Source organism: Haliotis rufescens, unplaced genomic scaffold, assembly GCF_023055435.1.
Source record: "Haliotis rufescens isolate VD_foot unplaced genomic scaffold, xgHalRufe1.0.p SCAF_1, whole genome shotgun sequence".
Taxonomy (NCBI): Eukaryota; Metazoa; Mollusca; class Gastropoda; order Lepetellida; family Haliotidae; genus Haliotis; species Haliotis rufescens.
This window is the reverse complement of record NW_025963779.1, coordinates 78444309-78732666: the sequence shown is the minus strand read 5'-3', so window position 1 is coordinate 78732666 and position 288358 is coordinate 78444309. Positions and strand designations below refer to the sequence as shown.

The 288358-nt window shown below is 40.4% G+C and overlaps 10 protein-coding genes and 3 long non-coding RNA genes across 25 annotated transcripts; 5 read left to right on the top strand and 8 right to left on the bottom strand.

Moving 5' to 3' along the window:
• Positions 1–40804: 40804 nt before the first annotated feature.
• Positions 40805–56746, bottom strand: LOC124126556 (E3 ubiquitin-protein ligase TRIM9-like). 4 transcript variants are annotated; one of them, XM_046490025.2, is made up of 7 exons: positions 56621–56717; positions 56209–56379; positions 51271–52016; positions 50109–50369; positions 49096–49356; positions 43363–43449; positions 40805–42365 (listed from the first exon to the last, which is right to left on the bottom strand). In XM_046490025.2, exons 3-7 carry the CDS (start codon positions 51994–51996, stop codon positions 42351–42353), a joined length of 1350 nt encoding a protein of 449 aa, XP_046345981.2. In that variant the 5' UTR covers positions 51997–52016; positions 56209–56379; positions 56621–56717; the 3' UTR covers positions 40805–42350. The 4 variants fall into 4 exon arrangements, with proteins under 4 accessions (XP_046345981.2, XP_046345979.2, XP_046345980.2 ...); XM_046490023.2 differs by having other exon boundaries at positions 56209–56357; XM_046490024.2 differs by lacking the exon at positions 56209–56379 and having other exon boundaries at positions 56621–56746.
• Positions 56747–88049: 31303 nt separating this feature from the next.
• Positions 88050–106705, top strand: LOC124147902. Its single transcript, XM_046518749.2, has 8 exons — positions 88050–88145; positions 95174–95308; positions 95646–95866; positions 96579–96650; positions 97318–97882; positions 98769–98900; positions 103110–103298; positions 103571–106705. Exons 1-8 carry the CDS (start codon positions 88094–88096, stop codon positions 103807–103809), a joined length of 1605 nt encoding a protein of 534 aa, XP_046374705.1. The 5' UTR covers positions 88050–88093; the 3' UTR covers positions 103810–106705.
• Positions 106706–109775: 3070 nt separating this feature from the next.
• Positions 109776–142537, bottom strand: LOC124147901 (exocyst complex component 3-like). 2 transcript variants are annotated; one of them, XM_046518747.2, is made up of 24 exons: positions 142415–142537; positions 141537–141687; positions 140756–140812; positions 136923–137035; positions 135869–135959; positions 134183–134289; positions 133350–133431; positions 132703–132851; positions 131131–131244; positions 130038–130143; positions 129373–129456; positions 128025–128098; positions 127561–127662; positions 127026–127092; positions 126042–126134; positions 125277–125370; positions 123972–124042; positions 123463–123629; positions 121538–121615; positions 120309–120461; positions 119667–119772; positions 118883–118966; positions 117945–118037; positions 109776–110452 (listed from the first exon to the last, which is right to left on the bottom strand). In XM_046518747.2, exons 2-24 carry the CDS (start codon positions 141648–141650, stop codon positions 110375–110377), a joined length of 2277 nt encoding a protein of 758 aa, XP_046374703.1. In that variant the 5' UTR covers positions 141651–141687; positions 142415–142537; the 3' UTR covers positions 109776–110374. The 2 variants fall into 2 exon arrangements, with proteins under 2 accessions (XP_046374703.1, XP_046374704.1); XM_046518748.2 differs by having other exon boundaries at positions 141537–141707; positions 142415–142530.
• LOC125383252 lies at positions 113019–115154 on the bottom strand. Of its 4 annotated transcripts, XR_007222733.1 has the most exons (4): positions 114929–115154; positions 114630–114738; positions 114117–114356; positions 113019–113758 (listed from the first exon to the last, which is right to left on the bottom strand). It is a non-coding gene; the product is annotated as an uncharacterized LOC125383252 (long non-coding RNA). The 4 variants fall into 4 exon arrangements; XR_007222731.1 differs by having other exon boundaries at positions 114630–115154; XR_007222732.1 differs by having other exon boundaries at positions 114249–114356; positions 114630–115154.
• Positions 115620–116390, bottom strand: LOC125383270. The gene is made up of 3 exons (XR_007222735.1): positions 116380–116390; positions 116001–116019; positions 115620–115640 (listed from the first exon to the last, which is right to left on the bottom strand). It is a non-coding gene; the product is annotated as an uncharacterized LOC125383270 (long non-coding RNA).
• LOC125383280 lies at positions 116395–116602 on the bottom strand. Its single transcript, XR_007222736.1, has 2 exons — positions 116469–116602; positions 116395–116432 (listed from the first exon to the last, which is right to left on the bottom strand). It is a non-coding gene; the product is annotated as an uncharacterized LOC125383280 (long non-coding RNA).
• A 2203-nt stretch (positions 142538–144740) lies between the features above and the next one.
• LOC124147900 lies at positions 144741–158737 on the bottom strand. Its single transcript, XM_048401561.1, has 6 exons — positions 158605–158737; positions 155899–156105; positions 153109–153413; positions 151384–151593; positions 151098–151220; positions 144741–149550 (listed from the first exon to the last, which is right to left on the bottom strand). The coding sequence occupies exons 1-6, from the start codon at positions 158658–158660 to the stop codon at positions 148064–148066; spliced, it is 2388 nt and encodes a 795-aa protein (XP_048257518.1). The 5' UTR covers positions 158661–158737; the 3' UTR covers positions 144741–148063.
• Positions 158738–163923: 5186 nt separating this feature from the next.
• LOC124147899 (probable peptidyl-tRNA hydrolase 2) lies at positions 163924–169699 on the top strand. Its single transcript, XM_046518745.2, has 5 exons — positions 163924–164159; positions 166261–166350; positions 167008–167216; positions 167456–167570; positions 169091–169699. The coding sequence occupies exons 1-5, from the start codon at positions 164043–164045 to the stop codon at positions 169175–169177; spliced, it is 618 nt and encodes a 205-aa protein (XP_046374701.1). The 5' UTR covers positions 163924–164042; the 3' UTR covers positions 169178–169699.
• Positions 169700–172638: 2939 nt separating this feature from the next.
• LOC124147898 (PAS domain-containing serine/threonine-protein kinase-like) lies at positions 172639–213830 on the bottom strand. 2 transcript variants are annotated; one of them, XM_046518743.2, is made up of 21 exons: positions 213774–213830; positions 207723–207852; positions 199564–199819; positions 198709–198917; positions 197993–198160; positions 197299–197439; positions 196178–196312; positions 195175–195292; positions 194027–194175; positions 193082–193220; positions 192006–192117; positions 190048–190791; positions 189367–189506; positions 188740–188912; positions 187842–188054; positions 187306–187431; positions 185303–185437; positions 184063–184262; positions 182189–182322; positions 180929–181069; positions 172639–177700 (listed from the first exon to the last, which is right to left on the bottom strand). In XM_046518743.2, exons 1-21 carry the CDS (start codon positions 213791–213793, stop codon positions 177528–177530), a joined length of 3756 nt encoding a protein of 1251 aa, XP_046374699.2. In that variant the 5' UTR covers positions 213794–213830; the 3' UTR covers positions 172639–177527. The 2 variants fall into 2 exon arrangements, with proteins under 2 accessions (XP_046374699.2, XP_046374700.2); XM_046518744.2 differs by lacking the exons at positions 207723–207852; positions 213774–213830 and adding an exon at positions 202302–202707.
• A 2274-nt stretch (positions 213831–216104) lies between these two features.
• LOC124147897 (hyphally regulated cell wall protein 1-like) lies at positions 216105–252492 on the top strand. Of its 4 annotated transcripts, none has more exons than XM_046518740.2 (5): positions 216105–216244; positions 225241–225397; positions 239062–239787; positions 240937–241061; positions 242528–252492. In XM_046518740.2, the coding sequence occupies exons 2-5, from the start codon at positions 225355–225357 to the stop codon at positions 242639–242641; spliced, it is 1008 nt and encodes a 335-aa protein (XP_046374696.1). In that variant the 5' UTR covers positions 216105–216244; positions 225241–225354; the 3' UTR covers positions 242642–252492. The 4 variants fall into 4 exon arrangements, with proteins under 4 accessions (XP_046374696.1, XP_046374697.1, XP_046374695.1 ...); XM_046518741.2 differs by lacking the exon at positions 216105–216244 and adding an exon at positions 219676–220150; XM_046518739.2 differs by lacking the exons at positions 216105–216244; positions 225241–225397 and adding an exon at positions 233661–233871.
• LOC125372125 (lysine-rich arabinogalactan protein 19-like) lies at positions 223507–224232 on the top strand. Its single transcript, XM_048381175.1, has one exon. It carries the CDS (start codon positions 223507–223509, stop codon positions 224230–224232), a length of 726 nt encoding a protein of 241 aa, XP_048237132.1.
• A 4791-nt stretch (positions 252493–257283) lies between the features above and the next one.
• LOC125383232 lies at positions 257284–268100 on the top strand. 2 transcript variants are annotated; one of them, XM_048401524.1, is made up of 5 exons: positions 257284–257441; positions 262079–262202; positions 263685–263797; positions 264637–264789; positions 265924–268100. In XM_048401524.1, exons 1-5 carry the CDS (start codon positions 257384–257386, stop codon positions 266676–266678), a joined length of 1203 nt encoding a protein of 400 aa, XP_048257481.1. In that variant the 5' UTR covers positions 257284–257383; the 3' UTR covers positions 266679–268100. The 2 variants fall into 2 exon arrangements, with proteins under 2 accessions (XP_048257481.1, XP_048257479.1); XM_048401522.1 differs by having other exon boundaries at positions 262076–262202.
• A 1257-nt stretch (positions 268101–269357) lies between these two features.
• On the bottom strand, positions 269358–275007 carry LOC124147895 (gamma-interferon-inducible lysosomal thiol reductase-like). The gene is made up of 5 exons (XM_046518738.2): positions 274857–275007; positions 273917–274072; positions 272985–273062; positions 271263–271370; positions 269358–270404 (listed from the first exon to the last, which is right to left on the bottom strand). Exons 1-5 carry the CDS (start codon positions 274926–274928, stop codon positions 270141–270143), a joined length of 678 nt encoding a protein of 225 aa, XP_046374694.1. The 5' UTR covers positions 274929–275007; the 3' UTR covers positions 269358–270140.
• Between the last annotated feature and the right edge of the window lie 13351 nt (positions 275008–288358).

The window sequence follows — 288358 nt, the reverse complement described above, 5'->3', positions numbered from 1 at the left end:
TATATACGTCTCATATGTCGTGTGTCGTATCATGTGAAATGTGATTTGTGTGATGTATCATGTGTTGTGTCACGCGAAATATGTCATGGCATACATTGAATGTTATGTAATATGTTATAGTGAGTGAGTGAGTGAGTGAGTATAGTTTTACGCATCTTTTAGCATTATTCCAGCAATATCACGGCGGGGGACACCAGAAATGGGCTTCACACATTGTGTCCATGTGGGGAATCGAACCCGGGTCTGAAGCGTGTCGAGCGAACGCTTTAGCCACAAGGCTACTCAATCGGCCCTTATGTTATATGTTTCATGTGATATTTGATATTTGTCATTCCTCGTGGATACATGTGAAATGCGTTATGTGTCATGTCATGTGTGTCATGCGATAGATGACGGGTAGCATGTATGAAATGTAATATGTGATGCGTGATGTGTGATGTGTGATAAACAATGTTACTCAATAATCTTACTCAGTATTTGCATGATAGAGTAACCCTGAAACATCGCTACAAACATTAAAGTTGCTATCCATAACCGTTTTATGTCCCCATGTTCCTACAACTTCTAAATGGCTAACAAAGAGTATTTTACAATTAAATGAGCATTAGACCGGTGTATACAAAGTAGTATCTTGCTGTTTAAAAGAGGAATACTGGCTTGACAGTCAACTCATCTCTCATCAATGTTATGCAAAAAACAGACACCGAGTTATGTTCGGGGTAGTGAGTGAAATGTGTCGACCATATCCGACACTACTCGTGAGAACACCAGAGATTATGGCAAAGAGTTCACAGAGTAATAGTTCATTAATTTCTGTTCACGAGGTCACGGCAAGACCTTTTTGTCTCCAGCATTAAGACTTTAAATTACGTATAAATTACTCTGGCATTTAAACTTTAATTACGTACATACTTTGTTAATAAAGATTTTCAATAGGCGCTCATGACCATCTGTTTCGCTATGTTATTGTGTAGGCGTTGTATGCTAATCGGTAAACACACGGAAGTAACAGCTGTAAATACGTAAACTATGCCATTTCATTTCAAAATAATGTTTAATGGAATTTAATTAGGTTTACACGTTTGAAGTAGTCGAACTTGAGAATGTAAAGCTTTTGGAAGCACGTGAGTAAAGATGAATATCGTCAAAGAAACATCTATGTGATATACTAGTCATTTAACAATGAATGTTGACAAACTGCAGCAATTACTTGTAAATGAATTTACAGGGTTTCTGTCGCGAAATCGTAATATGACAGCTTCTTTTCTCAGTAAACATTCAATATTTGTAGAGACATCGTATTTAGAAACTGCAGACATGTTACATTGCGGCGCATGCGCATGTTGTAAAGTGCATCTGGTGTTGCGGTAATGTCCGAACTCCCTTCCCTTATTCTGGTGTAGAAACATTAAAATGTCCTCTGATTATGTAGGATATATGGTAGCATTTACGTGGTTTATAGCTCCTTACCGATATGTAGTTCGCTTTGGGACAGCACGCTTCAGATCTTGGCCCCACGTGCGGGCACGTGCGTTTGTCGGTTGCATGCCGATTTAGTGATTTATGGTTATAAAGGTGGGTTGGACGGGTGGATTTAATTAGGAAATAATGTAAGCTATGTGATGTAGCTACATTGACCGATTGTGTTGGGAGGTTTGGAAGGGTGGTTTGTTTGTCCTCGTAGACTGTGTTAAGGATGCTGTAGTGATTATTTATTAAAGTGGCTTGGTTAGGGGTTTGTTCGTCTGCTTTAGGCTGCTTCTGGGTTTTATTCTTAAGGTATAAGTAAGTAGGATTTTTGGCTTAATAATGTAAATTTTAGTTAGGAATAGTATTGACTAATTTGTAATTGTTGTTTTATATTTTGTTGTGTGTTTTTTATTTTCTGTAATAAACTGTTATAAACTTGATTATATTTTGTCGTGAATCACCTCCCTACATCCAACGCACTGAGGTCGTAAAGGACAGACGGAGGGACCGTAGACACATTCTTTAGTATTTTCGGCATCAATATCTCCTTGATAAAAAAATCACAACGCAAAGTCATGAAAATATTAGGTGTCTAAATGTGCCCAAAGCCTGTCCTGTTACAAGTGACACACCAAGCTGTCACTAACAGGTGAGGTGACCCTCCTAACACAAGTACCCCACCCCTACCCTCATTGTTTTTACCAATCACCCGTCTGACTGATCATAAATATCCAACGGTAGGTGTTGACAAGGGTGCAGGTTTTATCACACGGTTGTTTTACAACATGGATTTTTTTGTGAAATCACAGTGTCTATTAAATTATATTTAATAAAAGCATAACTTACGTTTGGTGATATTTGTATTTACACGGTTGTGTTTCTTCAAAACAAAGAAATGATTTTTGAATGAAGGAACACGCGCTGGTTTATGGGACAAATGTTTACATGACGCTAAACATTGAATTATATTAGACATCGGTTGAGTTATGTGTCTTGACTGCCAAAAATATCAGACTTGTGCAAAGGAAAATTGGTCACCACGTGGTTTTTCGACAACATATTGCTGCGTTTTTCACACCTTAGGATGTCTCCGTGGAAACAACACGATCAACTGTGTAAAACCGGCCACAATGCTTAGAGTTTCTGGACAACAGATTTTTAAAGAATGAAAATTGGACGTGGTATAGATAAGGGAAGAAAAAATCTTTACCTCGTTGTTTGTCCATTGAACTGTCTCCATGTGGGTCGGGCGGGGTTCGGGCTTGCAATTGCTGCGTGCTTGGTTTTTTTCCAGTGTGTGGGAGGGGGTTGTGTTTGTAAAAAAGTCATATAGGCAATATACACCAGACGCACATTTCTCAATCACCGACTTCTTGGAATGCTCTCTGTGGACACGTTTTGGTTGACGTCCATTTTGGGGAATCACGTCGACTATTCATGTCTACTCTTCCTCTCTTCGTTCCGTTTTCTTTATCATCAGTGTATGTTTCAAACAGTTCATTTTCAAAATAAATTCCATCACGTTGTCCAAGCCGTCTGTGTATTGCTTTGAAAATGTCAATGCGTGTATCCTCCACACTTTGGATATCGTAGGCCGTCTTCCTTGCTGTGAGAACTGGTCAGTGCTTCTATGACCCTGCACGGGCTGCCCATTGTTTGTTGATTGCCTGGACGCTGGGTCAGTCAGCAGTGACAATACTTGTGTAAATTCGCCTTCACATTTGTTTACATTTTGGACACTTGATTTTAAGCAAAACGCTCAATAATGTTCATGATTCACTCACATATACCCATTCCGGGTTGCTTCAAGGTCAAATTACATTATTTTTGCACAACATCATCTCATAATTAACGCGATTGTGACGGAGCATTCTTTTCAGCGACATGCTATTCAGGCGCATGCGCATCCTGCTATGATCTACACTGACACCCAATGTGAATACGTACCAATATACATGTTGCACTCAATGTGTTAAATCTGATTCATTTAGGCAATTTCTAAAATGTCTAAATATTTTAGTCATTCTACAAATTAAGTGACAAATCTGTTCATTGTCCATTGACACGCTGACTGATTATACACATTGTCTGAAACATAATGTTCTGTGTTGACAACCGGGCTGTGCACATGTAGCACTTTAAAAAGCCACGATGCATACTGGCATCCAGGGTGTACATGTGCCACTATATATAGCTACGTTGTATACTGACATCCTTGGTGTACATGTGTCACTATATATAGCTACGTTGTATACTGACATCCTGGGTGTTCATGTACCACTATATATAGCTACGTTGTATACTTACACCCAGGGTGTACACCTTTCACTACATATAGCTACATTATATACTATCTTTCGGGGTGTACATGTACCACTATATATAATTCTAGGTGTACATGTGACAGTATATATAGCTACGTTGAAAACTGACATCTTGGATGCGCATGTGTCACTATAGCTACGTTGTGTACTCCCGTCCTGGGACTGCTCGTGTCGCTATATATAGCTACGTTGTAAAATAACATCCTGGGTGTGCATGTGTCACTATATATAGCTACATTGTATAATGACATCCTGGGTGTACATGTGTCACTTTATATAGCTACATTGTATAATGACATCCTGTGTGTACATGTGTCATTATAAACAGCTACATTATATACTAACATCCTGGTTGTGCAGGTGTCACCAGGTAAACCTATTTCATATACTGACATACTTGGCGTGCACGTGTCACTACATATAGCTACGTTGTATACTGACATCCTCTGTGTACATGTGTCACTTTATATAGCTACGTTGTATAATGCCACCATGGGTCTACATGTGTCACTATATATAGCTACGTTGTATACTGACATACTAGGTGTACATGTGTCACTATATATAGCTACGTTGTATACTGACATCCTATGTGTACATGTGTCACTTTATATAGCTACGTTGTATACTGACATCCTGAATGTACATGTGTCACTATGTATAACTCTGTTGTATACTGACACCCTGTGTATACATATGTACATCTACCACTACATATAGCTACGTTGTATACTGATTTTCCCTGTATATTTGTACCACTATATAAAGCTAAGTTGTATAATGACATCCTGGGTCTACATGTGTCACTTTTTATTGCTATGTTGTATAATTACATCATGGGCGTACATTTCTCACTATATATATCTACGATGTATACTGACATCCTGTGTGTACATATACTACTACATACAGCTACGTTCTTACTTACATCGTAGGTGTACATGTGTCACTATGTATAGCTACGTTGCATACTGACATCCTGTGTGTACGTGTGTCACTATATATAGCTACGTTGTATACAGACATCATGGGTGTACATGTGTCACTATGTATAGCTGCGTTGTATACTGACATCCTGTGTGTACATGTGTCACTATGTATAGCTACGTTGCATACTGACATCCTGTGTGTACATGTGTCACTATATATAGCTACGTTGTATACAGACATCATGGGTGTACATGTGTCACTATGTATAGCTGCGTTGTATACTGACATCCTGGGTGTATATGTGTCACTATATATAGCTACGTTGTATACTGACATCCTGGGTGTACATGTGTCACTTTATATAGCTACATTGTATAATGACATGTTGGGTGTGCATGTGTCACTATATATAGCTACGTTGAAAACTGACATCTCGGGTGTGCATGTGTCACTATATATAGCTACGTTGTGTACTCCCATCCGGGGAGTGCATGTGTCACTATATATAGCTACGTTGTAAAATAACATCCTGGGTGTACATGTGTCACTTCATATAGCTACGTTGTATACTGACATCCTAGGTGTACATGTGTCACTATGTATAGATACGTTGTATACTAACAACCTGGGTGTGCATGTGTCACCATAGATAGCTACGCTGTATACTAACATCCCGGGTGTACCTGTGTTACTATATATAGCTACGTTCTATACTAACATCTTCGGTCTACATGTATCACTATATATAGCTACGTTGTACACTGACATCTTAGGTGTGCATATGTCACTATTTATAGCTACGTTGTGTACTGACATTCTTGGTGTGCATGTATTACTATATATAACTGCGTTGTAAACTGACTTCCTGGGTGTGCATGTATCACTATGTATAGCTACACTACTGCCTTGAAGTTCATTCCCCTTACACGCATGGGAAACGCGTTACGCAACCCGTGTGCACCCCGTTGGTCACTCGAACCGGTCCGCGACGTGTGTGATACCCGTGTGCAACGCGTGACACACTCATTAGAGGGAGAACAAACTTTTGTCCAAAGTAGGATCCATGTCTAGCTGAACCTGGACGTTCTCTAGAGTTTATTTCCTCCAAGTTTCAGGCCATAGGCCCATAGAACATACATGAAATTAATATAATACATAAATAATATATCAGTGAATTGTGAGTGACTCGCGTAATCTAAAAGCGTGGTAGATATATTTAGCAAGTTGTGTAATAGTGTATTTACATTTAGAAGACATAAGATTTACAAATTTTTCATATGATGGATTAGTGTGATAATATGTATCAATAAAATGTAAACGTAATGTTGAATATGAAGTACAAATAAGGAGGAAATTATATTTATTTTCAATGTAGTTGAAGTTCAATTTTTGACATTGTGGGCAAAATCTTTTGTTTTCTTCTATACTGGTATGACGTCCAGTTTCGATCATAAGTTTATGGCAGCTGCATCGGAATCTTGTTAGGGTTTCTTTATAGATCTTCTTGTTTACTTCCTGAAGGTACATTTCTATTGTTAATACCGATTTGAAAGTTAAATATGTTTTAAGTTTTGATTTTTGAGGTTTTCAGTCCAACGTTGTTGACCACAGTCCACGATACGTTGTTTGAATTGTGAAATGAATATTTGCGGATCTCCAACATCTTGAATTATCCAGGCGTAGCCAAATCCATACTTGAAAAGAATGTTTTTTATATATGTAGCCCATGATATACGGCCAGCTTCATCTAATTTGTACATCATTAAATACGTTTGCTTCGGTAGACGATCAGTGTTCATAGAGATTAATATTGTCCAATATGTAATACATTTACTAATATAATACACATATAATCGTTGTCTTCCAGTTTCACCAAGAACAGCGTCATTGCTTGCATTATTTGGTAGGTAAAGAATCCGTTTGTAATATTTAGTCTGTACCATCTCTATAGTTTCTTAGTATTGGAAACCCCAAACTTCAGAGCCATATGTTAATATTGTAAAAACCATGGATTCGAACATCTTGATTGCAGTAGTGATTGGTAATCCTCCACATAGTTATTTTATAGATATAATGACATACTTTTTCTGCTTGTTGTGAAAGTGTTGCCGTTGCTTTTGTCCATAGCAATTTAGCAGTGACAAAAAGTCCCAAATATTTATAAGATGAAACAGTCTCTATCTTTTCTTCTCTGTAAGTCCAATTTTCATAGTTCCTTAAACGTCCACGATTATCTTTGATTTTTTCATATTTAGAGACAGTCCCCATTTTTTACAAAATTCACTTATACATTTGATCTGTTGTTGTAATCTTCCAGTGGTATCGGCAGTGTTGGCAACATCATCGGCGTATAATAAAGAACAAATATTTGGTGCTTCTTCTGAGATGAATATTCCACGAGAGTCAGATTGATTTAGTTCGTTGGCCAATTCATTTATAAACAGGCAAAAGAGTGTCGGGCTGATCATGCATCCTTGTCGTGTTCCAATAAAACTGTTAAAATATTCAGTTAAACCATTATCAGTTCTCACACAAGCTTTTAGTTTCGAATACATATCTCGTAGAATTTTTTGAACGTTTCCATGGATACCATATTCCATAAGCCGATGCCAAAGCAAGTTATGGTGAACAGTCAAACGCTTTACTGAAGTCAATGAAGAGACAATAAAATCTTCCACCGGTTGATTTTGATAGGTATTTCTGTATCATTCAATACAATGTGAAAATACTGTCGACTGTTTAGCGTCCTTTTCTAAAACCAAACTGGTTTTCATATAATATATTATTGTCATCACACCATAGCTGCAGGCGTTCGTTGATCATTTTTGTGAATATTTTCCCCAAAACGGGTAATAATGAAATGCCTCTATATATAATTATTCACACTGTTCGTATCTCCATCTTTATACATCGGACATATAACTGCGCTGCACCATGATTCCGAATAAACACCTGATTTCATTATCTCATTAAACAGATGCACACATATAGGAACAATAATATCCAAACAATTCAGAAATAGTTCAGAAGAGATCCCATCACATCCTGGTGCTTTATTTGATTTCATGTTGATAATGGCTGTCTTCACTTCATCACTTGATATCTCTCTGTTTACGTCTTCAGGCGATCCACGTTCACAAGCCTCACATACATCATTGTCATGCTGTGATATGTCTGATTTTACTAAATCTTCAATAGATGACTTCGAACGGGGAGAATTTAATAGATTCTGGAAATATGAAAACCATCCCCAAGAACTGATACTGTTTGTTTTCCTGCAACATTTTATTTTCTTGATTTCCTTCCACAATTTGTTGTTATCACTTTTTATCTCATTAAATCTATCTCTGAGTGAACGCTGAAATTCATCTTGTTTCTGTTTGCATAATTCTTTAAAGGTTCGTCTGTGCTGTTTATATACTTGGTAATCTTCATCTCTATCCGTGTCTCTGAATCTATCCAGTTCAAAATACTTCTCCGACTTCAGTCTATCACACTCTGCGTCCCACCATGCAGGCTGAACCTAGACGTGGTAACAAGGCGATAACGTTATGATTTCCTGACGACACATTTTATTTTATGTACTTGCTGATATCTCATTTTTAGATGTGATTTTGTTGGAAAATATGAGGAGTACTGTTGTGGCTTCTACATGATGTTTTCCGATGGTGTTAAGAGAATACATGATCCTGTTAAATGTTATTGCTATTCAAATGGGTTTTTTGTGATTTGACATTAAAAGTCTGTTGTACGACTTTCAGTGATCATGTTTATGAGGTTTTGTGGAGCATTGTTTTCATTGGACCCTAATTATTTTATGATGGTTGGGTCTCTTTGTCTCAGCTCCATAGTCGTGACGCTGGGAAAGGGCAGCATTTAATTAATGAGAGTAGGTTATATCATGGAGGATACCCTTGAGGGAGAGGGTTCTACTAATTACCGTACCACAGGAAGAGACCTGTAGACGTGAGCGCGGGGTTGTGTGTAAGATGGCCGTTGCATAATGGCCGCCAGGAGTGCTAAACATTGAGCTAAAGCAGTGTTGTTTTCACGGGCCTGTTGAATATATTCCCGGCGCTGCTGTCCATATATCTTCTACTTGATCCTGGATACATCATTTTGGCATTTTCAACGTACATTAATGGTTTACTAATTATATCTTTTAGAGTATTTGTCAATTGTGTCGAACGTACAAGCAATAATTGTAATTTGTGGTGACATATAAATATAAAACGTCTCATTTAAAACATGAAGTAAGTACGATAGTAAATTATAATATTCAAATCGCATTAAAATACAATGATAACAAGATTCATATGTAACCCTAAAGCCTGTGTTCCACATTCATAGCCAGGAGGACAGCTGCTGACTAAACAAAGGGAAGAAGCTTGCCTTTACATATACTGAACCAAATTAAAAACTTCACAATCCTAAAATTTTAACATTTTGACCAGTTATCATTGTGGGCCCTTATTGTGTATTTAAACAGTAATGGCCACGTATTGTCTTCAGATAACACCCGTTTTTGTGCAGGTGAATCGATCAAAATCATGTGCACAGCACTTTCGTGGCAAAAGTGGTTTTCCACGTGCAACTGGTCACGTGGCCATAATACCGCACGTGTTTTCAGCCATACTTGTTAGCAGTCATTAACAAAAAAAAGAAAAACACAAAAAAACAAAAGTCTTTACGGCCATTTGTCATGCCACGTCTTTCAAACGTGCCATCGGCATGTTGAAGACGGGAACGTCCGTAGCTGAAGTCGCAAGGACGATGGGTTGTAGTCGACGGACTGTTTGGGATTTACAGACGCGTCTACAGCAAACGGGTACCACCGCTGATCGCCCTCGGCCAGGTCGACCACGTGTGACGTCACATGCAGAGGATCGATAGATTGTCTTTACGTCACTTCCGTAGCCGATTTTTGACGGCTACATCAACCAGAAATGAACTGTTTAGGGGTAGACTGAGTGCGCAAACTGTTCGAAACCGTCTGAGAACTGTTCACCTTCAAGCACGACGGCCATACTGCGGGCCGATTCTGACTCAATTACACAGACGTCAACGTCAATTGTGGGCACAGCGACACTTACGATGGACTCAGAGGAATTGGAATCAAGTCGTCTTCAGTGGAGAATCCCGATTTAATCTTCGATTTGCTGTTGGTAGGGCGAGGGTGTCGAGGCGACGTCATGAACGTTACGCCCAGTGTTGTGTGCAGGAAGTTGACAGATTTCGAGGCGGAAGTGTCATGGTGCGGTGTGCTTTCTGTGGCAATGCACGTTCCAGGCTTCTTGTCATCCGTGGCAGCATCAACGCTGCTGCTTACCGGGACCATGTATCGGCACCAAAACTTCTGCCTTTTATGGCAAACCCGTGAATATTCCGGGGTAGAATAGGTCTTCAGCAACCAATGTTTGCCGTAAAAGGTGACTATGCTTGTCGTAAAAGGCGACTTACGGGATCGGGTGGTCAGGATCGCTGAATTGGTTGATGCATGTCATCGATCCAAATTGTGCGGATCGATGCTCATGACATTAATCACTGGATTGTCAGGTCCAGACTCGATTATTTACAGACCGCCGTCATACAGCTGGATTATTGCTGATTGCGGCGTTAAACAACAAACCAACCAACCAACCTTTTATGACAGCACATGTACATGGACCCGGTTTGATCTTCCAACACGACAATGCCAGACCCCACACAGCAATTTTGACAAGGAATTTCCTTCAAAATGCGGGAGTCAACGTCATGGACTGGCCGTCAAGGTCTCCCGACCTCAATCCCATCGAACACGTCTGAGATGCTCTTGGCAGAAGTCTGCGCACTCTCCAGAACCAACCACAGAATTTGCAAGATCTTGGCACCATTTTGCAGCAACAATGGCGTCGTCTTCCCAATCATGTGTTCACAAGCATCACAAGGTCCATGCGGAGGCGTTGTGTGGCAGTTTTCAACGCACATGGTGGCCATACACGCTACTGAACTTGTGTGCCATCAGATTCTCGTGCTTGGGACTTATGATTTAAACTGTTGATGTTATTACCGAATACTGTAGGTGCTTGGAACAAATTATGGTTACCACCGTTAATTAAAATCCTTCTTTGGACATTAATGATTAAACATTACCTTCTCTGATACATTTGTCCGTTGTATATCATATATGGGATTACTTTTAAAAATGTGAAGTTTTTAATTTGACTCAGTATATATGTAGGGACGTCATCTGAATATGACTATATATGCAAATGTTACGATACTGTATCTTTCTTCACGAATTATTAAAAAATTGGCATAAAGCTCACGGAGACGAAGGCTATAGATACAATACCACATTTGATTTTTTAGATGATAAAGTACATTTGATAATAAATTCAGTTATTGATATCTAAAAACCGATTTGCCATATTGATAAACATTTCATGATAAAACAAAATCAAATGTGTGATATAAATTCATTCTTTAGTATCCATATATGAATTATTGACAACATATAACGAATAAATAGTATAAAGGCGCCCTATATATTGTTCTTTGTGGACTGTATTAAGTAACGCATTTGCATCACGGCTATAGTGTTAATTGCTAGTCTGTTTTCTGCACCATCATTTCTTTCATCTTATGAAAAACTGTTTAAAAAATGGCAACTTATAATTAACCAAGGTAATAATACTTACCCGACCTGCGTTTACTTATCTCTCTGTCATTATTATCGTTAACATGTGTCTACTTTTAAGTGTATATACTTATGCCATACATCGTACTGGTTAAGGAATGACACATCATCGTGAGATATATGTACTCCATACACATGAGCACAACGGTACTTTGATTCTATAGCACAGAAATTGTTTCCCCGAGTTACTGTGTAAAGGTTCACCCCTTGTTTTCAGGCGTCTCATTCAGACAAATAAGTCATGATCAGGTGTGACAGTTATACTTACTTACTTACTTACTTACTTACTTACTTTGGAGATTTAACGTGCGCTTTCCGACTGATGCGTATTTCGCACACGGGCCCCTGGCCAGGCCATTTAATGTTTCCGAAAGGGGCGAAAGTGGTCTGTGCAACCCAAGAGGGGGGGTTTAGGGGTGACAGTTATCACAATAAAAAGATTTTATACCTGGCGACTGACACTCTTGATGGGTCAGTGATTAAGACAACAGATCAATACACACGCTTCCTATTCAGCATGTACGTATGATTACATGGCTGTGTGTATGATTAAATGTATGTAAATTATGTATGAATGTAAATGTGTGTAAGCCTAGATTACAAAATAAATGCTTTGGTCGTTTGAAGCCAGAAGGCAGAGGTATTCCCGGGAAAGAAGCCAACTCTCGGAGTTGGTCACTAGAGCTGAAACTTCTCTCAATCTTTTTGAATAAGGCGAATGGACCAGAGTAAGCTTAGGGATTATCGGCTGTTGTGTGAAAACAATACTTCAGAAAGAACGACGTCCTGTCCCAATGAACAAACCTACAGATTACGGATTGAACGTCAAAAGTGTCTGTCAGGTTTCTTAATGCTTAATTACTTTTCCTGGAGAATAAGTTTCTTGTACAAGCGCTATCAAACATGTTAACATACATATATATCAATGTTGAAGCTAGGCTTCACTTCAGTTTTCCTTTATTTAGCAGGCCCCTCATACAGCCTAACTGTTTATATTACTATATCCTGCTGTGCTTTACACCTATCAAAGCTATACATTACTAATATATATGGGCTTAATTTTATCTATATTGCAAACTTTTATACATCATTTATAATAAATAGTCAACATATATACCTATAAATCTTTACTATACTCAATAATGTAACGTAATGTTATAAATTTAACCCTCCTTTCTTTCTCTGTGTGTAATTCTGATGGAAAGAAGTCACTCAACCAGTTCATGCATTCCATGGTAAAAAAAGATCAGACTTGGTTAGAATCCGTGTTTATCTCCGACAACTTCCCACTGGTGACATTGTAGTGAACTTGGGAAGTGGTGATGACTTTTTATATTTATATTATTATAATCTGCCAAACTGTACATAAATGTGTGTGTGCTAAATCATAAAATTCAAAGGGTCTGTTCCCTACACCCATCAATATCATAATGAATGAACATTAGTTTATTGTATGGATTATAGAAAGCTCTCACTAAGTATATGTTTTACATGCATGAAAGATGGGATTAAGGGAGAAAGGAAATATTTTCCTGAACGTATCCAATAACTAGTGGAGGAAATTGGAAATGGCTGAACCTGTAGATAGCGTCAAAAAGCATTTTCCATGGACTTGTCTATTTGCTATTTTGATATACATTCAGACTGATTGAAAAATATACAATATCAACTATTAATTTCTTCCGTGAGTGAATGCGTGTAATACTTGCATATTGGCTCCCCAGTTCTCATAATGCTTCATATGAAAGCAAAATTGTGTGTTATATTAACATTATCTCTTATGTCAGTGACTGATTTCAAACCGCGTGTCTTGGTGTTACACAGCTAGTGTCCCAACTCTCGTGTATCTACATTAATGTTTCGCCCTCGCGATCTAACGTTATAACATTTCAGGTCATAGACATCCTCTTATACATAGCAGATGCGTTCTGGACATATTACCTTTCGGCTCCATAGTCTGTACTGTCTTAAAATTGACTTTATTAGTCTTCGGATGTTACGTCTAGTACACACAAACAGGACCGTTTAGCCTATATAAGGAATGTAGCAGACAGTGGATCTTCCAGTTGGCTAACTTTCTGTTGGTAATATCCGTTTTCTTTTAGCAAATAAGAGGATAGTTCGACACTGACACCGCATTAAACCCCGCGGTAGACTGGACACAGTTATGTGCTCACCGATTAGATATACCCTACCGACAGGGTGGGGATTGTGGTTCGAAGCGAAACAGACAACCCTGTCTGTTGCCTAATAAATGGTTGGCGGCGGCTTTGATCTTGCCTCTAGCCATGCATGAAGTAGGAGTAAACGATGATCAGGATGGCCTGGAAATAAACAAGATTATTTCTTGTTGAATATCAAGGTACCAATTCGGTTCATTCGCGTTACGCCGACTTTCAGAAATAAATTATTCGCGTTACTCCGACCAGCGTTTTTTCTTTGATGATATGTGCGTGTTATGTTAACACCGGTGGTTGTTACAAGCACGCAATGAATGGTGTTTTTTGATGGTGATCAGGACACATTCTAACAGTAGAAACATATAACAGATTTATGATACATGCCTTAAAGAGAGTTTAAACATGTCAAAAGCGATTGACCCTACAATATAGGGTCATTTACTCCAACGTTCTAACTGTCAATCGTCTTAATAGGACCATAACGTTTGTTATATATCGACTGCCTGTCGCTATGTCTTAAGTTGTTAATCGGTAACTGCGGTCCAGATTTATTTAATTTATTCATCTATTGTTGCAATCTTGACTGATTTGTATACACAATAAAAATTCTAATTGATCATGCACTACTGAGGCAGTCAAGCACCTGTATAAGAAATATAAAAACAGCCATGTTACATGTAGTCCCAAAAGCTGGCAATTATTTCGCCGCAATATAACTGAAAAAAATGCCGATGTGACGTGACATATACCCACAGACAATACATTTTTCCAATGAGTGAAGCACAATTTTATCAAAGTTTTATTTACAATTTGAAAAAACTATAATATGAATATTAAAATTCGTCATCACTTTTCAAGTTTACTAAAATGTCCCCAGTTGGAAGATGTCACAGATAAACAATGATTCTAACTAAGTTTGATCGTCACAGGTTTATCCCCAATTTGCCAGCACAATGCAGAGGATTAACAGTTACTGTGAGTGAGCATGGTTTTACGCCGCTTGTAGGAGTTACTGTGTTTATACAAGCACAGAAGTCATGCAAAAATCGCTCACAGTAGTTAGTGAGTAAACTCAACTGAGGATTTTATAAGTATCCATCACAACCTTTGAAAGCTAACATGTGAATAAACTCAGTTCACTGAAACTTAAATAATTAAGGCACTTGCAGTGACCAGTTAACAAGTAATCAGTGAGATAGTATATAAATACTGGGAACGCCAAACAACTTCATTGTAAATAGACAAATGCACCTGTGAATGGTCAAGGTTTTACATACCGAGTGAAACAAAGACGAGGTGTCAGCCTACACTGGAAATGCTGTATGCTGCATGTCCAGCCTCCATCAACACCTCTAGTGATCTTTTCTTGATTCCGAGCCTTGCGCATAACCATTGTCATGACCTGGTTGAGTAACTTCCTGCCATCAACGTGAAAGGATTACCCACAGAGAAAGAAAGGATTAAAATCCTAAAGATATCCTATCCAAATGGTATAAGTACTCACAACCAATTTCCTCTAATTGTAAACTGTCACCTTTGGTATCCCCAACAATCCTCACCATGGTCATTGGGCAAATGTAAAAATCACAAACCTTAACGAGATTCTGCCTACATGGTCACACTCGGTCATTGTGAAGATCTAAAATTCTATCAACAGTGAGACAACATGGCTGTTCATAATCATTTCCAATATCCTCTTAGAATTAGTGATAAATATGTTAAGTCCCACACTAAACATTCTCTTAATAATTCTTACAAAATACCAAACAGAAAATGGGGTGTTGGAAAATGGGACATATTCCTACGTGAAATAATAAGACATAAGTAGTGATGACTGTTCTATCATAATTGTACTATCTAAAGCATGAATTTGGCGAACGAAAAACATTATATTCATAGTCACCCTCAATGACTAACGTGGGCAAAACTTAAAACGAATATGTCCGCAATCCACAAACAATCACTTCACTAATGGCGAGCATTTACCAACCCGCGACAATCGTGTCAACTCGGGGATTCCCCTAGCAATAAACTCGCTTCTAAACTCACTGCTGTTCTACTGTCGGGTAGCCACAATGGCTAGACTGGACCCTTCTGGAATGGTTCATGCCATAAAAGTCCAACAACGGAACACTAATTAAGACGGGCCGACCTTGTGTTCATGGTCTGGTGAACACAGGTCAATGGCGGCTCGTTAACTCAAGATTCACATCTCACTGTTTTGATTTATCTCACAATTCTTTTAATATATTTTCCAACTTCAACTGAAACCCGATCCCGTGTTACACGCATGGCACACGCGTGTGCAACGAGTGACTCACGCGTGCTCAACGGGTTGCACACGCGCTGCACACCCGTTGCACACCAGTGTCATATGCGTGTTACACGCGTTCTCAACGCGTGTTAGGGGAATGAACTTTTAGGCAGTAGTGTAGTCGCCTTTTACGGCAAGCATGGGTTGCTGAAGACATATTCAAGCCCGGATCTTCAAGAATAGGAAGATACTTTGGTGGGCTTGCTGTTGTATACGATAAAAGCGCAAACCGTTTCCATAATCTTATGAGTTGGGTTTGAATCACGTTTCGCCGGGATGCGGAAGGTCGGAGGTTCGACCCCCGGCCGCGCTAAGAGAGTTAAGAGAGGTACTTTCGGCTGGAAGTCAGTATATTGTGTCTGAGCGGGGTATTCGTGTTAAGCTGCGGCATGGTTTCTCAGTGGGCTAGCACTATAAAATCTGCCGGACCAGTATAAGCGGCCACACGTCGCTATATGAGTGCAATAATCTTGAATGCGACGTTAAATCCCATTTAACCACACCTCATCTAATATTCTATAAATATTTCCCTTATACGTTTCATTACGTGCTAGGGCGTGCTCTTGGGTATGTCATGCTTACCCTTTCCGCAAACACCTGCTGGCATCACTGATTTTCAGTGATCTATTCAAATGATTTTGCCTTTTACCCCTAATGGAATCTGTTAATCGACACTGGTTATCTTTTGGCTTTGATGTTTTAAATACTTGAATACATTTCAGTTCATATACTTCCTCTCTTGTCTTCAGTGGATTAAGTGTGACCTAGTTATGACACTATACATTTTGAATTTCTTTTTTCAGTTTTGTCATCAATATTCTCTTAATTACCAATAGCAATTTGTGTAGCAACGTTAATATTTCTATGTAATATATTACTTTATCTGGGGATATGGATCTGGTTAATTGCCTTTCGCTAACACCTGGTATCGTCACACATGCTAATGATATAGTCGAGGTACAATCGAGCTTGCTCTTTGTACGAAAATTTCAAAGAGCGTCACACGACTCTTGTTCAAGCGTTGTTTGATCAAGCTTCAACGTTCAAGACCTTAGTAAAACTTTCCAAAAGGTTGATGGTGGACATGTGGAGGACATTTCTAAATTTGAGGCATCAGTGACAAAAATTATGTCCGATGCTATTCCCTATTTTGACTTGTACCATATTATCCCATGTTTTTTCCAGATGAACAATTGACTTACCTTTGCATGTGTTTGTGACGGGTTCCACCTGCGGGCCGGTTATGCTCATCTTTTCGCGAACACCTGGTATCATCACTATCTAAACACATACTCATCTCCGATCGGAATCGTACAATCGACTCTGCTTTTTTAAAAGATTTCCTGTGGTTATTGACAGGGTTTGTAAAGTTTGAACAATACTAGTATGAGTAGAATGCTTTATTCGGCAACTTTTAGAATATGTATCAAAGCAAAGTCAGAAACATGAACAATATCACAGTGAAGCTCCATGAAAGGTAAGGAGTGCCATGGTACTAAAGTATGCCAACATCTGTATTATGAGAAACAACTGGTGGATGCTAGGTTAAAGGAAGAGAAAAAGCAAACTGTTTTGTTTTTTACAAAATGACCCAAAACAACATTGCCCCAAATAACAGAACGACTTAAATCCCATGTACAGTTGACTCAACTACAACGTTCTACCTACAATCTTCCATATTCCGAAACTATCTACGTCCAGAACAATATACCACTCGACGTCATTCCTTATCTCGACGATCAACATGCGGAACCATCTACTATGATCAAATAGAAATAGTAAACAAGAATCCGAGTTTAAATCAGACATTGAACAAAAATATTCTGCTATACATGTGAAAAGGGACCAAACAAAATTGCGTTATGTGACGAGCCAGCTGAAATATGAAATTTAGAGAGTATCTAGTAAGGTCGATCCAAAATGCATCTGTCGTGACACTTGGGCTAATGTATTCATTATCTGCTTTGATTGTCCATTAAATGCATTTTGCCATTTATGTCAACATACCGTGTCTTAAAATATGCCAGCTCTTACAGCTGTACACATTATGCTATATAAACAGGTTTAAGTATGTGGTGTAATTAATTGTCTTAATTCTTCTCAGGAACATGTCTGGGGTTTGAGATGTCGTGAGTAATCAAAATATCCAATTAATAGGCGACAGGTGTAGTTTGAGTTGGGAATACTCCTCTTCCTCTGCAAACTGTAGCAAAAGCCTGTTTGAAATTCCTCATTCTGAAAGCATATACCCACAAGTTGGATACCGGACTAATCAGTAGACAGAGGATACTAGACGTAACCAAGTAATCTATGTCCACATGTCTGCCTACCATCAAAATCCCAATAGGGCCAATCCAAGTTATGCCATACACAATACCCATCAGAACAGCAGCTTGGGATTGGCTTTTTATTCTGATCTGATAGCATCTGTCACGCTGCAAATGAGTTCTGCTTATGACGTAAACGTAGGCGAAGAAAGCGAAATTAAGCACCACCAGTACTACGAGGACAACTCCTGTAAAGTATAAGAACATGTTTTGTGAACCATAGATACCTCGAAGAAGTCTTCCAATAACAATATGCATCAGACACAGGATCCAGGACAAAATCACGACAATCACCATTTTTCTTACTGTTACAACTTCACAGTATATATATGGATACCTAATACCAAAAAAACGCTCGAAAGCAATTAATGAAATACTAAGAAAGGTAATCATGAAAATGCATGCTAGAAATTGTGTTCTGAACTCCACAAATATGGAGTTGCATCGCAACTGTGGTTCGATGTGGTACATAATATAGATGGGAAAACCAAGAGCACAACTTGATGCGTCACTGACGGCCACGTTGATAAGAGGAATATTGCAGGGAAATGCTCTTAATGATTTAGTTTTCATGTACACAAAAATTATCATGCAATTACCAATCGTTCCAATGAGCGCCATGACAGAACCAACTGTCGCAATGATAATGAGCATTGCACCATCAACAGGCCTTGGGACCTCACAGGTCAACGAAACATTTTCTGAATCGTTGTGCATGATGAAGTGTGATTCAGTTACAAACAACTATGATTTCTCTCTGCACTTTTAACATATAATATATTTGTATGCTCATCACAGAGTAAGTTCGATGTTAATAAGATGCAATATTTGATAGATTGATTGGAATGACACGCTGTAAAAATATTCAATTAGTAATAAAACAAACGCTTATTTCAGTTTCACCAGAAATGATTTACAATGAAATATTTATTTGATTCCCCGTGGCACACACAAATGTTGTAAAAACTCGAAATTTCAAAATGGTCCGTTCACAGGATAACTAACTCTACACTATGGGTCGGCATAAAAGGCGTCAAGTGAAATTCCACTAAACAAATTGACATACTACCAGCAGATATATATAATTTGATGACGTCTTCGAAATCTTCGACACTGAATATGTTGACATGGCAAAAAAATCACAGTTGTTTAGTAGACGTAAATATTACAACTGTATCACATCAATCCCTTAACCCTGTTACACTATAGCATTAGGGTGTTAGTCGTGGATCATTCAACGGCAAGTAACGATTGTTCGCTGAGTGAGATTTCCTATCACCACACAAAGAGTGATGTATGAATCATTCAAGGCTGTGTCACGGGTTTCTTCAAGCAAGTTGTCCTGATTCCATTACTATGCTGTCCTCACTTGAAAGCAAGGAGGGATCTGCCCCTTTAGTCAAGGTAGAAAACATCTCGGAACTGAGTGGCTTACCATACAGCCTTTGGACAAAGTGTGTATAGATTGTTGAATAGATCAGTAGTCCGTATCTTTCACATATCTCCAGTAGGTTTCCAACTGAAACATCAATCGTTTGTCATATCCTGTCCTCTTCCTTTAAAAGCCAACGAATCGTAATTCATAAGTGTACAAAGCGTGGATTGTCCGATATTAAGATTTCGATCATTGAAAAGTTAATACATACATATATCGACATAATGTGTAATTTGAGTTCAAACTACTACACAAATAGTTTCAGCAACAAATAAAGAACTCTACATCTGACATACTTTTCTTGAATATAAAACTTTCAACGCCAGAGGATTTTTTGCCCAAACATTCAATTGGGTGTAAGAAGATAAAATAGTGACGGAATCATATGAAAATTAGGATATCAATGATCAACAACTATATTATATAGTAATAAGTAGTTCTGAATTAGATACGCCTTGTTTATCTGGACTCTTACAACCTACAACTTCGCTTTCGGTCGACTGAACATGGCAGGCGGTGAACATGTTACACGTAGACTGGACACCATGTCGAACAAAACAGCGAAATGTTTTAGAGATGTGATGCTAAATGGTGTGAAGATACCAATGTATAGTAATTAATTATCTTCCAATGAACCAATTAGGCATGATATTTAACCGAATGATAATTTGTTAAAACCTGGATGAGAACTTATCTGAATCTCACGCTTGTATAGTTTCCTAATCACAGGATTGTTCTGAACAATGAAGCACGATGATGAATTCTCAACAAGACACACGTCCTCTAAGAAGAGATGTTGTTCAATAGTCGTGTGAGACGAATCTTGCATCAGTACAGAGCCTCTTTAAGAATCAGCCGCGGATCTTGTGAGGGATGTCCGCTTAGAGGAGGAGAAGAAGAAGAAGAATATTATATTAATATAGTGTCACCCGCTGTATATATAAAATGACAAGGTAAGAATGTAAAAGCTCAGCGGCAGGCCAAAAAGGCCTTCGAGACACTAAAAGACTCATAAAAACAATAGTTGATATATATACACAACACATTTAATAATCATTATGAAAATAACATTCATAGTATCCCCCGTACAAGCATCCTATATACACACAATCACATCCATTCCCACATCCAGTCCTTCACTCACAGCAGCTTACTCAAAACAGTCTAATACACCCGTTCATTCAAACACATCCAAACCCTCATTGACAACTGCTCAATCACATTCGAACCCTCACCACACCGTCACACAGTACCCTCACCCAGACCCTATTCTTTAAACACCTGTACCTATTCCATCCATACCAACCCCCATATCTGCATTATCAACCGCGCCCTCACACGCAACAACATCCTTTCCCACTTCCACAAAAAGAAGCATCAAACACGTACAAAGACACTAACAAGTAAGTAACATTCCACTGTCACATATACACACTCCCTACTTAAAAACACAGATACAATTAAACGAAACAAGCATACAGCACAACTTTACACACCTTAGAAGGCTGGCACAAGGCACAAAGAGTCTTTTCACATCACTCCTTTTGGTGTGATGTTGAATAGATAATTGTTGGATGGCCAGTTAGTCACATTTTCTATCAACCCCTTTTTCAATTCCTTTTCTGTCATGAACTGCTCATTGTCTTTTACACGTCCATACAAGCGTCGTCATTCCTTGTATCGCTTTTTCATGAAGCTAGAAAATAAACGGCAAAAAAGAAACCCACATTTGAGGGGCGTCGGGTGGCATGTACGTCAGGCTTAGTGAATATGCTTTGCTTGTGTATCAATTTATACCACATCGTCTTCCCTGGACTAATTGTGATTTGGTTATGTCACACAGTGCTTGACTTTTCGAACCCGGTTACATTATGACAGTTTTATTTATTAGCTTTGTAATCAATATGCTCTTAATTACAAATGACAATGTTTGTAGCAACGTTATTGCTTCTTGGTAATTTATATCAATTACCACATTATCGGGTGATAATAAAATACTTCAAACATTGCTTTCAGGTCGTTAGCACAATATGATCTTTCCATGTAGTGCATGCTGTGAATGTATCATAGAATACTACACCGTTAATATGAAGTTGATAGTGATAAAAAAGACACGATAATTACTGTCAAGGCTGGCGATTCAATCACTTATTGTATAAACTAACTGGAATGGAGTGAGTGAGTTACAATTTAACGTCACATCGGAAATATTTCATCAAAATCGTCTTTTGCTGTCTTTTCTATATTGGGTGTCCCCAGGTAGTGTGATATTTGGCTTTTTCGCTGAATTTAGTCTCCTTTATTAGAATGACTCATCGTTTTTTGAGTTCATTGCCGTGGCTCTTAAGGCCATTTGCGTTCCACTGTAACAAAAGCATACCCTATTTTGGTGCTGTTTCTTTGTTCCTTAGTATTTCAGTATTTAGGAAGCCAGTTTTCGGATGCAGGTTGCTGTGGCCTTGGCACTCATTTTCCAGCTTGTAATTTGGATCAATGCCGAGGCAATGAACTTGCAGTGGCTTTGGGTCTGTGAGCAGGCGGATCAGTGCTCAGATTCGATTGTTTGTTCAGTGGTCAATTCCATTCTTTGCTCAGTAGAATGATCAGCAGTCGCTTGGCTTTTTTCGATTTTAGTAGGTTGAATAGATTTGGATTCAGATTGCTGAGTAGGCATTTCATGTTTGCGTCTGCTGAAGAGCAAGAGTTTTGGACATTTCGGCGCCAAGGATGAATGACCCACTTTCTTGCAGTTTGTACACCAAGTGTTGCAGTTTTCTTAGCAAGAAACTCGGGAACAGTTTTTGCACTTGGGTGTCTGGTTGCGTAATGTTTTTGTCCATAGAGCATACGGTTTGTGCATTGGGTTGGACTTTTTACCTGTATGGTATAGTTTCTATGTCCTTACCACCTAGATCAAGGTGGTCGGGGACTGACTGGCCTAGTAATGTGAGTATTACTACTCGTGTGTTGGTTGTGCCCATTGATTTGATCCTGAACGCCGACGGGATTATTGGTTGAGCGATTTTCTTTTGGGCTTGACAGAAAGTGAGTTCACAAAGTCTTTCTTCTCTTGGTAATTTCTGCCATCGGCCAGTCTCAACGAGCAAGTCATGATTTGAAGTACGAAATTTTAATATCGGCATGTAGTTCCCTTTAGGAAGTAACAGACAGTTTTAAAAATTTGGTTTTGCTTATAGTGTTTATAGTATATACCCTTTGGACTCGATTCCATACTTTTCCTCCACTTTTGTATAAACTGGTCCTTAAGTATCTGTTCGACCGTTGAGACTTGCCAATTTGTAGTGCATATGTATGGTTTATGAAATATTTCACTTAGTCCGACATCATTTAGTATCTTTTGTACACACACAATCCATGGAAAATTTGTTTTGTATTCCGCTGGCTTTGAAATAATGTAGCAGTACAGAAATGTGATATTTGCGCCAATAAGCTATTATACGTTTAAACAGTTTAATATATATTGGTTCCCTGTTAAGTTCTCTATATACCATATGATTTGGCGTTGAGTTTGTTAATCCGGCTGCAAGTTTCAAGAATTTTAAGTGTATTTTTTTCTATTACTTCTACCTTTTAAAAACCCCATACATCTGATCAATATAAAAGGATTGGAGCAACCATAATATCAAAAGCAGTTAGGAGACAATCGAGTGGTAGATTTACATTTCTAGCTCTTTTAATATAGGCAGTACATCGCTTTCGTTGCACTTTCAATCAGGGCTTTTATTCCCATAACAAATCTTCTGTTTCTGTGGAATTTTATTCCTAGGTATGTATAAGTATCTACTATTTCCAGAGGCCGTTTATTTAAAACAAATATATTTTTGGAAGATTTAGCCGGACCTCCTCCAAAAATTAAAATCTTGGTTTTTGATATATTTACGTTTAGTTTCCATCGTATACAGTAATTTTGAAACGTATCTAATGAATTTTGCAGACATTTGGGTGTTTCGCTAAAAAGTACAGTGTCGTCTGCATATAGGAGTACAATCAAATGTATCCAGATCTGAGTCTCATTCTCCGTTAAGCAGTAGATATTTATTCCTACGCATTCGTTATCGATTAAAAAGGATTCTAGGTCATAAAGAAAGATTGAAAACAAAAGGGGTGACAGATTTACCCCTTGTCGTACACCTGATTCACATGGAAAATATTCAGATAATGTATGATTTGATTTTACAATGATTTTATGTTCATATACATATTTTTGACCGAATTGAAGAATCTACCCTTTATGCCTGTTTTTAGCATTTTGGTCCGAAGACCATTTCTCCAGACAGTGTCAAATGCTTTGGTGAAGTCTATAAAGGCACAGAAGAGTTTTTCTTATGTGTTTTTAATATCTGTGTTAACATATGAATAACAAATACATTATCTGCCGTTGATAAATTCTATCTGAAGCCAGCTTGCGCTGATGTTATAAGATCGTTTTCTTCTAAAAAGAGTTTTAATCGGTCATTTAGAATACTTGTAAACAATTTACCAAAACAACTCAGCAATGCTATCTGTCTATACGAATTTGGGTCATATGGATCATCTTTCTGTTTGTAAATTGGTTTTATTATTCCTATTAACCATGCTTCAGGGATAATACCAGAGGCGAGTACCAGATTAAAGAATTCAGTATATAAAGGGGCTAATAAAATAGACACTGTCAATGATATAGTCGTTTTCTACGTTATCTAGACTTGCTGCTTTGTTCCGTTTAAGTTTCTTTGCTGCTTTTAGAATTTCATCGGTATTGCTATCATCATTCGACATACTGCAGTCACTTACATTCCCGTCTAAAATATATTCATTAAAATCATCTTCGTCTTGTTTAGGGTTCTGGTTTATGTTTTTGAAAAATTAAAAGAAGCTAGCAATATCCGGTATATTTTTCTTTTCTGTTATACGTTGTTTATATCATATATTTTCCAAAATTCTTTTGGCGATTGTTTGATATTTTTGAGAAAAGCTTCGGTCAGTGGGTTATTATAATTTCGTATATGTTTGTCCATGCATTTTTTATATGCTTTCGAATGCTGTCGGTAAAGACTTTTATTTCTTACTGTATTATTTTTCTTAAAACGACGTTTGGCTTTGTTAAACATTTTTCTTGCCCTTTTGCATTCATTTCCGAACCATGGTTTGTTTATCAGTTTTACTACGGTACATGGCTTCACCACTACAGCTTCTTACACCAAATGCCGCACGTGCAGCGTCAGTTAGCACGTGCGCTATGCTGTCTCCAAGATTGTTTACGGAAAGTGGGTCACATTGTTGGATACGCGCTTCGTGGGCTAACTGGGTGAGTTTATTTATTTGTTCAACATTTATATTTTGGCGGAATAAGTCAGTTTTGTTGCTGTCGTAACGTTTTGGTTTATTCATTTCCTTATGTATATTATTCGGTTGAAGGGGGTCCAGGTTTTCTAAGTTTGGTTTTGTCACAGTTAGAGAGAATGTGAGTGGACAATGTACATCCGAGAAGAAGGGAGAGAACTCCTGTATATCGATTGTTATAAAAAAGGGGTAGGCACATTGGAGAAGCAATTGCATAATCAATAACAGTTTTGTACTTACATGTCGTTTTTCCAATAAGTCTATCCGTACCCAGTCGTCCATTTCCTATAAATAAATTCAGATTTTACAAATATCAATCACTTTATTCCCGATGTTATCTATCTTGATTCTATCCTGTGTGCCCCTAACCCTTGGCAAATTCAAGTCATCCAGTATAGATTCAGGCTCAATTTCTTTTCTTATCTCATTTACATCTAGATGTTGATCAGTTGATCCTTTAGTCCAAGTGTACAGCGCACCTGACATTACTAACCCACTTTGGGGTATCCCATTTTAGTTTGATTTCGTTTATGCTTTTGGGCATGTCAATGTTGTCCTCGACAACATAGTCTCTTCCACACATATATATTATGATACTATTTTGAAAAACAGAGTATTGGAAACGCCAGTTAGTTAGTGCGTAGTCAATCACGGGAAGGTTGGTTACCCACGGATTGCTAAAACAAACTGATAATTAGAAACACTAGTTACTAAGAGCTTAGAAATCACGGGAAAGTTGGTTATCCAAGGATTACTAGCAAAACTAAGTATCACAAACCCTAGTTACCAAGTTTAGTTCAGTACAACCAGGCTAAGTAAGAATCTTGATCGACGTGGCCCCGAAACACACTTTCTGACGGAACCTGAGTTTCGACGGTGACCATTCCAGTAGCGAGTCAATCGTGAACGGTTTAACGAAGTCTGGATGATGATGATGATTTAACGAGCGCTTGCGGTGTAGCCGATTTCGCACTCGGGCCTGGAGGGTGAAGATACGAGATCGGACAACCGTGGGGTCATCCTCTCCTGCAATTCAGCTGACGGGGGCGCCTAGCTAACGTGTGTTTCTGAACACGGGGAAAACACGAATAGCAACCTAACTATAGAGAGAGTACCTAATATATATTATTCTCAATCAATGTATGATGTTCATATTATCTGGGGGTTAGTACCATTTTGATAAGAAGATTGATGAGGATGACGATATTCATGTTTAGCGGTACATGATTGAACTTATATAAACAATCAGTACATTTCCAAAAGACAATGATCATATAAATAAGTCAAGTCACGTTTTTCCACATAAATCTCAACATGTGGTACATAGAGATTATTCCGGTATATACAGGAAAGCAAAGTATAAACCAACTATGCACAGTGAAGTCACAATACTGGCGCACCTAAGTACTACAAAATATGGACACTACCAACGTAAATCAATGTCAGATTTAGGTGATTTGAATTTTGATTCCCTTAAGCGATAATAGGAGATCCGTAAATTAGGTGACGTGTGTGGGAGCTGGCTCGGGCTGGCTCGGCCGGCAGGTAATACCAAAAATGAAACGTGCGTTTCGAGGAAAATGTTTCCCAAGTGTCGATACAAGAATAGTTTTGTTCAAGGAATTAAGTTTGAATAAAAATGTATAGCAATGACTACATACTGCGAGTCCTCGTAGGAGACCCCGCGGCTTAATTCTATGTATTTTCTTTGATATGTGCACGGAGAGGTTTTCTCACTAACCTTAGCTTATGAGGTGTGATGTCCTGGGAGTGACATCATTAACCTTTTCTTTTCATTGTAAACACAGACTGTTTTCTGGAAATGGATATCAGCGAATGTCAAAGGGACTGACACAACACGTGTTGAAAACTGTTAACGCACTTCCAGCACTGTCCAAGGCACATGCATAAACCTACAGCACTGTTACAGTCACATGCATAAACCTACAGCACTGTTAAAGTTACAAAAATACAATTTTAAAATGTGCCTTCTAAGAAGTGTCCATAGACGCAACATATTTTCATCTAAAGTACATGCATACTCACAATTCAAGTGTACATTTGAACAAATCCTCTTAAGTGTTGATTGATCCAGATCAATATTGGACCTTAAACTTATAATATCACAATAAATACTCTTGACAGTACGTACATGGAAGTGAAGTCGTTTATAGTTTCCGTCTCAGCACAAATATGATAGGGTAAAGGAGGGAAGTAAGAACGTAAAGGAACGTTTTAAAACCAGTAAATACAGTTAATAATATAAGAAGTTCTCTTTGAAGAATGGTTTTATTGAAATTTGGATGCGCAAACACGATAACAGAACGTATAGTAAAGTTTGAACAATGTATGTAGAATGTTCAACAACATCTAGCACATACATCGAATATAAGGCATGGAGACTCATCAAAACAAAGTCAGAAACAGGAACAATATCACATTGAAGCAGCATACAGGGTACCATACTACCAAAGCATACTCAACATCTACATTATGAGACTTGCTGGTGGATGTCAGCTGAAAGAACTATGCTTCGTTTACACAATGACCCCAAACAACATTGTCCCAAATTACTGAAAGATTTTAGTAACATGTTCAGTTGACACAACAACAATGTTCTACCTATAATCTTCCATATTTTGAAAACATCTACGTTGGATTCCAGAACAATCTACTACTCGACGATCAGCAAGCGGAACCATCTGCAATTACTAAAAATACATAATAAACAAATATGTGAGTTCAAAACATAAATTCAAAAAGACTATTCTACTACACATGTAAAACGTAATTGGACTCAGCAGATAATATGAATTTGATACAAGGTCGATCCAAAATGCGTGTGTGCTGCCACCTGTGATAACGCATTTCAGTAGCTGTTTTCATTGATAGTTTCATAATACTGCCCCAAAACAATGGAAGCATGGAGAAACAATGTTCCCATGCTTAAATACTAGTATATTTTGTCAACTTACTGTGTCTTACAATATACCAGCAGTTAACGCTGTACAACAATAAGCGGTATACAAACGTTTAAGTATGTTGTTGAATCAATTTTCCTAATTCTTCTCAGGAAAATGTTATAGACATTTGAGTCATTATCTAAAAGCAACGCACACCTTTTCAAACTCTCTTCAGTGTGTGAAGATGTCGATGGGTATCTATATGTTAACTATAGCTATCCCAACTTGTGATGAGTCTACTCTTCTACCTCTATAAACTGTAGTAAAAGCCTCTTTGAACTTAGTCATTCTGAAAGCATATACCCACAAGTTGGATACCGGACTAATCAGTAGAGGGAGGATACTAGACGTAACCAAGTAATCAATGTCCACATGTCTGCCTACCATCAAAATCCCCAGAGGGCCAATCCAAGTTATGCCATACACAATACCCATCAGAACAACAGCTTGGGATTGGCTTTTTATTTTGATCTGATACCGTCTGTCAAGCTGCAAATGAGTTCTGCTTATGACGTAAACGTAGGCTAAGAAAGCGAAATTAAGCACCACCAGTATTACGATGACAACTCCTTGAAAGTATAAGAACATGTTTTGTGAACCATAGATACCTCGAAGAAGTCTTCCAATAACAATACACATCAGACACAGGATCCAGGACAAAATCACGACAATCACCATTTTTCTTACTGTTACAACTTCACAGTATATATATGGATACCGAATACCAAAAAAACGCTCGAAAGCAATTAATGAAATACTAAGAAAGGTAATCATGAAAATGTATGCTAGAAATTGTGTTCTGAACTCCACAAATATGGAGTTGCATCGCAACTGTGGTTCGATGTGGTACATAATATAGATGGGAAAACCAAGAGCACAACTTGATGCGTCACTGACGGCCACGTTGATAAGGGGAATATTGCAGGGAAATGCTCTTAATGATTTAGTTTTCATGTACACACAAATTATCATGCAATTACCAATCGTTCCAATGAGCGCCATGACAGAACCAACTGTCGCAATGATGATGAGCATTGCTCCATCAACAGGCTTTGGGACCTCACAGGTCAACGAAACATTTTCTGAATCGTTGTGCATGATGAAGTGTGACAATAGAATAATGTAAATCACTCTGAATCACTTACAATTAACTAGGCATTTTCTCATAAGATTTGAAAAATAAATTAATTCCTCGGGGACCACATGTTCACTCCTCTTAGAGTCGTAGATGTTACATTTACTCATACACAAAGTGCAACTTTAAAAAATGGGTGTATAACCGAATCTTAAAAACAAGGAATCAAAAGATTATTTGTTTATCTGAGAGACAGGAGACTATTTCACGGCACAGTTTAATTTAAGCAAACAATAAGACAATCACAATCAATGTGATAACGATGTGATAACAGCACTCACGTTGGGTGACATTCCGCTGAATACATTTGACATACCTACTAGTAACAGTTTTGTAAAGTTGTCAAAGGAAAAACAAATTGTTGATAGAGACATTCGTAATGGAATCACATTTTCCAATGACAATAAATCATAGAAACTATCATTATGACTTTAATATGATGACGTTTCTGAATTTGAGCCCAAGATAAGACAATCACAATCAATAAAGATACATATTTCTAATTTGACATACAACTAGCAAACATGTCAAAGGTAAACACACTTTTTACCAACAGATTAATATTAAATCACTCAAAAGACACTAAATCATAGAAAATATCCATATGATATTAATCTGATGACATAAAACGATATCTTCGACACTGAATATGATGACGTGGTAAAAAATCAGAGTGGTTTAGTAGACGTAAATATTATTATTTAACGGTTGAGCAGGTGTATTATGTTGAAACCCGAATCCTGAAACCCTGTAACACCACTGCTTCACAAGTACAGGGTTTTGGTCATGGATCATTCAACGTCAAGGAACGATTGTTCGCTAAGTGAAACTTTCCATCACCACACATAGAGTGATGTATGAATCATTCAACGCTGTGTCACGGGTTTCTTCAAGCAAGTTGTCCCGATGTCAGTGCAATGCTGTCCTTACGTGAAGCATGGATCTGCTTCTCATTTCATGGTAGAATGCACCTCGTTTCTAGCCTGCCTACCACACAGCCTTTGGACCAGTTGTATATTGATTGTTGAATAGATCAGTAATCCATACCTTTTACATATCTCCAGGAGGTGTCCAACTGAAACATCAATCGTTTGTCATATCCTGTCCTCTTCCTTTAAAAGCCAACGAATCGTAATTCAAAGTATACAAAGTGTGCATTGTCCGATATTAAGATTTCGATCATTGAAAAGTCAATACATACATATATTGCCCACGTTGATGCCGCATTTATGTATTAATGGACATTATGTGTAATTTGAGTTCAAATTAAACACAAATAATTCGTTTCCTCAAGGAATAAACAACTCTACAACTTACCAACTTTTGTTCAATCAAAAAGTTTCAACACCAGAGAATAATTTTGACAAAACATTCAATTGGGTGGTAAAGGTAAAATACTGATGCAACTTTTTTGAAAATTAGGATATCAATGATCAACAACTATATTATATAATTGTAAGTAATTCTGAACTAGATGCGCCTCGTTTATCTGAACTAACTCTTACAACCTCCAACTTCGCTTTCAATTTACTTAACATAGCAGGCGATGAACATGTTACATGTAGGCTTGTCATCATGTCGAACCATGCCAAAACCAATTTGGGCTGATATAAAATTAACTGATAACATGTTAAAATCTGAATCACAACTTATCTGAATCCCCTGAATACGGTGAGTTGACGACGAAAATAAAACGTTTTGTTTCGTCAGATGCTTGTAATGTTTCCTACATTTCACAGGGTTGTTCTGAGCTGTATTACATGAACCATGCAAGTCACTTCACCCCGATGCTGGAACAAAGCTGTATGAAGAATCCTTCATAGCATCTGTGACGGATGCTGATGTTCTCCAATAGCCTTGTGAGATGAATATTGCATCAGTGTAAAGCTTTTTAGAGGAATAGGTAAGGGGTGTCCGCTTAGAAGGTGACACAAGAAACCAAACACATACGGATTGTTGGTGTGACGTTGAATACTTGTAGGATGGCCAGTTAGTCGTATTTTCTATAAAGTTCCTTTTCAAGTTCATTTCTGTCATAGACAATAAAATCATGAACTGCTTATTGTCTGTTACACGTCCATACAAGCGTTGTTATTCCTTGTATAATGCCTTGTTGATGGTATATTCGTGTTTTGATGGCGGTGGAACAAACAGCATAACTTGCAATAAAGATAAATCCCACAATTGCTAAAACGAGGGACTCATATGTTAACGGGTGTCGGGTAGCATATTAGTGAGCTTAGTGAATTTCTTGCATTCGTATCATTTTATATACCACATTGTCTTCCTTAGACTAACTGAGATTTGGATATATCACACAGCATGACCTTTTGAACCGAAGCTCACGACTGCAGTTCCATCTATTATCTTTGTATCAATAAGTACTAATGGCAATGTTTGAAGCAACGTTATAGCGTCTTTGCCATGTGTATTGATTACCACATTATCTGCTGATGACTCTAATAAATAAAAGTGTATGAAGTCGTCAGCACAACATGATCTTCCTTTGTAGCGCATGGTGTGAATGCATGATAGAAGAATACATCGTTAATGTGATGGTGTTGATAGATATAGGAAAGTCAAATTAATGTCAAGGCTGGCGAGTCAATCACCTCCTTTCACTTGTGTCCAACTTCTAATATTTTATGGACCTTGTTGTATAAACTAACTTGAGTGGAGCTCTGACATCTACTTCCAACAACCAAAAAATTACTTGGATGTTTACTGAATTTCAAAACGTATTTACATTTAATTTGTACATCCTCAGTTGTAGAATGAGGAGTCAGTAAATTCCTTGTTCTGATGACACTGATGTGTATATGTACGTTATTATCTTCAACAATTCACTTTCAATACACGATTGTAAATTTTGAATCTATCAACATACAATGTGCACTATGGTTATGACTATATTGACATACTATCCTTTGTATCCTGTGCATGTATATTATTGTGCATAGACTCAGTGATGAAATTCTATATTTATCTCAACATATGAAATCGACATTTTACTCAAGAGTGATGTAAGAACAATAAATCATTTCCATAAGTAGAATGAATATCTACTAACAGTACGATTCCGACTGTATCACACTCTATTCCAGACCAGCTCTGACTGATGGTCACTATTGGTCTCAGACTAAAACATGGAAGTGAGAAAAGTGTACTATTACCTGTGTGATATCGTGTCAGGACGCAAATCACTGTCATTACTTAATCAGATGATCCTGAAGTACGACAAATGTGTAATGAATCGGAATTTCTGCTCGGATTGGCAAAGTCAAAACAAGAACTTATAAGCTTCAGGTGTATCTGTGATCTGATATCGTTCAATTATCATCAAACAGCTAATTCCCTTCCACTGATTTACCCACCTGCACTAAAAATAAAAGAGTCCAGTGATGCTGCTTCATCTGTTTCACATTTAGATCGACAACAAAACACTTTCCAAACCACAGTATGACAAGAGGGATGGCGGGTGTTCCCGGTAGGGCAGGACATGGTTACCCTTTTCGCAAATACCTGGTGTCATCACTGATTTCCAGCGGTTCATTCATACATTTTTCACAGCTATTTGCCCTTAACGCCAAGTGGAAAATGTTTTGGCAGAATATCTAGTCTGGCTATTCTCTTGAACTGACAATTTATATTCAATGTCCCCTTTATGTCGAGCAATATTTCAACAAATAGCGTCATATATGTACTTCACTTTGCTCAAAAGTTGTTTGATCAAGATTACAACATTCAAAGCTTTTAAAAGTTTTATGGTCACCATGCCGAGGACACTTCCAAAAATTATGTTCGATGCAATTCCCTATTTTTGCCTTGCACCATATGTTCCCGCTCTGTTTTAGGTGAACAATTGACTTGCCTTTGCATGTTTTTGTGATGGTGCCTCCGATGGGGTCGGATACGCTCCACTTTTTGCGAACATCGGGTATCATCACTGTTTGAAAGAGATTCATAAACACACCCTCACGAGACAATCAGAACCATTCAGTCGACTCTACTTTCGGTAAATCTGAGGTTTCGTGTGGCTATGTAAATAGATTTGTCGATTTTATTTATCTTTACACATGTGAGTGTAAATCAGGTATTGCATGTGTAGCTCTTTGTTAGACAATTTCAATGTTACAATGATAATAATATTCTTACTCCACGAGGACAAATCGCTATTTGGGACGCTATAAAGTACAATTCTGCCCGCTTCTGAAGTCGTTTGGATGATAGTGTTAAAGATAGCTAGGCGAAAAATCGCAAACAATAATGAAGAACGAAACGTGGTTTGTTTCACGATAAAACCTTGTTCTATCATGTCGTCATTTCTGGAGATCGCATATGCGCTCGCAAATGATGACGTCATATATTGGACGACGTTATTTTTGAGAGGGAAGTGTCTACTAAGTTGTTCCCCACAGATGTAGCTGGACTACGCAGATAAACGATCGCATCCAAAAGTGGGAGAGATATTATAATTGGTATCAGGAGAATAGGAACAGATAATCAACGTGAGGATTGTGATATTATGCGGGGAAAACCCAACTTAACCCACCTGTTAATGGACTTGTCCAACATTTCCGAGGTCGGATTCTATTCCCGTATTCACCATTATTAAAATTTGGCAAAATATTTTTAAAGCTCATACCTTGTATCAACATCCTGAAAGAGGTTATACAAAATGTTGATATCTCAGAGAGAATTTGTACGGGGGAGAGTTTATACCGGGACACCGGCTCGGGCAGGCAGGTGATACTAAAAATGAAACTTGTGTTTCGAGGAAATTGTTTCTCAAGTGTCCATACAAGAATAGTTTTGTTCAAGGAATTGAGTTTGAATGAAAATGTATAGCAATGACTACATACCGCGAGTCCTCGTAGGAGAACCCGCGGCTTAATTCTATGTATTTTCTTTGATATGTGCACGGAGAGGTTTTCTCACTAACCTTAGCTTATGAGGTGTGATGTCCTGGGAGTGACAGTGCTTTGAAAACTTAACTTATGTTAATTACGTGTTGGGCATCCCTAATTAACCTTTACTCATTCATGGGAAACACAGACTTTTTTCTGGAAATGGATATCAGCGAATATCAAAGGGACTGACAGGACACGTGTTATAACTATTAAATCACTTCCAGCACTGTTAAAGTAACGGAGTGTCAACGTGCTTTTCATCGGCTCCCACTTCTTTTTTGTTTGTTTGTTTGTTTGTTTGTTGTTTTAAGCCGCACTCAACAATATTCCAAAAATGACAAGCATCAACCAATTCAACAAGCCTGACCACCCGATCCCGTTAATCGCCTCTTACGACAAGCCTAGTCGCCTTTTACAGCAAGCATGGGTTGCTGAAGCTCCCATTTGCGAAACAAATCGTGTAAACTTAAACACGTCCGACGTTACAGGTATAAACCTACAGTTTTAAAATGTGCCTTCTTAGAAGTGTCCATAGACACAACATGCTTTCATCTAAAGTGCGTGCATACTCACAATTCAAGCGTGTATCAATATTGGGCCTTAAACTTATAATGTCACAATGAATACTCTCGACAGTACGTACATGGAAGTGAAGTCGTTTATAGTTTCCGTCTTAGCACTAATGTAATAGAGTAAACGAGGGAAGTAAGGACGTAAGTAACATATGGAGTCCTCCTTGAAGAACGGTTTTATTCAAATTTAGATGCGCAAGCATGATAACAAAACATATAGTAAAGGTTGAACAATGTATGTAGAATGTTCAACAACATCTAGCACATACATCGAATATAAGGCATGGAGACTCATCAAAACAAAGTCAGAAACAGGAACAATATCACATTGAAGCAGCATACAGGGTACCATACTACCAAAGCATACTCAACATCTACATTATGAGACTGGCTGCTGGATGTCAGCTGAAAGAACTATGCTTCGTTTACAAAATGACCCCAAACAACATTGTCCCAAATTACTGAAAGATTTTAGTAACATGTTCAGTTGACACAACAACAATGTTCTACCTATAATCTTCCATATTTTGAAAACATCTACGTTGGATTCCAGAACAATCTACTACTAGACGATCAGCAAGCGGAACCATCTGCCATTACTAAAAGTACATAATAAACAGTTATGTGAGTTCAAAACATAAATTCAAAAAGACTATTCCACTACACATGTGAAACGTAATTGGACTGAGCAGATGATATGAATTTGATACAAGGTCGATCCAAAATGCGTGTGTGCTGACACCTGTGATGACGAATTTCATTAGCTGCTTTCATTGATAGTTTCATAATACTGCCCTAAAACAACGGAAGCATGGAGAAACAATGTTCCCATGCTTTAATATATTTTGTCAACTTACTGTGTCTTACAATAAACCAGCATTTAACTCTTTACAACAATAAGCGGTATACAAACGTTTAAGTATGTTGTTAAATCAATTTTCCTAATTCTTCTCAGGAAAATGTTATAGACATTTGAGTCATTATCTAAAAGCAACGCAAAAACTCTTCAGTGTGTGAGGATGTCGATGGGTATCTATATGTTAACTATAGCTATCCCAGCTTGTGATGAGTCTACTCTTCTACCTTTATAAACTGTAGTAAAAGCCTCTTTGAACTTAGTCATTCTGAAAGCATATACCCAGAAGTTGGATACCGGACTAATCAGTAGACAGTGGATACAAGACGTAACCAAGTAATGTATGTCCACATGTTTTCCTACCACCCAAATCCCCAGAGGGCCAATCCAAGTTATGCCTTACACAATACCCATCATTCCTAATTCTTCTCAGGAAAATGTTATAGACATTTGAGTCATTATCTAAAAGCAACGCAAAAACTCTCTTCAGTGTGTGAGGATGTCGATGGGTATCTATATGTTAACTATAGCTATCCCAGTTTGTGATGAGTCTACTTTTCTATCTCTGCTAACTGTTGTAAAAGCCTCTTTGAACTTAGTCATTCTGAAAGCATATACCCACAAGTTGGATACCGGACTAATCAGTAGAGGGAGGATACAAGACGTAACCAAGTAATGTATGTCCACATGTTTTCCTACCATCCAAATCGCCAGAGGGCCAACCCAAGTTATGCCATACACAATACCCATCAGAACAGCAGCTTGGGATTGGCTTTTTATTCTGATCTGATACCGTCTGTCACGCTGCAAATGAGTTCTGCTTATGACGTAAACGTAGGCGAAGAAAGCGAAATTAAGCACCACCAGTACGACGAGGACAACTCCTGTAAAGTATAAGAACATGTTTTGTGAACCATAGATACCTCGAAGAAGTCTTCCAATAACAATACACATCAGACATAGGATCCAGGACAAAATCACGACAATCACCATTTTTCTTACTGTTACAACTTCACAGTATATATATGGATACCGAATACCAAAAAAACGCTCGAAAGCAATTAATGAAATACTAAGAAAGGTAATCATGAAAATGCATGCCAGAAATTGTGTTCTGAACTCCACAAATATGGAGTTGCATCGCAACTGTGGTTCGATGTGGTACACTATATAGATGGGAAAACCAAGAGCACAACTTGAGGCGTCACTGACGGCCAAGTTGATAAGAGGAATATTGCAGGGAAATGCTCTTAATGATTTAGTTTTCATGTACACACAAATTATCATGCAATTACCAATCGTGCCAATGAGCGCCATGACAGAACCAACTGTTGCAATAATGATAAGCATTGCTCCATCAACAGGCTTTGGGACCTCACAGGTCAACGAAACATTTTCTGAATCGTTGTGCATGATGACGTGTGACAATAGAATAATGTAAATCACTCTGAATCACTTACAATTAACTAGGCATTTTCTCATAAGATTTGCAAAATAAATTAATTCCTCGGGGACCACATGTTCACTCCTCTTAGAGTCGTAGATGTTACATTTACTCATACACAAAGTGCAACTTTAAGAAATGCGTGTATAACCGAATCTTAAAAACAAGGAACCAAAAGATTATTTGTTGATCTGAGAAACAGGAGACTATTTCACGGCACAGTTGAATTTAAGCACACAATAAGACAATCACAATCAATGTGATAACGATGTGATAACAGCACTCACGTTGGATGACATTCCGCTGAATACATTTGACATACCTACTAGTAACAGTTTTGTAAAGATGTCAAAGGAAAAACAAATTGTTGATAGAGAAATTCGTAATGGAATCACATTTTCCAATGACAATATATCAAAGAAAATATCCTTTTTATTTGGATATGATGACGTATCCGAAATGTTCGAAACCGTTTGTGTTGAAGTGGAAAAACACACATTTGCTAAGTGACCGTAAATATTGCAACTGTATCCCATTATGATTCTGTTCAGGGCAGAGACTTTGTCAGTCTTGAATCACTCAAAGTCACGGAACGGTTGTCCTTTCAGCTGGTGAGTTGGCCTGTAACCTTGTCACAGTATCTGGGTACCAGTCATGAATCACTCAAAGTCACGGAACGGTTGTCCTTTCAGCTGGTGAGTTGGCCTGTAACCTTGTCACAGTATCAGGGTACCAGTCATGAATCACTCAAAGTCACGGAACGGTTGTCCTTTCAGCTGGTGAGTTGGCCTTTAACCTTGTCACAGTATCTGGGTACCACTCATGAATCACTCAAAGTCACGGAACGGTTGTCCTTTCAGCTGGTGAGTTGGCCTGTAACCTTAACACAGTATCAGGGTACCAGTCATGAATCACTCAAAGTCACGGAACGATTGTCCTTTTAGCTGGTGAGTTGTCCTGTAACCTTAACACAGTATCAGGGTACCAGTCATGAATCACTCAAAGTCACGGAACGGTTGTCCTTTCAGCTGGTGAGTTGGCCTTTAACATGTCACAGTATCTGGGTACCACTCATGAATCACTCAAAGTCACGGAACGGTTGTCCTTTCAGCTGGTGAGTTGTCCTGTAACCTTAACACAGTATCAGGGTACCAGTCATGAATCACTCAAAGTCACGGAACGATTGTCCTTTTAGCTGGTGAGTTGTCCTGTAACCTTGTCACAGTACCTGGGTACCGACCCTGGAGCATTCAACGTCATGTCACAGTTGTCCTTTCTTTGAACATTCCCGAAACATACCTCAAGAAGGGTTCCAACTGAAACATCACTCGTTGGTGAAACCCTTTCCTCCTCCTTTTAAAGGCAACGGAGCCTAATTCAAATGTGTACAAAGTGTTGACTGTTCGATTTTCAGTATTCCATAATTGAATGGAGTTACTACACAAATAATTCGTTTCAGCAGGAATAAACAACCAAATCACAACTGTGATAGTCGCATTGATGGTTAAGTGGATGCCTTCTTTTCGTTAATCCTTTCTTGATTTTATCACCAGTCACACTGAGCCAGAAAGGTTAGTAGGTTTCGTTCCAGTATCAACAGGGTGCGTGAATATGTTAGTGACCACTGCCTTCCCGGTCGATGATGAAGGTGAGTTATCACGTGTAATTCGAAAGAAACACGTTGTACGCCTACTGTTGATTACTTTTGTCACTATTGGTCTGTCGCATTATTTAACACTAAATGTGTTGAACATTTATTGATCTGAATTCAGTGGTGCCTAAATTACAAATTAGGTTTGGTATTGTTATGCAATGTCAATAGTGAGTGAGAGAGTTTGGCTTAACGCCGCTTTTAACAGTTTTCCAGTTATATCACGGCGTGTCAGCTGAATGTGGGAGAAAAGCTCGAAGTGATGCAGGTCTCAGGCGTTTACCACTTCGGTGAAACAAACGAGCACGGGTATGGTGCTGACAAACCTAAAACATAATCGGGGCGAACCGGGATTCGAACTCACAATCATAGGTTTCTGGCGTGCCCAAGGGATGCAACTCTGCACAGCGAATCGCGGCGCCTTGGACGACTGGGCCACCCGTGCCCCCTGCAATGCCAATAGCTTACTTTGATACTACATACGGCTATCAGTATTTTCTTAAATAACTATGTTGCATAGTTATAAGTAATATTGAACTATACAGATAATCCCTGTTTATGTGGACTAGCTCTTACATCCTACAGCTTCCCTTGCATGTAATGGTTGCTCTTTGAGAGAGATTTTCCAATAACCACATACAGAGTGATGTATGAATCATTCAACGCTGTGTCACGTTTGTTCAAGCAAGTTGTCCCGATGCCAATACTATGTTGTCCTTACGTGAAAGCAGGGATCTGACTTATACAGGTAGAATACGCCTCAGAAACTATGTATACATTGCGTACCATACAGACTTCGGACCAGTATATAGATTGTTGAATAGATCAGTGGTCCATATCTTACACATAACTCCAGAAGTTTTCAAACTGAAAGATCAATCGTTGGTCATATTCATTCCGCTTCCTTTAGTGAGTGAGTATGGTTTTACGCCGCTTTTAGCAATATTCCAGCAATATCACTGCGGGGGACACCAGAAATGGGCTTCACACATTGTACCCATGTCGGGAATCGAACCCGGGTCTTCGGCGTGACGAGCGAACGCTTTAACCACTAGGCTACCCGACCGCCCCCCGCTTCCTTTAAAAGCCAACGAATCACAAATCGAAAGTGCACAAAGCTTGGAGATTACGATTTCGATCATTGAAAAGTCAATACATACATATATTGCCCACGTTGATGCGACATTTACGTATTAATCGACACAATGTGTAATTGGAGCTCAAACAACTACACAAATAATTCGTTTCAGCAACGAATAAACAACTCTGCGCATATTACCAACTGTTTTTAATATAAGACAACACCCAAGAATCTTCTGTCGAAACATATTCCATTGGTCGTAAAAGGCGGAAAATGATGAAACCTATTTGACAAATAGTCTATCAATGTTTTCCATCAACAACTATATTGTATATTCACAAGTAATTTTGAATTGGGTAAGCCTTATTTATCTGAGCTAGCTCTTACAGCCTTCATCTTCGCACTCTATCTACTGAACCTTTCGACCGCCTCCGTGGTCTAGTGGTAGAGCGTCCGCCCGGAGAGCGGAAGGTCCGGGGTTCGATCCCCGGCCGCGTCATACAAAAAGACGTTAAAAGATGGTACTTGTTGTTACCCTGTCTGGCGCTCGACATTAAGGGGCTAAAACAAGGACTGGTCGGCTCGGAGTCAGTATACTGTGTCTGAGTGGGGTATTCAGGTTAAACTGCGGCATGGTATCTCAGTGGGCTAGCACTATAAATCGGGATCAGTCCGGACTAGTACAAGCAGCCACACACACACACACACGTACATGCACGTCGCTATATAAGTGCAATAATCTTGGAGGCGACGTTAAACCCCATTTCACCTCACCTCACCTTCACTGAACCTTGCAGATGGTGAACATGTCACGTGTAGGCGTAACATCATGTCGAACACAGTCGCGATGTTTGCAGAGTGGAAAGGGGATGTGGTGTTACAAGCGCGGATACAGAAGTTTGGGAAGGGGTACATGAAGACATGAAAGGGGCTTGGATCTTACAGCACACACATCCTCATACTGAACATATTACGCGGCAAGAAACGTGTTAAGCTTAGAATCGCTGTACTGTGAGTTACAACAGTATCGCACTGGCGTTTGTAAATACTGCAGTTGTGAAATTGTTCCTGGGGAGCGTCCAATAAGGGTATTTTTGTTATCTCTCACCCTGCATTTAGTCCTTTCTTTTCCTAAACATGGGTATTGATCTTCACGGCAAAACAACTATCAATGAATACTTGACGATGCATAAGAATGAAACAGGTTTATTCATGTCAGTTTACAGAGATGATAATTCAGTATAGAATATAACAGTAAATAAACTGATCGTGTTTTATGCATGATCATATTCAATACTTGAAACACAAAAAATGTAAAATGTAAAATGTTATTGTTATTAATTATTTTTGAAAGCGTTGAGAAGTTTTACGTTTCAAATAGTATTTCCCTTCAAGTAAGCATACATTTGCTGGGTCAGCCATCTGCCAGGTTGGAGAGCGAGGGAAATATAACGAAATATAGCCATAACTAGTTCAATACATAGCGCTGTATTTAGAGCGGAACATCTCATACTTAATGCACGGCCTGAACTATACAATAGAATATAATATCCATTCAGTATGAACTGTTTATTCAGAGTAGTCTGCATCGCATTAATATTTGTGACCAGTACTTTTGGTGATTAGAAGTGACACGCAGCAACCTATGCTTGTCGTAAGAGGCAACTTAATAGATTAGTTGGTCAGACTCGATGATAAGTTGATTGCGTGTCATTGCACTCCGGCGGCGTTGATGCTTGCTCAAAATATCAATCACTGGTATGTCTGCCTAGAGTTGAGTATTTACAGGCCGCCATCATATAGTTGAAATATTGCTGAAAGCGTCATAAAACAAGAAACTAGTTTTTTTCTCATTCAAGTAGTATTCAAACTGACATCTCAGGACTAGATATTACTGTGCCTAACTACCGACTTGAACATCTAGCTTTACCTTAAGAATTTAATCACATAAAATTCAAAAGAAATACTGAGTATTCAAAATACCAGCGCGCAATATCGTATATACATGTGCATGTGTCTGTGTTATTAATGCTTTTTCTACCTGATGGTGAACGGGTTTCAAACTCTCAAAAAAGGGTCTGTGGTTGAAATGAAAATAAAATATAATTAGACCCATAACATATAATTAGACCCTTTATTTAATTTTATTCGCGACCCTTGAAGATCTGGACTAGAATAGGTCTTCAGTAACATATGCTTGTCGTAAGAGGCGACTAACGGGATCGGGTGTTCAGGCTCGCTGACATGGTTGATGCATGTCATCGTTTCCCAATTGCGTAGATCGATGCTTATGATGCCATCACTGGATTGTCTGGTCCAGACTCAATTATTTACAGACCGCCGTCATAAAGCTGGAATATTGGTGAGTGCGGCGTTAAACAACAAACAAACAGACAAACAGCATATGCCGATTGCAAGGTCATCATAATTTCTAGATAATACACAACAATGTAGCTAATGCTGACAATAGGTAAAATACTTATACGTCACTGAAATAACGTATCACCCATTATGTCTGGGCGTAAATGACAAAAGCTATGTAACATAAGGATTAAGTGCGAAGTTAATCATATTCTTGTGTTATATACCAGCACATCACGCGATCGCCAGCGGGATATAAACAGAATTACGCTGCTGTTGCGTCAGTTGTAGTGAAGGCCACAGATAATCACCACTGGTGTCACTCATGATAATATCAGGTCAAACGTCATGTATTCGTAAGTTCTCAGCCATCCTTTATTTGGCAGCCCTCTGAAACAGAGTGAGAGACACACACGTTTATAGAAACAGTTTAAGAAACTTCTGCAACGAAAAATGGTCCATATATTGCGACTTTGATTAATTATTTACATGGTCCATTAACTGCGATTTTGATGTAACCATTTACATGGTCCATTATTGTGATCTTGATGTAACCACACACAAGGTCCATATATTGCATTGTTGATGTAACCACGTACATGGTGAATGTATTGTGACTTTATTGTAACCACGTACATGGTGGATGTATTGCGATGTTGTTGTAACCACGTACATAGTGGATGTTTTGCAATGTTGATGTAACCATTTACATGGTGGATGTATTGCGATGTTGATGTAACCACGTACATAGTGGATGTATTGCGATGTTGATGTAACCACGTACATAGTGGATGTATTGCGATGTTCATGTAACCACGTACATGGTTGATTATTGCGATGTTGACGTAACCACGTACACTTGAGGCACTCAGACAAGTTTGTGTGTAAATCTCATGAACGAAGAAGATTCTCCAGGAGTTGACGTATTCATTGCTGCCACGTAACACCTATATGCATCTCCAACACATGGTATGTACAACAATTCCGGAGCCTATGAAATTTATTGTATTTGAATGGTATTGTATACGCGTATCTAATGGCAACTCTGAAACCACCGTTTCCTTAAAAGTCCTAAAAGGAACATGTTTACGATCGTAACTCACATACTTTAACATAGACTTGCGACAGTCGAAGCGCTACGATCGCTTTGTGGAACGGGACCCATTTACCTTCCTATTGCAGTATCTGTCATAGCGTGACGAAGTCTATAGTTGCAGTTCTCCGTCAAGATATGCAGTATGCAGCTACGATGTTTACTAGAGACTCAATACCTTTAAATGGTTGTTAGTTACCGCCGATGTGGGATGGACCGAACATAGATGAAGTTTCAGGCTGCTGGAGAAATAAGACAAATCCCAGATTACAAGAGTTGCCTCCCTTCACCTACCTGCAGCGTAGCTCGGCGATCTCGCAGAACGTGCAGCAACTCGGCCATCGCATCAGCGCGAATGTTCATCAGCTCAATCAACTTCAACTGTAAACACAAACTCTTCACCTTATACAATTCCAATATTAAGTCTCGTGGAATAAACTCAAGGTGTATATATTCAACATATGTTTATATAAACTTGAAACCAAAGGAAATGCGAACGCCTACTCCCCTCAAACGCCCACACACAAGCACGCATGCCAGCACGCACATGTACGCAACACGCACACGCACACGCACATGCACACGCACACACGATCGGGCTGTGACCAGTCCAAATTTACGACCAGCGTACCCGAACGCCAATTACTGAACCGATCCAGGTACCCGCTGTTCACCGGCTTTCACAATTACATTCGTAGATAGTATTTGCTAGTTCACCAAGCATGCTAAGTGAATTGTCTTTCAAAGACATTACTTACCTCAGTAATACATTCATTTACTACCGGTTGTGTGAACAAAATGATTTTATATCAATTCTGTAATAATGTCAAGTCACCAGATTACAGTTCACGAACAACAATACCGCTTACCATAAAACACATACATGGATATCCACACACACAAACACACCCACCCACCCACATATATATACTCTCTCTCTCTCTCTCTCTCTCTCTCTCTCTCTCTCTCTCTCTCTCTACACACACACATGGACACGCACACGCACACGCACATGCACACTCACACGCGCACTCACACGCACACTGGACCCGCTCTATTACGTTCCCTTTCCAAATACAATTATCTAAAACGATCCTACTATTTTCATAGGGAAAATGGACAAAGTTTGACAAATATCTTATCACGTGAAATGCCACATATTAGGAAACGGAAATTGTGAAAGAAGGAAATTGTACAAATAACGACCACGTTCCATTATCTTTAGACTGCAAAGGGTCAAACCGATAACGCATATAGGACAGGACCCGCATCTCTCATGGTGCTGGTCAGATAGAGTTAGGCAAACAAATGTAAGACGTTAATATCTGCATCTGTATCTATAGCTGTTTATCATCCACCCTTATCAAATCACCCGTACCACGTGTACATTCGTTGCATACTAGTCAACTGATAAACTATCATTCTTACTAAACTTCCCTCATAAACAACTTTATCATCAACGCCTCGGTCAAACTAAAATATATAATTCTGTCAGATTCATCGGTCAGTGAGATTATCTGTAGAAGCTAGAATAGGTATAAATACGGACGACAGACAGTCACAAATGATTCTGTGGCTGTCTAATAAACTGGCTGTATATTCACTCAGGTCTTGTGTTGTTGTGTGGGTTGGTCGTGTACAGTGGTACCTCTGCTAAGCGAACTGACTCCCCTCACTCGCTTTAAATACTGTTATGCACTTTGAACTGAATTCTGATGGGGAATTTGTCAAATATTTGTTAAACCGCGCCATCAGCATATATCAGTATCATCTACCCAATACCTTATATCTGTGTATGTATCAACGGTTTCCTAATAGCTGTGTATGCATCTACTATTTCCTTATATCTGTGTATGTATCAACTGCTTCCTTATATCTGTGTATGTATCAACTGTTTCCTTATATATGTGTATGTATCAACTGTTTCCTTATATCTGTGTATGTATCAACTGTTTCTTTATATCTGTGGACGTATCAACTGTTTCCTTATATCTGTGTATGTATCAACTGTTTCCTTATATCTGTGTATGTATCAACTGTTTCCTTATATCTGTGTATGTATCAACTGTTTCTTTATATCTGTGTATGTATCTACTGTTTCCTTATATCTGTGTATGTATCTACTGTTTCCTTATATCTGTGTATGTATCAACTGTTTCCTTATATCTGTGTATGTATCAACTGTTTCTTTATATCTGTGTATGTATCTACTGTTTCCTTATATCTGTGTATATATCAACGGTTTCCTTATATCTGTGTATGTATCAACTGTTTCCTTATATCTGTGTATGTATCAACTGTTTCTTTATATCTGTGTATGTATCTACTGTTTCCTTATATCTGTGTATGTATCTACTGTTTCGTATATATGTGTATGTATCAACTGTTTCCTTATATCTGTGTATGTATCAACTGTTTCTTTATATCTGTGTATGTATCTACTGTTTCCTTATATCTGTGTATGTATCAACTGTTTCCTTATACCTGTGTATGTATCAACTGTTTCCTTATATCTGTGTATGTATCAACTGTTTCCTTATATCTGTGTATGTATCAACTGTTTCTTTATATCTGTGTATGTATCTACTGTTTCCTTATATATGTGTATGTATCAACTGTTTCCTTATACCTGTGTATGTATCTACTGTTTCCTTATATCTGTGTATGTATCAACTGTTTCCTTATATCTGTGTATGTATCAACTATTTTCTTATATCTGTGTTTGTATTCGCTGTTTCCTTATATCTGTGTATGTATCAACTGTTTCCTTATATCTGTGTATGTATCAGCTGTTTCCTTATATCTGTGTATGTATCAACTGTTTCTTTATATCTGTGTATGTATCTACTATTTCCTTATATCTGTGGACGTATCAACTGTTTCCTTATATCTGTGTATGTATCAACTGTTTCTTTATATCTGTGTATGTATCAACTGTTTCCTTATATCTGTGGATGTATCAACTGTTTCCTTATATCTGTGTATGTATCAACTGTTTCCTTATATCTGTGTATGTATCAACTGTTTCTTTATATCTGTGTATGTATCTACTGTTTCCTTATATCTGTGTATGTATCTACTGTTTCCTTATATCTGTGTATGTATCAACTGTTTCCTTATATCTGTGTATGTATCAACTGTTTCTTTATATCTGTGTATGTATCTACTGTTTCCTTATATCTGTGTATATATCAACGGTTTCCTTATATCTGTGTATGTATCAACTGTTTCCTCATATCTGTGTATGTATCAACTGTTTCTTTATATCTGTGTATGTATCTACTGTTTCCTTATATCTGTGTATGTATCTACTGTTTCCTTATATCTGTATATGTATCTACTATTTCCTTATATCTGTGTATGTATCAACTGTTTCTTTATATCTGTGTATGTATCAACTGTTTCCTTATATCTGTGTATGTATCAACTGTTTCTTTATATCTGTGTATGTATCAACTGTTTCCTTAAATCTGTGTATGTATCTACTGTTTCCTTATATCTGTGTATGTATCAACTGTTTCTTTATATCTGTGTATGTATCAACTGTTTCCTTATATCTGTGTATGTATCTACTATTTCCTTATATCTGTGTATGTATCAACTGTTTCCTTATGTCTGTGTATGTATCAACTATTTTCTTATATCTGTGTTTGTATTGGCTGTTTCCTTATATCTGTGTATGTATCAACTGTTTCCTTATATCTGTGTATGTATCAGCTGTTTCCTTATATCTGTGTATGTATCAACTGTTTCCTTATATCTGTGTATGTATCAACTGTTTCTTTATATCTGTGTATGTATCTACTATTTCCTTATATCTGTGGACGTATCAACTGTTTCCTTATATCTGTGTATGTATCAACTGTTTCCTTATATCTGTGTATGTATCAACTATTTTCTTATATCTGTGTTTGTATTGGCTGTTTCCTTATATCTGTGTATGTATCAACTGTTTCCTTATATCTGTGTATTTATCAGCTGTTTCCTTATATCTGTGTATGTATCAACTGTTTCTTTATATCTGTGTATGTATCTACTATTTCCTTATATCTGTGGACGTATCAACTGTTTCCTTATATCTGTGTATGTATCTACTGTTTCCTTATATCTGTGTATGTATCAACTGTTTCCTTATATCTGTGTATGTATCAACTGTTTCTTTATATCTGTGTATGTATCTACTGTTTCCTTATATCTGTGTATGTATCTACTGTTTCCTTATATCTGTATATGTATCTACTATTTCCTTATATCTGTGTATGTATCAACTGTTTCTTTATATCTGTGTATGTATCAACTGTTTCCTTATATCTGTGTATGTATCAACTGTTTCTTTATATCTGTGTATGTATCAACTGTTTCCTTAAATCTGTGTATGTATCTACTGTTTCCTTATATCTGTGTATGTATCAACTGTTTCCTTATATCTGTGTATGTATCAACTGTTTCTTTATATCTGTGTATGTATCTACTATTTCCTTATATCTGTGTATGTATCAACTGTTTCCTTATGTCTGTGTATGTATCAACTATTTTCTTATATCTGTGTTTGTATTGGCTGTTTCCTTATATCTGTGTATGTATCAACTGTTTCCTTATATCTGTGTATGTATCAGCTGTTTCCTTATATCTGTGTATGTATCAACTGTTTCCTTATATCTGTGTATGTATCAACTGTTTCTTTATATCTGTGTATGTATCTACTATTTCCTTATATCTGTGGACGTATCAACTGTTTCCTTATATCTGTGTATGTATCAACTGTTTCCTTATATCTGTGTATGTATCAACTATTTTCTTATATCTGTGTTTGTATTGGCTGTTTCCTTATATCTGTGTATGTATCAACTGTTTCCTTATATCTGTGTATTTATCAGCTGTTTCCTTATATCTGTGTATGTATCAACTGTTTCTTTATATCTGTGTATGTATCTACTATTTCCTTATATCTGTGGACGTATCAACTGTTTCCTTATATCTGTGTATGTATCTACTGTTTCCTTATATCTGTGTATGTATCAACTGTTTCCTTATATCTGTGTATGTATCAACTGTTTCTTTATATCTGTGTATGTATCTACTGTTTCCTTATATCTGTGTATGTATCTACTGTTTCCTTATATCTGTATATGTATCTACTATTTCCTTATATCTGTGTATGTATCAACTGTTTCTTTATATCTGTGTATGTATCAACTGTTTCCTTATATCTGTGTATGTATCAACTGTTTCTTTATATCTGTGTATGTATCAACTGTTTCCTTAAATCTGTGTATGTATCTACTGTTTCCTTATATCTGTGTATGTATCAACTGTTTCTTTATATCTGTGTATGTATCAACTGTTTCCTTATATCTGTGTATGTATCTACTATTTCCTTATATCTGTGAATGTATCAACTGTTTCCTTATGTCTGTGTATGTATCAACTATTTTCTTATATCTGTGTTTGTATTGGCCGTTTCCTTATATCTGTGTATGTATCAACTGTTTCCTTATATCTGTGTATGTATCAGCTGTTTCCTTATATCTGTGTATGTATCAACTGTTTCTTTATATCTGTGTATGTATCTACTATTTCCTTATATCTGTGGACGTATCAACTGTTTCCTTATATCTGTGTATGTATCAACTGTTTCCTTATATCTGTGTATGTATCAACTGTTTCCTTATATCTGTGTATCTATCAGCTGTTTCCTTATATCTGTGTATGTATCACCTGTTTCCTTATATATGTGTATATATCAACGGTTTCCTTATATCTGTGTATGTATCAACTGTTTCCTCATATCTGTGTATATATCAACGGTTTCTTTATATCTGTGTATGTATCAACTGTTTCCTCATATCTGTGAATGTATAAACCTTGTTCTCATATCTGTGTATGTATCAACTGTTTCCGTATATCTGTGTTTGTATTGGCTGTTTACTTATGTTTGTGTATGTATCAACTGTTTCCTTTTATCTGTGTATGTATCTGCTTTTTCCTTATAGCCTGTTTTGAAGTTTGAACAAGTGCAATACATACCTGAACATTGACAGATTTCTTGGGCGCAGGTTTCTTTTTAGTTGATTTGCGCTTGGTTTCTTCTTTCTGTGGCGTTAGGCTGATGTCCATGAGAGAATGCGTTGGAGACTGGGACTGGTGCTGGCCCACACACCCTATACATAGATAGACGGAGCAGTCCAAGCACTTAACTGTGGCCGTCTGTGGTGGTGTCGTTTGACATGTTTTGCAGGTAAACTCAACAGCGAACTGAGCAAGTTCCGACACGACACTGACATCCACCTACAGCGCACAGGACAGAACCTTTAGTGAGTGGGTGAGTGAGTTTTGCTTCTTTGTTTGTTGTTTAACGCCACACTCAGCAATATTACAGCTGTATAACGGCGGCCTGTAAATAATTGAGTCTGGACCAGACAATCCAGTAACTGAGATCATGAGCATCGATCTACACAATTGTGATACGATGACATGCATCTACCAAGTCACCGAGCCGGACCACCCAATCCCGCTAAACGCCTTTCACGACAAGCATAGTCGTCTCTTAGGACAAGCATGGGTTGCTGAAGAACTATTTTATACCCGGATCTTGGTAGTGGGTGAGTTTGGTTAAACGCTGCTTGAACAGTATTTCAGTTACATAACGCCCTGCCAGCTTGATGTAGGAGGAAAGTCAGAAGCGATGCAGGTCTTAGACCTTTACCACTTTGGTGAAACCCACGATGACAGGTATGGTGTTGACAAACCTTGAAACACAATCGGGGTGAACCGCTAGTCGACCCACGATCATATGATCAATTGCGAGCATGGGTATGGTGCTGACAAACATAGAAACGTAACCATAGGTGTCTGGCGTACCTAAGGGCATCAGTCAGGGCTAGGGTTCTGTGCATAATATAGTAACATTTGTGGTGATAGGATGTTTATTGCATTGTACACTGCGTTATGGTCGATCCAAATTTTAGGTAAATATAACTATTGGTTATGAATGAATGAATGAATGAATGAATGAATGAATGAACGAATGAATGACCTACCCTGGACTGAACTGAACTCATGCTACCCCCGCGATCCCTTGTGGGTTCTGACGATCGTCTTTCCGTCGCATCAGAAGGTGGGTTCCCTGTCTGGACAGGGGCAGATTGTACGTCCACCAGAGTGTGCTCTGGGTTTGTAATGCTGGTGGGATGGAAGGCATGGAGGCAGCTGTTACAGAAGGTCATCTGGCACTCCAGACATCGGAGACGTGCTGGGGATGGGGTTGGTGATGCGGGGTCACAGAGGGTGCACTTGTGGGGCTGAAACAGGCGGATGAGCTAGTGACAAAAACGCAAGTGTTTCACAAGTAGTGAAAAAAATGTTAATGTTTTATTATTAATGCAAGAAAAATAAAAACTGCAAAAATATTTTTGTTCCTTGAAGTATATGTAAATATACGTTTAATGACTATTTTTGCATTATCATTATTATTTATTATATTTTGTTTATTTTCTTTCATTCAATTTTGCATAGCTTTGTAGTGAATGTGATCTTGTTCCAACATGGACAATATGCTTATTGAATTAAACCCCTGTCATTGTATACAATAGGTCCACATATCTTTATAGCCTCATACTTTCATTGTCTCTTTTCAAAAGTACATGTACCAGTGATTTGAAAGTTATCATATTGACAGTGGATAAGAGCGATGAACATCAAACATGTAACTCATTTGGGAACCACAATACATAAAAAAACAGAGTGAGTGCGAAAGTTAAAATGTAAAGAGACATAGGTAACATTTCAGCCATATTGTTACACATTACTTATATCTGAAAACCTGTGCACAATGGACAACTAGAATATCACAACTTGGTAAACCAGTATTAGAAGGTTAACACTTAATGACCTTTACTACAATGTAAAACCGGGCTATAGACCACCAGCAACCAAAGGTAGATCACCATACTGGGGACCATGGGGACTTGCTGAACTTTTCCTACCTGCAGGGATCCCAGCTGGATTTACATCATCCTCCAGCTGCCGGCGATCATTGACACATTTTAATATCAAAAGAACACTATTCTACGCACAAAGACAGAAATGCACCCTGAACTCTCCGTTACATCACACATTTACTACTATCATCTAGTTCTATGGATGCCTATTCCATCGAGAATGTTGTTTGAGTGCCTGCCAGTTCCTATAAATACCAAGTACCTCAGCCTTCTCTTGTACGGGTGGCAGTGGTTCCTTCATCAGTTTCAGTGTGTGGCCGATTTCCTCCGGATGATAGACACCGCGGCAGGTCTTGCAGAAAGCAATATTACATGTTTCACAAAACACGTGTGCTTGACTGGTCCGTCCTATATCGCACGTGCTGCACGTGGATGGCAACACTTGATTTGGAAGTGTCGTCTGCTGGGCTTGATATGGAGGTGCCCCTTGCATCATTGGATTTGGAAGTATAGCCTGCTGGCCTTGATTTGGAAGTGTCGTCTGCTGGCCTTGATTTGGAAGTGTCGCCAGAAGGTCTTGATTTGGTGCAGTTGCATGAAGACAATGGCGTGGTGCTGCCGTTGGAAGACCTGGGTTTGGAGTTATCAGCTGATTTGGAAGTGACTGGTGGTCTAAAGTCCGAGGTGACTGAGATAATTTGATTTTTCTTTGGGATTGTCTGTATATAGCCACCATACTACTCAAAGGGAAGTTTCGCTTTAAACTAGCATGACCACTTGTACCCAAATCAACTTGACTGTTGCACTCCGGACACTTAAACGCCTGCGACGTGACAGGCCCGTCCCGTGTAAACCTCTCCACGCAGCGACGGCACAGTGAATGGAGACATGGAAGAAGTACAGGATCTGTGAAGAGTTCCAGACACACACAACAAGATAGCTGTCTCTCCATCTGATCGTCGTTGTCAAGGGCCATGGCTTCGTCCATGCTGGACGCAATCAATTTACCTGCAAAGTCAGATTTATTGTTTTCAGAATTACAATTTCTCAACTCTATGTACATGGAAAGCCCGCTTATTCCGAAAATATCTAATTGTGCTTTTCGACCCGTCTGTCAGGAACAGTATGGGACATAAGTCATGACATTGATTCGTAAATTTTGCTATCCGTATATGAAGATATTGTCCCGATTGACGCCGTAGCACTGTGCATGATCGTATATCTGTGTATAACGATACTGTCTAGAATTGGGAATGTTGCACTGTTCTTTGTCGTGTATGTTTACAACTGTCTTGTCCAGATTGACGAAGTTACACAGTATTTTATCGTGTTTATGCATTCGAGGCCTATTTCATTACCTCATGTGACAATGGAAGACGTGGAATCCAGTATGTCCTCCGTGTCTACATTCTTCTAAATGTCACTTAAGTCTTTAGAATTTATTCCCTTCAGAGGTTCTACCACACAGAATCAGTCGTTCGACAAGCAGTTTTCGTAGAGCCTTCACTGCAGATTGAATCATCTTGCGGCTGTGATTGGATAATTTTGGGTAAGATTATTATGTATTTTAATGTACAACCCATCCAGTAATTAAAACTGACTATGTTTTTAAATATTTAGTGCTGTATTTTTTAACATGATGATTTATGTGACAACAGATATTTTCAAGCAAGTGACATTTGTTGCGGAACTGGGGGTTGTGTGTTTAGCTTCCTCTACTTGGAAAAGGAACTGGCTAAGCTAGTCTTTTTTTTAATTGCTCCTTTAAAGCCAGACTGTGCACACATGTACAAGTAATAGCCTAGTTATTTGTTTTACAATATAACGTTACTAGAAAAGTGTTTTGGAGAACATTTGGTTTTGTGTAACCTAAAACAGTTTTTAGAATAAAATTTAGATTTATTCAGATGCACAGTTTACGCCTGGTAATTACATTGAATAAAACATTTATTCTATTCATCATTATGAAAGAGAAAAGTCCATTTTCTTAGCGTATTATTCATACGAAATGTTTGAAGGAAGGTGAAAGTCTTCCTGAACACAAAATTCATAAATTCGGATTCGTAATGGTGATCGGTAAACGGTTGCACTTTGGAACATATTTGTTGATATCGTACAAAAATACGTGTTAGTGGTGTCAGTGTTGTCTTGTAAGTCAATAGGCTGAACTGATCAGGCTAGTCTGATCACGAAGTGTTCTGGTCAGTTTTCAATACGTTCCGGTTTCCCACGTGGTCGGAAAAGATTACCCGCAATCAGTTGGTCACTCAAACTGACCACCCAATGTATTTTAGTTGGTCCTTTCACCAGCATTGATTATTTGAGACGACCATGTGTCCGAGTATGTGTCTTTGTGTGTGCGTGTGTGTGTGTCTGTGTGTATGTGTGTGTCTGTGTATGTGTCTCTGTGTGTACGTGTATGTGTCCGTGTGTGTGCGTGCGAGTGTCTGTGTGTATGTGTGTGTCTGTGTGTATGTGTGTGTGTGTGTCCGTGTATGTGACTCTGTGTGTACGTGCATGTGTCTTTGTGTATGTGTGTGTACGTTTATGTGTCTCTGTGCGTGCGTGCGTGTGTCTGTGTGTACGTGTATGTGTCTGTGTGGGCGTGCGTATGCTGTGTGTATGTGTGTGTCTGTGTGTGCGTGCGTGTGTGTGGGTCTGTGCATGTGTCTGTCTGTGTGTGTCAGTGTATATGTGTGCGGGTCTGTGTGTACGCGCGTCTGTGTGGGTCTGTGCATGTGTCTGTGTGTGTCAGTGTATATGTGTGTGTATATGTGTGTGTATGTGTGTGCATAATGTATATGTGTGTGGTTTGTTTACCACTACACTCATACATATTCCAGCTTTATGCGAAATCTGGACAAAAACAAATCGAGTGATCGATATCATGAGCATTTAGTCGCATCTTACGAGGTAACCTGCCGTCAAAATGTCGTTCACCCATATTTAATGGTGGCTCAAAATTAAACAAACAGGAAATAGTTATTCGAAGGTGACGTATTTGATAAGGATATCATAGTTGTGTTTTGGAGTGTTTCGACGACTGTTTTTAGCCTAGTAACGTTTTTATAACCTTTGTTATTTTACCTCAAATCGATTTTCAAGTGTATACTTTCTCTTGCCTTGCAGTGTATTGTAGCGTATTTATCTGAATCCTGAAGGCCTACAGTATGGTCGTCTATGTTTAACATATTCAAACACACTACGAACCGTAATCAAATACCCAAATATAGGGTTATGTCAATAAAAGCGACAAGTCCCTTTCCACAATCATAGCATAAGAAATCTCTACAGAAAGCCATTGTACGATTCCGACTATATCATGAGCATGTGTTTGTGAATGACTATCAGATAGTGATAACACCAGGTGTATCCTGCCCCTCCCGTCAAAACATGTACAGTGAGTTAAAATTTAAAGTCACATCAGCAATATGTCAGCCATATCGTGACTAAAACATGTACAGGCATGCCAAGTAGTGGTCAAAACACACGGACTATATAGGCTGTACGAGGAGATGTTTTGTGCGTTACATACCCTATATGTTACCAACGCGGACCCTATTTATCTGCATGGTACATGCAACCGTCGCAGCTGTTACCTATTGATTTATTCTTAATTCGGGTCGTATTGACTTCGACAGCTAAAATCGATAAATAATATCTTGTAAATATGACTATGTGACGTCGTCTAGCGTCTCTCTACCAACCTAGGGGAACGGTTAGACAAGTACTCCATGCTGTCTGAATACGATGGTTGTGTGTTCCAACCCCAAAATATACCTTGGTTATAATTGTGGATGTGTCAGGGCAATATATGCGCCCATGACTTTCACAAAACATTTAGGATTTCGCGTTTATCCCACAATAACCCGATCGACATGCCAAGGGACTAACCATTTGACATACTGGGGGAGGGGGCTGGGATTCTGTACCAAGATTAGAGATGTTTTAGCTACAGCTAAAAAAAACAGATACATTTTTAGTTAAAACTATGAGCCTGAAATATAAAGAAATATACCTTCCAACAACGTAATTTATGTTGCATCAATCTTTTTTTCAAAAATCTGAAGCATAATTTTTTTTAAGAATATACAATATATTTTTTCGACCCCCCCCCCCCCCCCCCCCCCCCCACACACACACACACACAAACTAATTAAAAAAGACAACAACAAATAAGAAGACAGAAATTATGTTAAAAGCTACGTTACTACCCATACCATGTATCACGTATCCTTAGCTTAATACTCAGTGAGTGAGTGAGTTGGGTTCAACGCCGCTTTTAACAGTATTCCAGTTATATCACGGCGTGTCGGCTTAATGTGGGAGGAAAGCCCGAAGTGATGCAGGTCTCAGTCGTTTACCACTTCGTTGAAACCCATGAGCACGGGTATGGTGCTGACAAACCTAGAAACATAATCGGGACGAACCGGGATTCGAACCCACAATCATAGGTTTTGGGACGCAACTCTGCACAGCGAATCGCGGCGCCTTAGACGACTGGGCCACCCGTGACCACCAAGAAAAAGAGGGTCACCATGTAAATACTTTCACATGTTATGGAATGTCATATTGTTAAGGGCGGTCGGGTAGCCTAGTGGTTAAAGCGTTGGCTCGTCACGCCGAAGACCCGGGTTCGATTCCCGACATGGGTACAATGTGTGAAGCCCATTTCTGGTGTCCCCCGCCGTGATATTGCTGGAATATTGCTAAAAGCGGCGTAAAACCATACTCACTCACTCACTCATATTGTTAGGTATTTTAACGAGCACATTAGTTGATATAGCGACTCCTAAGATTAGTATGGAGGACCGCCTTTACTGAGATGACGTCCTCTCGGTGTAATGGTATTAACACAGGCTAGTTTGTTTGTTTGTTGTCTAACGCCGCACTCAGCAATATTCCAGCTATAGGACGGCGGTCTGTAAATAATGGAGTCTGGACCAGACAATCCAGTGACTGACATCATGAGCATCGATCCACGCAATTGACATGCATCAACCAAGTCAGCGAGCCTGACCACCCGATCCCGTTAGTCGCCTCTTACAACAAGCATAGTCGCCTTTTACGGCAAGCATGGGGTGCTGAAGACCTATTCTTACCCGGATCTTCAATGGTCACAGGCGGGTACACAAAGCAGGACAAGAGATGAATACCTAGGCGAGCGCGTGGCATACACATTACAAGTTGAAATACTCACACGAGTGGAGTGTCAGTGTCGTTTAACGCTCAACGAAGCATTATTTGATCCATATGACGACAGCCTGGTAATAATTGAGTGGCGATTCACGCCATCGGGACGTGATGACATGCATTCACTGAAGCCACTCTGATCACCTTCAGCTGAGTCTACAACATGTAATTATAAACACTGCGCGTGATTTAGTAACATCCCTGCCTGTAACAATTGAAAATGTTTTATGACACGACGTAACTAGTCTTTCAGTGAGAATACGCAGACGCCACTACCCAGATCACCCACCACTATTGTGAACTTAATGATAAGTAACACGACAGTATCTTATCAACGAGATAGCCCCGTGGCTTAACGAGACTGGCAAAATAACATTCTCATTAGATATTTTAGTGGTGTTGCACCACTCAATACCTACCTCCAAAACACACAGATATAGATGTAGACGGTCCCTGTAATTATCACTATGGTAGATAGCGCCAGGCCCTCACCAACCAATAGCTACTACCTCAGTACGCCACCTAATGCGCATGCTCGTGTAATGACCTATTTGTATTGTCTTATTCCAGGAAGTATATTTTTAGTTTGGGGAAATCCGAATTGAAACCCTTTCGTTAGTGTCATATGTATTGAATGTGTGTGTTTGAGTGTAAGCAAGACACGTGTCCTCTCGAAAATTAACGCCTCTTTTCAAGCAAACTGACAAACTATTTAAATAAACAAACGTCAGATATAGCGTTAACAGATAAATGTGACAACATTATTTTGACCATGCTTGTCTACCAAACACAATATACGCCTTACATTATAAGTTGTAGCAGGATCACTCTGCTACATAGGGTACATGGGGCTTTATGTGTCCCGCGTTTGGTTTAATACTACGAGCCAGATGCGAGAGGTGAGGTGAGGCGAGATGGGATATAACGTCGCGTCCAAGATTATTGCACTTATATAGCGACGTGCACACGTGTGTGTGTGTGTGTGTGTGTGTGTGTGTGGCTGTGTGTGTGGCTGTGTGTGTGTGTGTGTGTGGCTGTGTGTGTGTGTGTGTGTGTGTGTGTGTGTGTGTGTGTGTGTGTGTGTGTGTTTGTATTAGTCAGGACTGATGCCGATGTATAGTGCTAGCTCACTGAGATACCAAGCCGCAGTATAACATGAATACCCCACTCAGACACAGTATACTGACTCTGACTCCGAGCCGACCAGTCCTTTCTTAGACCCTATATTCCGAGCGCCAGACAGGGTAACAACAAGAACCATCTTTTAACGTCTTTTGGTATGAACCCCGGACCTTCCGCTCTCCGGGCTGACGCTCTACCACTAGACCAAGGAGGCGCTTTTATGCGTGTGGTATAAAACCTAACGAGGGAGGCATAAAACCCAATGTACCCCGAGTGATCCTGCTACATCGAATTTATCTTACCGGCATGTTTTAATGTGACATTGTAAGCGGATCAATACAAATTCAAATTGATAGAAAACAGCTGTCTCTCAGATATCCACGTGCAGCCTTCATTGCTCGTGGCGGGGTAAAAGATTTTTATTCCCAGGCTGAGAAATTTATTACCCTCCAAGGCGGGTTACACAGTGTTTTATCACGATCACGTGGACCAATCAGATCTCATCACTCTGACATGGGGGCGGTCGGGTAGCCTAGTGGTTAAAGCCTTCGCTCGTCACGCCGAAGACCCGGGTTCGATTCCCGACATGGGTACAATGTGTGAAGCCCATATCTGGTGTCCCCCGCCGTGGTATTGCTGGAATATTGCTAAAAGCGGCGTAAAATCATACTCACTCACTCACTCACTCTGACATGGAGGTATGATAAATGGCCATGTACACATATGCCATTGCATCATATATGTGGTTGAGCAGACACAGAGATGACTATGAGTCAGGGTATTAAAGGGGCTATCTCCGACGTCGGTACTGGCTTCCAATGCAAGTTCTTTAGTAGTTAGTTATAGTAGTTAATATCTAAAGACGCCAGACTGACATGATCACCACGGAGGGGCGTGGCAGAAACCGTGTCTGTTTAATATATATCAAAGACTGATCAGTTCACATATCAAATAGTGTTTGTTCATGTGATACGCAAGATACAGTTGTTTTTTTATTTCACATATCAAAGAATGTTTGTTTATTTCACATATCAAAAGAATGTTTGTTTATTTGACATGTTAATGGGTGTTTGTTCATTTGACACATGGACGTTTGTTTATTCACATAACATGGTGTGTTTGTTTGTTTCACATATTCATGGGCGTTGGTTTCTTTTGTTCACCTCTCAATGAGTGTTTGTTTACATATCCAAAATTTTTGTTTATTTCACATATCAATGAGCCTATGCTTATTTCACATGTCAAACAATGTTTGTTTATTTCAAATATCAATGACCGTTTATTTACTACACATACGAGGGGCGTTCAATAAGTTTTGCAACTTCAAAATAAGACCAAGTCGCAGAATATCTTTCGCACTTTTATTTTTCAATATAATCTCCATTCACTTCAATACACTTATTCCATTTGTCCTTCAAGCTTTTAATACCACTTTTATAGAACTCCGCAGATTGGCCCTCTAACCACGCCTCTGTGGCAGCCTTTATGTCCTCGTCATCCTGGAAGTGTCTTCCACGTAGGGCAGATTTCGTTTGCCGGAACAGGAAATAGTTACAGGGGGCTAAGTCTGGGCTGTAGGGTGGAAGATTTAACTGTACATCCAAGGATTAGCCCCCAGTGACCTTTTCCCGTTTTCTCTTAAAGATTTGGATGATAAAAGACCATGTTTATATACCATCAATAAGTGACTGACCATTTAATATTTGTGTAGATACGGGGACTTTTGTAAATATCATTTAATTTCCCAAATCCAAAATATTAATCATTTGATTTCTAAAGTAGACATTTAGTAGTAAATATCATTCCTATATCCGGAGAAAATCTATCATATTTACTTGTTTAATACCCCTCTGGATACCATGTTAATCTCCCGACGCACCGTGTTAGAAGTTCAAAAAGAGAACGTTGTGCCAAAATCCCGATAAGTAGAATATTAAATGTCCGATCTGTAGCTGTAAAAAATATTGTAAATGTAACACTGGTCTGAATAAATCAGACCGCCCTGAAACGTGTCCGAGATTCTGTTATGCGTACATAAACAAACACATTTCGCCTCTTTTCATGGTACCCTCTTAAAAGTACTGTGCGACGAAAAGTGTTATTTGACAGCAAAATTAGCTCATTTTAATGTTCCTCAACGTCCCGCAATGTAGTCAAAAGACGACATAGAGTTACACGCACGCTCATAGAAAATGGGCCATAACTCCGTTACGCTTAAAACTCGGCCAGTATAACAATTGTAGCTATGCTTGTAAGAATTTGCTGAGGATCAGATGAATATATTTGCGTACTGTTTTGTTCACAAGGAACCAAACTGTTCCATCTCACATAGTTATATCTGAAACAATATACCTTTCGTCGGAGAAAAAAGACATTACCATATTGATTAAGATATATATTGTACCTAATTTCGTTCAGAGTATTAAACACGCTATTGTTAATGCAGATTTTGAATCTCATTCGACGCATATGAAATTACCTGGCTAAGTCGTATAAAGATAGCCAACAAATGGTGTACATGTCGCGTTTGGTTTGGTTAATTCTGATAAATCTATAGTAAACAGTTTAATAACTTTACAAACCGAGACTCGTTATACCTAAATCGTTTGTGATCAATTTCTGATGTAAAGAAAAGCGACAAAACACTTTCCATAATCAAATCATAAGAAATCTCCGCTATAAGCATTCCATTGTTCGATTCCGACTATATCCGTCATCTACAATATATCGTAAGCATGTGTTTATTAATCACTATCAAATAGTATTCATATCATGCGAAACGGTGACAACAAATAGGGAATTGCATCGGACATCATTTGGTCACTGGTGCGTCAAATTTGGAAATATTTTCCACGCGTCCACCATAACACGTTTTTTTGCTAGTTTTATCTCAGTGCTCAATACAAAATGTACTTTACAGGAGGTAATTTGTAGGCATACGTGTGGCAGTTGGGATCCACACCCTTGTATCACCCACAGGGTATGCATTGTGTTATTTATATTTGTCTAAGACTTACAATGTAATCTAATTGTGATGACCACATTTGATGTAAGATCATATCATTAATTTCTGTCATAAAGTATTGTTTATGCAGAATGTGCAAGCGTTATGTATATATATATATGGTGTATATATTATAGTCAAAAGAAAGTCAAGGAGTTATCTCCCTTGAATGTCGGTATTGTGGATCATGTATATTACTGTATATGTTCTAGTATAATCGTTTAAGGTTCAGTCTATCTTGTGTTTAATAGATGACTGATATATGTAAATACTTACTTGTAATAAGCCTATGCTATGTATCTAGCATTAATGATAATGTTTTACTTATTATTTATTGTGTAATTATGTGTTTCAGGGTGTATGATATCTAGATCCTTGATCACACTCATCGCATCGCAATAAAGACCTCAACCCCGTCGTATGTGTTTGGTGACTCGTAAAAGACATTCACTAAACTGCTACATTTATGTACATAATACTAATTGCATGTAAGTTGTTGTTCGAGAAGGGAATATGTTACTTTTACGTTCTGATATTTTGACGATGATTCACTATCCCACATTGCCACTCACAAATCACTAACCACTGACAAATCACATGCACGTGGGTTTCAAGCACCTGTTTTCACCTGTCGTCAAGGTGTCATAGGTCATGGACATTCACCTTGATCTACTAACACCTGGTTATGCTCAGTTTCACAATAGTCTGTTTTATTCATATTTTTACACATTTTTACGTGTAAAAAGACATAAAAACCTTTGATACGCTGTATTTGTGCAAAGGCCCAATTAGTACTAATTGAGTTGTTCGAATATTTATATATTTTGTATATTAACTGCATTTATTAAAAATCTGAGATCGAAAAAACAGGTTTTTTTCATTTCCGTGAGTACTTTAAGGCGGGAATTTTACAACTATGAATAAACACTAATTGAGTCAAATGAAACCTTCGGAGAAAGAGTATGCCCCATTGTACCTCACAAACTGTGAAAGGTAAACTCTAAACTTGGCTTGAACTGCTGGAATATTTCTCGACATAAGGGAAAGTTGACAATTGGAAAATTAAAGTCATCCTTCTTGTCATACAGTCAGTGGAGAGTGTTTTGTCATAAATCTGTATATCTAAACATGAAACAGATGAGGGAATCTCACTGGTCTCCTATATTTCTAGTTCAGGTAGGTGATAAGTGGAAGGGAATTGGCTATTTGATGGTTATTAAACCATATCAGATCATCGATATACCTGAAGCTTTAAGTACCACTTCTTGGACAAATTACCTTATTTGACTTTGCCAATCCAAGCAGAAATACCGATTCATATGCACTGAGAAACAGATCAGCAAGAAGGGGAGCACAATCGGTGCCCATGGTGATGTTTAAATGTCTTACCCCAAATTTTACATAGACGTTATCAACGAGGAAGTCCAGCATTTCACTCTAAGTAAACTTCAGATTGCATTTGCTCTCATTTTTGACAATTTGCCCTGAACCTCTGAAGATAGATATGTAACTGTATCTATGGTCGCAGCGTTCTGTAACAAAAGCCCCATGGGTCAAGGAATGAAGTTTATCCTCAAGTGGGATAGTGGTGTACGTTTTGACAGAATTGAACTTGGTTCTTTTCTAAGATTGTAAAACGTCAAGCAAATCCTTTGATTTTTTGAGAATCCAATTCCACTTGTTTCAAATACTTTCTGTGGAGATAAAGAAAGTCCTCCTTTGATTGTAATAAGAATTATGGTTAGTCTTTGAGACAAGGATTTGGTAGTGCATTTGCTGAACCGAGCAATATATGAAGCATGTTTGTAATCAGTGTCAATCTGACGATTTATTTTCATACTTCCATTGTAACTGAGAGACTGGTTCAGAGATGCAGAGACCGTCGCCGTTGTGCAGAACTGAAACCTTTTCAATTTCTGTTGAATTTATCAAATCATTGTGACGAATAGACGAATGCAGCTAACAGAATAGTGAACTCTACTTCAAGTATAAAATGAGGATTTTGCCAATTTCAGAGCACCTGATGTATTTCGCTTCACTTAAACTTGACCATGTGTCATTTTATTTATTTGCATGAATGGAGAGTTCGGGGATGTATATATCGCAACTGGGTGTGTACTATTTCTTATGTAATATCATAACCGACATACGCGAAAGGTGGTAGACTTCTCTGATTAAAATACCCTTTGTGTATGTATTATGGATAACAACTTTTTTATTATGAATACACAACGCGTCAATGCTACTTTTAGTCCCTTTGGTGAATCACAATTCCTTGTCATGATTACATCCAACTTCTAAATGCCGCATACTCATGCCGGGAGGTCGGGTAGCCTAGTGGTTAAAGCGTTCGCTCGTCACGCCGAAAACCCGGGTTCGATTCCCGACATGGGTACAATGTGTGACATTTCTGGTGTCCCTCGCCGTGATATTGCTGAAATATTGCTAAAAGTGGCGTAAAACCATACTCACTCACTCATACTCTTGCCCGATATTTAGATTTCAAAACATATTTGAAATAACGATATGACTTACGATGTACATATTTGACTTAATACCTATAATGTCTGCGGATGATCCAAAACTGTGAAGTGTATTTCGAGTTTTAATCAACTTCAAAATGAGGGTGAGGTGGTGAGGTGAAATTGGGTTTAACGTCGCGTCCAAGATTATTGCACTTATATAGGGACGTGCATGCACGTGTATGTGTGTGTGTGGCTGCTTGTACTAGTCCGGACTGATGCCGATTTATAGTGCTAGCTCACTGAGATACCATGCCGCAGTTTAACATGAATACCCCACTCAGACACAGTATACTGACTCCGAGCCGACCAGTCCTTGTTTTAGCCCCTTAATGCCGAGCGCCAGACAGGGTAACAACAAGTACAATCTTTTAACGTCTTTTTGTATGACGCGACCCGGGATCGAACCCTGGACCTTCCGCTCTCCGGGCGGACGCTCTACCACTAGACCACGGAGGCGGTCTTCAAAATGAGGGATGAAGAGCAAGGACAAATGTGTCCTTCCGTTGTCCTTCCGGTACCCATGTTGTTAAAGCCAGCTATCTGATTGGCCAGTCGCGTTCTGGGCCGGCTTGAACGGATATCATGACGTCATAATGTTTCATGTGACGTCACGTGCTGTTCACGTCATAAATTGACCCTGGTCGCACTTTCACCATGCTGAAAGTCTATTTGCTGTTACAAGATAGATCGAATTGTCGCACACAAATATCTCATCGAAAATAAGTCTTGTAATTTATAAACCTGTAATGATAAATTTGTTACATGGGGGTGTATGGAATTGAACGAGCTGAACAGACAGCACGAGACCGCTAGAGACACACGTAATTCATAATGCAAACTTCTACAAGCCAAAATAAATGTTATAAACCATCAGCTGTCAATGATAAAAATAAAACAAATATTCAGAAACCAAACGTAATCCATACTTCTTTTTGTAATGCATTTATTAATACATTATAATGCATCACAAACATGGATAGCTAAATTTAACAGACACTGGTCAGTTCGTTCAAACATGTCCCTCGATCTGGAAATCTCTAGCAAACAGCTAAAAAGCAAAGAGCTGAACCCTCACGAAAGATATGAGAAGATGTGTTGGCAGCATGTGATGTCTGTCACGCCGTTGTTGATACGGGTGCTGCAGGGATTATGGTATTACCGTTGTTACATCCTATGCGTGTGTGGTCATGCTTACTGTCCTCACTGTGGCGTTGTGTAGGGTATTAAACCCCAAGAAACATCACAGAATGGACAAAAAGAATTATTTGGTTTGTGGTGAGTGGGAACAAGTAAACCGATGACTACAATAAAAGCCCATTCATAACCTTCTGATATTATTTATTAGCAAATATATGAATTTGAAATGATGTGTCATAAAAGTATCTGCATAATTTAACAGATTAAGGCATCAATGAAACACTATTTTTCGTTTGTTGTAAGTATCTGAATAATTTAAGAGATTAAGGCATCAATGAAACACTATTTTTCGTTTGTTGTAAGTATCTGAATAATTTAACAGATCAAGGCATCGATGAAACACTATTTTTCGTTTGTTGTAAGTATCTGAATAATTTAACAGATTAAGGCATCAATGAAACACTTTTTTTATTTTGTTGAACGTATCTGCATAATTTAACAGATCAAGGCATCAGTGTGAAACGATCTTTGTTGTGTTCTAAGTATCTGAATAATTTAACAGATTAACGTATCAACATAAAACGATCTTTCTTGTATTGTACGTATCTGCACAATTTAGCAGATTATCGTATCAATCATGTAACACGATCTTCCTTCAAGTTGTGTTGCAAACAACCCCTCTCTACTTCTGTCTACACTTTCGTTCACTCTTTTTATTAATTTGATAAAAGTTGACCTGTTTTACATTGTACTTTTTATATCGTCAGTTTGTTGTTCAGGTGGGAGAATCAGGGATTGAGTTAGTTATTTTCTACAGACCACACCATCCTCTGTGTCCCCTATATTACTATCAATATCACTGTTGTTGCCTGCAGACCACACCATCTGTGTCCCCTGTATTACTATCAATATCACTGTTGTTACCTGCAGACCACACCATCCTCTGTGTCCCCTGTATTACTATCAATATCACAGTTGTTCCCTGCAGACCACACCATCCTCTGTGTCCCCTGTATTACTATCAATATCACTGTTGTTGCCTGCAGACCACACCATCCTCTGTGTCCCCTGTATTACTATCAATATCACTGTTGTTACCTGCAGACCACACCATCCTTTGTGTCCCCTGTATTACTATCAATGTCACTATTGTTCCCTGCAGACCACACCATCCTCTGTGTCCCCTGTATTACTATCAATGTCACTGTTGTTACCTGCAGACCACACCATCCTTTGTGTCCCCTGTATTACTATCAATATCACTGTTGTTGCCTGCAGACCACACCATCCTTTGTGTCCCCTGTATTACTATCAATATCACTGTTGTTGCCTGCAGACCACACCATCCTTTGTGTCCCCTGTATTACTATCAATATCACTGTTGTTCCCTGCAGACCACACCATCCTCTGTGTCCCCTGTATTACTATCAATATCACTGTTGTTCCCTGCAGACCACACCATCCTCTGTGTCCCCTGTATTACTATCAATGTCACTGTTGTTCCCTGCAGACCACACCATCCTTTGTGTCCCCTGTATTACTATCAATATCACTGTTGTTGCCTGCAGACCACACCATCCTTTGTGTCCCCTGTATTACTATCAATATCACTGTTGTTCCCTGCAGACCACACCATCCTTTGTGTCCCCTGTATTACTATCAATATCACTGTTGTTGCCTGCAGACCACACCATCCTTTGTGTCCCCTGTATTACTATCAATATCACTGTTGTTCCCTGCAGACCACACCATCCTTTGTGTCCCCTGTATTACTATCAATATCACTGTTGTTCCCTGCAGACCACACCATCCTTTGTGTCCCCTGTATTACTATCAATATCACTGTTGTTCCCTGCAGACCACACCATCCTTTGTGTCCCCTGTATTACTATCAATATCACTGTTGTTCCCTGCAGACCACACCATCCTCTGTGTCCCCTGTATTACTATCAATATCACAGTTGTTGCCTGCAGACCACACCATCCCCTGTGTCCCCTGTATTACTATCAATATCACTGTTGTTGCCTGCAGACCACACCATCCTCTGTGTCCCCTGTATTACTATCAATATCACTGTTGTTGCCTGCAGACCACACCATCCTCTGTGTCCCCTGTATTACTATCAATATCACTGTTGTTGCCTGCAGATCACACCATCCCCTTTGTCCCCTGTATTACTATCAATATCACTGTTGTTGCCTGCAGACCACACCATCCTCTGTGTCCCCTGTAGTACTATCAATATCACTGTTGTTCCCTGCAGACCACACCATCCTCTGTGTCCCCTGTATTACTATCAATAACACTGTTGTTCCCTGCAGACCACACCATCCTTTGTGTCCCCTGTATTACTATCAATAACACTGTTGTTCCCTGCAGACCACACCATCCTCTGTGTCCCCTGTATTACTATCAGTATCACTGTTGTTGCCTGCAGACCACACCATCCTCTGTGTCCCCTGTATTACTATCAATATCACTGTTGTTACCTGCAGACCACACCATCCTCTGTGTCCCCTGTATTACTATCAATAACACTGTTGTTGCCTGCAGACCACACCATCCTCTGTGTCCCCTGTATTACTATCAATAACACTGTTGTTCCCTGCAGACCACACCATCCTCTGTGTCCCCTGTATTACTATCAATATCACTGTTGTTGCCTGCAGACCACACCATCCCCTGTGTCCCCTGTATTACTATCAATATCACTGTTGTTACCTGCAGACCACACCATCCTCTGTGTCCCCTGTATTACTATCAATAACACTGTTGTTCCCTGCAGACCACACCATCCTCTGTGTCCCCTGTATCACTATCAATATCACAGTTGTTGCCTGCAGACCACACCATCCCCTGTGTCCCCTGTATTACTATCAATATCACTGTTGTTCCCTGCAGACCACACCATCCTCTGTGTCCCCTGTATTACTATCAATAACACTGTTGTTCCCTGCAGACCACACCATCCTCTGTGTCCCCTGTATTACTATCAATAACACTGTTGTTCCCTGCAGACCACACCATCCTCTGTGTCCCCTGTATTACTATCAATATCACTGTTGTTGCCTGCAGACCACACCATCCTCTGTGTCCCCTGTATTACTATCAATATCGCTGTTGTTGTCTGCAGACCACGTTATCCTATGTGTCCCCTGCATTACTATCAATATTACTGTTGTTACCTGCAGACCACACCATCCTATGTGTCCCCTGTATTACTATCAATATCACTGTTGTTGCCTGCAGACTACACCATCCTCTGTGTCCCCTGTATTACTATCAATATTACTGTTGTTACCTGCAGACCACACCATCCTCTGTGTCCCCTGTATTACTATCAATAACACTGTTGTTCCCTGCAGACCACACCATCCTCTGTGTCCCCTGTATTGCTATCAATATCACTGTTGTTGCCTGCAGACCACACCATCCTCTGTGTCCCCTGTAGTACTATCAATATCACTGTTGTTGCCTGCAGACCACACCATCCTCTGTGTCCCCTGTATTACTATCAATATCACTGTTGTTGCGTGCGTGCTTGTTTGTGTGTGTTTGGAAATAATGTGGATCCGTCTTAAAGTAGGAAACCCTTGTTCGATTTCCCATTGTGTGCAGTCCTTTTCGTTTAGGTCTTTGCACTTGGCGATCTTAGCGTTACGGCTGCCCTGCCTGTCGAATGGGTATAGACTCCCTGGTCCTTTTGAAAAACGCGCTGAGGAACGGGTGAGATGAGGTGAAATTAGGTTTAACGTCGCCTCCAAGATTATTGCACTTAGATAGCGACGTGCATGCACGTGTATGTGTGTGTGTAGCTGCTTGTACTAGTCCGGACTGATGCCGTTTTTTAGTGCTAGCTCACTGAGATACCATGCCGCAGTTTAACATGAATACCCCACTCAGACACAGTAGACTCCGAGCCGACCAGTCCTTGTTTTAGCCCCCTAATGTCGAGCGCCAGACAGGGTAACAACAAGTTCAAACTTTTAACGTCTTTTTGTATGACGCGGCCGGGGATCGAACCCCGGACCTTCCGCTCTCCGGGCGGACGCTCTACCACAACACCACGGAGGCGGTCGCGCTGAGGAACGACTGTTACTGATATATATAGATTGCTTAAACGAGCACATATTTACGTAATTTGCAAAAGAAATGCTTTTAGCTGTTAAGGAGTGAAATGAAACGAAACCGTTTCCATAACCATACGAAATCTCTGCTCAAAGATGAATGCCTTTTACGAGTTCGACTATAACATAAGTATATGTTTTTGAATCCCTATGAAATAGTCATGACACCAAGCATTCGCGAAAAGGTGAGCGTATCATGCCCCGCTGGAGATATCCGTCACAAACACAGGCAACTCAATTGCTCCCCTGAAACAAAGCGGAAACATATGGTGCAAGTCAAAAGAGATGATTGCACCCTAGACCTCGCGCCTGCCAATAACGCGCCAAATTCGGGAAAATGCCCAACACTTCCACAACAACGCTCTGAAATACTCTACCAAGGCCTTGAATGTTGTAACCCTGATCAAACAACTTTTGATCAGTAGTCTTTATGACGCTCTGTGAAATCTGCGCAGACAACGCTTGCTATTTTGTACCTCAAATGTTTTGAAATGCAAACACTCAAGGTTGGAACTGTTGAGACAATGTTCGACATAAAGAGAAAGTTGACTTTTGGAAAGTTGAACCCCTCCCTCTTGTCATACAGCTTTGTACATGGTTTTAGTCAGTCTGAATTTTTATGTATAGATCAAAATATGAACGAGGGTATCATTGGGCTCCTTTATTTCCTGTTCCGGTGGGTAAATCAGTGAAAGGGAATTGACTACTCACCGTTATTGAACGTTACCAAACCATTGTTTTATCTGAAGCTCATGTTAAACCTGTTGGCCAAATTCCTTGTTTTGATCTAGCTAGTCCTAGCAGAAATTCTCAGTCGTATTCATGAAAGATAAATCTGCAAGAGGGGACCACAACAACTGATGCACCCTCGGTTGCCCACCTCCCTCCAATTGCCCCTTTGAAGATAGGGGTGTAATTATATGCATAATTATATATATATGGTCACCACGTTTAGTGACATAATGTCTTAGTGGATCACGGAATGACGTCTTCATGTGGTATAGTGGTGTACAGAGTTTAAAAATCGAACGTTGTGATATAATAACTGAATTTGGTTCTTTCTAAGTTTGCAAAACTTCAGGTAAATACTTTCTGTAGCCAGGAAGAAAGTCCTTCCTTCATTGTATTAAGGATTATAGTTAAGAGACAGGGACTTTTATTATATATTTACCAATTGGCATAGGCAGATTTCTTTCAAGAACTTTCCACAAATAGTCAAGTAGAAATTGACGTCATAATTAATTAACCCGGACATTTGTGATAACAACCCAATTATTGCACAAAGTCAATCTTCAGTACACATACAGAACATATATTAAACATATCAAAGTTTGTTCATTATGCAATATGACAGCTTTTATTTTTACACACAAATAACACCTCTGTTCTTCTTTGCTTTTATTTTTGCAATAGCATTCATATCAGTAATACAAATATTAAAATCAATAATCTTTTACTTTACCAAATACAAATATTTGTAAGAAAATATTCAGTTGTTCATAATATTTCAAGCTGTTCTATGAAGGAACTTATATCTCACTAGGCACAGTGACGAGCTTGACCAAGGAAAAGATACGCTTACACGCACAGAAATATAAAGACTTTGAAATATGAAAACCATGCAGTATTAGATTTCAAATATTCAATGAAATAAAGTAAATACATGCTAAAACAGGAATATTTCAGCTCAGAGGATGTGCTTTAATGTCCACAATGCCTTTCAATATTGTCTCCTGCAATATGGCAAAACATGTCTGTAGTGTTGACCCAAACGATTAGCAGCCTCGAAAACACTGCGACAACATTCAGAGAATAGCCTGAGTCGGCAGGGTTTTTAGGGAGATAATCCCAACATGCTATTGTGCTTTGTGCTGTTCATGCGCAGGCGATCTCTCCACAGTAAACAAGGCAAAGACCTGTACTCATCCCATATGCTATAATCAAACATTAAACAAACAAACAGATTTGGTAAAACAAAACTATTTGGGGCTAAAATAAATAAAGCATTGTGTCCTGCAGCCTGGCTTATAAACGGATATGATTGTGCTATGAGTATGAAGGACTGGATGGGGACAACAGGCGGTCCTGACTTTTGATCAATCCTTAAAATATGTGCGATGCAATTCCCTATTTTAACTTTACAACATGTTCCCGTGTTTTTTTCAGGGAAACAATTGACTTGCCTTTGCATGTATTTGTGGGGCAGCATACGCTCACCTTTTTACGAACACCTGGTATCATCACTATTTGATAGTGAATCATAAATACATGCTGATGATATAGTTGGAATCGTACAATGGACTCAGCTTTATGTAGATATTTTGTCCCTTCATTATACAATTGTAGTTCTGCTAACAAGAAAATCATGACGTAGCTTAATTTAACAAATACGAAATATTATTGAAGAGAGACAATGTCTAAGTGTTACAAGTATTTCAGATAACACCGTCTAGACCTAGACGTAAACTTAGGCCGTAGAAGAAAATCCCTGGAGGGGGGGGGGGGGGGAACTACCGCCAGTACATGAAACCATGAGCAATCGTGTATACTCTTTGGCCGGAACATGTGTTCACGACAGACATAATGAAAGTGTTAAATACCTATTCCTGTGTGGCGCTGCGGTACCGGCTTCATAAATATACCAATACCTGTACCGGGACGTCGCATTGAAAGAAAGTCGAAATCTTTATGTCAGCTCTGTCCTCATTGATACTACAGCTTGGGAGATGCTAACAGAGAAGTATACTGTATATGGATGGACGAATTGTTTTATACTCCGGGTGTTCGCGAAACCGGTGAAACACCCTGCACCACCGGTAGCACCTAGCGTAAGTGAACTGCGTATTATAGAACTTATATTGTAAAACTTGTATTGAAAAGTACACGAAGATCCATCGACTATTCGTAACCAATATATAGATTGTTTGAACGAAGCGTTTTAAAGGTCAAAGGATATTTTGACATATTTCGTAAAAAAATGTACATGTTGTCCGCTTCAAGGCGCGAAATGTTTTGAAGTGAATCATTTATTCTTTCTCTAGCTTACAACCTAGATGTGCAATATTTACAGTCTCAACAAGAATTGTTTCCACCAAACAAGGTATCTGCGGAGACGCCGTATTTGCTGAGACAGCGTTCAAGTAGCCGAGGAAACATCACCTGTAAATTATCTGTTAATGCCTTCGACACTTAGAATTGTGGAGATGTGAAAATACGGCGCTTAACATTCTTTGTGACTTTCATCTTTGTTATTTTGGTAGTCAAGAGATCTTGAACCATGGGCACTTGAATGTGTCCTTGTACAGGTTTATCTACAAACTTAAGAGCATTATTAAAAAGTTACAAAAGCAAAGTAAATGTTCAAGGACGCGAAAACTCTCTTTTTGAGGCGTTACATACCTATCAGCACTAAAAAATTAGGTCATAATTATTTTTTTCTTGTACTCATCTGACTGGAGTAAAAATATATTTTTTTTAATTTTCAATTTCAATTCGTCAGCTGTCACCATGTAATAGCTAATCTCTTGTGCTATTTGCAATACGATGCGATAGTTTGGAACTGGGTGCGAGATGGCATTTTCCTTCTTTAGTTTATATACGAATATAGGTCTGTTTGAAAGGCATAGTGAAAACGCATACAGAATCATAATAATGAACACCTCGGATTCCTATGATGAAAAACAACGCAATTACAGACGTCCGTTTTCACGAATCGCTGTATCCTAGGAGATAAGCATTAGCTGTTTTCATATTTGCGGATCTTATTGAGGTTCTTTTTTTCATGCCAGGAAATCTCATTTGAAACCGACGGCTTTTATGGGATGTTTACAATGTTAAACTGTCTGTGCATCAAACACCAAATCCGAAAACATCTAATTGCAGAGAACAAACATTATCAGGTATTTTGTGTAGAACTCTCTTCATACGTGGACCTTCTCATTTGTAACACAGATATGACGCCATTCTGGAATGTTATGGCGTAGTATGGCAATTAAGTTGTCCTGAAAACAAAACAAATGTGATCCAACTAAATATATGATTAATGAAGTATCCATTTCCAAACCGAATGGCACAGTTTGCAAATTTTGGATTGAGTAAAACTTTACAGCCTAAGCCTTGTATTATTTCGGGTTTCCCTCTCATACCAAGATGATACCATGATATAACTGGATTACTATTCACTATTTGTATGCAGACATATATATTTATCTGGACATTCTATTTTAATCTGATCTGAAAAAGACAAATATACAAAAACAAGAGTTTACCTGTCAAAACGCCTAGTCATATGTCCATTGCTATTTTATATTATATTTAATAGCTGATTCTGTTTGAGAGGTGTACATGCTAACTGCTTTCCGAACAATGTAATATCAACACCAGAGAATAATCAGTCTCAGTGTCTGGCGAAACAGATTCCACACGGTGTAAAGAGCAAAATAGTGTAGAAAAATATATGAATGGATCACTGAAAATCAGTGATGACAACAGGTGTTTTGGGCGTATTGATTCTTCATTACGCAGAAACTTAACTTCCCACGCGAGGTTCTTGAATCCGTCGCTTCTATTTGATTTTCGATTTTCCCTGTAAATATTAACGACAAAACCCTTTCCATAATTATAAGAAATCTCTGCTAAAAGCAGGGTCCATTAAACGATCCTGACTTTATAAAGGGAATACTCATTATACCAGGTGTTCGCGACAGGGAAACCAATGTAACTCTTCCCAAGTCATTAACATTTTAAAATTACACAATTGAAAAACATTATTATTATGGAAGGAAGGTAACGGCTCTTCACAAACTTATTTCCTATTCAAGTGGCTATTATAGTGCATGGCATAAATTTACTTCTCTATGTACCACGCCACACTGACAGAACCACGAAGTCCGAGTGATGCTCTTCGTGTCATATGGCTGCAAACCAACCTCTTAGATCTGTTTTCTGAAATAACCCATCTTCTGCATTTCTCAGATAGCGTTACATTTGACAGTTGACTGGAGCGGTGCGACGTGAAGGCAGCATCCGCCACCATTGATATCCAGTCACGGGTTATCTGCGCATGGCGAATCCCCGAATCTACATCACACATGTGTCAGTTCTTGTTTTAATTTGTAAAGTCCTCTTCAAACAAATTACAAATGTAATTATTGCACAGTTCAATAAAGCGACAACACCCTTTCCATATCCAATAGAAATATCTGCATAAAGCAGAGTCAATTGTACGATTCCGACTATGTCATGAGCATTGTTTATGAATCACTATCAAATAGTAATGATACCAGGTGTTCACGAAAAGGTGAGCGTATCCTGGCCCACCGGAGGAATCCGTCACAAGCACATGCAAAGGCAAATCAATTGTTCACTTGCCTTTTTTTACCTGAGGCGTCAAATTTGGAAATGTTCTCAACATGTCTACCATAAAACATTTTGAAAGCTTTAAGGAGGCCTTGAATGTTGTAATCTTGATCAAACAACTTCTGAGCAAGTGTCGAATGATGCTCTTTGAACTCTTGGTAGAAAGAGCATGCTCGATTGTATATCACAGGTTGTGAAATGTAAACACCAGGCTGGAGCTGCTGGAATAGTGCTTGATATGAAGGGAATGTTGACGACTGGAAAGTTGAAATCACCCCTCATGTCATACAGTCTTGTGGGGAGTGTTTGTCACTCTGAATCTTTATGCATAGATCTTAATATGAAACAGATGATGCGGTCTAACTGGTTTCCTATATTTCTAGTTCAGGTGCGTAAGTCAGTGGAAGGGAATTGGCTATTTGATTGTTATTAAACGAAATCATAGCATCGACTTACCTGAAGCGTAAGTTAAACCTCTTGGTAAAAATTACCTTGTTTTGACTTTGCCAATCTGTACTCCCACATCATACAGATCCGCATGAAGGGGACCACAACTGGTGATCATGGACAATCGAAGGTGTGTAATATATTCATAAATTCATTGTAATAATATGAGGATACCTAACGCATTATAAGGAATGGCGGATTATCCAATGCTGTAATTCACCATCATTGACCTTGATGACGTTTATACGTTTTCAAGATTCGCAATAGCTTAATCCATGTTTTCTTAGTTTGAAAGGATGTCTTCCCATTTCTGATTCAGAAAGTTATTATTATCAAATGACAAAGACATTGTCATTTTATGTATCATTCGTTTTCTTAAAGTATAGTTGACGCCTATGAAACCTAAACAAATATAACTTACCCCCAAATTGTGTATTCAAAAGAAAGAAATAAAACATAAGGAAAATGCATGATTTGCATCGTGTCTACCTGTTACAATACTGCACAGTCCAGAAGCCTGTGAACAGGAGAGCTTACTGAAATTAAGAATGCTAATTAAACCAAGCCATGTCACAAGATGTACATCCTAACATTCAGATATGCCTATATTCAGATATCCTTATACCTGTATTCACCTGTCCTTACATTCAGATGTCCTAATGTTCAATATCCTAATATTCAAATGCCCTTCTACATGTATTCAGCTGTCCTTGTATTCAAATGCACTTATACATGTATTCAGCTGTCCGTTTCAACAGAGGTCTCATATTCAGATATTCTGATATTCAGATGTCCTGATTTAATTTCCTTTCAAAATAGAACGACGCAACCATCTAATGTATTTTATAATATGGCATTCCTTGGACAAAACCTACTCCAAAATAAATCCAACGACCGGACAAACCAATTACGGTCAAATCCACGTTGGCATACAGCCGGTCCTTCAACATTTGCAATAGAAAATGTCCAATGAACCTAAAAATATTTTGCACAGTGTTCCGGTAGTATAATAAATCCTTTATCCTTTCATAAAGTTCGTCCTCTATGTCAGTTATCTGAAGAAGCGAGCTATTAATAAATGTTGACAGAATTCAAAATCATATTTCTTAACAACTTTTTTCAACAAAGATACAACGAAACTGCTGTTTTTGCCTTTAGGAATAAGGATAAGTTGACAAACATTTGTTTAACGTTCTGTTTTAACGATCTGATTTGTCATGAGGTGTGTCCTTATATTGGTTTAAGTAAACCTGACGTCCTTGGATTACAAACTGCATTGGTGTAATCAGATTATTTCATACGACCGCCTCCGTGGTCTAGTGGTAGAGCGTCCACCCGGAGAGCGAAAGGTCTGGCGCTCGGTATTAAGGGGCTAAAACAAGGGCTGGTCGGCTCGGACTCAGTATACTGTGTCTGAGTGGGGTATCCATGTTAAACTGCGGCATGGTATCTCAGTGTGCTAGCACTATAAATCGGCATCAGTCCGGACTAGTACAAGCAGCCACACACACACACACACAAATGCATGCACGTCGCTATGTAAGTGCAATAATCTTGGACGCGACGTTAAACCCCATTTCACCTCACCTCACCTTTATTTTTAAAACAATACCGTTACAGAGCAAAATGTCGCTCAAACATTATTTCTATGTTCATAGTTACAATAGTTAGAGCCAACAAGTTTTTATTTTAATGGATTACGAGTATTTAATCTGGCAAACAAAAACTGTTCTCGTTCCCCCATACCATGGCTTGCCATCAGTCACAAGCATTACTGGTTGAATGTCCAGGAGGGACTTGTGGAGAGCTGTTGACACACATGACGTCATGATGGCTGAGGTTATGCTGGGATAAACAGGGAGGCTGACCTTCGACGTGTTTGTACAGGAATCTCAATATTATATGTTCATGCTGGATGGGCCATCTGTTGGGTCATCTACAGTTGATCTTTAGAATTTGCAACAACGTGAGAAATACGTTGTGTCTGCTTTTATATTTATTCTTATACTTACGTCTAGTGTGTTTGTGAGGTACGTTTTGAGTGAGTGAGTGTGTATGGCTTTACTCCGCTTTTAGCAATATTCCAGCAATATCACGGAGGGGGTCACCAGAAATTTTGCTTCACACATTGTACCCATGAGGGGAATCGAACCCGGGTCTTTGGCGTGACGAGCGAACTCTTTAACCACTAAACTTCCCCACCGCCCTAGATGCGTTTTGAAAATCTTCTCATAACGAGTTTCAATAATGACATTTCCAAAAGCTCATATTGATAGCAGTGTTGGGTGTTTCTGGCTTATCTCATGATGCATTGGTTACCATGGGTACTACTAATCCATTCCTTTTCTGTAGTGCAACACGAACATATTTCCGAAGTGTTTTTCTTGTGTTTAGTTCCAGCTAAATCATTAAGCCTCTGTCGGGTCTATGGTTTGTCTGGCCCAGTATTGCTATCACTGGACTTTCTCTTTCAGACTCGATTATTTACAGGCTGATATTTTGCTGTGTGCGGCGTTTGGCTTATTCCAGTGATCCATTCATTTAATATTCTACGTTGTCTTTTACGGCCAATGGAATCGGATTCGGCAGATAATCGAGACTGGTTATTTTATGGCGTTGACGTTTGATATATTTTTGAAAGTTCTACTTCAGGTTCAAATGAAAAATATGTTTCGAGGTATGAAATTCTATCGCATCTTCTTATACATATTATTTTTCTTAGAAGCCGGTTCTTGACTCTATTACGTGGAGACTGTATTATATCTTTGAATAATTGTTACCTAATCATGCTTATCATGACCACCCAACGTACCTGAAACCAATGTGAAAAATTCAATGGATGGGAGATTAAAATATTTCTAATACATGCATATGTAAATGTGATTCTTTCTAAACAGCCAGTCTCGAATGTCTGGAGAAACGGATTCCGTGGAGCTTTGAAAATATTATGAATGGTGATTATTGGAAATCAATGAGGACACCACGTGTTCACGAAAAGTGTAAGCAGGTCTTGTTTTATCGGTATCATCCCCCCTAATCACATTTTACCAGTGATTCTGAAGGTATGAAAATTCCGTGAAAAGGTCATACCATGGGATAGCATGTCCAGCAGGGACTTGAGTTGACAAGCGACGTGTCATATTTAATAAACTCCTCTCATGGTCGACTATACTTTTCTGGAATGACTTAACCAGGTCTTTGATTGTGAACCTTGATAAGCTTGTAATGTTATCACTTCCAGAGCATTCCTTTCATGTCATTCAAAATCAAACATAATTCTTTACAAATTTCACTGTTTCATCTCAGATCCAACTAGGAGCTGAGCAATGACTGCAATTTGATAAACACATATTTTACCGTTAGAATACATTAGAATTAAAACAAATAATGGCAACTGTTACAATATGGCATTCAAATGTAATGTGCACGAGCAAATGTATAATGTGAAATCCAGTGTCAACTTTCTAACAGTACAAATGCCTGTCCAAGGTTAAACTTGCAAGCTTGAACATTCTGCTAAAACTCTGCTTGCCGTTGATATCAACAGTGATTGAACATGACACATGACGTCCGAGTTCTAATACCAATATCTAAAGATTGTCTTCACACAACGGACATCGTAATGTTATCTCAGCGAACAAAGACACAGGGCTTCTGTTGACGCTGACATGGACTGCCGTCAACGTTGGAGAAGCTGATCACGACTATTTGACTTTTGGTCATACAATCTTGCGCAGGGGACAAAACCTATTGAATCATTGTGAGACGGGAACTTGGCATGTACATAAAAAATCATTTTAAACAATGGCAATTCAACAGAGACACATTCCAAACTTCATCAGTAAACGCTGTTTATTGTCAGGTTGGAATTAACGCTTTTTTCTTTCCTGTTGATTTTTTGCTTAGCAATTAGACGCAAAACGGGCTGCATACTTAAGACAATGAGACAAAGATTAAGGTTAATTCGTACAAGTAGCACATGTTTGAATGAAACATTTCACATATAATTATATTACTTTTGTTGAATTGTTATATAGTAATTATAAAGCACACACATTTCTTACAGTAGTATGAAGTACTTAAATGACTATACTTTAATAATATAATAGTGTTAAATTTGAATCTATAAGCTGAACGGATTGTACGTATAATACAGTAATCACCGTCTAGCGCGAATGGGTGAACTCTCTGTGTTACACCTTTAGGCAAGACTAGACGGTAGGTATAAATAGGCAGAAATTATTTTTATTTTCTTCAAAACGGCATCTTTATAAGTTTGCGAAGTATGCAGATTTCGTTAACAAATATCAAATTTATGCTCCACTTGGGCCAGATAGCCTGCCCAGAAAACCACAAACACGTTATGTAAACCATTATCAATTTTACTTTAACAACCAAATAAATATGTTATCATTTTTTTACTATTATAAAAGGGGGTGTAGTGAAGATTGAACACGCAATTTCATAAATATACACACACACCCCAAAAAAAAAAAATAATAATAATAATAAATTAATAAAATAAAAATATTCATGATCCCTAACCTTTCTGTTCAGTATAGATTATGCACTAGAACAATAAGGTAGTATTATGCAAGCAATTCAATCCATAAATGGTGACATGGTGACATGGTGACACAGAATATCTACCATTTCGTGATGATGGCCTCTACAATATCGACTCGTTTATTATCATTCGATCATTAAAGGTTTTTATTTTTAAGAACTATGGTCGATCACTGATAGATTTGTGTTGTCAGTTTGATATGAACGTGACAAATGGCAGAATGCATACATACGAGTATGTCGAGTTCATTTTCGTAGGTTCTCGGGGCTGTGGGGTCATTGATTACTTTGTAGTGTCATCCGATATATTTAGTGATCTTTTCATGTGTTGAGTGAAATGCATTCAGATCACATGCCTGTGAATGCGTTCATGTCTTTACCAAATGAAAATGGTATGTCAACAAACCAGCACGACACAGCACGTGCACTACAGTGAGACCAACATGACTTGACGCGCTTCGTTTTGGTAAACTGTAGACGTTATGCATTCTTCAAGTACCAAAGAAATGAACACACAGACATTTAAAACAATATTTGAACATGATATTGATCACAGTGTTGAACTATCACTATAAGCTATAAGTGAATCATAAGTCAAGAATTGTTTTCACTCGTTTGCTGATAAAAGAACCAAGATCATTAATCTACAACCAAAATGTTTTGACAATAGCTGTCATATTTCTACAAAATACAAATATAAAATGTTGAGACAAATAATGCTAAACATTATGCAAAATATATATCTTCGAAGAATCATTTTAAAAGTTTGTGCAAAATACATAACTAGTATAGAAAGATTCCACTATAAATGGGGAATAACAGTAAACATTAATAAAACTAAAGTTATGGTAATACTATTTGAAAATGGAGGGCTTCTATCACAACGTGGAAAAATTGCGTTTTAACGGTGAGCAGACTGAAATGGGGTTTAATTTCATGTAGAAATATATATATACTCAAGCAGGTATTACATGTTTAACTGGACAGGCAAACATGGCTTTGGTACCTATTAAAAGAATTATGTTCAAATATCCAGATGTAAACGTTGATACATATTTCCAAATCTTTTATTGTAAAATGATACCTATTTTGCTATATGGTACGGAAATAGAGTGTACAGAAGTAGGAAAAAGCATTGAAATTATACCTACTAAATATTGTAAATATACTTTGAAAACAGGATACAGATTTTTTAAATAATGCCGTTTTTTGTAAACTGGTAAGAACGAGAATGTATGAACATGGAGTTGTGAGAGTAATTAAATATTGGATTAGGTAATTAAAAATGCCTTTAGGCAAATATCCAAAGCACTGTTATTTCATGCTATGTAAATATGATGAATTAGGTTATCAAAATAAGGTTTCATTTGTGAGATTACATCGTTCAGCTATGGATATGGTAATATATAGTTGGTGTAAGATTTCGGAGACTGTGATGCATTTATTTATATATTTAAGCAAAGAACAAGACATTTGTTTCTGCAAGAATGGACAGATTGTATATCTAATTCCCCAAGGCTAGAATTATATTTCACTTTTAAATCATTATTACAACCAGAACAATATCTGTAATCAATTATAACTGTAAATTTAAGAAGAGTTCATACAAACTTTAGATGTTGTTCAAATGAGTTTAAAATACTAAAATATCAATGTCTGGTGATCATGATTTTACTGACAGTTTATGCGATTCCTGTGGAGAAGAGAGGTAATGAATAACATGCACATGTTATACGTCAAGCTGATACCAACATAAGGTCATCATATTTACCCTTGTATTATTATGAATATCCTACCAGCCTTAAGAGTGTATCTTTACTCATAACAAATGACGACAGCATCTAATTCCAGCCAGCCCTTCATCTTGAAAAACTGTTTAAAATTAGAAATTACAAAACCAGTATAAATTGACGCACTCTTCCACAATGTGTCTATAACATCTGATAAACTTTACTATTGGCCAGACCATACAAAATAAAATAAAACAAAACGCCTATTCAATACCATCACCATCACCAACAGATCATTCACTATCCAAGGCAACAATTTGTAATTATACTAGTTACTCGGGGCCATGGTGTTTGAACTTGCACCCAACTTGAGACCGTTGTAGAATGAGGTTAGCAACTATACGAAGGAGGCAGTTGTATTATACTCGATTTTATTATTTTGAAAAACTTTGTCTATGAAGCACCGTTGAATTTAAACGAAAGAAAGCATATATAATGTGGCCCATCAATGGTATATATTATATATGTTTAAACGTATTTCTTGATCATACACAACTGTTATAGTATTCGTTGACGTCAATGGTTGAATACATGTTGCATTGCCATGCACGTCTTATGTGTTGTGCAAAATACTGCGTTGTGTGTGCGTAAATTTTCAAGCAAACGAGTTATCAGTTTCTCAATCCATGCACCTTTAAATGTAATTATAACGTCTCAAAAGGAGAATTGCTTAATCCCTTTGGCAACCAAGTTCTCGAATTACACACTGTTTTAACCCTGAAATCGTGATCTGTTGTTACGTTCTACATGACCGTGTGGAAAGCAGTACATTTGCAGAACACATACATCGTCCCCATGTCATTTCAGCCGTTTAGCTTGAAACACTAGGATTTAACCATATGTGTCAGAACAATGAGCATGCATTGCGAGGCAGTGTAGCCTTGGTGCTCAAGCTATGTCTACTACCATCTAGATGTTTGTTGCAAGAGCGTGAACATATCCACGTGACTTACACTATCACGGCAGCTCGGTATGGTTAAAATATAAGAGTCTGAATTTGCAACATGATTGACTTTGTATTTTGTTTAGGACTCTTACTATAAACCGTTTGTTATGTATCAACAAAAAGGAGAGTTACAATTACATACACATGTATCAATACGAATCTTGTGTGGTATGTTAACACATAACGAAATGAAAGGAAAGGAATCAATGAATTGGTTAGACGTATTTTATTGTCTAAAAGCACACACGGGTCAGGGGAAAATGGCTAGCGTATGTGTCCCTCTCCCTACAAACATTGTTGAATTAAGATAGATACATAGATATAAATACAAACACACCCAAGAATAATATGTAGATTATATGAACACAAAACAATATTTTGTTCTCAAACATTCTTGGAAATGATTTATTATGCTTCAGACTGTTGAAAAATATAATTGCCTGCCCCCAAAATAACACTGTTGCAAGGTGTTGTAATTAGTTTTTTTTAATCTGGCTCATAGTTTTACATAAAAAGAATATCGAGTTTTGTATCTGTAGCTTAAAAAATACCTTATCTCCATACAAAATTCAAAAGCAATATTTCTTGAGATCACAGATATAAGAAAACGTCCAACTTTAAGGATAACAACTTCAAGTTTATTGTTGTCCATAAAGTGGTACGTCTTCTTAATTACTCGCCAACCTCTAGGATGCCAATGAAACAGTTAGAGTTTGGGCTACCATTAAAACCTTTACCATTAAGAGTTCTTTTAAATATAATATTAATGAAAAATGCTGATAAAAGTGAATTACGATATTTGAAAAAAATTGGGATATTGCATTACTGTAAATCTTCATGTAAAAGGTTCTGAAGTTGACATCAAGAAAGTACCTTCGCTTTTAAGGATATAATAATACTCGTGACCAACATCATTTTAATTATTTGACTTTATTCATTTCATCATTCCAGTTTATAATACATCTCAGTTACTAGTGGTGTCCTTTCCTTTTCTTGTTTCAAAAGAGAGTAGCTATGCAACATTTGACTGCTTAAAATGTCTACAATCAAGGTTCGGGAGAGGTTTTTTTCTCTGCTCATCTAACAATGACAATAAAAACATAACATCAATATTATCTAATATCGTTTCACGAAGGAGAATGATTTACAATTCCAAGCAACTATTACGAATGTGACCAACAAAATACAAATGTTTAGGCACTTGAGTACCCAGGCCGACAGTCTGTAGATGACGACACTGTTAAGGAATTGCTGCGTAGTAGCTATACATAACACTTCCAGACATAGCAGGTCACCTTGACTCACAACTATTCCAGTCTGCAACCTTTTTTATTTAAAACAGCAGCGACGGACACGTTCATATTCACAAAGACGGGAGTGAACGTGACCATGTCATTGTTTTGCCATTTCAGAGATTCGTCATCTGTTGCATTATATTTACCATCTCCCAAAAGTTTGTTTATACATCTATAAACAGATGTCGATAAGACGGTTTTAATCTGAGAATATTTCAACAGTTTACATGAATAGATACAATATATATGCTATACACACGTACTCGTGAAACAGTTTCATGTTTTTATTTCAAGTACTGATGTCAACAAGTACAAGTCGGTCCCTAGCTATATTTCCAATATGTAAACAAACATCAACGTTTACTTCAAGAAACTAAAATTATGTTCAAACTATATATACCCATTTCCCAATTTGAGAAGTACATGTTAATGAAATTTAGGATTGTGCACGCTCAAACATAACAGTACCAGCAACAATTCACTTTTTGCTTCTTTAAATGTAATTTAAGTATGTTACATGGACCTGCCAGCAATCACCTTCTCTGTTTGAATATTTATAGACGATATTAAAACCTAGCCATACTGTAACTCCATTTTGAATGAGATATTTGTTGTTTGATCTTTTGTATGTCTTATCATATGCCGTTTGATACCATTAAGTGTACTCATTACATCTATGGCTGGTATGACACAAATTATCACAAATAAAACTGGTAGAATCAATATGCAATAAGAAATAAATAATGTGTCATCAAGCTTGTAATGTGTGTGCGCATTGTTTTGAACATGGTCGTGTATTTTTATTAACCTAATTGTAAAACATCAGCATTCCTTACATAACGTCTCCCAACTCTTCGCTGTTAGCATTTACCTGTATTGCATGACAGGCCTAGGTTTCTTCAGATTTTCTATTATTGGTTGTTGGAAGTTTAATACTTTGATACAATCATCACACGAGATGAGTATACACCATATTAAATGTATAACAGTGAGTGTGTGAGTTAACGCCGCTTTTAACAGTAGTCCAGTTATATCGCGGCGTGTCAGCTTAATGTGGGAGGAAAGCCAGAAGTGATGCAGGTCTCAGTCGTTTACCACATCGGTGAACCCACAAGCACGGGCATGGTGCTGACAAACCTAGAAACATAATCGAGAAAAACCCCAATCATAGGTTTCTGGCGTGCCCATTGGACGCAACTCTGCACAGCGAATCGCGGCGCCTTAGACGACAGGGCCACACGTGCCCCCCCAATTTATAACAGGATGTAAATGAGCGTTAAATCTAACCAAAGGTAAATATAAAACGTCCACGCCAGATAATATATTGTCTCGATTGTCCGACGATAAAAGGCAATTATATGAATTGATCACTGAACATCAGTAATGATACCAGGTGTCGCGAAAAGGGTAAGCATGTCCTGCCCAAGAACAAAATCACAAAACGAATCTGAATTAGAATGAACCGTGTTCCAGCATATACGACTTGTATGCTCATTTCCTTTTAGCAGCACTCTTTCTGGTCGTGTTCACTATAAAGTAATAGTATGTCTCATCTACCGTTTAACCCAAGTAATGTTTCAACACTCTGCATCTTTCAGATATCTAGGGGAAGTCGGATTGTAAGTGATTCACTTCGAAAGTGTTCTCAAAAGGGGATGTTAAACCAACATCCAGTGTAGTACATACAGAACGTGTTGCAGGTGTTAGGCCGCTGTAAGAACATGTAATATGGTGCTTAAAACTCCTCAAACATTGGACGACATGTGAAAGTCCGATCCCCTGTAAGCACAGGGGAATTATAAGTAAAAGCGGTATAGGAGAGTGTATAAATCGCCTCACAAAGTAACAGGAGTGAAGGGCCGTCCCTGAGACGTCCAGCAATGTAACCTTGTGGACTGAATGTTCCGCAAACACCTGAGAGGATAAAGGTAATGGGGCCTAGGGTCAGATGTGTGTTTAAGTAATAAAAACATGGCCAAAAACCCGTGTCTCTGGACACTCCGAGATGGTTGTCGTTTCTTGTAAACAAGGCATTTAAACATTCCCTGTAGATTGAAGGTTTTTCTGAAAGTTGAGTTGACTTTTTGCTTCCTACGACCGCAGTTGTTTGTTTTGGCGCCTGCACAGGATATCTAAACATGTGAAATCTGTATTGCGACTGTTTTGCGCAACACAGAATTCAATCCCATCGTCTGTGCGACTTGCTCATAATTCCATTGTAATCTTCCAGAGAAGCACAATGCGCAGTTAGGTGGCGCTGATTTAATGCTGGAAAGTCAAACGAAAACACAACCTCTCAAGTTATTTTCCTTTTTTTGTCATTTCCTCCTAAAAAATACCGATTTAAAATAATGGTCTTCAATAGAAAACATATTAATTATCCCGAAAAACGTGCATTATATGTTGGTTTACGTTAAGGACTATCAGTCAACGTTGCCCAGCCATGTTTCTTCATCTGGAGCCAAGTTGACATAAACTGACCCGCTGACCAATTACCGCAGTTTAGACGTTATGTGAGGTAACTGGTGTTCTTTACCCTTCTATTATCTTCAAATATGGCACCTATCTGAGTTGCTACTGATGTTTGGTAACTTAGCAACTAATACCCATTCTCGGAACCAATGATGGTAACACGTTATAATCATGCATGTGCCGTTACATCTGTATCTATCCTAATATTACACATATATCACTGTTACTTGTGGAATAATAAAGGTAACTGTTAAAAAAAAAAATCAAATGTTTTCACATATTCCAAATTCACATCATAAAGCATGGTTATGATACTAAATAAAAGCATAACCCTTTCCATGTTCTACCCGTGAAGATCCGGGGTGGAATAGGTCTTCAGCAACCCATGCTTGCCATAAAAGCCGACTATGCTGGTTGTAAGAGGCGACTAACGGGATCAGGTGGTCAGGTCAGGGATCGACTTGGTTATGATATTAATCACTGAATTGTCTGGTCAAGACTCAATTATTTACGGATCGCCGTCATATATCTGGAATTTTGCTGAGTGCGGCGTTAAACAACAAACTAACCAACTAACCAACTTTCCATTTTTATCAGAAAGCAGAGTCGATTGTACGATTCCGACTATATCATGAGCGTGTGTTTGTGAATCACTATTAAATAGCAATGATACCAGGTGTTCGCGAAAAGGTGAGCGTATCCTGCCCCACCGGTGAAGATCTATGGCCCACAGTCTGGTGCCCAATTCCAGTGTTTGTAATTAATACCGCGTGCGAAGATGACACATTATCTCTGTATTATTTGGGTCATCATTAACTAACTGATTTCTCTACATCCTAACAAATTTATTAAGCAGACAAAATTGATATGGAATGACTTGAATCAAACGTTTTACGAATTTAAACAGCTTAGGCAGCTTCTCTTGTAGTGGCAAAAGCAACATACGCGTATTCATATCTAGTGTACCCACTGCTCACTGCTATCTTAATACCTTAATAAGGTACTGTTTTCTTCCTCGTATAAGAATCATAATTGTGAGTTTTTCATTTTCTGGTATGATTTATTCAAGGCATCAATGAACGTAAATCGGGTGTTGGTTAATGAAAACAGGGGTGAGGTGGTGCGATCTGCCGATCAGTTCACACGATCTCGCCGAAGTTAATGTTAACACAACTGAATGAACTAAAGATAATTTATTAAATATATTAAAACACAGTGAACTACGTTTATAACGAACACGCTTATAACGAACTGACGGATATAGCGAACTTATTTTTAGTCCCGACCATTTATTGTATATATGCTGTATGTATGCTTATAACGAACTACGGTTATTACGAACTAAAATTAGTGGTCCCCTCGAGTTCGTTATAACCGTAGTTTACTGTAGATTAAACATAACCCAGATATACACTGAACAATTTGCATAACCATGTTGTGTAAAAACAGGACAAACTTGCGTGTATACGATAGTGTGCAAAGAGAGAGCTGCGGTACCCTGACATGGAAACGCATCGTTATAACATGATCGCGAGTGACGAACTACGGATATAACGAACTGTCGTGGTCCAATGCAGTTCGATATATCCACGTTTGATTGTATTAAGTCAATGTCGTGTTTGAGACGCGATGTAAGGGGAACTATTCATAGATAATATTCTTTTTGTAATTTATTCTTTTCAAATTTACGAAAAAGATTGCAGTTTGTTATAGTTTTAAAGAAACACTGATCTATGAGTATTTGCCTATCGTCCTTTCTTTTTCATAGTCATGCATAAATAATAGAGCTATAAAACGTATATTTGATACTTTTTAAAAAAAAAAAGGTAAGGTAAGTGAAAAGCTAAACGCTAGTCTCGACTCAGTAGTATTTCTGTGACTGGCTAAATGGTTTATGTGCACCAGTACTCAAAATGTATGATAAACTCTAAAGATATATTATCCCCACGTGTTACTGTTTCAACCGGTTAATCCCTGTTCGCCTTATTTTGTTCTTTACACAAAGATATTTTTCATTTTGACGCGCCACATTTACGTTTTGAAAATTATAAAATCATAACCCTGAGCATAGCCATAAAACTATCTCCATACTGGTCTAATAATACTCATTGAAAAATACATTTATGGTATATACATATTATCATAACTGTTGTTTACCGAACGCCGAATTTTTTATAGTTTTTTGTGTGATTATTTTGTTTATACTTCATTTCGGAGAGTGTCGCTATGCGTTTACATAGATGAAAAGTAAATATGCCTTGAAATATATTAATCTTTCTAATACCTAGCCGTGTTCAAATTAGGTTATTCCACGTATGTAACGGTCTGTAGGCCAAGCGTTTCAGCTCGCGGTATACCTGGCATCCTTCAAAGAATAAACATAGCACGACCGTTTCATTTCACTTCATGTTGGCTAATTTAAAACTTTAATCTGCTTCTTTACATTGTGTTACATTGAAATTTCAGAACACAGTGTTAGTTCATTTATCGGTCGAATTGGTGGTATTGATTACATTCTGCAGGTGGCTCGGCACGAAAATACATAGAAAGCTTCGGTTAAGCGTTCTGCATTACTTACCATCAGCCACAAAGTGTTAAAAACCTATACATGTGTTCACACATTGCCACAAAGACGATCATGCCACAGTGTCACTACATCGCCGACCATTCTCGGCGAAGCATTGACATGTGAACGGGATTCGAACCCAGTACATATCTCACGTAATGATGTGAAAAAATGACGTCTTTGTCACGCACACCACGTCGTCAACGCTGACACCGACACGGAGATCTTCATCGATGTTGACTCACCACACGTCAAGCTTAAGGCTATTCCACACAGGAATTCAATGTAAAAAAAGTTAAATGCTAAAATCGCGCAAAAAAATACAAGATTCGTCCCTGCAAGCGTTACTGTAACAGTCTGATTTGATGTCAACAAGACAATTGAAACGTTTGTGGAATTTCAGTGTGACGCTCCTCCGCGCATGCGCCTGGTTGTTTACGGATTGAGGATATAAAACGACAGTTTCGACGAAGCACAGCATTCTAGATTTGCCATCGTGAGGAATACATCAAGTTTCATCTCTCACGGTCTGCAACATGGATTTATTAACGTTTCTAACACTGGTTACAGTTTTTGCATATTCCCAAGGTAAGTGGTCTTAAATATCAATTACATAAGTGAATTAAATATGGTGGGGTTTAACTTCCAATCAGTCTAGTTGATACAGAATATCTTCTTTCTCCTTTAGTTTCATATTCCACTTGCAGAGGGTGATTGGAATGGTTTGGTGACAGACTCATTCACAGATGCTCAAGAGAGCAAGAATTGTTGTCACATGTGTTCCGTCTCTGACAGAAACGTAGGCCTAGTTATACATCTGATGATCGCCTTTCAGTGGCTATTCAGGAAATGATGTTGCGAATTGATCAAAACATGCATTTATAGACTCGTGATTTTGTGAAAGAAGATCTCCGAAAAGTAATTGAAATTTCTTGGAAGGGTTCATATCAGTAACTACACATATTCAAGAAACAGAACAGGATTGACCTACAGATTTTGAAATCCATTGGTCAATTCATAGTTTTTTGTTATTTGGGGGCCTTAGGCCAAGATGCGTGTATCGCGACGTTTATGTCGTGTGCACATTGAGAAGTTGATTAAAGTGTCTTTTATAATTAATTTTAGCGGTATGTTTTAGTTTTAATTTTAAAGGCATGGGAGTTGGAAAAGGCCTTACACTGTGTGGTATTGTGTTCAACTGTTGGCAGCTAATCAGCCAGTCAAAGGACGTGGGGTTCTATAGGAAGTGCATACTTTCAGAAGATCACTTATATTCTTACGAACCATAATTCATACGTTGGTATCATTGAAAAGCTGAAGGGTTTTGGAAACTAAAGTATTTCGGAGACACCCTTCATTGCATTAGAATAAGAACCATACACGCACAAAGTGAGCCATGAAGGGAAAGTTAAAAAGTTGATACGTTATATTCTACATCCGCATTTGTTATGGATGTTTTATCTTAGTGAGACAGCGGCATTAGAAGTGATAGCTCAGTTTCACATTTAGTTAAAGTCATGATATTTCTCAACCTCTTTCAGCTCAAGCACAGTTGGTCATGCCTCTCTCAGTTTTATCCCTGAATTGTAGTCTGAGAACATTCGCGATAACCGCGATAACCGCTAGTAGCGTTGTTTTTATAAACCCAGTATTAACTAAACCTAAACCTTTCCCACACAGGTCATTGGTTTATGCATGCACGACTTTGAGCCATCACTGCCATGATGGATTTGTGGGATTAATGGTATTGATATATCAAACAAATCTCGATTACCGAACATACATTGAATCCGGTGATCATCTCACAAACGTATGGAGTATATTTCAACCATCTTCCCTGAGGATATTGGAGATTAATTTAATCTGGTGATATAAATGTGAAGATTTGGAAATGTCACCAATGTGCTCCAGCACGTGATCTAGTTAGTACGTGAGCATCGCGGTGTACGTGAATCAGAGCACTGTCTTGCTAGAAACCTAGGGCCATGTTCAAGAATATACAGGGAGAATGGAACCTTGGTGAACGCCAATTTTTGAACTAACAAGAACGCACGAGGGGGGAAAAGGGAAAAAGGGGGAAAAACTTACCAAGAAACACCAGGATAGTCATAGCTATAAACATGCTGCCCTAAACTTGCAACCAAAATATACTTATAAACATAGCACATGCTTGTTTCCAGTTTATTCACCTGATGTTTTAAGAAATAAGTGAAATGTAGTGTTTGACTTTCAAATTCCTTCACTTACCCTGAGATATGAACGTTGTTACTTAATTGTAAAGACACATCTAATTTCGGGATGATAGGTTTTTAAATTGAAAGCAAGAAAAAAGTGCTAAGTTAATAATAGTGAAGAAAACACGTTTACTGATTGTTAATATCATACCTTTAATATGTTCTCATTTTAAGATTGTGAACGTAACCAAACACATGTTATCTAATATTCCTATTTGTACATAACATCAGGGATGCGTTAGTATTGGTATTATATCAGATATAACGCTTGTTTCAAATTGCACTCATGACTACCAAGATCGATCTGAGAGACATTCAGTTGAAATCAGAGTTAGCGCGACAACAACTGTACCTCCGTAACTTTAACAGAGACAACGGAGGTCGTAGCTGCAATGTCGTTATGTGCATGGGAGATGTGGTAGTTGTTGTCAATAGCCCACCTGTAGACGCAGGGGTGGACTGTACTCTACAAGGGATGTTTGTCCAGCTATGACTTGTGGTCAAGTACATTACATAGGCAACACCATGCCAGGGCTTGCTGATCTGACCACAGGCTTGTGAGCCCTATTTGTTTAGGTTTTTCTCAGTTCTCCGTCGACAAACATTGCCGGAGACTCAGTGATTGTGTGAAAAGTGTTATACATGTCGGAACATGAACAGAGTTGGACAACTTCTGACTTCCTGAATGCGTGACAACTTATAAACATTCCCAAACTTGTACATACTTCTTGAGAGTCCCGTTATAGGTAGAAAACAATATCCGATCAGCCCCCAGAAAAAAGCAAGAAGCGCGTATATGTGTTTTGTCTCATCTACTTTCCGCATCTCTACGTATTGTTAGGTAGCCTAATGGGTAATGCGTTCGCTCGTCACACCGGGTTCGACTCCCCACATGGGTTCAATGTGTGAAGCCCATATCTGCTGTCATCGGTCTCGATTTTGCTGAAATATTGCTAAAAGCGGTATAAAACACACTCTAGGAAGAGAAAAGGGTTATGTAGGGTATCAGAACTACAAGGAGTTGTACAATGTACCAGTACTTTTTTACAACAAAAAGCTTTTTCAAATATCAATGCATCTTCCTCTAAATTTTGGGACACATTCTGAAAGTTTATTGAGACAAATTTAGCAATAGACCGGTCATTGGTTCGATCCTCGGTCGCGTCATACCAAAAGACGTTAAAAGATTGTACTTGTTACTCTGTCTGGCGTTCGGCATTAAGGGGCTAAAACAAGGACTGATCGGCTTATAGGATACTGTGTCTGAGTGGGCATCCGTGTTAAACTACGGTACGGTACAAGCAGACACACACAAACGCGCGCGCACACACACACACACACACACACACGCACGCACGCTCGCACGCGCGCTATGCAAGTGCAATAATCTGGAACGTGTGTCACCTTCTGTAGTGGGGATGTAGTGAGGGAGTGGATGAGTTGTTTAACGCCGCTAAGAACAGTATTGCAGTTATATCACGACGTGTCAGCTTGATGTGGGAGGCAAGTCCGAAGTGATGCAGGTCTTAGACCTTTAACACTTTGGCGAAACCCATGAGTAACATAATCGGGGTGAACCGGGATTCGAACCACCAATCATGCCCAAGGGAGGCAACTCTGCACAGCGAATAGCGTGCTCCCCGTGGGAGTGGAGAAGTGCTAAAACCCTCTTTAAACCCCACCGCGCACTGTATAAAGACGATGGGGCATAATCTCAGACGAGTAACTTGTCTCTGTATCCAAAGTAATAGTTATGTATACTACCTCTACAAAGTTAAGGATCACCCGATTCTTTCACATTACTATAGTTAATCTGTCATGTCACGTTATATGACAGAATCAGGTAGTCCTCGACCTTTTTAAGTAGGTAAACGTCTGAAACCTGCATCACTTCGGGCTTTCCTCCCACATTAAGCTGACACGCCGCTATATAATTGGAATGATGTTAAAAGCGGTGTTAAACCCAACTCACTCGCTCGCTTTTAAGAAGTATAGGTTGCATCCATGTTAAAACGATTAATTACATTTCAAGACTGAACAAACATAAAGTTATTCCCGCCACAGTGATTTTGTCAGTTACGTTCCAGGGGCAGACAACCAAAGTAATTTTACAACGAGAGTCCCAATGAAATATAAATGTAAATATAATACACCACACTAAGAAACGTAAAAGGTATTTCGTTCCTCCGAAGATAAGACTATCGATAAAGCCCAGAAGCTCAAAGTGAAAATTGTGTGAAAATTGTAAATGTCCTTTAAGACATATTTCATTACATCGCCTTTTTTAAGTTCAAATGTGGCTTTCCATTAACAATTTCTACAAACCTGACTTCGTGTCACAGAAGATCAACGAGGAATACAATAATAGTAATATTTTATCGTTGTCAGAAACGTAAATAAATATCTGTAATTATGAAACATGTTACATTTTGTTTTTGTGAGTAAACGTTTTCTATTAAACAGAATGTTGACCTTGACAAGTTTCTGAAAATTGGTTAAAATCTGTAAACGTCTATAATTTAATAAACAAGAAACCTAGGACAGTTAACAGAGATTTCAAAATCCAGAAAGGTTTCCATGACTTCATCATAAGATCTCTCGTGGCAAATGTATGTTCAAATGATCAGGATTTCCTTTTTTTGGGTAGTATCTTGTAGCAGAAACATGACAACCAGCTTGCTGATCATGGTCTTCTGCCTAGCGCTGCGACCGTCGTATATATCTCTTATATAAACACACACTGTCGATTATCGTAGCACTAAGGGCGCTTTGTGGAACGCAACCCAGCATTTTTAGCAAATCATTTGAACCTGCTTCAGGCGGTCGTCGCCATATGGCTGAAAAATTGCCGATGCGGCGTAAAACTTTAACTCACTCACTACTTCGGGCGGTTAGGTAGCGGAGTGGTTAAATCGCTCGCTTGTCGCGCACAAGACTCGTCAATCACTCTTGAATACAATATACGAGCCGATCGTAACTTACATCTAGTCGTATATACAAGTGAGCGAGTGAGTATGGTTTTACGCCGCTTTTAGCAATATTTTCAGCAATATCACGGCGGGGGACACCAGAAATGGGCTCGTACATGCCAAGTGGGATTTGTCATTTATTATTGGGGTGGGGGAAGATTTGTCATAGGAGTGTATCATAGTTTTGCTGACCAATAATGTGATCTACAGTGTGGTAGAGCAGTGTGTGTGAGCTAGGATGACCTACGCCATCCTTAATCAATAGACATCGCCTGTTCACCGTCCTGTTTATCGAACGCGAAGTCTTTCTTTATTCTCCCCGCCACCCTAGTTTGTAAAGTCATCTCTTACTTTAGACAACCAACCCTACAGCGGAGATCGAACTTCCCGCTCAGCAGAAACAATTACTAGAATTTGCGTAACAGGCTTGTCGAACAAACATGGCGGCGTTGAAATAGAGTGTCGTCTGCTTACAAACATCTACGTGATGTCTTTGTTTGCGGTGTGAGTTTAGCCAGGCCTTCATATCCAACACTCCGTGTTTGTCCTCTCCTCAACAGAATAAAGTATAAGGGTTGTCTATAAACTGACAAACGGAGTTATATTTGTTGAAATTATTTGCGGAATTTCTCGTGGGATCGACAATGGTTGGACTACACAAGTAAAATGTATTTATTGAGTTAAAGAGGTTTAAATAAATACAAGCTATGCTCTTGTCAAAAGGGAACGGATATTCCGGTTGGGAGCTGTTACGTACATGTGTTTATGCTGATGCGGGTGTGATAATATTAACATAGACTAACATTAATAGTTCATCTGATAATGACATTAACATAACTGTATCCTGTCCTGTCACATCTTATACAGATATTTGAAATAGTCCTCAAGATTATAATAATGAATATATTACCTAAAGTCATGGCCAACTATCGCATTATGAGTGATACCAATACATGAGTGAGTATGGTTTTACGCCGCTTTTAGCAATATTCCCGCAATATCACGGCGGGGGACACCAGAAATGGGCTTCACACATTGTACCAATGTCGGGAAGCGAACGCTTTAACCACAAGGCTACCCGACCGCCCCTACAAATACATGAAGTGCGTTTACATGGTGTTACAAATAGGTTCGCCGTCCCCATACCAAAATACATTCATCGTGGTCATAATCCAATGTGAAGCAGTCAGCAATATTCTAGATATGCAATAATGGATATATAAAGAAGAAATATTAACCTAAGCCAAATGCATGTTGAATTTATGTATTCGTTAGTTTTGGTAGTAGTTGTTGTAGCAGTTTATTATTTGATCACGATTTAATGTGCTTAATCCTCGCACATAACCATCAATACCCTCAGGTAGATTTAAGTAATTTATATTTGATGTATGGATGAGTGGTGACATGATGACATGGCTGGTATCGTAAACATGGATATTTCAGCATTGCACAACACGACTGTCTGGAACAAAATTGAGTCTAGGCCAAACAAACCAGAGGTTCATAACATAAGCAATGTCCCACGACTACCAACCCAGTCACATGAGTGACCACTCGATGTGTTTACTCTTATGACAAGCTTAGGGCACTGGGGACGAAGTCGAGACCGGATTATCAACGGGGCTACCGTAAAATAATGTGACTTAATAATACAATGGTGCAGAAAGGATGGACATATCTGTTCCATGGCAGAATAGAATGAGAATGCAACAGCGCTTTACATAAGGCTGCAGACCCATGATGATCCGGGGTAGAATAAGTCTTCAGCACCCAATGCTTGCCGTAAAATGCGACTGTGCTTGTCGTTAGAGGCGACTAACGGGATCGGGTGGTCAGTCTCGCGTACTTGGTTGATGCATGTCATCGTTCGATGCTCATGATATTAATCACTGGATTGTCTGGTCCAGACTCGATTATTTACAGACCGCCGTCATACAGCTGGAATATTGCTGAATATATAATTTACAGACCGCCGTCATACAGCTGGAATATTGCTGAATATATATATTCAGCAATATTCCAGCTGTATGACGGCGGTCTGTAAATAATCGATTTATTATTATTATTGAAAACAAAAGGAGAAACACTTTTGATATTTTCACCACCAAGAATACCAACAAACAATTGGGTACACATTGAACTCGTCTCATTAATACAACGTCAGTTGTCAAGCATACCGCGTTATAGATAACAGAGTATGTTTCATTTGTTTGAAAAATGTACTGGCAATTAAAACGACCGATGCTCAGATGCCCGAGAAATATTTCCTTCTTTTTTAGCGTAAATTTAGCCTTCTCTTTGTCATGTAGAGACTCTTCCTGTAAACAAAATATTGAAATTATACTATTATTAATACATGTCACCTGGAACAAACAGAATATTGAGTATGACGTGTCTGCATTGTGTCCTCCAGCTATCAAGTGCCATGACTGCACCAGCTGGAACCCCTACTGCAGGGAGAAGGTGAACGAGCCCTTCAGCGAGGCCGTCGCCACCGTGGACTGCGACAAAACCAAGACATGCTTCCTCAAGAAAGAAGAAAGTGGAGGTTGGTTAACTTGTCAAATGAATTTGAATATCACACAAAGATGTATTATTTAGTCGTGAAAATGATACTGAAATTAAAATTTGAAGTATTATCTAGTCACATAAAAACAAGAGTCAAGATAAAAAAAATATCTGAAAACATAAAACGGCAAATACATCATATTCAGTTTAAGCAGACTTTAAATACATGTATTTGACTTTAGCATACCGTGTACTAAAAAAATAATTTTTAATGTTTGAAATTTTGAGAAAAATATCACATTACAAATCCTGTTCTAAGGTTATAGTGAATCAGGTGTTGTAATCACGTATCATTCATTTATACCCTCCGCTCGCAGTTATCTCCCGTGGTTGCACTGACTGGTGGATGGAGACTCAGGTGGATATCAACTACGAAGGCTGCCAGACACAGACGGTCAAGTGGTTAGGGAAGCAGACGTGGTGCTTCTGTAAGTCCGACCACTGCAATGGCGCCTCTGTCGAGATGCTGGAGTCCGGCATTCTTCCTCCTCCTCCTCCATCGGCACCGGAGAAGGCAGAGAAGAGCAACAGGATACAGGTAGGTGGAGAGCATATTAAGATAACTGAAAACTCTTAAAGTGATAAAAATAGCGTGTGAATTTGACTGCCTGGCTTGTAAATAAAAACGACAAACCCTTTCCATATTTGAATCTTTGGAAATGTCCTCCACGTGTCTTCATGAATCCTTTTGAAAACTTTACTGAGGCCTTGAATGAAGTAACGCAGATCACTCAACTTTCAAGAAAGAGGCGTATGAAATCATTGAAATGTCCGCAGAAAGAATACACTCGATTGTACCTCAAAGGTTGTAAAAAAAATGTTGACACCAAAAGTTGGAGTTGCTTGAATATTGCTCAACAAAAAGGGAAAGTTTACTACCATCCTTCTTTTCGTACAGTCTTGTGGAGATTTGTTTCTCACTCTGAATCTTTATGCATAGATCTATATACACCACAATAATGTTGGTTGAACGCACACTGGTCAGTTGAGCGCCATTTGGTCTGATGTGTAAATCATTTTGATCAACTGACTAAAAGAGGCAGCTTCATATGTTGATACAGAACGTTACGGCTTCCAATCCATAATTGTCTTCGACAGCTCAGATCCAGTTGCACAAAGCCATCTTAGCGCTAAGATTACCTTAAGCCTATATTGAAGTATGGGAGTTACGATCATCTTAGCGTTAAGATCGTTTTGTGCAAGTGGACCCTGGTCATGTTGTTGATGGAAAGTATTACGTCTTGTTATAGGATGACGGCTGGAATGGGTGGGAGTTCTCACAGGACTGGCAACAGTGGCAGAAGACGGACGACTCATCTGAGGTAACCCGAGGTCCTTCATTGCATACATCCTTGTCATCTCTGGAACCACCATGCACCATGCAATTTGTGGTAGACTCCCCCTTTAACCCTTCCCCTTGTACTGTGCGCTGGTACACAGTCTGAGCAAGTACAATCTGTATAGTTGAACCCTTTCCCTTGTACTGTGCGCTGGTACACAGTCTGAGCAAGTACAATCTGTATAGTTGAACCCTTCCCCTTGTACTGTGCGCTGGTACACAGTCTGAGCAAGTACAATCTGTATAGTTGAACCCTTTCCCAAAAGGTGTCACTAAGTACAACCAGAATGCATAAGAATTTACCTGTAGTAGGCTTCAGTTTGCGAGTGAGTTTAGTTAAACAGTTATTGAACAGTATTTCAGTTATATAAAGACGTGTTAGCTTGATGGTACTTCAGTTAGTCTTGAAACATACAATAGAACTCTTCTCAACACTATGTTTTAGTACACATGGAATTCATATGAAAATAACATCTCGTAGTGCTAGTCCTCAAACACTTTGTCCAGTACTATCTGAATGTGTTGATACATAAAGAATCCATAAGGAGTGACGAGATGAGAGACGACATAAAGTAGACTCCTTTCCCAATACTATTCCGTAGTAAACATGGATTTCATAGCAAAGTAATAACATGAACCTATATTTCTAGGAGTGGAAGAACTGGAACGAGATGGTGACAGTCCCCTGGAGCGAGTGGGAGCACGATGGCACTGGTCACAAACCAACAGAAGCCCCGGTGAAGGACACCAAACCAGACCAGAAGTTCGATGACGTGAACCCCGATTATATCCTTGAAGAAGCCGACCACAGTAAAGACCCCGCGTGGCAGCTGTGGTGGTGGCATGCCGACTCTGACAGGCCCAAGTTCAACGACTTCGAGAAGACCTGGAAGGCGCCCACGTGGGTGGAGAACAACGACGGTCAAGGCTGGGATTTCCCCATCACTGCCAGGGAGGAGGAAGTGAAGACACGACCCACAACTACAGAGAGGCAGTGGACTTGGGGGAAAGGATGGGGACACATCTTCCCCTGGTGGTCCGGTAAGAAGATCACGACCACTACCATGCGGCCTCGCTTGACCTCTGCTTTGTGGACGGAAGCCTCTACTGCTAGCCCTGTAGTGATCCAGAATGAAGCTGACAACACGTTGCAGGAGGTGGTGGAGAAGGAGGAGAAAAACGACGTGGACATCACCAACGACATCTCTAACGCTGGTGAGTTGCACATGGCCTGGTGTATATAGTGGGATCAGTCGTGTCGATTTGAGTAAATAGATCATTCGCCTGCTCGTCTTCACTAATACTTTATACTGCCATTCGCTCCCCCGTGGTGATTTTGGGTCGGAGTGTCCCCCTAGCATCCAACGCTTGTCGCAGGAGCTGACCTCAGTTTTTTAGTTTTTTAGGAAGGCTACAATGTATAACCTGGATGAAAGCGTGTCTTCGTGTTCCGACGGCGTGGTTGTTGCTCGAGCTATCAACCACTGGTTTGGAATATTACTTAGTGTAATGAACAATATTGAGGGAGAGGGGGAGTACACTCTAAGTTGGAAGAACTTGTCCCCCAATCCCCTTCACTTCTTGTGAATAAATATGTTTAAATCAAATCAACAATATTGACTCACTCGTAACTGAGACGGGACTGTGGACACCAATTTACAATGTGTCCCCGTAACCATATTGTGCCTTGTACAGATTTATATTTAATTTCTATTGTTTTTGATATTAAGAAAATATTCACCATTCAAATTCGTATTCAACTGACCTAAAATATTCATCAAACAATGGTTATCAAATCAACTGAAAAGGAAATATATTTATTTGTATTCAAATCAAGGGGCATATGTTATCCATGTTAAATATAATCGAACAGAATAAAAGTGAAGGGTTGTAAGACTGGTATCATCACTGTTGGATAATGATTCTTAAACACATGCTCATGATACAGTCGGAATCGCACAATCAACTCTGCCTTTAGCAGAGATGTCTTGTGGCTATGAAAAGGATATTGTCGCTTTCATCTACTGTCGTAACAATAATGTCAAGAGATGACCAACATATCCAGATGTGGACATTCATACTCTGCCGTGTTGTGTTCCAGAGTTCTTCTGCTGGGACTGCTACAGCGACAGCCCTCTCTGTGGCACCAGGGTTGACACGCAGAAGGCTCACTACCTCGGCAAGACGCCGTGCCCCAGCACCAACAAATGTTTCGTCAGGAAACAAGGAGACGGTAAGTCATTTCTGGCTAGTTTTCTGTTTATATCCTCTGTCACCAATGTAACACATTTAGGACTCTGATGACCTCGGGTCGCAGGCGCCATACCTTACTGTGCAGACTTGCATCCCTCGGATAATCCTCGGTTCGAATCCCAGAGTGATTTCCAACTGTCAGCATCACACCCGTGATGTAGGGTTTCGTTAACGTGACAAATGTCTACGACCTACGTCACTTGGGCATTCCTCCCACAGTAAACTGGAATGCCGAGATACAACTGAAATACTGTTTAGAACGGCGCTAAAACAAACAAACTCACTCTGCATATCCACTCGCCCATATACAAGCATCAGGGTGTCAAATAATACAGAGTGTCGCGTTGTTCCGTTGGTATACGTGACTACTAACGCAATGACAACATATATCAGAACGTTAATGTTAGAATGCCTGCGTTATTGAACATCTGGCTGTTTCAATCCAATCTTAAATACTTCAATGTCGTTAGAATATTCGTTCAGTCGAAAGAAAAAGTAATATTCCAAAAGAATTAGCAATTCGAAAAAACTACACTCACAAATCGTAATAGTACAGCGAGGACACCAGGTGTTCTCAAAAAGTGTGAATATGTCTTATCTAGACCCCTCGCGTATCAAGGCTGAAATCACAAAAGTGTTGGCCCTAGAAATAGAATCTGGAAATCATTCTCACACTGACACATTTCTGAGAAAAACTGAAAAAAACTAAGATGTCCTTAAATTCCATGTGAACAAAGACAAATACCTATTTCCAACATAAGGGAACACTGTTTAAGTTACACTGCGAGAACACATTTCGCGAGCAGGCCAAAAGATTCGACAACCTTGACATACTATCAGATTCTTATGTTGTTTTGAAACCCATCTTCCTTGTGTTGAAGTTCCACAGTGAATTCCGTATTGGGTAACGTTCACTCTATCCGTACCTGTTCTATTTTAGAAAGTTTCTGAAACAAATCCTTCAAAGACAATTGTAACTTTGCTCACAACACACGGAAATTCTATTAGACGCCATCTTGGGGTGAGGATTAGGCCTCATCAAACGCTAGTCCTACCATACAAAGTATTCAACATGGCGGGTAGCCAGGCCACAGTTTGGACAGCGCGTGCATGGAATGCCCAGCGCCACCTAGCGGGACATACAGGAAGCTAATGTCCTTCATTGTCCTGGTTTCAATTTTAAATCGGATATTTGGTCAAACTTCTAAGGAGAAATCAAATAGTTTGGTAAACTGTCGTAACGGACAAACATTCGTAGTCGTTGAACAAGTCCGCACTAAGCTATCTGTAAATGTTCTCAAGTTGACAGAGTCGAGATAGGCATGTCTATGAACGAAGATATTCACGGTAGTATATCCACTGACCCACAAAGTCCAGGCGTGTTATATAACTACATTTAGCCGTACAGCTCATGGTTAGTAAATAGGTAGGGAGTATTTTATTTAAATAACATATCTCACAATAGTTTAGTCTGCGTATAAATTATTGTGTGCCATTTCAATGTTCACAAAATTCATTTCTAAGTTTGGGCGAAGTGATAAATTTTGGTTTAAGCCGTCTTCTTACCCCAGCGCGGGTCAATGCCAATTCCTCGTGCTGATAATAGTGCACCGACTCTGATAGGAGAAACAACATATACTTTGATAATGCAATGTTACCTAACGGCATATATGTATACTCAGTCTATCACCCTGGTGTGTCTGTTCTTTGAGGGCGACCTTAAAGTATCGCCTCGTGTTACACCATGTATAAATCTTATCTCCCCAATGTGCACCTTGGGCTACCTCGGTTTCATTGAACAGGGTCCAAAGTTCAACGTACCTGCCAAATACCAGAACACTGTAGAAGGTCCATAAGTCAATCCGTAAAACCAAAGCAAAGAAACACATATCTTCACAACTCGAAGCATTAGCCAAGTTATGTAACATTGCCTGCCAATGCTACTTGTGCTCGAATGTCTTCCCTGTGCGTTTTTCACATCAGAAGGGTCAAGCGAGGGCTGACTACATGGCACGATGTTAGAGTGGCTGTTTCCGTAGTCCTTTCATTTAGCGAGACTTAATATTGATTGCTTGTTAAATATTTCTAAATCATCTTGTTTGATCTAAATTTGCTTTGCAATATATTTCTTTCAAATTCGAACGGTTCATACATAACTGATTGAATTACATTCAAATTCGTTAGTATTATTTAGGAGTATTACTAACGGAGTCGGGTGGTTTAGGCTCGCTGACTTGGTCGATGCATGTCATCGTATCCCAGTTGCGTGGATCGATGCTCATGTCAATCACTGGATTGTCTGGTTCAGAAATGATTATTTACAGACCACCGCCATATAGCTGGAATATTGCTGAGTGCAGCGTTAAACAACAAATAAACAAACAAACCTACTCTTGTGGACCCGTGAAGATCCGGGGTAGAATAGGTCTTCAGCAACCCATGCATGCCGTAAGAGGCGACTATGCTTGCCGTAAGAGGCGACTATGCTTGCCGTAAGAGGCGACCATGCTCTCCGTAAGAGGCGACTATGCTTTTCGTAAGAGGCGACTAGCGGGATCGGGGTTGATACATGTCATCGTATCCCAATTGCGTGGATCGATGCTCATGATGTCATCCATCGGATTGTCTGGTCCAGACTCGATTATTTGTCGTCCGCCGTAATATAGCTGGAATATTGCGGCTTTACACAACAAACATTATCCTCATCACATCCCCTATTCTTGTGTCATAGGTACTTTTAAACTGAACAGGACCGCCTCAGTGGTCTAGTGGTAGAGCGTCCGCCCGGAGAGCGGAAGGTTCGGGGTTCGATCCCCGGCCGCGTCATACAAAAAGACGTTAAAAGATGGTACTTGTTGTTACCCTGTCTGGCGCTCGGCATTAAGGGGCTAAGACAAGGACTGGTCGGTTCGGAGTCCGTATGGCATGGTATCTCAGTGAGCTAGCACTATAAATCGGCATTAGTCCGGACTAGTACAAGCAGCCACACACACACACACACACACACACACACACACACGCGTGCATGCACGTCGCTATATAAGTGCAATAATCTTGAACGCGACGTTAAACCCAATTTCACCTCACCTCACCTTTAAACTGAACAGAACAAAACTGAATCCCACGACTCTGAACACCATGTGGTTGAACACTTAGTTCAATCGTTTCTATATTCCCCATGTAATGTCCCTATAGCTTAACTCCCCTAGTTGTGACAAGCTTTCACATATGCGTAGGACGCTTCAACGTCGTTCTGGTTTCAACATCCTTGTGTAAACCCCATTTAAAGTCCACGCGGATTATAGAGTTCGACAGACAGCGACAATATAGTGTCACAGTGAGAGCCTTAAGCGAAGATGTCGCAGGCTTTCTGTCTTTTCGGATTACAGAAAAACAAAAGCAGAGACTGATGTGACGTCCCTGTCTTAAACCATGATTATGTAACAGCTACAAAACAAGAGATGTAAAACAGTCACAAGGCGCTGTTGTCTTTGCCTTTCTTAGATATATTTGGTGAGGGCCAACGGTAAGCACGCATCGCCTAAACGTGTATCATGTTGATGACTACCTGTGCCAGGGTCAACTGATTATGGCCTTCGGTGTGACGGCAATTTATCCGTGTCGTGGGTTTCACGATAAACCTCTACGTCATTTAGATCGTTCCTCACACATTAACTTTGCAATGGCGGATCCAGCATTTTTAAAAGGAAGGGGTCCAAAATATCAAATCCTCTCTCACTTGGAGGGAGGGGTGGGCGGGTGCGGGGTGGAGGGCGATCTCTACAACATATATTGGTTATAAAGGGAAGGGTCCCCCCTCTGGACCCGCCTATGCCTGACACTAACAAAGACAAGGGCGGATCCAGAATGTTTAAAGGTTGGGTTGGGTGGGTTTGGGGTCCAAAATATTACGATCCTTTCTCAGTGGTGGTGAGGGGGTGGTGGGGGTGGGGGTGGATTCTCTACAACATTTGGGTTTGGGTTTTAAAGCCCCCGGATCCGCCTATGCCTGACACCAACTAAGATATGACACCAACCAAGATATGACTATGATACAGTTCCCTCACCCGTTGTTTCCTGTTCATTGTATTACACATGTCTTCCTTTCTGTTCGTGCAGGATGGAACGATAATTTTCATAACAACAGACGATGTTGATGCATGAACTGATTTTATTTCTCTCCCAACAGTTACCTACCGCGGCTGCGCTGACGGGTGGACTAGCAGCGTCATCAAGCACGACTACGTGGGCTGCAGAACCCAGATGTTGTGGGGGAAACCGGTTGAGTGGTGCTTCTGTACTGCGTCTCTGTGTAACGGAGACTCCATGGATGACATCAAGATAAAATACCTCAACCCCAACCCTCATCCATTTAAAGGTGAGACTTCACGAGACGTCAGTCAATCATCCGTGAAAATCCGAGAGAATTCAAGTTAGGCTAAATAGTTCTAGTTGTGAGACGGGTAATCATCACGATCTTGTTAATTGTGTTCTATTGGTTGACGTCGTAAACACTTGAACTCGGTTACCGTCCTCAAGATTGAAAGACGTCGGCGTATCATTTTTCTTATCCCATTTATCTTACATTTGAACATAAAAGAACATTTCATATAGTTAGGCAACCTGTTAATTTGTTTCATTTCTCACAAGGAAACGTATCTACGACAGCGGGCCCTGACAGCACCACAGGCTACGACTCCGACAACACCGGTTCCTCGGACACCATCGCAGAGCTCACCACAGAAGACCAAACGGCTTCCGACACAATGTCATCTACTTCCGAGGATGACATTACGAAGGTCACGGACGGCTCCAGCAAAGGGGAGACAACTGAAGACAAGCATTCATCGCCCTTCCTCAGCCTTCTGGGCGTAAAGGAACAAGCGTAAAGAGCATCGAAATGGACTAATCAACCCTTTGTATTTCCTCACGGCCTTGTAATCGTATACTACTACCGAGTGCTACAACGGATACATCAGTAATGTACACCGTAGGCAAATTACCTATTTAAGCTTCTAGAAAACATCGCTCGCGTAGACAATGTTACACTACTGATTACTAGTTCTGAGGGAACGCCAAACAATAATATTCAGCTGTGATTGTCAATGTCAAAAACCTTGACCTTTTGATTGTTTCCGAGCATGAGATATGAAAACATATATTCTATTTTGCACTCGTGCTTCGGCACTAAGCTCACATTTTGTTCTGTTTGAGTAAAAGCTGAGTTTATTTGTGCCACCTTGTACAACTTTAAATGTATGTTTGTATGTTGTGCTGTTGTCGTCTGTAATCGCCCATTGTCAAGTCACAAACACATGTATATATTTCTCTTATCTTGATATGTACATAACGTATAAAATTCTACTATTTTATCCACAACCAAGGATTTTACTTGGCCCTGTATTTTTCTCGTTCCCTGGTACTGTTTAAAGCACAAATTACCTGTTTGAACCGTGATGTATCGTGTGTGCGTCTACATATTGTTATTGTCTTGCATCCGTTGCGCTACAATCATTTTTTCTAATTACCACTTGTTTTACTGAGTGTGCGGGCAGTTTACTGAATAGCGTCACGGGGCTTGATTAACGCTGCGAACGAGTGTGTACAGAGTTCATCACCGTAGTTATTCTCACGATCATGAAATGATTGTCTAGTGGTCGAAAGTATGAGCACCTAGTACAAAGTCAACTATATCATCCATCTAAAGAAAGTGCCAATACTCCCTCACACCCAACATATATTGCAGCACCAATTCGCCTTCAGCATATCAAAGCATTACGTAATGCTATGGAAGCAATGTTAATTTAAGCCAATATACTAACAGGGAAATATATACCTTTTAAAACAACCGGATTTCGACATAAAGTGATTGTCCGTTCCCGTCCACGGGTCAACCCATGATAAGTCGAGTTGAGAGTTGACAGCATATACATTAGAAACTGATATATTTCGCCGTAGGATAATGTGCTTCCTATTGTTAGTGCAGGCGCTTCCTGGTTCCTGAACAGCAAAACTATTTATGTCCTGTACGCTTTTACACAACTGCAGCTTATAACAATACAATACACAGGAGAGACGGTCGTCCTTTGCCGCCACCATCCCTAATGACGTACGTCCACTACATCCGCCATATTGGTCAAGCCTGTCATATTTGTTTTCGTGTTTCCCCGGTGGTTAGGCATGTGAGAAAACTAATCAATTGCGGTTGTCAGTTGAAGTGAAATATAAACATCGTATTGACACAGGCAGGTGTACGTGGACAGCAGACTTCTGACCGCGCCTTTTGCCCGACATTTTTTACCCTGAGACGTTGACGCTGGCAGCAACACGTTTCCTAAAAACAAGGCAACGATCTAATTAATTACCAATTTCTCATTTTAAGGTTTTGAATGTGGGTTGCTCATAGCCTGTCAATTTGAAAACCAAATTCTGAAAAAGATATCGTTACATTATCACTACAGCTTGAATTGTTTCAACATTTTGATACAGACATTCTCCGAAAGTGATTTCTAATACAATTGTTCTTCTGTCGGAAACCATTACCCGTTCATTGTTACGTGAAGTCTACGACTGCCATCAACTCGTATAAAATGACATAGCTTAGTGTTGGTCCCAGTCCGAAGACCGTATTTTATGGGTCCAGATTTTGACAAGCTAATCTCTATGACTGTTATGTCATTACCAGAAAACATACTTTTCTACCGTCTCCCTCAAGTCCAAGAGACCATGATGTCGGAACGGTCACAATCTCTAATCATATACCGTATTTCCTCTATTAGACGCCAGGGCTTCTATTTATTTCGGACAAGCCTTTGACCCGGCGTCTATTGGAGGCCCAGCGTCTATTGGAGGCCCGGCTTCTATTAATACCCCAATTTCACTATGACCACGATTGTCCCGAATCGTCACGAAATGGAAATATTTTGTGTTTGTAGATATCCGTAGATATATCTCAATCAAGTCTCGACCCGGCGTCTATTAGAGCCCCGACTTCTATTTTTTGCACTGAACAATTGACCCGGCGTCTATTAGAGGCCGGCGTCTATTAGAGGCCGGCGTCTAATAGAGGAAATACGGTAAATTATCGAGCTTACTGGCTTGCAGATCGACCTTATGGTTCGGCCTTGTCCTGGAAACAATGGTTTTCAGTGGTTCGGCTGTGGGTCCTGGAACACATTCAGTTTGGTTTTCAGTGACGTGCATCTTAGTTAACCGCATTGCCGTTGTAGCTTAGCGCTTGTGTACATGGCTGAACATGCTTGAAACTGTTTATCCCAACAAGGAGCGTCTGGCAGGTTATGGAGCTATTGCTGCTGTTGCTTGTGTTCAGTGTATCAATTCAGTATTATAAGAGTGTGTTGTTTCGTGTCTTGTCGTTGATTGGTGCAAATATATTTAACATATTTGCTGGTAACACAACAGGTGAGAATGTGTATTTGTGCCGCAACAACAAGTAGTGTTCTGTTTGTTCACAGCTGGGACTGAGGGGTCGGCAAGGCGCGTGGTATGTTTTCACTGCTTCTGAGGTACCTTGGGTACTCCTGATGTATAGATACATCTCAAACGGACAATTCGGGGATTGTGTAAAATAGACTTATCTATATGTTGTAGATATTTCCGCGATTATTGTATGAATGTTGTTTGTTAATCACTTGTTTGATATATTATTTCATGAATGCACGTGCTTCAAATGTAAATAATCATCACTATTAGACATATGTGTATATTTGACTATATATACTTGTTTATATTTCTATGGGAAATAAATCACACATACATACACTATATATAGAGTCGTTTTTAATGTTGACGTCGCATAGAGAGTGAGTTGGATTCAACGCCGCTTTGATTTGTTTGTTCGTTGTTTAACGCTGCACTCAGCAATATTCCAGTTATATGAGGCGACTAACGGGATCGGGTGGTCAGACTCGCTGACTTGGTTGATGCATGTCATCGATCCCAATTGCGTGGATCGAAGCTCATGATATTAATCACTGGATTGTCTGGTCCAGATTATTTACAGACCGCCGTCATATAGCTGAAATATTGCCGAGTGCGGTGTTAAACAACTACTCAACCCACGTAGCGGGTGTCCTTTGACGTTGGCGTAAACGTCTCCTTGTCCTGTCTCAGACGTGCTCTGCGGATTAAGGTCATGACTTGTGGCTGGTAATTGCATTCTGGGGATGTTTAAATTTGCTTCTGGGGGTCGTCAGTCATGATATGTGCACGATGGGTTCGAGCGTTACTGCCTTGGAAAACGTGGACTAGAATGGCGCAAACGTTTGGTGCCTGTATGCCGTCTCGGTAGTACTGTCCAGTGGCATTACACAAGGCCACGTCTGAATGGCGTTGTTATAAAACAACTTAGCGCTTCGACGGTCATAAGTTTGTGTAAAGGTATGGGAGTTACGTTCCCTTTAGCGTTACGCTCACTTTGAATAAAGGCTTCCAGGTCAGTAACGTGAACTCCCACAGCCCGTCGCAAGTGAACACGGATTTAATGGTCTGTTTAGGCTCGATTTCTTAAAGCCAGGTTTCTGATGAATTGATCCTGGACTTGTTTTGTTGACCTGGGGCGCCCTGTACGGAGCCGATCATTAACATTTTGTGTCTGCAAAACCTGTTCCAAAGTCTGCAAATCACAGACTGTGATACACTGAGCATAGGGGTTACCTCTCACTCGGTTCCACCAGTTTGAAGCATGCCAGTAGCTCCAAGCATTCATCACATTGTAGGCGACACACACCCAATCTGATCACAAATACTGCATTAAAGCAAGAGTAGTAGAGAGCTACTGTAGATAATGGAAATCAACAATACTTATTGCTCAGAACTAAAATCTATCTCTGGCAGTAATTTTTTTAAAGCTGATCTTTCTTCTGACGACCGATCATGACATTTATATTCAATGATCCCCTACTTGTTTTGGAGAGTATAGACTAACCAACTCGAACGCTGAATTACCGTTTATCTGTACCCCCTGAATAAATACTGTATGACCTCGTCAAATGCTTGAGGTAAACACCATTCACTCACTCTGGACAGATAATCGTTAATTTCTCAAAGCTCATTGGCTATTATCTATTTCTTACAAAGAGTACTATCAGTGGTAGCTTGTTGGTTGTTCTCTCATAGGGCTGTCAGTGAACCATTGTGCATCTACATCTCATTCACAGCTCAGCTTTCAGCACTGGTCAGCAGTACAACATCTTGATTTAATGACATCTCAAAACAAGAAAACATGGTGGTATCCTCTGTCTTCGTCAAACCCAAAATGAGAGCTGATGACTACCTTTGAAACGTAATGTCACTGTAGGAAATATAATAGTTTAATATTTCACTTTCCTTATATCCAAACATGGCTGGGGTATCAAATCTATCCCAACACAATTTCATTTTGTGAATACAACACTTAGTTCCCCTTGTTTAATTGTGCTACAAGAATGCTAACCAAAAGAACAAGTTTGTTTGTTTGGTTGTTTGTTGTTTTTAACGCCGCACGCAGCAATATTCCAGCTTTATGACGGCGGTCTGTAAAATAATCGAGTCTGGACCAGACAATCCAGTGATTGACATCATGAGCATCGATCCACGTAATTGGGATCGATGACATATATCAACCAAGTCAGCGAGTCTGACCACCCGATCCCGTTAGTCGCCTTTTACGACCAGCATAGTCGCCTTTTACGGCAAGTATGGGTTGCTGAAGACAAAAGAACAAGTGTCTACTGTCAGTGATCTTGTTCAGTCCTCACCCTTTCTGCAACAGGTCACATGAGCATACATAAGCAAAAGAACAAGAAGAAGATGTTTCCATGTTTTTTATCTCATACCATCAGTACAATGGTGTATGTACAAATACATATTACAACGTGATTACACATGGATAAGATACTTCACAGAACAAATATCACCAGCCATATCAGACTAAATGCAACAAAGTAGCCCTGCAGTTCATCTGTTTGTTTCATTGTGTTTAAAGCCGCACTCAGCAATATTTCATCTATATGACAGCCGCCTGCAAAAAAATTAGGTCGGAACCAGTCTAGTTATTGACACTATAAGCATCGATCTATGTACTTGGGATAGATACATGCATCAACCAAGTCAGCGAGCATGACCACCTGATCCCATTTGTCGCCTCTAATGACAAGCCTGGGTTGCTGAAGACCAATTCTAACCTGGATGTTCACAGAGGCCCTGCACTTGACACACACATACAACTGACAGTGTGTGGAAATATGTATACAGCCTCAATCAGGCTCAAATAAAGGCAAAGCATTATATTGCACATGTTATAGGATGGTACAAAGGATACAGAGGGGTACAGTCATCATAGGGGCCGAAAGAACTGATTTCTTTCAGGAAAGAAAATTCTCGTGGTAACCTCACTTTATCCCATCCTTTCATAATCACATCTGTAACTTCTTGTAAATATAAAATGTCAATGCAAGAGAAAATTATCTCAATTATCTGCCAAACAGATTCCATTGGGAGCAAAAGGCCAAATAGTGGTAAAGAAAATGTTGGAATCAACCCTGCGTCTTCAGTTTGACAAGCAAACACTTCAACCACTTGACTACCCTACACCAGTCTTTAGAAGAATGAGTGGTGTATTGAGATCTGTTCGAGATCCCACCTGTTTCAACATCTGTACAGAAGAACAAGGTTATTGCACTTATACAGCAAAGTGTGTGGCGTGGCTTGGCGTGGCATGTGATGTGGTGTATGGTGTGCAGTGTGTGGCGTGGCGTGGCATGATGTGTGGCGTGGCGTGGCGTGGCATGATGTGTGATGTGGTGTATGGTGTTGTGTGTGTGGCGTGGCGTGGCGTGGCATGGTGTGTGATGTGGTGTATGGTGTGGTGTGTGTGGCATGGCATGGCATGGTGTGTGATGTGGTGTATGGTGTGGTGTGTGTGGCGTGGCGTGGCATGGCATGGTGTGTGATGTGGTGTATGGTGTGGTGTGCGTGGTGCATGTCTACTGGAACTTGTCCAGACTACTGCCAGCTTCATAGTGCCAGTCAACTCAGATACCATGCCATAGTTTTAACACAGATACCCCACTCAGACACAATAAATTGACTCCAAGCTGACCAATCTTTTTTTTGTCCCCTTAATGCCGAACGCCAGGCAGGGTAACTGTATAGAAGTAAACAGCCAGAAATCGATACACTTAGTCACGATTCATGTGTTCATGATTCAGGAACATAATTTTGATAGCACAAAGCATAACAATATTTGTGAACTGTCCTTTCTGGATGCTGTCCAACAAAACTAGAACGTTGCTCATTATCATTCGTGAACCATTTACTGTGCAAATACATGTAGCAGTGAGTTGTTTCAACCATGTACACCTTGCTTAATTACTTAATTTTAGTACAAACATTGATTTAAAAACCAGCATTAAATCGGACAATACCAGTTCTACACAGATCCTTGTGATTTCTTCATGAATTTGCCAGCTCAGAAAAGATGCCCTTAGGTTTATTGTTAGCGTCATCCTCCCCGAGCGTGTCCACAGCCATCTGTCAACACAAAGACAAACACGGGTTATAAACATTATTGTTTTATGTGTGAACGGAGAGGCTGGGGAGAATGCACAAGATTTACTTTTGCCCCGACACGACCCCTCCACAAGTCACTGTCTAGCTGTATCTGTTGACAAATCAACAAAGACGGATTTGGCCGTAAGAGATTAGCTGTGAGGCTCGTGTTGGATGAGGGTGATTTTTTTATCGTTTTCATTCCGATCTGGAATCAGCGCCTTTGGGAAACAGGAAGCCTTGGGACGTAACTAAGAAGACAATGACGTATTGAAGGGGGACATGGAATGGTTATTTATACAGTAGAGGATGTCTGGGAAGGTGGTATTTGTTGAGGATCTTAGTATTAGCTTTGCTTTCTCATCACAGGAAATGGCATTAATTAAAACTGTCACTGTGAAGGAAGTATGGTAGGGTAGAGGAAGTGTACTCTTGCACCAGTCTCTCAACTCATGTCTCTGAGCGGGTATGGCCGACGTGCAGATATCAGAAACACCTCTAACTATAACAGTATTACAGACTGGAGACATGTTCCTTCAATCTCATTAAAATCAGATCTTAGTTCTCGCTACCGCTAAACAAAGCTTTGTTTAGCGGTAGCGAGAACTAAGATCTGATTTTAATGAGATTGCATGTTCCTTATCACAAAGTTATTTATTCTTAATTTTTTACATGAATATATACGTTTGGTTTATGTAAAAATATTAATATTTTTTAATCAAATATGAAAGTCAATTGAAAATATGTAAAGTATTTTATTTGGAACAAACATTCCATGTGATTTTATAGAAATTATTAAAACAAATTTTTAATTTTTAATCAAATTAGCCAAATAGGAACTCGTATTGCAAATTCTTCAGATGTTTCAGATCTAACTCCAAGAAGCATTCAAACATTCTAAGTGCATGCTTCAGAATGGGTGACAATTGCAATAAATTATCATGAAACTGTTCTGGGTGAACAATACCTTCCAAATGGCGTGCTGGTTTTCTTGGGGAATTAGTCAGCAAAGAGCCGGAGTCACAGGAGACTAATCACAATGTTATTTACAAGAACAATTAACAATGAGCAAGTTACAATATCTTAGAAAATAAGTGAGGGGGCCACAGAGAGTCGGTACAACACTCTGGGCTGTGGGAGAGAGGTCTGCTTGGTAAGAGAGTCAAACCCCTTCTCTGCCTAAACCTGGTTACAGTATGTATTTAACAAAAAATTGAACAATAAAAAGGAATAGGATTGGTTGATACACAATTGGTTGTGCCCTATGCTAAATGGATGGCTAGACAGAGGGGAATACTTAATCCTGTTAATCCTGTTGGACTGGCACTAATCTTGTTGACATATTTACTGGATGCTTTGGAAAGAGATTATGGTGTCACTATAGACGAGGTTGTGTTGGGGCTAATCCTTAATGCACTATAGACGAGCTTGTATGGGTGCTAATCCTTAATGAGTCTAAATTGCTGAATGTTATTCTAATATAGGTGATGACAGATTTACTTAAATAAAATAGTTCAAGGTAATCTATAATCTCCCCAATCCCATCGGCATCTATTCCAAATCTCAAAATTCCCAAATTCTATATAAGCAACCCCTAAAACCCCCCTCTTGGGTTGCACAGACCACCTTCGCCCCTTTCGGAAACACATTAAATGGCCTGGCCGGGCCCGTGTGCGAAATACGCATCAGTCGGAAAGCGCACGTTAAATCTCCAAAGTAAGTAAGTAAGTAAGTAAGTAATCTATAAGACTATGTAGACATATCTTTTGTCTGGGAGATGGGATCTTGATACCTTAGGCTAGCATTTATCTAAAAGCTTCAAATCTATTAAACTATGTAGACATAACTCTTGTCTTATTGAATAGTATGTCTAGATGCGCTCCCATTACCTTAGGCTAGCATCTATCTAAAAAGCTATAACTGAAACTACTGATATTTTATATATACATTTTACCTGATGATAAATATTACTTGCTAAACTATAATTATATGAAATGATGTATAAATATTACACCATGATAACTCATAAAAGCACTTGATGTGGATCTAATTATTATAGGATAACTTAGTATAAATGTTATACCATGATAAAATTATAAAAACCAAAATATTTAGTCAAATTATTTCATGCTGGGTAACAATATTTGACAAACAGGGAGAGCTGCTATTTTAGTTTTAGTTACTGCTATTTTAGTTTTTCCACTTTGGTTCTTGTAAGAAATATGATACAAAGAAAGCAAGACTTTATTTAAATATAAAAAAGCATAGTGCAATGAATTTAAGTTAAATTATAAAGTAATAATATAATGTACCGTAAGTTGAATATAACGTAATGCAAGATAATGTTTGTTTGTTTTGTTTGTTTATTGTTTAACGCCACAGTAGGTAATATTCGAGCTGTAAATAATCAAGTTTGGACCAGACAATCCAGTGATTGATATCAAGAGCATTGTTCAACACAATGGGGATACGATGACATGCATCAACCAAGTCAGCGAGCCCGACCATCGAATCCTGGTAGTTGCCTCTTACGACCAGCATGGGTTGCTGGAGACCTATTCTTTCCCGGATCTTCACGGGTCTATAATGTAATTTTAATACAATGTAATATAAGGTGAATGTAATGTGGATACAATCATGATAATGTAAGTTAAATATAATGTAAACTGAATATCAGGTAATGTGTAATATGAATAAGATTTAACATGATTTAATAATATGTGATTGAATATAATACAATGTGAATATAAAGTAACACAAATAACATGAATGCCCTCTGACTACCTTGCTGTGTGTGTTACCTGTCTGGCCTCTGACTACCTTGCTGTGTGTGTTACCTGTCTGGCCTCTGACTACCTTGCTGTGTGTGTTACCTGTCTGGCCTCTGACTACCTTGCTGTATGTGTTACCTGTCTGGCCTCTGACTACCTTGCTGTATGTGTTACCTGTCTGGCCTCTGACTACCTTGCTGAGTGGCCCCTGACTACCTTGCTGTATGTGTTACCTGTCTGGCCTCTGACTACCTTGCTGAGTGGGCTCTGACTACCTTGTTGTGTATGTTACCTTTCTGGCCTATGACTATCTTGCTGTATGTGTTACCTGCTGGCCTCTGCCATGTATGTTACCTGTCTGGCCTCTGAATGCCTTGCTGTGTGTGTTACCTGTCTGGCCTCTGACTACCTTGCTGTGTGTGTTACCTGTCTGGCCTCTGACTACCTTGCTGTGTGTGTTACCTGTCTGGCCTCTGACTACCTTGCTGTATGTGTTACCTGTCTGGCCTCTGACTACCTTGCTGAGTGGCCCCTGACTACCTTGCTGTATGTGTTACCTGTCTGGCCTCTGACTACCTTGCTGAGTGGGCTCTGACTACCTTGTTGTGTATGTTACCTTTCTGGCCTATGACTATCTTGCTGTATGTGTTACCTGCTGGCCTCTGCCATGTATGTTACCTGTCTGGCCTCTGAATGCCTTGCTGTGTGTGTTACCTGTCTGGCCTCTGACAACCTTGCTGTGTGTGTTACCTGTCTGGCCTCTGACTACCTTGCTGTGTGTTACCTGTCTGGCCTCTGACTACCTTGCTGTGTGTGTTACCTGTCTGGCCTCTGACTATCTTGCTGTGTGTGTTACCTGTCTGGCCTCTGGCTACCTTGCTGTGTGTGTTACCTGTCTGGCCTCTGTCAACCTTGCTGTGTGTGTTACTTGTCTGGCCTCTTGACTATCTTGCTGTGTGTGTTACCTGTCTGGCCTCTGACTACCTTGCTGAGTGGCCTCTGACTACCTTGCTGTGTGTGTTACCTGTCTGGCCTCTGACTACCTTGCTGTGTGTGTTACCTGTCTGGCCTCTGACAACCTTGCTGTGTGTGTTACCTGTCTGGCCTCTGACTACCTTGCTGAGTGGCCTCTGACTACCTTGCTGTGTGTGTTACCTGTCTGGCCTCTGACTACCTTGCTGTGTGTGTTACCTGTCTGGCCTCTGACTACCTTGCTGTGTGTGTTACCTGTCTGGCCTCTGACAACCTTGCTGTGTGTGTTACCTGTCTGGCCTCTGACTACCTTGCTGTGTGTTACCTGTCTGGCCTCTGACTACCTTGCTGTGTGTGTTACCTGTCTGGCCTCTGACTATCTTGCTGTGTGTGTTACCTGTCTGGCCTCTGGCTACCTTGCTGTGTGTGTTACCTGTCTGGCCTCTGTCAACCTTGCTGTGTGTGTTACTTGTCTGGCCTCTTGACTATCTTGCTGTGTGTGTTACCTGTCTGGCCTCTGACTACCTTGTTGTGTGTGTTACCTGCCTGGCCTCTGACTACCTTGCTGAGTGGCCTCTGACTACCTTGCTGTGTGTGTTACCTGTCTGGCCTCTGACTACCTTGCTGTGTGTGTTACCTGTCTGGCCTCTGACAACGTTGCTGTGTGTGTTACCTGCCTGGCCTCTGACTACCTTGCTGAGTGGCCTCTGACTACCTTGCTGTGTGTGTTACCTGTCTGGCCTCTGACTACCTTGCTGTGTGTGTTACCTGTCTGGCCTCTGAATGCCTTGCTGTGTGTGTTACCTGTCTGGCCTCTGACTGCCTTGCTGTGTGTGTTACCTGTCTGGCCTCTGACTACCTTGCTGTATGTGTTACCTGTCTGGCCTCTGACTGCCTTGCTGTGTGTGTTACCTGTCTGGCCTCTGACTGCCTTGCCATGTATGTTACCTTTCTGGCCTCTGAATGCCTTGCTGTGTGTGTTACCTGTCTGGCCTCTGACTGCCTTGCTGTGTGTGTTACCTGTCTGGCCTCTGACTATCTTGCTGTGTGTGTTACCTGTCTGGCCTCTGGCTACCTTGCTGTGTGTGTTACCTGTCTGGCCTCTGTCAACCTTGCTGTGTGTGTTACTTGTCTGGCCTCTTGACTATCTTGCTGTGTGTGTTACCTGTCTGGCCTCTGACTACCTTGTTGTGTGTGTTACCTGCCTGGCCTCTGACTACCTTGCTGAGTGGCCTCTGACTACCTTGCTGTGTGTGTTACCTGTCTGGCCTCTGACTACCTTGCTGTGTGTGTTACCTGTCTGGCCTCTGACAACGTTGCTGTGTGTGTTACCTGCCTGGCCTCTGACTACCTTGCTGAGTGGCCTCTGACTACCTTGCTGTGTGTGTTACCTGTCTGGCCTCTGACTACCTTGCTGTGTGTGTTACCTGTCTGGCCTCTGAATGCCTTGCTGTGTGTGTTACCTGTCTGGCCTCTGACTGCCTTGCTGTGTGTGTTACCTGTCTGGCCTCTGACTACCTTGCTGTATGTGTTACCTGTCTGGCCTCTGACTGCCTTGCTGTGTGTGTTACCTGTCTGGCCTCTGACTGCCTTGCCATGTATGTTACCTTTCTGGCCTCTGAATGCCTTGCTGTGTGTGTTACCTGTCTGGCCTCTGACTGCCTTGCTGTGTGTGTTACCTGTCTGGCCTCTGAATGCCTTGCTGTGTGTGTTACCTGTCTGGCCTCTGACTGCCTTGCCATGTATGTTACCTGTCTGGCCTCTGAATGCCTTGCTGTGTGTGTAACCTGTCTGGCCTCTGACTGCCTTGCCATGTATGTTACCTGTCTGGCCTCTGAATACCTTGCTGTGTATGTTACCTGTCTGGCCTCTGTCAACCTTGCTGTGTGTGTTACCTGTCTGGCCTCTGGCTATCTTGCTGTGTATATTACCTATCTGGCCTCTGTCAACCTTGCTGTGTGTGTTACCTGTCTGGCCTCTGTCAACCTTGCTGTGTGTGTAACCTGTCTGGCCTCTGACTGCCTTGCTGTGTGTGTTACCTGTCTGGCCTCTGTCAACCTTGCTGTGTGTGTTACCTGTCTGGCCTCTGGCTATCTTGCTGTGTATATTACCTGTCTGGCCTCTGTCAACCTTGCTGTGTGTGTTACCTGTCTGGCCTCTGTCAACCTTGCTGTGTGTGTAACCTGTCTGGCCTCTGACTACCTTGCTGTGTGTGTTACCTGTCTGGCCTCTGTCAACCTTGCTGTGTATAATACCTGTCTGGCCTCTGACTACCTTGCTGTGTGTGTTACCTGTCTGGCCTCTGACTACCTTGCTGTGTGTGTTACCTGCCTGGCCTCTGACAACGTTGCTGTGTGTGTTACCTGCCTGGCCTCTGACAACCTTGCTGTGTGTGTTACCTGTCTGGCCTCTGACTATCTTGCTGTGTGTGTTACCTGTCTGGCCTCTGACTACCTTGCTGTGTGTGTTACCTGTCTGGCCTCTGACTACCTTGCTGTGTGTGTTACCTGTCTGGCCTCTGACTACCTTGCTGTGTGTGTTACCTGTCTGGCCTCTGACTGCCTTGCCATGTATGTTACCTGTCTTGCATCTGAATGCCTTGCTGTGTGTGTTACCTGTCTGGCCTCTGAATGCCTTGCTGTGTGTGTTACCTGTCTGGCCTCTGACTGCCTTGCTGTGTGTGTTACCTGTCTGGCCTCTGACTACCTTGCTGTGTATATTACCTGTCTGGCCTCTGTCAACCTTGCTGTGTGTGTTACCGGTCTGGCCTCTGACTACCTTGCTGTGTGTGTAACCTGTCTGGCCTCTGACTGCCTTGCTGTGTGTGTTACCTGTCTGGCCTCTGACTACCTTGCTGTGTGTGTTACCTGTCTGGCCTCTGACTATCTTGCTGTGTGTGTTACCTGTCTGGCCTCTGACCACCTTGCTGTGTGTGTTACCTGTCTGGCCTCTGACTGCCTTGCTGTGTGTGTTACCGGTCTGGCCTCTGAATGCCTTGCTGTGTGTGTTACCGGTCTGGCCTCTGACTGCCTTGCTGTGTGTGTTACCTGTCTGGCCTCTGACTATCTTGCTGTGTGTGTTACCTGTCTGGCCTCTGACTACCTTGCTGTGTGTGTTACCTGTCTGGCCTCTGACTGCCTTGCCATGTATGTTACCTGTCTTGCCTCTGAATGCCTTGCTGTGTGTGTTACCTGTCTGGCCTCTGTCAACCTTGCTGTGTGTGTTACCTTTCTGGCCTCTGACTACCTTGCTTTGTGTGTTACCTGTCTGGCCTCTGACTACCTTGCTGTGTGTGTTACCTGTCTGGCCTCTGTCAACCTTGCTGTGTGTGTTACCTTTCTGGCCTCTGTCAACCTTGCTGTGTGTGTTACCTTTCTGGCCTCTGACAACCTTGCTGTGTGTGTTACCTTTCTGGCCTCTGACTACCTTGCTGTGTGTGTTACCTGTCTGGCCTCTGACTACCTTGCTGTGTGTGTTACCTGTCTGGCCTCTGACTACCTTGCTGTGTGTGTTACCTGTCTGGCCTCTGTCAACCTTGCTGTGTGTGTTACCTTTCTGGCCTCTGACAACCTTGCTGTGTGTGTTACCTGTCTGGCCTCTGACTACCTTGCTGTGTGTGTTACCTGTCTGGCCTCTGACTACCTTGCTGTGTGTGTTACCTGTCTGGCCTCCAACTACCTTTCTGTGTGTGTTACCTGACTGGCCTCTGACTACCTTGCTGTGTATGTTACCTGTCTGGCCTCTGACTTGTTCATATCCCCGCGGCACAGGATCAGGTTGATGAGCTGCTCGAGTCGAATGTCTGGGTTCTTCTTCACCAGACCCTGGTCAACAACAACAACAGTATGTGTGAGTGGAGAAAGTATTACACCATAGGCAGGCATCATCACAGCTTTATCTTAGCAGAATTATCTCAGCGGCATTATCACAGCAACATTATCACATAACTATCTTAGCACATAACTATCTTAGCAGCACTTTCTTAGTAGCATTACCACAGCATTATCACAGCTGCATTGCAGCACTATTGCATCACTATCTTAGCACTTTCTTAGCAGTATCTTAGCACTTTCTTAGCAGCACTATCTTAGCAGCATTATTTCATCAGCATTATCACATAACTATCTTAGCAGCACTTTCTTAGTAGCATTACCACAGCATTATCACAGCATTGTTAACAGCACTATCACAGCACTATCTTAGCACTATCTTGGCACTTTCTTAGCAGCACTATCTTAGCGGCACTGTCTAAGCAGCATTATCTAAACAGCATTATCACATAACTATCTTAGCAGCACTATCTTAGCACTTTCTTAGCACTTTCTTAGCACCATTATCACAGTATTTTTTCAGCAGCAGTGTCTTAGCAGCATTATGTAAGTAGTGTTATCATAGCACTATCTCACCAGCATTATCACAGCACTAACTTAGCAGCACAATCTTAGCAGCACTAACTTAGTAGCACTATGTTAGCAGCAATATCTCAGCAGCACTGTCTTGGCCACATCACAGTGAAGAGTGTGATCATGCTGGAGCAGACATATCTGTGGTTGATAGTGGAGTCACACATTAATCTTAGTATTATGAGTTAATGTCTTTGATGTAGTTTCTACTGGCCCACCCTCCTACAATGTTAACCAGGTCAATGTTGAACCTATGTTCCACTTACTGTGACTTCCAGTGACAACATGGAGTTATCTCTCAGTTTTAGAACTTCAGCCAAGGAGTAGAGCACATCAAATATGGAGTTGTCCTGTAAAACACAAGCAGCCAGTTAAATTACAGAAGTAGAGTAATAAACATTGACAATGATTTACATCTGTGGACTTCTTTACAGCTGTCATGTCTGAGAGTAATCAAATCTGGACCAGACAAACCATGGTTACTAGTAACAACCCGTGCCATCAAGGAACAATGACACACAATCAGGTCAGTTTAACATTACACAAAGTCAGGTCTCAAGTAAGACAAGCATAGAGGACGTACTCTGTCCTTCAAAAGCTTATGGATGAAGATGTCACTTCAGGCGTGTCAGTGTGAGTGGGTGAGCAGCACCATGGTGAGACCAGCATGGTTTTACATTGTGACAGTTTGGTCGGTGTGTTACTGTTGTGAGCATTACACGACACAGATACACTGCCTCTACAGCTACAAAGGGAGTGAGTTGGGTTTAACGCCGCTTATAACAGTATTCCAATTATATCGCTCGATGTCAGCTTAATGTGGGAGGAAAGCCCCAAATGAGACGTTTACCACTTTGGTGAAACCATCGAGCAGGGGTATGGTGCTGACAAACCTAGAAACATAATCGGGGCGAACCAGGATTCGAACCCACAATCATTGGTTTCTGGTGTGCCCAAGGGACGCAACTCTGCATTGCGAATTGCGCCGCCTTGGACGACTGGGCCGACCATGCCCCCTGCTACCAAGGGAGATCACTCCAACTGCGGTACCTGTTTGGGGGAGACGTGGTGGAACAGGTCCTTGAGGCAGGTGGCCTCCTTCAACATCTTGTCTGCAGATTCCCGCCTCTCCTTGTAGTTCTTGAAAGACAGTTTTCTGTTGTAAAAAAACTCTGCTTTAGCAATATGCTATCAACATCTGTTTTGGTACCTATAGAAAGGTTCTCAGAAATAATGTCAAAATATGATGAGTGAATTTCCTTTAATGATTAACAAAGAATACATATTTATTACATTAATTACATTTATTACACAGCCGGGGCTTAAAATAGCATGACAAAAACAAGGAAAGCTAACAACCTGCTCTCCTTGTATGACAACATACTTTCATGATATCAATGTTATTGTACTTAATTAATGTGGTCGTGGTTACAAAAATCACTCATAAAATCCAAAACTAGCCATTCCCTACAAGATGGTTTTCAAGGAGCTGGATTGAGAGAGTATAGTTTTACGCCACTTTAGCAATATTCCAGCAATATCACAGCAGGGGACACCAGAAATGGGCTTCACACATTGTACCCATGTGGAAAATCGAACCCGGGTCTTCAGCATGACGAGCAAACACATTAACCACTACGCTACCCCACCGCGCCTCAAGGAGCTGGAAGCAAGTGCGTAGCAATTCCTCACCTCGACAACAGTGCTCGCAAATACTCCGTGAGTATTTTCCTCTGTCCAGTCGTAACCAACATGTCAAAGTTTTTAGGTCGGAGATGCAGAAAGTCTTCATTGTAGTCCGCCCATGTTGCACATATTATGTCTATTGCATTGGAACTGGCCATCCTGCAACAAGAATCAGGGGTCTGTGGAGCCATGCAAACAACGAAACACATCATCAACGTGACTGCTACTGTGGAGCATGTTGTACATGTATCATATGGTGCCTGCCAGTAGTGAAGTCGTAGCACTTGTACCTCCATATTCCCAGGGTATGTTTCATGATGACAACTGACTGACAAGAATTAAGCCAGGACTGAATATGACAAATGATACTGCCAGTAATATGGTATGTAGAGAGACCACCTCCGTAAACTAGTGGATTAAGTGTCTGCCAGGTAGAAGACGGTAAGTGTTTCAAACCCCGACCATGTCATCCCAAATGACATTTAAAAATGGTACATGTTGTTGCCATGCTGGCCTTCAGATTGAAGGTGACAAAACAACACTGGTGGGCTCGGAGTCAGCATGCTGTGTCTAATTGGGGTTTTCATGTTAAACTATGGCATGGTATCTCAGTGGGCAGGCACTATGAAACTAGCATTAGTCCTGACTAATTCAAGTAGACACAGACATAAACAGGCAGACACTGACACAGACACACACACAAAGACACACATGCATACAGACACAAACACACACAGACAGACAGACAGAAAGACACAGACACAGACATGCACTCACGCACGCATGCATGCATACATGCAACGCACGCACAATCGCCTATATAGTCTTGAACAAATGAAACCCTATTTCCCCACATCTTATGTCATGACTCAGTCAAAGCATGATGTACTTGAGTAATGTTTGATAATCAGGAACATGCAATCATTTACAACCAGAACAGTTTGCTAGGTCTGGCATCAGAGACCATCCTTAAGGTCTTAATAACATATGTATCTGACAGGGGTGAAGGTACTGAAACAACGCATGTTTCTCTCTTTTTCCCAAAGGAATCTTATCACCAATATTGAAAACTCGACTGCTTTCGTGAGATAAATATCTTCTCAAAAGAAAAATGTCCATGAACAGGACATAATTACTTACAAAAAAGCTTGGACATGTACAAGCCTGTTTTCCCTAATGCCTTTAGATATATAGACAAGTAGAGACATGATTGGCAGAGGGCTGCCAGTACTCACCAGGCTCGGGTCATCAGTTCATTCAAACAGTTGCTGTCTTTCAGATCGATGAAAAACTCATCCAGAATTATCTTACAGCTGAAACACATACAAGAAGTGAGTGAGTGAGTGAGTGAGTGTTGTTTTACCCTGCAGTTAGCAATACTCTAGCCATATGATGGTAAACTGTCAAGTCTGGACCAGGCAAACCGGTGACTGAGCACAATGATCCATGTCACTGATGTACCAGATCCTCATTTTCGTCCACTCTTACAACAGACATGAGTGAGTGAGTGAGTTTGGTTTTACGCCACTTTTAGCAATATTCCAGCAATATCACGTCAGGGGACACCAGAAATGGGCTTCACACATTGTACCCATGTTCGGAATCGAACCCGGGTCTTCGGCGTGACGAGCGAATGCTTAAACCACTAGGCTACCCGACGGCCCCTCAACATACATGAGGTTGGGGACCTGTAAAGTCCCCGAACCCCAATCGGGTCCAACACAAGAAGCCATAGGCGTAATGGTGATCTAATATACATACATATATCAGCAGCTCTATCCACAACAGTTTAAAGGTATGAGATGAGACTGCATTTCTTTCTCTGTTTATTGCTTTTTCGGTTCAGATATATTTAGACTACTAATGTACCAAGTGTGTGGAGTAATTTCCAACTTCAGCCTAGGTCCACTGTCTGAAAGATAAGCACTTCAGCCTAGGTCTACTGTCTGCAAAATAAGCACTTCAGCCTAGGTCTACTGTCTGAAAGATAAGCACTTCAGCCTAGGTCTACCGTCTGCAAAATAAGCACTTCAGCCTAGGTCTACTGTCTGAAAGATAAGCACTTCAGCCTAGGTCTACCGTCTGCAAAATAAGCACTTCAGCCTAGGTCTACTGTCTGAAAGATAAGCACTTCAGCCTAGGTCTACTGTCTGAAAGATAAGTACTTCAGCCTAGGTCTACTGTCTGAAAGATAAGCACTTCAGCCTAGGTCTACTGTCTGACAGATAAGCACTTCAGCCTAGGTCTACTGTCTGAAAGGTAAGCAACTCAGCCTAGGTCTACAGTCTGAAAGATAAGCTCTTCAGCCTAGGTCTACTGTCTAAAAGATAAGCACTTCAGCCTAGGTCTACTGTCTGAAAGATAAGCACTTCAGCCTAGGTCTACTGTCTGAAAGATAAGTACTTCAGCCTAGGTCTACTGTCTGAAAGATAAGTACTTCAGCCTAGGTCTACTGTCTGAAAGATAAGCACTTCAGCCTAGGTCTACTGTCTGAAAGGTAAGCAACTCAGCCTAGGTCTACTGTCTGAAAGATAAGCACTTCAGCCTAGGTCTACTGTCTGAAAGATAAGCACTTCAGCCTAGGTCTACTGTCTGAAAGATAAGCACTTCAGCCTAGGTCTACTGTCTGAAAGATAAGCACTTCAGCCTAGGTCTACTGTCTGAAAGGTAAGCAACTCAGCCTAGGTCTACTGTCTGAAAGATAAGCACTTCAGCCTAGGTCTACTGTCTGAAAGATAAGCACTTCAGCCTAGGTCTACTGTCTGAAAGATAAGTACTTCAGCCTAGGTCTACTGTCTGAAAGATAAGTACTTCAGCCTAGGTCTACTGTCTGAAAGATAAGCACTTCAGCCTAGGTCTACTGTCTGAAAGATAAGCACTTCAGCCTAGGTCTACTGTCTGAAAGATAAGCACTTCAGCCTAGGTCTACTGTCTGAAAGATAAGCACTTCAGCCTAGGTCTACTGTCTGAAAGATAAGCACTTCGGCCTAGGTCTACTGTCTGAAAGATAAGCACTTCAGCCTAGGTCTACTGTCTGAAAGATAAGCACTTCAGCCTAGGTCTACTGTCTGAAAGATAAGCACTTCAGCCTAGGTCTACTGTCTGAAAGATAAGCAGTCTACTGTAGCTCTGCCTGGTCAGTTATCATCCATCTTCTCACCACAATCTGCTGATCTGTGAGAAGGTGTCAGTCAACTGCTGGAAACTATCTCTCCTGATGTCTGTCTCTTCTTCCCCTTCCTCCTCCTCATACTCATTCTTCAGATAACGCATCCGAAGTTGTTTCATGTACTCCCCAAAACAAAGGCAGTTGTTAGCATTGGCAATCTGTAAAACACCCAAAACAAAGGCAGTTGTTAGCATTGGCAATCTGTAAAACACCCAAAACAAAGGCAGCTGTTAGCATTGGCAATCTGTAAAACACCCAAAACAAAGGCAGTTGTTAGCATTGGCAATCTGTAAAACACCAAAAACAAAGGCAGTTGTTAGCATTGGCAATCTGTAAAACACCCAAAACAAACTTTTTTATTAAACCCTATAATATTACCTAATTTTGTCCACTTGAATAACAGCATCATGAAAAACAGCCCCAGCAAAACGTGCAGAAGATCTTTCCAATACATCTTTTTTATATGTACACCATATGCAAATGAAGTATGAGTAACTCACCACATAATGTAGAAAATATTTTTGCTCATTTCTGTTTCCAAGATGTCGCTCTTTGAAGTTTTTGATTTCTCCTGAAATTTGAAGAAAACATTTGAAGATTCTTCAAAATGTCCATTACAAATTCACTATTCCTAAAAACATGTGATGACTCCAACATGTCCAATACAATGTCACTATTCCTAAAAACATGTGATGACTCCAACATGTCCAATACAATGACACTATTCCTAAAAACATGTGATGACTCTCAAACATGTCCAATACAATGACACTATTCCTTAAAACATGTGATGACTCTCCAACATGTCCAATACAATGACACTATTCCTCAAAACATGTGATGACTCTCAAACATGTCCAATACAATGTCACTATTCCTAAAAACATGTGATGACACTCCAACATGTCCAATACAATGACACTATTCCTAAAAACATGTGATGACTCCAACATGTCCAATACAATGACACTATTCCTCAAAACATATGATGACTCTCCAACATGTCCAATACAATGACACTATTCCTAAAAACATGTGATAACTCTCCAACATGTCCAATACAATGACACTATTCCTCAAAACATGTGATGACTCCAACATGTCCAATACAATGTCACTATTCCTAAAAACATGTGATGACTCTCAAACATGTCCAATACAATGTCACTATTCCTAAAAACATGTGATGACTCTCCAACATGTCCAATACAATGACACTATTCCTAAAAACATGTGATGACTCTGCAACATGTCCAATACAATGACACTATTCCTAAAAACATGTGATGACTCCAACATGTCCAATACAATGTCACTATTCCTAAAAACATGTGATGACTCTCAAATATGTCCAATACAATGTCACTATTCCTAAAAACATGTGATGACTCTCCAACATGTCCAATACCATGACACTATTCCTAAAAACATGTGATGACTCTCCAACATGTCCAATACAATGACACTATTCCTAAAAACATGTGATGACTCCAACATGTCCAATACAATGTCACTATTCCTAAAAAACATGTGATGACTCTCAAACATGTCCAATACAATGTCACTATTCCTAAAAACACGTGATGACTCTCAAACATGTCCAATACAATGACATTATTCCTAAAAACATGTGATGACTCTCCAATATGTCCAATACAATGACACTATTCCCAAAAACATGTGATGACTCTCAAACATGTCAACTCTCAAGACAGGGACTGGTCAGCTCTGAGTCAGTATACTGTGTCTGAGTGAACTGGTCAGTCAGTTCCTGTAGGCATGTAGTGATCTCCATGTTCACTGACCTTCATACTCAACAGCATACTGGCGCAGTTCATCAGCAAACAGCTCCAATACTTTCTTCACTAGATCTTGACTTATCAGCTGAGCCACTTGAAGCTGAAGTTGTTCAAGGAATAACCAGGTCATTCATTTCTACACAACACATGCTGCTCTACTTCGTTCTGCATGAACATTACAGACAAAAGACATTTTGAAGAAATGTAACTGGCTGCTATGGTTGTCCAGAGTAGTATGAGAGTAAGTGTTTATTTGAGAAATAAATGACGAGTGGGAGTCGTTTATCGCACAATAAAACACTGCAGGGAGAATAAACCATGAGGGTTTAAAAACATTGACCCCTATTTAAATAATGATGACTCCCCAAATACAATCCAAAATCGGCAATGTCGGACAACTCCATTATATGTATCAGGGGTTAAGTTTGGTATTCTCACAATTTTCACGTCAATTATCTGCACCTTTTTTCCCCAATACTGATTGTCAATATCTCTCCTACTTTTTGGTGCGATCGGTCATTGTGTTCATCTACATCTATAGTGAACAACTCATTGGACACTTCCCATCCAAAAATAACATCGTCAAAATTTACGAAGTCATCAAGTTGCGAGCGCATGTTCAAATCTCCAGAAATGACATCATGGCAGAACAATGTTTTATCATTTAACAAACGATGCTTGTTCTCCTTGTTACTTGCGATTTATCACATAGCTATGTGATATATGTAGTTTAGCACATTGGAGCTATAACGCAATGACTTTACTACTTACATTCTGCTCCATCATCTGGAAGATAATGACAGGGAGGGGGGTGTTGTAAAAGCCGTCCCCATCTGCCTCTGGCTGCTCATCCTTGAACCAGTCCTGCACACAAGGGTAAACAATACAACTTTAACATGCATATCAATACCACATACCGTCTTCGACGTAATAAGCGCCCCACACTAATAAGCGCCCACGGCGATATTTGCAAATGTAGTGGCTTGTGAACAATCCCAATTAGCACCCCTTCCGATTGATCAATGTACACAAGATTTATTTATTCGTGTAAAATACGCACTCGAGTGTAATATGCACCCTTAATTATGGGCAATTAAATTCTGGAAAAATAAATCTGTCGTATATAAACATTTCAGGCTGTCACCAAAATGATATTCTAATAAGAGCCTCCTATTTCTAATTTTTAGAGCACCCTGGGCGCTTATTACGTCGAATACGGTATATGTAAAAGGTAATGGAAAAATATATACAGTATTTGTACTAAACATGCTTCACACAAGAACATTTAAGGACAACATCCTTTGAGTGTCTGATTAAATCTATTGAGTACAGATTGGTAGGTTTACAGAATGAGATTGTGAATGAAATATTTTGCCACTTACAGCAACATAACAGCTCTAACCCTGCAGTAACACATACCATGATACCCTCCCTGTCTGGGTATGACGAAACACTTAATAGTGAGTGAATGAGTTTTATGCTGCTTTCAACAATATCCAAGTTATATCATGGCATGACAGCTTGATGTGGGAGGAAAGCCTGATGTGATGCAGGTCATAGATGATTACAGTTTTGGTGAAACCCATGGGTATGGGCGATGAAAAACCTAGAAACAATCAGGTGAACTGGGATTCGAACCAACAAACACAGGTTCCTGGGCTGCCTAAGGGGCATAACTCTGCACAGCAAGATCCAAGCCCCTGAAACACAAGGAGTGTCTGCTACATACACTGGGTACATGTGAAGAGGACTGACCTTGTAATCTGACTTGAGGGCATTTCTTGTCCACTCTGCTATGTTGGTCTTCATATTCTTCAGATAACTAGAATAGAGAACACAAACTGTAGACACTGATCTCTGTTCTCTACAACAGCCTCATCAGTCAGGAGCACATGTATACATGCCATAGTGTAGTAAGCATAATCATCAGAGTGAATGGGCAAGTGCTACACTAAGTGGGTACCCGGTAGGATGAGATGGTAATATGGTTGTTAACCTTCTAGCGCCTCACAGGCAGCTTGGGTTGAATACTCCTCAGGGAGCTGAGAATGAAAATCGAGTGCTCACTGATCAATTGACCGGGGTAATAATAGTGTAGCGCTATGAGCATCCACTTGGTGAATGGAATCTGGTGCATTATAAATGCACTTATTATTATAATTATTACTCTTCGCTGTCATGCCCACATTACAGTTTTCTGTCATGCCCGTTACAGTTTCCTGTCATGCCTGTTACAGTTTCCTGTCATGACCCTTGTTAGACTCCTGTCATGCCCATTTTATTTACTCACTGGTTCTGCAGATCCTCTATGACGCTGTTTTCAAGAAGAGGTCCCAAGCCTAATTCTCGTGTGTCGATATTTAACCCTGGATGTCGCAACAAGTCCGGCGAGCTACAGAAACAACAGGTTTTGTGATGATGACAACATGCAGTTTACAAAGTATGTAAAGTATTAGACCCAGGTGCCAAAAAGGGCTCTACTTGGGCCAGTATTAGAGCTTAGCGCCGATAAAGGCTCTAGTGGGACAACATAACATTGTGGAAAAGGATATCTTGACAGTATACAGTTGTCAAGTGCCAGTTTTGTTTTGTTTTATTTTCTCTTTTTACTTTTTCATATCCCCCATTAATCCCAGCACAGTGATGTTCAATGTTAAATAATCATGTCTTGTCACTTTGACATAGCTATTGTTTTTGTTCAGTTGGTGCAGTAATTCACTGACAGAAACTTGCCTTGAAACATCAAGCACTTACTCATAAGCATGGACCCACTGTAGAAGGGAGACAATCTCATTTCCCTCCAGTTCCTGGTCAATCAACTCCACCAGCTGAAACAACAGAAGCACACTTCACCACTACACACACAATGCTTGAGTTTACTTAAATAAGGGGATACTGGTGTGGGTTTTTTAATTTGCAGGTAATATTGACCTAAAGAAACTGGTTTCAAAGGATTTCTGGGCCATTAACTACTAATTCTACCATGAATTTGTTAAACATTCGATTTTGATTGGTCAATCAGAGGTATCATTTCACAATAAACCCCCTCTGATTGAAACTGCTGCATCACCGGTGAAAATAATATTCATAGAATAGTACTTTTTTTACAATCATTGTCGGTAGGCGTTTTAAATAATTACCGTATTCGACGTAATAAGCGCCAAGGGCGCTCTCAAAATTAGAAATAGGGGGCTCTTATTAGAATATTATTTTGGTGGAAAAAAGAGAGTTGAAAGATAAATGTCGTGGTTTATGCAGACACACTGAAATGTTTATATGCGACAGATATTTTTTTCCAGAATTTAATTGCCCATAATTAAGAATACATATAACACACGAGTGCGTATTATACGCGAATAAATAAGTCTTGTGTACATTGATCAATTGATCAATCGGAAGGAGTGCTTATTGGGATTGTCCACTAGCCAATATATCAGCAAATATCGCCGTGGGCGCTTATTAGAGCGGGGCGCTTATTATGTCGAATACGGTATATGTACAATCATATGCTGCAAAATATAAAGTTGCGGTTACTACGATATTCAAAGGATGTCTGGCAATATTTTTTTCAAAGGCTGTTGTCGGTTATTCTATCAATTCTAATCGACAACCCACTCAAAACACTGGACTCAACCCAACCCATGCCGCTTCACTCAATATATTTTCTAACACCAAAGAGTTTGCATTTTATTAGGCCATGGTAGAATGACGATAAACATGCTGTGTTTTCAATGTAGAGCTAAGTTACCTGTGGAATTAACTGTGCTAAATTTATCATTTGAAACCTCACGCTGTGCATTCGCTTCCAAATTCGATTTAGCGCTGGTAAATCTACAGGTAACCTAGCTCTACATTGAAAACACAGTATGGTTATCTCCTGAATAACACAATGCCACATTTAATCAAATTTGGGATTAAGAGCAAAACAATACTTAACATCCAGAAAATAATTGATATGCAGTGAAAAAAACAGAAGATTCTAATCCAGCACATATGCCTATTCCTTCTACAATGTATTAATACCCAAACATTTATTTTTTTAAATATACCAATTTAACAGGTTAATTTCATTGCTTCAGTTATGACGATCCCCTACACTTACATGCACTCCGAGGGCCTTGTGATACATGTGGACGTATCGCTTGACTATGTGGTAATCAGGAGGGAAGACTGGCGGCAACAGAGTCTGCAACACAATGAGTTCCTTTGTCATGACAGTACCAGACATACACGTGTACACCTGCAGTGAATGGCTCCACATTCTAAATATTATTAACAGGTTGACACTACCAATCATACAATAATGTCTACCAATCAATACTATAAACCGTAGAGCATAGAACAAACCGTCCTATTTAATCAGGGACTAATATTATCACAAGTCACTCCCACCAAACCTACCTTGACCACCTTCAAGTTGTCTATCATGAGCTGCAGACATTCACTCTCCCTACTGACCCACCTTGACCACCTTCAAGTTGTCAATCATGAGCTGCAGACATTCACTCTCCCTACTGACCCACCTTGACCACCTTCAAGTTGTCAATCATGAGCTGCAGACATTCACACTCCCTACTGACCCACCTTGACCACCTTCAAGTTGTCAATCATGAGCTGCAGACATTCACTCTCCCTACTGACCCACCTTGACCACCTTCAAGTTGTCTATCATGGACTACAGACATTCACTCTCCCTACTGACCCACCTTGACCACCTTCAAGTTGTCTATCATGAGCTGCAGACATTCACACTCCCTACTGACCCACCTTGACCACCTTCAAGTTGTCAATCATGAGCTGTCGAGTGAGCTCCAGGTGCTTCACCAGCCACATCTTGTCACCTGTACGGTCATCCAACTGGTTACCCTCAATCCTGAAATGTTGAGATGACATAATGTAGTATTTAACACATAACTTCTATTTCATATTATTTCTGATAACTTACAAACTCTATTGATTTCATGGACTTCAGAAGTTCCTTCCATAAGGCGTGGTGACTGACTGTGACTCCTTCATGCTCTTCTAGCATTGTGCAAACAGAGTGCAGCCGTAGTGCAAGCTGTTCCCAGGCTGGTTGGTTGGTTGGTTGGTTGTTTAACACGGCACTCAGCAATATTCCAGCTATATGATGGCAGTCTGTAAATAATCAAGACTGGACCAGACAATCCAGTGATTAATATCATGAGCATCGATCCACGCAATTGGGATCGATGACATACATCAACCAAGTCAGCGAGCCTGACCACCCAATCCCGTTAGTCGCCTTTTACGACAAGCATAGTCACCTTTTACGGCAAGGCCAAACACCTGGGCTCGATTCCCCACATGGGTACGATGCGTGAAGCTCATTCCTGATGTCCACACACACACACACACACACACACACACACACACACACACACACACACACACTCACACACACACACACACACACACACTCACACACACACACACACACTCACACACACATTTTGGTGTTGCTGGAATATTGCAAAAGCAGCGAAAAACCAGACTCACTCACTCAAAGAAAAGCACTCCAACTGTTAAAAATCTTACCTGTATCTACATTCACAATTTCACGACATTGATTTCACTTTGAACTTTGAGAAACAGGTCTTGAGAAGATACTTTTGTTCTGACTGTCAATACTCTGATACATTAAGAAAAACTATGACTGTCATAACTACAACACTTTAAGACATTCTTAATCTATCTGTCATAATTCCCACACCTTAAGACACACAACATAATAACACTCGTAGCGCTACTATTCCCTCTAAACTATCAAAGTCCAAACATTATGACAAACTCTCAAAACGTCACCCTATGTTTACTGTTGTTCTCACACTGCTACACTCACGTAGCAGTAATAGACTCTTCAAACACATCGAAGCCCCTCTGCCTCCAATTCTTGGGACGTCCCGGTGGCATGAAGCCCGTCTGCTCCTTCTTCCTCCGCCAAGCCTGGTCCATTCTGAAAGATGAAACATCATATTGAGTAAACAATGTCTTTGTTTGTTGTCTAAAGACACACTCTGCACTATTCCAGCTATATGAGTGAGTGAGTATGATTTTACGCCGCTTTAGCAATATTCCAGCGATAATGAGCGGGGAACACCAGAAATGGGCTTCACCCATTGTACCGAGGGGGGAATCAAACACTTTAACCACTAGGCTACCCCATCGCCCTCCGGCTATGTGATGGCGGCCTGTAAATAATTCAGTCCAGACCAGACAAACCAGTGACTGATGTTTTGAGCATCAAATTATGCAGTCAGGGCACATTGTGATGGCACCATCAAGATCACTGAACCTGACCACCCAATAGATTTTGTTGCTTCCTACAACCAGGCGAGGTTGGTGGGGACATATTCTAACACAGTATCTCAAGGTGAGTTAGTGAGTTGGGTTTAACGCCGCTTTTAACAGTCATTACAGTCATATCGCAGCGTGTCAGCTTAATGTGGGAGAAAAGCCCGAAGTGATGCAGGTCTCAGACGTTTACCACTTCAGTGAAACCCACAAGCACAGGTATGGTGCTGACAAACCTAGAAACATAATCAGGGCGAACCGGGATTCGAACCCACAACCATAGGTTTCTGACGTAACTCTGCACAGCGCATCGCGGAGCCTTAGACGACTGGGCCACCTGTGCCCCCTGTATCTCAAAGGTGTAATAATGTGCTTCCTCACTTCAAAAGTGTACAATTCTACAATTGTTGTGAGGTGAAAAGGGATTTAACGTGCTCAAGATTATTGCACTTATGTAGCAACGTGCATGCACATGTGTGTGGCTGCTTGTACTAGTCCGGACTGATGCCGATTTATAGTGCCAGCACACTGAGATATCATGCCGCAGTTTAACATGAATACCCCACTCAGACACAGTATACTGACTCCGAGCCGACCAGTCCCTGTTTTAGCCCCTTTACGCGGAGCGCCAGGCAGGGTATCAACAGTTACCATCTTTTAACGTCTTTTGGTATATTGCGGCCGGGGATTAAACCCCCGACCTTCCGCTCTCTGGCCGGATGCTCTACCACTAGACCACAGAGGCGGTCTCTACAAATTAGTACAATTGTAGAAGGGAAGGTATTTTAACACTGAATGAAATGGATGGCGTGTTCAATGCCAATTCATTCCATAATAAATACCCCATCAAAACAGACTTGATAGGTCGTAATTGTGACATGCTTAGTGTGCACATTACAATTCTACTTCGTCAAACAGTGACTATAAACTACAAAACACACAACACTAAACTTTCCACACCTGCAACAGTGAACCATGTAATATTTTCACAGTAAACTATTAGTGACAGATTTCAACAGACACAGGAAGCAAAGAATGGCTTTTGTAACAAACATATTGCTATACGGAGCAATGTCACACACCTTATTGGGAAAAACATGGTGGAAGGGAGATAACTCACCTCTCTTCCCTCTCTATGAGTCTGAGAGCTGTAACAATGAGCGTTGGTTCACGCCTGACAGCTTTCAGAGTTTGGTGCAGGATTATAAACAGTTGTTTGCCAAGATCTTCTGACAGTTTTTCAACATCAGCAAAATACCTCTTTAATGTCTGAAATGGGAGAGAGATCAGAATGTCAGTCAGCGTCTACAGAGAGTTCATCTAATGAATGGTGTGAAATCTTGTGTCAGCAACCCTACCATCCCCAATTAAAACCTCATCACTAAAAGTATTTCCAATTCATCAACTATCATCTCACCTGCAGTTGTTCATTGCAAACAATGCCTAACAATCTTGCTTAGTCAGCTCTCACTTTTCAAAAAAGCGCTGCTGAGATTGCCCGAATGGGACATCACCAGTTTCCATGGAACATGTCACGAAACTGCTCGCATGCTTTCAACACAATTCTTGTGCTGACAAGAATTATTGTACTTATTTCAACGGTTCAGATTTGTTCCAATAATTCAAGCATTATTCAAACCTGTACACATTCGGACATAGATACATACAGACACAAACAAAAAGGTGCACAATCGAATTTGCATATACAAGGATGTTTACAGATTCCTTAATGTTAAAATTGGGGGTCTTCAGAAGCAATACACTCACATTATTATCAGTTGGGCTCTGGTTGGGCTGTCGGTGAAGTTCAAGTAGAAGGTCGTCTCGAGACATCTCAAGGTCAGCCAAGCTGCGGCAAACAAAGTAAACCATCTTTATTCAGGACTTTAAATGGTAAATGGTAGGATACTCTGTCTAACGTTTAGTGGACCACTTATATCGTCTTCAAATGGATCAGATATTGTTTCAATTACAAAATCACAAGAAACAGTGTCATAGTCATAGTCACAGTCACAAAATCACAGGAAACAGTGTCATTGTCACAGTCACAAAATCACAAGTAACAGTGTCACAGTCACAGTCACAAAGAAACAGTGTCATAGTTTCTGTTGTGACTGTAACTATCATGACTATGACCCCAAAAAATGTATTTTGCGGCTGTGACTGTGATCCTGACACGTGACACGTGAGTACAACACTGTTTCTTGTGATTTTGTGACTGTGACTATCAAAAGAAACAGTGTCATAGTCAGTCACAAAATCACAGGAAACAGTGACACTGTCACACTGCTTCTCAACATATTCTGATATGCTGTAACACTGATGCAATCAAAGTATAGTGGTGTCGTATGACTGATGACTATGATTAAATTGACTGACTGTTGTTTAACGCCACACTCAGCAATATTCCAGATATATGACAGAGGTCTGTAAATAATCATGTCTGGACCAAAAATCCAGTGATGAAAACATCATGAGCATCAATCCACGCAATTTGGATGCAATCTCAGGCAATCAACCAACCAAGTCATCAAGTCAGTCATTTAGTTACCTCTTACGACATGCATAGGTTGCAGGGGCCTACATTCTTTGCAACTCACTGTTTATGTGCCTGTAACAGCTTTCCCTCAGTGATGAGATCCCTCGTGCGGGACACACTCTCCGGAACAGTGAATATGTGCTTCAAGTTCTCCTGGGCTGCAGCAAGCTGATATGCAACAAAAAGTTGTCATTCAACTACAATTTGGGCTTCTTCTTCTTGATTCATTCCACAGTCAGCAATATTCACCCCATATCACTGCTACCTGCAGACAAGGAGTCTTGACCAGACAAATCAGTGGTTGATATAATGAGTAATGCTCCAAACCATCAGGGTACAATGACATGCAATCAATCTGTGAGTTTTAAAACCCAATCAATTCACCGGTAGTCACTTCTTATGACAAACATAGGTTACTGGGGACATTCTTTCACAGAATCTATTCTAATAAATATTGCATCAACATGGGTATTTCCCCTTCTCAAACACATTCTAAACATAACCATGTTCACATTCAAATATTATTATCTGACCCTAAATGACAAATAGCTGAAGATTTCTTCAGTAGTGACATATGTATTTGTGATGTAACAATGACTTAAAAGATCTATATGGCTGAAATAATGCTGATGCAACTTTAAATTTTAACTCACTCACTTAAAAGATCAATGCATAGCACTTGACAACAGGCTGATAGAAATACAGCAATGATAACTCAGAATATAAACATGATCAATAGTTGACATGAGTACCACAAAATCAATAGTGTCAATAGGTGCAATGAAAGGAGGTGAAATGGGGTTTAACGTCGCGTCCAAGATTATTGCACTTATATAGCGACGTGTATGTGTTTGTTAGGCTGCTTGTACTAGTCCGGACTGTTGCCGATTTATAGTGCTAGCTCACTGAGATACCATGCCGCAGTTTAACATGAATACCCCACTCAGACACAGTATACTGACTCCGAGCCGACCAGTCCTTGTTTTAGCCCCTTAATGCCGAGTGTCAGACAGGATAAGAACAAGTACCATCTTTTAACGTCTTTCGGTATGACGCGGCCGGGGATCGAACCCTGGACCTTCGTTTCTCCAGGCGGACGCTCTACCACTAGACCACGGAGGCGGTCTTGCAACGAAAGAAAAAACTGCAGGCAATAACAACTGCATAAGCATTGCAGCAGTTTTGTTAACCTCACCACTGGCATTTTAAATAACCTCATTACCATGTGTAAGTTACAGCCCTCGAAATTCACCCGAGTCTGATAGCCCAAGACTACTAAAAAGTGTTGAGGGCAAGTGAGTGAGTGAGTATGGTTTTACGCTACTTTTAGCAATACTCCCGCAATACCACGGCAGGGGACACCAGAAATGGGCTTCACACATTGTACCCATGTGGAGAATCGAACCCGGATCTTTGGTGTGACGAGCGAATGCTTTAACCACTTGGCTACCCCACCATCCCACTGAGGGCAAGTAATAGTTGACTGAGGATATGATTCTGAACCAGTTCTCAATTCTTCCAATTTTATACAAACTGCATCTGTATAAAACTTACAGAAAATCTAAACATAGCAAATATTTTTGTCTTGATTTAGCAGGACAAAAAACAAACTCTGAAGACTAGTAACATAAGCTTTACACTAGTCCTCTGGACTAGTCTTAAAAAAAGTTGTAAGGCTGCTGTTAAGGTGTCCCAAGCAATCAGCCCTAATACTGATAGATTTTTGTATGCCACATGGGGAGCATACCTGGCAGAACTCGGAGTTTTCTCTCTTCACCTCCTTCAGTTTGTCATGTAATGGCTGAATGGACCTGTAGTTTTCATCCACCTCGTCCAACCTGGTAGAAAAATAATACTTCAGACATGCGTATTTATATTACAATTGAAACCTGGGCTAGTTTGAAAATATCAGATGGAGTGAGTGAGTGAAGAAAATACTACAGCAACATGAATACAAGAACAAAATGAAAACAGTTTCACAAACATGACATGTATCACTTGCTTGAGGCATGGTATCCTGGTGTATAAGGTGAACTAGCACTACCAAGAGTTACCTCCTCCTAATGGAGAAAACATTACTATCAGGTGCGAGTGATTTTTCCGACTTTAACCCTGTAACGGTTGATACATAATTTCTCTGTAATTCTGCATCATGGCATGTCAGATTTACTTGTTCAAAATGTATGTTGCAATATTCCAGCAATATCACAGCAGGGGACACCAGAAATGGGCTTCACACATTGTACGCATGCCGGGAAACGAACCCGGGTCTTCGGTGTGACAAGCTAACGCTTTAACCACTAGGCTACGCGACCACGCCCATTGGGAAAGGAAGTAACCCTTTTACTGTTTATTCAAATAAAAACAGATTTCTTGCATTTAATTCAAGCTTCATTAATTCATTCATTAATTCAGAATTCTTGAATACAAGACAGGTGTCCTCATAAAGATCATAATCAACAGACAAGTTAAAAAGACTTAATATTTTTAGTAAACACATGTGAGAAATTGTTTATTTGTTTGGAATTCTTCCATGGATAATATCAAAATTCTGGACATTATTGTTTTTGTAAATTTTACAATAAATTGTATATTTATATACTTATCCTATCTCACACTATGCATTTCTCATTGCATAGTGTGACAAAGGATAAGTTTTAAAAATTGTAATTTCTACAATAAATTGTAGATATATATACTTATCCTATGTCACACTATGCAATGAGAAAGGGTAAGTCTAAAACTTTAAAAGTTTGCTCTCAGCATGCTAGCCTAGAACGGTGAAGTTAGTCTGTCCTTACGATTGTTTGATCTCATACACATCCTGCAGGGCGCTCTGCAGCTGGTTCAGTCCGGTCTTCACGCCGTCCAGCTGCGACTGTACAGCTGTCTTCAACATGGCCTCCACTGATGCCTGTGATTACACAAGCCATGTCAGTCTAACAACAACAACACTGCTTTTGCATGGGGAAACTTCGTACTCCATCCTAAATCTTCATTATTTTCTCCCTTCAGAAAACAATAAAGTTGTGTTTTGTGCCATTGAAAAGGAGGAAGGGTTAAAATATTTATTTACAGTCTTGAATAAAGTTTTCTAATTTGGAGATGAGTTTAGCGTAAACTCCACCTCTGGAATACAATAGCAAGACTCCCCACTTACAAACTTCCTGCTACTTTGGCCACTTTGTATTGTAGGTGTGTTCCTGTCTCAGAGTAACCTTGTGAGAGGTACTAATTTCAAGTGAAACTTACTAAGCGCATTTAAATTTGAATTGTAAGACGTGCTTGGAGGTTGCATCAAATGCTTCTTATACTATGACTTCCGTATTGTATTTTCATCTTTCTGGTATTTCTTGCATTTCATAAGATAGTTAAAGCACTTTCACATTTTCAAATGGAATTTCAGAGGAATGTTGCAGCTATGACACCATCACAGGCAGTAAGGGCACTGACACAAATCCATTCATATACCACTCTAGTGGTTATTGAAAGATAATTTTCTAATCTAAAACACACAAAAACACTTCCAGGTATTGATGATTGTTGCAACAATGTTGGGATTACTTTAAACTGCTTCTATATAACTCTAGAAGATGTCCATAGTCAGGATCAACAGGAGTCACTGGAACACCCCTTTTATCTGGGGAGACTGTCACGCCATCACCTTGCAGGATTACCGTGAACCAGAACCACGACCATCCCTCTGGTGTAGTTTATACTCATGAATGTTGATTTAACCAAGATCCCCGAGAGCCAGGATCGAAATATTTCACTCGATATGTATCCTTAATTCCCAACCAGGAAGTTATCATCCAGATCATCCAGGGGTGAAAGCATACTCTATCAAGCTGTCTGACATCTTCTCGAGGCAAGGGCGAAAACTGACTATAAAAGTCCAGTTTCCACCCTTGCCGAAATAGGCTGGAATTCTGGAATTACATTTTGGCTGGACTTACAAGTGTATGCATTGTTTAATCAAAATCTAGACATCCTGTTCATGAACAACATGGATTTCAATGTGCAGATTTTGGTCCACTGCAGGATTTGCAAAGCATGTGTACTGTCAACTGGGCGTCTACAGAAATTTTGTAAATCTTTTCATGTTTTCAGTCAATGTGCTCACGTGATTTGATGCACTTCGCGGGGTAAGACCCATTTTATTACAATATAGATCTTGACTATCGATCAGATCGTCTTGACTGGATGCAGTCATTTTGTTTGAAGTAAATATAAGTGATATGAGAGATGGAATCTGATTGGTCAATAGGAGGGACATAGAAGGGGACATCACTTGTAATAGCCACTGGTGGCTCTACGATCGAGCCTGGAAATTCCAGCTTAGTTTGGCAAGGGTGGAAACTTAGGGTAGTCACATAATGCCCTTGCCTCGGGAAGATGACTGTCCAGTGACACTGAGAAGACGTTGACAGCCCAAGCTGCTGGATCCGAGACACAGCTGACATGGAGTGGTTGCTGATGATTAATGCAGGTGGCAAACAAATCGATCTGAAGCATCTCCAATACTAACAGAAGTGAGCTTGAAAATCTCTGGATAAAGCATCCATAGGGATTATCCCTGAACCTCTGGATACAGTGACAGCCACAATGTTCCTTTTGCCTGGATTGCGACAGGCCTGAATCCTGGGATAACATCTGTTATGAGTCTCCTCCTCAACTGGTAAGATCCACTGCCTCCTGCTCGATGGTGTGTGATCCTTCTCTCATAGTGTGTGACGAGGCTATGATGAGGCATCTGACAGGATCCATTCCCAATCTGCCTTTACTACCAACACATTGATTTAGGACTTGCTTCATTGCTGCTGCACCATCTGTCAGTTGTGTGATCCCTCAGATGAGTTCCCAGGTATCTGTGTAGTTGGAACTCACCTAAGGCTCAGGATTACCACCATTCATTTACTAGGGGCAGATAATCCATAATTCCTTGTAGCTTGTTGGAGGTGAGGTGAAATGGGGTTTAACGTCGCGTCCAAGATTATTGCACTTATATAGCGACGTGCATGCGTGCGTGTGTGTGTGTGTGTGTGTGTGTGTGGCTGCTTGTACTAGTCCGGACTGATGACGATTTATAGTGCCAGCCTACTGAGATACCATGCCGCAGTTTAATATGAATATCCCACTCAGACACAGTATACTGACTCCGAGCCGACCAGTCCTTGTTTTAGCCCCTTAATGCCGAGTGCCAGACAGGGTAACAACAAGTACCATCTTTTAACGTCTTTTGGTACGACGCGGTCGGGGATCGAACCCCGGACCTTCTGCTCTCCGGGCGGACGCTCTACCATTAGACCACGGAGGCGGTCTGTAGCTTGTTGGAATTCTTTAATCATGCCCAAAAAGGTTAATTCTAAAGTTTGTGAGTACAACAGACATTATGATTGATGACTAAACCAAACAATTCCCTCTATTCTTTAAATGCCTCCTATACATTCCATTGGCGTGAATTAGTAATGGAACTTTTCAACAAACTAACTCTTTAAGTAATAGCAATACATAACATATTTACGAAACCCTAAATAATCATTGAATAACAAAATAGGAAACTATTAACAATTCTAGAACTGATGCATAATACTTTGTTTGCTTTTTTTTCAAATAAATACTGCATAATGAGCAACATCCTACTCTGCTACACAATCAAACAACTCCCCAAGCCAGACCACCTAATCCATTTAAGGAAGAGAATATATGGATGTCAACTTTTTTATTATGAGGAACACAACGTTTCGGGACCCGTGAAGATCCGGGGTAGAAAAGGTCTTCAGCAACACATGCTTGCCGTAAAAGGTGACTATGCGTGTCGCAAGAGATGACTAATGGGATCGGGTGGTCAGGCTCGCTGACTTGGTTGATGCATGTTATCGTATCCCAATTGCGTGGACGGATGCTCATGTTGTCAATCACTGGATTGTCTGGTCCAGACTCGATTATTTACAGACCGCCGTCATATAGCTGGACTATTGCTGAGTGCGGTGTTAAACAACAAACAAACAAAACAACGTTTCGGGGTACATGCTTACTCCTTCATCATTCACCTGATGAAGGAGTAAGCATATACTCCAAAACGTTGTGTTCCTCATAATAAAGAAGTTGACATCCATAAATTCTTTTCCTTATGTGTATCACTTCAAAATGCCTTTCGAAGACCTAATCCATTTAGTCACCTCTCAAAATAACGTCAGGTTGCTGGGGACCTATTTTAACCCTGAATCCCAACAGGGCTGTATATTATTGTTTGTCTTATGACTGCTCTGCAAAATAAAACCCTCATTTGAAGTTCCACTTGCTATTGCCTTAGAAACAAAGAACTCCAAGCATTTAATGAAAAACACTCACAAAGACATCACTCCAGCACTTGCCTGATTGGCATACATAGGTCCACATAGAAGTTTATGTTAAAATTATCTCTGAATAATTTAATGCATTTACATGTACCAGTAGATAAAACTCTTAAGAAAGTTAACTGAAACATTTTTGGTACGAAACAGGCTTCACACATTGAACCTATAAAAAAAAATGTGTTGGCTTTAAGAGTGGATTTCTTTACCACCAGGTATCCTTACGCACCTTTTGGACAAACATTTAAAGGGATGGCTATTATGAAAAAACAACTCACCTTCTTACGAGCTGCTCTTCTCTTGAATTGATCTACTTTTTCCAGCTGCTCTGGTCGCTGAAAACACGAACAATTTAATCCATTGCTTATGCCATAATCTAACACTGCAGCAGTATAATAAACTTACACTGGTTTATGCATATTAAATCCATTGATGAATTTCACAGAAAATGCCTATCCCTCAGGATATTACCATTTGATATGATTTGTTGTCATTGTCATAAATGATTGTAAACATGGTCAGTTGAGAAGGAAAAATGTGATATAAGTAATAAGTAGAAAATAATAGAATGTGTATTGTTTCAATATCCCGTGTTATCCAAACACTAATTATAGAGACAACAAGAAGCATGTCTGACTTGACACATTTACTCTAGGAGGCCATGATCTTGAAAAGCCTGCATGTACAGGGATCAGTTATTGTACTGGACAGTGATGTGATAGGGAGCAGTCATTACTCGATATTGCAACATATATAAACAATGCACAGATTCAATCTAACATGTGACTAACCTATTAACCTACTGTTGATATTTTATGCAAACTGTCGTTTCTGACCGCCTTGCATCTACGCCCGAATAGAGGGGGGTTACTTTTTCTAAGTTTAATATTTCCTACTTGAATTGGTAAAGATATAAAGCTGAATCGTTTTAGAAACCTGACTTCCGTCATACGTCATGTAGAGTTACAAGTATGACTTCCATTTTGATGACATTAAAACGTGGAGGGTCAGTCCCCGAGCAGTACGTTTCTATCTTGTCTCACATTCTAAAGTACTCACCTGTAACAAGTTGGCAACATATTTCATTGCTGCTTCCCTTGCAACTGTTTCTACTCGACCAAGATCCAGGGGAGCGGGAGCTGGTCCCTGATCATGGCCCTCATCCCCCATCATAGAATGATTTCCTCACAACTATTGTTAGATTTCAGACCTGCATGAACGAATGTCAGTCTAAAAAGACCAAGATCAGAAATAGCAGTGCATTGAGTGGTGCAGATCTAGATCTACATGCATAGTCACAATTACTTAAAAGTTTTAAAATATATTTCTTATATTAAATCTGAACATTCTAAAAGAACAGAATTTGCCCAATAATATAAAACACTTAATTATTTCATGCACTATGATCACGATGATGTATAGTTAGATCGACCAAGAATAAAAATATGATGGAGTCAGTTTCTTTATATGCTGCTTTGAACGCTGCAGTTAGGCCTATATCCCCATATGTTGGCCCAACGTGGGAGGAGAATCAGCTTTGATGTAGGGCGTAGATTGTTAAAAAGACTTCCTGATCAGTCTTATTGATACGTTGCGATTTGACATAATGTCAACACAAGACGAGTACGTAGGCGGCATCTGTGATAACATCAGATACCCAAATTAGTCGGCGACCCTCGATAACTATGAGGTCGTACCGGGGACATACCAGAACTGGCCCCCGGATTTCTGCCTTGAAATCCCCACACTGGACATGCAGCCCTAAACGCCGTTCGCTGACAGTCGGCTTCAAGTTAGGTCTTTCTTATAATAAATTCAGCATAAAAATAACACTTCTTTTTCCTACATGAACACAAAAGCTACAATATCAGCGATGTGTGTTATTGTCTGAGAGTAATTCAAAGGCTTGAATATATTAAATAGTATATTGCACAAACCTGCGATAATTATGTTTCAAAACAAAATGTCAAGAATTATGTAGGAAATTGTTTACGCCTACAACATGGGCGCCGACATATTGGATCTCGCGTCTTCACGGAATCTCTCGGTATTTTATGGACGCTTCCTACTGAAGTAAGCTGGTGTGATATTAGAGACGGGGCCCAGCTAACCCACTGATGGGGAGACGGCAAACTTCACCGCTGAAGGTGCTTTCTTGTATAGACTAGTTTGTCTGCCCTAGAGCGCTTGCTCTCCTCGGTCTACACTTTGTTCAGTCGATTGGAGAAAAAAACCAGGGTACCAATCTATTTCCTGTTTTAGAAACATCATACAAAAATAGTGTCATATGCATATCGAGAGAGATTCTCTGTATCATTTTTTTATTTACATTACATGACGAACATCATATCAATTTAAATATCCTAATTAAGTATTTTCAAGCACAGACAAAATATTAATATTTCTGAATGTTTATGAAAGTCCTCTTTGTACAGGTATATGCAAAGTTTACGTTCTAAGCAGAACTACCAACTATACCTCTTACACATACACACACACACACACACATTCGGGTATTCATGTTAAAACTGCGGGATGGTATCTTAGTGGGCTTGCACTATAAAACTGGCATTACTATAAAACTAATCCAAGCACACACACACACACACACACACACACACACACACATTCCAACCACAACGCTCTATCCAGAAGGCCACGGAGGCGGTCTTTCAAAGGTTAAAACTAAATACAGAGTATACCAGGAAAACACCGATAGGTCTTTGTAAGCAATGTATATTTCCCAATAGTCCAATCAAGATTCCTCTTGGGCACATGTGGCCAAACATCTAAAGCAAAACAATTCACCGTTTGAGTTGCACCCTTTAAACATGCCATAGGTTTGAATACAAAATCAAGTGGGTCATGATTTCTTTGTCTGCACCACACCCAACCCTGCTCGTGTGTTGTCAGATTGAGCAAACAATTTATTTAAATGTTGATGAAACTAAAACCTTTTTGAATATTAGTTGCAAGGCAATTATTATATTCCCTCCTTCACTGCTGTGTAAGAAATCTGTAATTTCACATTGATGTGGAGGAAATATAGAATACAACACTCATTCTCGTTAGATACCATTTTTGCGAAACGAGTGGACATTGTGTGGTACCTGGCCGAGTGTTATTGTTCACATTTGGGATGTTTTGGGCACAGGAACTCGTTATTGATCCGTAAACAAAAATATACCCCATGTATATAAGTATGTATAGGACCTGGACATTGATGTAAACAAATACGGCAAGATGGCGAGGGATGCTCCTTTTATCTACTTATGTATAGGGATCTATTTTAATTTACAGACCAATAACAACTTCCTGTGTTTTTTTGCCACAAAATCAGAAGTCAGGCATCAGAGTTTTCGAATGATTTGTATCCAAACTGTTCACTTTGAGTGCTTTGATCGTGCATTCGTGTACGTTCCTTCATGACCAAAATGTCATCAGATGTAGAAAATGAGGGCTTGGCCACCCCCAGAATGCAAAGCAAATTTGATGCATGTGACTATCTTGTCAGGTTTAATAAAGTGTTTGCAAATGTCTCTTGTTTTCATGAGATGCCTTAGTTCTTTCTCAAAGTGGTAAAACCTATTGGAAAGGGAATGATGTCTCGTAATTTTTTATGAATTAAAAAAGTAGTTCCAGTGGAACAGAGGTCACGGTTATCCAATCAAAACGAATAAAACAAGGTCAACCATTTACGACACATGGGATTTAGTTTCTCGCCACCTGTATCTTCACCACGTGGGTAATAAAGCCTGAGAAATAATGCAGGCCTCAGACGTTTATCATTCTGGTGAAACCCACAAGCATGGGTACTGAACTGACAAACCTAGAAACATAATCAAGGCGGACCAGGATTCGAACCCAAGATCATAGGGTTCTCGTGTGCCTAAGGGTGGCAACTCGGCACATTGAATTGTGGTGCCTAAGACAATTTAGTGGGTGATCATGGAGCAAGCCGCTGAATACAGTAACTGAAGTACTGTTCAAAGCAATCTAAGCTGCCTATTTCAGCTTTGTAGCAAGTAAAAAGATCAGTCTTTGCTTGCTATGTTAAAAAAGAAACCTCCCTGTGTGAATACTTTCCTCATACATGATGCTTGGGGAATATGTAAAAAATTCAGCACATTTACATATATTTACAGGACAGAATGTCCCTATATTCTTCTTGTGTCACAAAATTCTCCGGAGACATGACCCGACCATGCAGAGACTCCCTCAGCCATGACCTAATCTTTCAGAGTAATAAATTCATGAAACATATTCTTATGAAATCTTTATTTACAGAAGTATACATTCAACATACTGTAGAATACTAACAGAACACACTTGGGCAGTTTGAAAAATGTGTATGCAAGGCATGGAAAACATGGCAAAGAAATGCAGTTTGTGAATGAATTAGTTGAGTATGCTTGGTCTAGGCTTAGTATCATGGCTCATGGATCACCCTGAGTTTCTGGGAGTAACATACATATCCTGTTCTCACCCCAGACACACAAAACCTATTCTGTGACATCCGTACATCAAGGGCAGTCTACAAACTAGGAAAAGTATATTTCTATCCATATACATTATTAATCATCTTAGCAGCAAGAATATTAGGCTCTACAAGTGTACTAGGTTATTGTATTTTGCATTTACCCAGTACTATATGCTCCCAAGTAATACACACATTTCCAGAACAAGTATATTTTTTCTCACAGACTATTCAGCATGTTCAGAGGTGAGTGTTCCTTCAGATGTACTCCCTCGCACACAGCTACGAAGTGTCTACATGTCAAGAGCGGATCCATCATTTCTAAAAGGGAGGGTTCCAAAATATCAAAATCCTCTCTCGGTCAATTTCACTGCCTAGACCATACTACCAATCTGTGATTAGAGTTCAGCTCTGGTGATACAGAAAATAATTACTGACTCACACAAAAATCATATATATGTGCCTTGCATTTATCACAAAGAACATGAAAAAATGGACAGTTGGGCATACAATGCCCGAATAGCTGAAGGCATTAAAAAGAGGAATAGACAGAAAGGGTGAGAATGTACCCCTTATATTCTGTTATGGTCTGTTAACTGATTAAGTGCAAAAGCTCACAAGTACATCAAAACAGAAAAATAACTTCACTCTTACTTCACTCATCATTTCAACACATTTTCCCATTTTCTTTATCACATTCATATCATGTGGCTGACAATTCTTCATTTCAGGTCAATAAATATATTATTTCTAAATTTGTTGGAAGGAACATCGGTAAATGAAGTTATTACAAAACAGGGACAGAATAAAAGCATCTTTGTTTACAATGTCTCCAAAATGTACAAACATTTCACATGCCAAAGATTAGCTTTATGTGTTACAAGGCAATTCCTGTACACACCAGCAGTCTACACTACATGTACAAATACTCCAGTATGTCCCGCATGACTGATGATGAACATTAGACTGACACAGCACTAGGTATGCATGAAGTGGAGACACAAGTAATGGCGGTGGCACATGCTGCATATTCAGCCAACTCCACCATGTCCACAGAACTCACAACATGTCATCTTCTCAAAGCAAAAATTATGAAGTCTTTAGCATTTAGAATTTGGAAGAACATGAAGACATGAACTTATAAAGACAACAACTTATTATTAGTGATAAGGCGATCTAACTTATTACATTTTCATGCAGTGTTTTCTGGATAACAACTCCCCATTACTTGTTACATTTCAGGGCTACTTCTAACCTTCTTTGTTGCAAGTAATGATAACGTTCTTATCCAGAAAACATGGTATGAAAATGTAATCAGTTAGATCACCTAAAAACAAAAAACATTTTATGGTTTCTCAACAAAAATAAACAGCCCTCTGTAAAGATGGTTACTGCAATGCCATGGTCACTCAAGATTCTTTGCGTTCATGTGAGTCAAAGCTGAAGTTTTTTCCATGCTCATTGCACTAATTGGCACTTAGCATAAATTAATCTGGTGAAGGAGAAAAATCAACTTAACATTGGCATTGCATTGTCAAAATTAACTATGAAAATACAAGATTGAAACAAATTTGACAGCTTAATAAATACACATGTAGAGGATATACACGAGACATATGGAATATCCTATCTATAATATACTTTTTGTGTACTCATAGTTGTCTAATGAAAAATGAAATTATTTCATTGCAAATGTAAAACTTTGAAGTGTAAATTTTCCCTACCTAAAAGGGACATTTCACCAGCCCTTGTAATTACGACAAGAAGTAGTTCCGTGTTTGCAAAATCTTAAAAAAATATAAACAAAAGTAACCAAAAATATCAATTCTTTATCATATTTGCATATAGTATACAAAATCAACCCCAACAAAGAATATTCTTGAAATCTACAGACGTATATCGAAGCAGAAGAATACACGCTGGTCAAGTAACAGAAATGGCGCTTCATGAAACAGTCTCAAATGACGAGTAAAATGATAAATTTTCAGTTCATAATGTAACATTTTCAAGAGAATAACAAACTGCAAGAGCGATATTAACTCCATAATTGACCAACTGTCATTACTTTGTCATGTATATGAAGCCAACAGTTTGTGTACGGGCTGGACACGATAATTCTGTTAGTGTTCACTGCAGTGAAATATCACTTTTTCAACTTTCATACTGAAGTATATCATAAATAAATCCACTATCTCACTGTTAAGCCTTTACTTGAGAATAAGGATATTCCATAATTTAGTTACGTCTAACAATATAAAAAACTTAACATATTCTCAAAAGAAAACATCTGATCAATTGCCTATGGACATTTTGAAAGAAAGTATGCACATATTCTTAAATATTTCAAAATGTAAAATTTATGATAGGTCTTAAATTCAACCAAAACTTTTGTCATTTTAACAGACTTGACATGTCAGATGCTTGCTTAACAGTTCCGAATGATTGCATAATACAACTGGTAAACAGTATAATAAATATGCCACACTATCTACAAACTCAGGCATCCAAATTATTCACTTCAGCATCATCGACAGCTAAACCATAACAAAAGACAACTACAATAGATATCCACAGCAGACATTCATTGCCATCTTCAATGCTGCGAATGTGATCCAAAGGGGGATGTATGGGGCCACACACCCTTGTTTGAGACACCACACATCAACTATCACGTGTTTCTGTTCACTTGGCGACATGGAAATAATTTACACCACCTCGTTTTCATGATCCTGGGTCCACCTCTGGCATTAGCTTATCGAGGGGCAATGGGGGTAGCCTGGTGGTTAAAGCATTTGCTCGTCACACCAAAGACCCGGGTTCGATTCCCCACGTGGATACAATGTGTGAAGCCCATTTCTGGTGTCCCCCGCCGTGATATTGCTGGAACATGGCTGAAAGCGGCGTTAAAACTCACTCACTCACACACTATTAGTTCATCGAGGGGCATGTTGCCTCCACATGACAGTTCCTTCCACAGTTATCTCAAACTGTGTGACAGCCACGGACTTGGTTTGGCATAACGACCTTCATCATGTCACATTTGATCAACAAATGCACACACTGTAGCATGTTCAGAAAGGTAGCCAGCAGCCATGCTGTACATACACATCTATTCTATGTCCCAAATAAACTTCTGTCTAATTTCAGGCATATCTGAAGGTTGTGATCTCTCGATTGTGTATAGCTTGTCGGGACAGTCTGACTCAGAATCTGTCTTTCCTGCTGGTTCAGCCTCAGTGTCCACTACTTCGCTGCCACTCTTCACACCCCATGCAAACATATGGGACGTTTTGCGATTTGAGCGACGGGCATTAACTACTGGTTTTCCTGGCAGGTGTGATTTTTCCTTTTCCTCTTTTTCTTCCAATTGTGGAGGATTTTCCCGAACCCCATCAATTGGTGTCTGACAACCACTTTCAAATGTCACTTTATTTGGGTCACCTTCAACATTTGAAAGTGAAGCATCTTGCAAATCTGCCAAACTAACGTTGAAGAATTGAGTCTTTGACTTTGGACCTGGTTTCCTTTTCCTGATTTCAATCGGCTGCACAACGATATTTAGGTCCTTAGTAACTGCAGATGAAGTGATATTCTTAGTTTTCCCATTGGTTGATCCTTGAATGGGATTCTGTTGGGATTCAATTGTGACAGTATCATCACCACCTTGCTCCATCCTATCAGTTGTCGAGAGAGTGTTTGTACTGGGGTTATACGTTACACAGGTTGGGGAAATGGCTGTGCAAACAGTCTCTGGCGTAACTTTCATCGCCCTGCCCGTTTCATCACTAGCCTCTGGCATTATCTTACAACGAGCAATGATCTTTATTTTTTCCTTCACTGGTCCAGGTTTGGGGGCAGCCACCATGATAGTGTTCTCAGGCTTATTATTACCAGTGGCTTGTACCTTAGGGCGTTCAGGTAGCTTGGTTGCCATGGATTCTTTGAGTTTCATCACAGCTGCTTCTTTCAGTTTCTCGAGTGCCTCACCATCACTACATGTGTCCATCAAGACCTGACGTATTATTGTCGGCTTCTTCACAGGGTCTGTAGTCTTTGGTGGCACTGACACAGTTGCTGACGGAGGAGGGAGATTAGACAGAGTTCCTGATGATGGGGGGAGATGAGACACAGTAGCTGATGGCACATGGGACACTGTAATAGGGGTCAGGGAGTTGTTCTTAATAACAAAGCTGTTGCTACTGTCCGGTGGGAGGGTGGTTATTTTGGCAGAACACAGAGGTAACATGGGACGTGAAGACGAGCTGCTGGTGCTGGTGCTTTGTGTAGGGGTCACAGCAGTTGTAGGCACAGTGACAAATCTCTCCTGAGACTCTTCCCGCTCTACCTCCTCATCAAGTCCAGGAGCATCCATAGTATCCTCATCGTCATCCTCATCATCATCCTCATTCTCAAAGCAGACGTCAACCACCTCCTTGGAACCATAGCTATCGTCATCCTCGTCATCGGAGTCTGGGTTCTTCTCAATGATGAAAGCTTTCTTGTTGGCACTCATGTCCATGAGGTACTCAAACTTCTCAGACTTTCGTTTCAGGGCCTGCTTCCTCAGCTCAAACTGTGTCACCTTCTGTTTCAGTGCTGGAACAACAAAGCAGGAAGGAACCATCTTTAGTGTGTGTTTCTCAGTCAAATTACAAGATGAAAAGCAATAATACAACAAAAGAATTCAACTCTATATCATGTATAATATAGAGCTTCAGACAGGTCTAACACTTATGGGGCATGTGATCCCTCCTATTTGAACTGAGTTGGTAGGGGTATATAGCAATAATTCATCCATATCAAGGCACAGGACACTAAACATGGGCTTATCACTTTTATAGAACCTGATTCAATCCGCATGAGTCATGACAATCAAACACTTAAACCACTGGTTTACCCTAATTATGTGTGAAAACAATGGATCTTCCTTGAGAAATACAGGGCCAAGACGTCAGAAATGGGGATGATATATTGATACACTTGCCTTGGGGTAATGACAATCAGAAGCAGAACCACGATAAGTGATCACAAGGTCATCCATTAGAGTCAGAGCTATGACTGTCCTAATTCTATGTTTAAGTATGACTGTAGTGAAGTTACGACAATCGTGCTGAAATTGCTCTGTGAAATGGGGTCCTGGTGAGTGGATTCAGTAACTACCCCTTTGTCCCAGTGAACTTTCTATCATTGAGTTGGTGGCAGGAAACACACATGGTACAGAATGAGAGGCCCTGCATACTTAATACCAAGTTATTCTGATTTGTAAGGTAAATATTGCAAACATATTTATTAAAGAGTATCACAAGTTTGGTGCATGCTGTCTGATTGAAAGAGGGTTCAAATCCCAGATTCAATCTGGCTGCTTCTTGGTTTGTCAGCACCGTAACTGTGCTCTTGGATCTCACCAAAGTCACTAACAAGAGGTTGGCATTAGGCACTCAGTAAGCAGTTTTCTTGAGCTTTATGGCACCAGTTCCAAAATAGCGACTTCCATTCCAAATCTCTCAATTCAAAATTTAACAAAATTGTGGAACTAGAAATACAGGAAACTATTGAGACTGTGCATAAAGATTCAGAGTGACAAAACACTCTCCACAAGATTCTATGACAAGAGGTATGACTTCAAAGTTGTTTCATTACGGGTACAACATTCAAGGCCTCAGTAAAGCTTTCAAAATGTTTTATGGAGACATGTGAAACATTTCCAAAATTGACGCATCAGTGACAAAAATTATGTCCGATGCAATTCCCTATTTTGACTTGTATCATATGTTACCATTTTTTTTCAGGTGAACAATTGACTTGCCTTGCCACAGATTTCTTATGAATATGGGAGGGCTTTGTTGCTTTTATTCCATCCATGGCTATTGAAATCCTTCCATTTCAAATGTTGATCCCATTGAAGCGAGAGAAAGACGATGTCTAGCAAAAGGAATCAGTCCTACAGCCTAAGTGATCAACATTGTCAGCAGCGATCCATGTCGTCGGCGTACGATAACATACGATCAACCCGTCACCAAGTCTGACCACCTGATCGGTTAAGTCGCCTCCTATCTATGACCAGCATCGGTTGCTGGGGACCGATTCTAACCTGGAATCCCCACAGGTGTCTTCTTGACTGAATTCCATCCCTGGCATCTCACCTTCCATTTCTTTGTCAATCTTGGCCTGCTGCTGGTCCATATCAGACTTGAATGCCGACAGCCTCTCTTTCAGCTTTCTCATCAGGCCCAGGGTACGCACAATATTACTCACACGAACAGCATCTGGCAACAATCAGGGGTCACAATGATTCTCTTAAGTTTGTATGAATGCTGTTACTGTTCATTTACTGTAAGGGGTAGCTTAATATTTACAAGGAAGCAGCCCATTACATGAATCAACATCTGATCTCAACTGTCATAAAGTGATCATTAAATTGTCACTCACCACTGGCCCGGACTTGGTGTGTGACTAGGTCAGACTTGAAGATATCCAGAGTTATTTTGATTTCTCGGAAGAAGTGTTCAAGGAGTCCGAGTTCCATGATTCCGATCCAAAACTGGCGGTCCTCCTCTGCTGTCTCAGCATCGACTTCCAGGGGCTCAATATCTACTTCCTTAGCCTTGGAGAAGGCTGCAGCAACATCTGGTGGCAGCACTATAACAAAAAATCATCCAATTCATAAATCTTCCCTTCCTATTTGTGACACATGGAAAAACAGTCATAAATAATTTTGAGTGGCTGAGGGTGATAGTCACTGTGAAATCAAAGACAGGTTTGTTTCCTCGCCTTCAACAGCTGTGAGTGAGTGAGTGAGTGAGTTGGGTTTAACACCGCTTTTAACAGTATTCCAGTTATATCGCGGCGTGTCAGCTTAATGTGGGAGGAAAGCTCGAAGTGATGCAGGTCTCAGACGTTTACCACTTCGGTGAAACCCACGAGCACGGGTATGGTGCTGACAAACCTAGAAACATAATGGGGGCGAACCGGGATTCGAACCCACAATCATAGGTTTCTGGCGTGCCCAAGGGACACAACTCTGCACAGCGAATCGCGGCGCCTTGGACGACTCGGCCACCCGTGCCCCCTTCAACAGCTGTGGTGACAATTAAACATGTTTTCACTTTTTTGCCTATTGATAACGTTTGGGGCTTTTGAACTTACAAGCAATGTTCTGCTTGTGCAATTGCAGGGCTGGATTTAAGGAAATTGATTTATCTTGCACCAGGTGCATGTTGCCAAGATAACCTAGCTGCACCAGGCAAACCAGGTAGCACCATTGTCCCATAAATTTTTCAAAGTTGAAATGTGCACATAATCTTGAAGAACCCAGAGTTTGACTTCAAGCCCCCAAAAAGCATGACCAATTACACCCAACACAGGGATAACAGCATCTCCCCTAGGAAAGGGAGTTAACTGACTATAAGAGTCCAGTTTCTACCCTTGCGGAACTAGGCTGGAATTATGGAATCATATTTAGGCTTGACCTAAGTCTTTGCATAGTCGAATCAAGATCGTGTAACGAAATCGACACCCGGTTCGTAAATTGCCGTGCAGATTTCAGTCGATTGCAGAATTTGCAATGCATGTGTACCACCACTTTAGCATCAACATATGTATTTCAAATCTTTTCATGTTTTTAATCAAGGTGCTCAAATGATTTGATGCACTTCGCGAAATAAGACATGTCTTGCTACAATAAAGACCTTGATTACTGATTAGATCATCTTGACTGGGTGCCGCAATTTTGTTTGAAGCAAATGCAAGTGATATGAGAGGTGGAATCTGATTGGTCAATAGGTGGAAAGTGGAATGGACATAACTCGTAATAGCCACTGGTGGTACGATTGAGGCCAGAAATTCCAGCCTAGTTTGGCAAAGTGGAAACTGGACTTTTGGCGTCAGTTAACTCCCTTGCCACAGGAAGATGGGATTACTGATGTAGTATGACACTTTGAGGTATTGCATGTGTGTTCAATGATCCATGTTGTGTGGACATGTAAGGTTAGCCCCAAATTTGAAAGATTTTGAGATGTAGACATAAACATTAGGTTGCATTTTTCAATATAAGGTTGCCCTGGTGCATAGTTTATATAACGAAGAAATACCTGTTTTAGAATTAATTTCAACACCTTGAACAGAACCATGGAAGCTGCTGTGAAAAAAGCTCACCTTCTGCTGATGATGCAATAGGTTTCTCCAACAAAGACTGCAAGAGCGCCACATTAGGTTTAACATCCACTGGTTCCGGAATACCTTTCATCTCAATCGTCGGAATGTTGGGCAACCGCGACTCGCTGTCATCTGGCAGATGGCAGTATGTGTGTTCATTTATGCTGCTCACAAACTCCACTTTAGGAACCAGAGTTGGTGGTGAAATTACATTATTTCTGTTAACAGGTGATCTGGCTATGCATCTACCAGTGCAAAATTCATCATGGCGATAGAAATCCAGGGTGGAAGATTCAATGTATTTCCTGTACAAACATGAAGAGATAAAAATATCTTTAAAAAAGTAAACATGGTAAATCAGGGTAAATAAACAATGAAGACATCTGTATATGTAAGACATGACTCATTGTGATCAAACTGTAAGCCAAAGATGGGAATCATTGCCACCAAGCAATGGTTAATCTGGTCCAGGCTTGACTATTTACTGTCTATTATTACAAGAAATCTGAAACAGCAATAAGCCTTGAAACCATGCCTGTTATCAGAATTAAAAAGCTTTGATTATTATTCTTCACAATATTGAGTTATTTGAATGTGTGGGCATGTACGTGTATGGGTATACTTGAGAATGTACGTGTATGGGTATGCGTGAGAATGTACGTGTATGGGTATGCATGAGCATGTAAGGGTATGCATGAGTATGTACGTGTATGGGTATGCGTGAGCATGTACATGTATGGGTATGCCTGAGCATGTCCGTGTACGGGTATGCCTGAGCATGTACATGTATGGGTATGCCTGAGCATGTACGTGTACGGGTATGCCTGAGCATGTCCGTGTATGGGTATGCGTGAGCATGTACGTGTATGGGTATGCCTGAGCATGTACGTGTACGGGTATGCCTGAGCATGTACGGGTATGCCTGAGCATGTATGTGTATGGGTATGCCTGAGCATGTATGTGTACGGGTATGCCTGAGCATGTACGGGTATGCCTGAGCATGTACGTGTATGGGTATGCCTGAGCATGTACGGGTACGGGTATGCCTGAGCATGTACGGGTATGCCTGAGCATGTACGTGTATGGGTATGCCTGAGCATGTACGGGTACGGGTATGCCTGAGCATGTACGTGTACGGGTATGCCTGAGCATGTACGTGTACGGGTATGCATGAGTATGTCCGTGTATGGGTAGGCATGAGTATGTCCGTGTATGGGTATGCATGAGCATGTACGTGTATGGGTATGCCTGAGCATGTACGTGGATGTGTAGGCGTGAGCATGTATGTGTATGGGTATGCCTGAGCATGTACGTGTACGGGTATGCCTGAGCATGTACGTGTATGGGTATGCCTGAGCATGTACGTGGATGTGTAGGCGTGAGCATGTATGTGTATGGGTATGCCTGAGCATGTACGTGTACGGGTATGCCTGAGCATGTACGTGTATGGGTATGCCTGAGCATGTACGGGTACGGGTATGCCTGAGCATGTACGTGTACGGGTATGCCTGAGCATGTACGTGTACGGGTATGCATGAGTATGTCCGTGTATGGGTGTGCATGAGCATGTATGTGTATGGGTATGCCTGAGCATGTACGTGTATGGGTATGCATGAGTATGTACGTGTATGGGTAGGCATGAGTATGTACGTGTATGGGTATGTGTGAGCATGTACGTGTATGTGTAGGCGTGAGCATGTACGAGTATGGGTATGCGTGAGCATGTACATGTATGGGTATGCGTGAGCATGTACGTGTATGGGTATGCGTGAGCATGTACGTGTATGGGTTTCGTGAGCATGTACGTGTATTGGTATGCGTGAGCATGGGTATGTGCATGATGAGTGGATGTTCGTGTGAATGGTTATATGTGCTCATACATGCAGCAATCTGTGTTTGCGTGACTAAGGTGGTGTGGGGTTGAATATAAAAAGGGTATGACGTGTATTTTATTTCATTATTTCAGAAATACAGGGAGGGGGGAGAGTTGTTTATTGTACTAGTATGTGTTGCTTATTCCTAAAATGAGATATCAACATGATTTTAACCTCAAAATTACATTTCCTGAATATTCTCATAATTCCTATGTATCTTGCCCCAAACTGTGCCATATTGCCATATCTTGCCCACTTTTGGATGCAATCTTTCAGCCATTTGGTTTATCTGCGTTGCCCGGTTACATCTAAGGGGATCAACTCACTACCCTCTCAAAAACAAGAAAACAGTGTTATCACTAACCCCTGCCATGGGGCACACTCAAATTTAGTTTGTTCATATAGTAGTGAATATAAACTATAAATCCTTAAGAAGAAATAAGTACTAGGATCACTTTATGTCATCAGAAAAATTGATTATAAATGTGAAAAAAATACACATAAAAGGCCCCTTCATTATTATTTAAACAGGGGTAAATATTTTTAAAGCGCATACTTTATACTAACATCTTTAAAGAGGCTGTACATAATGTTGATATCTCATATAAGAAATAAACGACTTGTGGCTGTTGTTTATCGTGCAATAAAACTCTTCAGGGAAAAGAAACCACATTCCTCTTCCTCATATTTTTCAAAATGTTTAAAATTTCCAAATAATTAATCACAGAGTCCATGATTGATGATTTTGGTGAGAAAATGTAACCAACAAAGAAAATCAATTAATACATACCACTCAAAAGAAGTTAAAGAACACCATGACAGATAAACTATAGTAATATGAAAGAATCGGTTATTCTCTAACTTCTTTTGAGTAATACATTTAACTTCTTATAATAACTTAAATCTTTAATCCTACCTGACTTGGATGCCATTGATTCGGATTGCATTTTTCCAGTCTTTGAGTTTTTCTTTGTCCCCCATCACAGAAAAGACCTTTGGTGTAATGAAGCGCCCTTGGAATTCAATACACTCTCTGTGAATACCCGGACAGTAGAACTTGTTTTTGTGTAGACGGCCCTTCACACTGCCACAGGTGATCTTTATTATTGACATCTCTGCCATCCTACAAAATCAATTTATGACTAGACTATTTCTTGCACCTGACAGCTGTGTATATGATGTAAGAGCTTGGGTGAAACAATACATCGTGCACAGGTACATCGTGAGTTTTCATGCAACGATATATGTGATAAGTCTTTTCTGTTTCGACACAAGATGATACACTTGGTAAAATAAACTACTTACTGATCATTGAATGGCCCCTAGCAGTTTTTGTCAGTCAAATATTGCAATTTGCATTTTGAGTTCACTACTAAAAAAAGCTATTACGAACATGTGTGTACACATAGCTTTTCCTCTTCAAAACCTGCTCTGAAATATTTAGTCAAGAAGTTTCCATGCATTTTGACGAAAACGTACATATCGTATGGTAATGTGACCTATGTATCATGATACATATTGTATCGTGACCCTGCTTTATCATTTTACCCCTAGCTATAGTGACTTGTGACCACATAAGCATTTGTTACGACTCAACTTACTCAAAGATATTTCACTAGGCATTCAAATATGTAAAAACAATAAGCCTTTACTCTTAATGAGATAGGAGTGTCTTTTACATAACCTCTGAGTGAATTTTTGTTTATTTGAGGAAAATTAGAACGTTAACCTTGAATATGTTTGATGAAGCTTCTTTGACTCATTTGTGCAAGAGAAAAGTTAGGCAGTACAAATAGCAAAAAGATACAGATATTGTCAGTCTTATGCTAGTCTTCAGTTTTCTTTGTACAATCTATAGTACTTGAAAAAGTGAATACCTTTTGGCTCCCAAGTGTCAAAAAAAAAATGCTGACAAACAAGACAAATGTTTTTTTCCATATAGGATTCATATGACATTGTAAACTGACACAAGTAGGTCATATTTCTTGCGTGATTACGGACGTGACAATGGCACAGTTGCACTAGTCATTGGCTGATAGGAAAGCTGCCTGTGAAGAATAAAAGAGTACTTTTGATCATATGGTTCTTCTGATTGGGTTGATCAGCCCAAAGATTTTCTTTCTACAGTTAAAACAATCAGAATGACATTATTCTCTTTACAGAATAATTGGGCTTCAGCATCGGCAGCAATCAACATAATTTATTTATCAAGCAGGATATCAAGTAATAGCACCACACAATATTACTGTCTGTAATATTGTATACTGACACATGTTGGAGCAGAAATATTATGCCAACATTGATGGTAGCCATGTAAATATGAATGAAAGACTGTGTAAAGAAAATACTAACACATCACCTACATTGTGAGAGAATTTAATCTTAAGAAATTAAGATTTTTATTCACAAGACAGTCAAAACAGGATAATGATGAGTTATGATTGCTAACATTACGAGCAGGGCTAGGGCTTAGAAGATACACTTAATTGAGATACTAATATGTATCTTCATAGTAAATTACGTCTGCAATGTGATACGTAACAACTCCATTTTTGTCACATAAGGACCTATATTCCATCATCAACATGATCAAATAAAACAACCCGAAACACGACCAAAACTATTTCGTAAACTTAAATAAATGATTCTAATAAAGGCTTGAGAACTCTTGAGTCACTGGAAAATAGTCTTTTTTATTCATTGTCTATACATTTCTTTTATATGGCATAATGATACAATTGCAGTTGGACATGTTGGAACAAAAACATTAAGGCAATATTGATGGTCTGTCATGTATTATTTTGTACCAATACAAGTCAATACATTTATCATGATGCACAGATAATTTGAACACTTGCTAGACAACCCTAATCAGTTATGAATGTTCAATTCAGTTATTATTAATAGTAATAAAATCAACAACTTGTTTTGACATTTGAAAGTTTGGCCATATATATTTGACATTAATCCAATTTGCCAGATGTGGCAACAATGTGAAAATGATAGAATACCATAACTTTTAACTTTAGGAAAAAAAAATAGATCAAAATAAATTTTGATCAACACCTGTACATGTGTGTAGTATATTTAAAAAAATCATGTATAGCCATTTATACATTTGTTTGAACACAGACCCTATATATTACATCAATGATTGGCCTCTCCCTGTCAGATTTACATTATTTAATATTTGTCTTTTCATAATTGCAAAGGAATTACCTTTGTGAAAACTAATGACACTCACGTAAATTACAACATCACAATATTCGGGTGAGAGTACGTACTACAGATACCAGACACGCCAAATAGAAGTAAAAACCAAGGGACGGTCGAAACCACCATGTTATTTTTTTCACACCGTGTGCTTCGAAACATCATGTCTTGGAGCGACAACAAAAATACACCAAAATATATTCTCATCGAGAGTTAAACGTTCGCACTGCAATCCGCGTAATCTGTAATTCCGTTTGTCACGTCCAACGGCACGTTGTTACTTTCAACAACAGTGTTGCACATGATTTCAAATGCGAAGGTAAACAGCCGAGTCGGACAAGGTGAGCGTCATGTGAGAAAACGTATTTCACTATATTTCATAACAATCTTATATTAAAGTACTACTTACTTCTTGGACACTTTACCGAAGCCACGGCCTCGGCTGCCCACTCTATTTTTCATCATTTTGCGACCAACACGTCAAACTATGGCGGCCAGCACGTTATTTCCTACAAACCTCATGACGTCACCGACGTTCCCGCACACGCCAGTCAGAGGCGTACTATTTTCCTAACAATGAGTGTCGTATTTTAGAGCGCCAGGCGAATTCGCAATAAACGTAAATGAATGTCTTGAGAGTGACAAGTTAAAGGAATCAATTACTGAACGAAATCTAAACAGACTATAAGCAAACTCTAAGTACATTTTGAATGTTTGTCAGATACCATCACACCTTCAAAATAAAATCTTTTTAACTTCTCCCAATACGTGGTACAATATTGATTTACTACTTATAATAACTGTCTATGACATTGATTTTGAAAAAAATCTTTGTACAAACATCATTAATAATACAGTAAAATTCTCATTCGGCTTAAAGAATTCATATTATTGTTTAAAAAAATTAAAATAGAGAAAACTCTACGATTACTAACTGGACTTTTCAGAACCTAATAGATTTGCACATTGCGCATCTATAATCCAGCACCCGATTTAATCAAACACACTTCAATGTTTTTCAACCATAAAGCATTTTCTGTGCACAACATTTGCCTGTTGTGTATTATTTGCGCAGTGCTTCATTCGTATGTTTTCATTTCAGGGTTTTGTGATGCATTTATATTATTTGCATTTTATTTCCCTTTAGACGACGAGAACAATGTATACATATGAGAGTAGTTGATACGAATACACCCTCATATTGTTCTGCGCTGAGAGTGGTATTTGAGGCCGCTCGCCTTCTTCGTGGCGTGAGGGGGTAGGGGCGCTGAAATAAATTGATAACGACTAAAACGGCTCTAAATGAAGACTGTTTGTGATAAATACAACATATGATACCAAACGTTCACTTCAAAGCAACCGTTTTATTCGCCAAGCGAATAACTGCTTCAAGAATATGAAAATGGAAGGCTACGGCACGAGTTTACAAACGCCTTTGTGATTGACAGCTCGCTGGTGAACGTGATTCCGAGGTCACCATGACCTGACCTATTTTCTTCGCGCCGGTGGGTTATGTTCGATACGGCTTCTCACTCGTTTCCGGGGGGTGATTAAGGATTCGTCACACGTTTAGTTAGCTGTAATTCTGTGTATTGTCCGTTTGTTTCTAAATGTTTCAGTCGTCTCACCGACGTCGATGTTAATTTATTACCAAGAATATTAACTTTGCAATGTTTATCAACACGGGACAGAACAAATAATGTCAGGCATGATACTTAGTTAATAATAATAATGAATACGTATGCATCTCGAATCACTATTTAAATAGTGCTATACATGTAATACACATACGTTTAGGATTAATGTATACTTCCATTTTTAGCTCATTACATTACTGAAACTATATTCTGACGGATTGTTTGATAGGCATTTCGTAGAAGTTGACGGATGACAAAGCAGACAGAAGTTATGGATAACAACTTTTTGTTTTACTGTAAATGGCGACGTTTCGGTATAGATCCTTATACTGCTCCCAGGCAAGGCTATATATACGGATCTATACCGAAGAGCAAGGCTTGACAACGGTATAGGGATCTGTATCGAAACGTCGCCATAACAGTAAAATAAAGAAGTTGTTACCCATAAATTGTGTCTTCTTTGTCATATATTCTGACGTTTTGATCAACTGTTCAGAGTATATATTTAAGTGTATTAACTGTTACGCTTTAAATAACAATGTCTAGCACTGAGTTAAAAAAACCTCGTGCGGATTGTTGAGGATAGTATACTGATGTTTACTGCTTCATTTACAATGATGTCTATCTATGCTTATAAGGAAAAATATAAAATCAACTTCAGATTTAACTCCGTGGGAAAACATGCATACTAGGGGTATAAGCTGACTGTTATTAGCATGCGTACAGCTTCGTCTCGTCGTTGACTGGCATTTAGAAATGAAACACATAAGGAAGAGAGGTTATGGATGTCAAATTCCTTGTTATGACGAACACAACCTTTCGGAGTTTATACTTTCTCCTTCATCAGGTGAATAAGTGCTATGAAGCAGAGAACACATACATGTACCTGTAACGCACCTGTAACGTACGTGTAACGTTGTTTGTTGTTTAACGCCGCACTCAGCAATATTCCGGCTATATAACAGCGGTCTGTTAATAATCGAGTCTGGACCAGACAATCCAGTGATTGACATCACGAGCATCGATCCACTCAATTGGGGTCGATGACATGCATCAACCAAGTCAGCGAGCCTGACCACCCGATCCCGTTAGTCGCCTCTCACGACAAGCATAGTCGCCTTTTACGGCAAGTGTGGGTTGCTGAAGACCTATTTTACCCCGGATCTTCACGGGTCGTATAACGTTGTGTTGCCCATACCAAATAAGTCGACATCCATAAATTCTCGTCCTTACCTTTGTCTAATTTCACAGCTCAGTTTAAACTGTAAACTGGTCACGTCTCTGTTCTGACACAATGTATGGTCTTACCGGTCGTAAAATATTGCGTCCTACATATACGAATACAAATTGTTTGTTTGTTTGTTTGTTGTTTAACGCCGCACTCAGCAATATTCCAGCTATATGACGGCGGTCTGTAAAATAATGGAGTCTGGACCAGACAATCCAGTGATAAATATCATGAGCATCGAATACAAATTGAGACAGGAGGCACGTAATTAACACTGGGGGAGGAGGACGCACAACAATGTAGACGTTTAAGTTCCTAAAATTGTAAATTGCACATTATAGTACACGCACGCACGCACGCACGCACGCACGCACACACGCACACGATGGTCTTATAATATATTTAGGCCAGATAATCAAGTGAATGACATGTCATAAACCAAATCGCCGAGCCCTACCACCCGATCAATAACGCCTTTTACGACAAGCATGGGTTTCAATGCTGCGGACCTATACTATTTATACTGTTAAACATAACTGACATTAATAGTCTGGTCAGATATACATTCACACTTCAGAGTATCATTGGTCGATTTTCTTCAGTCATATATTTAAATCACCATCAAGATTAGGCTTAAAGCTTCTGAACATGTTAATTGACATCAGCAAACTTCTTTGAAATGAAATAAAGTGTGCCACATGTCGGAGCCCAGGGCCCCGTTACACAAAGCGATCTTAGCGCTACGACTGTAGTAAGTCAGTGTTAAAGAATGGGAGTTACGATCGACTTAGCGCTATGATCACTTTGTGGAGCGGGGCCCAGGGTCCCTATGTTCATGCCTTGGACCCAAAAGCAAATATTACTGAGATTCGCATGGACTCGAAAAGAGGCAGAGACAGGTAAAGACATAAAAGAAATACATATAATTCATGGCATAAAACACGTCTAATAAGCACCCACGTACTTGTATGCATATGTAGTAACCATTGCAAGGTAAATACATCTTCCCGGGACAAGGGCGTTAACTGACTGTTGAAGTCCAGCTTCAACTGGACTACTATAGTCGGTTATCTCCCTTGCCTCGGGAAGATGGGTAAATATCAAATGTTTGGTCACTCACATGTATATGCACACGTCGGACACTTTACCATGTATTTTTCACCAAAAAAGAGGACAATCTTTTGAATATTAGTATAGAGAACATGGTTAGTGAGTGAGTTGAGTTCAACGCCGCCTTGAACAGTATTCCATTATATCACGGCGTGGCAATTTTATTTGCGAGAGAAGCCCGAAGTGATGCAGGTCCTAGACGTTTACCGTTTTGGTGAAACCCACGATCATAGGTATGGTGCTGACAACGCTAGAAATATAATCGGAGTGAAACCGGATTCGAACCCACGATCCTCTGTTTCTGGCGTGCCCAAGGGACGCAACTCTGCGCAGCGACCAGCGGCGCCTGAAACAACTGGGTAATTCGTGCCCTCAGAACATGGTAAAAGAGGTCTACTTTGCTTGTTTATATAAATCACAATGGAAATCTTTTGCGAGAAAGTCTAAAGTAAGAGTCCAAGTGATTCCTTTTCCTAGCCGAGATGAGACTTATGCTCGAATTCTATCTATTCCCCTACAACCATGCATGAATACATTGAACACAGACCCTATATATTACATCAATGATTGGCCTCTCCCTGTCAGATTTACATTATTTAATATTTGTCTTTTCATAATTGCAAAGAAATTACCTTTGTGAAAACTAATGACACTCACGTAAATTACAACATCACAATATTCGGGTGAGAGTACGTGAATGAATGTCATGTGACAATTATTACACCCGAATGTGTGTTATACTGATTTTACGAAACTTGTGATCTCGTTCTCTCTCGGGAAATACAAGAATTCTGAAACTCGTTTCGTAAAATCAGTATCGCATACTAATCTTTATTCATTACCAATAGCCGCCTCCGTGGTCTAGTGGTAGCGCGTCCGCCCGGAGAGCGGAAGGTCCGGGGTTCGATCCCCGGCCGCGCCATACCAACAGACGTGAAAAGAGGGTAATTGTTGTTACCCTGTCTGGCACTCGACATTAAGGGGCTAAAACAAGGACTGGTCGGCTCGGAGTCAGTATACTGTGTCTGAGTGGGGTATTCATTTTAAACTGCGGCATGGTATCTCAGTGAGCTAGCACTATAAATCGGCATCAGTCTGGACTAGTACAAGCAGCCACACACACACACGTGCATGCACGTCGCTATATAAGTGCAATAATCTTGGACGCGACGTTAAACCCAATTTCACCTCACCTCACCTCACCTCACCTCACCTCATTACCAATACTGTTTTATCCATACGAAGTACACGTGTACAATGTTTTCAATAGCTCAAACAACATTGACACGTAACCCATACATGACGTTATAATATTAATAATAATAATAATAATAATAATAATAATAAAAATAATAATGAGGATGTGTCAATGAATGTTAATATTGTTGACGTTATATTGTCCCTGTTAGTTTCGATAGGCTTTCAAAAGACTTGTTCTTCTCTATATGTTTGTACATATTAAAAGGATTATTACATCACTGTGATTATCTTACTGATTTTACGAAACTTATGTCAGAAATCATGAATTAAAAAAAGTCTTGCACTCGTTTCGTACAATAAGTACAACATTCAAGTATATTTTATATAATATCCTCCTGCACTGCTTTGTGGCGAGTAAGTTAAAGTTTTACGTCGTGCCAACCAACCGCCAACCAATCAAAAGAATCCTAGCAATGCGGCACCGTCACGGTCTGGGTCGGTTTGCCGGGACAGCGCTCGCTGGACAAAGGGAACTAACTCTAAATTTAACTCCCGTAGTTCCTATCCCAAGATGGCTGCGCCCACGAACAACGTGAAGTAGCAGTACACTTGGATACGTTGACGCGAGAGTTCCGTTATATTCCCCGACGCGTTGTATGTCAATCAGTCATCATGGATGAAGGAGAGAGCAGCACAGGCGCATCTGGATCTGATGCAGAGTTCATACCCCGAGAAGATCTCGTCAAGAGCGTGATGGAGTTGGGCTGCAGCAGAAATGCAGCAGTCAAGGTGAGCTTTCACTGGCTTCACATAGGACGTTACACACGACTCGTTGAAGTTAAACATATTCTCTATTTTCTTTTGTTTTTCTACGTACACAGCATAAACCGAAAAGTGAACAAATATATGTATTAACATATTTCCACCTGGCTGGTTACTGTCATCGTTGAAACCGGTTGTAATACTATGGGTGCAGGCTAAAACGGCACCTCAGCAAAACGTCACCGATTTCTCTGGCGAAAATGGCACCGCATTTGGCGAAAACGGCTACTAGGCTACTATGTGTCGGGCGAAAACGACACCACTATTTTTAATAATGATAAGAACGATTTTTTGTGGTAATATATATGGTTTATTTACATGGTCACAGTTATCACAGCATGTTGTTGTTTTCTGACATTCTTCTCTCATGCAACACATCGAAAGGCCATTGTGAATAATTGTGATCTGACAGCACCATGTTAGGCCTCTTAAATACAGTTTCAGTTTAAATTGAGTAAAGGTACTTAACACTTCAAAGCATAAAGTGTTTTCACATTAAGTTAACTGCGCCTCCAAATCAGTCGGCGAGTAAATTGGAGTAGGGGTCTAATTTCGTACTTGTTTTATTTCACAATTTCACGATTATTTGTGTTTGTAAAGACGACGTGAGTTTAATTTCTATTATTTTTCTTCAAAGCATGTCATGTTTTCACAATATGTTGTGTTGTGTATAAGCTAAGTTGGATTATAGTTGGAGTAGAGGCTAATTTCTAATGTAAACTTGTTTTAGCATCTTACAATTATATTGGTGTTTGCAAGTTACCATATAAGCATGATAAGTTTAATAGCACTTTTTTGACCAAGGTAAAAAAAAAAATAAGGTGCCGTTTTCGCCAGGCAATAGTAGCCGTTTTCGCTTGAGTCGAGGTGACGTTTTCGCCCGGTGACGTTTTGCTGAGGTGCCGTTTTCGCTATAACCCTAATACTATATAGGCCTAATACAAATAGGCTTGTCGTTGGAATTCTTGTTTAGAACTGGTGCTCAGAAACTCATTCTTATTGTAAGTATGTAAGAGGTGATTAAGTGATATGGTGGTCAGGCTCAGTGACATAGTTGATTGCATTTCATCCTACTAGAACCTCATGAATCGTTGCTCATATAATAACATAACATATTAATCAGTTGTCTGGTGAAGACAATATTTACAGACCTCTGGAATATTGCAGATTGTAGCATAAAGAAAAAGCAACAATAACAGGTGATCGAGGGTTATGTCAGCATATGAATGATTTTTTATGGTCAATATCCTGATTTGTATATCATGTATATCACACCATTCATAATCACTCTGATTCACTGGTGTGAAATATCACACACGAGACACGGGAAACACTCTATGCAAGTGGTGGCAGGGTAGTCAAAGGGATGAATATAATAGAGACTTCACCATATACCTTTAGCTGTTGGCATCAGAATGTGGCCAGTCCCACCATATGACCAGCCCCGGTTGGGAACCATGTTTGTTATACAATGCAACTATCTGTCTTACTCTTTGGAGGTCAGGTGTCTTTGACTTGGTTGATTGTGTGTCACATACCCCTAAAACATGGGACATAGTTTGAAGTCATGAGATCAGCCACTGGTTTGTCTCGTTCAGACTTGATTTTGTCACAGCTACCGTAACCATGGTAACATAATAGTTGTACCCAAGATTCTGGTCTTAAAACCTGATTTGATTTGATTTAACCTACTCATGTTAATCTCGCTCATGTATGCAATTGTTGTTACTGTTAATCCTCGATCTACCATATATATTCTGTACCATGTTCATTATTCAGCCTTGCTTGACAACGGTATAAGGACCTATGCCAAAATGTCACCATTACAGCCAAATAAAGAAGTTGTTATCCATATATTGTGTCTACTTTGTCATCTGTCAGCTTCTAAGAAATGCCAATCAAACAATCCATTCATGTATAGTCATCAAGAAAACTCACCAACACAATATCAATGTTAACATCAGCTTGTACATGTTATGTGATACATGTATATGTCTTGCTGCCAATGCCAACCCTTCATTTATTTTATGGATTATTATTTCTAATTATTTGTGTGTTTCAATTTCAGAGTTTGTTCTATACCGGCAACTATAATGCAGAGTTGGCAGCAGCTTGGTTATTTGAAAACTCCGACAAAAATCTAGACGGCCCATTGGAGGTAATTCCGACAGTGTTGATGTGAGACTGAACATTCATATTCAGTCAGTATCAGAACACTACATGTTGCATGTCCCAGAGATAAAACTACTGTGTTTTGAAGTCTGAGGTCATTGCGTTGTAGATTCGATATATCATTTTATAGTTTGCACCAGAGCGCTTTATCAAGAGGTTTCAAATTATAATAATTAACAAGATGAGATCAGTATCAAACATGCAGATTGATAGACTATTAAGGTTTCCCCATGCGGGTCATCATTACTTAGAGTTCTAGTTTTGCAAAAGTCACTTACATTTTACTGAATTCTGTACTAATAATAGAGAAAAAGCAATAACATTATAATTGGTTTCATTAAATGTAATGTTAAACATGTTAAGATACCTCAAACTTTAAAAAAAAAATTGGGACTTACAAAACAATTTCAATTTTTTTAAGTATTTACTTGATTTGCCAATCAATTGCTACAGAATTACTTGCAATGTATTAATAACAAATATCAGTTTTTCCAAGTTGGATTCCACATAGTTTATTCAAGATAGAGATAAATCCCTGGAGTCAGTGTGAATGTTAGCCATGTTCTTCTGGACTGCTTCAGAAGCTGCATTTGCATTGATGTTTTCTGTTTTAATCCCCATGATCCCGTTGTTAATCCTGCAGGATGATGTTGAGAGTGGTAGCGACAGTGATGTGGAGTTCATGTCTGGTGGCGCCCTCTACAAGATGGTGTTTGTGGTGAACGGAGAGCTACAGATGGGGGTTGGCAAAGTTGCTGCCCAGGTTGCCCATGCTTGTCTGGGATTGTTCAGAAAACTCATTGATGAGCAGATCAAATACGCCGAGATGCTGATCAGCTGGGAACAGTTTGGGTGAGTTGGTTGTCCAAAATTTGCTAATGTTTTAAGAAGAAACAATCATTAAATTTCCTTGAACTGGAAGTAACTAAAAATAACTAAATAATTTTGTGTGTGTGTGTCAAATGGGAACATTAGTACTGCAAAATTAGGTAATGATGTAGATTTGTTACATTTTAAAATATATTAATCAATGTGATGAAATTTGATAAAATCTACATGTTACGTTGTGAACAAGATGTGTTTTCTTACAGAGAGACAAAGATTGTAGTAAAGGGGGAAAACATTGGCCAGCTAAAAGAACTACGAGCCAAGGCGGAGAGTCTAGGTCTGCCAAACTACACAGTACAGGATGCGGGAAGAACACAGGTAACTCAGCAATGTCTCCGTGTTTCAGTGATGCATCTTCCCGAGGCAAGGGTGTTAACTGACCCCAAAAGTCCACTTTCCACCTTTGCCAAACTATGCTGGAATATCGTGCATTGTAGCGCCACCGATGGCTATTACGAGTTATGTCCCTTCTTTGTCCCTCCTATTGACCAATCAGATTCCACCTCTCATATCACTTGCATTTGCTTCAAACAAAATGGCAATGCCCAGCCAAGACGATCTAATCGATAATCAAGATCTATGTTGTATTAAAACAGGTCTTACCATGCCAAGTGCATCAAAGATTTGAGCACCTTGATGAACATGAAAAGATTTGTAAGATATCCGTCAATGCCCTGTTGACGGTACACATGCTTTGCAAATTCTGGAGTCGATCGAAATCGGCACATTGAAATCCATGTTGTACGAACCAGATGTCTAGTTCATTGCACAATTTTGATTGGACTATTCATAGACTCAAATTCCAGCCTAGTTCGGCAAGGGTGGAATCTGGATTTTTACAGTAAGTTAACTCCCTTGCCTCGGGAAGATGCAGTTATGTCACCGTATGTCAGTTGAATGTTTGAGGAAAACCGGAAGTGTTGCAGGTATTTACCACTTCAGTGAAACTCACAAGCACAGGTTGGTGCTAATAAACCAAGAAAATTTGTCATGTCGAATCTGGGATTCAAACCCACGATCATGGGGTTCTGGCATGCCCAAGGGATGCAACTCTGCACCTTGAATTGCAGCACCTGAGACGACTGGGTCACCTTTGCATTCAATAGGATAGATAGGTAACACAATAAATAAATAAATAAATAAATACTGCATGTTTGTTTTCATCTAAAATATATCTATTTTTGAAGAAACCTGGTTATTCATTCAAAACATGTTTAGACAGTTTGTGAGACAATAAACAGCCCTACCTCAGTTACCTCACCAATAACTACCTCAATTGAAATTAGGATTACCATTGTTTTACATAATGCCAGGAAATAACGATTACACATTGTAGGTATTCATCCTACTAGCGTAATACCCCAAATGTCATACAACATATGCAGTGTATGGTGTCACAGGGATGTAGCTAGGATTCCAAGCTAACTGCCCATGGGATTTTAATTTTTTTATATTAATAATAAAAAAATTCTAAGGATATTCAGCATGTTCAGAGGTATTTAACATTGTATATAATCATTGAATTTGATGCAGTAATGTTAGAATACAAATCACCTCTACAAAGCCATAACTTAATAAAAAAAATTACATGAACAGGGAATTTTGGAATTCTGATTTGGGAATTTGTACATTTGCTGTAGATTGTTTAGGTCTAGATAAACCCATGAAGGCAGTTAAGTATTATGACATAACTGACCATTTTCAGTGACTTTCATGACATAGTTATTTTTAGCTTTTTTTGATTGACCTTGTGTAGAAAAGCTGGATTAATTCTGTGAAACATAAAATTATAAAACTGTGGCCTAATCGACAAACAAATAAATTTCTGTTCCTTTCAGATTGCAGCTGGCTCGACAACAGTACTGGCCATTATAGGAAAAGTGGATGCTGTTGATCAAGTGTCTGGGAAACTGAAACTGTTATAACGTCCCTCCATCTCCTGTGTCACATGACCGTGCAGCATCCAGTGTCACATGAACTGCTGGAGGATGGGGAACACAGCTGGCAGCAACTCATGGGGAGACTTCTAGTCTTGGTCTCACTTCAGTATGTCAGCCAAGTCTCCTCTTTTTGTAGCTTGTGCTATTGAACATGAACCATTTAAGAATTTGCTGGCATCAGGTTAGATGGAAATCTAATATTTATTTACTGTTAGCAAATCATCGTTCTCAATCACATAAAAAAGCTTCCAGTTATGACTTGAATTTATTTAGAAGATGAAATTATCACATTATTTTTTCATATTTTTTTATTAATTCAATTATTATGCTCTGGTACAGAATCGGCTTGATACCTTACAGGATGCCTCTTAGTGGGAGTTAATACACACAGTTCATGGTTGAAGAGTGAGTGAGTGGGTATGGTTTTGTGCTGTGTTTAGCAATATTCCAGCAATATCTCGGCGAGCAACACTAGAAATGGGCATCACACATTGTACCCATATGGGGAATCAAACTCGGGTTTTGGGCATGACAAGCAAACGCTCAATCTCATTAAAATCAGATCTTAGTTCTTGCTACCGCTTAACAAAGATCTGAGGACATCCCATTACGGGTCATGTCAGACCGACCTTGTGCAAACTTTGACCGACCAATGGAATGACCAATCAGAAGGCAGGTTTCTCGTGCTTTATGGCACTAATTTCAAATTGGCGACTACGCTTCGAAACATATGTTGACAAATTCTCAATTACAAATTTGAAACCTGAACAAAAGAACATTTGGAATGGCTAATAGATGGGCTAGATTGTATGGATTCAGTCATTAAACCCGTAACTATCGTTCGGAATAAAGTTTTCGAGGTTGCATGATAAGAAATCACATTCCGGCTGTCAATTTCATAATCTGGTAAGCAACGCTCTGATTGGTCGGATGAAAGGTCGTTCTGACGTGACCCCTAATGGGATGTCTTCAAATCTTTGTTAAGCGGTAGCGAGAACTAAGGTCTGATTTTAATGAGATTAAGCAAACGCTTAAATCACTAGGCTATCCCCCACCCCCTCCATTTCAGTGAGGGTAATACCTACAGCTCTCTTTGAAGAGTGAGGACATAACTAAAGATTCCGGCTGTGGTGGAATATTAACAAATCTTGTCACCATGAAAACTGTTTTGTCAACTTCAGAATGAAATATGATTATATTGAAATGACAATGTTTTAACAGTGCTGGTGTTTTAGCTGTGAGACCCTTCCTTGTGTGTAACTCACTGTAGCCATCTCCATGGGGCCATTATCAACTTTTAAGTATTGTCATGATACACAAACGAATTGTACATCTTGGGTGAATTGATAAAGACTTGCCACAATGTGACCATAGGTCGAAGATAACCATGTTATTATTGTTTATGAGTAACGACTTCATTTTGACTTGTTTTTGTTTCTTTTACATATCTTGGTGTTTATTGAAATTTGACTTGACTTTTACCTTCAGTATATTTATATTTACAACCGGGTTTGACAGATGTTATATCAGTAAGCAGGAACAGTCCACAGGAAAGTCAATGTCACAACAGAAAAGCTGTGAAGTACAAAGTTCTTTTTAGTTTCATCCCTTACAATACAAATAGTCAACAGTTTGTCCTTCCATCTTCTAAACAGCAACAAAGTGAGTTCCTTGTTGCCCCACCTCAGTTTGTAAGGGAATTGTGTTGGTTGGTGGATGTTTAATGTCATTTGTTTTGTGGGTCGGCATCTTGATTGAAACCCTGTATACCAAGTCATCTGAATATTCGATGGCAATATTTCTGTCATCACCATGATCATTTGTCGTTTTACAAATGCATTTCAATTGTATATAGAATAAAACACTGTTCCATATAACAATGTGTGTTATGTATTCATATCCATATGGGTATAGAAGATTGTTGAACAAAATCCACGTGCAGATATACAGGCATCAGAATGCATGTTTTCCTTTTCAGCTGAAACTTCTTTGCAATTGAACGTGGTTCATTATTTGGGGGTGTTTATGGGGGAGGCCATCAGATTTTCACAAATTTGTGGTCACTAACATTCACGCAAATTCACAGATCCGTGGAAGATTCTCACCTCTAGATATAGAATAAATTTGGCTGGTGATTTGTTTTTGGATTTAATCAGCTTTGAAAAGTATTTCAGTTGTCAGCTTAATGTGGGAGGAAAGCCAAATGGTGGTAACGGTCAACTCAGTTAGTGAGACTGTGTGGTGCCAACAACTATCGGTGGGAACGCCTCTGTGGCCTAGTGGTAGAGCGTCCGTCCAGAGAGCGGAAGGTCCGGGGTTAAATCACTGGCTGCATCATACCAAAATACCTTAAAAGATGGTACTTGTTGTTACCCTGTCTCGCGCTTGGCGTTAAGGGGCTAAAACAAGGAGTGGTTGGCTTTGAGTCAGTATACTGTGACTGAGTGGGGTATTCATGTTAACTGGGGCATGGTATCTCAGTGGGCTAGCACTCTAAATCGGTATCAGTCCAGACTAGTACAAGCAGCCACATACACAATTTGGATCGATGACATGCACAAACCAGGTCAGCAAGCCTGACCACCCGATCCCGTTGGTCGCCTCTTACAACAAGCATAGTCACCTCTTATGGCAAGCATGGGTCGCTGAAGACCTACTCTATCCCAGATCTTTACAGGTCTGGGTGCTCATGCTATCAATCATTGGATTGTCTGGTCCAGACCCGATTATTGACAGACTGGCTTCACAGAGCTAGAATATTGCAGAATAAGGCATTAAACAACAAACTCTGATGATGAAAGACAACAAGACAACTCTCTCGCTTTTATGATGTATTTCTGAAATATACAATTATGATCATGGCAATAAGTTAAAAGTATACTGAAGTTAGCAATAATACAATGACTGATTCACAGGCTAAGTCATATTTCTGTTACAGTTCTTTTACATCTTGTTTGTGTCCAAACTAACATAACATATTCACCATAACATATTGGTCAGAAACGGGAAGATCCATAAAATTAACAGAATGTCTTCTTCATAATACATTTTAGGCTTAAAAAAATAAAGGAATTGGTTCTCAGGCAATGACTTTTGAAAAGATAGTGCGAGCGGGTGGGCAGTGTTTTTTTGTTTGCGTGTGCAAACTAGTATGAATCCAAATAAACAGTTGTGTTCCATCTACCAGTTCTTGGGAAAGGGCCTCCCTACATAAACAAACATACAAACTCCTTTCGCCGCTATGACCATAACACAAGATGGGCAGTAAAGCAGTGTGCATGTAAAGGGAAGTAACTGTGTGCTATATTGGATCGCATTGTTTTTAAGTACAATGTATAAGGATTGTTTTATTTTTTTATAAAATGGAAATAAAAACGGAAAATGAGGCAGACTTTATGATGATACGGGCGGTACCTGATAACCAAGACTATTATGTTTTTTTAGCCTTTTTCCTTCTTCATGCAATATAATTAACTTTTCAAAAATTCATTTGTAACCAATCAACAATAAACTTAATACCCACAATAGCTGTCCCATGTCTAAAGTTTGGCTGGTAAATGAACTTAGCATTTTGCAGATTCTAAAGTTATTTCCAAATCTCGCACATAGTAAGTTTACAAGTGTAAATATTATTATGAATGTTTAAGAATTCTTCATTGCACAAGAACATCCATTGTGCAATCTGTAAAGCATAAATCACACCTATCAAATATTATAACATTTTCTGAGATTAATTTCATTGCCAAGTTATCTTTTTCAGGGATGACAAAATGTAAAATATTATCCCTTTGTGAAAAGTATCTGATCTGCCATATTTCTACTCACACCATAGCACCAAAAAGCTGGTAGAATAAAACAAAGCACAGGATCCTAAACTGATCAGCCACATCACCAACCCACATCTAGCCTTATGTAACAGCAACAGCACTCAAACTTCATATATTCTCCATTCATGGTCATTTCTACAGAATCAGAATTATATTGATGTTGATGTTCTTCACTCGAGTTCGAAGTATTGACTGGGTATATAACTTAGAATTGATTTTGAAGGTTTTCTTCAGGGTGGTGAGTGGTGTGTGTGTCATTGTAGGCAGGTCATATATATAGAACATATACAGAAAAATCCTTTCTATCATTTGGATAACCAACTAACCACTATATATACTGTGAAACTCGGTTACTATGGAAACCCTGCCTTCAAGACAAATTTGCCACAAAAATGACAAAATATTTGCGATATAAACTGACATGACCTGAATTCAGGCAATTCAAAATAGAAACCAAAATACAAAAGAACATTTTGTCCAAGAATATGGAAGATCAACCCAACCAAATACATCAGTACATCACAAATCCAACAGACTTCAGGTACTTTGGGAAAAGTAACCTCGATAACATTACCTGCTGTTGACAGTCTGGCATTGAACTCACGCCAAACAATGACTACTTCAAGTCCTGAAGCTTGCTATTCAGCAATTTCTCCATCAGGTTTCCATATTACCAGAGTCTCAGTGATATTGGTTGTCATGGATACAGTGGGGTTCCTTGTTTAGTAGGTCGGCACATGAGTGATGTAAGTATACCAAATGGAGAATTGCAGTGATTCCGAAACCATGCTTCCCTCTGCTGACTTTGAATGTCTACCAGCATCTCTTTGAATGTCTTTTGACTTATTTTGGAAAGTCTCCTGACAAAGAAACTCGATAACATTTGCCTAAGAATAGGTTGCATGCTGACTGCAGAGTGGCAGGAGATATGAGTATTGACGGGTATCTTTGAACATCCAGTGTTCTTGTATCTAAACTGATACTTCTGCACATTGGCATATGGTCACGGGTATCAGTATGCTGGGAAAAAAAAACTACTTGCTTTAGGCCCTGTAGCTCACCTGAACTTGTGAATGCTTTATAAAAAAAACAAATGATTAATTATTCATATATGATAAGGTCAAAATAAGGTCAGCTTCAGATAGGTAAATGTAAGAAGGGCGGACGACTGCTAGACAACACGCCATGACACAATCTCACATGCACCTTGTTCAGGCGAGCTAACAACTCAAGTCTACATTATGCAAAAGGATTAGTTTACAGTGACTTGTCACACATAGTTTGTACACAGGTTAGCATTTATCTGAAGTACTATGCAAGATGCACCTCTGTTAGATAAAACGGTTACTGGAAGTATTGTATTACTGGGCTATATGCAGAAAACTACATTTCACCACAATTAAGAATTAGATTTTCATCCAAATTTGTAACAAAACTTAAGAGGACAGCAAATTCATTTGATCTTTTTTGTATTAACTAAAAGTGCAAGGCATCTGTGTTGTCTGTTTTCTGTATCAATTAACACAAAGCACTCCTGTTTGGTAGGACTATGTTATGGTGTATTTTATCAAGTAAATACTGGTTTGGTTGTCACGTGGCTGGGGATGAAAATCTAACTGTTTAATAAGGGCCTAATCTTAACATACATGTGAGGTATTATATTGTTGCCATTAACTGCAATGCTGTAATCTGTGCACCTCCTACAAAGGTAAGTGGACAATACTGTTATCAATACAACTTATACAATCCCTTTCCTCTATATATATTAAGTACATATGGTGCTTTGTTATACTTGGTTTGTGAATTTGCATGATAGGTGTATATATAAACAAAACACCCTCGTCTTCATGGCTCTGATATGACCTACTACATTTGATACATGGTCTGGTGAACAGGTTTCAGTTATCCCGGTACCTTAAAGGATTTGAATCAACAGTGAAGAATAAACTGTGACATGTTAAAAAAAGTGTAATCAAAATCATAATATCGTGCATAGATGAATAGATTTCTCAGAAGTATTACAACTGTATGTACCAATGAACTTTTACTTATATCGATTTTCTGAATACAAAACTCAAAAACCTACCTTACAGCTATGTCATGAATTCCAGATAAACCAGGCTTATATTCAACCTTACTTTTGTTTTGAGTTCACCACCAACAACATAACTAAAGTTGAAAATCTTAAAGAAACACCCTTTTTTCAGGAGGGATGGAAACAGACCAAGGTTCTATTCCAGACTTAAAGGTTTCAGTCATATCACAATCTGTCAGCTTGGAGGAAAGCCCAAACTGATGCATGTCGTAGACGTTTATCTCTTGGGTGAAACCCACAAGCATGAGAAAGGTGCTGACAAACCAAGTAACATAATCAGGATCGGTCAAGGGTACAAACCCAGACAGCAGATCCTGGCACACAACTCTATGGACAATGGAGTAGAGACCACTTCTAGTTATTACTGTCATAGAATAATTAAGTCCAGATTAATAAAGTCCAGATTGATATAGTTCACCACAAATGGTACTCACTCAATCACGATGTCGTACAAATCATATGACAGAGTAGAGAGTAGAAAGTATATAAAACTTCACGCAACAGATAAAACAGACTTGTTGAGCATCACCGGAGACACAGGTCCCGATGATGAGTTAACTAAAAAAGTCACAAGAATTGAAGTAGCCACCAGGGACATCAAATATATCACATAATTCAATCACAGATTCACAACAGAATTCTTTTAAAAACTTTGTACAGATTTCAGTTGATTTTTTTATACAGAAACTTAATTTTTAACTGTTAAAGACATACACATTATTCACAAATGAAAAGGGTCAATATTCCACAAGATTGTTGTGTTTTATATAGATCCTGACTAAATGTATAATTATATTTGGTTTATTGACATCACTTATGCAAGCCCATCTAACAAAAGAAGCAGGCTTGACTATTGTATATACAGTTACAATTGTCTGGTGTAAGTATACAGCAATACACAGATTATCTCACATCCCAAACCACCACATTTAACCACTGGAACCTTAGTTCATTACAGGGCAATCAGGATAACTGTGCACAATACAAAAGAGGCCATCATACAAATAAACACACAGAAATAATAACTTGTATGTTCACCTCGTAATGAGTCTCGTTTCATGAGTGTTAATGTCAAATTATACTTCAGTGTTTTGAAGATTTTATACAGAAGGTGCATAAGGTCATAGTTGGAGTGTCTAAATTAAAAAGTGAATTCTTTACTGACATACATGCATTTCCTCACATGACAATAAGCATGAGTACTGTGCAACAATCAGCGGCTAGGACACAATATGTATATATCACCTGTCGCGTGGTCAACGTGCATCTGTATCATTCCTTGTCATCATTCTCTCAGCATTTCATCAACACTAACAGTCCAACAGGAAACACGTAACTGTATGTAAAACTGTTCAGCACTACTAAGGGTCAATGCAAGTATTAACCTACCACTTCAAGACTACGGTTACTCATGAGAGGGATTATCTTAACATTACTGAGGTTAATTGACTTCAGTATAGATGTCATGACATGTCCATGCCAGTGAAGTTTAGTCGTCAATGTGGGGATGGAGTGAGTATGGTTTTACGCCGCTTTTAGCAATATTCCAGCAATATCAGAACACCAGAAATGGGCTCCACACATTGTACCCATGTGGGGAGTCGAACACGTGTCTTCGGCATGACGAGCGAATGCTTTAACTAGGCTACCCCACCGCCCACATGGGGATGGAGAGAATCAGGGAACTTCACAACCAAGCAGAGATTTACCTGTTGTTTGTGGCAACATAACTCTGCCTCCAAAAACAATCATACAAGGACATAGGTAGAAAACTTACAAAAAATATGTAGTGAATAAAAAAATATGTATATAAGATACTGACTGAATTTACTGGCAGTTCACAAAAATGACTAAATTCTTCAAGCACCAGGATGAAATATGTGACATTTGTTTTATTGTAACATCAGATAAAGTCTGTAATGTAATAAAATGTCTGAATGACAAGTTCTGCAATTTAGTCTCTGTATGATTGACTTGTCAAGAAATAGTCTGTGATGTAGTGGAAAAAGAAATGTGTGAATGGCTCCACTGTCCTTGTAATAGTGTTCATGTATTAATGACTCAGCCATATTCCATGATGTAATGTCATCGACTCAGCCATATTCCATGATGTAATGTCATTGACTCAGCCATATTCCATGATGTAATGTCATCGACTCAGCCATATTCCATGATGTAATGTCATTGACTCAGCCATATTCCATGATGTAATGTCATTGACTCAGCCATATTCCATGATGAAGTGAGATTGACAGTCATATTCTGTGATGTAGTGTGATTGCCTCGGTTATATTCTGTCAGGCAGTGCGATTGCCTCGGTCATATTCTGTGATGTAGCATGATAGGCATGGACCGTGATGGAGTTCATATATTATTGACTGAAACACCTTCCCTGATGTAGAGTGTTACTGATTCAGACATATTCCGTCGTGAAGTGTGTGTCAATCTCCAGCACTTCCCTGAGTTTCTCCTGCAGATCAGAATCATCACTGTCTGGTTGGTAGGGTTTAAATCCAGGGACATTAGCAGGAGGCACGTCGGAGGGGGAGTCGGGGCGGTTGTCAGCTGCGTTGTTGCCATGGAACTCTGCAACACACAACGTTAATCTATGTTAATCACAATGCTTATCATTATATTATCACAGAATAACTCTAATGTAACAACACAAAGGCTTATGGTAGAGTTGTCAGGTACTATGAGTGTCAGTAGTGGGGTGTAGAGGATGTACTTGACTGTCCAGCTCATAAAATCCTCATTCATCACCTCTGAGACAAGCATGCAGTGCTGTTCTGGAATCCCCAAAGGAAGACAGGTGCTAAGATCTATTCTGCCCCAGAATTCCAAACGGGACGCAAGCATGAGGTGTTCGGGACATATTCTTGCCTGGAATCCCCACAGGGAGATAAGCATCAGGTGTTGGGAGCATATTCTGCCCTAGAATCCCCAAAGAAGACAAGCATAGTTTGCCTGACCCCCACTCTGCCCTTGAGTCCCACCGTGTGTGATGTGCCTGGCCCCCACTCTGCCTGTGAGTCCCCACTGTGTGTGATGAGCCTGGGCCCCACTCTGCCTGTGAGTCCCTACTGTGTGTGATGTGCCTGGCCCCCACGCTGCCCCTGTCCCCACTGTGTGTGATGAGCCTGGGCCCCACTCTGCCTGTGAGTCCCCACTGTGTGTGATGTGCCTGGCCCCCACTCTGCCTGTGAGTCCCCACTGTGTGTGATGAGCCTGGGCCCCACGCTGCCTGTGAGTCCCCACTATGTGTGAAGAGCCTGGGCCCCACTCTGCGCGTGAGTCCCCACTGTGTGTGATGTGCCTGGGCCCCACTCTGCGCGTGAGTCCCCACTGTGTGTGATGTGCCTGGGCCCCACTGCCCATGAGTCCCCACTGTGTGTGAAGAGCCTGGGCCCCACTCTGCCTGTGAGTCCCCACTGTGTGCGAAGAGCCTGGGCCCCACTGCGCGTGATGTGCCTGGGCCCCACTTCTTGCGTGAGTCCCCACTGTGTGTGATGTGCCTGGGCCCCACCCTGCCTGTGAGTCCCCACTGTGTGTGATGAGCCTGGCCCCCACCCTGCCTGTGAGTCCCCACTGTGTGTGATGTGCCTGGGCCCCACTCTGCGCGTGAGTCCCCACTGTGTGTGATGTGCCTGGGCCCCACTGCCCATGAGTCCCCACTGTGTGTGATGAGCCTGGGCCCCACCCTGCCTGTGAGTCCCCACTGTGTGTGATGTGCCTGGGCCCCACTCTGCGCGTGAGTCCCCACTGTGTGTGATGTGCCTGGGCCCCACTGCCCATGAGTCCCCACTGTGTGTGATGAGCCTGGGCCCCACTCTGCCTGTGAGTCCCTACTGTGTGTGATGAGCCTGGGCCCCACTGCCTGTGAGTCCCCACTGTGTGTGATGAGCCTGGGCCCCACTCTGCCTGTGAGTCCCCACTGTGTGTGATGAGCCTGGGCCCCACTCTGCCTGTGAGTCCCCACTGTGTGTGATGTGCCTGGGCCCCACTCTGCCCGTGAGTCCCTACTGTGTGTGATGAGCCTGGGCCCCACTCTGCCCGTGAGTCCCCACTGTGTGTGATGTGCCTGGGCCCCACTCTGCGCGTGAGTCCCTACTGTGTGTGATGTGCCTGGGCCCCACTGCCCATGAGTCCCTACTGTGTGTGATGAGCCTGGGCCCCACTCTGCCTGTGAGTCCCCACTGTGTGTGATGTGCCTGGCCCCCACTCTGCCTGTGAGTCCCCACTGTGTGTGATGTGCCTGGGCCCACACCCTGCCTGTGAGTCCCCACTGTGTGTGATGAGCCTGGGCCCCACGCTGCCGCTGAGTCCCCACTGTGTGTGATGTGCCTGGCCCCCACTCTGCCTGTGAGTCCCCACTGTGTGTGATGAGCCTGGCCCCCACCCTGCCTGTGAGTCCCCACTGTGTGTGATGTGCCTGGGCCCCACTCTGCGCGTGAGTCCCCACTGTGTGTGATGTGCCTGGGCCCCACTGCCCATGAGTCCCCACTGTGTGTGAAGAGCCTGGGCCCCACTCTGCCTGTGAGTCCCCACTGTGTGTGATGAGCCTGGCCCCCACCCTGCCTGTGAGTCCCCACTGTGTGTGAAGAGCCTGGGCCCCACGCTGCCCCTGAGTCCCCACTGTGTGTGATGTGCCTGGGCCCCACCCTGCGCGTGAGTCCCCACTGTGTGTGATGAGCCTGGGCCCCACGCTGCCCCTGAGTCCCCACTGTGTGTGATGTGCCTGGCCCCCACTCTGCCTGTGAGTCCCCACTGTGTGTGATGAGCCTGGGCCCCACGCTGCCCCTGAGTCCCCACTGTGTGTGATGTGCCTGGCCCCCACCCTGCCTGTGAGTCCCCACTGTGTGTGATGAGCCTGGCCCCCACCCTGCCTGTGAGTCCCCACTGTGTGTGAAGAGCCTGGGCCCCACTCTGCGCATGAGTCCCCACTGTGTGTGATGTGCCTGGGCCCCACTCTGCGAGTGAGTCCCCACTGTGTGGGATGTGCCTGGGCCCCACTGCCCATGAGTCCCCACTGTGTGTGATGAGCCTGGCCCCCACCCTGCCTGTGAGTCCCCACTGTGTGTGATGTGCCTGGCCCCCACTCTGCCTGTGAGTCCCTACTGTGTGTGATGTGCCTGGGCCCACACCCTGCCTGTGAGTCCCCACTGTGTGTGATGAGCCTGGGCCCCACGCTGCCCCTGAGTCCCCACTGTGTGTGATGTGCCTGGCCCCCACTCTGCCTGTGAGTCCCCACTGTGTGTGATGAGCCTGGCCCCCACTCTGCCTGTGAGTCCCCACTGTGTGTGATGTGCCTGGGCCCCACTCTGCGCGTGAGTCCCCACTGTGTGTGATGTGCCTGGGCCCCACTGCCCATGAGTCCCCACTGTGTGTGAAGAGCCTGGGCCCCACTCTGCCTGTGAGTCCCCACTGTGTGAAGAGCCTGGGCCCCACTCTGCCTGTGAGTCCCCACTGTGTGTGATGTGCCTGGGCCCCACTGCCCATGAGTCCCCACTGTGTGTGAAGAGCCTGGGCCCCACTCTGCCTGTGAGTCCCCACTGTGTGTGAAGAGCCTGGGCCCCACTGCGCGTGAGTCCCCACTGTGTGTGATGTGCCTGTGGCCCCACTTCTTCGCGTGAGTCCCCACTGTGTGTGATGTGCCTGGGCCCCACGCTGCCCGTCCCCACTGTGTGTGATGAGCCTGTGGCCCCACTTCTTCGTGTGAGTCCCCACTGTGTGTGATGTGCCTGGGCCCCACTCTGTGTGATGAGCCTGGCCCCCACCCTGCCTGTGAGTCCCCACTGTGTGTGAGAGACTGACCTGAGTTGGGGAGCACCTCCTCCCACTTGTACTGCTGGATGTCCACCTCCTGCTTGACCCATGCATTCCTCTCCACATCCTTGATGGTGGCCCGACACACAGGGTCGCGGTGCAGCATCCATGTCACCAAGAACATCAGAGCTGGAGTCACAGAAAACAACGGCTACCTTACTGGTTTGTGTGCAATAATAGACACAAGCACAAAAGCCCTAGTCATGTATTATTCTTCTGCCCAGCTACTAACAAATCTCATTAAAATCAGATCTTTGTTCTTGCTACCGCTAAACAAAGATCGAAGGTCATCCCATTATGGGTCACATCAGACTGACCTTTCGCGAATTTTGACCGACCAATAGAATGACTGACCTGAATCAGAAGGCAGCTTTCTTGTGCTTTACAGCACCAGTTTCAAAACTTATTTTGACAAATTCTCAATTGAAAATTTGAAAACGGAACAAATGAACATTCTGGAATAGCTAATAGATGGCCTAGATTGTATGGATTCAGTCATAAAGCCCGTAACTGTCGTTGGAATACCCCTTGTTAAATCTTTCGAGGTTGCATGATCAGAAATCACATTCTGGCTGTCACCTTAATGATCTGGTAAGCGACGATCCGACTGTTTAGATAAAAGGTTGTTCTGACATGACCCGTAATGCAATGTCCTAAGATCTTTGTTTACTAGCAAGAACTAAGATCTGATTTTAATGAGCTACTAACAATCTATGCTAACAGACCTAAAGGTTTACCAACCTGTAGACTGGTGTGTTTTTTTCTCGTTTTATTTTCTACAGAACTATCTTTGGGGAAGTCACATACCCCACATCTAAGACAAAACAGTCCCTAATTCTTCAGCAATGATTCCCACCAGAAGACAGGATTAAAACAAGAGTGCTGTGCACTATGATAGGAAGGATTGGATGTTAGTGTAGGTGAACGTCAGTGTTAAACTATTCTCATACATAAAACATCAGTATTGTTAGATTTTTGCAGTTTGTAAGTGTGTATTACTCTATCTGAAGTAAGTACTGAAGCATCATGAGCCAACAGGTAGACCTGGCTAGTGTCAGCGACATGCTATAATCCAGATGTCATATCTGGGCCCACTTGCACAAAGCAATCTTAGCACTACAACAATTGTAAAAGTATGGGAGTTATGATCATCTGAGCACTAAGATCGCTTTGTGCAAGTGGGCCCAGATATGACATGTGGATTATAGCATAAGCAAAACATCTTGATGTATTCTATTTGGTACTTACATCTGGAAACACCAAAGGGTGGTTTCAGTTTACTCTGTATTGTTTCTTCCACATCAAAGAAAGGATTCTCTCCAAACACCAGCGTGTAGAGAGTCACTCCCATAGACCACATCTCAAGCTCTGGGCCACGGTATCTGAAGCAATAACACATGAGTGAAAAGGAGCAAGCAGCTGCCTGTAGTAGTACATCTTCCCGAGGCAAGGGAGTTAACTAACTATAAGAGTCCAGTTGCCACCCAACCCGAACTAGGCTGGAACTATGGAGTTATTTTTTGGCTGGACTAATGAGTCTATGCATAGTCCAATTATAATCGCGTAACAAAATCGAAATCAGGTTCATATATTGCTGTGCAAATTTGCAGGATTTACATAGCATGTGTCCCGCCAACTCGGAATCCCTGACATTTAATCAGCCAGGTGAGACATTGTAACCACCTAATCACCATTGCAGTCAGCTCTTACTGACTGGCTTTTTGCTGTTTAACGCTGCACTTAGCAACATTCCAGATATATGATGGCGGTCTGTAAATAATCAAGTCAGGACCAGATAATCCAGTGATTGACAACATGAGCATCGACCTACACCACTGGGATATGATGACATGTATCAACCAAGTCACCAAGCCTGACCACCCAATCCCGTTAGTCGCCTCTTACCACAAGCATGGGATGCTGAAAACCTATTGTAACAAGGATCTCACAGAGAAGTATAGGGAACTGGGGAGGTATTCTGTCCTAGAATCACCACGGGGTGATTCATACAGAATCTAGTACACTACACTGCCAGAAAACATACACTATCTAAATGTGGAATCAGGATGCACATGTACACACTTCAAATCCTACACATGACTCATGTGAAATCTGGATGCACAAGTAAACACTTCAAATACTACACATGACACATGTGAAATCTGGATGCACAAGTACACACTTCAAATCCTACACATGACATCTGTGGAATCAGGATGCACATGTACACACTTCAAATCCTACACATGACACATGTGAAATCTGGATGCACAAGTACACACTTCAAATCCTACACATGACACATGTGGAATCAGGATGCACATGTACACACTTCAAATCCAACACATGACACATGTGAAATCTGGATGCACAAGTACACACTTCAAATCCTACACATGACATATGTGAAATCTGGAGGCACATGTACACACTTCAAATACTACACATGACACATGTGGAATCAGGATGCACATGTACACACTTCAAATCCTACACATGACACATGTGATATCTGGATGCACAAGTACACACTTCAAATACTACACATGACATATGCGAAATCTGGATGCACAAGTACACACTTCAAATCCAACACATGACACATGTGAAATCTGGATGCACAAGTACACACTTCAAATCCTACACATGGCACATGTGAAATCTGGATGCACAAGTACACACTTCAAATACTACACATGACACATGTGAAATCTGGATGCACAAGTACACACTTCAAATCCTACACATGACACATGTGAAATCTGGATGCACAAGTACACACTTCAAATCCTACACATGACACATGTGAAATCTGGATGCACAAGTACACACTTCAAATCCTACACATGACACATGTGAAATCTGGATGCACAAGTACACACTTCAAATCCTACACATGACACATGTGAAATCTGGATGCACAAGTACACACTTCAAATCCTACACATGGCACATGTGAAATCTGGATGCACAAGTACACACTTCAAATCCAACACATGACTCATGTGAAATCTTGATGCACAAGTACACACTTCAAATCCTGCACATGACACATGTGAAATCTGGATGCACATGTAAACACTTCAAATCCTACACAACATAGCGCATGCTGCAGTACTCACTTATTTCCCAGCAACACCTCGGGACTGCAGTACTCCAGGGTTCCACAAAATGTACCAAACAGTTTCTCGCCTCTCATGTAGGTGGCAGCACCGAAGTCTATCAGCTTGATACGAAACCTCTCGTCCACAATGATGTTCTCATCCTTAATGTCCCGGTGTACAATATTCTTGCTGTGGAGATACGAAACACCAGCAACCATCTGCAGAGGACAAAAGGTAAGGCATAAGTAGGACAAATGGTAAGGTATAAGTAGGACAAATGGTAAGGTATAAGTTGGACAAATGGTAAGGTACAAGGTAGGACAAATGGTAAGGTATAAGTTGGACAAATGGTAAGGTATAAGTTGGACAAATGGTAAGGTATAAGTAGGAAAAATGGTAAGGTATAAGTAGGACAAATGGTAAGGTATAAGTAGGACAAATGGTAAGGTACAAGGTAGGACAAATGGTAAGGTACAAGGTAGGACAAATGGTAAGGTACAAGGTAGGACAAATGGTAAGGTACAAGGTAGGACAAATGGTAAGGTACAAGGTAGGACCAATTGTAAGGTATAAGTAAGACAAATGGTAAGTTATAAGTAGGACAAATGGTAAGGTATAAGTAGGACAAATGGTAAGGTACAAGTAGGACAAATGGTAAGGTATAAGTAGGACAAATGGTAAGGTATAAGTAGGACAAATTGTAAGGTATAAGTTGGAGAAATGGTAAGGTATAAGTAGGACAAATGGTAAGGTATAAGTAGGACAAATGGTAAGGTACAAGTAGGACAAATGGTAAGGTATAAGTAGGACAAATGGTAAGGTATAAGTAAGACAAATGGTAAGGTATAAGTAGGACAAATGGTAAGGTATAAGTAGGACAAATGGTAAGGTACAAGGTAGGACAAATGGTAAGGTATAAGTAGGACAAATGGTAAGGTATAAGTTGGACAAATGGTAAGGTACAAGGTAGAACAAATGGTAAGGTATAAGTAGGACAAATGGTAAGGTATAAGTAGGAAAAATGGTAAGGTATAAGTTGGTAAAATAGTATGGTCTCAGGTAAATTAAGTCAAACATGGTGCCAACCATGTTTCTCTTACTTCAAGAACCTGGTTGTGGTCACTATTGGGTTGAATTTACATCATGACTTTGTCAAGTCTCATTGACATGATCATGTCATTGTCAAGTCTAAACCAATGTTGGATGAGTGAGTGAATGTTGTTTACCTTACACAGTAATATTCAGCATCAAAACTCACTTGTCTGAAGATGTAGCTCGCCAGGGACTCATCCATCGTGGGGTTGCGATCAATAAACTCAAACAGATCCATCCCACTGCCATGCTTCTCCATGACCATCTGCACGAACTCCTCGTTCTGGAACACGTCTATTACCTGGAGATCAAAGAACAGTTCCACACTTACAAAGTCTGCTCCATATATTGTTCTCAAGGACTGCAGTGAGACATACAGCAACCCAATTAGTATCTCTTGTGCATTTAGTAGCAATAGTAAATTCCAGTTCTATCCTAGTTGTGGGGGATATATTCATCATTGTATTGTGGCACAATAGTCAATGACTATCACACAATTGCAAGAACATTTACAAGGAAATGACAGTACACACTTTTCATAGCTGTACACCTTCCCATGCCTTTTACACTGTCAAGCAGGTACCGTATTTTCTTGAGTATAGTGCGCACCCATGCATAATGCGCACCCCCCTCTAGCAGGTTCAATATTTTGGAAAAAAAGAAATTTGAATATTATGAGTAGAAAAAAATTACACCGTACCCCTTCAGCGAAGTCCAGCAAACAAACGGGTGATGAGAAACTTTGTCAGTACAAATTCAAAATTTGAGATAAAAAATCACCAGACATGTTGATTAACCGTTTAAATTGTATTTTTTGTTCAGCTAGGCATTGTTTTATATCCAGGGATTAAAATTACCTTGTGTATTTTCTCGTAAACTAAGCCAGACACAGCAATCAGCTGTACACACATTTTCTTGGAATCTACCAGTGATTCAGTCAAGACACACCCAATGATTTAACTTTACAATATAAGGATCGGCAAAAGTTGTATCTGAAACTATTTTCTTTATCAGGAATAATATATTCCAATATCTTGTTAATTTAGATGCAGCTTTTACTAAACATATTTAAGATAATAATAACCCTAAGCGAAGCAGCTGATCGCTATTGCCGGGTATTATTTTTTACATGGAACCAGTCTGACCAGTCACCGTCAAGGCTCCCATGCAATGATCGCGTGATACGTGTTGACATAGAATCATCCAACAAAAACAAATATGACTTTTAACGAATCAAAGTATGGCATTTATGATATATGTATCCATTCTCTGTCAACTAAAGTTCGTTTCAAGGCGTCAATAGCGGTAATCTGACCGTGGTTACTGTTAATAACGGTGAGTTGTGCGATCTTCCGATCGCTTCACACATGATTTCGCCGAAATTAATTAAAACAATATTAAAAGGAATTTTGAATAAAATTAATGAAATAAGTTACAAACATAAGTCCAGATATACAAAGAACACTTTTCATAGCACGACAGTGTAATTACATGAATAATTTGCGAACTTCAGTATGGATCTGTTGACATGGTATTTCCGGTGTTACGTGCTCACGGTAATGTCTTTCCATGGGGGAAAAAACATCAAAACTCATTAATTCGTGTATAATGCGCACCTCCTTCTACACAGCTGTGTTTTTTTGAAAAAAAAATGTGCACTATACTCGAGAAAATACGGTACTCTACATTTAAAGAGCTGATCAAATATGTTTTGACATTCTGTTATTTTATTGTACATAATAAACAACCTTTTATGTTTTGCTGTAATTCTTCTTGGCATAAAGATAACATTACATTCAGTGTTTGTACAAAAATAGTACATCAAACAGGTACAACTTCACAAGAGATACAGACACATCCAGTTTGTTTGTCTGTTTATTTAACGCCACACTCAGCAATATTAAAGAAGGTGGCCTGTAAATAATCGAGTCTGGACCAGACAATCCAGTGATCCATACTGTGAGCAACAATCCATGTCGGTGGCTACTATGACACACAATCAACCATGTCCCTAGGTGCTGAGTGAGTAAGCCTGAACACCTGATCCACCTGGTCGCCTCCTACGACCAACATAGGTTGCTGAGAACCGACTCTAACCCAGAATCCCCACCAGGGTGACATAACCAGTACCCAGTACTAATGTTCTAGGTGTACACAGAGGCCTCTCACATTGACAATGTTGGGGTGGTTCAACTTGAGCAGCAGGCTGACCTCCATCGGTATACGTCCATGTGCATCATCAAACACCCAGCAGTCCTTCAACACTTTCCCTCTCCGGATAAACTTGACCACCACCTGGGACAACAACGTAGAGCATGGACATATCACAAGAATACAGATATAACTGTAAATCATGAATCATATTCTAGCAACCCTATTATGATATGAACTTATAGCATCTTGCTCACACCACAATCTCATGCTTTCCCCTCACTCTTACCTCCACCCTATCTTGGTCTCACCAACCTATACCCGTCATCCCTCCCTCAACACGACCCATCTCCCACCCTAACAATCCCCTCACACCTTATACACCACCACCCTATCTTGGTCTCACCAACCTACACCCATCATCCCACATCTCACACCTATTATACCACCCATCCCCATTATGGACTAACCAAATTACAATGCCTCCTCCCACCTTACAACAGCTGTCCTCTTCCCCAGCGGTCCCTTCCCGTCCCCTTGTCATGTGACCCTACCTCCTCCTTGTCCTTCTTCCTGCAGCCAAGCTTGACAAAACCAAACGCTCCCTTCCCAATGCAGTCGTGAGTGTCGTAGATTTCGTCATAGAGCCCCGAGCCGAGCATGTCAACCTCTTCCTTCTTCTCCTCCTCCTCCACTGCATCATCATCGGCCTCTGTCTCATCCAGAATGTTGGTCTTGGACTCAGAGTTAGCCTTGTCTGCCAATAGCTGGTTAAATAACGCTAAGGTGAATAGAGTTTACATCACTTCCATAAAGTCAAAATGGGGCACTTATTTCAGTATTTCAAAAGGAAACAAACTTGTTTCACACGGCATGTTTTCTGTTAAACATGTTAAAATCAAAAACATCATTTTCTCATTTCTAATGAGCACTTCTCTTTCATCCTCTAGTACATAACACACAAGTCAAGTTGAAACTAAGAGCTGAAACAATGAAATACACTGATATCACAAAGATGTATCTGCAATACTTAAATGGTTTTGTTTGTTTGTTTGCTGTTTAACGGCACAATCCGTCTGGACTAGACAATCCAGTGATCAATACTGTGAGCAAAGATCCATACAACAAGGACAGGAACACATGTATCAAGCAAGTCAGCCTGCATAACTCTGCGATCCTGTTTGTCACCTTTACAACACATTGTAGCCTGATTTAACCCTGAATCCCCACGGGGGCACAAAATAACAAATCACACAAGAAGTCAAGATGAAAATAACATCTATGAAAAACATTGATAATTTACAAGTTGAAGACAGTAATAATGATAAACAACACCTATTACACAAGCACCAGTCCATCTCTCCGTATACTATATACAACTTACAAACAATGGCATGCAATCATAGCCTGAATTCCTGAGTCAGAAAGGGGATGGTGTGAAAATGTACCCACCTCTCCAAGACTCATGTTAGATTTATCCAGAGTGCTGTTGAGACTGGAAGCGAGGGTGAGACTGGCGTAAGACCTTCCTCCTTCCCCCGGCTCTTCTGGGTCCCGGGACGTCCACATGCAATACACAAACTGGCCATCGTCCAGCTCCACTCGCTTCAGTTGAAATATGATACCTACACACACGAAATAAATCTACAGTGAGACAGAAGTAATGGAGACATACTCAAAGTTAACACTTTCTTTCCCATGAGGTGGGATTTAAAATCGCGTTCAAGATCATTGCACTTTTTTGCGACGTGAATGGGATATGCCTGTACTAGGCTGGACTAATGCCAATTTTATAGCGCTAGCCCACTGAGATACCATGCCACAGTTTTAATATGGATATCACAAAAAACTGAGTCCTGAGACGACCAGTCCTCAATGCCAATCGCCAGGCAGGGTAACAACAAGTAAGATCTTTAAACGTCTTTAGGTAGGACACGACCAGGGAAAGAACTGACAATCTTCCATTCTCCGGGCCGACTTTCTATCCACTAGACCACAGAGACAGTCCTTTTATCACAAAAGACCAAATCTTAATCAATATACACCCTGATCTGAGACACAACATGTAAGTATTGTTACCTAGCCTGTGTCCATCTTTATGTCGACACTGTCCAGTGAAACTGCCCTCAGGAAACTGACTGGGACACTCTGTGTATGAGGTCTGTGTGCCTGACTGCCGAGAAGATGGACGGGCACTGAAACTGTTGTTGCTGTGATTGCTGTAAAATAGGGAGATATATTTCAAATCATAATGGCATTTACCTGAAATCTTGTAACCTGTTACAAAATGGCAGAAATACCTAAAGGTAATGCTATTTTTAAAGCTGAGCTGGGTCCTACAGCATATACAGGGATGCCTACCATGCCATGTTCATGATACAACACTACAGGTGCTATTGCTCTCAAGTATACTGCATAGAGGTACTGAGACTAAACATTTGACAGATATTGCAAGTGCATCATAATTTTCATTCATATTTTTAAACATTTCTAAGCAGAGTGGGAGAAGTGTTTTCTCTAAGTATCACAGAATAAAATTTTAGGCATAAATGGCTCAATTCCGCAAGTGAGGTAGTTTGTGAGTTGCTTTATGTCACTTTTAGCAATATTCCAACCATATAACAACTGGGAACACCATGAAATGGGCTCCATACATTGAACACATGTAGTGAATCAAACCCGGGGTGAGTCAACACTTAAACCTCTTGCATATACCACTGCCCCATAGTTCATAGTGTGTTTCCCTGCTAGTGGACTCACCTGTTGCATGTTTCATCTATGACCTGACCAGACATTTGTTGAGGCTTGTCACCACCAGCCTTCTCACTCAGTCTACTATGAGCAGACTTGACAGATCCACTCGAGTCCGTACTTGGGTGAGATTCTAACCCATCCCGACTGAAATAACTGGACTCTTCATCTAGATGAGTATCACCAGTTGAATCTAATGTCTTATTCATATACAGAGGCAGCAAATTTGTCATCTGTTCCCCAAACTGAGAATATGATCCTTCAGGAGAACTGGAACTTATGTCTCCGTTGTTCATTTCATGCTTCCGAGCTATTTGTTTCTGAAGCTCCATGAGCAAGTCTTTTTGTTTGCGTTTTTGGCAGTTGATTCCTTTCTCGGAAGACATGGCCAGCACGTCTCCACTAGTGTCAATTTCATTGCTGATGTCCCCATTGTTGCCATCCTGGCTGCTCTCCACTCGCTGTGAATCTTCTGAAATGCAGCTGTCAGTGTCCGAAGACTTATGAAAGTCAACCTGTGGGGGTGTAGTAGACAGAAGCTCCTCCATGCTCTCACTGACATAAGACATATCTTTGTCTTCTAGGTAGGAACCACTGAGGTCCTCTTCTGGTTCTCCTGGAGACTTGACACTTTTAGCACTGATATTAAGCTTGTCCATTTCACTCAACACCTTGTCAATTTCCCCATTCTGACTGTTGTTTTTATTACTGCAACCTGTAATTGCCATCTTGGAATCCTTTGCCTCATCTTGCCTAATTGATCAAAGTGGAAAACATGATGAAAGCAAACATAAATAACTGCAAATTCATAATTAATTAATTTAAATATCTATCCTTTTGGCGCATAGGACACTGAACAGGTTCCAAATAACAAATATATCTAACAAGGGGGGGTCACAAAGTGGAATAAAATATCAGAAAGTTTTTGGTTATTATTAGTTACAAGGAAGACAACGATGTTTTGGCATTGTACAAGATACTAAACCTTTTGAATGACATCATTTTATTATCAAAGATGTCTCTTAAATAATTTCACTTTTAACCTATCATCAGCAAAATGACCAAAAAGTGAGAAGCAAGGCAAAGACGTAACCTTGAACTGTCGGCTGATTATTGTCAATTCATCAAGTGAATCATTCAACTGATAAATGTACAAGAGTGAGTGAGTGAGTTAATATTAAGTCACATCGGCATTATTTCAGCCATATCGTTACTTGAGCAAGTTATGCATTTATATAATATATTAAGAGCTGTCATTGAAGAACAGTACAACAACTAGCAATATATCACAGACTATAATTGTAAAACTAGTTTTAGAACAATAAAATAATCAGATAATAACAGACGACACAATATAAAAACGGGCTGTAGATCGCCAGCAACCAAAGTTAGGCCACCATACTAGGGACCATGGGGACTTACGGTACTTCTGCTACCTACATGGTACCCAAGCAGGATTTACACCATCCCTCTGGCCACTGGCGATGATCAGAAAGATTAGCCAAAGAGTTAAAATCAACAATCACAGAGAAATGTAAAGATACTTTGAATGATACCGGACCCAGGGGGAAATGTACAAGAGGTAACCATGGTAACCTCACATCATTGTAAGAAACAATATAAATGATAAAGTTACACATCTTCCAGTACAAGTATCAAATAGCCCTTTAACATTATGGTCAGAAACAGCTGTCAACCATAAACTTTCACATCACCCTAATTCAAAAAGCAGAGTAAACATTTGTGTCCATTAGGTCTACCCAGGTCAGCTGAAAGACAGCATTAACAGGGGTAGAAACCTACAGTTTCAGTCCACTAGTCTTATAATGATAACATATAGCAAAACCCCTAAAAATGGCAAATTTCTACGAGCACTTATGATACCTTAACTATTGGGCAGTTTGGCAGGACTACAGGACTGATGCCAATTTCTAACGCTGATTAAACTCTGAGTATTCTGTGGCTACCTGTGTTCTGATGTCTCTGTAGGTATTTTGGGCGTGGAAGTGACACCTGGTTTATGCACACACAGCTCCTTGAGAAGATCACACCTCTCTCCATTCTCTTTCACAGGTGTTTCTGTCAGCAGGAAGCACAAGTCAGTCATAGTGTCCACAAGTCCACAAGTCCACATTGCAGTAACACTGTTAATAAGCTTTGTTTGTTTGTTTGTTGTTTAATGTCGCACTCAGCAATATTACAGCTATATGACAGCGGGCTGTATGCAATCAAGTCTGGACCAGACAATCCAGTGATTGACATCATGAGCATCGATCTATGTAATTAGGATCCTGTTCATCGCCTATTACAACAAGCACAGTCGCCTTTTATGGCAAGTATGGGTTGCTGAAGACCTATTCTACCCCAGATCTTCACAGCAATAATAACCACTTTTATTTTTGTCTTTCCCATTACCATGATTACTTATTGTTGTACCAATATTTCACCAGCTCAGTAGTAATTAGAGGTGGAAAATGAAGGTGGAACACGGGTGCGATACAATTTGTATTCTGATACAGTATGTTTATTTCATAAGTTGATATTCTTTCCTCTTGCAGGTGCATCACAACCCTGAATTATTGGTTTTTAAATTCAGAGATCGAAATGGGATATTGTAGGGCAGAAAATATATGCAGGAGGGCATTGTGTCATATGTAAATTGATGTATTGTATCATGGGCCTTGTATCAGGATACAATACTATATTGACGTATTGTTACACCACTTGCAGTTATTTTTACATAACTGGGTATTGGGAATTCTCGGAGGTGACTTCTTAGATTCTGGAACAGTGACAGGCTTTTTTTTATATTGGAATACTGATCAAGATATTAATAACACACCGTGTCTCATTTGATGAAGTATGTTTTTGTAATTAGTGCCAGAAAGCTGGTGAAATATGCTACTTGTGAATCTTTCTTTTCTTATTAACATCAATACTGACACAGGTCCATCACAAAATATAAAAGTCATCCCAAATAACAATTACACAGAAAGCACTGCATATCTTGTACATGTACATATGTAATAATCATGATTCTTACCAAGTTTCCCCTGCAAGATATCTGGCTTTAGAATAAATGGTATTATCTCTTCTTCATCCTCGTCATCAAGCGGAGGAAGAGGGATCCCATCGTCGAGGTCCAGGATGTCATAGAAGTCTGGGATCAGACAGGAGATGTCCTGCAACAGCATGGATTTATTCACTACCACTCAGGCTTGGTGATCTCATTATTACTGACTACATGTATATATAACGTATTAGGATGTTTGTTTGTTGTTTAACGCCGGATTCAGCAATATTCCAGCTATATGACGGTGGTCTGTAAATAATCGAGTCTGGACCAGACAATCCAGTGACTGACATCATGAGCATCGATCTATGCAATTGAGATACAATGACATGAATCAACCCAGTCAGAGAGCCTGACCACCCGATCCCATTAGTTGCCTCTTACGACAAGCATAGTCGACTTTTACAGCAAGCATGGGATGCATTAAGAGAAGAATCTACAAGCTATAAGGAATTATGGATAATCTGCCCCAAGTGAATTCATTTTGTAAGTTCTGAGCCTTGGCAAATTGCAAGTGGGTTTCCTTATCCCAAACGGAGACATCAGCTCAGATGGCCTATTGCTGGATCGAAGTCACATACATTTGTTTGTGGCGTCTTCAATTATTAGTGACAATACGCTCACATGATGCCACATTGCTGTAGGCCTCTCCACAAGACAATGAAAACAATGAAACAGTGGTACGAACTAACCAATCAGCATTGAGCAAAAAGTATAATGTTCAGTGAGAATTACTGAAAATAACTGCACCGACATCCTTACCCCTATGGGTAATAGCATGAAATATCAGGCCAAATCACCACTAAAAGACAAGTAGCACCAATATTTATGCTAGAGAAAACAAGTGACTCAATGTAATGAGAATAATAGAGATGTTCTTCAGGACACTTTCTTCACTTCTCGTCAACAACCTACCTTGCCCACTAGCTCTTCCTGGCTGTACCCAAACAGCATGCGGGCGAAGTTGTCATTGACGCTGTGTATGGTGCCGTCAGGGAGGAAGGTGATCATCCCACTGATGTTAGCAAACACCCACACCACACCCGTGAACACAACCTCCTCTCCTGCAAGTAGTAGTGATTCATTGCTTCCATGAACTTTCATTTGACAATGTTTTGAAATTCTATACATTTGGGTACACAAACTGAATTAGTACCTTCACTGAGCATTTACATCTTACATTTATATTACTGACCAATCTAAAGCTACTTTAATCACTGTTAATTCTTTAAATTTCCTAAGTTATTATAAGGATGTTTTTTAGAAAATGTTCAGAATGGATGTGGTCAAGTTTCAACTTGTGTTTCATTAGTGATGTGTTAAATTCATCCTGGCAGTAGTGAGTGAGTGAGTGAGTTGGGTTTAATGCCGCTTTTAACAGTATTCCAGTTTTATCACGGCGTGTCAGCTTAATGTGGGAGGAAACCCTGAAGTGGTGCATGTCCTAGACGTTTTCCACTTCGGTGAAACCCACGAGCATGGGTATGGTGCTGACAGACCTAGAAACATAATCGGGGCGAACCGGGATCTGAACCCACAATCATAGGTTTCTGGCGTGTCCAAGTGACGCAACTCTGCACAGCGAATCGCAGCACACCCGTGTCCCCCCATCTCGGCAGTAGCATCTATCCACTAGAGATAAGTGAGCATAGCATACATGAGATATGAACACTTCCAGCCGCCTGTGTTTTAGGCCTACATTATTTCCAACACCCAGCGTCAGGGATTCGTTTCACAGAGAGATGGTAGTTCTACGACTGTCGTAAGTCTATGTTAAAGAATAGGAGCTACATTGCACTACAATTTCTTTGTGAAATTGGCTCTTAGTCTTTTTCATGTCTTTTCATAGCAACTCAAAATACACCTCACTGGTATTGTTACAAGGATTTATATGACATTTGAGAATTTGTTTTCATTCTCAGCCAGATACCAACAGAATTTTACTAGACTCGGGGTTTGGATGAGTGGCTAAAGTTACAGACTGCATTTCTATCCTGCCACGTATTGCAAAACCTAATAGATTCCAGCATGGAGCCTGATATACAGTATACAATCCTTCATACTTTCATCCGGGGGGATGTTCCTCCTGTCACGGTCCTCCTCGGTAGGTTTGACTACTATGCTGAGGGGAAACATGGACCCATCACGCGTCCTCCCTGTGGCTCGCTGCTTCCGAGTGTCCTGTAACCATAACAATTAAGCAGAACCAAGGTTACAAAGCATCGACCAGCTGCAACTACTACCTCGTTCTAAATGTTTAGCATGGCACTGTAGGACACCTGGACTTGTAGTCCAAATATTGCTGTCGTCATTGGTATCCAAAACATTCATAAATAATGCCAATATTTGAAAATACTGCAAAAAATGTTACATATACAATGGGCCCCACAACTTACTACACATTAGGGCTGGGACGGGTAACTCAGGTCGGGTGGGTCCTCAGTAGGACCCGGGTACCCACAGGACTACCCAGACCCGTGGTTAGTCATGTGATTAGTCGTGTCATTGTTTAATGACAAAAACTCACTATAGCTCAGTGGTTACACTACATATCGCTAATGTTCACATTTCTTTCTGACGATACACACATTCCTTTTGACTTGCATATGTTTGAGTAGAGATAAAACTTCAGTCAACTTCCGTGTACGCTTGATCTGATCGTTTGATACATGTATCTAATTTCTAAATAGTTTTGGCCAGAGCTGCGGTAAAACAATTCCCAATCAGACATTTTGTTCCCAACTCTTGAAACCTGCAGTGGGTACCCAGGTAGGGTCGGGTAATAGGGGGTCGGATACCCGGGTAGTAAATTTGGGCTCGTCCCAGCCTTACTACACATGTACTAAATTTCATTCCACTTTGATAAAACAAGGCTAAGTAATGGCCATCAATAGCTTTTTTTATTAAGGCTGCTGTGGCAGACATTCAAAAAATCCCATGTGAACCCGTTGAACAAGTTTGGGTGTCCTCATGCAATGGTATGTCAAGTTTCAGCTTCCTTGGTTAAGTGGTTTCTGTAGAGCTGAACAGTGAGTAGAATGACGAGTGTGGAGCATGAATAAATACCTTATCTAGTGACAATCTGGAGACAGGACATTTGAAGGCAGGTATGAGATCCTTCATGTGAAGCCCATTGATTTCCTCAGGGTTGGGGAAGCCATACAGTGAAGCCAAAGTCTGGTCACAGCTCAAGATGCAGCCCTGCAAATTACATATCATGGATTTATTTGTTTACTCCTGTCATACAAGAAGGTTGCTTCACTGTAGGTGTAGGAGGAAAACACCAGGGCCCACTTGCACTAAGCGATCATAGCTCCCATACTTTAACATAGGCTTACAATAGTCTTAGCGCTAAGATCGCTTTGTGTAAGTGGGCCCAGGAGGTCACTGATGGATAGTTGATCCCTGTTACTGATAACAACAAAGTCATATACCATTTCCAGAATAGCTCGTGTGTGTGTTAAGTCAATCATTTCAGAATTGAAGAGTTTCGCATGAAGGTGAGTGAGTATGTTTTATGCCGCTTTTAGTAATATTCCAGGAATATCACGGCGGGGGACACCAGAAATGGGCTTCACACATTGTACCTATGTCAGGATTCGAACCTGGGTCTTTGGCGTGACGAGCGAACGCTTTAACCACTGGGCTACCTGACCGCCCCTTCGCATGAAGGCATTTTTCTTACTTACAATGTGCTGCTGCCATGGCTTTTGAAAATGAAAGCATGACATAAGGCATGCAACTCTGCACAGCCCTGGGCAGTGCCTTTGTGTGTTAACATGCATCCTTGTTTGTTTTGTTTTTTTGTTTAATGCCGCATTCAGCAATATTCCAGCTATATGCAGCAGTCTGTCAATAATCGAGTATGGACCAGACAATCCAGTGATTGACATCATGAGCATCGATCCCCGTAATTGGGATAGGATGACATGCATCACCAGTCAGCGAGCCTGACCTCCTGATCCCGTTAGTCCCCTCTTAGTCTTACAACAAGCATAGTCGCCTTTTACGGCAAGCATGGGTTATTCTGAAGACCTATTCTACCCCGGATCTTCATGGGTCACATGCATCCTTGAGTGCTTACAGACGATATACAGATAGATGGATGACAGGTGAAGTCAATCTCAATTAGCCTCTGTGAAAGGTACACAAAACATTGGCTAAGGGAATGATTCAAGCAACCTTACCTCTGTATTAAACTTGACTGTTGCAACAGTTCTCTCAACTGGCTCCATGACACACAGGCATCTCGGCTCCTTCAGGATCTCCAGCTTTTTCACCCACATCGACACAGGCAGGATTAGTCCATTACTGTCCACTGCATCGACCTGAACAACCCAAACATACAGACATACAACCCAGCAGTCCTTCAGTGTCATCTTGTAGGACATCTCCCCACAAAGGAGTTCCTCCTTCTACACCTGGCATCACCCTCACGTGACAACAATAGACCTCCACCTGTGCTTTGTCCGGGTGGCCTCTTTGATTACAGATACAAACTGTGGAGGCTGACACTCGCCATGTGCTACAAACTGACAAGTCAGGCACCAATGGCTATCTAATAATATAATATCCATTCACTTTTGTGGCTTTAGTCTGTGTTGTAAACCAAACATGGGCAAATAAATGCCTGTTTTCGGTACAAGTCATTTTGACTTTGATTGTATAAAGTACCTTTATTTGGTGAAGTCATGCCCAGTGAATTAAGAGAATGGGTTAACATGCAGTTGGCAGCATTACAGTTGTATCCTGAACCAGAGTTTGATAGGGTGAGAGTTACTTCATCATCATCATCACACAACTACTGGGGTGGGGGTCCTATTCCACTTCATAATCCGCACTGAATGAGTGACTCACAGTCTAGATTTCACTGCAACTTACCACTTTGCCTGAAATGTCGATGAGTTCCCCGTTCAACTCGAGATGAGACTCTACCATAGTCTGCTGGTCACGGGGCTTCAGGTGGATGAGATCTCGGAGCCTCCTTCCCAGCAGCTCATCCTGCTCATAACTGAACAGCTCGCACGCCATCTCATTCGCCACCAGGATCTGAAATAACACATTGATTTCAACACATAATTTGAGAAATGAAACAAAAGAATATATACTTCAGACAAATACTCACAAAGGTAATCATAATCTTGAGAGAGTGAGTGAGTGAGTCGAGTTTGCTGCCAAGAATAAGACAGTGTGGGGCACCACGCATGAGCTTCACAGTGTACCATGCCATGCACGAGGTGATCAAACCTTGGTCTTCAGCGTCACTAACTGAACGCTGAATGCTTCTCCACACAATTTGGTTTCAATTTTAATTAAGCTGATCAATAACTCCAATTTTTATCTCTGTACTTGAAAATATATCCTTCCCTGTACAATAAAATGAAATCACTGAAACCAAAACTCTACACCATATTTCCTGCACATGTCCTTATTGTGAAATGTGGCATATTATGGTCTCTCACATCCTTATAATGACATTTACACAGCACACTTGAAAACATCTGTATAATACTCTGGAAAACTTGAATCCCAAATGTCTTGTTCTATCATCATCTCACACATACGTCTTAGTCTTGGGTCTCCAAACTTGAACCTACCTCGGACGTATTGGCATCTATGGTGCAGATGGCCTTGTTAGGGTTTCTCACAGTTGTGGGGAAGGCCATGCCAGACTGACCACCCCCGATGTAGTTGTAGAATGACCAGCTCTGGTTCAGTGACATGCCGCTTGAGTAGGGGTCAGGGGTTGCTGCAAATGACCCCTTGCACAGTCCCGGAGAAAAGCTGACATCATTCAAACCATCACCTTCAACGCAAATATAATATGTTGAAAATGGGATTATTTTCTTTACAGACCTTAAGGCCAAGTGAGAGTGACATGGAATGAAACAAGGGTCATCAGTAGATTACAAATCCTTCGGGCCCCAACAATATGTAGGGGGAGGAAAGAGAAAAGAGGGGGGGGAGATAAAAAATATACCCAACCAAAAACGACCCTGCATTATGTGCGATATTGGTCCTGAAACCCTACTGAAATGATGACAAAAACATGTGCACAAAATATTATTACCATGATTACACTGAAATTTATTGAAAGTGACACAACAATACAGGTATGAGCAAATCTAAATAACTGACAAATCAAAGTACAGTATTGAAATCCATTTGAAGCCACTCTGAAAAATGTTTTCATCAAATAAGGTATGAGTTACGAGTAAAACTTTGCCTGGACCATCCGACTGACAGCCTCTTTTAAGGTTGCTTGAACTTTTGTCTTCGAAGTAAAGTTTGGTTCATTAACGACGAACGTATGTATAGATGGGCAACCGGACAGACGACAGACAACGCACAACATAAGCTCATTTGAGTCAGCTTAGCTAAAAAATGGCTATGGTGTTTATAGACAGAAGCCAATGTGGCCATCCAATACACAGTTTACACAAGATACTCACATTGAAAGTTTTTAAGCTTCACAGGTGTGGTAGTTATATCTGGCTGTAGTTTTGATTTTGTGACCTTGGGGAAGGACTGATTAGCTTCAAAGGACTCCTCCCGGCTGGCAGCTATCCCCATCTGTAAGGCTCGGTCCCTGCGTCCCGTACGTACCCGGTCCAGCGGAGAGGGGTAGGAGGGGCTGCCAAACACCATCTTGTCCATGAAAATGGGTTTCCCAGTGATGTTCAGGTGCTTGTTATTCAGCTGAGATTTCTGCAAGCAAGTGAAGATGAGTGAGTGAGTGAGTGAGTGAGTGAGTGAGTGAGTGAGTGAGTGAGTGAGTGAGTGAGTGAAAAAATATGGAGTCTGGACCAGACAATCCAGTGATTGACATCATGAGCATCGATCCACGCAATTGGGATACGATGAAATGCATTTACCAAGTCAGCAAGCCTGACCCATTGATCCCATGAGTTGCTGTGAGTGAGTGAGTGAGTGAGTGAGTGAGTGAGTGAGTGAGTGAGTGAGTGAGAGGAAGTTTTTAGTTTTCAGTAATATTCAACCTATATCATTGCAGCTTGTAAATTAACGAATCTGGACATCACAAACCAGTACCTTAAAACAGCAGCATTAACCCACGCCACGCGGGCCGATGACACAAGCAGCTGAGTCACAGAGTATGACCTCTGCTGAACTGGGCCCCGTTCAGCAAAGCGATCTTAGTGCTACAATTGTCTATGTTTACATGTGGGTGTTATGATTGTCTTAGCGCTAAGATTGCATTGTGGAACAGGGCCCTGTAATGCCCACAGGGGTGTGCATACTGTACTCTCAGCTATATTGGTGTTCAGACTGATTTTCCAAAATAATTTTACTAAACAGGACTCAAAAAATTTCTTAAATCTAACCTGTCTTGCAGGTCAAGTATCAATTATTTTGTACTAATCATGCAACATTTCACTTGCCCTCTTAAATTTTAAAATGTTTTATGTTCTCAGTAATGATTACCATTTGCTGTAATTAACCTTTGAGTTGGAGGATATTTACGACAGACAGTACAAAATAATTCAGTCACTGCCAAGTACAATCATCTCTGCCCATTCAAACCACCTTCCTGAGGCAAGAGAGTTAACTGACTTTAAAAGTCCAGTTTCCACCCTTGCCGAACTAGGCTGGAATTCCTGGGTTCGATCATAGCGCCACCAGTGGCTATTACGGGTTATGTCCTTTCTATGCCTCTCCTATTGACCAATCAGATTCAACCTCTCGTATCACTTGCATTTGTTTCAAACAAAACGGTGGCGCCCAGTCAAGACGATCTGATCGATAATCAACATCTATATTGTGATAAAACGAGTCTTACATCGCGTAGTGCATCAAATCACGTAAGAACCTTGATTAAAAACATGGAAAGATTTAGAAAATATCTGTTGACAACAAGTTAGCGGTGCACATGCTTATCATATCCTGCAGTCGACCGAAATCTGCATGACAGTTTACGAACCGGATTTCAATTTCGGGGCAAGATTTTGATTGGACTATGCATAGACTCGTTAGTCCAGCCAAAATGTAACTCCATAATACCAGCCTAGTTCGGCAAGGGTGGAAACTGGACTTTTATAGTCAGTTAACTCACTTGCCTCAGGAAGATGATTCAAACTTGCACAATACAGTCCAAAGGGAACCATCAAACACATTCATTAGGCTTAACATTTTCATTTCTACACCTGACAATATTCAGGAAACAAAACTACAGACTCAAAGCATCATGATAATCTGTTTCTTATTAAGGGGTCCCTGATGTTTTCTGAACTTGTATTTTCATCTAAGACCCTGTAATTGTTAACTTTCAAAATCTGTTTAGACACGGAACTTTTTGGGCTCAGCTTTCATGCTTAATTTGAACACAGTTTTACCAGCATCATATTTTACTGATTCACTGAATGACAGGGCTGACAGTTGCCATTAAATCTGACACTGGCATCCCAACATTTACATTTAAATTAAAATTCCTATCAAAAATGACAATACACCCACCTCTCATCACAAACCAAAAACAACAACAAACCATCACTTGATCAAGTGATAATCTATTTGTTCAAATAGGAAGGGAAACAATGAAATAAGTTTTACTTATTCCCAGGGGCCACCTGGCTCCTTAGTTATTTCCTGGGAGTCATAGAAAGATGTTAGGAGCCAAAAGAACTTGACACAATGAAATTCAAAATAACATGAGTGAGAGAGTGAGTTAAAATTTTAAGTCACATCGGCAATATTTCAGCCATATTGTGACTATCAAGGGTATAAATACATTGAGTGATACAAAAGCCTTCCAACGAATCAAAATAATGAGGTCTCAATCATACTGGCGACATAAACAGTATTACCCAGACAAAATATCAAGGCAAATATTTTATGGGGAGTTTTGAAGAATAAAATTCTACAGGGTAAAACCTGAGAATAATATTTAAACAATTGCAGTCGGAACTTTACATGGGGAAACTTTGTAATAAACCACTAGTGCCAAATGGAGGTAGGTTACCAAAATTATTCTGTTAATCTTGTGAACATGTGGTTTGTTACGACGTTTAACACTCCATAAAATATATACTCTGACACTAAATGTCAATCAACAAACTGAAACATAAACCAGTTTATAACCTGTATATGATATAATATTACTTTCATAAAAACGTCAGAGCACTTAACAATAACACACAAAAAAACACTTGCAAAAGAGTCACACCTTCCCTACCTGATGAAACCATAACAAAATACAAGACGATGAATGATGAAACAATCCTCCCTGCACACCCCAGGTGCAACTCACAGGTGGCCATCCACTGAAGACATGCTGCTGTGTACACCCCTGCCATATGCCACTGTCATGCTATAGACGACGTACCCATCCATCCATTACACTACACCATCACTGACAACTGTGTTATTGACGTGATGTTTACACTTGACTCAGACATACTGTCCCTAGCAACTCATTCATAATTCACAGTGGGATCTTGAGGTGTTTACATGGTAACCAGCAAAGAGCCAATAAATTCATTCAAGTATTCTACTCCAAGGGTTTTTTCTCAAGACAAATGACAGTAAATTCTGTTAAGAAATTACAAAGCTGAGTCAGTGTTGAAGGGCTGACACTGATGTAATTTTCACAGCTATTTTTACTCAAGCGAGGCTCCCAGCACGAGGATTACCACACTGTTCAGCTGATGAATCAATACATGTGTCAGTACTGACATGCCTGGCACTGACAGGAGGGGGCACCAGATAGCTGGCAGCAACACACTGGCTGGGCCCGGTCTTAATGTCATGCCAGGTAGCAATTACTTTCATGGAAATGTAAACTTTTTCTTTCCCTTTTTTTTAGCTGAAATGGAAATGTCTGTTGTTACATGTATTCCGTATTTGAACCTACATAAAACTAGTCTTACTTAAGCCGTACTTGTTCTTTGGTTTACCGATACTGCCAACCATAAAAAAAACAAAAAACAGAATTCATTTCTATCTTTATTGAATGTAAACACATGTGTGCAGCACAATTTATGTTGCGTAAAATAGACATAATAAGGCTATCCATGGTTAAAGCCGCAGTGCGTCGATGGTTCTGTGTGTTTTTAAATCATACATGAAATAATTTCTGGGTGTGACGTCACATGCCTGGTTCAATTCTCAAACCAAAACAATAGGGCTCCGAACAGTGAAGCCGTCAATGCAAGTGCTGCGCAGATTAAACTGACTTCAGCTTCATTTTTTTAAGGCAAATTGGAGAGAAAGTTTGTGTGATTTTCTCACGAATGAGTTACAAAATACTAATTGCCAGCTTGATTAGATTAGAAGCCAGTGTTGATCAAAGCCAAAATTACAATATACATATGCCTCGGTCATATGAAGCCAATCACTCTCCAATCTGGGGTTTCTTACGGCCATCTGAGTACCTGTCACATCGTCACATCGTCACATCTCGCACAGTCCATTTATGTGTTTTTCATCAGTTTCATTTTGGATGAGTCAATGCATTTAGATAAACATACATCATGAAAAGTTTAACTTTTATTGAGAAAATGTCCTAAAACGTGAAAAACTATTTCCATTTGCATATTTTTTTATCCTCCACCTCTTTTCATCGAAGCTAGTGATACAGTCATTTTGATGTGTAAAGCTATATTGCCATGTACCTCATTGTTGCAGTTGTAGTAGTGTATCTATATAGTCATGCAAAACTGCATGTATGGCACACCCAAAGGCTTGCATTTGGCCTGTCTGTTCTTATTTCAGAATAAGTTGGTTTGATTACAAACATGAGAAAAGTCTGGTCACGTGAAAAGCCTACACGGTGTGGTCACTTGAGCAGAAACGAAATAAGGCGAGCAGAGCCGAGTAAGCTCAGGGATTATCCTCTATTGTTTATAAACAAAGCTTTTGACATCATGAACATCAATACACGCAATTTGGATATGATGTCATGGATCAACATCGTCACCTGATCCATTTAGATGCATGTTATGACAAGCTTAGGTTGCTATGGACCTATATTCTCACCCGGAATACCCAAGAGTGTCCTATCTTCCCGAGGCAAGGGAATTGTAAAAGTCCATTTTCCATCCTTGCAAAACTAGGCTGGAATTTCTGGGCTCAATTGTAGCGCCACCAGTGGCAATTACGAGTTATGTCCTTTCTATGACTGTCCTACAGACCAATCAGATTCCACCTCTCATATCACTTGCATTTGCTTTCAACAAAATGTCGTGACCCAGTCAAGACTATCCATCTTCCCGATGCAAGAGAGTTAACTGACTATAAAAGTCCAGTTTCCACCCTTGCCGAACTAGGTTGGTATTATGGAGTTACATTTTGGCTGGACTAACGAGTCTATGCATAGTCCAATCAAAATCTTGCAACGAAATTGAAATCCGGTTCGTAAACTGTCGTGCATATTTCGGTCGATTGCAGTATTTGCATTGCATGTGCACCGCCAACTCATTGTCAACAGATATTTTCCAAATCTTTTTATGTTTTTAATCAAGGTGCTCACGTGATTTGATGCACTTCGCGATGTAAGAGACGTTTTATCACAACATAGATGTTGATTATCGATCAGATCGTCTTGACAGGGCGCCGCCATTTTGTTTGAAACAAATGAAAGTGATACGAGGGGTGGAATCTGATTGCCCAAAGGAGAGGCTTAGAAGAGACATAACACCTAATGACCACTGGTGGCACTACGATCGAGCCCCAGGAATTACAGCCTAGTTCGGCAAGGGTGGAAACTGGACTTTTAAAGTCAGTTAACTCTCTTGCCTCGGGAAGATGAGACTATCTGATGAATAATCAAAATCTATATTGTAATATAACAGGTCTTACTTCGCGAAGTGCATCAAATCATGTGAGCACCTTGATAAAAAAAACATGAAAAGATTGAATATTTTACGCAAATAGCTGCATATCTGGAGCTCTGTACAATGTTTAAAAATCTGCAAGAATGAACTACTATTGTACATGCTGTAGAACATTGTTGCAATACACAGGTTACCGTATTCAATGTAATAAGCGCCTAGGGCGCTCTCAAAATTAGAAATAGGGGGCTCTTATAAGAATATTATTTTGGTGAAAAAATAAACACAGTTGAAAGACTGTAAATTTCGTGGTTTATGCTGACAGCCTGAAATGTTTATATACAACAGATATATTTTTCCAGAATTTAATTGCCCATAATTAAGAGACATATAACACACGAGTGTGTACTATACATGAATAAATAAGTTGTGTGTACATTGATCAATCGGAAGGGTGCCAATTGGGATTGTTCACTAGCCAATATATTAGCAAATATCGCAGTGGTCGCTTATTAGAGCAGGGCGCTTATTACGTTGAATACGGTAAATTTATTTAACACAAAGTTATAACTCTGAGCTTCATGCATTCCTTCTAATAAGATTTTTTTTCTACTGCATACAATTTCTAAAACTGTTTCACAATAACACAGGAAAACCCTTATGCTCTTAACAAAATGTGATGTCATCATGTCTAAAAGTAACCCATACATGCCAAAGTTCAGCTTCCTTAGTGTGGCAATGTCAGAGATGTTTGAGTCTAACCTGCATCTTGAGTGAATTTAAGATCAATACAGTACATTTAAACCAGAAATGGCTGTGGTTAAAAATAGGGTTTTCAATATTAAAACCTCTAAGACATATTCATTTGTTATTGGTGGGGACAAGCATTTGAAGTTTTTGCAGACGATGAAACCGCATAGTAAATTGTAACTCAAAAAGACAAGATGTGTTTTTGTGCTCAAGATTCGAACCCGTACGACGACAGCGTTATTTGATTATCAGATTATCTCATGTCTAAATGCACAGAACTTCATTTGATTTTTGTGGCCATTTGCCAAATATAACAAAAATTTGAATATTTGTTGTCAAAGTTTGTTGAACCGTGCATTTTCAAATCTGGGTTCAGGAATAAATATTATTGAAATAATTGAACCTTCTCATAACATTATGAATATTACACCACATGACATAATCACACAAGAAGAACTTTCATGATATTGGTCGTCTTTTCCTTCATATGTGGAAAGTCCAAGGAGACCAATCCTTATTTTATCCCCATAATGCTGAGCACCAGGCTGGGTAACAACAAGTACCATCTTTGAACGTCGAGCTAATGTCTAGAACATGGAGCCAGTCCAATGAGTTAAAAACAATTGGTGTAAAAAGTACTATGAAAGAGGAAAAAAAGAGTATTTTTGGCATGTTTGGAGCATTGTTTACAATGATGTTGAATGTAAAGGGGTCAGTGTCATTGTGTTAAAAATTAAAGATTAAGGGTCCCTAGATTTAAACACTGTAGGAATCCTGTTGTGGGGTCTCTATTAACTTATTTCTATATTTTTACCCATAAAAGTATTAAAGTCAATAAAACATGTTGTGAAGTTCATTTCAGGGTTTGCCTTGATGCACAAAACCTGCGTATTTGACACAATCTTAGTAAAGAATATGCAACATAACTTCTTCATTGTGTCAGTCATTATGCAGATCTCTCTTTCAGTCTGTTAAACGTGTTAAACTCAATAACTATAATAATTGCACAATACTGTCGGAATATTAAAATTTGAAAATGACATATCCCCGGACAATAAAATACAACTGATATCAGCTTTGTCTAATGCTGGAAAATGCAATGTCCAAATACAGAACATCTTTACTGACAAGCTCTCGGGAGCTCTCAGAATTGTTTTGCATGGATTGATTACAGACAAAATCTACTCCTGATTTAAAATTTTAAACCGAAACGTAATAAATTCAACAAATCATTATACATGTACCTCAAAGAACAGGACAACAGGCTGACCACTTACTTCAGGAATGAAACATGTTGATATTGATTGGGAAGTCAGTTATATTCATCACTGTTCTAGATTATGTCTTGTGGTTAAAAAACCAACACAAGTAAAGAGATTGATACCTTATTGTGTACAGAACTGAGTCAGGCGAGTCACAAGATAAGAGCTATAATATTATACAGCAGTTGCTGTCTTAAAGTCTATATCAATCTCTTATAGATCTACAAATAAAAAAACAAATATTTAACATAATCATGATAATGATTTAATTAGATAACTGTGTAGATAGTACATAAATATCTCAAACATGATCTAAAAAGCATGATTAGTTCAACAGTGGAACAAGTTAATATTGTAAGATTAAAATTTAATCTACAAAAAATACTTGTGACTTAATTATCTGAAAGTGAATTGACATACAAAAAATACCATTAAGTCATCAGTTAAAACATCAAATTTTCCCAAATACGATGCTTTGGCTCTACGTTTGCAAACTTCAGCACATTGTCATGGCTGATGAAATTTACAATATTTTTTGGTATGAACACCTTGTCAATCTTATCACACTCTCTGGAAACAATAGTCACTTTACACTACACAAAGTTAGCAAAAACCACTATGACATGTTTAAATTATGGACGAAACAACAGAAACAAACAAAATCTTGTATGTCCAGTAAACCAACAGACCAATAACTTCACTTGCAAACACTACATTCTACTAAAAGGCATGGTGCAATAGTGTTAAGAAACATTTAACAACACAAACATACATAAATAACATGTAACAGATCATGACAGATGGTTAACGTACCTGATGTAAGGCAGGGGATGATTTGAGGAGTCTATCACCAAATATATCTGGTGAAAGTAGGTGTGGGTCATCCGGCAAACTGCACCTCACACCTCCGCCTTTGGAGGACTTTGGTGTGGACATTGCCACCCTGAAATATCACAATAGGCGTAATACAGAAGGGAATCATGTGACCAGTATGGCTTAAAAAAATAAAAGAATTGGTTCTCAGGCAATGACTTTTGAAAAACTACGGGTAGTGCGGGCGGGCAGTGTTTTTTTTGTTGATTTTTCAAACGAGCATGTAACCAAATAAACAGTTGCCGCCTTTACCATAACACGAGATGCGCAGTAAGCAGAGACAATTAAAGGGAAGTAACGGCATGCTATATTGGCACCAATTTGGTGTCGCACCATGGCGACATGTGCTGGAGTTACACACGAAACCAATCATCGTAGAAAAAAACACCCCAAGATAAACATATTTTTATTGCATATAATAAGGTTTGTGCATGCACTTGTGATGTGCTTCATTCCAGGTCGCTTTATAAACAGAGTATAGGATTTTGGGTTGATTTCGAAGGCGTGAACAGGGGGGTCGTCTTATACGTGAGGTAGCCTTATACACAGCGATATACGGTATTGCGGGCGGGCAGTGTTTTTTCTTTTGCTTTTTCAAACGAGCATGTAACCAAATAAACAGTTGCCGCCATTACCATAACACGAGATGAGCAGTAAAGCAGAGAACATTAAAGGGAAGTAATGGCAAGCTATATTGGATCGCATTGTTTTTAAGTATTAGGATTTCATTGTTCTTAAACGGAAATAAAAACGAAAAGTGCAGCAGACTATATATGATGATGCGGGCAGTGCCTGAGAACCAATACTATTAATTTTTTCAAGTTTCATCAAGTTTATATCGAAATGAAAATGAAAATAAACATGATAAAGCAAAAGGATAAATGATGACGAAAGAGTCATTTTACTATCACTCAGCATGGTCAGAACCTTCTCACTGTAGCGTTCATCTCAGCTGACAATACTTCATGTACCCTAGATAATAACAAAACTAAAATCTACTGAAATTATTTGAAGACTTAAAAGGGCCAAGTTTGGGCTTGAAGACTCAGATTGTTCAATATGACAGATACATAGTTCATGTTACTGAGGAATCGCAGAGTTGGGTTATCTTCAAACACATGTATATACCACACAGACCCATACATTACAATTTTTGCAAACACACACACACACACACATATTTTAAGTTGTAGACAGCGTTATTGGCTGACTCAGCAATTATCAGTTAGCCTGGCCCTGGTTATTAGTGGTAAGCATTCATTATGTTCATACACAGATGATTTAATATGTACATGATTATCATGCTATCTAGATATTTTGATCCATATCAACCAACATACAGAGAAAGTGACAATGACATGTAAAATTGTATTAATTATTATATGATATGAACGTGAGTGTGAGTTTGGTTTAACACAGCTTTGCACAGTACTTGAGTTATATCACAGCATGTCACCATTATGTGGGAGGATGCCAGAAGTGTTGCTGATCACTGACATTTACCACTTTGGAGAAACCAACAAGCATGGGTATGGTGCTGACAAGCCTAGAAACATATCAGAGCAAATCTTGAATTGAACCACTAGCATAGGTTTAGGCAAGCCTAAGGGGACACAACTGTGTAGAGCCTTGAAGCACCTTTCGAGCCTTTGACGACTGGGCAACCCTGGGCCCCTACACATGATGCAAGAAATGAAACAAACTGAAACTTTAGCCACCAGCCTTGAAAAATGCCAAATATAACAACAATTTTCATTCAAATTCTGGTGACCTTGACCTCAAACATGTCTACAGTCTATTCAGCTGGAAACCTTGATAAAGGCATTCCAAGTTTTGTAAATAAGCATTTATTTACTGAATGTCAAGTTCTTGAGAATATGGAGGTCATAGGTTTTTTTCAGTCTAATCACTACTTCAATATATAAACAGAAATACAAAGGTTTCAGATAAGAGTATTCATTGTGGGCATGCAGGTATAAATCAGCTTGACCATGTAACTCGTCATTAAACAGTTGAAATAATTTGTTAGCCTATTGGGCCTAGTTTCACGAGCTAGTGTAGCAATAAATTGGTTTTTTCCCCAAATTAGTGAACATTTTAAGATTGTAAAAAAATGAAATAATGTTTTAGATGTATTTAACTGTTCTAAATATGTAAATTAGCTCGTAATTGTGTTTCGGAAATTAGCACCTTTGCACGCATGCTGAAAAAGCTTCATTGGGTATTTACACAAACTGTTTTCATACATTTGAGTTTTTCCTTTAATGCATGCATTTCTGTACGCAAGTTAATTGAAAGCAATTGGATTTAGAATATTTGGGGGGGGGGGGGTATTTTATGCAAATACGTTGCTTATCTGTAGCTCTGCAAAATGTTGACGTAAGTTTGACATAACTTACATGTCTTAAGCATCTTAAGAGATAATAAAAAACATGTCAGGAAATGAAATTATTGTAAGGGTGGTCAGTCAGTTTGTAGCACAATCATATTATGCTTTGAGTGAGTGAGTGAGTGAGTGAGTGAGTGAGTGAGTGAGTGAGTGAGTGAGAATATAATGTTCTTACATATCCTCAAACCAGTACAACCCCCTTTGTGTCACATCTTAGACTTATGGCATGTTTTACCAACATCGAAAACAAAACACTCTTTTTGACAAATTATGAAATATATCCCAACCTTGGTCATTCTCAGAACTCTTGTGCATTTGTTGCTACCAAGTAACAAATAAAAACTTCTTTCTTTTTTTTTAACTTGAATAAATTGAATAGAACCACACTTTCTCCACATATTTCAAAAGGAAAATGTGAGCCATGACTGTCTAAAATGGGTTTTTCAAAGGAGAAATAGTACCCTTATTACCCGTTCACATGCACAACATTTACTAACGTAAGTAATTTTATACATCATTACATGTGTAACTATACATACGTGTGTATATGTGAATGACTGAATGTACTATGCGTTCACACAAAAATCAACTTAGGTGTGTAAATAAAGTATGTAAATGGTGTAAGGCACATATATTCATCATTTTTTTCACCACTTTTAACATAAAATAGGATGTTTACCAATCAAAATTGAATGAGAAGAGAGTTACTTCACCGAAAATTTTCGCTTGAAGCAACATGTGTTTGATTTAATTTTTACACAAAGTTTTGACTCCTTAAAACCCACGGAAAACAAAATCTGCACAGCTCTGGATGTCCACATTAAGTTGGTACTGCTGCATAGCGTCAACTTCAGAATACAGAACTGTTGACAATTTGTTTGGTGTTGGCAAATCAATAGATATATTAATTTGATCATCCTCTGACATAAACATTCACATTACAATATATACCGTATTCGACGTAATAAGCGCCCTGCTCTAATAAGCGCCCACGGCGATATTTGCTAATATATTGGCAAGTGGACGATCCCAATTAGCATCCCTTCCGATTGATCAATGTACACAAGACATATTTATTTGTGTATAATACGCACTCGTGTGTTATATGCACCCTTAATTATTGGCAATTAAATTCTGGAAAAATATATCTGTCGTATATAAACAGACAGTCAGCATAAACCACGAAATTTATCTTTCAATTCTGTTTTTTCCCACCAAAATAATATTCTAATAAGAGCCCCCTATTTCTAATTTTGAGAGCGCCCTAGGCGCTTATTACGATTGAATATGGTACATACAGTGCAAATTTACATTTACATTTGCACCTGCTCTAGACATGATGCAAATGTGCTCCTGGTGTAAATACACACACACGAGTAAACACGTAAAGTTTACTCACTTGTGTATTTTTACACACGTATGCAAATATGCACACATATGTATAGAGGTGCATGTCAATGGAATACAAGATTCCCAGATAAATACTGCTGTAACATTATCAAAATTCTGCAGTAAAATTAACAAAATTCTGTGGCAAAAGCATAACCATTTCCCCCTAAAACATGAGTAAAAACTCAATTTATAATCTCTTGCATTTAGACATTTCAAGAAATAAAATTATGCAAATACATATGTATAGTGTCTAATATTTATTTATGGTTAGATGCAAACAGTTTATGTAGTTGTAATGTTTGTTTGTTGTTTAACACCGCACTCAGCAATATTCCAGCTATATGATGGCGGTCTGTAAGTAATCGAGTCTGGACCAGAAAATCTAGGGATTAGTATCATGAGCATCGATCCACGCAATTGGGATCGGTGACATGCATGACCACAACAACATTTAAAACTTTAAAAAAGTGAGACTGTGAGAACTGATATACAAATGTATATTAAATTTAGTTTTGTTGTAAGCATGTAAGATTCATTTTTTGTATGTCTATATTCTATGTTAAATGTTTGGCCATTTTGCGATCACAGAATTCACCAGGGACTTGTCCTTGATAGCAATTTGTGAGAAGAAACATCCCTTTTGTAATTTCACCCCCATTAAATTGAAAATAGAATTGAATGTTTATTTAATCATATTAAATAGCATATAACACAGACAATTATGGCTGTTTTTGCTTTTTTTTCAATTATCAAATACAGTAAACTAGGTTTATAGCGAACATGCTGATGGATATAACAAACATATTTTCTGGTCCCGGCCATTTGTGTATATATCCGAACTATGGTTATAGCAAACTAAAATTAATGGTCTCTTTGAGTTTGTTTTAAACGTAGTTTACTGTATTAGAATTGTCCTTCATGTTACCGGACAGAAGATGTTTTAATTGTACCCTCGCTTTGTACTCATCATTCCACTCTTTTTGGTAGCATGCCATTTGTGCTTCCTGTCTTTTCACATAGGGGGAGTATTATGGAGGCGAGATACAGATCTGATTTTAAAAAATCCTGGAGGTGAGGTGAGTCACAAAAGAGTGCTCATAAAATGTGCCAAATGTTTTCCAAATTTTGGGACAGCTTTTCTTCATTCATTTTTGAGAATGACCCATCTTTCACTTAGGAAATAAATCAATATTTTATAACAAAAGCAACAAATTTTACTGACATTTGATGCAGACTCATAAATATCGGCCTCAAAGCAGGTCCAGAAAAATCCTTTTGAACATACTTCTTAGAGTCACTGTTTAATTTATGAAGTACAGTGATATGGAAAGGTGTGTTTGTGATTTGTATCCAGGTAGACTTCCACCAATGAGGAAATACTAATGAAGTCATGCTAATGTCACTTACCAAAATCATGATAATACTTATCGTAACATGACAAGAGAACTATTAGTAAAATTTGAAATTTTCAAACGATTTTGTACACATTTTCTTGAATTTATGACTGTTATTCTGCAATAATTGTGATGGAATATGCTTGGGACAATTTGTTGCAAGACCCTCTTTGAGATGTGTGAACCATGATTGAGTGTCAAATCGAAAACACCTCCATAAACAGCTTTTTATTATAAAATGCAAATATTCCCTATTTCGAGGTACTTTCTGATATTTCTGGCAATCCTCTCACATACGATAAGGCAGAAATGTATACATACAGATCAGACACTTATGTGCAGGAGTTGACGTAGCAGCTCCATGGAGTAACATAAGGGGTCACTGAGCCTCACTCTCCAATCTGCTGTCATCTCATTTCTCTTTCAGCATGTAAACATTCTGTCACTATCGAATGTCGTGCCTAGTGTTCAAACTTGACAGAATATTGTATAATGGAATGAATGTGACCTGGGCCGTGACCTGAATAACATGTAATCAATTCAAGTTTCAATTCAATTTATAAACTAGGCTGAACAGTAAGTAAGTTGAGTAACTTCTCAATCATTGACGTGACGTCTCAGTCTCACTCTCAGGTTATTTTTGACACTCAAACCCCCCAAAATATATCAATTTATTCATTACTGCTAAAACTGCTACAAACAAAATAAAATAATAATATTATTATGGGATTCATATAAATAGAATCATCTTTTATGCAAAATCTGTGCATGTCGAATCCGAATACCGATCGTGGTGCAAAGATTCAAATATTTTACCTTTTCAAGTTGTCCGCCATTACTTCGTGAAGGTGCGTGCGCAACAGTTATTGATCTTATTTTGCATTGTGACTGATTCCAGTTCGGACACTCTCTTTGTTTGAAATATTTCATCTAGATAATTTGACAAACGTGGCATGTTAATATTACACGGGCGATAGTTGATATAGATATATCCATAATGCTAAAACAATACCACATATATGCCAAAATAAGGAAGCCTCCCTCCGTTGCTAAAACAGGTTTATTTTGGCGAATGATTTCGGTTTCAAGCCAAATGGTATTTGAATGCAGAACACTGCTCGAAATGGTACATGTGCCAACCATTTATTTTCTGGGTTATGTTACTCATCGCTGGTAGTTTGAAACGATTTGGAATGGCATACACGATTTATGGGCGGGGAATATCTTTGTGGTTAATTTTACTTAAGGACTTGACTTGTCAAGTAGAAGCGCTTTAGCTATAACCCCTGGGTTCGACACAAAAGCAAGAACACAAAACAAAGTAAATATGTTGTTTATAATTTTTTTATTTATTTTTTTATTTCACGCCGCACTCAGCAATATTCCAGTTATATGACGGTGGTCTGTAAATAATCGAGTCTGGACCAGACAATCCAGTGATTGACATCATAAGCATCGATCCACGCAATTGGGATACGATGACATGCATCAACCAAGTCAGCGAGCCTGACCACCTGATCCCGTTAGTCGCCTCTTACGACAAGCATAGTCGCCTTTTACGGCAAGCATGGGTTGCTGAAGACCTATTCTTCATGGGTCAACAAATGAGTACAAACGGGTAATATCATCATTCAACACACGGTACAATCCGTTGAACAGAGTGAATGAACTGGGTTATGGTCTCTTGGGACACTTCTCAAGTATAGGTTGCTTACCGAAGCTGTTACGTAATCTTCCATGTTCTTATAATTATATCGATGATTATATGATAACTCTGTCAGGGCTTACGAAATAGCCATATATAGGAGGACAAATTGCAGACATTGTTAACAATAACATATTAGCTTAACTAAGCAATAAATGAACTGAGTATAATTTACTTATAGTACTACTAAAGTGTTTGAAACAGTAAATACAATATGTACAGGTCAATATTGATGTGTATGCTTTCTTTGATAAAATGGATATATAAGCCAAAGTTTACAAGAAAGAGTCCACGTAGACAATATATTAATAATTTGTTCACAAATATATTGTGTACGATATTACTTGGGCATGAAAAAATGCTAAGTTTGTTTACATGTCTGTTTGAGAAATATTTATCTGTTAAATTTGAGTGGTGGGTGCCCAAATCGTGTTGACATAAGGCCAGATTATTATTTTTTGGTCTATTTTCTATATAAAGAATCAGGTTTAGACGTACAGCTACCCCCTTCCGTTATCCCACGGGGTAATAGTTTTCTGTAAATGACCATGGAACTTAATCATGTGTAATTAAATATGGTACTTATGGAAAATTGAATAGAAGGTACATGAAATGCATGCCATATTTGGTCTACTTATAGTTAAAATTCCCGATCTGTGCCGTACATGTTGGTGGCTCACATCGAGGTTTTCGTGTTAACATTATTTGTTGTTTAACGCCGCACGCAGCAATATTCCAGGCCGTCTGTTAATAATCGAGTTTAGACAATCCCGTGATTGATATCACGAGCATCGATCTACACAACTGGTAAACGATGACATGCATCAACCGAGTCAGCGAGCATGACCACCCAATTCCGTTAGTTATAACTCGGATCTGCACAGGGTCTGACCCATTCCGTTATATACACGGCACTGTCGCAATTCGTCATAATTCGTTGTGTTTTGAAGTTTTTAAAAATACAATTTCAACATTTTTTAATTATAGTATAATACTATTTAAAAAATATCACAGATACACTGATAGCGATTATAAAAGATTTGATTTAAAAAATCAAAAGAAACCCATTTTACTTATTTCTGGACGGCGGAATAAAAAAAAACGCTTTTCATAATCTTTCCACATTTTAATTTTTGCGAGTCGGCGGATAATTAAGTCATTAAAAAAGTCTGGGCAAATTTTAAAAGACATTTCAATAAAGATGTATCATGCAATTCCATGACCTAGAACATTGTTCTCAGAACACTAAACCATCGCACAAATACATTTATTAAAAGATGACCCGCAGAGAAAAAAACAACCCGGGAACTGTTTTTGTCACATAAGGAATAGAAACAATTTTAATGGTGTCAATAAAATGCCATTTATTTTCCCCTCTATTCCCCCGACACTTCCACAGGGGATTTCCCGATATGTTCTCTATTTTGCGCGTGCCAGTTCGGCATCTGCCGTCATATACTTGCATGTTTTTATTACATTGTGGTGGAACACAAATTATTGAGTAACACATGAGTACATGAAACAAAATGGCATGGTTCCACAGAAACTGCTAAACTTTATAGGAATCATGGGCATGAAATAGGTAAGAACCGTTGTATTTTGTGTTTATAGAAGAACATGCAGTGGCATCTTTATTGTGAAATGAAACTGTAACAGGCGCTCGGTTTTCGTGCGCATAATCTATAGATTGATAAGCCTACATAAAGACAATTTCATCATAATCTGTAATACAAATATGTTACGTAGATATGGACAAGAATCAATTACCTTATGTTCACTTCATATATATCAGGACAGGTAAGTATTTTCTATTTTTTATATGGACAACATGGACTTTCGTCACACCATGATAACAGGTGTTAACCATTTAATAATACCAGTCCATGTGAAGGAAGTCAGGTTTGGGTTAAGGTTTATTGAGTGGATATTAATTTAGCAGCACTATCTACAGTTAACAGATGATATGGTCCTATGAATATTAGTGAATATTACCCTTGAAATGTTTGCAAGTTTGTATTTCAATGTACAACACTTAACAGTACAAAGATAAGTCCATTGGTCTAAGGTGTTCCATCGTTCTGTGCAGAGTTGCATCCCTTTATTCTGCCATGATCTGCTGGTTATGGGTAAGATTCAATGATTCACTCCGCTTATGATCTTTGATCTGTCAGCACGTTTCAATTTAGTACAAATGGAAAAACATGGAAAATGTTGGTATTTTTGTAAGGATTGCCAAATTTCAAAACTTTAAAAAAATGTGACTATTTGTGACTATGCTGTCATAAGAGGCAACTAAATGGATGGGGTGGTCAGTTGATTGTATGTCATCATTTCTGGTACCATGGGAGATTGTTCATAACATCAATCACTGGTTTGTGTGGTCCAGACTTGATCATATTCAGGCTGTCATCATATAACTGGTATATTATTGTGTTACATTAGATAATAAACACAACATACAAAGGATAAAATCCCAGTATTACCAGATCTACCTACGTCAACATGATCAAGTGTGTGTTGTTCTAATAATTAATTTCATCAATGATGGTTTGATTTCAAGGACTGATCTCAAGGAATATGTTGAAATCTGTGATCGATTATTTTCCATTTTAATTGATTAGTCAAATTTAAAATGTTTGAGTTTGTGAGGAATAATAAAATTACCATATTATCTTGTGTGTGATATGCACATGAGTATAATTATGCTCACCCATTTGGGGAGTCCAGTTTACAGAAAATATGCTTTATTGTGTACATGGTGCACAGTTCACAGCCAAAACTCATATTGTTTCACTTCTACTCAGGTGAATACACATGCTCGTAGGTTTCACCAAAGTGGTAAACGTCTGAGACCTGCATCACTTTGGGCTTTCCTCCCACATTAAGCTGACACGCCATGATATAACTGGAATACTGTTAAAAGCGGCGTTAAACCCAACTCACTCACTTACTCACTTACTCTACTCAGGTGAACAAGACATATGCAAATGTTGTGATGAAAGATAACGAGATGTGATTTTGTACTATTGTTATTGTACTGTCCGTTACACTAAACATTTGTACATATGAATTGTTTGATCATGTTGATAGGCATTACTTAGAAGTTGATGGATGACTAAGTAGACACAAATTATGGATAACACTTTTAATACTGTAAAGGCAATAAGGAAGAGAATATATGGATGTCATCTTCTTTACTATGAGGAACACTACGTTTTGGAGTACTGTATTCAACGTAATAAGCGCCCAGGGCGCTCTCAAAATTAGAAATAGGGGGCTCTTATTAGAATATTATTTTGAGTTGAAAGATCGTAAATTTCGTGGTTTATGCTGACAGCCTGAAATGTTTATATACGACAGATATATTTTTCCAGGATTTAATTGCCCATAATTAAGGGTGCATATAACATACGAGTGCGTATTATACACAAATGAATAAGTCTTGTGTACGTAAACCAATTGGAAGGGGTGCTAATTGAGATTGTTCACTAGCCAATATATTGGCAAATATCGCCGTGGGCGCTTATTAGAGCAGGGCGCTTATTACGTCGAATACGGTATATACTTACTCCTTCTACTCCTACAATTTTTAAATGATTTCCTGGTGTAAATACAATTGGCAATATTTGGTGATTTCCTTTGACTGTATCATGTGTATCTTACAGACTTTTGACAAGATATTAAAGACTGCACGAAATACATTTGAATGTACTCCACTAATTTTTATTTCTTGAAGCCTACTGCTGTAACTATATTGCCAAGAGTAATTACCAACATTGAACATGTTGAAAGTGAAAAAAATCTCTGAGAAGCAAAAATTATAAGCGGACATGACTTACATTTCATCATGATGATAGTCAATGATAGTACAAATGAACCAAAGCCCAAATTATCTAAATATAAACCACCACCATGCATTCCCACTGGTCTGGGTTAATATGTGATGAGATAATAAACTTAATAACAATTCTTTATGGTTCAAGGGTTTTAGTAAGCAGCAACCTTTAATTATGTCATTTAAAATTTTGAGATAATGGATAAGCTGCCTTTTGTTATTATTACTGGGTAATATAGACAAGGCAAACCTAAATTAAAATTGGCACACCTGAAAAACAGGTCCAGTGCCCTTGGGCACACCTGCTTATTTTCTAATTTCGAGCCCTTGTAAGGCTCTCTGACTTGTTTGATGCATGTCAAAGTAGTTGAGCGTTTGCCTTAGAGCTGAAGGTCCGGGTTTGATCCCCTGTCGCGTCATACCAAAAGATGTTAAAAGATGGTACTTGTTGTTTTCCTGCCTGGCGCTCATGATATTAAAGACTGGATTGTCTGGTCCAGGCTTGATTATTGAGAGACCACCGTCATATAACTGGAATATTGCTGAGTATGGCGTTTAAAAACCAACCAACCAACCAACCAGTCATTCCATTTTCAACCTCTACAATCATATGCATGCTTTAAATCTTGAAATTAATGTGTCTCCAAATTAATATGACTGCTGACTCCTAGCCAAAAATGTGACTCAATATCAATGCGAATACCCCCACACCATCCCCAGTGGAATGATATATATCCTTACCTTAATCAAACTTTACCTTCATCCAATCAAACAGCAAATGGCACCGCTTATCAGCGCTGAGTAGATCACTTCCATAAAAACAATAAAAAACCAAAAAAAACCAATAAACAGTGTTTTCCTAAAACTTTTGACCCCACAGTGATAACTCACCTGATGCCTTTTGTGTAATTGTTACAATAAACCGTGTTTGTGTTTATATTCAAGTTGGTATTTCCGCTAATCAAAGTGTGCAGTGAGGCCGTCTTATTGTTGATAGTCATTTTGGAGACATAAATGCTAAGTTTTATTTATGCGAACAAAGACAAAATGCATATTTCACATTTAATTCAAGATTTGTATGTATGTGACTATTTGTTTTGGTGTTGTCAACACTTTGCAGACAGCTGAAATTTAACATTTACACTTTGCAGACATTCCTTTCATGAGAGCTGAAATTAAATACATTGCATTAACTGCTGTCAACAAAGCCCTGTTTCTCTATACATGCTATAGGCTTGGAACACGGGAAGCATAACATGTAAGTTTCTTTTGTCAATCTTTAGCTATCACAGGCTTGCATTGACACTAACTGCTCTTTGGAAGTACATTTGAAATTGATGACTGTGCAGTTTTCATTGTCCCTGTAATACCTGTACATGTTTTTTTAGTTTATGACATGTTTACGGCACAGCTCACCAGGTGTAGACCATTTAGACACGCTTGGCTTCCTGGTGAGAATTGTTTAGAAAATACAGTTTTTCTCACCACGATAGTGAGATTTGAACTTTGAACTGATGAGTCTGTAGCTAGAAAGATTTCCTTGTCAGCAGTAGTCTAGCTTGGCCTTGAAGTGACATCTCAGTGTTTACAGCTGAAACTTTCCAATGAGTGCTCCTGCTTAAAATGCCATCATATTTACCTGTTTTACTGAAGGTACTGGTATTCTATTGTGTTTGTGATTTGATATATGTTATCTTTATCGATTGACTATTTGGTGGTTATGGATCTGTTATGATGTTTTGTGAGTCATCAGAATGATATGTATCAACAATTAAGTTACCTTTAACATTTTTCAATGCGAAGTCTGTAATAACTGTATGTTTATTTTGACATTCATCATTGTTCATCAGGCCTCAAAGTTTAAATTTTTACCAAGTAGCCATATGGCTACAAGTATTTTTTTCCAGGTAGCCAGTGGTAAAATCAAGAAGTCAAGCTAATATTGTAGGTAGCCAAAAGCATTTGAAATTATCTTTTATAACTTTTATAACTATTATAACTATTATAATATGCAAGTTATAGCACTAGTCTTGGAATTGTATATTAGTGGAAACTGTACTTGATTTTGTTACTTGTGACTCGAACAATGATGCAATTTATGTTACTAGATTATACAGGTATATCCTTGCTTATCCAATGAGCATTGCCAACTAAAATAAAGTACTAATTACATTAATATTTATGTTTATTGGTTCATTGTCGACTTTAGGAGGAATTATTTGTGAGTACAATTATAGGCAGACATGTTTTCCAAGATCAGCTGTTATTTATTTTTGTGTCTACAGATGTGTAGCAATAGAATTTAGTCACCACAAGATATTTTTCAAGGCAGTCATTTGGCTACCTCTGAATTTTAGACAGTAGACAAACTGAAATTTAGGTCGCATTGGCTACCGTTTTAGTTGCACCTTTGAGGCCTGTTCATGTTGGTGTGATTGGTCTGTAAATAATCGGGTTGGGACTAGACAATGCATTGATTGATATCATGAGCATCGATCCACGCAATTGGGAACGATGACATGCATCAGCCAAGTCAGCGAGCCTGACCACCCGATCCCATTAGTTGCCTCTTTCGACAAGCATAGTCGCCTTTTACAGCAAGCATGGGTTGCTGAAGACTTGTTCTACCCCGGATCTTCATGGGTCGCATATATACGTATGTGACTTATACATATATATGTATATGTGTATGTGACATGTATGTTTCGGTGCTGTCGACACTTTATGGACTTAAGACTTTGACTTCAGAATCATTAACGGAATCAGTCTGATACCGGTGCATGCTTCAGGGTTAGAAACTAACAGTTTTTGTCCACTAGTCCTTACAATGATAACATATAGCAAAACCCTTAAAATGGGCCAATTTCTACTAGCACTTAGGATACCTTGACTATTGGGCCGTTTGGTAAGGACTACAGGACTAGTGACAATTTCTAACGCTGTGCTGGGGTGTTTCTCAAGGTGGGATGAAGCAGGAGACACTGTTAACCCTCTTGGTGTCAACTTCCCGTAATTTGCTTTGACGTTGTGAAAACTGATATTTTTTCTCTCGATTATTTGCAAGTCCAATCATTCATGCGCATATCTCTTTTTCGGAACACATCTAAATAAATGTCATATGGTTAGAACCATGAAGGTATTTCCTGTCAAATGTTATTCATTTCAAATAACATATATTTATGACAAAGACACAGTACCGGTGTTCATGTGGTCATGGGGATGTTTCAATATTCACAAAAAGTAACAAAAAGTAAGAAAAAGACGAAATTAGGACTACTCACACTTTCAATGATGGCACCGGAATGACAATAAGCTCATTTTGCAACAACTTTTAGACTCAGCGAAAGGCAATTTAAAGATCTATTATGTCGTATAATTTTGTAACGTTGTGTGAAGAAATAAGAACGTTGTTACACTTTTTAAACAATGTATACGTTTTTGTAACCGCGACGTCAGCACAGTGAGGCACTGAGCGGTTTGCAGGCTGACTGACGTCCAGGCACCATGAGGGTTAAGGAGAACATTTAGCTGATGCATTGGTGCACAGGAACATTGACTCTATAGTACACTTGTTTGACCTGTATGATTCCGTGTCTGCAAAGTTAACCACTGCCCCAAGTGTTGGACAATTGTATTTGTCTATAAAGCTCTGCTACTAGTACTAATTAAGAAATGAAATTTGTCAAGGCATGATCAGTTGTTTATAAGATGTTTACCCCCCAAGAGTTACAGTTCAATAATGTCAATCACGAGGGAGAAAGCCAGAGTGGTGTGACATTATTACCTGGACTGCACGTTTTGAAGCCATTGGCTTAACTACAGAGTTTGCCTACTTCATATAGTAACATTTTATTATAATTTAAACCCAGGGCTAAAAAACGAAGAAGGACAAAAGTGAGTGAGTGAGTGTGGTTTAACGCCGCTTCCATCGGGAAAAGCATGTTTTTTTGTGCATTTCAATATTTCAATTCTATTATCCGAAGTCATTGCAAGTGAGGTGATAAATTTCCTACTTATTGATACCGGTAATATCTCATGATATGTGATCAGGAAACAATATCATTTGAAATAATCACAAACAACTGAAAGTGAAACAAGGCAAAACCATATTCCGCTGGTAATGCTGCTGATGTGAATGCTTTTTATACTGTTTGAGAAGTCTTAAAGACTAAATTATGATACATTATCTGTCTGACTTCAAAGCCTGCATCATTCATGGCCTAAATCGATGTCACTCTCAGTTTTCCCTAATTATTTTCAATGTTATTTTTAGACATTGAGGAATTCCCCTAAAGTAGTTCTGTATGTCTCCGCCCGATTGACAACGTAATCATGTGAGATACTGATGTCATCGGGAAATGAACGACAGTCAGCTTGGTAGTGTTCACCTAGGCGAGGTCACCCGCTACTGTCAATATTGTTGTTTGAACAAGCAAAAATAAAAAAACAAACATTGAATAATATCATTTGCTATCTTCAAACTTCACCCGTCAACTGTCAAAAGCAAGAAATTCAAATGAAATGGGTCGGTTCACCAAGAGGATTGTACAGTTTCAAGTGTTGAGTTAGCACAATGCACTAGAACACAAAATGAGCAGTGTAATGTACTATGTCACATGGGTGTGCTGTGTTTTGCTTGTAATTATAGGATTATTTTACAAAGTTACCAAGAACAAAGACACCATCATACTAATGGTGACTGTCATGACTGCTCGATGACCACACTTGACAAGGTATTTGAGAAGCACTAAATCAAGCACTTAATCATGTTAATTACATTGTTCATTGTGGGCTTTGTTGTACATGTCATTGTTTCAATGTGCAGTGAACCTGACATGCCAATACGCTCCAATGTATTAGTGTTAGAAATTGGCACTAATCCAATTGTCCTTGCCAAACTGCCCAATAGTCAAGGTATCATAAGCAGCGTTAGAAATTGGTACCAGTCTCGGCTTGGACACTCGCCCCGTGCAGACGTGTCCTTCCAAGCTCGCTACCCATGCTCAACTATGAGAGACATCGCTCAGTCGCTACCAAGGGAGCTAGTTGCCATCCTAGAGCCCTTGCTGGCTTTCAGGGTTGGGGAATACTCCCTCAGGACTTCCTACAAGTCCAACTCCTCCACCCTCTCCATCTCCTTCGACTTAGGTCAAAGGAAAAGGCCTCTGGTCAAAGCTCCGGCCAAGACCAAGCCTAAGGAGAAAACCACCCCGGCCCCTATCCCTGCTGCACCACGCCCGGTACGGAAGGCCAGGCCGCCCAAAGTGAAGAAGGCTCCACCAGTCGCCGCCATGGAGATCCAGGAGAGCCTACCCACCACCCCTCCGCCCCCAACAGCAGCATTGGAACTCGCTCCCCTCGAATCCAGAGGGGAGGAGCCCTTTCGCATACCTGTAGGGACAGGACACGGAAGGAAGAAGAGAAAGAGGAAAAGTATCTTCTCCCCTGACTCTCCCTCCCTCCCATCACCACCTACAAGCAAGACCACGGAAACACAGACCGCCGTAACACCAGGCCCCTCCCTCAACACCAGCCAATTCCAAACCGACCCGGTTCCGGAACCAGTTGTTGAGGAAGACGTCCGTGTCGACCTTGCCCAGAAGGCCAGCCTCATCCTGGAGCAGCACAAGGTCCACCCTAACCCCTGCTACCAGCATGAGAGCGGCAAGGTATACCCCAGCAACCGCCCACGCCCACCCATGGTGCTGGTGCAGTACTGGGGAGAAGAGACTTGAACATGAAATCCACAGCTACCAGGATCTCTGGGATTTCCTGGTCGACTGCGATCTTCAAGTCAGCCCCCTCTTCATCACCAACGCCGCCGCCCGCCTCACCACCGCACTGTTCCAAGCTCTCCCTCCAGGGGAGCTTGACCTAGACAGGAGGCTCCTGGCTGGGGAGAAACAGTAAGCTCCAGCTCCCACCACCACACCAGCTAGCCAGCCGATGCCGTGCCTTCCTACGCCTGACCCCCTCCCCCCCCCCACCCAAGCCCAACTTTTCTATATTATTATTATTCTCTTATCACCCCCTCCCTCCCAGCCAAAACCCAACCCCCTAGATTATCATTTTAGGTTTACCTAATTTTCATTTTTTTGGGTCGCACTTCTTTATTTATTCATTATGCTTTTTTTCCCCAATAGTATAAGTGCTTCCCCGTGTGCGAGATATGCTAAAGTGTAATTTATTACATGCGGAAAGCGCACGTTAAATCTCCGAATGAACGAACGAACGGTACCAGTCCTGTAGTCTTTGCCAAACTGCCCAATGGTTAAGGTATCATAAGGACTAGTGGAAATTTTCCATTTATAAGAGTTTTGCTATATGTTATCATCATAAGGACTAGTGGACTAAAAGTGTTAGTTTCTACCGCTTATAAGGATTATTAGTAGTGCCCTTTTAAAGGATTTTTCTCTGTGTTGTCATTATAAGGACTAGTGGACTAAAACTGTTAGTTTCTACTGCTGTATAATATCCAGATAAAAATATGTCACTCTATTATTAGTATTAATGAGATCAAGGTAGACTCACAATTTTTGCATTGATTTAATGATTTACAGTATATGATCTATGTGGTTTTATCAATACTAATCCACTATCGCTCAGTCAGGTAGTACAGGTGAACAATTAAATCCGTCTCGGTAGGTATTCCTGTCAGCATGTAGGAGTCCATTAGCTTGAATGCAGTGACACATGTCTGGAGTGCTATTGCTGATGTACGCATGACCCAACATACATTTCAGATGACAGAAGCCGCGTGCCCCTGGTGAGATGAGCGTGACCTAATTACCTGGTCCGTCATCGGAGTCGGAGCAGGCTGCTTCTGCAGCCACATTCCAGCCTCCATCACCTGTCCCATGGAGAGCATCCCCCATGCCGGCTCACTGCTCACATCTATCGGTATGTATCGTACCCCTACATCATAAAGCCTTGCTGACCTTGCTGGGACTATTTGCATGACGTTAACTCTGGCCGAATAAATGTTTTTTGTTCACTTTTTATTTTCTTGGCTCTGAATTTTTATCGCTGGATCATGTTGACATGGTTGATGGGCCTCCATACAACGTCTGATAATCTGATATCATCCTCACATATAATATGACCACCTCCTTGATCAGCATGATCAGTTGGATAGAGCATCTTCGTGGAGAGCTGAAGGTCGGTGGTTAGATTCCTGGCTGTGTCATATGAAAAGACGTTGAAAATGGTACTTATTGTTAACCTGCCTGACGATCGACATTAAGGTGATAAAACAAGGAGTGTGTCTGAGTGGGGTATCCATGTTGAACTAGGGCATGATATCACAGTGGTCTAGTAATATAAGCTGGCATTAGTCTGAACTAGAAGAAGCATGCACACGGTGGTGCATGCACACACATACGCAATCGTCAATAAAACCGAATTTCACGACCATATTGATTTGTTGATTGGATTCAGTTACCCAGTTGCTGGCGTGATATCATACCCCAACGGTGTGAATGGTTATTCACAATATCAATCACCAGTCCAGACTTGATTATTTACCGGCAACCGTCATGTTGCTGGAATATTGCTGAGTGTGGTATTAAACGACAAACAAACAAAACCATATATATTTGAGGAAGAGAACTTAAGTGTTGGCTTTCCATGTTCTGTTGCTAATCACCTATGGTATCATCTGTTGGCTTCCTTTGTTAGCTTCTACCCTATGTTGTTTTCCACCTTTTGTTATCTTATTAATTTTTTTTTTACGTATACATGCTCTCTGCCTAATGGCATTCATTCACCTGATGAAGGAGTAAGCATATACTCCAAAATGTTGTGTTCCTCATAATACAGAAGTTGACATCCATATATTCTCTTCCTTATGTGTATCACTTCTAAATGCCTTTCAAAGACCTCATATATATATTATTTCTTAGGGCAAAAACAGGTTCATATAGGGGTTGAAATTATCAGTTTCATCTATTTGATAGGAAGGTAAGAGAGTAAGGCTAGCAGGATGACATGGCCACAAGCTTTCTCCATATATCTAGTTATGTTGCATAAGCCGCTGGTCCAAAGTGAGCTGTGTCAAGTTGGATTTCGCTCGGGTGTTTCCCCTTGGCTTAGGTAATCGGATCCCCACAATTGTTCTTTCTCCCATGGAGAATGAAGTTTCCAGACAAGTGAAGAGTTCTCACATTGACAGTACTTTCAACCCTACTTGTCTCAATGTACATAATGAATTTTATTCTTGTCAAAATGTATGGTAATGGGAGTGAATTGTCCCAGATGAAGGACGGCTTTAATGTAAATCTGGGACACGACTGCCCGAGGCAGGGAGCTTCCGTTGTTGTCTGGCATGTTTAGTATGTGAACTTTTACATGTTCTAGAAGGTAAGCTTTTCATGTAGGACATATTTACTCTCTTTATTTATATCAAACGATAAGAGTAGAATCTCCGTATTTTTGTGTAGGTACTGTTTTTTGTTTGAGATGCACGAGTAACTTATTACATTAGAGCTACAGATATGCAGCGTATTTGCGTAAAATAACCCCCCAAATTTTCAAAACCCAATTACTCTTAATTAACTCGCGTACAGAAACACATGCATTAAAGGAAAAACTCAAATGTATAAAAACAGCTCGCGTAAATATCCAATGAAGCTTTTTTAACATGTGTACAAAGGACCTAATTTCCGAAACACAATTACGAGCTATATATTAAGAGCAAAATTTCATTTTTTTTTAAATCTTAAAATGTTCACTCATTTTGGGAAAAACCCAATAGAGTGATGAATAGATGAGTGAAAAAATATTGTAATAACCCAATTAAAATGGAAACCAAAGAGTAAAAACTCAAATGCTCAAAAGTCAATTAGAGCTCTGAACATTGAATATTTTTTATATCTAGTGCAGTCTAACCATTTAAAGGGGGACACGGGTGGCCCAGTCGTCTAAGGCGCCGCAATTCGCTGTGCAGAGTTGCGACCCTCGGGCACGCCAGAAACCTATGGTTGTTGGTTCGAATCCCAGTTCGCCCCGATTATGTTTCTATGTTTGTCAGCACCATACCCGGGCTCGTGGGTAAACATACTTGAAAATAGAAGTTCCATCATGGCGTGCGACCTCATCAGTGACATTCGTTGTAGCCACATTTCAGTGACCACGTACCGGTATTTTGTATCTACTTTGGTAATAAAACATTTCATTTACTTACGAAAACATTTAATTCAAGCCGTTGAGTGGGGAGCAAGCCCCCCAAACCCCCTGTTATTTTAGCAAGGCAACAAAAATGGCACCTGAAAAAACTTCAAAACTGCTACTAAGGATTGAGCTTGTGTACTGTACATGATAGTTATTCAGCTTGATGTGCATATATATCCAGTAACTTTCTTGGTGGCATGGGACTTTCTGTTTTTCTTAAATTTATGTGTTTTCTTTGACCACAAGGAACGTAATTAAACCGGAATAATATCTAGTATTACCAATAAACATGAAAATCTATACATAATTTAAAATTAAAAATTTGTATTTGAAAATGTGGTTTGTTTGTTTGAGTAGAGTAATCATGTTAAAGACAGTCTTCTCTTCCAAATTTACATTAAGGATATTGGTAGCCTATTCCAAACCATGTGAGTCTACAATCCTGAACTTGCTATGTGGCATCATTTTCAGCATGCTAGCTTTTAGTGTTTATATATGGATAAAACTTGACAAATAGGATGTAAACATTTCCCAATTGATGTTAGTATAGTTATTACTAATATGATATCTGGCTCATGGTGAACTGTATGTTACTGATCACAGGACACGAGTAGGAGTCTTTAACATGTTTAATGGTTAATTTTACATTATTCAATTGAGTGCCATGTTAAAATACAATGTTAAAATATAATACATTAAGAACATTTTTTTTTACAGAAATCCTAATTTTTAACAATTTAACAATTATACTGAAGAAAAGAGTATGGGATCATGAATATTTTGGGGGATGTATTTTGAAATTGTGTGCTCAGTTTTCACTGCTTGTCGTAAAAGGCGACTAACGGAATCAGGTGGTCAGGCTCGCAGACTTGGTGGATGCATATCATCGTATCCCAATTACGTGGATCGATGTTCATGATGTCAAGCACTGGATTGTCTGGTCCAGACTCGATTATTTACAGACGGCCGTGATATGGCTGTAATATTGCTGAGTGCGGCGTTAAACAACAAACAAACCAAACCAAACTTCACTACAAAAAGAATATCCCCCAAAATAGTCATGTTCCTTAACTTTCTTTACTTCAGTGTATTTCCCATACTGCCAAGGGCACTGAGTTGGGAATCCTAGATAAATCCCTGGTAGATATGGGTTGTAGAACAATGATCATGATGCTTGAAAGCACGGTACAAGGACACGGTCAGAGAATGTACAAGAGAAAGGCATCAGTCAGATGGGGTGTGTGGTTGGGGGGCCTGCCTGTCTGCCCATGTGGACATGATAAAGAGGAAGCCAACACTGTGGTCCTGTAATGAGGTTTGTGAAGGAAGATAGATGGACATTATCTAGCTGGGACATAACTCTCTGTGTGACTGGGAGGCTGAGGGGCCTGAAGATAACCCTGCATTGTTGTTGGTGATATATGTGTGACAGGTGTGGTGTAAACACAGGTGGGTGTGGCCAGCACACTTATTGCTCATCCTTGTTAGTGTTGAGTGGAACAAATTAATGCATGTGAATAAGCCTCCAAAGATAACACTGTTTGTCATGTTTACACTCACAACATGTGCTTGGAATTATGGCATCAATGGAGCTTCAGTAACAGTGTCAGTGTATATCAATGTATGGTCAAGGTTGAATGTAGCATGTGTTTGTTGGGGTAGGGGGGATGGGGAGGGCGGGCGGGCGGATAGATAAAAAACAAAAGTCCAAGATGGTCTATATCATTTCCTCTACTGGTCTCACCATTGTGATATTTAAAAGTACATGTATTCAATGACAACACAGTACACAGCACTGGTCCAAGTGGCCTTTAATGTGGCCTTTACACAGGATGACGACCTTTGTGCCTCCCGTGTGCGACCATAAAAATTGCCAGGTCGTCGTTGGAGGATTAAAGGAGGCAGAATGATTGCCTTGGTTGTTCCAAGGTGGAACACAGGAGGTTCAGACATCGCCATGGAATTTATGAACATGTTACAAATAGTTGCACAAAGGTCGCCGAGGAGGTTGGTTGCTCAAAGGAGGCAGAAGGGAGGCAGAAGCATTGCCGTTGTTTCAGAATGAAGGCACAGTGGTCGCCCAATGGTCGCCAGGTAATAGATGCGAACTGCTGCAAATTTTCCCGTCAATCAGGGCGATGCTTTTGCCTCCCTTGTGCCTCCTTTTGGCGACCAACAACGTGCATTGAACGACGACTGTGGCGACTACTGTGCCTCCATTCAGCGACCATGGCAACTCTTGAGAGTCTCAAGTTGAGACATCACCTCTTTTCTGTATCTGCAGTGTTTCATTGTGGTTGCAGACTCTGAACAACTCGAGCAGTTACTGCTGAACAACTGCTGGAGCAGTTACACAGAAACATGATTTTCTGGGTTTAGGCGACCATTGAGCGTCATGGCCAGTTTTTGATTGCTCAAAGGTGGCACAAAGGTTGCAGCCCTGTGTAAAGGGTTCTTAAGCTATACCAACACCAACATCAGTACACAAGCAATGGTACACCTTGCAACCATTACTGTATATCCTACAAATGAAATTTATGCATGAAAAAGAAGACATAAAGAGAGCCTGGAGTGTGGAATGAGATCAACCGGAAGCAATAATGAAATAGAGGAGAATACAATGAACAAAAACCACACACACACACCATGGGCCAGGCCACAAAGTTGCGACTAAATTGGTCGCCATGGCGATCTAGTTTTGTATTTTGCGACTGGTATTTTCATGTCAGTCGCCAACTGGCTCCTTGTCTTTAATTAAGTTTGGCGACTAAATATCTCTTGTCATTAGATATTAAAAAAGATCGTCTTTAATAAAAGAGCGGTAATTTCAGTGAAAAAAATCGATATCAGAACATAATAACATCGACTAGATCACTGCTAGGCCATGTGTACTGTTTTCGCTTTCGATATGAAGCTCCATACCTGGAATGAAGGAAGCACTTTCCGTTATTAAGTAATGCACTAACGATGTTAAGAGTTTAGTACCCAAAATTACACCGTAGATATATCTACCCCTTTAGCGAAGTCCAGACATGTTGATTTACCGTTTAAATTGTATTTTTTGTTCTGCTAGGCATTGATTTATATCCAGGATATACCATGTGTATCTTCTCGTAAACTAAGCCGGACACAGCAATCAGCTGTACACACATTTTCTTGGATTTTACCCGTGATTCAGTCAAGACACACCCAATGATATAACTTTACAGGGTTTTAATGCAAGGATCGGCAAAAATTGTACCTGAAACTATTTTTTTATCAGGAATAATATATTCCAATATCTTGTTAATTTAGATGCAGCTTTTACTAAACATATTTGAAATAATAATAACCCTAAGCGAAGCAGCTGATTGCAATACCCGGGTATTACATGGTTTTACATGGAACCAGTCTGACCAGTCACCGTCAAGGCTCCGGCGCACGTGATCGCGTGATCGCGAGAATTACGTGTTGACATAGAATCGTCCAACAAAAACAAATATGACTTTTAACGAGTCAAAGTATGGCATTTATGACATATGTATCCATTCTCTGTCAACTAAAGTTCGTTTCAAGGCGTCAATAGCGGTCATCTGACCATGGTTTCTGTCAATAACGGTGAGTTGTGCGATCTTCCGATCACTTCACACACGATCTCGCCGAAATTAATTAAAACAATATTAAAAGTAATTTTGAATAAATTAATGAAATAAGTTACAAACATAAGTCCAGATATACAAAGAACACTTTTTATAGTCAGACAGTGTAATTACATGATTAATTTGCGTACTTCGGTATGGATTTGTTGACATGGTATTTCCGGTGTTACGTGCTCACGGTAATGTCTTTCCATGGGGGAAAAACATCAAAACTCATTATTTCGGAAGTTTCATCGTCTGTCGACACGTTCGATGAACCAAAACCTGCAACTGGCACCGGTAAACTGTCAGATGATGTTACTGACACAATGTTCTAAAGCTTGTTTGTCTGAAAAACTCAAAAGCTTCAACAACAGTTGTTGTTCATGATATAAAACTGATTATTCAAACTAATGGATTTTTGTGTGTTTTGTTATGCAGAAGCTCAGTTAAATTACAAGTCATTACTTTTGGCTCCTTACATTTTGCCTTGGCTCCTTGAAATTCTATTTGGCTCCTTGAAAAAAAGATTTAGGAGCCAAGTGGCTCCTTTGAATTTTTTTTAACTTTGTGGCCTGCATGCATGCACACGCTCTTTCTCCCTCTAACTGGTTTTCTGATTTTTTTTGCCAACAGGTTGTTGTCAGGATAACGTTCTTTCTTTCGTTCTTTCGTTCTTTTTCTCTTTTGTTTGTTTGGTCCCGACTAATACTGCCCTAAATACCAGTAAAACTTAACCATGGTCATAACCTAGGTATAAATTTATGTTTGTTCTAGATAACATCACCAACATTGGGTCAGACACAGACACTATTCTTGTTATATAAATGTATAAAGTATACTGTATGGTATTGAGATAGTATTGACACTGACTATGAAATAAGGATACATATATTTTACATGTTCAAGTCCGGATAACACCTGATAGGTGATTTAGCAGCTTCCCAAAATGCATGTGTCATGTCCTTTGTCCCGCAGCTAGATTATATTATCCATAAAAAAAAGAATAAGTTTAGTTTCACTTCATTAAACATGTTTAAGTTTGTTCTACTTAACCTGACAGATTGACAGATTTTGTATACAGGCCTCAGTTTCATGCAGTGTACACCGAGAGACAGTACCTGGCAGATTTTGTATACAAGCCTCAGTTTCATGCAGTGTCCACCGAGAGACAGGACCTGACAGATTTTGTATACAAGCCTCAGTTTCATGCAGTGTCTATTGAGTAACAGGACCTGACAGATTTTGTATACAAGCCTCAGTTTCATGCAGTGTCTATTGAGTAACAGGACCTGACAGATTTTGTATACAAGCCTCAGTTTCATGCAGTGTCCATTGAGTAACAGGACCTGACAGATTTTGTATACAAGATTCAGTTTCATGCAGTGTCCACCGAGAGACAGGACCTGACAGATTTTGTATACAAGCCTCAGTTTCATGCAGTGTCCATTGAGTAACAGGACCTGACAGATTTTGTATACAAGCCTCAGTTTCATGCAGTGTCCATTGAGTAACAGGACCTGACAGATTTTGTATACAAGCCTCAGTTTCATGCAGTGTCCATTGAGTAACAGGACCTGACAGATTTTGTATACAAGCCTCAGTTTCATGCAGTGTCCATTGAGTAACAGGACCTGACAGATTTTGTATACAAGCCTCAGTTTCATGCAGTGTCCACCGAGAGACAGGACCTGACAGATTTTGTATACAAGCCTCAGTTTCATGCAGTGTCCACCGAGAGACAGGACCTGACAGATTTTGTATACAAGCCTCAGTTTCATGCAGTGTCCACCGAGAGACAGGACCTGACAGATTTTGTATACAAGATTCAGTTTCAGTGTCCACCGAGAGACAGGACCTGACAGATTTTGTATACAAGCCTCAGTTTCATGCAGTGTCCAGCGAGAGACAGGACCTGACAGATTTTGTATACAAGCCTCAGTTTCATGCAGTGTCCAGCGAGAGACAGGACCTGACAGATTTTGTATACAAGCCTCAGTTTCAGTGTCCACAGAGAGACAGGACCTGACAGATTAGCCTCCACCCTGAGGTCAAGATGTCAGCTCTGGTAACGAAGTTGTGAATTATCTGTAGCTGAGCAAAGCTTGTCACACACCTCAGCTGTCAGTTTGAGTGTATCTCAATGGCTCCAAATGACCCATGCTTCACTGCCTCTGTAGCAAAGACACCAAGGAGACAAGGCTCCCCCATTTCTTCCCCTGTCGACTGCTCCGTGTAGGCGGAGGACATATCTATGTTCTTGCTCATCCTCTTACACACCTACATTAGGGCCTTCAGTACAGGATATTGTTGAACTAGTGATAAGAAGAGCCGTGTTTAATGCAGTCGCTTCACATTTGATGATACAGTTGACTGGAGGGTTATGGCCCTTGTGTGGGGAACGAAACAGAATGGTGAAAGAAGGCTAATGAATGGATCTCAGCAGGATATTATTAGGTGGTATTGAATTAAGTGACAATCCTTGGAGCCTAGAGGAGTGTTGGTGAGAGTGTCATACAATTATGTGGAGTGTTATGGCCCTGTTGTATACACCATGCCTGTGTTTGACTAGCATGGTTACACGTGCAGGTGGGTTTCTATTTGAGTTAATTTTAAATATTTGAATTTCAGGGTCATAGTGTTCTGGTAAAATGTATATGATGTGAACTTGGTTGAACCAGTTTGATTCTGTGGTACCTCCTGTGGGGATGTTGTGTCTTGTGAATTCGTCCATGGCATTGCTTAGATGGAACAGATATCAGTTCTGTGGATTATGTATGTATCATGTGCACCAATAATTTTGCTTATTTGTCTCTGTTTTGACAGGTGATGTTTAAATTGTGACTTTTAAGTAAGTACGAGAATCTGTCCCGTCCGGGTTCTGTACTTTACTGAGAAAATGTTATCCTAAATATAACATGTGTTACATTTGACCACTTTCTTAATGGCATTGTGTGTTTATATTTCTCTATAGTATTGATATGGTGTTATGGTGTTAGATAATGTTGTTTTTGCAGGGCATCTGATTTAATCCACTTACTGACTGTTAACCCTAACTGACACAAATGTGAACTTGGTGAAACTGGAAAATTTTTATCATTATAATTATTAGTATAGATCTTTATTCAGTACAGTACAGGCCACAGGCCCTTTGTACAAAATGTATGGCATATTTATGGCAACAGTCACAATGATAAAATACGTGTTCTCTCTTCTTTACTGTGATACAGATATTTAGCGATATTAATAATCAGCTTTGTGTTGGTTGTAGATAAAAGAATGTTAAACTTATGGACATTTGGGTGTAAATAATATTTTGAAGGAATATAGAGATGGCGTAGGTGAGTGTATGCAGGGCACACTAGCAGGAAATGAAACTCGTGTTCTATTAGGCCAACTTGACATAGTTTGCGAGAAAAAAATTCGCGAGGGATATTAAGTTTTCTACCAGTTTCTATTTCCAGCCAGTGTGCACTGCATCTAAACCTTGACATGCATGACCGGAATTTACTCGCGGTTACACAATACAAATATTCTTCACACTTCAACGTTAATTTAAAATGAGAATAGAAGGGCATTTTGGAGCTATTACATAACCTTCTATGCCATATTTGTTGAAAATTATCTGTACGTTACCGGGTGATTGTGATAACCAAACATGACCGAATCCGAGTGAAAATAACGTTGTTCTTATATTAGTAACCCAATTCTTCTTTCCTTGACTAGGCGGTCGGGTCGCCTAATGGTTAAAGCGGTCGCTCGTCACGCCGAAGACCCGGGTTGATTCCCGACATGGGTACAATGTGTGAAGCCCATTTCTGGTGTCCCCCGCCGTGATATTGCTGGAATATTGCTAAAAGCGGCGTAAAACCCTACTCACTCACTTTCCTTGACTATCGTATAGATACATCATTTCATAGCACTTTTTAGGTAAGCGGGTACCCGGCATACACATTAAACGTAGCCAATATTTAAAAGCTCTCATCATTGCATTGATATGTAAAGGGAATCTGCCAAATTCACCCAATACAGCGCTACTTGATGTACACTGTTTAACATTCAATAACCATTTACACGCATATAAATGAACTTTCTCAACTTCTTCCATTTTACGGAATGCCCATATTTCTGACCCATACAGTAACATAGGTGATATCTTGGAGTCAAACAATCTGAAAAGAAATTTTGGAGAATAAGGTTGTAAACAATTAATGCTTTTTAATAAGTTGATTAGTACCATTTTAGCTTGAACTGCTATGTTGCTTAAAGCTTTTGTCCATGAAAGCCTGCTGCTAAATATCAAACCTCAATATTTAAACCCTTGTGTGACTTCCACAAGTTGTCCATTCAGATACCATTTTTCACTTTTTTTCGGCCGCCCACCTTTCTGAAAAACTACAATTTTAGTTTTTTCAATGTTAACTGACATCCTCCAGTCCACACAATATTTATCTAAGATAGATAGTTCCTTCTGTAGTCCCCCAATAGTGTCTGAAATTAAAATCAAATCATCTGCAAAGAGCAATAATAAAACTTGTATAATATCAGGGTGTATCTGTACTCCGTATAGCTGCTCCTGTTCCATTGTGTGTACAATTTCATTTATGAATAATTGAAATAAGAAGGGGCTTAAAACGCAACCTTGTCTTACTCCTAAATTACATTGAAATTGGTTTGACAACAGGTTGTTACTTTTGACACATGCCTTGACATTACCATAAATTGACTTTAACATTTTGGACATCTTCGTGCTGACATCGTAGTACAGTAAACTACGGTTATAACGAACTCAAAGGGACTACGAATTTTAGTTCGTTATAACCGTAGTTCGTTATAAGCATATATACAGCATAACTACAGCAAATAGTCGGGACCAAAAAAGTGAGTTCGTTATATCCGTCAGTTCGTTATAAGCGTGTTCGTTATAATCGTGGTTTACTGTAGTAGTAGTAGTAGTAGTATCATCATCATCATCATCATCATCATCATCATCATCATTGGCTGTGTCACTTTTGTCAGGTATCTCTGTTAGTTACGCACAGAAGCATCCTATTCCTATAGCACTGCTGACTTCCAATGGTCATAGGTTTGAGTTCCAGATTGCCTAGATGTTGATCTTTGATTTGTCAGTACCATACCCGTTTTCCTTAATTTCACCAATTAATACACATGTACAATCTGGAAGAGAATTTATGGATGTCAACTTCTTTATTATGAGGAACACAATGTTTCGGAGTGTATGCTTGCTCCTTCATCAGGTGCATGATGATGAAGTGAGTTAGCATTTACTCTGTAACGTTGTGTACCTCATAATAAAGAAGTTGACATCCATAAATTCTCTTCCTTATGTGTATCACTTCTAAATGCCTTTCAAAGACCTCATGTACAATCTGTGTGACTGAAATACTCTATAAACTTTCTCATAGTACTCTTACTCCATGAGATAAACATGGCCATTGTCGAAACAGTATGAACATGATGTATATTAATTATCAGGGATTTATTTCCACATGCTCAGAACCTGATATTTGGCACCAAGTCGGCAGTAAATGTTAGTTAATATTCCCAAATTAGAGATACCGTATTTGACGTAATAAGCGCCCAGGGCGCTCTCAAAATTAGAAATAGTGAGCTCTTATTAGAATAGTATAGTTAAAAGATAATTTTCGTGGTTTATGCTGACAGCCTGAAATGTTTATATACGAGAGGTATATTTTTCCAGAATTTAATTGCCCATAATTAAGGGTGCATATAACACACAAGTGCGTATTATATGCGAATAAATAAGTCTTGTTACATTGATCAATCGGCAGGGGTGCTTATTGGGGTTGTTCACTAACCAATATCTTAGCAAATAGCGCAGTGGGCGCTTATTACGTCGAATACGGTAAATGATATTGTAGTATTAATGTTATGGCTCAACAAAGGCAACTTATAATTCATTGATAACTGAACCAACAAAGACTTAGAAGATGTTATTCTTGGTTATACATTATCATGATTACTGCATTGCATGCAGTGTTAACATTACTTGGAATGTGAGAAAAAAAGAACTACAAAAAAAGTTCCAATTTTAAACCTTATTACTTTTACCTTATTACTGTTTGTGATTACTTTTAAGTCCCTCATTGTTCCTCATACCTGTTATCCCTTGTAGGGTTCATAAAAACCAGCAATACAGTGTAGTGTGCTGGATTAGACAGGTGCTTGTCATAGGAACACAGGCCTGTCATCATGTCCTCTGTATCAGGAAACATGGATAGATTTCATCTACAAACTGTGTACATGGTCAGCTTACCCGTGAAGACCTGTGATAGAATAGGTCTTCAGAAACCCATGGTTGCCGTTAAAGGCGACTTTACTTGTCTTAAGACGCGACTTATGGGATCAGGTGGTCAGACTTGCTGACTTGGTTGATGCATGTCTCTTTATCCCAATTACGTAGATCAATGCGCATGATGTCAATCACTGGATTGTCTGGTCCAGACTTGATTATTTACAGACCCCCTGTCATATAGCTGGAATACTAATCACTACTTATGAACATGATAAAGATATCAATATTTATGTGTGAGTATTCACCATGGTGAATAATATCACCACGGATGGTGTTTATGAAGTTGATGGTATTCTTAATCTTTGTCTTATTAGAGATTTCCTCTGTGGTGTAGTGGATAGAGCGTCCGCCCCGAGAGTGGAAGGTCGGTGTTTAGATCCCTGACAGTATCATACCAAAAGATGTTAAAACTTGGTACTTGTTGTTTCCCTGCCTGATTAGGGTGATAAAACAAGGACTGGTCGTCTCGGAGAAGATATACTGTGTCTGAGTGGGGTGTCCATGTTAAACTGCAGCACAAACACACATGCACGCACACACACACGCACGCACACACGCATGCACACACGGACACACATCGCTATAGAAGAGCAATAATCTTGAGCCCCATTTCCCCTCACCTTGTCTTATTTGTATGTTGGAATGTGTCAGAGAATGTCTTGTATCTCCACATGCTCAATCACAGGTGACAGTAATGTCTACAGGTGACACAGGGAACAAGTGGTCTAAGGTGCTGCTATATGCTGTGTTGAGGTATTTCCTCCCCACAGAATCTGTGGGTTTGAAAAAAGATTGGCCTTATTATGGCTTGTTATCACCAGCCACTTTCACCAAAATGGTAAATGTCTACACCACATCACTTGTGGACTGCCTCCGTGGTCTAGTGGTAGATCGTCCGCCCAGAGAGGGAAAGGTCCGGGGTTCCATCCCCAGCCATGTCATACAAAAAGACGTAAAAAGATGGTACTTGTTACCCTGTCTGGCGCTTGGCATTAAGGGGCTAGAACAAGGACTGGTCAGCTCAGAGTCAGTATACGGTGTGTGAGTGGGGTATTCATGTTAAACTGCAATATGGTATCAGTGTGCTAGCACTCTAAAATTAGTCCTGACTAGTACAAGCAGCCACACATGCACGCATGTACACCTCACCTCACCTCACCTCACCTCACCTCACCTCACCTCACCTCACCTCTTGACATCACTTGTGGCTGTGCTCCCACATTCAGCTCTCATGCAGTGATATATATTATATTCTACTCGAAAGGAGTTAAAGAACACCTGTTCTTTCATTTCACTCCAGTTAATTTATCATAGCATAACAGCTTATCTATTGTAATATGAAAGAATCAGTTGTTCTTAAACATCTGTTGACTAGCATACTAATGAAATACTGAAACAGCATTAGACCCAATTCACTCACTAACTCACTGTTTCTGTTTCAGGTACCGTGGTGTGTGTGGTGACATTGTTGACACTATGTGTTCCCGCTCATGCCGTCTCCACTGTCTCCCTGACAAGCACGCCCCTTTCGGACACGCCCCTCTCCACAACCATACAGCCCAGTTTCAGCTCCAGCCTGCACCAAGGATCAAGCATCACATTTACAATTCTGTCTAGCAGTCTTCAGACACATGGCTCAGCGGAGATCACAGACCTGTTCCATGTTTCGCCCTCAAGTGACACATACGCCACGGTGACAGGTGACACTTTTGGTCAGCTGTTTGTGACCAGCTCTGCGAGTCTGTCAGTTGAACCTGACATCCACCATGTCAGCAGCTTACCTAGCTCTCAATCTGACTCTCTCAGTGCAATCTCATCCACCACCCTGGTGTTGGAACCTGCCCGTCCCACCCTGTTGCCATCAGTGGTAGAGTCCACAACAGTACCTGGATCGTCTTTTTCTCCAGAAGTAGGGGGTATGAACAAATCAACAACTACAGTTAATTCGCAAAGGAGTACAGGTTTGAGTAATGACACAGTTACAAAAACGACGTTGGATGGTATTGGAGGGGGGACAACAACGACCACATCCCCAGGTTTTGGTAACGGTAGCTGTTCAGGCAACAACACTGGATGTCCAGAGTACAATGGCCGCCTCAATATGGAACTGTCTACTCCAGCTATCATAGGTATTGCAGTAGGGGCTGCAGTCCTTGTTATTGTTGTAGGTAAGTTGTTGAGCAGGAAATTCATGGGTGATATACACTCATTTACTTACCCATTCGGTGCACACACAGTGTAATAATAAATATATCATGTATATAGTCACAGACTTTTTCTGAAATTACACATACACACGGTCCAGACTGGATTATTTACAGGCCAAAATGATATAACTTTGACTATTGCTGACTGTGCTGATATGTTAAACAACATTATACCATGAATGTGGAAAATTCTCTATTCTGATTGGTCAGTCAGAGGTTTCATATGACAATAATAACCCCTGATATTTATGGGAAAATACTGTTTTCTCAATTGTTGCCAGTAGTTATTTGGAACTGATATGAATTGTTGCAGTTGTGGTCCCAACAATGTACATGATATGTGGCAATACTGTATTGCAAATCCTAGGGATAACAGAGAACTTCAATCTTGGGGCTTCTCTTTATTCTCTATATAAACCCCCAAAGTTGGGACCCAAATACTGCAGTTGACCGGATTGTGATACGAAAGATATATGTCACAGTCGAATATAGAGAAGCCCTAAGATTGAAGTTCTCTGTTATCCCTAGGATTTGTAATACAGGGGTCAGCTGCAGTATTTGGGTCCCCACTTTGGGGGTGTCCGTAAGGAAACCACTGCCTTCAGCAGCTTCAGTACAGAAGCTGCCAAAGGCAGCTTTGCTTATATATAAGTGCGCTACAACACTATCTTGGGGGTCCATCGTGGCATCGTAGGGGGTAGATGACCAACACAACAGTACATGCTTGCTCTGCCTACTTCTAACACGTTTGAAAAACGATTAGGATGTAGTAGTTGTTTATAATTCATAGAGTAAAAATGTTGATTTGATTGAGTATATTGATGTGAAAAACAAAACAATGTTTGAATATAAACAGAGACAGATGTTGTGTAAACATGTTAAAGGTGATTGGACTTAACCCATACCGCTTGACTCATTAGTTTTTGCATTTAATTATGTCATGGTACAATAGAGGTAACTATTTCTCTGGAAATATGTCACTCACTCACTCACTCACTCACTCACTCACTCACTCACTCACTCACTCACTCACTCACTCACTCACTCACTCACTCTCAAAGTATGATGTGCAATACATGGTTCATTGAATGAAAAACATCTTGACTCCAGCATGCATGCTGATCTTCATGTGTCGCCGCCGCCGGACATTATCAGGGTCAAAGGCCGATCTGTCTACCTACTGGGATGACAATGTGACCCTCAGCTACATCAACGGACATCTTGATTACCCCAAGGTCAGTCTACATAGGTGTCTATAGGGCTTACTGGGACCAGAGTAACATAAAGGTTGTCCACAAATACTTGTGTACCAGGTAGCATGCCCTTAGTAGAGTCAGTAGGTGCTGACCATGGGATACAGAGTTGGAATTGGTCACCAGCAACCTCTGATTGTCCTTGAGGTCACTTAATGGATCGGATGGTCAGACTCAATGACTTGGTTGATGGTGTCTTCATACCAAGACAGCATGGGAATTGGCACATAATAATAATCAGTGGTTTGTCTGGTCCAGACTTGATTGTTTAATTACCACTGTCATATAGTTGGAATATTGCTGAGTGCTGCATTAAACAAGAAACAAAGAGTAGGTACTGCTTTCATTGTGACTAGTTACAGAAATGCTAAATAATATGTGATCACTAGTGAAATGATCAGTCTATCTGGATAGCAGAAACACAAATATTTTTGCGTGGGCTTAAGCTATTTGGTGCAGAAAAAAAGATTCTGAAGGAAAATACTTCTTATGATAAAGTTCACATCTGAATTGCTGTAAACATTGTCATGCTATTAAGTAGTTCATCATGCTTAAATCTGTTAGATCATTTCAACAAGAGTAGAAATATTCTTGAGTGTGCTGGCCCAAGTCAGTCTGCCCAATGCTGAAGGTGTCCCAGACAGTGCAAAAATATAGCAGGATTTCTGTCTGTTCCTGTATTTCATAATATCTATTTGCTCCAAGAGATACAGACATGATTAGCCTCTTTCAGTATTACTCTCAAGGGAAAGTTTAGGTATGTATACTGATAGAAGAACTTGGTTGATTGTGTGGCATCGTACCATGACAGCGTGAATCATTGCTCACTATGCCAATCACTTTATTGTCTGGTCTAGACTTGATTATTTACAGTCCACTGCATATTGCTGGAATATTGCTTAAACAACAAACAAATGTGTGTATGTATGCTGCATTCTGAGTGTGCATTCACTCACTCACCCATGAGCCACATGGCCTCCTGTGATGTTTGAGATGCAGTAATTAACACATATGTTTTGAACTCAAAGTTTGTTTGTTTGTTCAAGGCTTCGCTTAGCAATATTCCAGATTATTATGGCGGTCTGTAAATATTTGAGTCTGGACCAGTCAACACAGTGATTGATATCATGAGCATTGATCAACATAATTGGGATTCGATGACATGCATCAACCAAATCAGCGAGCCTGACCACCTGATCCCATTAGTCGACTCTTACGAAAAGCATAGTCGCCTTTTACCATGTTTACGGCAAGCATGGGTTGCTGAAGACCTATTCTTACCCGGATCTTCATGGGTTAGAACTCAAATAGCAATATGGTGTCATTATTCAGCAATCATTAAGCAAATAATTCATTGTTTTCTCAGTTTATGCTTGGATCCATACCCAGTGTACATCCAGTGAAGGTCAGTCATGATGACCTTGATGAGAGTGTTCTTATTGTTTCAGGATCTGAGTGATGAGATGGTTTCATTGGACAATGATTCCTTCCTGAACAGCCTGGACAGCATGTCTTTCTCCAACATGTGGGCTGCTGAGAACGCTAAACACACTAACTTCTGACACATGCAAAATAGGCCCATCTCAACATGTGGGCCGCTGAGAACGCCAAACATACTAACTTCAGACACATGCAAAATTGCCCCATCTCAACAGACAACCCACTGATTAACGCTAAACACTCCAACTTCTGACACCTGTAGAACATGCAGGTCAACATTTCTCTTGTTTTCGTCATTGGAATCGCATGTTCCGTGAAACTAGTTAAGACCTGTGTTTGGCATGTGTGAAATGATCTGTATGTGGTAATGTGTCCATGGTAACCAGTCCTGGGTTCTGAGATGAATAATAATTTTATAGAACATTGCCTTCTGGATCTGTGCATCATTTGTCAACAGATGCCATTTTTGTGAGAATGGTAACAAGGTCTTGGAAAGAGTTGCACTGAGGTGTTAATTTACGCTGAAGTAAATCATGTGGCTTTATGGATGTGAAAGTCACTGGTATCAAATTTGTTACCTTTTAGCCAGTGTTCTTGGGAAGCCTTGGAACAAGTACTTTGAAGAACAATAGAACCAGTACTTTAAGGACATTTGAGCAAGTACTTGAAGGACATTTGAGCAAGTACTTGAAGGACATTTGAGCGAGTACTTGAAGGACATTTGAGCGAGTACTTGAAGGACATTTGAGCGAGTACTTGAAGGACATTTGAGCAAGTACTTGAAGGACATTTGAGCAAGTACTTGAAGGACATTTGAGCAAGTACTTGAAGGACATTTGAGCGAGTACTTGAAGGACATTTGAGCGAGTACTTGAAGGACATTTGAGCGAGTACTTGAAGGACATTTGAGCGAGTACCTTGTACCTTGGAACAAATACTGTGATGGACATTTTACCAAGTACTTCCACATTTGAGCAGGAGCTTCGAAATCAGAAAGACATGTTCCCAGATTGGCAAAGTCTTACAGTGAGTGTAATACACATGTTGTTGAAGACAAATGTTGAAATACATGGATTCTCACACTGTGGTCTTGAGATTGGTGAAACAAGAACCCTTGTGTGTCCTGAGTTGATGACCAAGTTATGCAGTATGTCCACAATATGCTAGTCTATGTGATTGATCAGGGCTGTTGAACAAAACACAACAGCCCTGATGGTGGATATGTCCTATTCCGATGGTGCTGATGTATGCAGATGTGAGTGATGGAGGTCACACAGACCTACATGAGAGATGAGTTGTTTATGTTGTTCAAGGTTGAAGCTAGGGCAACTTCTAGGGCAACTGTTGTTCAACAAGGAACATTCACAGTGAGATCATGTCAGAATCTCAAAAAATAAACATATCATAGACATCCTATCAAAACAATGTTAGATAAAGCATTACTATGAATATATAACATGTAAGAAACTGCAGTCTTTTAAAAGCCAGGGAACAGTGTCAAATTTCAAAGGTTTGAAATTGTTGGAAATGTATAAAAATGAGATGAGCAGTAAACTGCATTTCCAAAACAACTGCTATGAAAAACCTGTTGTGTTTATGCATAAGTGAAAAGATCTGTTATTTTGGGCAAATTCACCAAGATGAAATGCTTCGAAGATTTGAATGTGTTCCCTGGCTCTTGTAAAGCTGGTATATAGTTTAAGTTTGAGGCAAATAATACCATTTGGAAAGAAGTTAAGTATATGTTAGTTTGACAATTCTATGTGCCAAGATTTGCCACTTCAGGATAATATTAATCTTGAGAAGTTATTTATGAAAAATGTTTAGATTACTACAACTGCTAATGATATGAACTTGATATATACGAGATATTTATTAGCCTTGTTAAGCATTATTGATGACAATGTGCAAAGTGTTTCAGCTAATACAGTAGATATATAGGCCAGTCAGTAGCAAGAATTATTTACAGAGTTTTTTGTATAATTTTCTCTCTTTGTTTCTGATGTTTTGAAGAACAAAACTATTACTGGTTGTGAAAGTATTGATCTTACAAGTGATTAGTGCTGTTTTCCCAATTCTGCATTGATCAGTACATCAGTCTGACAATGTAAGCATAATTTTGTCCATCCATTTTAGTTTATTAAGATGGTCAGTTATTTTACCATTTCAAGCAAAACTGATCTTATGTTACTTAACCTTGCATTTCTTAACCCCCAAAATAAATGATTTTTATCAACAATTATTCTGAAAAGATTGCAAGAAGCAAATCAAGACCACATCAACAGGGTCAGTCTTTCCTTAACCCATTGGCTAAACATTAAAGAGAGATAACTCTAATAGTCCTGCCTGTCAAATTAATCAGCCTTCTGAGTACATCATTAATCATATGTTTTCAATCGCAGTAAATTCATGCAAACTTGTTTAGAGACGTATATTCAAGATGTCAAAACGTTGAAATCATTTTGTTTAACCTGTTTGTGCATCTTTTGATGTTTCAATGCAGTGAATCGTCATGGTTATAGTACCTGTTTTCTGCTCTTTATGCAGTTTGAGCTCGATGCAAAGGAACTTTGATTTACGGAAAATTGTGCAATAGGTATTGTATTGTTAATATCTTGATTACAGTTGGATTTTATTCAGAATTTGGCAATGTGTGTGAGTATATTCTGAGAGTTTACATTTGAAGCATTTAAGGATTAGGTAATAGATTGTATGTATGGGAGATTCGTGTTCGGGTTTAAATGTGTAAATGATGTGTAGGCAGTCGTTCACATAGTCAGTCCATCGCCCAACTCACTTGTTACATATATATGCAGCACAGTATTTTTATAGAAGTGAAACCCTGTATTGTGTGTGTGTCACCCTATGATGAGTGTTGTACCACATCGGATCTCATCATTCCATATTCCCCTCATGATCATCTTCCCATGTGTCCGTCATATGCATAATAATTCTCACAACAACATGAACTTTGATACCTTGAGTAGTTGAGTATACCCTATAGGTGGTATGTTGTCCTTTTGTCAAGATATGAATCACGTCTTTGATAGGCATTTAGAAGTTGGCAGAACATGAACACAAGAAACTAATTGTGGATATCAATTTATTAATTGTCAGGGCTAATTCTTGACCCTTCGTCAGATCAATGACTTGTGTTCGCGGTAGGACTCTTTTGCAGAGATTGTGTCTGCAGCAATCTGGATACAGTCTGTGCCGAAATCTTTTTAAGTCAACCATCGGAAATTGACCTTTTGGCATCCATTTCTGTACATTTAAGTGTTAGTATATGGACTATCATTTCCTAAGCCTCCTAGACCGAAAGAATTTTTTTCTTGATGCAGGCTTTGAATTGGTGGCATACTTTATTTTGAGTAAGTTAGTATATAGATATTTTACCATGATCGACAAAGTTAATGTTACCATTAACGAATGAAAATGAATCCAAACCAATTTAATTTCTTGTTTTATATATTTTCATGGACAATGCCAAGAAGCAATCTTTAAATAAAAGCTGTATGCAAAATGCAAACCATATTGTGTTTTAGAAATAGTATATTTTCAATGAAACGCAGCATTTAGATTAGTTTCACTATTGCAAGACAAGAAAATAGCTTGCCTGGTCTTAGTGAGAAAGGTTAGGTTTACAACAAGCAAAGGTAACAGATTGTTGGATAGACCTGATCTTTAAGTTGTCAATATGAAATAGACTCAAACAAGATGACATTTTCGCAATTTGTCTGACATTTGGCTAACATCTTTTAAGGTTTTTGTTTTTGTTTCTATCGTTATCATAATGGTTATATCAACATTTTACAAATAATTATAAAGTTATTTAGTGGTACTCTGTCATACAAGCAACTTACTGAGAAGCAATTTTGGTGTCGCCTACCATGGCCTCTCTCATTATCTTTGTTAATAGAATAACCATTTAGCTGAAATTTTAGTTATCAGTATTCACTGAGTTTGGTCTCATATGTGCCATATTTCTGAAATCAAACGTTTTGTTCAATGTTATTGTAAAACTCAAACGACTTAGGACTGGTATGTTCGATGTCAGTGTTGAAGTTTTCCTGCATGGTGCTTTTGTTTCAATATGTATAGTCCTAGATAAAAGTAAGTAGCAAGTGTAGAGGATGGTAGTTGACCACTCACACAGTACAATATGTTGCCAATATTTACAAACAAATAACATTTGTGATGACTGATTCCAAGAATTTGGAATGAATCCTTATTTTGCAAAGTCATTGTCATTACAACTTATCACCACATCTGTATATAACATGTAATTTCATTCATATTGGATCATTCCACAAGATCATATCATACAATAAACTCATTCCTCGTCACCTGAGAATATGAAGGATGGAGCTGGCCTAAGGACAAGGTGAACTTGCTGATGATGCATCATGCAATGTCCGCTCGCTCACTCACTCACTCACTCACTCACTCACTCACTCTGAGCAGTGGCCCTCATCACCTGGGGAAGTGTGGACAAGATGATCAATGATTTGTCTATGAGACGAAGGCTCCTGACACTTACAGTCTCGAAGGTTTTCCTATGGTAGGGAATGTTAACTGTGTGGCCTTCATGGGGTATTATGATAATATTATAATTCCTTAAAAATTGCTGGCATGTTCAAAGGAACAAAGTATTTATCAGCATTAGTAATTGGCACTAGTCCAGTAGTCCTTGCAAAATTACCCAACAAGGTGTCATAAGGACTAGTAAAAATTTGCCATTATTAATTGTTTTGCTAGATGTTATTATGTGGACTAAAAGTGTCAGGACAGCAGTGTGGACTTGAAGCAGGTCCAGCTTTAGTTTCTTCTCTCATTGATAACTCCATTTAATATCATCTTTATTATTGTCAAACGAGGATTATACAAAGAGCCTTGAAACTATATCTTGAAAATGAATAGCATAGATATGATTTTGAAGACTTTGTGATAACTTTATGATTGAACATCTTGTTCCTTCTTCCTGTTGTGATCAGGGAGGATATTGAAAGCAATGGCCAGACCAGATTAGTTTGTTTATTTTGGAATGTTTTCTTTGTCAAATCGCCAATAGGTTTTGACAGGGTTGATTTGAGTTGATTTTTTTAAGTATCTTAAACGAGTGTTTGCCAAAGGCCTTGTTGATTTACATTTTATCAACATATGTGAATATCTTTAAGCTCCAAGCTTCTGTTCCAACTTTGTCAAGCCTGTTTTAAGAAGTTTTGCTTTTTCATTCCACACTTGCTCTTAACATTTATGTGTACGACCTTTATATGGAAATATCAGAAATTAGTCTGGCCTCAAAATCATTTGACAGTGTTCTTGCAGGCTAAAATGCATGATTCCATCATTCTCAGTGTTTCCCTAGTGTGTACTTGTCCACCTATTATTTACCAAAGACTGGATCCTAACCCAGATGCATATCAGACTTATAAATGCAATATACAGTGTATAAGTGTTTTGTCAATGTCAACTATGTGTCCATCCCATCGTTCCCATGGTTACCCTTTGTCTTGTTGTCTTCCTGTGGCATAATATGGCACTTTGTTTAAGGCCTTGTTGATTTTCATTTTATCAGAATATATATATATTTAACTTTTTATGCTTCCAGTTTTTATTCCAACTTCGACAAGCCTAAATCTTTTAAGCGCTGCATATTCATTCCAAACACTCTCTTAACAATAATGTGGGCAACCTTTATGAAGTATTAAGATTTGAAATAATGGCTTCCATGTGGAATATGAATAATTGTTGATTGATTATTGTTGCTATTAGTGATGGTTAAATAAATATAGTTACAGATCAACATCACATGAACATTTCAAGGCATGCAAGCTAGGAAGGCTGCATCCTTTTGTATCAGCTTCAGGGCTGGAGTTGTTTTTTAAAGCAGCAATATTTTGATTCCAGTTTTATTTCAGGTAAAACTTTGAATCAGGCAAAATCAGTGGAGGAGATTGTTGAGTAGTCTGAAAAACGATTAATTTCAGTGAAATGAAATAAGTATCAGTAACAGAAATTGGCGTCATATGTTTGTCATTGCAGACACATTTGAGTTTTATGTCCGATGCAATTTCCTATTTTCACTTGTACCATATGTTCCCATGTTTTTTCAGGTGAACAATTGACTTGCCTTTGCATGTGTTTGTGATGTGCACCACCGGAGGGGCAGGATATGCTTACCTTTTTTGCGAAAAACATCTGGTATCATTACTATTTGATAGTGATTCATAAACACATGCTCAAGATACAGTCGGAATCGTACAATCGACTATTTCTATTGGATATGGAAAGGGGTTGGCCCTATATTTATAGAAATCGCTTCCACTGGTTTTGAGCCCTGTAGCTACGTGCGAGATATGTGCTTTTTCTTTGTAATTTCTAATTCAATTCAGTGCAGAATTTTGTTGAAGATTGCTTTCAGTTAAGGATCCTGGATATATATACATACAGACATTGCTTCAAGCTAAGGATCTTGGATATGTATAAGTAAAGAGATTCTTTCATTGTTTATCAACATGATGATAGTTGAATCTCATTCAATAGAACATCCATTGTACTCCTCATAGCATTAGGTTTTAGTGTATTTTCATAACCTGACCTTGCACTGCAAATTTACAGAATAGATCTACCGGGTAAATGCATCCAGTATTGTTGTCAAGTGAGTATTCAGATATAAAGATGTAGAGTTATGTTGTGATCCTATTGTTTTATGGTTATTTACTGTGTTGTTTGGGTTTTCATTCCATGATGCTCTGGATTTTCCATTTTGCTTATTTCTGGGTTGTGATTGTTCTCGTTACTCTACAGGTTTGTTTAAGCCTAGTTTTATTGTCAATTGTGTGTACATTTGTATCATGTTTTGTGAGTGGATCTGAAGCAAGACTTGATCTGAATTGGGTTTATTCATAATTTAGGTAAGAACAAAGATGCAGTTGTATTTAAACATGTACCTGTATGTTTCCTTTTGTAAAAAGTGATACCATTAAAGAATATTTTAGGTGTAAAATGTTCCAAATGAAAATGATTATCATAAAATACGGAATTTTGTCATTTGTTAGATTTTGTAGATCTCAACAACTATGTAATTTCGCTGAATTATTTTGATTTAAATTTCTCATGTTTTGATGAATACACCTCTTTATCAAATAGGACAGTCAAGATCAATGTGCTGGTCCAAACCAGGAATATTTTATCTTGCAGTAATGTGGTCAAGATGCGTGAAACCACCCATCCCTTTATCGTGTCAGTTAAATAATTCAGGAATAGTAACCTTTAGAAAACAGATTAGTTCTACAGCTTGAGATGTTGTTTGTATGCTGCAGCTCGATGAAATCTCCACTGCAATCCATGCAAGTGGTAATATTTGTAACTGCACACCAGGGGAAGAAGAACATAAACTGCTCCACCACATATGCAACATGTCCAGATTAAACTCAGCCTGAGGCCTTTATGCAGTGATGAAACGTTTCTTGTATTTTATGCATGAGGTCTGTGTCTATGAGCTTATGCTAAACTATTCACATCTTGGTTACAGTTGTCACTCGATTCTTGTCAGCAGGAAGTGCTGTTCATTATTTTCTCAAATATTGCATAATCAGCGTTTACATTGTCTTGTTTTTGTTGTCTTCCAAGTCAGTCATTTGGAAAGTTATATATGTTATTAGTATAGTTATAGATTCTTTGAAAGCAGGGGCAGTCGGGTAGCCTAGTGGTTAAAGCGCTCGCTCGTCATGCCGAAGACCCGGGTTTGATTCCCGACATGGGAACAATGTGTGAAGCCCATTTCTGGTGTCCCCATCGTGATATTGCTGGAATATTGCTAAAAGCGGTGTAAAACCATTCTCACTCACTCACTCACTCACTCACTCACTCACTCACTTTGAAAGCATGGTAGTGAAAACTAATACTTTAAATTTGAATCAAGATCAGGTATTGTCTGCAAATCTCACAGAAGGCAGCTGGATTAAGAGCATATTACATGCTCCAAAGTAAATTGATCCGCTTGTCACTTGTTGCTGTGGCTTGGAGCAAGTGATGAATCTTTTTTAGTTTGTTTACTATGTAAGAATCGTGTGTGGACACAGGTGGCTCAGTTGTTTAAATCTCACAATTTGTTGTGCAGAGCTGTGTCCATTAAGCACGTCTGAAACCTATGCTCATAGGTTCATTCATCTCTCCGAGGCAAGGGAGATAACTGATTTTAAAAGTCCGTGTTCCACCCTTGCCGAACTTAGACTGGAAGTTCTGGGCTCGATCGTTGCACCACCAGTGGCTATTACAAATTATGTCCTTTCTATATCCCCCACCCTACTGACCAATCAGATTCCACCTCTCATATCACTTGAATTCAAACAAAGTGGCGGCGCCCAGTCAAGATGATTTCATCATATGTGCATAATATCACTTGAGCACCTTGATTAAAAACATGAAAAGATTTGTAAAATATCTGTCAACGCCAAATTGACGGTACCCATGCTCTGCAAATTCTGCAATTGAACGAATTAGGCACAGCAGTTGTCATGTTGTTATGAACCGGATGTTGATTTCGTGAATGGATTTTGATTTGACTAGATAAAGATGCGTTAGTCCAGCCAAACTGTAACTCCACAATTCCAGCCTAGTTCAGCAAGGGTGGAAATTGGTCTTTCAAAGTCGGTTAACTCCCTTGCTTCAGGAAGATGAGGTACATAACCCATATTTTTCTGATTATGATTCTAGGTTCAAGCCTGTGGGTTTCACCAAAGTGGTACATGTCTAAGACCTATATTCCTTAGGGCATCCCACGCAAATCAAGTTATTATGCTGTGTCATAATTGAAATACCACATCACTTCAGGTTTTCTTCCACATCAAGCTGACGTGCCATGATATAACTGAAATACTGTTCATAGTGGCGTTAAAACCCAGCTCACTTACTCTAGAATTGTTTACCATTGTGTGGGTATTGTTTTCTTGTTTATATCCTGTTTACACATTTCATGTGTATTTGATTTAGTTATGGACTAATGATTGCTAGTTTTCTTATGTTGATTTCAAAGATCTGTTGATACTATCAGTTACCACATGTTGTCATTAAAGTTTGGTGTCTGCATGTAATTTAGAAAATGTGAATTTATTACATATCATTTTAATTCAAACATATCACATGTATTTGATTGAATTATTGCCAGGTATTTTAGTGAGGGTCAGCCAGGAATCGGGACAGTGCTTTGTGTCCTGGCTAGTGTTTGTTTAAACTGTCTAAGAATACACTGATTTTGTATACAAAGTCAATGGTGTTTTTGTTAAACGCTTGATACTGAAGTCATATGATTAAGAATCTTTTTAACATTTTACAGATTAGAAAAGAGGAACAAGATTGCTCGGAGAAAAAATGTTTCTATTGAGTTTTGCGAACAAAACATTGATAAAATAGACAAATTGACAATTTGATGGCATGTAATCTGAAAATTTAGTTCCGAGTTCAATGTAAACATTTATAGAACAATATCTATCTTCAGAGAAATGTGTTGGAAAATGTATATGTGATAAGCTGATGAGGATGTGTGCCATATAATTTTTTTAAAGTTTGATTATCTTCTCGTCTTATCAGCAGAGGACTTGTACCAGAAAATTTACAATATTTTCCCTAAAACTTGATAGTTTTTTCATCTAATCAACAGAATTAAAGGATGCTGTTCACAGCCTGACCTCTTGCATGTTGGTTGAAGCCAGAAATATACGGATACCCTTTCTTTATATCACATTGTGAGATGAACACATGCTTGACAGGGTTGACTCCCTGTCATGTCATGTGTGTTGTACTCTGGTGTATGTAAGTGTCACACTATTTTACCTGGGAACCCTATACTGATCTGTACACATATGAAATGGCATACCCTGCATCCTTTGTCAGATAAGTGCAGTACTTACACTTGTTATGTGTCATGATATTTGGAAGAATAAATCTTAAAGAAATATATATATATATATTAAATGCTGTTGTTTTATATCTCAATGGCATCATTAATCAGACGTTTGTTCTTGACTATGTGTCTACACCTGTGAATAAATGTCCTTGTCAGGGACATCTTACCAGAAGCAATCCATATCACGGGTGTTACACCACAAGTAACCAGATCAACCATCCATGAGGGTGTTACACCACAAGAAACCAGATCAACCATCCATGTTGGTGTTACACCACAAGTAACCAGATCAACCATCCATGAGGGTGTTACACCACAAGAAACCAGATCAACCATCCATGAGGGTGTTACACCACAAGAAACCAGATCAACCATCCATATCACGGGTGTTACACCACAAGAAACCAGATCAACCATCCATGTTGTTACACCACAAGAAACCAGATCAACCATCCATGTTGGTGTTACACCACAAGTAACCAGATCAACCATCCATATCTCGGGTGTTACACCACAAGTAACCAGATCAACCATCCATGTTGTTGTTACACCACAAGAAACCAGATCAACCATCCATGTTGTTGTTACACCACAAGAAACCAGATCAACCATCCATGTTGGTGTTACACCACAAGTAACCAGATCAACCATCCATATCACGGGTGTTACACCACAAGTAACCAGATCAACCATCCATGAGGGTGTTGCACCACAAGAAACCAGATCAACCATCCATGTTGGTGTTACACCACAAGAAACCAGATCAACCATCCATGTTGGTGTTACACCACAAGTAACCAGATCAACCATCCATGAGGGTGTTACACCACAAGAAACCAGATCTACCATCCATGTTGGTGTTACACCACAAGTACCCAGATCAACCATCCATGTTGGTGTTACACCACAAGTAACCAGATCAACCATCCATGTTGGTGTTACACCACAAGTAACGAGATCAACCATCCATGTTGGTGTTACACCACAAGTACCATGATCAACCATCCATGTTGGTGTTACACCACAAGAAACCAGATCAACCATCCATGTTGGTGTTACACCACAAGGAACCAGATCAACCATCCATGTTGGTGTTACACCACAAGTACCCAGATCAACCATCCATGTTGGTGTTACACCACAAGTAACCAGATCTACCATTCATGTTGGTGTTACACCACAAGTAACCAGATCAACCATCCATGTTGGTGTTACACCACAAGAAACCAGATCAACCATCCATGTTGGTGTTACACCATAAGTAACCAGATCTACCATTCATGTTGGTGTTACACCACAAGAAACCAGATCAACCATCCATGTTGGTGTTACACCACAAGTAACCAGATCAACCATCCATGTTGGTGTTACACCACAAGAAACCAGATCAACCATCCATGTTGGTGTTACACCACAAGTAACCAGATCTACCATTCATGTTGGTGTTACACCACAAGTAACCAGATCAACCATCCATGTTGGTGTTACACCACAAGAAACCAGATCAACCATCCATGTTGGTGTTACACCATAAGTAACCAGTTCAGCCATCCATGTTGGTGTTACACCACAAGTAACCAGTTCAACCATCCATGTTGGTGTTACACCACAAGTAACCAGATCAACCATCCATGAGGGTGTTACACCACAAGAAACCAGATCTACCATCCATGTTGGTGTTACACCACAAGTACCCAGATCAACCATCCATGTTGGTGTTACACCACAAGTAACCAGATCAACCATCCATGTTGGTGTTACACCACAAGTAACGAGATCAACCATCCATGTTGGTGTTACACCACAAGTACCATGATCAACCATCCATGTTGGTGTTACACCACAAGAAACCAGATCAACCATCCATGTTGGTGTTACACCACAAGGAACCAGATCAACCATCCATGTTGGTGTTACACCACAAGTACCCAGATCAACCATCCATGTTGGTGTTACACCACAAGTAAACAGATCAACCATCCCTGTTGGTGTTACACCACAAGTAACCAGATCTACCATTCATGTTGGTGTTACACCACAAGTAACCAGATCAACCATCCATGTTGGTGTTACACCACAAGAATCCAGATCAACCATCCATGTTGGTGTTACACCACAAGGAACCAGATCAACCATCCATGTTGGTGTTACACCACAAGTACCCAGATCAACCATCCATGTTGGTGTTACACCACAAGTAACCAGATCAACCATCCATGTTGATGTTACACCACAAGTAACCAGTTCAACCATCCATGTTGGTGTTACACCACAAGTAACCAGATCAACCATCCATGTTGGTGTTACACCACAAGTAACCAGATCAACCATCCCTGTTGGTGTTACACCACAAGTAACTACATCAACCATCCACAAGAAACCAGTTCAACCATCCTTGTTGGGGTTTTACCACCAGAAACTTGATCAACCATACATGTTTGTGACAATGAACCAAAAACAAGTCATCCTTGTACTGTGTTACTGAAACTATGCCACCTGATGACTGGCACATGTCTGTTTGTCGTTTAACGCCGTACTAGCAATATATGACGGCTGTGTCTGAGTGGGGTATCCATGTTAAATGGCGGCATGGTATTTAAATGGGCTAGGCAAGCAGTATAAACCAGCATTTATCTGGACAAGTACAAGCAGAGACGCACGCACGCACGCACGCACGCACGCAGGCGCCCCTTTCCACCTCACCTAAGTCTAACGACAAGGAAAAGCATTTGTAATTGCTAACCGATCCCTCTGACACTATCCAAGCGAAAAAATAAACCAAAAAACTATTATTAGCCACTCATATTGAGTTATGTGACCACAAAACGGTAATGAAAGATCTTTATTTAAACGATTCCATACACAAACGCAGATTTCTAAACATAAATAATATGGTTGTTTGTTGTTTAACGCCGCACTCGGCAATATTCCAGCTATATGACCTCAGTATGTAAAACAATCAAGTCTGGACCAGACATTACAGTGATTGACATCATGAGCATCGATCCACGCAATTGGAATACTATGACATGCATCAACCAAGTCAGCGAACCTGACCACCCGATCCCGTATGTCGCCTCTTACGACAAGTATAGTCGCCTTTTATGGCAAGCATGGGTTGCTGAAGACCTATTCTACCCCGGATCTTCACGCGTCTGTCAGTACGGGTTAGAATTAAAAAACATTCGACGCCGGGCGTCTCCTACAGGACTATGGTGAGAACTGACCGCATACCTCTATCACTCCGTTGACTCTTTGCAATAGATAACGGGGAATGCTGGTAGGTGTCGCAACGTAGCTGGTGGATAGTGAAGATATGTCCAAACTTTGTCTGAATAATTCACGTTCAGTTTTAGCAGTCGGTGGCCTGAAGTGAGAGAGGGTGGTTGGCCCAACAAGTAGAGGGTTAAAAGGTAGATGGGCTGGGTTTTACATCCTACAAGGGTAGAATTTGTGAAGCATAGTAATTGTCCTTATGAAACACCTTTGAATTTAAACTCACGGATAAGAATTTCTATTATCTTTATTCGCACTGTCTGAAAAACACTTCTTGTCCCGTAAAGAGCAAACAAGCACTCAGATCATTTGCACACTATTTTTACAAAGGAAAGGCACACTGAGATCTCTATTGTCAAGGAGTCAGCGGGTGGGTGGAGTAGATGATTTCAATACCAGCACAGTACACTACAAGTGGCCTTTCAGCTACACCAGCACCAGCACCAGCACCAGCACCAACACCAGCACCAGCACCAGTACCGGCACCGGCACCGGCACCGGCACCAACACCAGCACCAGCACCAGCACCAACACCGGCACCGGCACCGGCACCAGCACCAACACCAGCACCAGCACCAGCACCAGCACCAGCACCAGCACCGGCACCAGCACCAGCACCAGCACCGGCACCGGCACCGGCACCGGCACCGGCACCAGCACCAGCACCAGCATCAGCACCAGCACCAGCACCAGCACCAGCACCAACACCGGCACCAGCACCAGCACTAGCACCAGCACCAACACCGGCACCAGCACCAACACCAGCACCAGCACCAACACCGGCACCAGCACCAGCACCAGCACCAACACCAGCACCAGTGCACCCGTTACTGTTTATCCTACGAATGAAATCAATAGTGAGTGAGTTTAGTTTTACGCCGCTTTTAGCAATATTCCAGCAATATCACGGTGGGGGGACACCAGAAATGGGCTTCACACATTGTACCCATGTTGGGAATCGAACCCGGGTCTTCGGCGTGACGAGCGAACGCTTTAACCTCTAGGCTACCCGACCGTCCCAATGAAATCAATTAGAAAGAGTACAACTGTCATCAGCATTTACTGCCTTTGCTTCCACTATTAACCTCTCATGCCCCACTCGTCCAAATTACAACAGTTCATTTATTCAACATCTTACCACCTACCTTCCCCATTAAACTTTTATTTTGGGGGCCTCTAGCTTATATGGTCCATTGAGGGTGCCAGGAGTGTGAAATCCAAACCACCGGAAGCGCTCATGAAATCGGCAGGATTTCAGCACGCACGCACGAAAGCACACACACAGACCGCTGCGCTGGATTCATGCTGGTTTAAGCACGTTGCCGCTACACGTTCATCTAAAGGGCCGATGAATGGCAAAAGGAAACGGTATGCGAAAGTCATATTTATGTATTTTGTTTGTAGGAAACATTAGCTTCACTACACGTGTTCCAAGAGTGAGTACATATAATTTATCGTAATGCTAGTACATTAAGAAATCAGCACATGCACCAGGAGTAAACAGCATGTTTAAATGTTGAATTTAGAGACTTCGACGGCAAAGGTAGACAACTGCTGTGTGTGGTCAATATTAACATGTATTGGACAATACCAACATGTTCTAAATAGGTGTAGGTTTTCTTAGAAAACAGGATGTAAAATTTAAAAGCAAGTTCTGTTTTCTCCTGAGTGTGATTGAATGATGTTAGAAGGAAGGACTATTTTACAGGCGGCCTTTGTTTCCGCACTTCTAGCAGGTGAGTACACAGGGAAACAGAATTATTCCAAACTGGTCAGTACAGAGTGCGGTCCGGTGAGTACGCTGCCTTTATCGAAGTAGGGGGAAAAGGTGCAGTTGTTTGCTGTCAGTAGTCATATTATGTAGGCCATCGGCCCATGTCACAACATTATAGCATGTGAACTTATTGCGTTATCGTTCCCGTGTTGGATCCAGAATGTTGAGTGAGTGAGTACGAGTGTAAGGGTAGTGTGTAACGGGTGTGTGTAAGGTGTGTGTGTCAGGGGTGAGTGTAAGGTGTGTGTGTCAGGGGTGAATGTAAGGGTTGTGTGTAACGGGGTGTGTGTGTGTAAGGTGTGTGTAACGGGTGTGTGTGTCAGGGGTGCTTATGTACTCTCGGAACACGTTTCATGAACAAATATTGAAAGCTCTCAACATCCCTTGGCTTATTCAACGACATTGCGTACTCGATGACCCCAGCAACCTTGTTGCTAGGCTGACGTCACATGGCATTGTTTCGCCGTAGGATCTTGCAACACAATTCCACAAATTACGTCATCGGGTATTCTACCATGACATTGATGAATGCTTGATTCTGATTGGTTAAAAAGAGGTTTCCTTTTTGCTACGGAAACCCCTTTCAAATATATTAAGCCTTTTCACACAAAAAACGTGCGTATGAATACATAGATAGCCTACATATCGATTCACAGAAAATGGCTGCCGATCGATCACCCCCATATGAACTGTAAAACATATCTATATTTCCTCTAATACACGCTGGGTCTCTAATACCAGACGGGTCTCTAATACACGCCGAGTCAAGGGCTCTTGCGAAATTAATAGACGGCGTATAGTGTCAAATAGGGGAAATACGGTAGTTTGATATCGGATATTTGGGGCGTTCTAGGCCGCAACCCTGACTGCTTCGATGATGACATTAAAAGATTTAACGAAGGCATATCTTTTGCATACAACTGTTAGAGAAATGTTCTATGGTGAACAGAATCGGAACAAGTTAAGCTATTTCCTCATTGTAACAACCGACAATGAAAGTAAATTCTACCATGACATTGATGAATGCTTGATTCTGATTGGTTAAAAAGAGGTTTCCTTTTTGCTACGGAAACCCCTTTCAAATATATTAAGCCTTTTCACACAAAAAACGTGCGTATGAATACATAGATAGCCTACATATCGATTCACAGAAAATGGCTGCCGATCGATCACCCCCATATGAACTGTAAAACATATCTATATTTCCTCTAATACACGCTGGGTCTCTAATACCAGACGGGTCTCTAATACACGCCGAGTCAAGGGCTCTTGCGAAATTAATAGACGGCGTATAGTGTCAAATAGAGGAAATACGGTAGTTTGATATCGGATATTTGGGGCGTTCTAGGCCGCAACCCTGACTGCTTCGATGATGACATTAAAAGATTTAACGAAGGCATATCTTTTACATACAACTGTTAGAGAAATGTTCTATGGTGAACAGAATCGGAACAAGTTAAGCTATTTCCTCATTGTAACAACCGACAATGAAAGTAAAATATAACACCATAAAAATTGTTTGAAAAAACAACATCACATCAGCAGGGATAGTTAGTCAACGTGTTAATGTTGAACAGCATATCACACTGTGCATCAGTACTGGGTTGTCTTCTGGTTTCCTGCAATTCTTTAACAGCACTGTTACTGTTAACAATTTCTTTGGCAGCCATAACAGAGTGTAGTGCAGATACAGTGACAACCGGGACACGTTAGGACGGTTCTCATTTCAGGGTGGGGAGGTATAATTAAAAGATTCACACATCAAAATAAGTGAAAGACTTTCAAAGAGTGATATCTAATAAATTTTGTTGAGAAAATAATAATTGATCATTTTTTTGATAACTTTTTCTGAAACCCACGAACAGGTAATTTCATTATTGAAATAACCGACAATGAAAGTGAAATATAACATAAGAAAATGTGTTTGAAGACATTTTATTCATGACAACATGGTGTTTACAAACCTTTTTCTGATCGATATCCATTACCATCTCCGTCAACCACCACCGTTAGAATTTGGCAGGAGGGGATTTGAAAGTGCATCAGAAAACACTCCCTTTCGAAAGTCCACGAAAACAATGTCCCAACTGAAGTGACAGCTTATCAAACTTGATGAAATCCATTTCAGAACACGCACAATTATGAAAATTATACACGACGTACTATTTCTGGACCAGAAATGTCTAAGTTCTGTCACTATTTGGCTTTGGATCCGTGAAATCTTGAAATTGACAGGTCACACCATGCAGATTCCTCGTTTCAAAATATCCGGCTCGTCTGCAGCCTAAACAGCGGCTGTTCAGTCATACTCAGTTCCATTGGTAATCATATGGATGTACCAGCAGGCTCGATCAATCCCAGTAAATCTACAGGTAAATGTTGAACCACATCATAGATCGGGGTTGTCATCTTGCTTCTTTTAACTAGATCAAGTCAATGTAAACACATGATTGTCAGCCATTAACAGGTGTGAGTAACCGTGATTTAGGTCAAGTTCTGCCACATCCAAGTTCGGGGTGGAGAGGCATTTACTTTGATGTTATTATTGTTTACTGGGGGCAATTGCTATCTAACTAATAACTCTTAGACATGTTAAATGTGTATTAGAATGTTATTTCATAAAGTTTGCTGTAGAAATATATTCGTTTAGCATTTTAAAACCTTTTTCTATTACCCGTCACCCCTACAATAGAAATGATGGCATGTTCGATTTCCAAGAAATGACCGCTCTCACAAATTTCCGAGAAACGACAGCCAGTCCACAGTGTTCAATAGTGTGCAACAGTTTGAAAGAAATTAAAACATCTCTCTTTGGATTAAGTTAGGAGTGTTATTTGTCAACTTCGTTTGAAAAACTATGTGTTTTGAACACTTATTTTGAACTACTCACGACTTTGGTGTTTTTTAATCTTGAACTTTAGTAATATTTGTTACATATATAACTACCTGTGACCACTTTTCGGAATGTTCTAAGATCACGGACCTGTGCACCTGTGTTATTACGCGTTGCAAGAGAGCGCCGTTTTCAAAGCGTTGTTGCCGTCATGGTAGAATGGAGATAAACCTACTGTGTTTTGAAATTTGATGTAGTCCCACTGTAGAATAGAAACCTCTTTATTATAATTTGGAACCTCGCGCTAAAGCGCTCGGTTAAAAATTATAATAAAGAGGTATCTATTCTACAGTGGGACTACATCAAATTTCAAAACACAGTAGGTTTATCTCCTAATTGTGACGCTAAAACCAATTTTATGAAACTCATGAATAGTTGTGGTATGTGACTCGCTTTCGCTCGTCAGATACCAGAACTATTCACTCGTTTCATAAAATTGGTATTACACGGGAGCTCGTTTAGTATTCTATATTTCCTTTTTGAAATTAGCTTTTTATTTCAGAAATCCCTGTTACAAATAGAGGCTCCTGCCCAAGGTAACAGGAGCCCCATGTAGTTGTTGTTGTTTGTTGTTTAACGCCGCACTCACCGATATTCCAGCTATATGACGGCTGCCTGTAAATAATCGAGTCTGGACCAGACAATCCAGTGATTGACACCGTAAGCGTCGATCCACGCAATTGGGACACGATGCCATGCATCAACCAAGTCAGCGAGCCTGACCACCCGATCCCGTTAGTTGCCTCTTACGACAAGCATGGGTTGCTGAAGACCTATTCTACCCCGGATCTTCACGGGTCTCGTTCGATAACAATTTAGCTTGATTGGGTTTGATAAACTTAATTGTTAACGCATGGGTGTGGGTGTGGGATGGGTGACTGGTGTAAGAAAGGATTTCTTTTCTTTCTTTCTTTTTTAAAGAAAAAGGGTCAAGGACAAAATATTCACTCTCTGTAGATGTGGATGCAACAGATGTAGGATTCACCGTACAAACAAAAGACAAAGAAGGTCAATTGAAATTTAAGCAAATAAATTAGTAAGTATGTCACTCACAAGGAGAATAGCTGAGCATCCATTTCTGATCAAACTTCACTTGTTGCAGAAATACCTGTTCTTCTCAACGCAATATCTGTCCTGAAGAACCCGTTTGAAATGTGTCACGCTTAGAGTGGTGTTAGAAACTTTGCATTTGTAAGTGTAAAATTTTGTCAGGTCAAAGGTTTCATTTGAAAGACAATTCTCTTTGAGGCCAAAAATAACAAGCTGAAGGCTAAGGTTTAGATTGCACACACGGGTACACTTCTCTTTTAAAAAGTCTGAAAATAACCGCCCCTGGTAGGGTAGGGTAGGGTAGGGTAGGGTAGGGTAGGATAGTGATGATGGGATGATGTGACGATGATGGGATGATGTGACGATGACGGGATGATATGATAGTACGGGATGATGAGGATTCCCGTGATGCTAGTATGAAACGCTTGTTCCGCCGAGCAGGGAACAGGTGTCCAGAAAGACACGTTTTGTTTCTCCCAAATGTCCAGCCAAATGTAGCTTAAACATTGCTGACTGCAGCATCAAACTGTTCACCCCACGGGTGCATTACACACAATTCGAAATGTGGTGTTCAATAACAGATAATTTTCATGGAAACAGTTGTCCAACTCAGAAGTAGCCTGAATATACCGTTATTCCCGTGTGTCCCCCAGCAGCCACAGCCTCCCCTGCCATGTACAGCGCTGCCCTAGGCACTGTCCCAAGCACCGTCCAGTACTTGTCGCCTACATGGGCCTTCACCCCCGTCACATACCGGTCTGGCCAGGACACCACCCGCAGGTAGGTAGCACTCCAGTTGATCAACCCAGAGGGATAGGTCAGTTTACTTATTGTCATATATCAGACCTGGTACTACACACTTCACCTCCTATACCAACATACCTTGTAAAACACACTTGACTTCTCATATCAGACCTTGTACAACACAGTTGACTTCTCATATCAGACCTTGTAAAATACAGTTGACTTTTCACATCAGACCTTGTAAAACACAGTTTACTTTTCATATCAGACCTTGTTAAATACTGTTTATTTTTCATATCAGACCTTGTAAAATACGGTTGACTTTTCATATCAGACCTTGTAAAATACGGTTGACTTTTCATATCAGAACTTGTAAAACACAGTTGACTTTTCACATCAGACCTTGTAAAACACGTGACTTTTCATATCAGACCTTGTAAAACACACTTAATTTTTCACATCGAACCTTGTGTCTGACCTGATACTATATACGTTATTTCTCATATCAGACCTTGTACCATATGACACTTTCTACACATTTTACAAATAATTATATAAAACCTGCAACAACACAGCTTGGTGTCGTATTATATAATAGACCGTCTCTGTGGTGTAATGGTGGAGCGTCGGCCCGGAGAGTCGGTAACCCCGGGGTTCGATTCCCGGCAGCGTCACACCGGGCACTCGGCATTAAGGGACTAAAACAAGGATTTGTCGGCTCGGATTCAGTATACCGCGTCCGAGTGGGGTCTTCATGTTATCTCAGTTGGCTAGCACTATAAAATTGGCACCAGTCCGGACTAGTACAAGCATCCACACACACCTGCATGCACGTCGCTGTATAGGTGCAATAATCTTGGACACGACGTTAAAATCCCATTTCTCCTCGCCTTTTATAATATAATACGTTGTGCTACAATATCAACTGATAGTGTAATTATTATACGTTGCAATACATGTATAATTAGTATTTAATTTTAGTAGATAAATTGATAGATAGGTTAATTATTATGCATACCACCTTTATTAATTGTCGGATTTATGAGAATGATATATATAAAAATGCATTTCAAAAAGTAGGTTCACCTTCTACCAAGTGACTACATCACTTCTATTTAGAAGCCACGCATGACACACACTATCCAAGTGGTTATAATGCATTGCAACCCGGACACTTCCGAGCTGAAGTCGTGTTTGATAGACAAGTATAAGACGTTAACCACATACTACCAATGTCAAAGGAAACCTTAAAATAGTGAGTACCTATAGTCTTACGCACCTTTCATCAACATTGCATCAATCATGACATCCCAAATAGGCTTCACACATTATGTCCATTTTGGGAATCGAACGCTTTCATCACTAGGCTCCACCTCCCCACCCCACCCCTTCCCAACACACACACACACCCGACACAGCACCACCACCACGGACCTCACGACGACCAACGCTCACAGTGTATACATGTACGTCTGCCAACACCCAAGTCAGTTTGACTTAAAGAAATTTATTTTGCAGATCCTTTGAAAAATCCTGGATCATTGACACAGGAAATCAACAACGCAGTGTCCTGGTGAGATTTGTCGAGTCAACAATAAATTGCCCGAATGACTTCATCAAAATATTTGATGGTAAGAATTGTCAACAATCCACAGATACAACGGAAAGTAGTATAAGATTAATTTGTGTGGTATGATTACTTTATGTTTTCATTGGCGTGATATGTTTTCGCATTTTGATTGTTGGGTAAAGAATTGTATTTTATATTTACACATAATGTAAGGCAAACAAAATATTTTTATTTCTTCTTTTGCTTTCTTCCTATATATTAAATAACTATCTATATATAAATTTATTCCTCTTTTAAATGACCATGACGAAACCATGGGTGTCTCCTTCACAGATAAGCTTTTTGGGAAATAGTGTCCAATACCTGGTCCATGCTCTCACGCCTTCACAGATTAGCTTGTGTGGAAATAGTGTCCAATACCTGATCCATACTCACACACTTTCACAGATAAGCTTTTGGGGAAATAGTGTCCAATACCTGGTCCATGCTCTCACGCCTTCACAGATTAGCTTGTGTGGAAATAGTGTCCAATACCTGATCCATACTCACACACTTTCACAGATAAGCTTTTGGGGAAATAGTGTCCAATACCTGGTCCATGCTCTCACACTTTCACAGATAAGCTTGTGTGGAAATAGTGTCCGATACCTGGTCCATGCTCTCACGCCTTCACATATTAGCTTGTGTGGAAATAGTGTCCAATACCTGCTCCATACTCACACGCTTTCACAGATAAGCTTTTGGGGAAACAGTGTCCAATACCTGGTCCATGCTCTCACGCCTTCACAGATTAGCTTGTGTGGAAATAGTGTCCAATACCTGGTCCATGCTCTCACGCCTTCACAGATTAGCTTGTGTGGAAATACTGTCCAATACCTGCTCTATGCTCTCTGGTTTCAGGAACTTCAACCAGCAGTTCTGTCCTGGGCAACTTGTGTGATAACGGTACCAAAACTTTCCAGAGTACTGGAGAAACAGTACGGATCTTGTTCCACTCAGAAGGTGCAGCTCCCGGAACTATCAAGTTCAAGTACAGAGCAGCAGTTCCTACTAGTAAGCTTCCTCTTCATTGCAGTGCTTGCAGTATGGTCATAATAAAAATAATATATACTAGTAATAAAAGGCTATTTGTTACCCCGGTCACTGGATCAATGTGCACTCAAGAATCATTCCCAGCTCCCTTGTCAGTATACAACCCAAGCTGCCTGTTAGGCGCTAGAAGGTTAACAGCCACATTTTGAACAAAGTCACTTGTCCAAGCATCTTCCTGAGGCAAGAGAGTTAACTGACAGTTAAACAGTCCAGTTTCCACCCTTGCCGAACTAGGCTGGTATTATGGAGTTACATATTGGCTGGACAAACGAGTCTGTGCATAGTCCAATCAAAATCTCGCAACGAAATCGAAATCAGGTTCGTAAACTGTCGTGCAGATTTCGGTCGATTGCAGGATTTGCAAAGCATGTGCACCGTCAACTCGTTGTCAACAGACTTCCAAACCGTTTCATGTTTTTAATCAAGGTGCTCGCGTGATTTGATGCACTTCGCGTTGTAAGACCCGTTTTATCACAATGTAGATCTTGATTATCGATCCTATCGTCCTGACTGGGCGCCGCCATTTTGTTTGAAACAAATGCAAGTGATGGAATCGGATTGGTCCATAGGAGAGGCTCAGAAGGGACATAACTCATAATAACCACTGGTGGCGCTACGATCGAGCCCAGGAATTCCAGCCTAGTTCGGCAAGGGTGGAAACTGGACTTTTGAAGTCAGTTAACTCTCTTGCCTCGGGAAGATGGCCGAGTACTTCCGGAAAAGGGCGATGGAGAAGCATTCGCGGTTAAACCTCGATCTAGTTTTGTTTTTTCCACATTCTGCTAACCATGGTTTATTGTGCCAGCCGGTAAACATCAAAGATGAGAAGTGATATGTTTGGTTGAGTAACCTGATAAAAACTCGGGGGTATTATAGAAGCCCACCAACCTATATTTGTCGCGACATTGCATGCCATCGCATCCAAATTGGATTGATGCTGTTGGCACCAGTCACTGGGTTGTTTGGTACATATCGCCACCATATGTAACGTTAACCAACAAACAAAACAATCGATAGGAAAGAACAACAATAATAACATAACTGATAATGTCATTTCAAAGTTGTAACGCATACGTTCTGTGTGGTGTATTCCAGGTACAAGCTCTGCAGTCAAGATCGGCCTGCTTGTCGGAGGGTCGTTTGGAGTCATCATCTGCTTTGCGTTCCTTGGTTTCTTCATCTTCTGCCTCTACAGAAAGCGGAAAGGGGAAAAAGATTTGATAAACACACCAATTATTTGTGATAGCTCCGCTTCAGGAGGCCGCGACAATGACGGCTATGAAGACGTGTTCTTGCATGCCGATATGACGGAGGAAAGTGGAGATAATCAAGTCAGATCAGGGCCAAGGGGAGGCAACTCTCGTCGTGGTGATCATGACACCGAACACATGGGCAGGCCTGTATTTAATAATAATGCATACCAAGCAGGTGAACGAAATGAAAAGGAAGATGAACTTCGTCATGGAGACAAACCTATACATATTCATGAAAATAATCAAAGGATGGAACGACACCTTGACCATGGTAACAGATCCCGCCCAGATCACCCTGACGCTGAACGCTCTGATGGGCCACAAGATGACCATGACATGCATCAAGCACGGGGACGCAAAACAAGGGGTGATTGGCCTGGTCGCGATGATCGTGGTACACGTGGCGGGCGCGGTGATCACGTTGTAGGACGTCATGGTGGTGCACGGGAGGCATACAGTGAAGGCAAACGTGACGTTACTGCCGGGAGCAACTCTTCCCGGATTTTTGCAGATGTCGAAATAAACGACATGGAGCCCGTGATACGAGGAGGGAAACTGATTCTCAGACAGAGCAGCATGGAAGGGGACATCATATAATGATTGCATAAAACATATATGAAAACTTATATATTACTGACCATTTATGAGGGCAATTTGTCGTGCTATATGGACCCAAGAAAGTCATACTTACCGAAGACACGTTCTGTCTCACATGACAACTACCCGTTTCCCTCTCTCTGTCTCACATGACAACTACCCGTTTCCCTCTCTCTGTCTCACATGACGACTACCCGTTTCCCTCTCTCTGTCCCACATGACAACTATATACGTTACCTTCTCCCTGTGTCACATGACAACTATACGTTACCTTCTCTCTGTGTCACATGACAACTATACGTTACCTTCTCTCTGTGTCACATGACAACTATACGTTACCTTCTCTCTGTGTCACATGACAACTACCCGTTTCCCTCTCTCTGTCTCACATGACAACTACCCGTTTCCCTCTCTCCGTCTCACATGACGACTACCCGTTTCCCTCTCTCTGTCCCACATGACAACTATATACGTTACCTTCTCCCTGTGTCACATGACAACTATGTTACCTCCTCTCTGTGTCACATGACAACTATACGTTACCTTCTCTCTGTGTCACATGACAACTATACGTTACCTTCTCTCTGTGTCACATGACAACTATACGTTACCTTCTCTCTGTGTCACATGACAACTATACGTTACCTTCTCTCTGTGTCACATGACAACTATACGTTACCTTCTCTCTGTGTCACATGACAACTACCCGTTTCCCTCTCTCTGTGTCACATGACAACTACCCGTTTCCCTCTCTCTGTCTCACATGACATCCCACACGGTACCCACCCTGCCTCACATGACAACCCACACGGTACCCACCCTGCCTCACATGACAACCCACACGGTACCCGAGCTGCCTCACATGACAACCCACACGGTAACCACCCTGCCTCACATGACAACCCACACGGCACCCACCCTGCCTCACATGACAACCCACACGGTACCCGAGCTGCCTCACATGACAACCCACACGGTAACCACCCTGCCTCACATGCCAACCCACACGGTACCCACCCTGCCTCACATGACAACCTACACGGTACCCGACCTGCCTCACATGACAACCCACACGGTACCCACCCTGCCTGACATGACAACGCACACGGTACCCGACCTGCCTCACATGACAACCCACACGGTACCCACCCTGCCTCACATGACAACCCACACGGCACCCACACCTATGCTACATTTTACGTTGTATATTTCTGATGTATTTTTATATTTTTGACCCCTTAGTACACTTAATTTCTTCCCAATACACAAATAATTATGTCTGGAAATGTGTATTCGCATTTCAGACGTGTTTCATTCTACATGTATATCACATACATCATACATAAATCATTTATATATTTTGTTGAAAAATATAACAGTAATTGTTCAGCAATGTATCAGACAATAAATTGATACAATACATGTGTTTATAAAATTCCTTATTGCCTAATAATACAATATGCTAAAGGATAATGTGAAATGTATCAGACATTGTTATAGCTTCTTGAATACCCTCAGACTTACATCTGGTTTCGATTGCCCTCGTGGGTACAGTGTATGAAGTGAAACCCGCGTTCGATTGCCCACATGGGTACACATTGAAGCGAGACCTGCGTTCGATTGCCAACATGGGTACACATTGAAGCGAGACCCGCGTTCGATTGCCCACATGAGTACACATTGAAGCGAGACCCGCGTTCGATTGCCCACATGGGTACACATTGAAGCGAGACCCGCGTTCGATTGCCCACATGGGTACAATGTGTGAAGCGAGACCCGCGTTCGATTGCCCACATGGGTACACATTGAAGTGAGACCCGCGTTCGATTGCCCACATGGGTACACATTGAAGCGAGACCTGCGTTCGATTGCCCTCGTGGGTACAATGTGTGAAGCGAGACCTGCGCTTGATTGCCCTCGTTGGTACAATGTGTGAAGCGAGACCCGCGTTCGATTGCCCACGTGGGTACAATGTGTGAAGCGAGACCTGCATTTGACATGCCGAGATCAGAGGAGGTGAAATGGTGTTTCACATGGCTTTCAAGATTGTTGCACTTATATAGCAACGTGTGTGTGCGTGCGTGCGTGCGTGCGTGCGTGCGTGCGTGATGAATACCCCACTGAGACAAAGTATTATGACTCCGAGCCAACCTGTCCTTGTTTTATCCCCTTAATGCCGAGCGCCAGGCAGGGTAACAACAAGTTCCATCTTTTAACGTCTGTGGGTATGACGCGGCAAGGGGATCGAACCACGCCCTTCACAGACGCTCTATCCGTTAGAGACGTTATGGTCTAGAAACGTAATGAAGACATCGTGTGTCTTAAACCAAACGTTCTATTGTCACTCAATTTCATATCATATTTGGAGATTACAAGTATCCGTATAAGGCCATTTAATACAGTCGTGAATAACCCGTGAAGATTTGAGTATAGAATAGGTCTTCAGCAACCCATGCTTGCCGTATGAGGCGATTATGCTTGTCGTAAGAGGCAACTAACGGGATCGGGTGGTCAGACCCGCTGAATGCATGTCATCATATCCCACTTGCGTAGATCGATGCTTATGGTTTCAAGCACTGGATTGTCTGGTCCAGATTGAATTATTTACAGACCGCCATCATATAAATGTAATATTGCTGAGTGTGGCGTTAAACAAACAAACAAACAAACAATAATACATCTGGTGTGTGAGACCGGTTTATCAGCATATATGGTGTAGCATTATACCTCACATGCAAAACGAACAAAGATGGAACACCTTTTCCATAGCAATAAAATATTGTAAAGAACGGTCTTAGTCTTAAGTCTTATCCTTCAATAAAGTGTCACATAGTTTGAAAGTGAAGGTAGACAGAAAACCATGTATACCATTATTTCCAGCCAGTCTCGCCATTGTCTTGAAGGGTTGTAGACCTACACGTGTACGAAAGGCTGGAGCTCTGATGTGACAATACTCCTATATGTAGATCTACAATAGCACAAATTGGAATGTCTTCAAAACTGAAGCATCATCCCGATCGTCTGCCTCGTCATCACCGGCGTTCCCCATCGTCTCCAACTTCTTCGTTGACGTCAAATTAAATCATCGTTATCGTTTTTATCCCCATCACTATCATAATTTTCAACGTCGTCGTCACATTTATTATGATAATGTCACAACTATTATGATAATCATCACAAGTATCGCCATCATTATTTCAATCGTGACACAGACTCATCAGCAGCAGCAGTAGCAGCAGCAGCAACTTCAACATCATCCTTATCAACATCTGAATTTTCATTCACCCTGTTCACTTCGTTGTGATGAAGATGGTCATTTTACGTATATTTTTGTGATTATCGTCGTAACATGGACGGCATTATACCTTGATTTAATTAGGTATAGTGTCGTTATGTATGTGAGGTATGACAAGTACTACCCTAGACATTATAGACGGATAGCTGCACCTTCTCCTGATGCGGCTACCCCACTAGTGTTGCTTGTTGCCTCGCCTTGCATGCTGCAGGCTCGGGTCCTTTGTAGAGCTGACACACCACCTCCAGCAAGTGGTTGTAGGCGTTGTACTGGATCACTTTGCTGTGTTGACCGTTGACGTTGATGTGGGGCACGTAGTGGATGTGGCCGGCGTGGGTGATCTGTCCCATCTGGTAGTGGAGCTGACTTCCCTCGGTACTGTTGTAGCATGTGAGAATCTCAGGCTCAGACATGTTGTTCGCCAGGGCGCACTGTCAACAGAAGTGGACGAGTGAGTGAGTGATTGATTGAGTGAATGAGTGAATGAGTGAGTGCACCTCTTTGATCTGTAGTTCAATATGCGAGTGAGAGTGATTTGACCTCTCTTTGAACAGTATTTCTGTAATATTACACTGTGTCAGTTTAATGTAGCTCATAGTAAGAGTGAGTGAATATGGTTTTACGCCGCTTTTAGCAATATTCAAGCAATATCACGGCGATGGACTCCAGAAATGGGCTTCACACATTGTAACCAGGGGAAACGAACCCGGGTCTTCGGCGAACGCTTTAACCACTAGGCTACCCCACCGTCCCCAGATCATGGAAAGACAAAGGGATACAACTGTGCACAGCAAATCTCGGCGCCTCAGACAAAATGGTCATCATATAGACGATGATTATATAACCAAGATATTCACTGAACAATATGACTAGGTAAAACCGCTTCTTTAAAAACACCTGCATATAGAGGCGCGCTATTCCCTTATGGCAGTATAGATCTGTCTAAGTACAGTAGACTACGTAAAACGAACACGCTTATAACGAACTGACGGATATAACGAACTTATTTTTAGTCCCGACCATTTGTTGTATATATGCTGTATGTATGCTTATAACGAACTACGGTTATTACGAACTAAAATTAGTGGTCCCCTCGAGTTCGTTATAACCGTAGTTTACTGTACTATGTAAGACATGTAATTGTGATTTTTACAAATAAGTCCTGTCACGACAAAATAAAATTATCATTTGGACTCAAACACCAAAATTTTCAAACTACGCACGGTAAATGATGGTCATGATCAAGTTCAAAGGTTAATGATAATAATGAGTTAGGCGCCCAGACAGACCTTACTGAGAGCCTCCATCTGATGTCCGTGCCTCGTGTTCACCTCCATACAGTTGATCATCGGCATGTACTCCCGGGATTCGTACGACGTCATGTTCAGAACACAAGCCTGTAAACATATGTGCATGACCTCACACCACAAACACGCATATCAAATCAACAACAAAAAAGGAAGAAAGAACACGATAAATATTTTGAGTTTAATCTCTCTTTTAATCTACAATGTAAAGAATAAATTACTTATTACGAGTACAAACGGGGCTAAACTAACGCATTCCTGAAAATTAAAAGCCCGTTCCCTTTTGATACTGTCAGTGCCGCTGTCATTCGTGACCAACTCGTGTTATTCCGGGAAAAGCCGAATAGGTTCCGGAAAGGGGCGAGTGGTGACGAATGAGCCTCTGTTAGATCTTCTGCTTCTATCACAACATAGCTCCATATAAAAATGTTCATAATAAAGAATTTGGTCGTTTTTACAATCAGTTCTTCATAACCGAATTTCACTACATACGATAAGATAATATCTGAAAATTGACAACTTCTTTACCGACTTTACGCCATTTTCGACATAGGTTCACAACGGATATTCTGAGGTAGTGGGGTTAGGTTTGTTTTTGGTACTGCAACTACACCTACGTTTTTTATTCTGATAGGAGGTACAAAACCTTTTGAGGGGGCAAAAAAAACCACCAACTGTTGTTTTTGCTGTCACTGCATCTACGATTTTTACTCTTAAACGGGTGAGGTGAAACGGGTTTTAACGTCGCGTTCAAGATTATTGCACTTATATAGCTACATGAATGCACGTGCGTGCGTCTGTGCGCGCGCGCGTGCGTGTGTGTGCTGCTTTTCCCTTCAGGTGTGTGTGTGTGTGTGTGTGTGTGTGTGTGTGTGCGTGTGCGTGTGCGTGTGCGTGTGCGTGTGTGTGCGTGGCTGCTTTTACTAGTCCGGACTAATGCCTATTATATAGTGTTAGCCCACTGAGATACCATGCCGCAGTTTATCATGAATACCTCACTCAGACACAGTGTACTGACCCCGAGTCAACCAGTCCTTGTTTTAGTCCTTTAATTCCGAGCGCCAGACAGGGTAACAACAAGTAGCAACTTTTAACGTATTTTGGTATGACGCGCCCGGGGATCGAACCCCCGACTTTCCGCTCTCCGGGCAGACGCTCTACCACTAGACATCAGAGGCGGTCTACTCTTAAACAAGGAACCAAACCTTTTGGTGAAACCACGAAACGTTACGCTTCAAGACATCTAAAGTGTCCAGTGGGTGAGTTGTGTTTAACGACGCTTTGAACAGTATTCCAGTGTCTGCTTGGTGTGGGAGGAAATCCCGAGGTGATGCAGGTCTCAGACGTTGACTCATATTTCCAGAGAAAGAGTTTTTTGGTGAAACCGGAGGACAAAATATTGTTTCCAGCATTTTCTGCAACACGTTTAATTAATTCCCGAAATGGGGCGAAATGGTAGCCTAGTGGTTAAAGCGTTCGCTCGTCTCGCCGAAGACCAGGGTTCGATTCTCGACATGGGTACCATATGTGAAGCCCATTTCTGGTGTCCCCCGTCGTGATATTGCTGGAATATGGAATAATGCTAAAAGCGGCGTAAAACCTCACTCACTCACTCACTCACTCACTCACTCACTCACTCACTCACTCACTCACTCACTCACCAATTCCCGAAATACAGAAAGTGACAAGGCCAACTGTACTCACGGCGATGGCGTTCCCGACACACTCGGAAGGTCCGTGTTGACAGTTGTACATCACCCACTTGCCGTTCTCCTCCTTCTCCTGCAGTTAAAAATGCGACTCGTAAGATTTGGTGATTCAGTCACTACACCGGCAACACCTTAACCAACTCCTTAAACTACGGTTATAACGAACACGCTTATAACGAACTCACGGATATAACAAACTTACTTTTTGGTCCCGGCTTCTTGCTGTAGTCATGCTGTATATGTACTTACAACGAACTACGGTTATAACGAACTAAAATTAGTAGTCCCTTTGAGTTCATTATAACCGTACTTTACTGTACAACCAAACCTTAACGCATTTCATATCGTTTTATCTTACTCTATACGAAGATATGTATGTTTGTAAGTTTCTTACTGAAAATTGAAATTGACGTAGGAACTCTGCCGCTCTATACTTAAAGGGGATATTGTTTTGGGGTGAAAACATCAGTGGCTATGTTACAATATCGTGTTTGTTTGTTGTTTAACGCCGCACACAGCACTATCAAAGCTCTATCACGGCGGTCTGTAAATAATCGATCCTGGTGCACACAATCCAGTGACTGACATCATGAGCATCGATTAGGATAGGATGACCCGCATCAACCAAGTCAGCGAGCCTGACCACCCGATCCCTTTAGTCGCCTCTTTCGACAAGCACGGGTTGCTGAAGAAAGAAAATTAATGTGATGTGAAGAAAACAAACAAAACAAAATATTTACCAATATTTTCAAATGATCTTTATATATATATATATATATATATATATATATATATATATATATATATATATATACGTACTTGTTTAAAAGCGTTATCTTATATAGACAGCAGACAGCGTGAGTATAGTCGCATGTTATTTATCACTCACGTGCACCAACTGTCGTAACGTTGTAATATGTCACTCACGTGGGCGAAGCCGTAGGGTACGATGGTGACGTTCATCACGTTGTCGGGGAGGAGTTTCATCGTTGGATACAGCTGTGTTGTCAGAAACTTCCTACTGAACGGGCACATCGACTCATAGTAGGTCACGACTTCCACCGGCTCGGGCCCGTCACAGTCCTGTCAATGGGTGAGTGAGTGAGTGAGTGAGTGAGTGAGTGAGGTGAAGAGGGAGGGAGTTCAAATTTACCTTAACGTGTTTAAATTCACACCGAAAGAAAGATTTTGCATGTTTATTATCTAAACACGTTTAGTACCGAAACACCTGGGAAGGGCTAAGATCTGGCTTCGTACCCACATCCCAAACATGAAGATCAAAATGTTTTCATAATCTGAACATATTTAGACGAATTCACGAAAAACTGGTGAATATATCATATGTGACCTATCACATGATCATAGTTTTATATATCCTCTAATTCAAATATATTTTTACATTACTTACCATTCTCTTACCACTGTTGACTGTCATTTTTATATGTGACCTATCACATGATCATAGTTTTATATATCCTCTAATTCAAATATATTTTCACATTACTTACCGTTCTCTTACCATTGTTGACTGTCATTTTGCCTTAAATAAGACAGCATGCAAGTCTGATACCCGTATTTGCTTTCTGAGCAATCCCAGAGCAACTATTCCAAGTGGAAAAACTGCCAAACATTTATTTGGCTCTAAACACTTTTAGCCTATGAACACGTTTAGATCCTAAACATTATTTTCCGTGAAACAAGGCGCCGAATAATTCTTTTTTTTTTCACAACCCATTTTTCGTGACAAATCTCTTTTGGTAAAAACCAGAGGACAAATTATTTTCCGAGGTGTTTTTTAACACATTGTTTTCGTTTACGGTCCCCCATGTGATGCACGACACCCCAAAGGAATTGTCCCCATACTCACACTGCACACTGCGGCGCCGGACACAACACCCACAACAACGGCTACGACAAACACGACTCTCAACACCATCATTGTCGACGAGACTCACTGCTATAGCGTTGTATACTCTAAAGACCTTAGCTTAATTCAGGCACCTGGTCTTATCATCTTGGTCACAGGATTTTGTCATAATAACACTTACTGGACCTATCCCTGACCTAGTCAGTGTTTTGAGATAGACTGACATTTATAAACTGGGCGGCAAAAGAAAGTAAAGGTCGAGTTCCATGATCGATAAAAAATAATAAGAAGAGGTTTTGTTGTGAATTATGATATAACATTTATACGGCTAACATGCACGTGCAGTTTATGCCATAGGCGGAAAACCTGTTTCACCATTGTTTTGTCACCGCACAAGCGCCGTCAAAGGTGGCACGTTTGGGTGAGGTGTTTTTTGGTACCTGTTCCTGGGCAGTCATATTCCCAATACCCACTTTCCACTAGTTATCGCTGTTTTTTAGGAAAATTACAAATTGCCAACCTATACTTTCTTTTGCCGCTTAGTTTATTATGTACACTTTTTAAATAGCAAGGTCACACTTAAATGAATAGTTGTTTGTTTTTTTCCTCGAGTCGCCGTACATTTTCTTCAGACTTTGAAAGATATTGCCACGTTTATGCATGGACGACATTCCCTTCGAGGAAAATGTGTCCTCGGCCAAGTTCTGAGGAAAATATGTATGTACTTCTGAACGTATACGGGACCACACATGGACGCTGCCATACCAGGCACTGAGATGCTGAGATGCTGCACCCTGGTCGGGTCATTATAGTAGTGTAGATGTAGTTTAGAGATCCGGGTCAAAATTGGTCTTCAGCAACACATTCTTGTCTTCCAAGTAAAGATCAGGGTTAGAATTGGTCTTCAGCAACACATGCTTGTCTCCCAAGTGATGAACAGGGTCAGACATTAGTCTTCAGCAACACATGCTTGTCTCCCAAGTGATGAACAGGGTCAGACATTAGTCTTCAGCAACACATGCTTGCCTCCCAAGTGATGATCAGGGTCAGACATTGGTCTTCAGCAACACATGCTTGTCTCCCAAGTGATGATCAGGGTCAGACATTGGTCTTCAGCAACAGATACTTGTCTCCCAAGTGATGATCAAGGTCAGAATTGGTCTTCAGCAACACATGCTTGTCTCAGTCAGTGAAGGTCCGGGTGAGAATATGTCTTCAGCAACCTGTGCTTGTCGTCCTAGAATGGACGAGGACACGCAATCAAACCAAGTCACTGATTGGCTGGGGTTTGTGTTTGAGACAATATTTATTTAGTCAGAGCCCGAAAACGTATACTTCTTTTCTTCTCGGTTTATTTTTCGTTCCACCCAACATGCCCCGTAATACTTTTTTTTGTAAAGCCTGAGAACAAATTTTGTTCAAGTCATTAATAACAACGCTATATAAAATTGATCATCAGCAATACCAATACCAATAACGGGCTCGGGCGGTCAGACTCGGTGACTTGGTTGATGCATGTCATTGTATCCCTATTTCATAGATCGATGTTCACGGTGTCAATCATCAGATTTTCTGGGCCAGACTCGATTATTTACAGACCTCCGTCATATAGCTGGAATATTGCTGCGGCGTTAAATAAAAAAACCACAAAACACAACAAATAACACAATCACACATAAACTGTGATCGTTTAGATTGGCAGATACTTGAAAATTGATGCTAACTATGATTCCCCTGTACTACAGTTCTAGCTGGGAACGAAAACTTACCAGACATTTCTCTATATCTTGAGGGGCGGTCGGGTAGGCTAGTGGTTAAAGCGTTCGCTCGTCACGCCGAAGACCCGGGTTCGATTCCCGACATGGGTACAATGTGTGAAGCCCATTTCTGGTGTCCCCCGCCGTGATATTGCTGGAATATTGCTAGAAGCGGCGTAAAACTATACTCACTCACTCTATATATTGTGCAAAAAAACCCACAAAACTTGCAGGGTGGAAATAAGTTTTTATTTGCATAAATTATAATTTATAAAACAGACAAGGTTTGTGGGTACATCTTCATCCCAGTAACCCATCAAAGAGTGTTGAGCTAAATACATGTACTTATATTAAATCTTAATAGTAAATGGAGAAATTATGAATCTGTTGGTTCTGATTCAACAGATTCGAGGGATTTCCCCGACTTGAACCAGTTGTGGTTGATGTATATTTCTCTATAAGTTTGCATAATGGCTTTAGTTGGCGTCAGTTTTGTTGTTTAATGTGCACGTTAAGAATGACCAGTGAATTACTGACCCAGAATAAACTCAGCTCAGACCCAAACGCCAATAGCTTGACGTCATTATACTGGTCTAAATTATAAAGAAATTCATAGTTAGCTGTGTCAATCGACAAAGTTGTTCTTACCAATCACATCAATCAGTGGGTATTCAGGGTTAGAACCAGCAACCTAGGCTGGTCAATGGCCCTGGGTATTCAGGGTTAGGCTAAAGGCAGCGCAAAACCATACCCACTCACTTAATTCTTAAAGTAGTACAGTCGTACTGAAACAGGACACTGGGTTTACAGGTTATCATCAACACAGCTGGAGATAAGTCACGATTTGAAACTAGACATGAAATCGAGGTGTTTTCTATCGACACGTCTGTTAAGCTGGTTTTGGTTTTGAAAGGATATTGTTTGCTTAAAGTCTCAACAGTTTGTAAAAAGTAATATGTGAAATGTGAGTGAGTGAGTAAGTTGGGTTTAACGCCGCTTTTAACATTATTCCAGTTATATGAAATGTAAATGTGTGCTGAAAAAAAGCAAATTTATTGATTTTCAAGTTAAATATGCTGCAAAAGAATTTGTTTGATTTAAAAAAAAACAACCCTCCGTTCTCAACCACTTGGTCCGTCCCCGACACATGAATTATGCACAGCGGTTGACGACGGGTCTATTTTTAGCTATCTGGTATTTCCAACTCTGACTTCGCTTGAGGTATGTATATGCATGATACTCCCACAAATTATATAATAATAAGTAATCATTATGTAATTATAACCCGTCTCTGCTTTATGCCAGGTTCAGTCAAGTCTTAGAATTGAACGTAGATGCCATGTTTAGTCGGCGCGTATCGTCAAAGCATGCAGGAATGAAAATCGAGGCGACGTACGGAGGCCTACCTCGACTGTCGATATCACCTTTCTTATCAAATATTTCTTTTGACATTACATACTGATCTATCAGATAAATAAGAACAGGATTTATTCATCCTATTTATTCATATGAATAAATTGAAAATGGACGATGCAGCAAACATATTTATTGACCTGTGAATGCCGCGTGGTGTACATGTACATCCGGGTCATTCGCATGAGCGGGGAAGTTTAAAATGGAGTACATGATATTTTCCTCGTCCACCACCGCCACGACACAGATCACCTCAGCTTCCACACATATCACCAGATATACAGACCACCCTATCTACCACACATACTACCTTATCCACCACACAGATCAACTCATCCACCAAACAAACCACCACCGCCACGACACAGATCGCCTCATCCTCCACAAACAACACCTCATCCACCTCACAGAACACCTCATCCACTACACAGATCGCCTCATCCACTACACAGATCGCCTCAAACACCAAACACAGATCGCCTCATCCACCTCACAGATCGCCTCAGCCACCACACAGAACACCTCATCCACCACACAGATCGCCTAAAACACCAAACACAGATCGCCTAAAACACCAAACACAGATCGCCTCATCCACCTCACAGATCGCCTCATCCACCACACAGATCGCCTCATCCACCACACAGGACACCTCATCCACCACACAGATCGCCTCATCCACTACACAGATCGCCTCATCCACCACACAGATCGCCTCATCCACCACACAGATCGCCTCATCCACTACACAGATCGCCTCATCCACTACACAGATCGCCTCATCCACCACACAGATCGCCTCATCCACTACACAGATCGCCTAAAACACCAAAAATAGATCGCCTCATCCACTACACAGATCGCCTCATCCACCACACAGATCGCCTCATCCACCACACAGATCGCCTCATCCACCACACAGAACACCTCATCCACCACACAGATCGCCTCATCCACTACACAGATCGCCTCTTCAACCACACAGATTGCCTCATCCACCACACAGAACACCTCATCCACCACACAGATCGCCTCATCCACTACACAGATCGCCTCATCCACCACACAGAACACCTCATCCACCACACAGATCGCCTCATCCACTACACAGATCGCCTCATCCACCACACAGATCGCCTCATCCACCACACAGAACACCTCATCCACCACACAGATCGCCTCATCCACCACACAGATCGCCTCTTCCACCACACAGATCGCCTCATCCACCACACAGATCGCCTCATCCACCACACAGGACACCTCATCCACCACAATGATCGCCTCATCCACTACACAGATCGCCTCATCCACCACACAGATCGCCTCATCCACCACACAGATCGCCTCAAACACCAAACACAGATCGCCTCATCCACCACACAGATCGCCTCATCCACCACACAGATCGCCTCATCCACCACACATATCGCCTCATCCACTACACAGATCGCCTCATCCACTACACAGATCGCCTCATCCACCACACAGAACACCTCATCCACTACACAGATCGCCTAAAACACCAAACACAGATCGCCTCATCCACTACACAGATCGCCTAATCCACTACACAGATCGCCTCATCCACCACACAGATCGCCCCATCCACTACACAGATCGCCTCTTCCACCACACAGATCGCCTCATCCACCACAGAGATCGCCTCATCCACTACACAGATCGCCTCATCCACCACACAGATCGCCTCATCCACCACACAGATCGCCTCAAACACCAAACACAGATCGCCTCATCCACCACACATATCGCCTCATCCACCACACAGATCGCCTCATCCACCACACATATCGCCTCATCCACTACACAGATCGCCTCATCCACTACACAGATCGCCTCATCCACCACACAGAACACCTCATCCACCACACAGATCGCCTAAAACACCAAACACAGATCGCCTCATCCACTACACAGATCGCCTCATCCACTACACAGATCGCCTCAACCAACACACATATCGCCTCATCCACTACACAGATCCCCTCACCCAACACATATATCGCCTCAAACACCAAACACAGATCGCCTCATCCACCACACAGATCGCCTCATCCACCACACAGGACACCTCATCCACCACACAGATTGCCTCTTCAACCACACAGATTGCCTCATCCACCACACAGAACACCTCATCCACCACACAGATCGCCTCATCCACTACACAGATCGCCTCATCCACCACACAGAACACCTCATCCACCACACAGATCGCCTCATCCACCACACAGGACACCTCATCCACCACACAGATCGCCTCTTCAACCACACAGATTGCCTCATCCACCACACAGAACACCTCATCCACCACACAGATCGCCTCATCCACTACACAGATCGCCTCATCCACCACACAGAACACCTCATCCACCACACAGATCGCCTCATCCACTACACAGATCGCCTCATCCACCACACAGATCGCCTCATCCACCACACAGAACACCTCATCCACCACACAGATCGCCTCATCCACTACACAGATCGCCTCTTCCACCACACAGATCGCCTCATCCACCACACAGATCGCCTCATCCACCACACAGGACACCTCATCCACCACAATGATCGCCTCATCCACTACACAGATCGCCTCATCCACCACACAGATCGCCTCATCCACCACACAGATCGCCTCAAACACCAAACACAGATCGCCTCATCCACCACACAGATCGCCTCATCCACCACACAGATCGCCTCATCCACCACACATATCGCCTCATCCACTACACAGATCGCCTCATCCACTACACAGATCGCCTCATCCACCACACAGAACACCTCATCCACTACACAGATCGCCTAAAACACCAAACACAGATCGCCTCATCCACTACACAGATCGCCTAATCCACTACACAGATCGCCTCATCCACCACACAGATCGCCCCATCCACTACACAGATCGCCTCTTCCACCACACAGATCGCCTCATCCACCACAGAGATCGCCTCATCCACTACACAGATCGCCTCATCCACCACACAGATCGCCTCATCCACCACACAGATCGCCTCAAACACCAAACACAGATCGCCTCATCCACCACACATATCGCCTCATCCACCACACAGATCGCCTCATCCACCACACATATCGCCTCATCCACTACACAGATCGCCTCATCCACTACACAGATCGCCTCATCCACCACACAGAACACCTCATCCACCACACAGATCGCCTAAAACACCAAACACAGATCGCCTCATCCACTACACAGATCGCCTCATCCACTACACAGATCGCCTCAACCAACACACATATCGCCTCATCCACTACACAGATCGCCTCACCCAACACACATATCGCCTCAAACACCAAACACAGATCGCCTCATCCACCACACAGATCGCCTCTAACACCAAACACAGATCGCCTCATCCACCTCACAGATCGCCTCATCCACCACACAGATCGCCTCAAACACCAAACACAGATCGCCTCATCCACTACACAGATCGCCTCATCCACTACACAGATCGCCTCATCCACCACACAGATCGCCTCAAACACCAAACACAGATCGCCTCATCCACTACACAGATCGCCTCATCCACTACACAGATCGCCTCATCCACTACACAGATCGCCTAAAACACCAAACACAGATCGCCTCATCCACTACACAGATCGCCTCATCCACCACACAGATCGCCTCATCCACTACACAGATCGCCTCATCCACTACACAAATCGCCTCATCCACTACACAGATCGCCTCATCCACCACACAGATGGCCTCATCCACTACACAGATCGCCTCATCCACTACACAGATCGCCTCATCCACCACACAGATCGCCTCAAACACCAAACACAGATCGCCTCATCCACCACACAGATCGCCTCATCCACCACACAGGACACCTCATCGACCACACAGATCGCCTCTTCCACTACACAGATCGCCTCATCCACTGCACAGATCGCCTCATCCACTACACAGATCGCCTCATCCACTACACAGATCGCCTCATCCACCACACAGATCGCCTCATCCACCACACAGATCGCCTAAAACACCAAACATAGATCGCCTAAAACACCAAACACAGATCGCCTCATCCACCACACAGATCGCCTCAAACACAAAACACAGATCGCCTCATCCACTACACAGATCGCCTCATCCACTACACAGATCGCCTCATCCACCACACAGATCGCCTAAAACACCAAACACAGATCGCCTCATCCACTACACAGAACACCTCATCCACCACACAGATCGCCTCAACCACTACACAGATCGCCTCTTCCACCACACAGATCGCCTCATCCACCACACAGATCGCCTCATCCACCACACAGGACACCTTATCCACCACACAGATCGCCTCATCCACTACACAGATCGCCTCATCCACCACACAGATCGCCTCATCCACCACACAGATCGCCTCAAACACCAAACACAGATCGCCTCATCCACTACACAGATCGCCTCATCCACCACACAGATCGCCTCAAACACCAAACACAGATCGCCTCATCCACTACACATATCGCCTCATCCACTACACAGATCGCCTCATCCACCACACAGATCGCCTCAAACACCAAACACAGATCGCCTCATCCACTACACAGATCGCCTCATCCACTACACAGATCGCCTCATCCACTACACAGATCGCCTTAAACACCAAACACAGATCGCCTCATCCACTACACAGATCGCCTCATACACCACACAGATCGCCTCATCCACTACACAGATCGACTCATCCACTACACAAATCGCCTCATCCACTACACAGATCGCCTCATCCACTACACAGATGGCCTCATCCACTACACAGATGGCCTCATCCACTACACAGATCGCCTCATCCACTACACAGATCGCCTCATCCACTACACAGATCGCCTCATCCACTACACAGATCGCCTCATCCACCACACAGATCGCCTCATCCACTACACAGATCGCCTCATCCACCACACAGATCGCCTCAAACACCAAACACAGATCGCCTCATCCACCACACAGATCGCCTCATCCACCACACAGATCGCCTCATCCACCACACATATCGCCTCATCCACTACACAGATCGCCTCATCCACTACACAGATCGCCTCATCCACCACACAGAACACCTCATCCACCACACAGATCGCCTAAAACACCAAACACAGATCGCCTCATCAACTACACAGATCGCCCCATCCACTACACAGATCGCCTCTTCCACCACACAGATCGCCTCATCCACCACACAGATCGCCTCATCCACCACACAGGACACCTCATCCACCACAGAGATCGCCTCATCTACTACACAGATCGCCTCATCCACCACACAGATCGCCTCATCCACCACACAGATCGCCTCAAACACCAAACACAGATCGCCTCATCCACCACACATATCGCCTCATCCACCACACAGATCGCCTCATCCACCACCCATATCGACTCATCCACTACACAGATCGCCTCATCCACCACACAGAACACCTCATCCACCACACAGATCGCCTAAAACACCAAACACAGATCGCCTCATCCACTACACAGATCGCCTCATCCACTACACAGATCGCCTCAACCAACACACATATCGCCTCATCCACTACACAGATCGCCTCACCCAACACAAATATCGCCTCAAACACCAAACAAAGATCGCCTCATCCACCACACAGATCGCCTCTAACACCAAACACAGATCGCCTCATCCACCTCACAGATCGCCTCATCCACCACACAGATCGCCTCAAACACCAAACACAGATCGCCTCATCCACTACACAGATCGCCTCATCCACTACACAGATCGCCTCATCCACCACACAGATCGCCTCAAACACCAAACACAGATCGCCTCATCCACTACACAGATCGCCTCATCCACTACACAGATCGCCTCATCCACTACACAGATCGCCTAAAACACCAAACACAGATCGCCTCATCCACTACACAGATCGCCTCATCCACCACACAGATCGCCTCATCCACTACACAGATCGCCTCATCCACTACACAAATCGCCTCATCCACTACACAGATCGCCTCATCCACCACACAGATGGCCTCATCCACTACACAGATCGCCTCATCCACTACACAGATCGCCTCATCCACCACACAGATCGCCTCAAACACCAAACACAGATCGCCTCATCCACCACACAGATCGCCTCATCCACCACACAGGACACCTCATCCACCACACAGATCGCCTCATCCACTACACAGATCGCCTCATCCACTGCACAGATCGCCCCATCCACTACACAGATCGCCTCATCCACTACACAGATCGCCTCATCCACCACACAGATCGCCTCATCCACCACACAGATCGCCTAAAACACCAAACATAGATCGCCTAAAACACCAAACACAGATCGCCTCATCCACCAAACAGATCGCCTCAAACACCAAACACAGATCGCCTCATCCACTACACAGATCGCCTCATCCACTACACAGATCGCCTCATCCACCACACAGATCGCCTAAAACACCAAACACAGATCGCCTCATCCACTACACAGAACACCTCATCCACCACACAGATCGCCTCATCCACTACACAGATCGCCTCTTCCACCACACAGATCGCCTCATCCACCACACAGATCGCCTCATCCACCACACAGGACACCTTATCCACCACACAGATCGCCTCATCCACTACACAGATCGCCTCATCCACCACACAGATCGCCTCATCCACCACACAGATCGCCTCAAACACCAAACACAGATCGCCTCATCCACCACACAGATCGCCTCATCCACCACACAGATCGCCTCATCCACCACACATATCGCCTCATCCACCACACAGGACACCTTATCCACCACACAGATCGCCTCATCCACCACACAGATCGCCTCATCCACCACACAGATCGCCTCATCCACCACACATATCGCCTCATCCACTACACAGATCGCCTCATCCACCACACAGATCGCCTCATCCACTACACAGATCGCCTCATCCACCACACAGATCGCCTCATCCACCACACAGATCGCCTCAAACACCAAACACAGATCGCCTCATCCACCACACAGATCGCCTCATCCACCACACAGATCGCCTCATCCACCACACATATCGCCTCATCCACTACACAGATCGCCTCATCCACTACACAGATCGCCTCATCCACCACACAGAACACCTCATCCACCACACAGATCGCCTAAAACACCAAACACAGATCGCCTCATCCACCACACAGATCGCCTCATCCACCACACAGATCGCCTCAACCACTACACAGATCGCCTCATCCACCACACAGATCGCCTCATCCACTACACAGATCGCCTCATCCACTACACAGATACCCTCTTCCACCACACAGATCGCCTCATCCACCACACAGATACCCTCTTCCACCACACAGATCGCCTCATCCACCACACAGATCGCCTCATCCACCACACAGGACACCTCATCCACCACACAGATCGCCTCATCCACCACACAGATCGCCTCATCCACTACACAGATACCCTCTTCCACCACACAGATCGCCTCATCCACCACACAGATCGCCTCATCCACCACACAGGACACCTCATCCACCACACAGATCGCCTCATCCACCACACAGATCGCCTCATCCACCACACAGATCGCCTCATCCACCACACAGATCGCCTCAAACACCAAACACAGATCGCCTCATCCACCACACAGATCGCCTCATCCACTACACAGATCGCCTCATCCACCACACAGATCGCCTCATCCAGTACACAGATCGCCTCATCCACTACACAGATCGCCCCCTCCACTACACAGATCGCCTCTTCCACCACACAGATCGCCTCATCCACCACACAGATCGCCTCATCCACCACACAGGACACCTCATCCACCACAGAGATCGCCTCATCTACTACACAGATCGCCTCATCCACCACACAGATCGCCTCATCCACCACACAGATCGCCTCAAACACCAAACACAGATCGCCTCATCCACCACACATATCGCCTCATCCACCACACAGATCGCCTCATCCACCACCCATATCGACTCATCCACTACACAGATCGCCTCATCCACCACACAGAACACCTCATCCACCACACAGATCGCCTAAAACACCAAACACAGATCGCCTCATCCACTACACAGATCGCCTCATCCACTACACAGATCGCCTCAACCAACACACATATCGCCTCATCCACTACACAGATCGCCTCACCCAACACAAATATCGCCTCAAACACCAAACAAAGATCGCCTCATCCACCACACAGATCGCCTCTAACACCAAACACAGATCGCCTCATCCACCTCACAGATCGCCTCATCCACCACACAGATCGCCTCAAACACCAATAAACAGATCGCCTCATCCACTACACAGATCGCCTCATCCACTACACAGATCGCCTCATCCACCACACAGATCGCCTCAAACACCAAACACAGATCGCCTCATCCACTACACAGATCGCCTCATCCACTACACAGATCGCCTCATCCACTACACAGATCGCCTAAAACACCAAACACAGATCGCCTCATCCACTACACAGATCGCCTCATCCACCACACAGATCGCCTCATCCACTACACAGATCGCCTCATCCACTACACAAATCGCCTCATCCACTACACAGATCGCCTCATCCACCACACAGATGGCCTCATCCACTACACAGATCGCCTCATCCACTACACAGATCGCCTCATCCACCACACAGATCGCCTCAAACACCAAACACAGATCGCCTCATCCACCACACAGATCGCCTCATCCACCACACAGGACACCTCATCCACCACACAGATCGCCTCATCCACTACACAGATCGCCTCATCCACTGCACAGATCGCCTCATCCACTACACAGATCGCCTCATCCACTACACAGATCGCCTCATCCACCACACAGATCGCCTCATCCACCACACAGATCGCCTAAAACACCAAACATAGATCGCCTAAAACACCAAACACAGATCGCCTCATCCACCAAACAGATCGCCTCAAACACCAAACACAGATCGCCTCATCCACTACACAGATCGCCTCATCCACTACACAGATCGCCTCATCCACCACACAGATCGCCTAAAACACCAAACACAGATCGCCTCATCCACTACACAGAACACCTCATCCACCACACAGATCGCCTCATCCACTACACAGATCGCCTCTTCCACCACACAGATCGCCTCATCCACCACACAGATCGCCTCATCCACCACACAGGACACCTTATCCACCACACAGATCGCCTCATCCACTACACAGATCGCCTCATCCACCACACAGATCGCCTCATCCACCACACAGATCGCCTCATCCACCACACAGATCGTCTCATCAACCACACAGATCACATCATCCACCACAGATCGCCTCATCCACCACACAGATCGCCACATCCACCACACAGATCGCCTCACCCAATTCACAGATCGCCTCATCCACCACACAGATCGCCTCATCCACCACACAGATCGCCTCATACACTACACAGATCCCCTCATCCACCACACAGATCGCCTCAAACACCAAACACAGATCGCCTCAAACACCAAACACAGATCGCCTCATCCACTACACAGATCGCCTCATCCACCACACAGATCGCCTAAAACACCAAACACAGATCGCCTCATCCACCACACAGATCGCCTCATCCACCACACAGATCGCCTCATCCACTACACAGATCGCCTCATCCTCTACACAGATCGCCTCATCCACTACACATATCGCCTCAACCAACACACAGACCGCCTCAAACACCACACAGATCGCCTCAAACACCAAACACAGATCGCCTCATCAACCACACAGATCGCCTCATACACTACACAGATCCCCTCATCCACCACACAGATCGCCTCAAACACCAAACACAGATCGCCTCATCCACCACACAGATCGCCTCATCCACCACACAGATCGCCTCATACACTACACAGATCCCCTCATCCACCACACAGATCGCCTCAAACACCAAACACAGATCGCCTCAAACACCAAACACAGATCGCCTCATCCACTACACAGATCGCCTCATCCACCACACAGATCGCCTAAAACACCAAACACAGATCGCCTCATCCACTACACAGATCGCCTCATCCACCACACAGATCGCCTCATCCACTACACAGATCGCCTCATCCTCTACACAGATCGCCTCATCCACTACACATATCGCCTCAACCAACACACAGACCGCCTCAAACACCACACAGATCGCCTCAAACACCAAACACAGATCGCCTCATCAACCACACAGATCGCCTCATACACTACACAGATCCCCTCATCCACCACACAGATCGC

What these genes read in the sequence shown, in the direction of transcription:
- LOC124126556 (XM_046490024.2), bottom strand. Translation starts at nt 51,996, where the DNA reads ATGGACGAAGCCATGGCCCTTGACAACGACGATCAGATGGAGAGACAG. An exon ending in CCGTACAAGAGAAGGCTGAG is followed by an intron (nt 50,370 to 51,270) that starts GTACTTGGTATT and finishes CGCCTGTTTCAG; the next exon opens with CCCCACAAGTGCACCCTCTG. An exon ending in AGAAATCTGTCAATGTTCAG is followed by an intron (nt 43,450 to 49,095) that starts GTATGTATTGCA and finishes TTGTGTTTACAG; the next exon opens with TTGAAGTTGATTGAGCTGAT.
- LOC124147902 (XM_046518749.2), top strand. Translation starts at nt 88,094, where the DNA reads ATGGATTTATTAACGTTTCTAACACTGGTTACAGTTTTTGCATATTCC. An exon ending in CAAGAAAGAAGAAAGTGGAG is followed by an intron (nt 95,309 to 95,645) that starts GTTGGTTAACTT and finishes CTCCGCTCGCAG; the next exon opens with TTATCTCCCGTGGTTGCACT. An exon ending in AGAAGAGCAACAGGATACAG is followed by an intron (nt 95,867 to 96,578) that starts GTAGGTGGAGAG and finishes GTCTTGTTATAG; the next exon opens with GATGACGGCTGGAATGGGTG.
- LOC124147901 (XM_046518747.2), bottom strand. Translation starts at nt 141,650, where the DNA reads ATGATGGGGGATGAGGGCCATGATCAGGGACCAGCTCCCGCTCCCCTG. An exon ending in ATAGAGGATCTGCAGAACCA is followed by an intron (nt 127,093 to 127,560) that starts GTGAGTAAATAA and finishes TCTCTATTCTAG; the next exon opens with TTATCTGAAGAATATGAAGA. An exon ending in ACAAGTCAGAGGCCAGACAG is followed by an intron (nt 110,453 to 117,944) that starts GTAACATACACA and finishes TTGTGTTGACAG; the next exon opens with ATGGCTGTGGACACGCTCGG.
- LOC124147900 (XM_048401561.1), bottom strand. Translation starts at nt 158,660, where the DNA reads ATGATGAAAAATAGAGTGGGCAGCCGAGGCCGTGGCTTCGGTAAAGTG. An exon ending in ATCAATGGCATCCAAGTCAG is followed by an intron (nt 153,414 to 155,898) that starts GTAGGATTAAAG and finishes ATGTTTGTACAG; the next exon opens with GAAATACATTGAATCTTCCA. An exon ending in ACACCAAGTCCGGGCCAGTG is followed by an intron (nt 151,221 to 151,383) that starts GTGAGTGACAAT and finishes GATTGTTGCCAG; the next exon opens with ATGCTGTTCGTGTGAGTAAT.
- LOC124147899 (XM_046518745.2), top strand. Translation starts at nt 164,043, where the DNA reads ATGGATGAAGGAGAGAGCAGCACAGGCGCATCTGGATCTGATGCAGAG. An exon ending in ATCTAGACGGCCCATTGGAG is followed by an intron (nt 166,351 to 167,007) that starts GTAATTCCGACA and finishes TTAATCCTGCAG; the next exon opens with GATGATGTTGAGAGTGGTAG. An exon ending in ATCAGCTGGGAACAGTTTGG is followed by an intron (nt 167,217 to 167,455) that starts GTGAGTTGGTTG and finishes GTTTTCTTACAG; the next exon opens with AGAGACAAAGATTGTAGTAA.
- LOC124147898 (XM_046518743.2), bottom strand. Translation starts at nt 213,793, where the DNA reads ATGGCGGACAACTTGAAAAG. An exon ending in TAGATGCCAATACGTCCGAG is followed by an intron (nt 198,161 to 198,708) that starts GTAGGTTCAAGT and finishes GTGTTATTTCAG; the next exon opens with ATCCTGGTGGCGAATGAGAT. An exon ending in ACCCTTTGGTGTTTCCAGAT is followed by an intron (nt 181,070 to 182,188) that starts GTAAGTACCAAA and finishes CTGTGACTCCAG; the next exon opens with CTCTGATGTTCTTGGTGACA.
- LOC125372125 (XM_048381175.1), top strand. Translation starts at nt 223,507, where the DNA reads ATGAGAGACATCGCTCAGTCGCTACCAAGGGAGCTAGTTGCCATCCTA.
- LOC124147897 (XM_046518739.2), top strand. Translation starts at nt 233,805, where the DNA reads ATGTGGAGTGTTATGGCCCTGTTGTATACACCATGCCTGTGTTTGACT. An exon ending in TAGCATGGTTACACGTGCAG is followed by an intron (nt 233,872 to 239,061) that starts GTGGGTTTCTAT and finishes TTTCTGTTTCAG; the next exon opens with GTACCGTGGTGTGTGTGGTG. An exon ending in GACATCTTGATTACCCCAAG is followed by an intron (nt 241,062 to 242,527) that starts GTCAGTCTACAT and finishes TTATTGTTTCAG; the next exon opens with GATCTGAGTGATGAGATGGT.
- LOC125383232 (XM_048401522.1), top strand. Translation starts at nt 257,384, where the DNA reads ATGATGTTAGAAGGAAGGACTATTTTACAGGCGGCCTTTGTTTCCGCA. An exon ending in CTTCATCAAAATATTTGATG is followed by an intron (nt 263,798 to 264,636) that starts GTAAGAATTGTC and finishes CTCTGGTTTCAG; the next exon opens with GAACTTCAACCAGCAGTTCT. An exon ending in CAGAGCAGCAGTTCCTACTA is followed by an intron (nt 264,790 to 265,923) that starts GTAAGCTTCCTC and finishes GGTGTATTCCAG; the next exon opens with GTACAAGCTCTGCAGTCAAG.
- LOC124147895 (XM_046518738.2), bottom strand. Translation starts at nt 274,928, where the DNA reads ATGATGGTGTTGAGAGTCGTGTTTGTCGTAGCCGTTGTTGTGGGTGTT. An exon ending in GTGTCGGGAACGCCATCGCC is followed by an intron (nt 271,371 to 272,984) that starts GTGAGTACAGTT and finishes ATATGTTTACAG; the next exon opens with GCTTGTGTTCTGAACATGAC. An exon ending in AGATGGAGGCTCTCAGTAAG is followed by an intron (nt 270,405 to 271,262) that starts GTCTGTCTGGGC and finishes TTCTGTTGACAG; the next exon opens with TGCGCCCTGGCGAACAACAT.